At 30.3% G+C, this 288,224-nt stretch overlaps 2 protein-coding genes across 14 annotated transcripts; both read right to left on the reverse strand.

Moving 5' to 3' along the window:
* Positions 1-17,394: 17,394 nt before the first annotated feature.
* On the reverse strand, positions 17,395-19,518 carry LOC135961383 (uncharacterized). The gene has a single exon (XM_065512883.1). The coding sequence runs from the start codon at positions 19,516-19,518 to the stop codon at positions 17,395-17,397; it is 2,124 nt and encodes a 707-aa protein (XP_065368955.1).
* Positions 19,519-102,933: 83,415 nt separating this feature from the next.
* Positions 102,934-235,831, reverse strand: LOC135962028 (protein FAM13A). 13 transcript variants are annotated; one of them, XM_065513746.1, is made up of 6 exons: positions 235,584-235,831; positions 220,917-220,950; positions 202,403-202,578; positions 188,594-190,580; positions 115,536-117,470; positions 102,934-104,447 (listed from the first exon to the last, which is right to left on the reverse strand). In XM_065513746.1, the coding sequence occupies exons 5-6, from the start codon at positions 117,462-117,464 to the stop codon at positions 103,773-103,775; spliced, it is 2,604 nt and encodes an 867-aa protein (XP_065369818.1). In that variant the 5' UTR covers positions 117,465-117,470; positions 188,594-190,580; positions 202,403-202,578; positions 220,917-220,950; positions 235,584-235,831; the 3' UTR covers positions 102,934-103,772. The 13 variants fall into 13 exon arrangements, with proteins under 13 accessions (XP_065369818.1, XP_065369819.1, XP_065369817.1 ...); XM_065513747.1 differs by lacking the exon at positions 220,917-220,950 and having other exon boundaries at positions 188,594-190,577; XM_065513745.1 differs by lacking the exon at positions 220,917-220,950.
* Positions 235,832-288,224: the final 52,393 nt, after the last annotated feature.

Consider the following 288,224-nt stretch of genomic DNA (forward strand, 5'->3'; position numbering starts at 1 on the left):
ACAAATAAGGAAGAAGTAATATGATCCACAGCTCCTTGTGTCTTAATATACAACGATACGACATCTATTCGAAATTGTAACAAGATTCTAATTACAAGAAAATTATTAGCAATATTGCAGTCTTCTGTAAAAATATGAGAGAAAGTTTCTCATACACTCCCCTTCTGCTGTGTGATCGAGAGTTATGTTCTTTATCTTGGTTTTCTCTAAATTAAAAGTCGGGATCCTCATTGTCTAAATGACTGTTTTTTATCCAAGATTCATTAATATTCTAATATGGCTCTTCATTGCAAAATTTGTACTGCTTGAATATTCAAAGAATTAGAGCCATCACTATTAGCTCGTCTTATGATATACCTACTAACACATTTGTCTAGTATATTTTTTTTAATTTTACTTTTGCTGCATAGTGTTATTGAATGCATTTTTCCATTTATGCATATGTACATTCATATTCAATACTGGTCATGTCTGTAACATCAAATTTTATATATTCAAATATTTACACCGTCATATCCAGTTGTCATAGCATGGTATCATGATAAATATTGAATTAAGAATATTGAATGACATTTCCTTTAAACGGATGTGACAGCCAAATGTTAATATCCGATTATCATTTTTATCACTGCATTTATGAGCATGGACATTAGACATGCCCTTAGATTTACTTTCGGTGGGCCTTATTTAATTAAAGTCAGTCGGATATATGTATAAAGGTAATTTTTTAAGACTTCACAATTTCAATACATGGCATTAAAATTTGAAAATTATTTCGGGCATAAGGCCACTGCGGCTGTTCTTGACGAAACGTATTCTTGACGTTCAATTTCCGGTTACTTTTTCGAGCATTGCTGGTCGTATGTCACGAATAATATGAACAATGTTAGCCTCCAAGGCATCAATTGTTGCTGTTTTATAAGAATAAACCAATGACTTCACGTGGTCCCACAGAAAATAATAGAGAGGTGTCAAAACGCACGACCTTTAAACATTATCCGATTTTGCTTAAATTTTCAGCATATGGTATTTAGATGACGAAGAATTTTAGACCTTGTGAGCATCAAAAATCGCAAAAGTGCAAAATAAGTGCAACCCTAATGTATATGTAGTTAGTGTCAACCTTGTATCCTGATGCATGCTCACATACATATGTGTATAACCAGCAGATATTTGCATATTTGTATGTATGTAGTGTAAATGTTCTATATGAATATTAGGATGGCTCAAATAAATCTTATTTAAACTTCAATTCACATATTTTACAACTGTTAGATTACGAAAAGGCAAGGAATTCCGAAATGTTTGATAATACTGCATTAAATTTAGATATTGTATATTTGCAAAATGTAGTTACAATCTTATTTTTTATTTTATTACATATTTAGCATATACCCACAGATAAATACTACATGAATGCCTTTTTATGGGATTACCAACCATTACACATCATGCATAAAATATATGCAGTAAACGTTGATTTGACAATATTTTTTATAACTAAATACATAGATACTCTATATATGTATGTGTTGATGTAATACATTAAAACAACTTAAGTCGAAATTCATAGTTTAGAGATACATTTTAACTATAAAGGTTTTTTGAGTTTAATTACACTAGTTTACAAATCAAACATTTTTGTTTGCTCATGGAATGAAACTTATATTTTCGAGAAGAGCTAGGGACGCTAGTTAATTGACCATTTTTTGTTTCCCTTCTATACGTCCAAATTTTGAGATATATGGGTTTTTATTTTTCCCCTGACCTGAGTACTACTAATGCATACTGTAGTGTACCGAATTGTGGTAATTAGGTATTCACATCGTTTTTGGGTACATAACACGCTACTAGATACTTTCAGAGTTGTATTCTTTTGACAAATTCCAAAAAAAAATTAACGAAAAAAAAATAAATACTGTTTAAAAGTACATCTTTCCTGTAGATAAACGTTAATAAATCGCTATTAAATATAAAACTCTAAAGTAAAAACTTTTTTAAAATGTCTTCTAGAAAGTGTAAAATAAACCCAGACCATTTTTGTTTTATTTGCGGAAAAATTATTCAGTCAAATCAAGGTTTTCCTATAACACAAACACTGCCAAATGCTTATTTACATTAAAAAATTTCGTAAAAGCTTTAGATAAGACAAAACCAGCATTTCAATATTTATGCAGCGTGTTCCCGAGTCTTTCTGAGGCTAAACAAAAAGAAGGTATATTTGTGGGTCCTCAAATAAGAAACATTTTGGTTGATACCAAATTTGAGTGTCTATTAACCGACGTTGAAAATGCAGCATGGAATTCTTTTAAACTTGTTGTTCAAGAATTTTTGGGGAATAAGAAAAGTCAAAATTACAGAAATATTGTTGCGAATTTATTACATAATTTTGAACTGATGGGTGTAAATATATCCCTCAAAATTCACTTTTTACATTCTCATGTGGATTTTTTCCCGGAAAACCTCCGACACATGAGTGACGAACATGGAGAGCGTTTCCATCAAGATTTGAAGATTTTCGAGAGGAATTATCAAGGTTTTTGGGATCAGAATATGCTAGGAGACTACTGTGGGAGTGTCGTGAGGGAGACAAATGAAAATAATTATAAAAAGAGGACTAAAACACTTCACTTTTAATTTTTTTGTACTAATTTAATGTAAATTTTTATATGTTTCGTTTTTAAGAAATATCTCAAAAGTTTGACGTCCAGGATTTTTTTAATATTTTTTCCGAAGTTAGAAGACCTAGTCACACAAATCCCCATATGTTTCAATTCATGAGCAAAAACATTGTAAACTAGTGTTATTATTTTGTTTAAATTTATCTTTTCAAATATAATTATTTCAATTTAAAGAAATATAACTAACTTACGTTGCACAGTGAGGGAATAAAAAAGTGGAAATAAATCTGTAATATCTAAACGGATAGTCCACTAGTTAAAATATATTGGAGGCTTTCTAAACCACTACACAATTTTGATGTATTGTGGTTCCTGTAATACAAAAATGGTAAATTTTTTAATTTCAATGGCTAGATTTTTTTAAAAATTTTTTCTTCTAAAATTGTGAATTTTCTTTAAATTTTTTCTTTTAAAATTGTGAATTTTTTTTAAATGTTTTTCCACATAATTTGAGATAATTTAAAAAGGGTTATTCTGATATTATTGAAGTAAACTCAGAAAACTTTACATAACCTTTAGTACGGTTATATATTGCTTTTTAATCTGCTCAGTAGTTTCGGAGTTATAATAACAAATTGAAGCAAAAAATTAATTTTTTACGTGAAAATTGCAAATTTTTGTGTTTTAAAAAACTCATGAAAAATCGAAATCGGCAGAACTTGTTCAGGTTTATTACTTTGTCGCAAAGCCGCATATAATAGCAACAAAATGAGATATCGAAGATAAAAATCGATAGATTCTTTTCGAATTTATTCACAATTAAGTGAATTCGCTCATTTTCACAAAATTTAACTTTTTTGTTTGATATACATAAAATTGAGTAGTTAATGTTCTTCTTTCGATTAATTGGATTTTGAAAACATTTTCCCCATGCAATATACAAATTTTCACATATACATTGCATTTTAATCGGCTCCGTAGTTTCGGAGTTATAATAACAAATTGAAGCAAAAAATATATTTTTTATGTAAAAATATTAAATTTTTTTGTTTTAAAAAATCATGAAAAATGGAAAACGGCAGAAATTGTTTAGATTTATTACTTTATCGCAAAGCCGCATGTAATAGGAATAAAATGACATATCGATCATAAAAATCGATGGATTATTTTCAAATTTATTCACAATTAAGTGAATTCGCTTATTTTCAGAAAATTGTATATTTACGATTTTTCATGATGTTTTTAAAACAAAATAATGGATATTTTTACATTAAACATATATTTTTTGCTTCAATTTGTTATTATAACTCCGAAACTAGTGAGCCGCTTAAAACGCAATATATAAACAGATTAAAGGTTATGTAAATTTTACCTTTTCTGATTTTTTTTCTGACTTTAATAATATCGGACTAACCCTTTTTGAGTTATCATAAATTATGTGGAGAAAAATCTAAAAAAATTCACAATTTTAGAAAAAAATTTTTTTAAAAAATCTATCCATATAATTTAAAAATTTTACCATTTTTGTACTTAGGTAACCATGATGTATCAAATCTATATAGTGGTTAGTGAAGCCTTTTTTTTGCTGTTGAAGAGTGTAATCTTGCCGTTTTGTAATATATTTATGGGTCACTGCATTGCCAACCACTGCATTACCAAATATTGGAGAACACTACAAGATGAAGCTAATTACTGAGAGTTATGTAATTTGAAGCCATTATTGAGACTAGTGGAAAAGATCAGATATACAGGTTATACATCAAACTGTAGAACATTTGTTTAAAGCTTTTTTTAGTTCACCCACTGTGTGTTGGGAATTAAATTATTTTATGCATAAAATATGCAATTTAACTTAAGCTATTTTGCAATATTGCCACAGATTTAAATGTAAATATAATTTAACAAATTTACATAAATTTTCACACACACACACATAGTTTCATGACAGTATTATCACATTTATAGTTGCAATTTGCATTTCTTTAGCATATTTTTAAATTGAAAAGTTGTGTTATTAAGTTTAAGAGTACATATATAATAGGGTGGTGCTTAGATAGTAAAATGTTCTCGTCGGTGCTCCCAAGGTCTTAATTGTTTGCGAAATGAAAACAAAATTGAGATTGCACACTTTTTTTATGTTTTGAGTACTGGGTGACGTATACTTTATTTTTATTTATTTTTTTTGGCAAAATATCACTGATGCGACTAGTTGAACCCAAAATTTTGATTTTTTTTTAATTTAATTGGTCAATTCACAAGGTCTCTTATCATGTCATATTATCGTAATGTCCTAATATTTCACAATGAGCCGAATGCCTAAGAGTCGGTTAAGCCGAGCTGCTGAGTCGTGATATATTAGGACATTATGACAATATGACTGATAAGAGACCTTGTGAATTGACCAAATGTTTATATTTTTGTGTTTAGTGCAAAATATACTTACCTTTCATCCAATATTTTAGCAATAAACAGGTATTCAAAAAAGCGACAATAAATAGAACTCGTTTTAAAGTACATCTAGAAAAATTCAAAACTATTGTGAATAACTTTTGTATGTAATCGATAACATGGATATACTAAAAAGAATTACGATTTTCCGACCTTTTCATAAAATAGTGCGAGAAACTGTCATCAATAGTGAGATTTATCTGTCGACATTAGGGTGGCCCCTAATAAACGAAAGTTGGATTTTGGCCAGTCTCACCCCTCAGTTTGGTGAACATTAGTAAAAAAATCATCCTGAAAAAATTTTAGGTAAATCGGTTGGGGTTAAAACCTGCCGCAATCCCTCTAAAGTTTTGAGATGCATCGACAAGGGAATAAAATGCATTTTTTGCAGTTTTTGTAAAAATTTTGCCATTAAAAAATTACTTTTGCAATTTAATTTAAAAGAATAGAAGTGTGTACGTAATTGTCGTTCTAATGAGACATAAAAAACAAATATTGGTTGAAAAATTATAAAGTTATTACAAATTCCCCAGGCCATTAACGTGTCTTAGGCAACTAGAACAAGAAATGCAGGAACAAAATTAACATATTTTGATAAATATTAAAATAAAATCTCATTTTTACTTAAAATATATCCATATTTACTTGTATCTATATGAGTTTTTGTCTTCGTAGGATACTGTTAACCTATTCGCAGGTATGAACAAAAAAATTTTTTAACGGCAGTTTCAAAACTCCATTTTCAATTTTTGTTAAATAAATTTTCGTCATCTCATTGCGATTTATTGAGAATATAATGGAAAATAAAATTTTTTAAAAATTATGAAAATATCTCTTATAGTTTTCCGTACCTGCGATTTAAATTTTGAAATTTTCGAGAAAAACCAATTATTTGGCCATTTTTTGGCGAATGAGCTCTATCTCCTTACTGTTATAAATTTTAAGTAAAACTAATTCAGAATATTATACACCAGATAATTCTAAATATACTCTGAAAGTTTTACTAAAATTGGAAAACGCTAAACCTTAAATCGTGAAGATCAAATGTCAAATTTTTAAACTTTTGGAATTTCTAATTTAAAGATATAGAAATGTTATTTATTTTTGGGCCGATTTTGATGAAACTTAACAAAAATATAACATAAACTCTAGGGTTTATAATAACAGCACATGAATGGAAATTAAGCCTTAATTGCACTTGGGGTTAAAATGACCCCATACTTTTAAAATCATAATTTTTTTATGGTTTTAGAAGTTTGGGGTCATTTTAACCCCAAGTGCTATATAGGGTTAATTTTAATCTTTCTGCTGTTTTTGTAAATATTTGGCTTTGTGTTACATTTTTGTTAAGTTTCATCAAAATCGGCCCAAAAATATACAACATTTCGCTATATTTCCAGGAGAAATTCCAAATATTGAAAAATTTTAAATTTGTAAATAAATGTGATGATCAAAAAACTCTGAAATTTGTTTAACAAAATTTTTAAAAATTTTAAATTGGAGTTTTGAAACTGCCGTTAAAAAAATGTTTTTTTGTTATACCTGCGAATAGGTTAACTGTATCCTATGAAGATAAAAACTCATATACAAGTAAATATGTATATATTTGAAGTAAGAATAAACTTTTTTTTTAATATTTCTCAAAATATATTAATTTTGTTCCTACATTTCTTGTTCTAGTGGCCTGAGACACGTTAATGGCCTCGCAATTTTTTAATAACTTTAACATTTTTTAACCAATTTTTGTCTTTTATATCTTATTAGAACGAAAATTATGTACACATTTTAATAATTATGTAATGGCAACAATTTCTTCTGGACATGCGAGAAAACTTCTCGACATGCTTTCGAGAAGTTTTCTATTTAAAAACAGCAAAATCGGTCCACAAATGGCTGAGATATGTGGAAAAAACCAGGACAACCTCGATTTTTGACCTATTACTAAGTCAAAGACCTTTGCAATGACGTATATAAAACCATAGTAAGTTGGACCTACAATGGGTCAAAATCGAAAAAAATATTTTTGAACTCAATTTTTTTTTCACCAAAAATTTTTTTTTCGCCAAATATAAAAAAATTGATAAAAAAAAAAAAAAATATTTATAGATTTTTGGTAATTATTCGAACTTTTTTATATATATAATTTGAAAGTCAATTTTTAATTAGGCTTAAGTTCATTTTTATTATAATAATAAGAATACACATATATAATAAAAATATTTGAAATTTCGTCTAATTTACAAATAATATAAATATGAATTAGGCTTCCCATATTCTAATTCCTAATAATAGTAAGTGAAATAGATGATATTTACAAATAGACCTTGATAATGAAGATTGTTGATGACGCCCTTGGCAGGGTAGAAAATGCATTCCAATTTGCCAATTGTCTAAAATTTTAGCATTCAGTGATATTCTTTGAATTATTACAAATAAATTATAATAAAAATGAACTTAAGCCTAATTAAAAATTTACTTTCAAATTATAAAAAACATTTATATTAAAATAAAACAATTCGAAAAATTTTTTTTCCAAAAAATTAAAAAACTGCAAAAAAAAAATTAATTTTGTTTACCTTAAAATATTTAAAGTTTTTATTTTGAAGTATAATTTAGTGAAGGGTATATAAGATTCGGCACAGACGAATATAGCTCTCTTACTTGTTTAAATTAAGTTTTCAAGCTGAAAAAATTAAAAAAAAATGCTCTAAGGAAGAAATTAATTTTTCCTATATTTTCAGAAATATTGGAAGTTATTGCTCTTTCAAAATGCTTATTTTAGCAACAGGAGACTCTTCACAAAGTTGTATGATGCTGGTGGAGATTATAAAAACATTTGAATAAGAATAGTCACAACATAGTTAACATAAAGTTATACTTGTTCATTTTGTAAACATAATTGGAGTATTCATACGGTGTGCTATCAAGTCCTGTTGTCATAAAGTACTAAAGTTTTACAATAGTTTTAAAAAATTGTTGTTGTGCTTCAAAGGAAAAAGTTCTAAAATAATAAGACCTTTTTTGCTGTGTTTATTGTTTTGACATAACTAAAAAACTCTTAAGACGGACCTATATAAAAAAAAAATAAAAAAATGGATAAAATTTTTTTCACCATAAAATTAATAAAAACAAGTAAGGAAGTATGGTCGGTCAAGCCCGACCATTAATACCCTACACTAAGTAAAAGAGCAAAAACATTTTTCTTTTAAAATTTCAATAATTTATATTTTTGAGTGATTTTCGGAAGTGGGCCCTATATGGGGGCTATGACCAATTGTGGACCGATCACCATGAAATGGTCGTGTGATTTGTGTCTATATTAAAGTTAACTATTTTAAATTTTGTGTTTATACCAACATTTTTAAGCGATTTATGCACGTTAAAGTGATTTTCGGAAGCGGGTCTATATGGGCACTATGACTAATTATGGACCGATCGTAACACAAATTGGTGACATGAATTTTGTATATATAAAACTTATTTGGAGCGAAATTTGTGTAGATACATAGATAAATTAAACATTTATTACCGATAAAGTCCAATTTCGAGGGTACATTTGTATGGGGGCTAGGTGAAATAATGGACCGATTTCAGCCAGTTTCAATAGGCTTCGTCCTTGGGCCGAAAAAGTAATATGTACCAAATTTGATCGAAATATCTTCAAAATTGCGACCTGTACTCTGCGCACAAGGTTTACATGGACAGCCAGCCAGCCAACCAGACGGACCCTTCACCTTCGTGAGAAGGGTATATATAAGTTTGTAATTTCTACATTTTTCATTTCCGACCCTATAAAGTATATATATTCTGGATCCTTATAGATAGCGGAGTCGAATAAGCCATGTCCGTCTGGTTGTCTGTTGAAATCAATTTTCTGAAGACCCCAGATATCTTCAGACATGCTTTCGAGAATTTTTGCTATTTCAAATAAGCAAAATCGGTCCACAAATGGCTGAGATATGAGGAAAAAACCAATACAACCTCGATTTTTGACCTATTTTTGACCTATATCTGGATTACTAAGACATTAATATAGACAATATGGATATCTAATGATAGATATTTCAAAGACATTTGCAACGACGTATATAAGACCATAGTAAGTTGGACCTACAATGGGTCAAAATCGGAAAAAAAATTTTCAACCCGATTTTTTTTCCAAAAAAAAAATTTAAAAAACAAAAAAAAAAAAATTTTTTAATTTAAAAAAAAAAAAATTTAAATTTAAAAGAAAGATAATTGAAAAAATTTAAAATAATCGAAAAAACTTTTTTTCCAAAAAATTAAAAAATCAACTGGAAAAAAAATTAAATTTTGCTTACCTAAAAATATTTAAAATTTTGAAGTATAATTTGGTGAAGGGTATATAAGAGTCGGCACAGCCGAATATAGCACTCTTACTTGTTATATATATAGAAGATATTTACAATTGTGTTTGGAGTCAAATTTGAAATAGAATACTTACTAACTTATGAGGGTTGCTCACAGCAATCATATTTTTTCGTGTTATTATTTTATGACATACGACTTTATGACTACCGTGTGAATACCCTAAATATTTTAAAACAATTTCGTTTAAAATTATATTTTTAGATCTCAGGAAATATTAAGCTAAATTTAAATATTTAAAATGATAATTTTATTTGATTAATCATTTTTTAATAAAAAAAAAAATTTTTTTGACCATTCGTATTAAATAACGTATTGGTTTTTTTAATGATTATGAGGTTAATTAATTTGAGTTTCATGTTGGTATCACAATTAACTCAATAAGTTTGAGGCCGTGCAGATTTTAACATTTGTTCTTAATACCTTCTATTTTGTATGATTCCTTTTAATTGGTATGATTTCATTAATATTCATATGATTTTCATATCCGCAATAAAATAAAAATACAGGTATTTTGTATTTAAAACACTGCATATAATTTTTCATTCTATTTAATATTTCTTACTTAAAAAAGAAAACAAGGAAATTAACTTAAAACAATGCCAACTTTAAGATTTTGAAATCTTATTAAACACTGTCATACTTGGTTTTGGGTTAAACACAGTAAAGCCTCTATGGTTAGCTTTTTCATGTAACCAAAACCATGTAAAACTTTCTCCAACTTTTAAATGAAATTCCTGGAATTAACTTATTTAGTAACCAATTTATATACCTTAGAGAAACCATAAACATTTTCTTTAATTAAGTTAATTTTTCTCACATTATTTAACCCAAAAAGTTAACCCTTTTCCTGGGATTATTTATGAACCCAACAAAAATGTTTAAAGTCTTAATTGGCGAAGTTTAGTTTAGTTTAAAACATTATTTCTAACGAAAAAATGTTTAAATTTCTAGAACTTTATGTGGAAAATTTAAAAGTTTTCGTTGAAATTTATGTACTTAATGTGTGGGTTGTATGTAGTTTCTGTTTTCATTACGAAAAACAACCTTAAATTGTCATTAAGTGGTTTAACGAGTATGAAAGTTGAGCTGGAAAAATGAAAGAACACACTTCAACTACACTCTGTTTAACTCAGAAACTTATTGAAGCTTGCCTCCTAATCCTCATCCTCATATGGAGAAGTATATATATAAATATATATTTTTGTGGTTTGAATTTAAAGCAACATATTTATGATTAAACATTTTTTATATTTTATTCTTTAAATTCCCAGATTTTATTAAAGTGCTAGCAGAACAAAAAAATATTGTCTTAATGGCTTGAGGGTGCCGCAAAAAGTAAAATACAATTTTCATGTGGCGCTTACACAAATATATATTAAATACTCGTACATACAGCCATTTATAAACTCCAGTTCTAGGAAATTGTTTAACATTTGTATTGTATACAGCAACAGATTTAGCTATTATTGCAAGATATTTTTTATATTTTTTTTCTAAGAAAACATTTGGTGAATTTAAACTGATATAACACGTTTTTAATAACGGGTTGATATTGTAGATAATATACCGCACAGTGGTGGCATTTACTAACTTACATAAAGGAATTTCATGTAAACGCTTAAATGCCTCGTAAACTGAGCAATCTGTGCATTTTTACACTCTCGGAAATAAACTGTCAAAAGTTGTATTGAAATTCATTTGCATAATCTTATTAGGTGCGCGACAATTTAGACTCGTTAACTTGAACTGATTTGATGTGCATTCGAATCTGCTGTTTATACCCTACACCGCCACAGTGGGGAGGGTATAATGCGTTTGTGCAGATGTTTGTAACGCCCAAAAATATTAGTCTAACAGCCTTAAAGTACTCAGAAATTGATTCTAAGTCGATCGGTAGACTTAGAATCACTTTCTGAGTCAATTAAACGATGTCCGTCCGTCTGGCTGTCCATGTAAACCTTGTGCGCAGAGTACAGGTCGCAGTTTTGAAGATATTTCGATAAAATTTTATACATATTATTTTTTCGGCCCAAGGACCAACCCTATTGAAACTGGCTGAAATCGGTCCATCATTTCACCTAGCCCCCATACAAATGTCCTCCTGAAATTGGACTTTATCGGTCATAAATGTTTCATTTATATATGTATCTCAACAAATTCCGCTCCAAATACGTTTTATATATGGGGGATTTCACGTCAAGTGAACCAACTTTTAAAATCGATGTCTTCCGATCGGGATGAAATTTACACCGAGGTTAGACCTATTGGATAGTAATTCAGACACAATTTTTCAACAAGATCGGTCCAGAACTCTCTGAGTTAGAGGGGTTCAAAATTTGACATTTTGGCCAAACATGTGATTTTTCTCATCCATGTAACTTATTACCTATTGTTCTAAGCAAAATGTGTTCCAAATAGTTTATATAGCTATTTCTTCAATCTTTCGAAAAAAAATATTTAAAAAAAAAATATTTTTTTTCCGAAATCAAAAACTTTTTTAACTTTTTTTTCAAAATGTGCCCTTTTTTTTCTTAAAATAAAGCTTAGATATTTTCCTTGAAGACCTATTTGGTCGCTTAGTGGGATGCGAGTTTGATATCTATCAAAAAATGTTTTGTAACTCTGGCTGGCTGGTCGGCTGGGTGTCCATGTAAACCTTATGCGCAGAGTACAGGTCGCAATTTTGAAGATATTTATACTTTCTGAAAGCTAAGTTCTCACAAAATATTTTAAATGAAAAAAAATTAAAAATTGTTGTTACTGAGGGGACCAGGTCTATTCAAAGAACACCTATTTTTTATGTAAAATTAAAATTTAGAGCAAAAATTCTCAAATCGCATATTCGATATAAAAATATTGTATCCGATTTTAGGTGGCCCAATATGTTTCTAATTATTTTGTAAAGGGTTCCGATAACTCCGACCCTGATATGGATATTATAGCCAAAAAACCAAAAATTCCCATTTTTGAAATTTTTCAACACTTTTTGGGGAATTGCGGGATTGCTGATAATCAGGGCAACCAAAAATATGCAATATCATATTTTTTGCTGTGGGTCGTATAAACATATGAGTTAGTTTTATATCCGTTTCAGACAATTTTAAGAATTTTGGCATCGATTTGTTAGTGCATATTTTTGCATATTTTGCTCTTTGCTGCATATTTTAGCATATTTTGCGTTTTATAGCATATTTTTGCATATTTAGCTCATAACTGCATAGTTTTGTTGCATATTTTCTTTTATTTTTCATTATTTTATTTTCCTGATATAATTTTATTGTTTGTATTGTAATTTTTCATTTCTATATTTTACTATTTTGTTGAGGTCCAATGATAATTGGTCTAAGCTACTTAAATACAAAAATAGAGTACCCATAATCGACTTATCTTCATAGAATTTTCGTTGACTTAAGGGTGCTTAGTTTCTATATATTTCAATTAAATTAAAAATATACACACACGAATATTAAAATTTAACAAATAGTAAAAGTACGTAAAAAATTAAAAGAAAATTCCAAAATTGTATGTTATTATGGGCAACTTCATAACAAATTTTTGGATACATTTAAAAGAAGGAATTTAAGTCAGCTTGAGACAGTTATGGTTGGGCGTTAATAGTTTACCAATAATGTAAAATTTAATAAGTATTCAACAGATGTTCAGAATATTAAGATCCATCGAAAATTTCGCGTTCAAAACCCATTGATATATGTATTTACATAACTTGTAAAAAAAAGTTATTAAGAAATCATTGAAAAACAATATACGTGGATATCGATAGACGATACAATGGATAAGAAAGGAAGAAACATGGGAATTTTGAGTCCCAATGATAAAACTTGAATAAAAAGTTTTTTTATATTTTTTTAATAGAAGTCTATTGTAAGGCTTTTTTATAATTCTAGTTTTTTTATATTTTTTTAATAGCAGTCTATTGTAAGGCTTTTTTTATAATTCTATTTAAATTTTAGAAGCCGTATTCAGATATTAATCTAGATACATGATGAATACTCCAAAATCCATTGCAATTTTTACCATAAAATGACACAGGCTATTCATAGAGTTTTTGAAACATTATTTAAATGGTAAAAAAGTTTTTAAAGCTTCATATAGAATAGAAACATTTCGAGAAATTGATTGGGTACATCCTCAGTAGGGATCCTATAAACATTGGGACACATGGATTGAGAAAGTAAAATATTATGCCACTAATTACCAAAAAAAGTTTGAAGTATTAGGCAGTTTAAAAGATGAGACAAATCAATTGCTTAAGATTGTCTAAGAAACTCGGAAATCTAAAACAAAGATTTAGTTTAAAAATTTTAAAACTTAAGTAAACACATAGTAATTTATTGCTAAATATAATAAAATGAATTGAATCAAACTATTTTCATGTAGTGCCAAATTCACTAAAATTTAAATTTAATCCTATAATAACTGTTTTGCCTTAATATTTTTTAAGGTTTGAAAATATTTAATTTCAATAAATTTATGAAATTTTTGTTTCTTTAAAAAAATGGAGGACTTAAAAATCTTTTATTAACCGAAAAAAGTAAGTAAAACACGTCTTCCCAATTTAAGTATATATTATAAACTGTAACTATGTATTTATTTTCAATTTTCATTTCAAGTTCTTTTGTTTTTCTTTTCAGCAAACAGTTACATTTTACATTTGATGAAATTTATAAAAATAGAGTTGCCATTTCTTTTCTTATGTCTATGTTAAATTCATATTTAAGTTTTATTTTAGTTTTTCAGTTTAAATTCAATAAATTATTAATTAAAAAAAAACAATTAATAAATTATTATTATTATAAAAAAAAAAAGATTTAAATACAAAACGTAAGTAAAAAAAAAATTTAAAAAAGGGATAAAAAAAATAATTTTAATTATATAAAAAAAAACCATTTGTGGAGAAAACCATCAAAGGCCAAAAAACTCCACGCTCCAACATTCCGGCCCCATTGAAGGACCGTAGGTCTTCAAGCAAGTGGTAGTGGTGCTAATTTAGTGATTGGGCGTTTATATACGCCGTTTTTGGTTTTCACCTCCGCCACTCTGACCTTGCCGTCTTGGCCTTCGATTACGCGGACGACTTTCCCGGTCAGCCACTCTTGGGGCGGGAGATTGTCCTCGTGTACTACCACTAATTGTCCTATTTGCAGATTCGGTTCTTCTTTGATCCACTTGCCTTTGTCCTGCAACCCCAGAACGTAGTCTTTGGACCAGGCTCGCCAAAACCTCTGCTTGAGAGCGCATAGCATCCGCCATCGCTTCAAGCACCGCAGATTGTTGTCGTTGACGTCTCCGACGGATCCTGGCGGCAGCGAACGCAGACCCTCTCCTATTAGTAGATGCGCTGGTGTTAAGGCATCTCCGTCGTTCGGGTCTGGAGACAGCGGTGCTATTGGCCTGCTGTTGAGCACCGCCTCTACCTCTACGAGCATTGTTATCATCTCTTCCTGAGTGAGCAGTGCATTGCCCACGGCTCGTAGAAGTAGGTGCTTCGCCTGCTTCACGGCTGCTTCCCATAGTCCTCCGAAGTGAGGTGCCCTGGGTGGTACGAAGCTGAAGTCTACCCTGTACGACGCTGCGTACGACACGACGTCCCCTTTGCTCTTCTCGAACGCTTCTATTAACTCCTTGAGGATTTTGCTGGCTCCGACGAAGTTGGTGGCGTTGTCGCAGTACACTTTGCGGGGAAGACCTCTCCTGGCAATGAACCTTTTGAAAGAAAGAATAAAGCAATCAGAGGACAAGTCAGATACCAGTTCTAAGTGAACAGCCTTCGAAGTGAAACAAACATATACCGCTATGTACATTTTTATTGGTGGTCGACCGCGAATACGCAACGATATATTCACGGGACCACAAAAGTCTACGCCAACTATCAAAAATGGACGTAGACCTCTCACCCGATCGGTGGGCAAATTTCCCATTATTTGGGTCATAAGCTTTGGTTTATAGCGGTAACAGTGAATACATTTACGCACTATTCTGCTACACTCTTCTTTAGCATTTATCAGCCAAATATTTTCCCTCGAAAGAGATATCAATGCTCTTGTGCCAGCATGGCAATTTTCAAGGTGCAGATTACGTAAATATCGAGTCACAAAAAGAGTTTTCTTTGGCAATAAAAGTGGGAATTTAGTATTGTAAGGTAACGGTGCATTTAGCAACCTCCCACCTACCCTTAATAGTGAAAAGTTTCGCTTATTCTCTGTAAAATTATGTATAAATGGTGTAAGCCTTTGAATATTCGATGGCAACACCAGAGATTTCTGCAATTTTTGAATCTCCTCAGAAAAACTTTCTTTCTGGACAATTTCCACAAGTTTATAAAAGGCCCAACTCATTTCCTTAGCAGTAGGAGTTTTTGATTTGGAAATTTCACATTTCTTACAAAAATCTACGAATCTAAGCACATAGCACATGATTCTTAAAATCTTTTTATATGAAGAATGATCTTCGATTAACATCAAAAAGACATTTTCAAAATTCAACGAATTCTCTACTGCACTTAGAACATTAGTTTTTCTTTTTTCTAAAGACGATTGTTCCTCTGTCAAATCAAAATGATTATTAACAGGCCACATTGAATTGTCTTTTAAGAGAAATGAAGGACCAGCAAACCAAATCGAATTTTTAATATCATCTACATCACATCCTCTTGATACAATATCAGCTGGGTTTTGCTTAGTAGGCACATGGCGCCATGAAACATGGTCTGACCATTCTTGTATCTCTGCAACTCTATTCGAAACGAATGTTGCGAGACTGGATGGATGAGTTTTTAGCCAGTGTAACGTTATTTCTGAATCTGTCCAGAATGTTACACTCTCGATTTCAAAGCTTATCATTTTCTCAATTCTAGTCCACAACTTTGACAATAAGTGAGCTGCACATAACTCAAGTCTCGGAAGAGACTTTGTTTTGAGTGGGGCTACTTTTGATTTCGCTGTTAGCAAGCTACAAAAGACTTTATTTGAGTCACAACTTCTTATATATAGACAGCATCCATAAGCCCGAATTGAGGCATCTGCAAACCCATGAATTTGGATTGATGCTGAAGAAGTGGTGTGGACGAATCTTGGGATTTCAATAGAATCAATTTTCAACAAATTATCCTTAAAATTTTCCCATGCAGTATTAAGTCGCATAGGTATTGATTCATCCCAGTCGAGTTTCTGAATCCAAAGTTCTTGAAGAAGCATTTTGGATTTTGTTATTATTGGGCATAAAAGTCCGAGTGGATCAAACAACCTAGAAGAAACCGACAAAATGTTTCTTTTTGTTGCTTTTAGATTTTTAAAATTATCTTCCAAATGAAACTTGAATGAATCATTCTTCGGAACCCAATGTATGCCCAAAGCTTTAGCTGAATCGGAATCTGCATGTAATAATTTTTCTTTACAATCAGAAACATTAAATTCGGGGTGATTTGAAAACCATTTTGTTAAATGAAATCTAGCGGAACTCAATATTTGAGTCACTTGATCTCGAATAGTTAAAAGTTCATCAAAACTATCGGCACCAGTTAGCAAATCGTCAACATAAAAATCACGGCGAATAACATTTGCCCCGATGGGCAAAGTCTCTTTGTACAAATCGCTCAAATAAATTAAACATCTGATCGCTAAAAACGGTGCAGAAGAAGTACCATAAGTTACGGTGTTTAAACGGAACACCTGTAGCGGATCAGAAGAATTTTGTCTCCAAAGGATCATTTGAAAATTTCTATCATTATCGCCAACCAAAACTTGGCGGTACATTTTTTCAATATCAGCAGTGATCACAAATTTATGATAACGAAAACGGATAAGAGTCGCATATAAATCTTCCTGCACAGTAGGCCCAACCATTAATATATCATTGAGCGAAGTCCGTGAAGAAGTACGACACGAAGCATCAAAAACTACACGAACTTTGAGGTCTACTCTTTCATAAAATCGTGATACATTTCTCTCATATTTTCGTCATTAGAAAGTTTGCGCTCAAGCGCTAAATATCGCCGTTTGGCAGTATCAAAAGATGACCCTAAAAGATTAGTATCCGATTTGAAAGGAAGTGAGACTTCAAAACGTCCTGACGGTAAACGTCGAACCGAATTCTTAAAATTGTCCTCACATTTTTGCTGTTCCTCATTATAAATCCATGTTTGTTCATGAGAAACTTCTTCAAGTTCCCAAAATTTACGTACAATTGAATCAATAGCTTCCTCGTTTTCTATAATGTTGCTAACATGACATATTTTTGAACTAGAGCCCTTTGACTGATCACATTTTCCAGCAACAATCCAGCCAAGAGATGTTTTCTGAAGAACTGGTAGGCTCGGATTAGACTTAATTTGTCCAACACATAATAGTTCAAAGAACATTTCACCACCAATTAACAAATCTACTTTCTGAGGTTTATAAAATTCAGGATCTGCCAATTCAACATTTCTTGGAATATTCCAATTAGTAGTGCAAATCCTGCGATCAGGTTGGAAATTCGTAATTGAACTCAACACCCAAAACTTTGAAGAGAATTGAGTGGAATTAACCCTCGACATAACGGAGATCTCTATATTAGTTTTAGCTACAGAACTAACTTCACCAATGCCTGTTAAATTTAATCTGCCTCCTTTTCGTTTTATTCTAAGCCTTTGAGCAAGTTCCTCGGTAATCAAATTTGTCTGTGAACCGGAATCTAATAATGCTCTTGCAAGTATGTAATCACCAGAACTACATTTTACTTTTACCACAGCTGTGGCAAGAATAACATTCACATCAGATGCTGAATGATTTACTGCAGCATTAGAAGTTGATGGAAGATCTGGCGAAAAATTCGACGCAGTATTCGCACTTTGAGTTTCAGAACTATAGCGATGCAAAAGCTTGTTATGTGCTCCGCCGCAAACTCTGCACTTTTGAGAACTACATCTCGCTACGGTGTGACCTTTTTTAAGGCAATTTATACATGCAGGTGCAGCTTTTATAAAGTCAAACCTTTGAAGAACTGGCACTGTTGCGAAAAAGGAGCAATTGTATATATTATGCTCAGCAGATTTACAGAATAGACATTTTTCAACAGGTTGTTTCGATTTTGTTACAGATAGTGATGTCTTCGAATGTTTCTTAGGCACGAATTCATTTTTATTTTTAGAGTTTTTGGGCTTTGAACCCGAAGATTCATCAGCCGAAATGTGCTGGTACCTTTTGTTTAACATGGCCTCGCAGTCAGACCAAAGTGGGAGCTTTTCGAAATCAAGCTGTTCTTCCCATTTGGATTTAGTGACTGGATCAACTTTCGACATCACTAGATGAATTAAAATCGCATTAGAAATCTTTTTATCATCGCCAATTGACAATAAAGAATCATAAATGGCGGAAACCGTGTCAATCATGTTTCTCAAAGCTGGAGCTGAAGGGTTACTAATCTCAGGGAGATCGAATAATTTTGAAATATTTTTCAGAAAAATTAGACAGTCATTATCATAAACTTTTTTCAAGCTCGCTAATGCCTTGGGGTAATTTTCTTCAGTTACTTGAAAAGCTTTAACTGTTCCTAAAGCCTCATCAGTTAAACATGATATAAGATGGTTAAATTTCTCAATATCTGTCAATGTATGATCATTGTGTACCAAATTCTCAAACAAGCTCATAAAATTTTTATAATCGGAATATTTTCCGCTGAATTTAGGGAGCCGCATATTTGGAAGCCTAGAATGATGAGGTTGCATGAATGAAGTTTCCTGCAAGCTCGGTCTTCTATTCTTGGCCTGAAGACTTAACAATAGAGACTTCGTGGTAACACATAAATCTTCAAGCTCGGATCTGTCGTCATTTGTCGGATCTAAAATATCCAATTCCGACTGAAACTCCATAGCTTGAGCGATATGGTCTTTTAAAATTTCCAATCGACAATCGATCTCAAAGGTATTGAAAGAAATAGTCTTTTCAATAATTGACCTTTTTATTCTTTCAATATTTTCAACAACTTTGGCTTTTCGCTGAATCAGTTTTTCCAAATTTTCTGAGACAGGATTATTTTGATGTTTCTTTCCACCAGCCATATCGAAATCAAAATATTTAAATAAATTTAAAAACAGAAAAAATTTCTAAAATTTCACAGAAACAAATTTATTTTCTTCCAAATAAATAATGGGTAATATGATCAAAAAAAAGAAATCGATTAAAATTTAACTTGACAAAAAATAATTTTCTTTCTCGTTAAACTTTAAATAAATGAGAAAAATTCACGAAGTCGTTTTTTTAAAATTCTCTTTTTTTTTTTTTTTTTTTTAAATAAATTTGTTCTGGTACACACAATTCGATCAATAATGAAATAAAATATATGCACTGTTAAATAAAAATATTAATTCACAATAAATATTTTATCTCGCCAGCAAATTCGTAAAAATGATTATATTTATCAATTACTTATTTTGTTTATTTATATTTGTTATTAAAATTCCACAAATAAAATTACTTTAATGTTATTATTTTGTTTCAGTGCTATTATTATTATTCAAAAAAAAAAAAAAAAAAAAAAAATCTCGTTCTGAATTTTATCCGTGAGTTGCAACCAGCCTTTGGTAAAAAATAAACTATTTTACCAAGATTTATGAAAATATTTATTAATATTAATTTTAATTTCACTCACATATAAATGTTCACAAATTAAACAAAAAAATTTCTTTCAGTGTAACGTATGATTGAACAATATATACGTGGTTAATCTGGCAGCTCTAAATGGTTTGTTTAGTGGCCACTCTAATTGTAATGGCAACACGGAACGAGCGGAATGAAACAAACAGATGATCAATAACAATAAGAATTTTTGTGTAAAAAGAAAAAGAAAATAACAAAAGATAAACAATGAAATTGTTAATTAATTTACTTAAAAAATTAATAAAATTATCACCCGCGAAATAAGTACAATATAAATAAATCAAAACGAATTTTTCTTTTAATGAAATGCCGACGGTAAAGAATAGTAATGACCGATATTTGTTATTTTGTGCCAATTAATTAAATAAAACAGATTTGTGTGGTTTTATATTAATAACACTCGGGAAATTTGTTTCACTTTTTAAAGGCGTTATGTTCACTGTGATAAATAAAGAAATATATTTCATATGAAGCGTAAATAATATTGTGTTATACGCGCAATTATGCGGAAAAATTCTAAATAAATTATAGAATTCTCTTTTCTGATTAAATTACAGGATATAAAACACAATATATTTTACGCTTTTACCTCTGTTTCAGATAGACCAGAATCACTACTTCCCTGTCTGTGTTGTGGACGGCAATTACGGCAACGGCAACGACGAGGCATGAAGTAAGAGATGCAGAAAAGATGGTAAACTGATGGTTCCGATCAATTACGTGTTTTTGTTTAAGAATCGCGCACTAATAGCACTTAAATTGTTTGCAATAACTTAGCAAATTGTTCACAATTAATTATTATTTTGAAATAAATTATCAAAATAAATTTATTTAATAAAAAATTTTTTAATCAAGTCCCTGCTCGGGCGCCAAAATGTTTTGCCTTAATATTTTTTAAGGTTTGAAAATATTTAATTTCAATAAATTTATGAAATTTTTGTTTCTTTAAAAAAATGGAGGACTTAAAAATCTTTTATTAACCGAAAAAAGTAAGTAAAACACGTCTTCCCAATTCAAGTATATATTATAAACTGTAACTATGTATTTATTTTCAATTTTCATTTCAAGTTCTTTTGTTTTTCTTTTCAGCAAACAGTTACATTTTACATTTGATGAAATTTATAAAAATAGAGTTGCCATTTCTTTTCTTATGTCTATGTTAAATTCATATTTAAGTTTTATTTTAGTTTTTCAGTTTAAATTCAATAAATTATTAATTAAAAAAAAACAATTAATAAATTATTATTATTATAAAAAAAAAAAGATTTAAATACAAAACGTAAGTAAAAAAAAAATTTAAAAAAGGGATAAAAAAAATAATTTTAATTATATAAAAAAAAACCATTTGTGGAGAAAACCATCAAAGGCCAAAAAACTCCACGCTCCAACAATAACCAATTTTAATTTATGAGCACAATATTTTATTTACTTCATATATATTTTTTTAATGAAATTTTGAAATCAAACAATAACCAACTATTTTTAAGTGCATATTTTTATATTTTAATAGCATATTTTTCGTTTTTAAGTGCATATTTTGTGCGCATAAAACACTTTTTTTAGAGCATATTTTTGGTTGCCCTGCTGATAATAATAAATTTCAAATTTTTTTTTTTCCATTTTAAATAGAAAAATTTACTTAACTTGAAATTTCATTAAAAACTATTTATAAATAAAAATTTAATTTCAATTCGAAAAATTTGTATCTATGCAAAAATTCAATATAAAACATTTTTTGTCATATTTTTCAATAAAGTATTCCATGGATTTTCAATTGTCAAAAGTTATACGTAAATATTTTTGAAAAATAAACAATTAGCTTGAACGAAATTCTATTCAATTATATCGCATCATAACATTTTTAGTTCTACATACATATGTATGTATAAATTTCAAGATAATCAAAAAAACCTTCTCCTGTAAAATTTGTGTTTTGTCACTTACGATAATTTGGCGCTAAGGGCTCGATATTAATGACAAATTTCATACCCCTAGATCCCTTCGTTTATATACTATCGCACTCTATATCTTAAAGTAACCTATCCCTGAATTTATTATAAAGGGAGAAATGCTTGGGAGAAATGATATTATAGTTTCGCAGATATTGTACTTTTCTAGATTACATCATATGGTAGCTGGACTCTAGTTATTTTAGTTTCATAGATATTTGATTTTTAAAATTAACTTTGTAACTGCTCCCACTTGCATTATTATAACGCCTATTTAAATCATAATTTTTCTTTTTCAAACAAAACAACAGACATTCTTTGTACTTACATCTCTTAGATATCACGTTGTTATTTGTTGAATAAAATAATTTGTATTTATGACATTTTAATTGGTAAAGTTTTGTTATAATTAATGTCGTATGTAAGATGAAATGGGTTCCGAGAAGGAATTAAATGTGGTACAGATATACCGAATACAATTATAATTTTTATGTAGAAATATTTTTCATACATATGAATGTCTCTAGAAATGTTTTGTGTTTGTGCACATAAAATACTTACACACATGCTGACATATACATATTTGTAGATTTACACATCCACATATTTAAGCACTATATTGTTATAAATAAATGTATTTATGTACATAATTCAAATACTAATTATGATTATTAGGTACGAGTGAGTACAAACAACAAAGGGGTGTTATTTATATTCAGTTTAACAGAATAAAAGAAGCTGACACCCACAAACATATCCATTAGGGTGGCCCTTATATTGAACTTTTTCGATCGAAATACCAAATACTTTCTATGGGAGAAGACTCACACTCTATTCTGATGCCTCCAATTTTCGGTTAAACCTAATGCTGTGATATCGTATTGAATCGCAAATAACTATTTACTTTGTATGATAGGTAGCATGCCCACTAAACAATCCCGCCCATTTTCACCCAAACAATGTAGAATAATTAGGGTGATATTCTGGAAAAAAGACTCTGCAATCACGTGATTGCCTCATTTTACATAAACTTAATTATCATAAATTGGCGCAAAACGGTTTAGTGGCAATAATTGATACATTCCAGTCACACGATTGCACAGTGGGGCAGAATCAAAATTTTTTGGAAATAAATCTGGCATTTCTAAACGGCTGATCCGATCGGAATAAAATTTGACATGGGCGTAGCCAAGGAATATTCGAGTTTAAGCTATGAAAATAGGGTCGGCGCTATGGGGGCTCAAAATATGGTACCTTCGACATGTAAAATTTTTAAACACGTGCCATTTTTTTGTTTCCCATCCGATTTCAAAGATCATATTTTGAAAAGCGCTCTGTTAGGTCTTGAAAAAACATTCTTGCGTGTGCTATTTATTTATAAAATTTCCGAGTTATAGGCATTTCAAAATTTTAATTTTAAAATTTTGCCATACGTTTGTCCGCTTTTTTAAAACTATTGGGCGTTCTTTTAGACCGAATGGAATCGAATTTTTTTGGTTTGTTAGACAACTAAATTACCAATAATACACAAAAGATTTTAGAGCAATATCAATTATCAATCCAAAAATAAACGATTTTCAATTTTAAAATTAAAAATATAGTAGATTTTTGCTGTTTTTTGGGAGAAAAGGTTTCCAAACCCTTTTTTTATTAAAAAAAAACTTTCTTAAAGAAGATATAACAATTTTATATTTTTCTGTAAGGTATCTTTAGGGAGAATATTTTGGTATAAAAAATATGTTCTATTTTTCAAATATGTCGGCCTTACGCCCTTCGGAAATTGACCTATTTTTTTATCAAAAATTGGGCCACATGTTCTAAAATAACAAAGCTAGGATCAGAAAACCGAAAGCAGCTTTGGAATCCTTGATGTGTTCCCTAGTTATTCTCAAAGTATTTTCCCAGCCCCAAAGAAAATGTGGGCCGTATGGGAAAAATTGTAAAAAATAAGATTTATGGGATTTTCGCTCCAATTTTCAGGAATTGCGAGATTCCCTTTGACCTTTTGACAAGTTTTTTTACACTAAGTTATTTAGAATGAGTACGTTCGGCCGTGATTAAGAAAATAAGACGTACCTTACGATCGCTAATAAACAAACTCTTGTTAAACATAGAAAGAACAGTCCACACGCATTGATTATACCCTTGGTCGGTAGTGGTTCAATTCCGGTACTAGTGCCCATGATAGTTTATCGATGTGTTCACTTATTATTTAAAAAAATTGATTTATTATTTTGAAAAATTTATATAAAACAAACAAAATTAACAAAATTAGGCGATTTTGCGCTGACAGAGACAGCACTTAAAACAAAAAACTAAACGAAAAATAAACAAACACCAGCTGTTCCTTTTTAACAAATACTGGTTATTTTATACAAGAAGTGTTATATCAACACCCTGCTTTATCGACAAAAAAAAATATATATATAAAAGTAAAATAATACATTTTCTACCTTTTATATACATTGAAAATATACCCAATAAACAATTAATTACGTGAGAATGAATGCCGATGTTGACGTTGTTTCGGATACACCCAATATGGGCTTGAGCATGTTTCGAATGAACAGAGTAAAAGAGCTAGAAAGAGTTGTTAAACAGCTGAATGAAAAAGTTAAAACATTAGAGTTATACTGTGGCCAACTAAAACAAGAAAACGATATTTTACGACAATCTTATAATGCAGAAAACTTAAATTCTGAATTGTCCGATTTTACTGGTCCTAGAACTTCAAAATCAAATACAGAAACTGTTGAAAATATCCAATTTGAGACCGACGAGGACGAATTAGCCCGTGAAACCGATTGGATCTTACAAAGAAGTAAAAAAAATAAAAATAAGAAGGGTGCTGATAATACTGCAACAACCAGCAAAAATATTGGTGATTTAAATAATCCACAAAATAACTTTGAAGAGCAACCTAAACAAACTCTCAGACCCCCACCTATAATGGTATCTGATATAAACAATTTTCAAAATTTACATATGTTTTTGAAAGATTCTGTCAAAGACTCATTTCAAGTTAAGCTACTTAGTAGTGGTACGTACAAAATTAACGTTTTCGAAATAGACGATTACAGAAACCTAACAAAGTCCTTATCAGAATCCTCATATTCATGGTATAGTTATGAAAACAAAAACACAAGACCAGTTAAAGTTATGGCAAAAAATTTACATCACAGCTGTGATACTAATTCCATTATTAATGACTTAAAGTCACAGGGTTTCAATATAATTGAAGCAATGAACAAATATAAATTTAAAACAAAAGAGCCATTAAATATGTTTATATTATCGTTTGATTCGTCAGAGGATATCTCTAAAGTATATAAAATAAAACACATTCTCAATACCGTTGTTAATATTGAGCCAATAAAACAACATAAAATGATACCGCAATGTAAAAAATTTCAAGGTTTTGGGCATACTAAAAATTATTGCAATAAACCACCAAGATGTGTTAAATGTGCCGGGAAACATCTATCCATTGAATGCAATGTTGAAATTGAACATCCTAAATGCTGCAACTGGCATAACCAGGAAGAAAATCTTCAAACTGACGAATTTCAAGCAACAACTATAAAAATGTATAGCGGTAACGAAAGTATTTTAATTACATCTTTATACAGTCCACCACGTCATCAAATCAAATGTGATAAATACAAGCTTTTAATCGATAAGCACGATTCAAGATCCATAATTGGTGGGGATTTTAATGCAAAACATACTTACTGGGGATCACGCCTTACAACCACTAAAGGAAAGGAACTTCTTCAAGCTACTAGAGCTACTGGATGTGAAGTAATAACCCCACATACTGGCCCACAGACCAAAGAAAGCAACCTGATCTTATAGATTTTTTTATCATAAGAAAAATATCTAAAAATCGCATTAAAGTAGAAGATGGATTTGAGCTCAATTCTGATCACTCTCCCGTTTTCCTAACACTATATGAGGAATGTTTACCAAAAGATCCACCTCCATATTTAACAAATAGATGTACAGACTGGCAATACTTCCAATCAATTCTCTCTAATACTATTCAGTACAATTCAAATCCAAGCACTATCGAACAACTTGAGAATGAAGTTGAAACATTAACTAAACAAATTCAGTCATCTGCCTGGAAAAGTACCCCTCTTGTTTATAGTAGCACTGTAATTCATCGTTATCCCAAAGATATAAGAAATATGATTTCTCTTAAACGTAAAATTCGAAAAAGATGGCAGCAAAATAGATCACCAACAGAAAAAACACGTCTAAATCATATTACACACAACCTAAGTATAGCAATAAAGAAATTCAAAAATGTAACATTCAATAGACATTTAAAAGAGCTTACAAATGATAAACCCACAGAATATTCGCTATGGAAAACAGCAAAAAATATAGACCGACCAATAAATAGAAATTCTCCAATTAGAGTTAATTCTTCAAAATGGGCGAAAACGAATATCGAAAAAGCTGAACTATTCTCAAATTATCTTTCAAATATATTCTACGAAAATGATTTAGAAAATTATAACATTGTTACAAATAACCATGCTCATCAAAATGTTAGAATAGACAACGTCACAACAGATGAAATACGAGAGGCTATATTTAATATGAAATTAAAAAAATGTCCTGGCTTTGACCTATTAACATCGGAGCTGCTTAGGCATCTGCCACTTATTTGCCTAGATAAAATATCCCAAATTTTCAACGCCTGTCTCAGCCTTCAACATGTACCAAGCATGTGGAAAGTTGCTGAAGTTATTATGATACCAAAGCCTGGAAAACCTGAGACTGAAGTTACTTCATACAGGCCAATTTCGCTGTTACCTATCTTGTCGAAACTTTTTGAGACTATATTTCTTAAACGTCTAAAACCAATAATTGAACAAAGGCTTCTTATACCAACTCACCAATTTGGATTTCGAAATAGTCACTCAACAATCGACCAAGTTCATCGCATTGTAAATGTGATTGAAAAGGCTATGGAAGATAAAAATATATGTTCAGCTATTTTTCTAGACGTGTCAAAAGCATTTGATAAAGTGTGGCACTCTGGTCTATTATATAAACTCTACGAACTATTACCAATTGTTTACGTAGAAATTATAAAGTCTTACCTTGAGAGTAGATATTTTCGTGTTAAGCAGCTTTTTCTAATCTGAAAGAGATAAATACTGGTGTCCCACAAGGAAGCATACTAGGTCCAATGCTATATCTCTTATACACGAGAGATATACCAGTGCCAACAAATACAACCGTAGCAACATTCGCTGATGACACTTCTATCCTTTCTGTTGCCGAAACGGAGACTATTGCAAATATAAACCTACAAAATGCGATGAATGAAATAGCAGTTTGGACAAAGGAATGGCGTATCAAACTAAATAACACTAAATCAGTTCATATTAACTTCACTAATAAAACTACAACAAACTTACCTATCTACATGGAAAGTGTAGCTATCCCTTATTATAATAGTGCCAAATATCTTGGAATGACATTAGATGCAAAATTAAGATGGAATGAACATGTCAAGAAAAAATGTGTTGAATTAAATATTAAATGGCGTAAACTTAAATGGTTAATTGGTAGAAAAAGCGTTCTATCAATAGAAAATAAATTACTTATATATAACCAATCAATAAAACCAATCTGGCTATATGGTATACAACTGTGGGGTTGCACCAACAAGAAATATATCGACCAAATTCAAAAGTTCCAAAATAAGGTGTTCAGGAGTATAGTAAATGCTCCATGGTATATTCGTAATTCAGACCTTCATCGCGATCTAGGTCTAAAAACAGTTAAGGAAGAAATACACAACGTGGCTGCAAAACATAATTCCAGAATAAGAATACATGTAAATGCAGAAGCTTCTCAGCTCAATAATACAGTTGGTCTAAGGCGAAGATTGAAGCGAATTAAGCCTAGTGACCTAGTTTAGTTATTTTTATTCACGAGCCTATCTATGACTCGCATCCTAATAATTATACAAACTGAAGAAAATTGCTTGTTAGTTTTTAAGAAAATATAACTAGTTGCAGTAAATAAATAAAAATAATAAAAAAAAAAAAAAAAAAAAAAATTAGAATGGCCAGTTTAAAAAACTTTGAAAATTTCATTGAGTTTTGTTAATAAATAAAGATTTTATTACATATTACATATTTATTGAGTTTCTAAAACTAAAATTTGTATCAAAATTTTAATAGGATTATAAATATTAAGACCAAATTGATCCACATTTATACAGAACTAATTTCTTTTGTTTAGATAAGTCAATTTTTGGTCTTACAAAAAAATTTCAAGTCAATATCTCAATTAGATTCAAAAATATTGCACTTTTTCATACTAAAATTTTTTTATAAATTTTCTTAATATTTTATTCAGCAAGAAGTCATTAAGAAAATTTATCAAAACATTTTTGGTATGAAAAAGTGAAATATTTTTAAAGGACGGAGATTTAAAATGGCATATTTTTGAATCTAATTGAGATATTGACTTGAAATTTTTTTTGCAAGATCAAAAATTAACATATTTAAACAAAAAAAATTAGTTCGGAATAAATGTGGATCAATTTGTTTAAAAATACTCAAATACTCCTTGGCTACGCCCACGTCGAATTTTATTCCGATCGGATCAGCCGTTTAGAATTGCCAGATTTATTTCCAAAAAATTTCGATTCTGCCCCACTGTGGATTGTTCTGAGAAACAACTGTTGTGGCAAATATTGTTTTTTTCGATGTCGAAAGAAAAATGAGTCGAAAAATTTGTATGAAAAACACTTAGTTTTTAAAATTCTTTCGAATAGTTTTCATAGAAATTTGTTCGAATCATTTTTCTTTCGACATCGTGGGTCAGGCTGAAAATCTAAATTTTTAATTTCATATCCAAAAATTCACTTTATTTATCACATTAATTAATTTTTATTTTTTTTACAATAAATAAATCCATATTGTACTTCAATATCACATATATTGGGGCGAATTGCCTGATTCGACGTATGAGCCAATAAATTGTGAAATCACATGATTGTCATTTAAAATGGACCAATAATGTGTGCATTGTGGCAATCGTGTGATCCTATCTTAAGGGCCACCCTATTCTAAACTTACGAATACGAGGACGACCAGAGGCAATAATAAAAATTATAGCAACAACACAGACATCTAAAAATATAATGTAAATGTATATAATTATTTATGTATGTATTTATGTAGAGACAAATACATACATGCATGTAAATTAATTAATTAATTTTTATTAAGTTCCTAAATGTATAAAATGAATAAAATATTTTTAATTTGTATTATTTAATACACAAGTACATGTAAACTACATTTATTATATTGGATTTGTGTTTCATATTTGCATTAGAATGTTATTTTTTTTTGGAAATTTGGATATGTAGTTGAGGTTGAGTATTTCGTCACCCTATTTTGGTAATTGGAGTGTGCAGTAAAATATTTAGTTTATTTGACTTAGCACTCATAACTATTCCTAACGCAGTTATTTCTAAAACGATTTCAAATTTAAAAACAAAAATACGAAAAGGAAATCCATTAAGCTATTAAATAAAAAGGGAATGATTATTGAAACTGGTAAAAATCACTCTATTATTTCCCATACAAATATTAGACACACTTTCTGAATTACTTTAACCATTATTTAACTCTTAAAAATGTTGTTTCATATAGGAACCACTCGACATATTTAGATGGCGATCACTTTAACGAGAATAATTCTCATAAAAATTTTGATATCCAAATGAAAATTAACAAAAGGCAGTGTCATATAGATATAATTATATTTCGTTGCATAATTGTTTATAGCCCCCCTATAAGGTCCACTTCTGAAAATCATTCACGAACATTTTAAAAAGAAAAATTTTTTGCTAATTTACGCAGTGTTGGGTAGTATATGGTCGGGCTTGATCGACTATACTTTCTTACTTGTTTTATGTTGCAACATATTGTAGCATTGGATATGTATACATTTAAATATTTTGCGTTTTATTTAAATTGAAAATTTTATGTTTCTGAAAAGAGCAATCAATTTAACCTATAGAAATATAACATTCTAGATAATTATTACATGTATGGCTCTATACAAATTGAAAATAAAATTTAAGTAGGTTATTTTGCAAATCACTTCACCTTATTTTGAACAAATTTCCATATTTTGTTTTATAAAATCAGAGTATTATTATATTCTGATGTTTGCATAGAAGTTGCGTAATTAAAATTTGTTAAATAAAATATGATTTTTTTTTGCTTCAATCATGTCCTTGTCACTCGACATATTGTTCAATATTTTTCCACATACAAACCAAACATAAAAACCAAACGTAAATTAAAACAAGTAAGAGAGCTATATTCGGCTGTGCCGGCTGTACCCTTCAGTATAAATTCTTCAAATAAAATGTTTAAATATTTTTTTTGTAAACATGAATAATTTTTATACACACCATCATAGTGGGGAGGGTATTTTGCGTTAGTGCAGATGTGTGTAACGCCCAAAAATATTAGTCTAACACCCACCTTAAAGTATACCGATCGACTTAGAATCACTTTCTGAGTAGATTAAACGATGTCCGTCCGTCTGGCTGGTTGACTGGCTGTCCATGTAAACCTTGTGCGCAGAGTACAGGTCGCAATTTTGAAGATATTTCTAAAAAATTTGGTACATATAATTTTTTCGGCACAAGGACGAAGCCTATTGAATCTGGCTGAAATCGGTCCACTATTTCACCTAGCCCCCATACAAATGTCCTCCCGAAATTGGACTTTATCGGTCATAAATGTTTAATTTATACATGTATCTACACAAAATTCGCTCCACATAAGTTTTATATATACAAAATCCATGTCACAAAATTTTGTTACGATCGGTTCTTAATTAGTCATAGCTCCCATATAGACCCGCTTTCCGAAAATCACTTTAACGTGCATAAATCGCTTAAAAATGTTGGTATACTCACAAAATTCAACATAGTAAACTTTCATATAGACATAAATCACACGACCTAATTTCATGGTGATCGGTCCACAATTGGTCATAGCCCCCATATAAGGCCCACTTCCGAAAATCACTCAAAAATATAAATTATTGAAATTTTAAAAGAAAAATGTTTTTGCTCTTTTACTTAGTGTAGGGTATTATATGGTCGGGCTTGACCGACCATACTTTCTTACTTGTTTTTTTTAAAAAATGTTTTTTCCAATTTTTTTTTTTAATTTATAATTTTTTTTTTAGAAAAGGAATTAGTGACAAACATTTTTTGTTGATGAAAAAAAAAATCCAGTTTAAAAATATTCTTCCCGATTTTGACAATTGTAGGTCCAACTATCCAACTATAGCCTTACATACATCGCACAATGTGGCAGAATCAAACATTTTTGGAAATAAATCTGGCATTTCTAAACGGCTGGTCCGATCAGAATAAAATTTCACGTGGGCATAGTCAAGTAATATCTGAGTTTATGTTATTAAAATGGGCCCTACAAATGCTCCAAGGTACCTAAGACAAGTAAAATTTTTAAACACGTGCCATTTTTTTGCTTCCCATCCGATTTCAAAGATTTTTATATTTTTGGAAAGCGTTCGAAACATGCTTGCCTGTGCTGTTTACCTCTTGCAATTTTCGAGTTATAGACATTTCAAAATTTAAATTTAAAAATTTTGCCATACATTGGCTTTTTTAAAAATATAGGCGTAGTGTTAGACCGAATGGAGTCGATTTTTTTTAGTTAGGCAACTAAATTATCAATATTATACAAAAGATTTTAGAAAAAAATTCAAAAACTAGTAGATTTTTGCTGTTTTTAGTCGAAAAGGTGACTTAATTCTTTTTTTTATTAAAAAAAAACTTTCTTTAAGAACCTATAACAGTTTTATATTTTTCTGTAAGGTATCTTTATGTAGAGCATTTTGGTGTAAAAAATATGTTCCAATTTTCGAATATGTCCGCCTTACGCCCTTCGGAAATTGACCTACTTTTTTATCAAAATTTTAACATTGGGCCATATGTTCTAAAATCCCAAAGCTGGTATTAGAAAACGGAAAGCAGCTTTGTAAACCTTGATATGTTTCCTATTTATGCCCAAAGCATTTCCCAGTTCCGAAGGAAATGTGGGCCCTATGTGCAAAATTGTAAAAATTACCATTTTTGGGATTTTAGCTCAAATTTTTAGGAATTGCGGGATTCCCTTTGACCTTTTGAAAAGTTTTTTTAAACATTGTTATTTAGAATGACAATTTTAAAAAAGGTTGAAAATGTCATTTAGTTTTGTTAATAAATAACGATTTTATTACATACATATGTATTTATTGAGTTTCTAAAACTAAAATTTTTATTATAATTTTAATAGGATTGCAAATATTAGGACCAATTTGATCCACATTTATTCCGAACTAATTTGTTTTGTTGAATTAAGTTAATTTTTGGTTTTACAAAAAAAATTTCAAGTCAATATCTCAATTAGGTTCAAAAATATGCCAGTCTTAAAACTCAGTCTTTCAAAAATAATATTTAAAAAAAACTAACTAGTCGTATAAGTGATATTTTTGCTAAGAATAACAAAATAAAGTATACGCCATGACGAATATAGACAATTTTCTTAGACAGTTTAGTACGTGTTAAAAACTTACTTTTTTAGAGTAATAATATTGAGAAATTGTGAAGTAAACTTTAATTTTTGAATATATCCACAATTTTTTTCTCCATAAAATATGCGTTAACTTGTATTCCTTGCATAGACTGATTGTGAAATTGATACTTACATAGAAAAACAGATTCATTTTTAAGATTTTTATTGTCATGTCAGATTTCAAATATGTGGGTGTTTACTTTTACTTGGTTTTATAAATGTATGTAAGATTTCAGACTGATATTTTTATGCAGAAAGTAAGTGAAGGTCTAAAAAGACATTTATCTTAAAACTGGCATTTCTTCTACTCGTAAAAAAACACATTTTTTATGTTATTTTTTTTTTGCACATAAATATTAAAAGAAAAGACAGAAAAGAGATCTCTCATTGAGAGTACTTGTGTGTTTGAAATATTAGTCTATAAATGATTGTTAAAAAAGTATCTAAGTGAATATAAGGGTGGCCCTTACTTTGTACTAGTTGCTGCAAATTCTATTTCAAGTTTCGGACTATTTCAATTATTCGCTAATATTAAATTTAAATGCATCCCGAAAAGGTCACTTTTTTAGTATGGATTTTGGGCTGGTGTCGTCATCGGTCCACATGGCTTTTAGAATAACGTTGACCAGGTCATCACTATCAAAGATCTATGATTGATCTGAATTGTATATTTTTATTTGTTTTGAAAGAAATGGTGCAACCATTTTTCGTTATAATAGGAACAATAGCATTTTCAATCCTCGTTTAGCTTTTATTAAAATCGGAAACATTTTTCTTAATATTTTAAAATTTCGTTTAAAAATATATTGAAAATGTAAAATATAGGATTTGAGATATGCATGAAATTTTATGACTCTTTTTTATATTTTATTGTTGTGGTAAACATAATCAAAGAGTAATATATAATGATAAGAATTATGATTGTACTCCAAAAATATTATGATCATATTGGGTGTATGACTTAAAAATGTGGGATTTACAATAGATGGCGTATCTTTTGAATGCGGTTTTTGCTTTTAATAACTTGTATATAATTTTGAAGGGTACATATCTGACATTTATTCTCATTTAGTTATTGAACATTATAGTTAGAGATGCCAAACGGGGAATCCCATTCCCGAAAATCCCGGGGTTTTCGGGATTTCGTAAATCCTAAAGCTCGGGATTTTTTAATTTTAAATCCCCGGATTTTCCAAATCCCGTTTTTCATAAATAAATAGGGGAAATTGTCATTTTTGTGTGCCTTTTTTATGTATTTTGTCATTCTACATGCCCAAATATCGCAAAGTGATGTTCAGCAAAGTTGTTAAGCTCAACTCCTGCTACAACATAGTTAATAAAGGAAAGCGGTATTTTTGGTTTTCCTAGAGTGGGGCTCTGGAAAATCAATTCTTCACATTTTTTTGTAAGTTATCTAACAAAACTCAATTTAAATCCGCTTCAAACGAAATTGGTTTTATCTCAGATGAGGAGCTCGAACAAAATGAAAATATTTCGATTGCTCAAAGGCTAAAATATATTATTAATAAATGTAAAAAACCCAAATAACAATAACGAAATCAATTTATAATGTAGATTTGCAACTTACAAAAGGAATAGATCACTTTATTTCTGAAGGAACAAGAGAAAATTACTTGCAGATTTGTTATAAGTATTTGCAAACAGTTTTACCAATATGAAAGATGTTTTTCGGCAGCAGCATATGTCGGAAACAAAATTCGTTCCAGAATGGCAGACGAAACCATAGATGCAATAGTATGAATTTTAGTGTCTGATAAAAATTAATTGCTAAATAAAAAATTTACTTTCAATTGTAAAGACATAATTATGTACGTTTTTTCTTATAATTTTCGGTATTTTAGAATTCTCGATACCCCGGGTCGGGATTTCGGGATTCTTTACCAAATCCCGATCCTCGGGATTTTCAAAAATCAGTCCCGATTAGCATCTCTAATTATAGTGTAAACAACAACGTTTTTTTTTTTTAATTCGAAAATTTCGAATTTTATACCAACAATGCGTCATATGCAGGAAATTTTGATTGACGTCTTTAATTTAAAAAAGGGCCGCTGAAGCAAACCGATTACTCACCAAAGCTTGTGCGGTTCAGAAGTGATAATATTCACATGGAAGGAAAAGTGGAATGCCGGCCAAAAAAGATTGAAGTCCAAGAATTTGAGGCATTACTCCATGGAAATTGTTCACAAACTCAACATGAGCTTGCATAATCATAATCAAGCTGAGAGACCTTGATATACGGTTTTGTATGTATGAAATGCTGCTTGAACGCTGTAAAAGAAAAATCATTTTTACACCAAATCATTACTTGCGACGAAAAATGGATCAATTACAATTACCGAATCCATTGCGCTAAGATAATGCTCTGTATTTGGTTGGACCAAAATGAATGGGATCGGAATAATCACACTCTGCTACAAAATGACACTTTTTGTCAGAACTTGAAAAGCGACCTAATGGGAGTTATATGCCTAGGTGAGGACATACTAAAACCGTTTTCAAAGATTTTGAAACACCCACAAAATTTTGAGTTATTTTGAAAAAACAGTTTTATTGTAGGTCGTAGTACTTTAGTACCTCTATCTCACACATTTTTAGACCGATTTCACAATTTTAAACAACTATTGATAGGCAAAGAATTAAGCTTTTATAAAATGAAAGCACAAAACACATATTCTAAAAAAATGTGTAAGTTTTTATAAAAAGTTTCGCTTAATTTTTTATTTTTTTCGTAATTTTTCAAATTCAACAATAACACTCCGGAACAGAGATTTTGGTGTCCAAGATTTGAACTATGTTTTGTACAAGTTGATGAACCCTCATTACTATGTTATACTTGTTTTTTTTCCAGTCAGCTCGCGTTTTCGAAATATTGCGTTTTTTATGTTTTCATTGAATACCCTCTTTTTTTGTGTTTTTCTTCAAAATTTTGGGTAATGCAGTTAAGAATGTGACATTTTTTTAGCATGAGACTAGTCTACGTAACATATGCATCTTTTGAGTATAATGATTCTAATGGATGTTTTGGCATATTTGTCTGATCTTTCAAGAATGTTGAAATTTGACTCTTTTAGCTTTATCCTTAATAAAATTGTGCTATATGAAAATTTTAAATAAAAATTTAGCACTGCACATTCAAGGCATTATAGAGAACATAGTTTTTAATTAAAATGAAAAATTAGTTAAAAATTTAATGAAATATTTAGATAATATCCCGAAATTTTACATCATAAAAAACTATTTTTTTTATAAATAAATTTTTAGGTAGTCATTAGTCTTATTTCCTAATACACATTTAAATCTTACTACAGCAATATACATACTTCCTTTGACGTTTTTAAAATATTTCGAATTTTATATTTACGTGATTTATAGCGTTTTTGGTGAAAATATCTTAAAATTTTTATTAAAAACACTAGTATTTTATAGAAAAAAATAAATTTTTACATACATATAGATTTATTTCTACATTATATATCAAAGAAAAGCAAAATTCAATTGAAGAACAGTGTATGCAATTGATTTTCGCTGATCTTTTAACATATATCTATTCGTCACAAATGTAACAAAACATATTAGGATTTTTAACACAGCATCTCATCTTACTAGCCATAATGAAATAATATAGGAAGAGAAATTATATTTATCAAAAAAAAAAAAAAAAAAAAACAGGAGTAAAACATTCAAGTTACGAACATTTGTATAATTTTTTTAATACGAAATACATATGAAAAGTATTGTAAAACTTTGAGTTATTTGCCAAATAGTTTAGTATATTTTCAGCCAATTTTCAATATTTTTATATAAATTAGTTTATTGATATGTTTTTATTGTATATAGTGAAAAAATTTTGAACCCTTTTACCATAGGTCAAATTTATAAGGATGAAACTGGATGAAAAAACTAAATTTTCAACATCCTTGCGATATCACCAATATATTCTGAAACTTAGATAAACAAAATTGATGTCAAAGAAAGGATAATTTTGTGTAGAATACCAGTACAAAAATGAATTTTTAGTTTTAGTCTCCATTTATGAAATAATCAAACAAAAAGAGAAAAAAATACAGAATAACCAAAAAAATTAAAACCGCGATATCTTAAAAACAAGAGCTCCTCAAGAAGAACTAAAGATAGTTTTGACTATGAAATGTCCCATACATGTTTTATCAAAAACATTTTCCGCGGCACCAAACCAAAATGTCAATTTTGTTCCTCTGTGTAATTATTTTAAATTTTTTCTATGAAAACCTATCTTTCTTTGCAAAGTTTTTTAAAGACAACTATATATAGACAAAAATGAGACATTACCAGTTAAAAACGGTTTAAATTTGCAGAAGTTATTAAGGCCCTAATTTTGTAAATCACTTCACAAAGTGATATTTATATGGAAAGCAAAAACAAAATTTCAAAAATTTGTTTTTGTTTTATATACAAATTCTTAACAGAACAAACGCACCAAAATTCAAGCGTTGATTTGCCTTTCATAATTTTAAAATTTTGTATATAAAACAAAAACAAATTTTTGAAATTTTTGAAATTTTGTTTTTGCTTTCCATATAAAAATCACTTTGGTGACGTGATTTACAAAATTAGGGCCTAAACTTTTTCAAAAAAAGTTCAAAAAAATTATCTTGAAAATTCAAAATTTTACAAATATTTTTTTTGTATGGTTTTCTGTTTTTTTATTCATATGCGCTGGGAGAGAAAATACTAAAATAGGTGTTAATGAAAAGTTGAATAACTTTTACAATTTTCATCCGATTTGAATGATTAGAACCATGATTTTTTAAGAACTAAATTTCCTTTATATATTGATATACATTTTTATAAGCTCCCATATAAAAAACGCTATGATAAATTTTGTTTTGCTTTTAGATATTCTTAACAAAAACAATAATTATAACTTACAAATGTATCAAAACATGCACGTCATTTTAAAGCGTAATAATTTTCTTTCCAAATCCGTTAAATAATTTAAAGTCGGACAAAAAAATTCCAAAATAAGGGCCACCCTAGTGTTTACGCTTGTGTGTGCACTCTATTTATAACCTGTTTGTGTGTGTGGATGACTAATGTGATTGTATGTATGAGGTTTGTGAGTGTGTGTAGGTGTAGATTTTATAATCACCCCAGATATTTATAATACCTGTCATATTTTTGGCGCCATTCTGCAAAGATATCTTTCTTGCTGGCATTTTAATGAATCCTAAGTGCTAAAATCCATGCACATCTTCGTTTGCTTTTCATCCTTAAAATTTTTTAATTTTTGTTATTGCTTTTTTTTCATTTAAGTTTTTTTTTTTTTGTGAATCTTTAAAAATGTTTATTATGTTTTGTTTTCTTTAGACTGGTTTTTATTTCATTTTGATTGTGGCATTTTCGTACATGTGTAGCCAACGATGAAAAGTGGTCTCATTACTTTGTAAGAATGTGTGTGCTAGAATGTGGTGAAGTTGGTCTAAATATTTTATTTTCTTTAGTTTTGTTTTGTTTCAGCAACAAACTAGTTAAACCGTAAATTATTTTATGTTAAGTACTCGAAATCCCTCTTGTGCAGCAAAATAGTAACAAAAAAAAAAAACAAAGGAAACACAGTGAAACCTAATAAATAAGGATATTTAAGGACAACAGTTTTTGCTGCTGGACTGAATCTTTACCTTCTAAGTTTTTTATTCCCCTATGCTAAACACTGTGCCTGATTTTGAAATTGTCTTTAATAGCAAGTAATTTATTTTTCATACTAGAAATAATAGCGGTTGTTATCACAGCGGTTTTTTCTGATTAAAATTTTCTTCACACAAAAAAAGAGTAGAAAAACGCTTTAAGCTTATTATTGTTGCTATTTTCGTTGTTGTACTTCTGAAATGGCTAATTTTAATGCCGTCTTAATGGTCGGGCTAAATTAACTTGCTGTAGGAGTGAATGTGGGTTTTGCTTTCAATGAGATTTGTGTGACTGTTGTTGCTTTTATTTTACGGTTTAATTTTTCTCCCTCATGTTTAATGGCCCAAAAGTATGCAAGTAAAATTTTTGTTTGCAAGTAGTGCCACCATCATTTAATGTTTATTTTATATACACGTAATCGTGTCCTCATCCTTGGTGTACTCAATCTCAAATTACAGGTTACCATGACTGAGTTGCTGACTGGTACGTGCTGGAGTATAACGCCTTTTAGCAGTTCTCTTTAGAAACATTTAAAATACTTTAGATAAGATAAGTGAGAAGTTAAGAAACATGTCTGTAGGTTATTATATGTACGCCATATGTCTTTTATTTAGTCAAAAAGACCAACTAAATATGACAAGTTTGCATTATATGTTGTTAGTAGTTTTATGTACTAAATAGTACGTACTATGTGTGTATTTAATAAACTTTGTATTAAGTTAAAATTTAAGGTGGGAAAGAAATTAAAAAAATTTTATAAATTTCTAAAAATTATTTCAGCAATTCGTTTGTTTTCTTATAAAACGAATGATAAAAAAATGGTTATAAAACCGAATGTTCTTAACTGCCAATTGCATTAAAATGTATAAACGAATCATAGAGGAGGACAATTATGAGCCATTTTTGTCAAAATTTAGACATTTTTCAAACTCATTTCCAAACTTTGATTTGATTATTTTTCACGGCGAGGTGGATTGAGATGTTGCCACAAATGTAAATTAGGAATTTATAGGAAATAAGAGAATTTTCCTAGAAAAATTGTTGGACACCCAAAAATATATTCAAGGGAAAAAAACGAAAATTTAAAAATTTAAACATAAATATATTTTAAACAATAAGAGATAACTTATACTACGTTTATACGTAGCCTATTCGAAAATAAAAATTATTTGCAATTAACTAACTCTCCGTTTATATGTCACTTTGTTTACGGAAAATTCTTATTTTTTTAAATGCAAAAATGAAAGAATTAAAAATTCTTGTTTGTCTTACAATTCAATTAATGCAAAAACGCAATGAAATATTTAAAATACGAAAGAAAAACTAAAAACGTTAAAAATATGGCAATGTGTAAAATCTAATTTGCAAATAGTGTCGTTAATCAGGAATTGTTTTCGTGAGTTAGCTATTTGCAAATAAAAAAATAATTCACTGTTTATAGGCAAATTTGTCTAATTACAATATTTTTATTTGCGAATAAGCCTTGCGTATAAACGTAGTATTGGTGAAGTAAACTGGACTTACTTTATCCGTATTTCTTTATTATAAGGTTTCATCCATTGAAATCTTTCCATATTTGTATAAGGTACAAGCTGTATAAAGTTTTCCAAACCAGAGGTGGTCGGCTTTGACGGCCTGTAATTCACTTAATGTTATAGCATGGTGCTCACAGATTCAATTTTCTCAAAGCCTATGTCCTCCTCTAGAATTAGTTCATCCATCATTTTGCAATCGGACCAGTAATTTAGAAGATTTAGATTTATTACCGCTTTTATTGCGATTGAATCCACAGTGTGTCGTATACTTTATTTTTATTTATTTTCTTGGCAAAATATCACTGATACGACCAGTTGAACGCATAATTTCGATATTTATACCCACTACACATTGGTATAAAAAAAAATTGGGAAATAAATCTGTAACTTGTAAACAGTTATTCTGATTTGAATGAAATTTCTCATGCGTAAGGAATAAGTGTTGTTGAGTTTATATTTTGAACTTCGATTTCATGAACCTAACAGGGCCGCGGTCAGGGGTCCCTAAAGAAGGACACCTCGGGTATTTAGTATTTTTAAAACCATCCTATTTCTTCGTTTTTATTCCGTAAAGAATAAGTGCTGTCGAGTTTATATTTTGAACTTCGATCTCATGAATCTAACAGGACCGTGGCCAGGGGTCCCTAAAGAAGAACACCTCGGGTATTTAGTGTTTTTAAAACGATCCAATTTCTTAGTTTGTATTCCGATTTCAAATAAATTACATATATAGAATATCCTCGTCTAGCACTATAAAAAATGCAATTATCTCTTATAGCTTAGGAGATATTCGCATTTGAAAATTAATTTTTAAAAATTTTAAGTGGCAAGGGTATATGTATATAAGTTTGTCATTCCCTTTGTAATTTCTACATTTTTCATTTGCTACCCTACAAAGTATATATATTCTGGATCGTTATAGACAACGAAGTCGATGTAGCCATGTCCGTCTGTCCATCTGTATGTTGAAATCAACTTTCCGTAGACCCAAATAACTTACAAACATGATTGATACATCTTCGAGAAAATCAGCCTACAAATTTACAACATCGATTTTTGGTCTATTTCTGACCTATGGATATGTAATGATAGATATTTCAAAGTCCATTGCAACGATGTATATAAGGACCCACAATGGGCCAAAATATGGAAAGATTTTTCTTAACCCGAATTCTTTTTTACCAACAAATTTTTTTTGCCTCATTTTTTTTCACTAATAAATTTAAAATTTTTTTTTTAAAAAAATTAAAATTTTCAAAATAAATTTTGAAAAAAAGTTTATTTTGGTGAAGGGTATATAAGATTTGTCACAGCCGAATATAGTTCTCTTACTTGTTTGATAACACTTTGTTAGTCTCAGGATGCACTAAGTAAAGTGAAATCAACAACACAGCTGATTTTTGTTTATCTATTTTGAAAATGCTTGGGTTTTGTCAAAACTGAATTAATTTTGAAAAAATAATTAATTTTATTTTCATAGAAAAAAATTTTTAAATCAAAAAACATGAATGAAAATGTGAATGAAAAGATTTTATATAATGAAGTTTGGATGAAGCACTATTAAATCGTTGTTCTATTTCAAATATAATTTAAATTTAACGGCCGTTTTTTAGTTAATATGCAAACATAACAAAAGCTTTGAGTTTACATTGGTAACGGTTTTATCAAAGATTATCTACATTGTGTGTTGACATAAAAAATAATACATTTAAAAATTCTAACAAAAATTAAAATCTCTTTAAATCTGAAAAGCAACATTTTGAAGCAAAATTTTGCTAAAATCAACGTTAATAAAAATAATAAGTAAAAGATAAAAAATAATCAGGTGAGTATCAATAAAATTGAACTTAAAAAATAAACATCCCTTAAAAAAATCTAAAAGATGCCAAAATAAAATTTGTTTATTTTTTATTTGACAAATTCAATTTTGACAAAACCTATGTTAAAGGTCCCGATAACACCGACCCTTGAATAGATATTATAGCCAAAAAACTAAAAAATCTTTGCCAAATGTTAAGTTTTCCCTAATTAATTTGCCACATAAACACCATAAGGTAGACCCGTTAAATATCAATGGATAGTGGAAATTCATGGAATAATTTTTTGAAAATATGACAAAAAATGCCTTGTATTGAGTTTTTGTGAAGATACAAATTTCAATTTGAAGTTAAATTTTTATTTATGAATATTTTTTAATGAAATTTCATAAGTTATAAGAGATAATGAACGTACCCAGGGCCCATGCGGTCAAAATTCAAAACTTAAACTCAATAACACTTCTTCTTTGCGCATGTAAAATTTAATTCAAATAGTAATAAGGGTTCAGAAGTTAATGATTTTCCTCTTTTTTCTATATAAAAATTCACAACATTTAAACCAAATGAGAAAAATTTAAAAGGCATATGATAGATAGATCAACCTATAAAATGAGTGTTTGGAAAGGGTTCTACAACTTTTAGGTGCCGACTTATGGATTAGCAAAGTTGAAATTGTGGAAATACCAATTTTATGGGAAGTAAAATAAAATATTTTTAAATTTTTTTATTTTTTATTTTTTTTAAGGGCTGATTTAAAATTATGTCTGAAAAGGTTTAATTTTTTTTTTTAATTTATTTTTTTGTAAAATAATCCAGAAAAAAGTAAAAATTATTTTTTTTTAAATTTATTTTTGTCTTGGACAACCTTTATATCACCTGTAACGTGGTTGTCACAGAATAAATTTTTAATGATTTAGACATCATTTAACAATCGAATTAGTAGTTAAGAAGATTTAGATTTATTACAACTTTTTTCGATTGAACCCACTATGACGTATAGTTTATTTTTATTTAATTTCTTGGTAAATATTACTGATACGACTAGTTGAACACATAATTTAAATTTTTCGATTTTTATACCCTTCACCTTCGTGAGAATGGTATATATAATTTTGTCATTCCGTTTGTTATTTCCACAATATAATGGATCCTTATAGATAGCGGAGTCGATTAAGCCATGTCCGTCTATCTGTCTGTCTGTTGAAATCAACTTTCCAAAGCCCCCAAATAACTTAAGGTAGCGTCACACATGACAAATATTTGACGAAAAAGACGTAACCACTAAATAAAATACATTTGAATTCTTTTATTTATTTCAAAGACTTATTTTACTTATAATGATTCAACAAAAATGATGTTTTATTTTATTTGATGCTGTTTGATCTTACAAAACATTTGTAAGAGTAAACACGTCAAACAAATTTGTGCTAAAAAAAATGGTTACGCTGTTTTGAGCAAATATTTGCCATGTGTGACCTTACCTTTACATACACGATTCATACATCAATATCTCCGGAATTCTTCCGGCTCGGTTGCTGTTTAGAATCGAGAAAATCGGTCCACAAATGGCTGAGATATATGGAAAAGACCAGGACGACCTCGATTTTTGACCTACATCTGGATTTTTCCGCTAAATATTAAAAAACAATTGAAAAAAAAAATTAAAAAAAACAATTCGAAATTTTTTTTTTAGGTTTAGCACGGAATAACTTATATATATTTTATCGAGGTTTATTTTGATTGAACTTCATCACAATAAAGTTATTTTTAAGAGATGTTGTGAGTGTTAAAGAGATTTTCGGAAGTGGGCTTCATATGGAGAATATGGTCAAATATGGACACAAATCCAAACAAAATACAAGTTTTGTGATTTCATGAACCGATTCTTACCGTTTTCTATATAGTTTGTGAGGTTGTCTTACATTTTGGTTTATAACTTTGGATCTGTAAGACCGATATAAATGAATTTCAATACCAAACTCCTTAGGATAATGACAAATAGTTTCATGTCAAGTATGTTGATTTTGTATTTTGCACGTGAGAATGTATTACAGAGACAGACAGACGGACGGACGGACAGACACAGAAGTATATACTTTGTAAATATTAGTTATTTCTAATAACGTTAAAGTATACTAAAATATATTGAGTTTTCTTAGTTTATTTTATTTTAAAAGACCTTTTTGAAAAACGTACTTGAATTAAAACCATCAACTTATAAGCAATATTATTATACATGAATTTAAAAATTTTACAATATGTTATTTGGTTCAAGTTCATTTATTATAGTTACTCTGTAATAATTCAAAGAATACCACTGATAATTAATTTTAGACAATCGTCAAATGGGAATACATTTTCTACCCTGCCAAGGGTGTCGCTAATAATCTTTATTATCAAGGTCTATTGTAAATATCATCTATTTAACTTACTATTATTAGGAATAATGATATTAACAATAACTAGACCTTGGCAATAAAGAAAGCTGATGACGCCCTTGGCTGGGTAGAAAATTCATTCCAATTAGCCAATTGTCAAATATTAATTTTCCGTGGTATTCTTTGAATTATTACATATTTCAGAATACAACAGAATACATATTGGGTCAACTCACAAGGTCTCTTATCATGTCATATTGTCATAATGTCCTAATATTTCACAAATGGTTTTTATTGTTTTTCAAGCAAAAAATGTCCTAAAATAATACTACTTTGTATGCTATGTTTATTGTGATATCGTTACCAACAAGCAGATACCTGCGCCGAATGCCTAAGAGTCGGTTAAGCCGAGCCGTCGAGTCGTGTTATATTAGGACATTATGTCAATATGACTGATAAGAGACCTTGTGAATTGACCAATTATGATAAAGAACTATTATTCTTAATATTAAATGACATTTTTTGCAATAATTTAATAATTTAATTGTTGTACAAAAACTATGAGATTCAGATTTCAGGTTTTTACATTTATTGTTATCATTCTTTTATATTTTTCACTTATAGTGGTGTAAAGTCTCATTTTGAAATTTTGTTTTCACTTAAAGAGTTTTAATTTAACAAAAATACAAAAGTTCAAGGTTTATAACTAACTATACGGGTTGTAAAAATGTTTTAAATACATCTTAGTATCTATGTAAGACCAAACTAATAGACGTACATTCATGTAGAGAAATCTTCATGCCTGCTCGTGAATCTCTACCCATCTGCTTGATGTTAAAAAGACGATTTTATTCTTCTGTATAAATGTTCATTAAATTGGGGGTATGTGTGTGTGGTGTTGCTGTTTTTCCTATAAATACAAATTTCATTCCATTAGTCTTTAGCGTTCTTGATGTTTTCAGTGTGTTTTTCTGCACTTTAACAGTTTTTCCTTTTACGGTGGCGTGTGTTAAAATATGTGTAAGGCCACAGCAATTTACTTTAATAATTTTGTTGCAGAAAAACAAGCAAACAAACGAACGAATTTACACAAAGTTTAAACATGAAATTAATATTAAAAGCCATTTATGACAAGGTAAATATGTTTAAAATAAATGTGTCAGCATTTTCTTTTTAAGGTTTTTTAAAAAATGTCTTTAAGTAAATGCGTGTTAGTATAATTTTTGATTTTTTTCCTCCTTATTATACTGCTAAAAGTGTTTGTGTTTTTTTATGTCCTTCACCATAAGTGGGAAGGGTATGAAGAAGTTTGTCATTATAGATAGCGTAGTCGATATGTCTGTTGAAATCAACTTTATGAAGCCCCCAAATAACTTTTATACGTTTTAGACACACTACTATATCCGCTATAGTCTAAATTAGGTTTCTACTTATCGGTCCACAAATGGATGAGATGCAATTATGGCTGAAAGTTTAAACATATTTTTAGCTTTTAAATATTTTTAGCTAAACAAAATTTATTTTTTTTCCAAAGTTGCTTTTTTAATTTTTTGTAAAATTTTTTTTTTCGAATTGTTATTTTAAAATTTTTTGTTTTAATTTTTTTAAATTTTTTTTGTTTTTTAATTTTTTTTTTTTGGTGAAAAAAAATTCGGGTTACAAAATAATTTTAACCCATTGCAGGTCCAACTTACTATGGTCTTATAAATGTCGTTGCAAAGGTTTTTGAAATATCTATCATTAGATATCCATATTGTCTATATTGTTGACTTAATAATCCAGATATAGGCCAAAAATCGGTTTTTTCCTCATATCTCAGCCGTTTGTCGACCGATTTTAAACAGGAAATCTCGAAAGCATGTCTGACAGAATTATTGAAGATTTGGATCCCGAAGATATCTGGGGTCTTCAGAAAATTAATTTCAACAGACAGACAGACGGACATGGCTTAATCGACTCTGCTTTCTATAAGGATCCAAAATATATATACTTTATAGGGTACGGAAAATTATATTGTGGAAATTACAAACGGAATGACAAACTTATATATACCCTTCTCACGAAGGTGAAGGGTATAAAAAGATTCAGATTTATTACCACATTTTTTCGATTGATCCCACTGTGTAGTGTTTGATATTCACTGTAACTTGTCTTCATTAGTTTCACAACTTTTGATTATTGTACACACAGAGAAAAAATATAGTTGTGCATGTTTACTGTAACCATATCAATATTTTAGAAGTTTTTTTTAACAATATTATAGTCACAGTAACTATTTACATGATTGTGGTAACCATAATATGGTTAATTTACGATTCACATGATTGTGTCAACCATATATATGGTTAAAGTGAACAAGTATATGTTTGTGACAATCATTTAACAATATTGAAATGGTTTTAGTAAACATGCACAACTATATTTTTTCTCTGCGTGTAGTACTGCAACAATAGCAGTTTTGTGTTCTTATAATTCAATTTACTTTAAGGCTCAATGTATGAACATATTTTAAAGCGCATTTTATATGTATTGCTTTTCAAAGTCCATATAAAGTTATTTATTTTCTTAACACACTTTAAATCACTTTCCATTAGCATAACAATACAAACATTTTTGCCTCAAATTATGATTTTATTTTAAGGCGAAATGCTTAAAATAACAATAACAAAATATGAATGAAGCTCGCAGAAAGTCTAAAGAATTAATTCTTGGACAATTTTTGTTTTTATATAAGACTTTCAAGAATGTTGCTTTCAACATTCCAGTGCTCAAAACAACAATGTTGATCATACGCTGTTATTAACATTGTTTGTAAATATAACTTTATTAACTGTTAAATCTGCTAACATTAACATAGCTGCTAAAAGCTCTAGAAATAGAAAATTCTAGTTTTGTCCGTTAAATAGATAACACAGGTTAACAGCAAAAAAGGCTTAACCACTATATAGATTTGAGGCATCATGGTTACCTAAGTATAAAAATGGCAAAATTTTTTAATTCTATGAATAGATTTTTTTTAAATTTTGTTTCTAAAATTGCGAATTTCTCCACATAATTTATGTTAACTCAAAAAGGGTTAGTCTGATATTATTGAAGTTACCTTTAATCTGTTTATAAATTGCGTTTTAATCGGCTCTATAGTTTCGGAGTTATAATAACAAACTGAAGCAAAAAATATATTTTTTACGTGAAAATAGCAAATTTGTTTCAAAAACTTCTGAAAAATCGAAAACGGTAGAAATGGTTCAGATTTATTGCTTATTTTCAGAAAATTGTATGCGCGTACAAGCATGTACTTTGAGTGTACATTTACATGTGTTTGGTTTCAGTTAAAATGTTTGTTACAATAACAAAACACATGTAAAATTTACACTCAAAGAACACGCTTGTAAGCATATACAATTTTCTGAAAATAAGTGAATTCACTTAATTGTTAATAAATTCGAAAAGAATCAATCAATTTTTATGATCGATATCTCATTTTGTTGCTATTATATGTGGGTTTGTGATAAAGTAATAAATCTGAACAATTTCTGCCGTTTTGAATTTTTCATGATATTTTTAAAACATAAAAATTTGCTATTTCACGTATAAAATATAATTTTTGCTTCAATTTGTTATTATAACTCCGAAACTATAGAGCCGATTAAAACGCCATATATATGTGAAAATTTTGTACAAAGCATGGGAAAAATGTTTTCAAAATTCAATCAATCGAAAGAAGAACATTAACTACTCTATTTTATGTATAACAAACAAAAAAGTAACATTTTGTGAAAATGAGCGAATTCACATAATTGTGAATAAATTCGAAATTAATTAATTGATTTTTATGATCGATATCTCATTTAGTTGCTATTATATTTGCGATAAAGCAATAAACCTGAACCATTTCTGCCGTTTTCGATTTTTCATAAGTTTTTGAAAACAAAAAAATTTGCCATTTTAATGTAAAAAATATATTTTTTGCTTCAATTTGTTATTATAACTCCGAAACTACTGAGTCGATTAAAACGCAATATATAGACAGGTTAAAGGATATGTAAATTTGAACGTTTCCAAGTTTCAGTAATATCGGACAGAATTTAAAATTCGAACCATATTTGTACTACTGGAACTACAATACTTCAAAATTGTGTAGTGGTTTAAAAATCCTCTACAATTTTTCGATTTTGTTGCCCTGTGTAATTCGTTGAACTACTAGAAGGTATAAATGGTAACCGAAAATTGCAGTCTGTCAGTTTATCATATCATTCTGGACATTTAAAATTAAAATTGTTGAATAAATTTAAATAAAAATAAAAAAATAGTTGTTACAAATTTTCAAACTACTAATCTTTTTTCATTTGCAATCAAAAGAATACGGTTTATTTAAAGGAAATATACCATTTTTAAAAGGTAAAAACGTAACAATATGGTGATTTTCCATGAAGAAAAATATAAAATTTTAATTAATGTAAAATTCTAAAGGTTTCAGATATTATAACAAAATTTGGATATTATATAGATCCAAATGTCCTCAAATCAATGAATTTTTGCCATTTTTTATTATCAAATATCGACCCAGCAAAAACTTTACTTACCTAGTAAGCCAGCAAGTATAATTGGAGCAAAGCGATAACTACTTATTATTTGACTGAAACACTACTTACCGTTGTTCGAGATTTTTAAAAAATTCAGGGGTCAAGCTTACAAATGTACTTACAATCAGTTGAGAAATAAGTAGTAAATTCACAACAAGAATATGTAGCTAAAAAAAAACACAAAAAATATTGCCTTGTGTGGGAATCGAACAGTCATATTATTTGCTTGTGTTTGATAGTCAAGCTGCTAACTCACTGCTCCATGTACGAGTTATTTTATTGTAAGTTAACAATAGTTTTAACATCAACATATAAATGAATATGATATGAACAAAAAAATTAATGGCTTTGACAGGTGGCGAACCACTAACCTCCCGTTTTCCAGTCAAACACACTAGATAGCTGTGCTAAATGCAAAAGTTCATTACCAGCCTGCATAAAAATAACTACTTATTCTAGTAAATAAAATAATGTGCTGGGTAACCACCACTCCTTACAAAAGAATGCATGAAATAACTAGTTGTCATTACTAAAATTCACAAAATGTTTGCTGGGAATGTTCCTAAAACGAGAAAAATCTATTTAAAAAAACTTTTTTATAAAAGTGTGACGTTATTTAACATCTGATAGTAAAAAAAAACTCCTTATGTGAAATGTGAAACTCTTTCCAGGATCGGTGCATTGAAAGTTTAGAATTTTTTATTCAAACCTAAGTTTTTTCTTACGTCAAAAATACATTTCGTTTAGATTCTATGCGAAATAAAACTGATTTTGGTGTCTATTAACTTTATATTTATGTGAAAAAAATCAGTTTTCTATCGCTTACAATGCGAACGAAATCTTTCATTTGTTATTGTAAAACAGTCTATAATATTTTACAGACCGTGTTTCTACAATAAATAAAACAATTCACGGTCAAAATTCTCACTTTAATTTTTTGTAGCACTCTGGAGCACTATGTATATGTTTGCCTTAAACTCAATTCCAGGTATTACTTATATTCCTTTTTATACCCTTCACCTTCGTGAGAAGGGTATATATAAGTTTGTCATTCCGTTTGTAATTTCTACATTTTTCATTTCCGACCCTATAAAGTATATATATTCTGGATCCTTATAGATAACGGAGTCGATTAAGCCATGTCCGTCTGTCTGTCTGTCTGTCTGTCTGTCTGTCTGTCTGTCTGTCTGTCTGTCTGTCTGTCTGTCTGTCTGTCTGTCTGTCTGTCTGTCTGTCTGTCTGTCTGTCTGTCTGTCTGTCTGTCTGTCTGTCTGTCTGTCTGTCTGTCTGTCTGTCTGTCTGTCTGTCTGTCTGTCTGTCTGTCTGTCTGTCTGTCTGTCTGTCTGTCTGTCTGTCTGTCTGTCTGTCTGTCTGTCTGTCTGTCTGTCTGTCTGTCTGTCTGTCTGTCTGTCTGTCTGTCTGTCTGTCTGTCTGTCTGTCTGTCTGTCTGTCTGTCTGTCTGTCTGTCTGTCTGTCTGTCTGTCTGTCTGTCTGTCTGTCTGTCTGTCTGTCTGTCTGTCTGTCTGTCTGTCTGTCTGTCTGTCTGTCTGTCTGTCTGTCTGTCTGTCTGTCTGTCTGTCTGTCTGTCTGTCTGTCTGTCTGTCTGTCTGTCTGTCTGTCTGTCTGTTCGTCTGTCTGTCTGTCTGTCTGTCTGTTGAAATCAGTTTTCTGAAGACCCCAGATATCTTCGGGATCCAAATCTTCAATAATTCTGTCAGACATGCTTTCGAGAATTTTGCTATTTAAAATCAGCAAAATCGGTCCACAAATGGCTGAGATACGAGGAAAAAACCAAGACAACCTCGATTTTTGACCTATTTTTTACCTATATCTGGATTACTAAGACATTAATATAGACAATATGGATATCTAATGATAGATATTTCAAAGACATTTGCAACGACGTATATAAGACCATAGTAAGTTGGACCTACAATGGGTCAAAATCGGGAAAAAAATTTTGAATCCGATTTTTTTTTTTTTTTTAAAAAAATTGAAAAAACAAAAAAAAAATTTTAAAATTTAAAAAAAAAAAAATTTTTTAAATTTAAAAAAAAAAAAAATTTAAAAATTAAAAAAAAAAAATTTTAAATTTAAAAAAAAAAATTTTAAATAACAATCGAAAAATTTTTTTTTCCAAAAAATTCAAAAAACAACTGGAAAAAAAAAATAAATTTTGTTTACCTAAAAATATTTAAAATTTTGAAGTATAATTTGGTGAAAGGTATATAAGATTCGGCACAGCCGAATATAGCACTCTTACTTGTTTTATTTCAGCTGAGCAATACACCTGGCAGTTTGTTTGGTTATAAACTTAATGAATATTAATTTCATACATTCTTGCAAATAACTGATGTTTATACAATGATGGATTTCTTTTTTCAGTTTTTCTCTCTCTCCAGTTATTTTCTTTCTTTTTATATAAAAAGTAAAAATTACCCAGTATAAAATTAGAAGAAGGAAAAATAACAATATGTTTGTACCTTGAAAAATATGTGTGTTAAAAGTAATTTTACGACTTTACCTTTTAAACTTCACTGTCACACACCAAATACAATATGTTTTTTATGTACAATGTGATTACTTTGTATTCATATATGAAATAATCCTTGGGAAAATAACAAAAATTATTAACATCCTTTCGTTGTTACACACACACTATCAATTGTTGATTATATTTATGGCACTGGGTTTATGGCTGCCCTTAAATATTTTGAATATTCCAGTCAGTGATGCCATTAACGTAAAAGGGACAACTATTTTGGGTTGTATGTAAATATGAAATGAAATGATAATAAAAGACATTTTTAATCCCAAAGATACGCTTTTACATTGAGGATTACAAAATTGTGCAAAGAATTTGATTGGCCAACATGAATTTTAATGATTCTGAATGAGTAGAATAAAAAAGATTAAAAAGTTTAATTCGATTAAGTTGATATTGAAATGCAAAGTGTGTATCAATTTTACTACTTAAAATAGCCTAGAGCTAACAAAATGTAATTGATGAATACTTCCTATCCAAATTTGCTATCGAAGGTAAAATAATAGAGATATTAGTGATTTTTAGTTAAATTTGAACTATTTTTTTTTCATGTAATTCGAAAATTACAACAGTATTGAATTTAGCTTTATTCGCTTGTTGTAATCATAAAATTGTTTGTAATAAAAACTTAACTGCAGAAATAAGTATTCGAATAATTGAATACAATACAAATTAATTGCTTACAATACCAAAATTCGAAATAATATTTTTTGACATTTTTTGTTTTCAAATACCGAAATTCCTATAACGGGAAAAATGTGTTCCATAAACTGAGTTTTTTTAGAAAAGTACCTACCTACAGTGACGTTATTTACCGTGTAATAGTATAATTACTTTGTATGTATTTAAACAAGATACAGGGTTATACAAATGTGGAGCTTTTTCGAGGATCGGTGCTTTGCCTTTTTAGAATTTTTTACTCAAATCTAAATTTTTTTTAAATTGGCAAAGTTTGTATATGTCTTAGGGCGACTAGGTCCGCTTAAGTGAGCCCAAGTCATACTTTACACGCTTTTGCATTGAGTTATCATTTCGGATCATATATAAATTTTATATAGTCCCGAAGAAAATTGTTTTATACAAATGAAAAATATAGGTAATTTTTTGTGGAAAAAATTTAAAAATTCCAACTTTTAATACAAGTAACTTTTAATACACGCAGAGAAAAAATATAGTTGTCCATGGTTACTGTAACCATTTCAATATTGTTACAAGTTTTTTAACAATATTATAGTCACAGTAACTATTACTAGTAACTATTTATATGATTGTTTCAACCATATATATGGTTACAGTGAACAAGTATATGTTTGTGACAACCATTCATATGATGAAGGACTTACCATATTATGTTGCTCTCGGCTTATGGATATCATAATCTGAGAACAACATATTATGATAAAATTATTCATTATATAAATGATTGTCACAAACATATCGAGCCCTTAGGGCCAAATTATCGTAAGCGACACACAGTGGTATAGAAAAAAAAAGAGGGAAATAAATCTGTAACTTCTAAATGGTTAGATTGGTTTGAATGAAATTTCACATGAGCAAAGAAGAAGTGTTCTCAAGTTTAAGTTCTGTAGGTGGACCTGACGGGCCCACCAGGGCCGCGACCAAGGGTCCTCAAAATAGGACACCTCGGGTATATTACATTTTTAAAATGATCCTATTACTTCGTTTGAGTTCCGATTTCAAAAAAATTACACACATAAAATCTTTTCATCGAGGACTAGTCGTAGCTATCAATTGTCTCTTATAGCTTAGGAGATATTTTTACCCAACCTACTCCAGTTTTTTGATAACAGCGTTTCCAAATATTTTCCGATTTTCTCCAGTTTTCCTTCATTGGACTAACAACATACGTATGTGTCAAATAAGAAAATAACTGTTTAAAAATAATGACTAAGTCCAAAGTAATATGCATTTGAATTTAAAAAATTTTAAAAAGCCGATTTTTCGCTAATTTTTTGGGAAAATAGAACTTGTTTTCTTTTTAAGTTATCACAAAAAATTTCTAAGAGGATGTATAAGGAATTTATACTTTCTGAAAGCAAAGTTTTCATAAAATATTTTAAATGAAAAAACAATTCAAAATATTTGTTACCGAGGCGACCAGGTCCATTCAAAAAACACCTATTTTTTATGTAAAATTAAACTTTAGGGCAAAAATTCTCAAATCACATATTCGATATCAAAATATAGTAACTGATTTTGGATGGCCCAATATGCTTTTAATTATTTTGTAAAGGGTTCCGATAACTCCGACCCTAGCCAAAAAACTAAAAATTTCCCTTTTAGGGATTTTTCAACACTTTTTTGGGAATTGCGGGATTGCTGATAATAAATTTCAAAATTCGTTTTTATTTTGCCATTTTGAATAGAAAATTTTACATAACTGTTGAACTTCATTAAAAACTATTCATAAATAAATATTTTATTTCAATTCGAAAAATTTGTATCTATGCAAAAATTCAATAAAAAATATTTTTTGTCATATTTTTCAATAAAGTATTCCATGAATTTTTAATTGTCAAAAGTTATAAATATTTTTGAAAAATAGACAAATAGCTTGAACGGAATTTTATTATATCGCATCATAACATTTTAATTCTATGTATAAATTTCAAAATAATCGATAAAACCTTCTCCTGTAAAATTTGTGTTTTGTCGCTTACGATAATTTGGCGCTAAGGGCTCGATATACTTGTTCACTGTAACCATATACATATATAGTTGACATAATCATGTGAAACTTAAATCAACCATATTATGGTTACCACAATCATGTAAATAATTACTGTGACTATAATATTGATAAAAAACTTGTAACAATATTGAAATGGTTACAGTAACCATGGACAACTATATTTTTTCTCTGCTTGTAGGTACGACATAACTGTTAGCAAGTTGTTTTGATTTTTTTTTCTTGGACCAGCACTCAGGGGATGACCCCAACTCATGCAAAGCATTGTGTTGGAACTAGGAAAATAGGTTATGGGAGGGAGGATAGAGGGAGTAGTGTTTGTGAATTTTCCTATATTGAAAGTGACAGGAAAGACTTCAGGAGGAAGATTTTTCCACATACGGACAGTACGAATTTTCTCTGTAATGTGTTGTGCGATCCACTGTCCAGTCGACAACGAATTGGTGAGCCCTTGCCGAAGAACGTGTGTTGCGTAAAAAACTACGGGTTTCGGGAACAAGTTGCCTAATTTCAGCAGAGCACATACCATTGTAGTATCGGTAGAACAGTGAAACACAACCCACATTGCGACGATGTTCCAGTGAGTCAATAGAGCTGGATACCCTACTGTCACCGATAAGCACCTTCGCCCTCTCCTGTACGCGGTCGAGTAACTCCAAAATAGACTTCGAAGCACCGGCCCACACATGAGAGTTGTATTCCATTTTAGGTCGGATATAAGTAAATAGTAAGGAGATCAGATGGATCCGTTTAAGGAAACCAAGGCACTTGAATGCTTCTTTCGACACTCGAAAAATGTGTTTTGTCCAGCGGACATCGCACTGAATACTCATGCCTAGAACATCAAGAGCTTCTGATTCCTTAATATTTACACCACCCATGAAAACAGATGGAGCAATATGATCTGTTGTGCGTTTGTGTGTTAACATACAACATTGAGTCTTGCGTGCGTTGAAATCGACTCTATTCGCACAACCCCATTCAGAGATTGTCACAAGATCTTGGTTAAGCGTATCATTCATGTTTTGCCTCATTGCCCCAATCTCCGACAGGCTTGGTCTATAATTGAATGCATATGAATGGCAAATGTTGCTGTCATCTGCAAAATAGTAGATAGGATTGGAAGTTTGACGTAGAAGGTCGTTTATAAAGATAAGAAATAGAGTAGGAGAAAGAACGGAGCCTTGCGGTACCCCTGAATTGCTCTTGAACTCGTTTGATGAGATTCCATCTATAACAACTCGTATAGTGCGATCTCTGAGAAAACTCGATATAAATCGAGAGAAGCTATTACCGACACCAAAAGCAAATACGATTTTTTTTTAAATGTGAGTCCTAAGGTGGCGTGTAATTTTGCTAATTAAGCATAAAGCGCTCTTTTTACAACTTTTATATCTTTGATGATTCCCACTTAAATTTTCCGGCAAAAATTTTCGTAGAATATTTTGATCCTTAAATGTACTTTTTGAAAGGATTTTTTTTGAATTTTCCCCTAAAGAGAGGAGATAGAGGGTTAAGATCTTCTACAAAAATGATCCCCATAAAATTCCACAATATAATTCTGACAATAAGAAATCTCTCAGATATTAAATTACAACATTTTTTTCAGTTAGTATAATGCTACCTTCGATCAAAAAAGTAGAACTTTTACCCACTGAAAAAAAAAATTCAGACCAGCTGCGCTATAAGTTTATTCTCCAAAAAATATCTACTCAACTTGCCCTTTCAAAAGTATTCTGTTCCAAAGATGCTGTTGGACAGTGTCTAGGAGTTTTTATATTAATAGAAATCCTTTAATTTTCTGCACCGAGATCATCGATAATACTAAAAGTGCAAAATAAGTAACACCTTAATATACTTTTTTTATAAAGGTTTCCAGTTTTTCTTCAATATTCTGGTCATTATAATATATATATAAAAATTCTTGGGGGAGTTACGGTCAGTAGCTAGAACATTCCAAATTAATTGCATTAAAAAAGTATAAGTTTTGTACTTAAATCATGTAAATATAAAACTTACAAATTACTTTCTTGTATATACATATGAATTCATGAACATACATTAATGTATGTAGTACATATGTATGTTGTTATATTAGAGTCCTTACGAGTACAAATATTTAGGTTGTAAGCCAAAAAGTCATACTCGTAAAATAACATTAGTCTAGTAACTTAATTTGACACCTGATTACAATCATTTTACTCAGTTACTTACAGGTGAACAAACAGCATACACATAAATGGCATTAATTTTGTAGTTTCACTTTCAACACAGTTCACTTCTTGTACAATTAAGTTCAATTTGTTTTTAAAAGGTCACAGAGTTCAGTATAGACATTCTGGAACACTCTCTCTCTCTCACACACACTGAATTGTATGTTACAATTTGTTCAATTCCATTTTGTTAAATACACACAAATGTTAAACATTTATTTAATGTCAAAGGTCACATGAAAATTAAATTGTAAATGAATTATGAAAATTGTATTGACTGCTGGATAAAGGAGATTTGTATGGAGTTTGTTAAACTGGATTATAAAATAAGTATGTGAATAAATATTAATAACTAAATTAATAATAAGCTGCTTAAATTTAAATGTTCTGAGATTTATAATGATTTGTCTAATTCAATTTAAATTTTCCAACAAAACATATAAATCTTACATACCTATACTTATAATATTTCAATTAACAATTATGTTAAAAACCATATGTCAACTTTTAGTTTAAGAAATATTTGAAAAAGTTTTTCATAATTAACAAATAACGCTGTAACCAAAAATGTTACTTGTGATTAATTATAACTGAAATAACAGAATTATTATATTTAAAAACCGCAGTCTTTAGTGTTAATAAATAATTTAATTTCGCTGCACACACACAGTTGATAATTTGTCATTCATGTCAAATACCATAAATTTCAATTTAAAGCGATAAATTCTAAGAATGTCGAAAATTTCTTGCACACTTTGTTTTTCAACATACTATGCGTACTTTGCCTTCAAGAAAATTTAACTTGGCTTATTTACTTTGCTGCTTAAATGTTTTTTGCGCACATTTAGGGGAAATATTTTGTGATTGATATTGAAGAAAAGTTAAATATAATGTTAAAGTTAAAGAAAAGGAAGCCTGACGTATTTATAATGTGGAAAATTGCAGAAAAACATTTACATAAATAAAGGGTATTTCATTAGGCTCTGCCTATCTTTAAAATTAAATTTAAACATTGTGTGCGGTGAGATATTATCGACATATCGGGCCTCATTTTATAGCATGAAACGACAAACTTTAAAAAAATTTTGTATGGAAAATATTCAAGTTTCAAACCCATTTCCCAGTATTCCACTTACAAATTGCTTACGTTTCTGAACGCTTCGTTTTACAAAATGAGGTCCATCATTTTCCATGACTCTAGAGTATAAATCAGCCTGAATTTGACCGATGGCATGGGTTAGGATGGCTACGAGCACCGCTGTGGTTTGTGCCTTTTTCGCATAGCTATACGACTTAAGAAAACCCTACAATAAAAAGTCCAACGGAGTCAAATTGATTTCGGTAGCCAGTTCACATCACCTCCACGTGAGATAACCATGCCCTCAAATCTCACGTGCAAAATATCCAATGTGGCAAGAGCTGTGTGGCAGGACATGAAAACGCATGTCGTTGGTGTCCATAGCTCAAATGCATGCCAAAAAAATGTATAATCATCGATCTACAGCTTTTGAAAGGCCAGCGCACAGTGGTATAGAAAACAAGTAAGAAAGTATGGTCGGTCAAGCCCGACCATATAATACCCTACACCAAGTAAATGAGTAAAAATATTTTTCTTGTAAAATATCAATAATTTATATTTTTGAGTGATTTTCGGAAGTGGGCCTTATATGGGAGCTATGACCAATTATGGACCGATCACCATAAAATTAGGTCGTGTGATTTATGTCTACATTAAAGTTAACTATGTTGAATTTTTTGTGTATACCAACATTTTTAAGCGATTTATGCACGTTAAAGTGATTTTCGGAAGCGGGTCTATATGGGAGCTATGACTAATTATGGACCGATCGTAACAAAATTTGGTGACATGAATTTTGTATATATAAAACTTATTTGGAGCAAAATTTGTGTAGATACATAGATAAATAAACGTTTATGACCGATAAAGTCCAATTTCGAGGGGACATTTGTATGGGGGCTAGGTGAAATAATGGACCGATTTCAGCCAGTTTCAATAGGCTTGGTCCTTGGGCCGAAAAAGTAATATGTACCAAATTTTATCGAAATATCTTCAAAATTGCGACCTGTACTCTGCGCACAAGGTTTACATGGACAGCCAGCCAGCCAGCCAGCCAGCCAGCCAACCAGACGGACGGACGGACGGACGGACGGACGGACATCGTTTAATCGACTCAGAAAGTGATTCTAAGTCGATCGGTATACTTTAAGGTGGGTGTTAGACTAATATTTTTGGGCGTTACAAACATCTGCACAAACGCATAATACCCTCCCCACTATGGTGGTGTAGGGTATAAAAAGAGGGAAATAAATCTGTAACTTCTAAACCCTTAGCAATATTTCAATGAAATTTGACATGCGCGTTCAATTTTGTCTTCATGGGCCCATCAGTGGTGCATCTTGGGATCCCCAAAGAATGACACCTAGGGTATGTTTAATTTTTAAAACGATCCGATTTCTTAGTCTGTGTTCCAATTTCAAAAAATTATATATGATTCTATATATCATCAAACACTATAAAAAACCTAGTCGTATCTATCAATTATATTGTTACGAAATTGTACTTGAATTCAAATATAACGATTTTAAGGGCTGATTTAAAAGTAGCATAATGCTTTCAAATAACAGTGCTGTAATAGCAAACTGTAACATATCTGTGGGCATTATTAAATAAAAGCTTTCAGTTGATTTGATCGTAAGTTGGCAACGCTGTATTCGAATATTCAGTTAAAGAACATTGTAGAAAGTACACCATAGATGGCGTGTGTATTAGTAAGATCGAGAATATTCGAATTTTGACAGTTAAAGGACAATCTAGAGTGCAGATGGCAGTGTTATAAATAGTGGCAGAGGTTGCAGTCGTTAGTGAGTTTATCAGAGACGTTTTTCGAATAAACATCAACTGAGTGCCTTAAAGTGTGTTGTGTTTTTCAAGTAAATTCGTGTACATTATAAATTGTGTCTATATTTTTGCGAATTTACAAACGTGTATAAAAAAAACATTGAGTTTTAATTCTGTTGTCGTTGTACATTTGAATAAATAAAGAGTTGTTACCATTTTCAAACTACTAAACGGCTTTTATTTGCAATCAAAAGTATCCGGTTTATTTTAAGGAAGTAAATAAACGTTTTGAAAAGGTTAAAACGTAAATATATGTTATTTGCATTCGAAAATAAAATTTTCAACATTTTTACCCACCCTACTCCAGTTGTTTGGTAACAGGTATATTCTTTACGCGTTGTAAAGTTTTCCTTAATTAATTTGCCATGTAAAAAAAATATAAGGTAGGAATTTTGTCTATTATTCAAAAATATTCCTAACTTTTTTTTTTTTTTATCATCATTTATTTATTGTATCTTCATTATTTAATGAACTAACAATAAGTGGTTAAAATCTTATATCTAATAATTATTATTTAATTAGTCCAGCCAGTGCCGGACGAAAAAATGTTGTATTCATGGTTGTTTTGGTTAAATTGTCATTCTTCCTTCTAGATTAGGTCTGCTGTGTCCCTCCTTCTTAATTTCTAACTTTTGACAACTAAAAAATTCATGGAATACTTTTTTGAAAAATATAATAAAAAATGCTTTTTATTGAGTTTTTGCAAAGATACAAGATTTTTAAATTGTAATTAAATTTTTATTTATGAATATTTGTTAATGAAATTTTATAGTTATATAGACTTTTCTATTAAAAATGGAAAAATAAAAACCAATTTGGAAATTTGTAATCTGGAATCCCGCAATTCCCAAAAAGGTAATGCAACATCCCAAAAATTAAATTTTTAGTTTTTTGACTATAATATCTGTAACAGGATCGGGGTTATCGAAGCCCTTTACAAAATAATTAAAAAAAAATGTTGGGCCATCTAAAATCGGTTATTATATTTTGATATCGACTATGCGATTTCAGAATTTTTGCCCTAAAATTGAATTTTACATAAAAAAATAGGCAGTTTTTGGATGGACCTGGTCCCCTCGGTATCAACAATTTTAAAATTAGATTTCATTTAAAATATTTACTGTAAAGTTAGCTTTTCATAAAGTATAAATTCCTGATACATCTTCTTAAAATTTTTTTAGATAACTTAAAAAGAAAAAAAGTACTTTTTTCCCAAAAACTATCGAAACTAGCCTTTTTAAAATTTTTAAATTAAAATGCATATAACTTTGGAGTGCGTCACTAGTTTTAAACAATTCTTTTTTTGTTTGACATACATATATATTTGTTGTTAGTCCAATAGAAGAAAAATATGGAATAGCGGGAACTATTTGGACCCGCTGTTATAAAAAAACTGGAGAAGGTTGGGTAAATTTGTTGAAAATTTAATTTTCAAATGCGAATATCTATTAATCTATATAAGATATAGTTGATGGCTACGAGGAGATTTTTTGAGCTCGACGAGGAGATTCTATATGTGTAATTTTTTTAAAGTTTTATATACCCGAGGTGTCCTACTTTGGAGACCCCTGGTCACACCCTTGGTGGGCCAATGTGGACAAAATTCAAAACTTTAACTCGAAAATACTTCTTCTTCGGAATAATGGTGTATAAGTTATAGATTTATTTCATTATTTTTTTCAATACCACTGATTATACCGCGTTGACGTTGATTACCTTGCCAACATCGTTCCCAAAGAAATATAGACCATTGGTGCCACCAGCCCAAAATTCACACCAAACAGTGACTTTTTCTAAATGCATTGGTCGCTCTTGGATCTTACACAGAAAAAACTATTTCTTAAACCGTTTCAATTCAAATATTTGTCACATATTTAACTGGTTTCAATTATTTCATAATTGAATCAAGTATTCATTTGCTCAAAAACAAAATTTCTTGATATTTTCTATTGAATTTTGAGATTTGAATTTGATTATTTTGACAACTGAATATACAATTTTGGTTATTAGTGGAATTTCAAATACAAAAATTATTGAATAGATAATTTTCGTAATTGAAAACACATTTTTGTTATTTTTTGTGTTTCAATTACGAAAATAATCTATTCAATAATTTTTGTATTTGAAATTCCACCAATAACGAAAATTGTATATTCAATTGTTAAAATAATCAAATTCAAAACTCAAAATTCAATAGAAAATATCAAGAAATTTTGTTTTTGAACAAATGAATACTTGATTCAATTATGAAATAATTGAAACCAGTTCAATATGGGATAAATGTTTGAATTGAAATATAATTTTTTCTGTGTAAGTCAGTATTAAGTGGTATCGACACAAATTCTACAAATAGTGATTTGGCAAAACAAATTGAATAAATGACAGTCAATTCGGGAGATATAACTTCAACAGTTGGAAGACCCTTTACATTAATTTATACTAAAATATGTACAATAGGGTAGTTCCTTTGATATAAGGCAAATAAAGAAAAATTTAAGTTTACTGCTTATTAAGCTGAAGAAACAATATGTAAAGTCTTAAGGCCGTATTCATAAACGAATTTTAAATTTAAACAATATTTTAAAATCGAATTTTGTATGAAAATTTTGCGGGAGTTAAAGTCTAAAACAAGGACAAACATTTTGAAATTATTTTTATTAAAATGAAATAAGCTTTAATTGTAGTTGGCATTATTGACACATTTTTTTTGAAAAAGCCACCCTAATATATGACAAAGTCTACATGTATGTATATAATCAAATCTGATAACGTCTCTCTGTATGCCTGTGCAACGATTATATGATGTAAAACCCAATTAACACATTTATGAAACAGGTGCGTGTTGGTGTTATTCATTGAAAAGAATTTATGAAATAAAAACGTTGATTGCCTTGTATTGTTCTTCTGCACAATACAATCTCGTTTTAAATAACAAATAACAGAAAACGTAAAATTGTTTGGATTGGAGTTAAACGGATAACTGAAATATATACAATATTTGTAAAAGGTTTTTAAAATTAATTCCAATGAAAAATAAGTATGCAAGACATATGCTTAAATTTCAAAACAATATAAGCCGCAGTCATAGGTCTTTAAATAAACTAATTTTAGATTAAATCGTAAGTCTTTTAGCTTCATTCGTAGATCCCTAAGAATCAATTTTAGATCTAATCGTTGCACAGTGAGGACAATCGGAATAAGTGGTAGTAGATCTGAATCTTCTAAACTACTGGTATATTTGTACAATATAAATGTATTTAATGTATTGGCCTTTGTTAGCTATGATCTTTTCCCATCTTTCTTGCAGCATATGGATTCCCAGCCAAAATTATTGTTTATCTTTTGAGGCCAAGAACGAATCAAGCCAATATGGGATACTCTGTTCCAAAGTGAAGCGTATCCCAGAGAGAGGTTTCTGCATTGATCGAAAGAAATAGTAGTCGGACGGGACACTATAAAGCGTGTGAGGCAAAACTACCAACCACATCATTTTAAATACCTTTTAACAGGTATTACAACATATGGCCGAGTGTTGTCATGATGGAATATTACAGTTTCATGTCTGGCCGCATATTCTGGTCGTTTTTCGGCCAATGCTGGCTTCAAATGAATCAGCTGCAGGATCCCTGTGATGCTCTGGGCAGATTTCAGCAGCTCATAATAGATTGGACACTTTTGGTCACACCAAATTACCTTAGCGCTTTGGATATTTGGCTTTGGTGTCAATTCGGCTGGTTGGACGGGCCGATCACCTCAGGTAACTAGGCTTCAATTCTTATGGTACCCAATTTCCCTCCTTTTGGATGAATCATGAGCTCTGAAACGTAGCTACCAAGCAAGCTCTTGTTGAGTTTTAAAACAATCTTCATGGAGTAATGCCTCCAATTCTTGGTCTTCATACTTTTTTGGCTGGCCTGGGTGATCTTTATTTTCCGTATCACAATCACCACTTCTGAACCGAACAAACCATCTCTCGCAAGTTGAAACCGATGGAACACATTCACCACAAGCTTTGTTGAGTAATCGGTGAGTTTCATCGGCACTTTTTTTCAAATTAAAGAAGTAAAGCAAAACTTTCCGCATACGATGCTTTATTGGCACAAAATTCAACATTTTCGAAGCCAAAAAAAACAAGTAAGAAAGTATGGTCGGTCAAGCCCGACCATATAATACCCTACACTTAGTAAAAGAGCAAAAACATTTTTTTTTTCAAAATTTCAATAATTTATATTTTTGAGTGATTTTCGGAAGTGGGCCTTATATGGGAGCATGAAATTAGGTCGTGTGATTTATGTATATATGAAAGTTATTTATATTGAATTTTGTGTATATACCAACATTTTTACGTGATTTAAGCACGTTAAAGTGATTTTCGGAAGCGGGTCTATATGGGAGCTATGACTAATTATGGACCGATCGTAACAAAATTTGGTGACATGAATTTTGTATACATAAAACTTATTTGGAGCGAAATTTGTGTAGATACATTTATGACCGATAAAGTCCAATTTCGAGAGGACATTTGTATGGGGGCTAGGTGAAATAATGGACTGATTTCAGCCGTTTTCAATAGGCTTTGTCCTTGGGCCGAAAAAATTATATGTACCAAATTTTATCGAAATATCTTCAAAATTGCCACTTGTACTTTGCGCACAAGGTTTACATGGACAGCCAGCCAGACGGACGGACGGACATCGTTTAATCGACTCAGAAAGTGATTCTAAGTCGATCGGTATACTTTAAGGTGGGTGTTAGACCAATATTTACAATATTACAAACATCTGCACAAACGCATTATACCCTCCCCACTATGGTGGTGTAGGGTATAAAAACGTTGTTGTTTAGCTTCAATCGAAGGTATTTAAAGAGCTTAAATTACACTGTACACAACACACAAAAAAAATTACAAGGTCCGACCAATAAACTTTGATAGAGTAGACAAAAGAAAGATACGTGTATCGGCGTTTTGAAAGTTTACATCTGAATTTCATTTGAGGGGGGGTTAAAGTTTCCCAACTCTGGCACATTCTTATTGTTAATCGTCATAAGAAACCATGTGATCATTACATTTTAGGTATAAAATGTGTACAGCAAAGTTATTTAAAATGTTATGTAGAACATTTTTGTAGAATCCTCAAGGCATGGGTCTCTTTTGTCCTTCTTTCAAAAGAGAACAAAAAACACTATTAAAGCAGGGATTTAAAGGGTTAAAATGTTCCGCAAAAATATTATCAGTGAAATTTTATTTTAAGTCCCTGAATACATCAAAACGAAAAATTCAACCAGAAAGTCAGAAATAAGACATAACAACAGAGGGTTAATTTTGCATTTAATAAGAAATTTATTTTAAGGTACCCCAAAAATTTAGCATGAAAAAAAAATAGTTCAAATTTAACAAAAAATCACTAATATCTCTATTAGCAAATAAAAAAATTATAGCAAATTTGGATAGGAAGTATTCATTAATTACATTTTTTAGCTCTAGGAAATTCCACTTCATTTTCATACAATGTTCTGCATATTTAAATAAACGAAGGTTGAATCGAAATTTAAATAAAAATAAAAAACTCGCACGTTCGTAGAAGTATTCGATCGTGTTCGAATGCGTTAATTAGCCCCCTGGCCTTATTTAAAGGAATCAATTTTATCTCCCATTGAAGATCTTTATAAATTCCAATTTTAGCCTGAATCATTCGTCTTTAAAGGGCCAAATTTTAGTAGGTAATTGTATTATAAAATTTTAGCATGAATCGTAGGTCTTTATATTATCCAATTTTTAGCTTCAAGACAAGCGATGTCTTTTTAGAGCCCAATTTAAAATTCTGTCTTAGATCTTTATTTAAAGTCCAATTTTATATTTAATCGTAGGGTATAGAAAGTCAAATTTCAGCTGTAGTTATGGGTATTTATTAGGATATTCATTCGACTAATGATCGTTCTATTAATCGAATAATTTCTTACGAACAATTTAAAAATGGCCATTTTCGAATAACGAATAATTCGAACAATTTTATGTAGAATAATCAAATAAAACGAATAAATGTTCATAAATAGTTATTTAAATTTACAAAATTGCTTAAAATTTTTCATAATTCCAAATTTAAATAAGTAATAATGACTCACAAAAATTGTATTGTTCCTGAAATTTGACAAATAACTAAAGACAAAGGGACTTTCGATCACTGTAGATGAGTATTCAGATAGTTCCTTCTATAAATATATAAATATTACTGCAAGAAGTTACAATTCTAAAAACAAATCTTTCAAAATTTTTAACTTAGGACTTGAACGAATGAAAGCATAAGGTACGGTTTAAAATAGTTGTTATTGGAGAAATATTAGAAGAATCGCAATTATTAATCTAAATTTTAACTTAGATTAAAGTTGAGTTGAATGTGATGGATAATGTGATTTTGAAACGGTCGTCGAAAGTGATATTAAGGATGACATTTATAATGATTACATTGAAATAGATGAAGGCCATGATCTTAAAATATATGTATATATGTGTTAAAAATATTTAATAAATCGAATGATAAACACAAATATTGCAAACTAACGTTTTGTTGCAAGAAAAGCATGGAGTTCGTTTTAGGACTCTGATACACGGTTGTCAGATCTTACAACGTTGTCAGAAAAATGTTCAATAAATGGCTAACAGCCATATGTTTCAACATAAGTTCACATGGTTGTGTTAACCATTTTCTGAGCATTTTTCTGACAACATTGTATGATCTGACAATCTTGTAAACGTAGTTTTGTACATGATTTTGAACATCGTTGAACATCTTTGTCTAACATGGTAATAAACTTTTAACGTATTTGTAAATGCATCAATCATGCACTGCCTGACTTCAAATTAGCCACGTTCACTGACAATAATATCAAACTTTGGACAGATTCCCTTTATTGTGTAATTCCCCAAGCAAAGATTCGGCAACGTTGATAGAGCTTGATAATACAATTTGTTATAAATAACTTAGAAATGGTTAATTTACTAAAGAATTAGTTACTCAATTTAAAACCCGAATTAATGAACGACATAAAAAAAGTTCTTAATACGTTTATATTGTATTGAATTCAGGATCACGTCCAACTAGCTCAAATTTTTTAAAGCATAGCTACAAAACGGAAACTAATGAGTTTGCTGGTCAATTGTTTTGTAGATTGTTCGGAAGTTAAACTGATCAGAATATTTCTGTTGAAAATTTAATGATGGACTTTGTTTTCGAATGTTTTTTAACATTATCAATACTTGAATGTTAACCTTAACGTTATTTTTGTTTTTCTTTAACAATAAAATATTAAAAAACCGACATCAAAACTTTATACTTTACTTTTTTAAAAATTTAAATTATTCGAATAATTCGATTAATTTTAAACGTGTGATCGAATTATTCGAATAAGTTAAAATCTCTTATTCGAATTATTCGTTTTATTCGAACAAGAGAAAAATCGAATAATTCGAATACCCTAGTATTTATAAACTCCAATTTTACCTTCAATTGATAGAGTTAAAACAGTTTAAACTTTATAGAGTCCAATTTTGGCTTCAATCGTAGTTCTTTTTAATGTTCAATTTTAGTTTTAATCGTAGGTCTTTATAGAGTCTAATTGTATCTATTTTCGTAGGTCTTTATAGAGTCTAATTGTATCTATTTTCGTAGGTCTTTATAGAGTCTAATTGTATCTATTTTCGTAGGTCTTTATAGAGTCTAATTGTATCTATTTTCGTAAGTCTTTATAGAGTCTAATTGTATCTATCTATCTTTACAATTTTACATTCCATCGTAGGTTTTTAAACAGTTTATTTTTGTCATCAATCGTAGATCTATATTTGGTCGCATTTTAGATTCAATCGTAGTCTTTATGTAGCAAAGTTTTAACTTCAATTGTATGCTTTTATAGGACCCAGTTTTATCTTCAATCATTGTTCTGTGCAGTAGAATTTTACCTTCAATCATAGGACCTTTATTTATTCCAAATCAATCATAGTCTTGATCGAGTTTTGGATACAATGGTAGGTAGTCTTTATGCATAGGACTATATTTTTAATATAGTCCTATGCAATTATAGGACTTTTTTAATAATGAACATTTTGCTTCAATCGTAGTTCTTTATAGAATCTAATCCAATTCAGTCGTAGGACTTCATGTGGTCAACTTTTAGCTTATTTTAGCCGCAATTGCAGGTATTTATGTCATTCAAATGCAAACAAAAAATATTTAAAAAAAAAACCTATTGATTGTGGTTTAGACCGCAATTTCATAACATTTACATCAATGAGTAGGTTCTGCTACTCATGTACATAAATATGTTAGCAAATACACATGCTTAGTCGTAAACATTTTATATCTGTATAGAGTTATTCAACATCCTGATATTGGTATTAAATTGCACAGCAGCCTGCTACAGTTTATCAGAAAGTACTAAGGACCGACACACATATAGACATATAGTCAATACAAACATAAGTGTTGTGTGCTCCAGTCCACTGTCATAGTTGCAGAAGGAAGCACTCATACATATGTGTCATTCTTCGTGTTTGGCATAAACAAATAGTCTGGGAATGACTCGTCATGTTACATAATGTCATACATTGACAAAAACTGCCCCCATCCATTAAATTTTTGAAAATGTGAAAAAATACAAGAGCAATCATACAAATAAGTAGCACTTTTTGTGGTTTCGAATTGTTGATGGGGCAGAGTTACAAGGAAAGAATATTTAAAATTTTACAATTGTTCAGGTTTAATTTATTGCCATTGTTTGTTTTGGAGGACACACACACACGTGGAGCAACAGCACAACTTTGATGTGAAACCTGTGTAGGTGTGGGAATTTGCAATTCTGTGTATCTTTTGGGGTGCAGTTATAGTGGGGCAAATATTTCTAAGTACACGGTTGACTTTTTTGTGAAAAAATCGGAAAACTCACAGAAAAAGGGATTGCTTTGGTCATTATATAAATTTTCTCTAAAGACAATATATAGACGTATCAATCATTTTTACCCTTTATCATGGTATATTCCACAATTTATGCGATTTTTTAAAAATTTTCTGTGACTCCGTTTAATGTATTTATGTATAAGTTTGTAATTTTTGTTCACTTTTCAAATTATACTTTTAATTTCAGCCTTCACTATATGTGTGGTAAATAACACATGACAACCATGAACTGCAGGAGTCATGTGTTTTTGTTTTTCTTTCTAGTTACTGTTGCAAAAGACACACTGTCACTATCATCCGAATATTAACTTTTCTAGCATTCATACCAGTACCAGAACAACCAACGCACATATCCATAAGTACGCTTAAATACATTAACATCGCATGAGCGAGTGTATGCCAACCGCATTAGATAGAGTTGAGCCTTAAAATACGATTATCCTTGTCACGTTTAACTTTACACACCAAGTGTTTAAGGGTTTTGTTTTGCATTTTAATTATCCGGTTCCATGATGTATCACTCGCTCAATGGCAGCATGTGAACAGACGAGGTTGTAAGTTTATGTATGTAACTGTACCTAAATAACATACATATGAACATACATTAAGGTGGCCTTAATTTTGCAAATTTGCGGTTTTTAATTAAGAAAAATCGGGTAACTTTTAGAAGTTGCACATTTTATTTGTACATATTAATATTTAAAAAAAATAAATTTTTAAAATAAATCCTTCCAACATTCATCATGTTTATAAACATTTGCAATAGTAGAAACTTCTACTTATCAACAATGTTGGTAACACTCAGTTATTAAAATTACATAACATTGTATGTAATGCAACATTAAATGTTAAAGCTGCTAACATTAACATTGAAGCTGCTAAAAGCTCTAGAAATAGAATATTCTAGTTTTGTACGTTAATACAAAAAGGCTTCACTAACCACTATATATATTTGATGCATCATGGTTACCTAAGTACAAAAATGGTAAACATTTTAAATTCTATGAATAGATTTTTCTGTTTATCTGTTTATATATTGCCTTTTAATCGGCTCAGTAGTTTCGGAGTTATAATAACAAATTGAAGCAAAAACAAGTAAGAAAGTATGGTCGGTCAAGCCCGACTATATAATACCCTACACTAAGTAAAAGATCAAAACAATTTTTCTTTTAAAATTTCAATAATTTATATTTTTGAGTGATTTTCAGAAGTGGGCCGTATATGGGAGCTATGACCAATTATGGACAGATTACCATGAAATTAGGTCGTGTGATTTATGTCTATATGAAAGTTTACTATGTTGAATTTTATGAGTATACCGAAATTTTTAAGCGATTTATGCACGTTAAAGTGATTTTCGGAAGCGGGACTATATGGGAGCTATGACTAATTATGGACCGATCGTAACAAAATTTGGTGACATGAATTTTGTATATATAAAACTTATTTGGAGCGCAATTTGTGGAGACACATTTATAAATTAAACATTTATGACCGATAAAGTCCAATTTCGAGAGGACATTTGTATGGGGGCTAGGTGAAATAATGGACGGATTTGAGCCAGTTTCAATAGGCTTGGTCCTTGGCCCGAAAAAATAATATGCACCTAATTAGATCGAAATATCTTCAAAATTGTGACCTGTACTCTGCGCACAAGGACAGCCAGCTAGCCAACCAGACGGACGGACGGACATCGTTTAATCGACTCAGAAAGTGATTCTAAGTCGATGGGTATACTTTAAGGTGAGTGTTAGACTAATATTTTTGGGCATTATAAACATCTGCACAAACACATAATACCCTCCCCACTATGGTGGTGTAGGGTATAAATATATTTTTTACGTCAAAATAGAAAATTTTTGTGTTTTAAAAAACTCATGAAAAATCGAAAACGGCAGAACTTGTTCAGGTTTATTACTTTGTCACAAAGCCGTATAATAGGAATAAAATGAGATATCGAAGATTAAAATCGATTGATTCTTTTCAAAATTATTTACAATTAAGTGATTTCGCTCATTTTCACAAAATTGAACTTTTTTGTTTGATATACATAAAATTGAGTAGTTAATGTTCATCTTTCGATTTATTGAATATTAAAAACATTTTCCCCATGCTATTTACAAATTTGTACATATATATTGCGTTTTAATCGGCTCAGTAGTTTCGGAGTTATAATAACAAATTGAAGCAAAAAATATATTTTTTTAAGTAAAAATATCCAATTTTTTTGTTTTAAAAAATCATGAAAAATCGAAAACGGCAGAAATTGTTTAGATTTATTGCTTTATCGCAAAGCCACATGTAATAGGAACAAAATGAGATATCGATCATAAAAATCGATGGATTATTTTCGAATTTATTCACAATTAATTATGTGGATAAACATTAAAAAAAATTTCAATTTTAGAAAAAAAAATCTATCCATAGAATTTAAAAATTTTACCATTTTTGTCCTACTGGAACCACAATACTTCAAAATTGTGTAGTGGTTTAAAAAGCCTCCAAAATTCTTTCGATTTTGTTGCCCTGTGTAATTCATGAAACTGATAGAAGATGAGAGTGTATATAAATAGTGGCAGCGGTTGCAGTCCGGCAGTTTATCATAAGCGCTGTTAAAATTAACATCAACTGTATTACCAATGTCCCAACCAGCATATGGAAGATTATTGGGTAACTGATTAATAAGTTGCACGCAATTAATCGAAAATTATTCCCATTAATGATTAAAAAGTGATTCGACTCAAAAATTACTTCAAAATGATTCAAAAATTAGTGGAAACTGATCAGAAAAGTGGCAAATAAAATACTCATTTAGACGAGTCTCGAATAGGGTACCATTTTTACCCGACAAAAGTATATTTTATGATCAGAAAATGCGCGCATATTCTAGCTTTTTGATCGCACTGAAGTATCAAAAATTACTCGAATTTTTGGTACTTCTACCTGGGATATTCTTGGACATTATAAAGTGTGTGTATTAAAAGAGTGTGATTATTTAAGTTGCTGTATAAATTTAAATAAATAAAGAGTTGTTACAAATTTAAAACTAATAAACTGCTTTTTTTTTGCAATCAAAAGAATCCGATTTATTTGAAGGAAATAAACCACCGTTTTTAAAAGGTAAAAACTTAACATATATATAAATATATATTCGAAATAAATTCAATTTCATAACAAGTTTAATTATTCGATGTTGTAAAATACTGCTACTTTTACCCAAAACTCGAAACATCAAATAAAATGCGCAACCTCTAAACGTTATCTGAATTTACCAAAATGCTCAGCATTTGACTTTTAGAAGACGGAGCGAAATTTTAGATCTTGGGAGCATCGAAAATTTAAAAAGCCCCCAACAAGGGCCGGCCTAATGTAAATACATTACATAAATGTACCATCTAGATATGCATTGCTGCGTCTGCATGTATGTATTTATATGAAAACATGATTTATTTATTTTTTTAATTTTTCAAATGTTTTTGTGGCCTCAGTGCTGCTGTTTTAGCTACTGCTGCTGCTACTGCCATAAACACTGCGGTGTAGAATTATATTTTATGCGATCAAATATTGTACTCACATGTTGCTAGTTCAACTCAACAATTCGTTAAATTAATTTAATTTTTCAATCCAACTACTCTTGCTACTGGTAACTTTTGTGCAACAACTACAACTCCCGCTGCTTTTTAGTCATTTGCCTCGCTACTCTGTCTAAATATCAAATTGCATTACCAAACATTAATTAGGTTCTTGTTTCAAATTGTGTACACCGGCATGTCGCGAAATAAAGTAAAACAACTTTTTTAATTTCATTACCTGTGGTGTAATGTTTGTCAAAGTTTTAGAAAATTGTTAATAAATTTGCGAAGAATTTTTGAAATTTAAAAAATTTAATTTTAAACATCATTACTCTTCGATAACTTGACTTGACATGACTTCTATTTACTCTCCTTGTCTAAATATATGGATATTTTTACATCAGGGTCATTGCCTCAATATAACGTAAAAGCTTTATTCAGTGATTTTGCTCAGAATATTAACGCTTTTAAATTAAGAGTTAAAGTAGTTTATGGCATTTTCTTTTCTGACAAATAATTTTGCCAACATATTTACCATTTATTAAAGGTTACTCGTACCCTGATGTTATATTGACATAACATCTACCAGACACAACTCATTGTCACCGTGTTTAGCAGCATTACTTAATTTAAGATATATGTATCTTAGAAATGTACAAGTATTTATTTACAATGTTATCGAGAAATTCCTTTCAAATACAAATATAAAATAGATGTATGAATGTTTATATTCTGGTATTCCTTTATCTCAAATATACACACAACTTTTACGTATATTCAAATACAAAACCTAAAAGCAATGTATAAAACCTTAAATTTTTTAAAGAACTTAAACTTTTACAAACAAACAAATAATTCAATGGAATAAACTTAAAAATTTTAAAGAAATGACAAGAAATTGACTGTAAAATAATAGAGCACTGTAGTTTAAAGTTTGTTACTTTCGCTATAAATATATAAACAACAGATTAAACTTTAGTTTAACAAAAACGTAATATGGGTGAGTTTCAAAATTCTGAGAACAACTGTACGTCAACTGTCAACTAATTGTTTTAAAATCAAAAATATTGTAAAGCATTTAATTTGAATGAAGACAAACACTAACAAATATTAAGTTTTTTTATTATTCTTCTTAATACGATTATTAATTTATTTATCTTAAGTATAAATATGCGAAAAAAAATAAATTATTATCAAAACGAAGCTGTAAGAAAAAGGATAAATAGGAAAAACATAAATAGTATGGTGTCAAACAATTGTTTTAAAATTTTTACACTGACAATTTTAATTCGAATTTTTTTCTTATTTGGACAATACTGATAACGCCAGTTGACATACATTAACATTGAACTACAGCAATCATATAACGAAGTTTTGTAATAAAAAAAAGAAAATATAAAGATGCCAGGAAGCGAACCTTTTTGAAAATTATTCAATTAGTTTATTATCAATATTATAAGAAAAATCTCCTAAAAAACTTTAGAAAATGTTTTATTTGCAACTAAGAACTGTATATAACATTATATACCGTGCTGGGGAGGAAGAATAATTGGAATTAAATAAATCAATTTGCAGAAAAAAGGCTCTTACAAAACGAACTGAAAGAAAATAATAATAACTATTGAAACAAATCCACAAACAGGCATGCAAAGGATCTTAAAAATTAATGTGGACAATCAGTTTCGCATGAAACAGTTCAAAAATGTCTAAATAAAAACAAATGTTCATCGCGAGTAACTATAAAGCTGCCGTTACTATCGGGCAAAATGTAGATTAAAATTTCATTTTTAAAAACATTTTTCTGTCAATAGAGTATTAGGATGACGTTATATATTGTGATGAAACAAAAATAATGCTCTACAGCCTCGGTGGACCAAACATGGTTTAGAGAAAACCACTGACTGCCCTCGAAAACAAAAATATAATACCCACGATCAAATTTAGAAAATTGTCTGTAATGGTGTGGGGTTGTATTTCAAGTAAACAAGTGAGATAAATTAGAATTTTAGGAGACGTAATGACCATTAAAAGGTTTACTGACTATTAGTGCTCAAAAATTCGGTTTCTTTACCGTGAAAATGGCGAAAAATTTAAATACAAACTATACCATGACAACAAACCAAAACATATATCATATTATGACGACCGTGGTTTCTTTTTAACTGCAAAAAGGTTATTGATACACCTCCCCCAAGTACAGATTTGATTCCCAAACATGAAATTTTCTGAATAAAATGGTGGCAAAAAAGCCTTTGGAATAAAAATTAGTTAATTAGATTTATTAATGAAGAATGGTTAAAAATTTCCCTTGTATACGATATTCTAAAACTGATGCCGAGCAGATTGGCATCTGCTATTGATGGTAAAGGTGTACGCACAAAATATTAAAAGATTACGTTACCAAAATCGCTAAAAATAGATGTATAATTCCATAGTACTTTATTTTGAAAACAATTATTTGACACTCTTGAATACTGCCTTATTTTCTTTTTTCCTGCATTCTTCCTCACTATAATTAGAATTAAAGAAGATAAATTGTAAGAAAAAATCTGCAAAAAATAAAAAAAATATTCATTTTATTTATCAATTAAATTATAAATACAGTGAATCCAAAAAGTTTAGGCACACTATAATTTTCAAGAATGATCTGCCAATAACTTTTTTTCTTCTTCATTTTAAGAAATAATTTTGATGTCGAATAATATCTGGATTATTTTACTGACCATTCAGTACAACAACACTTTAAAATTTTATTATTTCTAAGATACAATGCATTAAAAACTAAAAGAACAACGTTAACCCACATACAAAAAGTTTAAGCACATACGTTTTATTTTACTAATTTAACGCTAATTTTTCCACCTTGTTTTGGATTTCTAAAAATGTGAATTGCATATTAGCCAAGTTTCAAATGTCAACATTTATTTATCGATATTAAATTCTGCCGAAAACAGCAAAATGAGCAACCGTTCTGAAATTTCCTTAGACGTGCGTAAAATTATTATTCATCTTCACGCGGAAGGAAAATCCTATCGCCAAATTGGTGCCATTGTACAGAGGCCTTATACCAGCGTAAGAAATATTATAAAGCACTATCAAAAAACTAAACATTTAGAGCGCGAAAGCAGATGTGGTCGCCCAACAAAATTTACATCACGTCAGGAACGGCTTATTGTGGCAGAAGTGGCTAAAAACCCAAAGATTTCGGCTGTGAAATTGTGCGAACAGATGAAACAAAGTTTTAAGGAAAACTTCAGTCCACAAACAGTTCGAAATACGTTGTACAAAGCTGGTTATCACGGTAGAGTTCCTCGTCGTAAGCCATTTCTTTCTGACAAAAACAAAAAAAAGAGGCTAGAATTCGCAAAACTCCATATCCAAAAGTCGGAAGAATTCTGGAATAGTGTGATATTTAGCGATGAATCAAAGTTTAATATATTTGGATCGGATGGCGCACAAAAAATTTGTCGAAAAGCAAATAAAGAGCTTCAGGAGAATAATGTTGTAAAAACAGTAAAACATGGGGGCGGAAATGTTATGGTGTGGGGGTGTATGGCGGCATCTGGGGTGGGGAGTCTCGTTTTTATAGACGAAAAAATGGACAAGCATTCATATTTAGATATTTTGAAACAAAACTTAGCTCCAAGTGTTGCAAAACTAGGGCTAGAAGGAAAGTTCTTGTTCCAACAAGATAATGACCCTAAACATTCTTCATATCTTGTGCAGGAGTGGCTTATCTACCATTGCAAACAACTAAAAACCCCACCCCAATCGCCAGACACTAATCCTATAGAGCACGTTTGGTACTTATTGGAGAAAAAAATACGCAAACATCATATCACATCCAAAGAATCTCTTAAAACTGCTCTTCGTATAGAATGGGAAAACATTACACCGGGTGAGACATCTAGCCTAGTAAGAAGTATGCCTCGCCGCTTAGAAGCAATAATCCAGGCCAATGGAGGCCCAACCAAATATTAAATGTTCAAAAATCCAAACTTATCTCCTTTGTGCCTAAACTTTTTTTACATGGATTTATGATATTTTTTAGTTTTTTTTTAGCGTATTTTGTTACAAATAATAAAATATAAAATATGTTTGTGTTGAATGATCAATAAAGCGACCAACTCATGAAACTTCATCATAATTATTTTATTAAATTGAAAAGAAACAGAGTTATTCACAGATTTATCTTGAACATCATGGTGTGCCAAAACTTTATGGATTCACTGTATGTATGTTGAATATTTTCAGTTTTGAAAACAATTTATTGACAAACTGTATATATACTAGGGTGGCCTTTAAAAAAGTTGGATTTTGGCCAGTCTCACCCCCAGTTTGGTGAACATTGGAAAAAAAATCATCCTGAATAAATGTTAAAAAAATCGGTGCCGCAAGCCCTCTGAAGTTTTGAGATGAATTTACAAAGGGAAAAAATTAAATTTTTTCAGTTTTTGTAAAAATTTTGCCATTAAAAATTACTTTTGCAATTTAATTTAAAAGAATAGAAATGTGTACGTAATTGTCGTTCCAATGAGACATACAAAACAGAAATTGGTTAAAAAATGTTAAAGTTGTTAAAAATTTCCCAGGCCATTAAAGGTCCCAAGCCACTAGAATAAGAAATGTAGGAACAAAATTAACATATTTTGAGAAATATTATAACAAAAGCTGATTTTTACTTAAAATATATCCATATTTACTTGTATATAAGTTTTTGGCTTCGTAGGCTACCGTTAACATATTCGCAGGTATGACCATTTTCAAATTTCGTTAAACAAATTTCAGAATTTTTTGATCATCTTATTTCGGATTTATTAAGAATATAATAGGGAATAAAAATATGAAAAAATTATGAAAATATCTCCTTCTCTACAGAAAAATGTGCTCAAAATGCAGGTTGAACCACCACAAGGAGTGAAAATATTCATTCCAATTGGTGGACAATTTTGAAATCCTTGAAAAAATAAACATTCCTCAGCTAGAAATTGCAAACAGTCACTTGGCGTATGTTTTCGTTACCAAATAATCTTTAAAATTCGCAATCTGTAATAAAATATTTCAATTATACAATAAATTTTATTTTTAAATATATTTTAATGTTTATATTTAAATGCATCCTACATAAATGTTTCAAACAATATAATTTACAAACTACATATAACACATCCTTAACCTAAATTATGTTGTTCAAACTAATAAAAAACTAATAGAAAAAAATATAAATTCTAACAAGACACAATAAATAGTTTCCTCAATTGCCCCACAATATCCGCATCCATAATAACCGCAAATAAACGAAATACAAACTGAAATAAAGTTATGTAAATATGTATGTATTAATCAACCATACTAGGCTGATGACAAGAAAACAACAATGAATCTAGATACAAAACAACAAGCAAGAGTGCTATATTCGGCTGTACCGAATCGTATATAACCTTCACCAAAATATGCTTTGAAATAAATATTAAAAACTTTTTTTGGAGAATTTTTGCTTATATCTCAGACACTTGTTAGCCGATTTTTCGCGGTTTTAATTAGCAGCCTAAGTTGAATTACAGCGGATATACTGATGTATGTAAGTTTTGTTGGCGCTTCGAAAAACAATATCGACTCCACTATCTATAACGATCCAGATTATATATACTTTATGGGGTTACAAATGAAAATGTGGAAATTTCAAATGGAATGACAAACTTATACATACCCTTGCCACTCACGGTGAAAAGGGTATAATAATGTTATAGACTATTGACAACAAGAAACACTGAGAAACCAACAAAGATGTATATGCAACAAATACATTTAAACAAGCCATTTAAACCCCAATACGGCCTAGTTGTCCTTTTCAAAAAGAGGAAATATTACACATATGGGCCACTTCACGAGAATCGCTACCACTTTTTTTCAATATGATTTGAAAATATTTAGATCATATTACAACATTTTAAAAACAAAAATAATAGTTAAAACTGATTATATTTAATTTTTTAATGTTTTTGTTATTTTTAAACTAAAATTGCGGCGAAAACTAGGCTCCCAATTAGCTTGTAGTATGAAATGAATTTGACTCTGATTATTTTTTTGCTATAGTCAAATTGTTTATTGAAACCGAATGTATATTTTCTATTCACTTTTCGTAAGCGACATTTTAATTTTTTTTTTTATTGCAGAAAATAAAATTTTATGGACCGGCTTATGTTTTAATTTTTGTTAATAACATCAAAAATATATGGGGTAAGATTTTATCGTATGTCAATGTTTATATTGTTACGAAATTGTTCTTGAATTCAATTTAACGATTTTAAGGGCTGATTTAAAAGTAGCATAATGCTTTCTAATAACAGTGCTGTAATAGCAAACTGTAACATATCTGTGGGCATTATTAAATAAAAGCTTTCAGTTGATTTGATCGTAAGTTGGCAACGCTGTATTCGAATTCGAATATTCAGTTAAAGAACATTCAGTTAAAGCATTGGCGTATGTATTAGTAAGATCTAGAATATTCGAATTTTGACAGTTAAAGAACAATATGGAGTGCAGATGGCAGTGTTATAAATAGTGGCAGAGGTTGCAGTTGTGAGAGAGTTTATCAGAGACGCTTTTCGAATAAACATCAACTGAGAGCCTTAAAGTGTGTTGTGTTTTTCAAGTTAATTCGTCCACATTATAAATTGTGTCTGTATTTCTGAGTATTTATAAACGTGTATAAAAAACATTGAGTGGCTGACTGATTCTGTGGCTGTTGTACATTTTGAATAAATAAAGACTTGTTACAATTTTTAAATTACTAAACGGCTGTTATTGGCAATCAAAAGTATCCGGTTTATTTAAAGGTAATAAACTAACGTTTTGAAAAGGTTAAAACGTAACAATATTTTACAGTAAACAAATTTTATCGTAAGCGACACACAGTGGTATAGAAAAAAAAAGAGGGAAATAAATCTGTAACTTGAAAATGGTTAGAAGTGTTGTCGAGTTTAAGTTTTGAACGTGGACCTCATGGGCCCACCGGGGGCGCGACCAAGGGCCCTCAAAGTAGGACACCTCGGGTATGTTAAATTTTTGAAACGATATTATTTCTTGGTTTGATTTCCGATTTCAAAAAAATTATACATATAGAATCTTCTCATCGAGCATTAGAAAAAACGTCGTCGTGCCTATCAATTATCTATTATAGCTTAGGAGATATTCGCAGTTGAATATTAAATTTTCAACATTTTTAACCACCCAACTCCAGTTTTTTGATAACAGCGTATCCAAATATATCCCGATTCTCCTACTAACAACACATGTGTCAAATGGAAAAATAATTGTTTAAAAATAATGTCTAAGTCCAAAGTTATATGCATTTGAATTTAAAAAAAATTTCGATTTTTCGTTAATTTTTTGGGAAAAAAGAACTTTTATCTTTTTAAGTTATCGCAAAAAATTTCTAAGAGGATGTATAAAAAAGATAAGTTTTCATAAAATATTTTAAAGTAAAACTAATTTCAAAATTGTTGTTACCGAGGGGACCAAGTCCTTTCAAAAAACACCTATTTTTTATGTAAAATAAAACTTTAGGGCAAAAATTCTCAAATCGCGTATCCGATATCAAAATATAGTAACCGATTATAGGTGGATCAATATGTTTCTAATTATTTTGTAAAGGGTTCCGATAACCCCGACCCTTGTATGGATATTATAGCCAAAAAACTAAAAATTACCATTTTTGGAATTTTTCAACACTTTTTTGAGAATTGGAGGTTTGCTGATAATACATTTCAAAATTCGTTTTTATTTTTCCATTTTAAATAGAAAATTTTCCATAACTGTTAAATTTCATTAAAAACTATTCATAAATAACAATTTTATTTCAAGTCGAAAAATTTTTATCTATGCGAAAATTCAATAAAAAAGATTTTTTGTCATATTTTTCTATAAAGTATTCCATGAATTTTTAATTGTCAAAAGTTATCAATATTTTTGAAAAATAGATAAATAGCTTAAACGAAATTTTATTATATCGCATCATAATATTTTTAATTCTATATATAAATTTCAAAATAATCAAAAAATTTGTGTTTTGTCGCTTACGATAATTTGGCGCTAAGGGCTCGATATATTTACAGAATATACATATGTATATTGTTTTATTATAAGAGACAAATCTGTCACGTAAGGTATTATATAATCATCCAATGATTGTTTTTATTTCAGATAGTCTTATTTTTGCAAAATCTATTCCACTCTATAGGCGTACAAATGTCACTTAAGATGATATGGAATTGCCCATATGTACTTGCAAAAACACAATACAAGTAGACTACAACTATTTATGACTGACTGTGGGTTTGCTAAAACAGTAAAGAAATCCAATAAATTATTTTTCGCTTTTTTCCATTTTCGATGCTCCCAAGATTTTGTAAAGTATTTTGCAATATATGAAAATACTTTACAATTTTTCAAAGGGGGCAATGTTTGTGGAGCTTCTGAAGATCAAATATAATGAGAAAAGGTATATTTTACGCGCTTTTGCGTTTTAGGAAAAAACTTAAAAAGTACGGCCATTTTTAAATGTTCCAACTTGTTCCAGCGGGTAATATTTTATAGGGATGAGATAAATGTTAGCAATGTTACCAAAATAGCGATAAAAACCAAAAAAAGATCGAGCAAAATTAAAAAAAATACATGAACAAACGTAAATATCTCTTCAACTAAAAGAGTTAACCTACATATTTTAGCTTATTCGGAACATTAATGGATTTTTGGCGATTTTTTTAAAAATTGGGTCACACAAGATGACCAATTATAGTTTTTATATTTTATAGTTGTTGAGTTATACGATCAAGAATTTAAAAAGCATGTTATTTTATGACTTGACTCTCCGATATTCGCTTGTGATGGCTTTTTTCCTTAGAAATTTCAAGAATAATTATTAGTTTCGGTCCCTGTTTAAAACTCAAAAAATAATCAATTTTGAATTTAAAAATTTCAAAATTATGAATTTTGGAATTTTTTTAAAAAGTTTCTTATTAAACTTATGAAGCTTTTATACTTTTTTTGAAAGGTACCTCAACAAGGAAAACTTTAAAGTAGAAAAAGCCTCAATTATGCTAACAGAGGTATCCCTCCGCTCTTTCGAATTTTAGGTTTCCTTTATCTTACTAATTTAAAATAAATAAAGAAGATAAATTTTAAGAAAAAATCTTCAAAAAATAAAAAAATATTCTTTTTATTTATCAATTAAATTATAAATATGTTGAATATTTTCAGTTTTGAAAACAATTTATTAACAAACTGTATGTATTTGGTTTTCATATGATTGTGAACAATTTTAACCTTGGCAGCAATAATAATCGAAGAATAAAGTTCACCCTAATGTATATTACATATATAAATAACACTTGCATTTATATGTATGTATATGAGTACAATATTGAAAACAAACAGCATCTGCTGCATCAGTACCGGGATATTCAAATTCTATTAGCCTCTTATAAAATACATAAATATATACATACTTATATTAGGGCGGGTCGATTTGTAGGGGAGGAAAAAAATCGCCCAAGTGACAAGGAAATTCATATGCTAGGGATCAAAATAAGAAACTTTTCCTAAGGAACCATACCTCTGAATTCTGATGTTCCATATTTTGACCCAAAGGTCAAATTTTGAAAAATTTGGAGAATTTGACTAAGCATATTTTTCCAAATTTGTTTATTACGACACGAACTTAAGCACGCTAAAACTATTCGTTTTAATCATTTCGCTTATTGCGAACAAAAGTTATGTTAGTTTAAAGTTTAAACTAAATCTTAAAAATAAAGCTATGCTGATTCTCATAGACGAATGATTAATATTATTTATTACCTATATCACATTTATATTTATCATACGCTCTATAAACAAAATTTATACACAAGACATACATCATGTAAAGTGCCAAAAATGGTGATTTTTGAAATTTTTGTATGGGGACTCCCCAGGAGTTTCCACTAGAATGGGTGGGTCGGTCATACATTTAGACTCGATCGGGGCACTTTAAATGGGTCAAAGTGGAATTTTTCAAAATTTGACCTTTGGGTCAAAATAAGGAACATCAGAATTCATTTTAGAGATATGGTTCCTTGATCCAAGTTTCTTATTTTGATCCCTAGAATACGATTTTCCTTGTTACTTGGGCGATTTTTAAATCTACCCGCCCTATTAAGTTTATATGTTTTTCTATCTTATATTGGTTTATGGTCTATTTTTTCAAATTACATTTTACATGGAAAATAGATGGATATTGAGATGAAAATGTTTAGATACAAAATGAATAATACTCATATTTGGTTGGTACTTGTAGCAAATAGAAACATATGTGTGTATGTTTAGTATGAATTTTATTTTATTTATGTGACTGTGAATCTATGTACTTTTTATTTCTGTCTGCCCCATACGAATACAAATTTATCTGAGTGTATGTATTTTACAACAAGCAAAAACGATCTCAATTCAAAGCCATGTATGAATGAAATAAAACAAAACACTTACATCCGTCTAAATATTTGTTCGGTTGTAAAATAAAGAGTATACAAACAATGTTTTCTGGTTTTCTTTTACATTTGGTATTTGCAATTACTTTAATTGAAATTAAATTGATTGGTTTTATACCAAATATCTCCGTAAATTGTAAACATTTCGTTGTATGGCTGTGGGCTTATTGGGATAGATCTTTGACTTTAATTTACCCAATATAAAGAAAAACATTCTGATCACTAAACGAGAGATTTCACGACCAGAAAATGTGTAATCTAGTGCGGTCATAAATTTAGTTTTCTGAAAGCGTATGTCTTTCTCTACGATTTGTTTCTACATAATTTTGCTATAGGACCAGTAGTTTAGAAGATACAGGATTTAACAAGACGACACCTCGATTCACACAGGCGGCCCATACCTTTCCGTTTAGAAACTTTTTTTGGAAATAATTCGGTATATTGGTAGGACATCTCAAGTATAATTTTTTAAACAATCCTATTTCTTCGTCTGTGTTGCGACATTTTTACCCACTCTACTCCAGTTTTTTGATAACCCGGGTCCATATATTTAATTATTCATTCTCAATTTTGCTATCATTGGACTAACAACAAATGTACACTCAGGTCTCGTTTTATGCGGACTTTTTTTATGCGGTTTCAAATTTATTCGATTTTTAAATAAATTTTTTTTTAGAATTTTAAAAGATTTTGAAATTTTAGATGTTTTTAAAGCTTTTTTTACCATTTTTAAATTAAACCAATTTTGCATCACTGATATAATGGTTATAGTTTGTTTTTTACAAAATCAAATTCTTAATATAGATTCAGATACGGAAAGAGAATTAAAGATTCATAGCGGACTGACTGATCTGTTTTCCGGATATCAAGAGTTGCATAAGAAACTTAAAAATTCAAAATCGGAAAGTTTAATGACAAATTATTTTGCAAGAAAAGAAGCAATTGAAGCTCCTAAAAATTCTTCGATTTCGTCCCCTATTCACTAGATTAATTCTAGTGATGAAAATGATATTTTACCATATGATGACAATATGATTATATCATCTAGTGATGAAAGTGCCGTTGAACCAATTCCAAAACGATGTAGACAATTATTCAGTGATTCAGATTAACAATACATATTTACAAAATTTCCTTAAAAAATGTGTTAGCTCATTTTTTTGGACCATTTTCACTTTTTCTGTGATTATAAATATTTTTGTTTATTTTTTTTAACGTATTTTGTTTTTATTGTTTAAGTAAATTAAATAAATATATTTTTTTTATGCGATTTTGTTCTGATTTTTTAATTAAAATCTGAATTTATGCGGTTTTTCAGAATTTTGGAACGAATCAATAGTTCTTATATGAAGCTAGAGTATCTTTTTATACGAATTAAATTTATGGATTTTTTTTTGGAACGCATCTATCGCATAAAACGAGATCTGATTGTATATGACAAATAAAAAAAGAATAGTTTAAAAGACGAGTCTGCCTTCAAAGTTTGAATATGAATTTGAATTTAAGAAAATTGTAAAACTGGTGATTTTTCGCTAGTTTTTGGGAAAAAAGTAAATTTTTTCTTTTAAAGTTATTTAAAAAAATTTCTAAGAAAAAGTATTAGGAAATTCTATTTTTTGAAAAGCTATCTTTACACTAAATATTTTAAATGAAAACATCCAAAAAACGCATATTTTTTATGTAAAATTCAACTTTAGGGCAAAAATTATCAAACTGCATATTCGATATCAAAGTATGGTAACCCATTTTGGATGACCCAATAAGTTCTTAATTATTTTGTAAAGGGTACTGATTGATAACCCCGCTCCTGGTATGGATATTATAGCCAAAAAAAACTAAAAATCTCAATTTTTTAACATTTTTTGGGAATTGCGGGATTCCTGATTAATTTTAAAATTTATTTCCATTTACAATAGAAACATCTATGTATATAACTGTAAAATTTCATTAAAATACATACAGTGACTCTCATTAATATTCGGTTTTTATATATTGGTTTCTGAAATCTGAAAATTCTCAATGAATATAATGACATCTGTTAATGTTTATTTTTTACTTAAATGTATATGTGACCCGGTCTATGAAAAGGTGGCTTATGACTCAAAAAAAATGTTTCCACTTTTTTTATGGTTTCGATTCACGTGGTGAAAACTAGAAAGTGCTTTTAAATCTGAGTACTCACACGATTTTTTTTTTCGGTCAGAAACTGGTTTGTGCTTTGCATTGAAGAAAACATCGCTCTTTATATACACACACGAACTTATCTCATTTATGCTCTTTTGCCTTTTTTGGTTGCCTTTTGGGCATGACTGTTCATTATGCAAAAGAAAAACTACTAAGAAACTGAAGAAATGCATTGTTTATCTTTAACAGCTGTTTCTCGCAATTTCTTTTTTGAGTCATAAGCCACATTTTCATAGGCCGGGTCACATATATTTAGAGCTCACTTTTCACTAATTGGTTTTAATTAATATTGAGTGAATCTATTTTAAAATAATAAGAAACTAAAATACTACAGAAATCCATGCTTCATTAATATTTGGTGTTTTAGTTTTACTATAAAATTCACCGCTGTAAATCTGCATATTCATAAATAAAAATTTAATTTCAATTTGAAAAATTTGTATCTTTGCAAAAACTCAATAAAAAGCATATTTTGTATTATTTTTCAAAAAAGTATTAAATGAGTTTTTTAATTGTCAAAAGTTATTTTGAACAAGTAAGAGAGCTATATTCCGCTGTGCCGAATCTTATATACCCTTCACCAAATTATACTTCAAAATACAAATTTTAAATATTTTTAGGTAAGCAAAATTTATTTTTTTCCAAAGTTGTTTTTTTTTAATTTTTTGGAAAAAAAATTTTTCGAATTGTTATTTTAAATTTTTAAAATTTTTTTTTTTAAATTTTAAATTTTAAAATAAAATTCGGGTTAAAAAATATTTTTTCCGATTTTGACCCATTGTAGGTCGAACTTACTATTGTCTTATATACGTCTTTGCAAAGGTCTTTGAAATATCTATCTTTAGATAACCATATTGTCTATATTAATGACTTAGTAATCCAGATATAGTTCAAAAATCGAGGTTGTCCTGGTTTTTTCAGCCATTGTGGAACGATTTTGTTGATTTCAAATAGGAAACTTTTCGAAAGCATGTCTGACTGAATTATTGAAGATTTGGATCCCGAAGATATCTGGGGTCTTCAGAAAATTAATTTCAACAGACAGACGGACAGACAGACATACGGACATGGCCTTATCGACTCCGCTATCTATACACAGAAAAAATTATATTTCAATTCAAACATTTATCCCATATTGAACTGGTTTCAATTATTTCATAATTAAATCAAGTATTCATTTGCTCAAAAACAAAATTTCTTAATATTTTCTATTGAATTTTGAGTTTTGAATTTGATTATTTTGACAATTGAATATACAATTTTCGTTATTGGTTGAACTTTAAATACAAAAATTATTGAATAGATAATTTTCGTAATTGAAACACAAAAAATAACAAAAATGTGTTTTCAATTACGAAAATTATCTATTCAATAATTTTTGTATTTGAAATTCAACCAATAACGAAAATTGTATATTCAATTGTCAAAATAATCAAATTCAAAACTCAAAATTCAATAGAAAATATCAAGAAATTTTGTTTTTGAGCAAATGAATACTTGATTTAATTATGAAATAATTGAAACCAGTTCAATATGTGACAAATATTTGAATTGAAACGGTTTAAGAAATAGTTTTTTCTGTGTAAGGATCCAGAATATATACACTTTATAGGGTCGGAAATTTATATTGTGGAAATTACAAACGAAATGACAAACTTATATGTACCCTTCTCACGTAAAGATACTCCAGCCACGGCTCAATCTTTAATTTGTTTCATTTTCTATTTAAAATTACTTTTCTTTTGTTGGCTTAAATTAAAAAGTTGCCTTAAAAGTTAAGCAAATATTTTTCTTATTGGTTGAACATTTGTAAATTTTATTCTTTGTATGCTGAATTTAAAAAGGGGAAAAATGGTAAAACCTTATTTCCTTGTATTCTTTCAGTTTGTTATGATTTTCGAACAAAAAAAGTTGACCTTTACAATTGGCTTGAAAGTTAAATAATAAAAGTCTTTAAGAAGACACAAAAAATACTTTGTAATAAGGTGGAAAAGTAAAAGTATAACGAAAAAAGAAATTGTTAACATTTGGAACAACACATTAGTAAGGAAATAATACTAAAAAGTTTGTTTAAGTACCGTCGCTGTTTTTTGCTATCAAAAAAGAGGTCTGATTAGTAGGGTGGCCCTAACTTAGCAATTTTGGATTTTTCGATTTTCGATTTCCCTATTGAGCATGATCCATTTGCTCTGCTGTAACTTGTTTGTTTGGGTGCCCCGATAACCTAGACGATAGTGAACTAGACTATCAATCCAAGGGTTGCGGGTTCGATTCCTGCCAAAGACTCTGGGTGTTTCTGCAGACAAGCAAAACGCTTCGCAGTTTGTGTTTGTTTAAAAAAAAAAAAAAAAAAAAACCTAAAAAAGTTATGAGCCAAATTTGAAATTATTAAAGAGAATCAAAATGTTACATTCTAAAAACACCCTAATGTAATTTATGGAAGTTTAAATATAATTTTCATTTTTTTATCATTTAAATTTCAAGGCAAGTGACCTTTATTTTTATGGTTTTTTATGTTTGATAAACAACATAAATGCGAAAAAATTTAAAAACCCCTGCGAAAAAAACCAATCTAAACCATAATTGTGAATATTCAAGAGTCCTGTGAAAACAACATAAACAAATTAAAAGAAAACAACGGAAAAAGGGATAATTGCTAATAAAATCTTGTTTTGTTTCGACCAAAAGAAGATGTTTATTCTTACCCTTTTTTATTTCAGCATAAAATACACAAGTCATTTTGTGTAAAATTTAATGAGCTACAAAAAGAATAAACATTAATACTAACATCCTTCGTTTTAATTTTTTCCAAAAAAAAATAAAAAGGAACGCTTTGAAATAGAAAACAAAATTAAATTTATATTTAACTTTATACATTTTCAAATAGATATAAATTTAAGAAGCCAATTTCATTTGTGTATCTTGGTATCTACAATTTGTTTGAGGGCAACATGCAAAAAAGAACCATTAAATATTTCAACTTAAGCTTCAAGGTGCTTAACTAAATTTAAACACTTTAAAAAGGCCATAATTTCATTATGCTTGCAAAAGGTTTTATAGCAACAGAACGAGCGCAAGAAGATAACCAAAATTTGTTTTATTTTATAGTTTAAAAATAATATTAAACAAAATTACTTGTTAAGTGCCATTTTTAAGGAACAAAATAATTTATTTCCAGCTATTCTTTGATAATTAAAATTTTACAAACTTTTTTACAGTTGAGTTAGGTTGGAGAGTCTTCGTTTCTAGTTGTTTTCTATGGTCACATAATAAAACTTTTGTAAATTGAAGTCTGATTTTACATATAATCATTGTTCATTACGGCGCAGTGAGGGAAGTGAAAAAAAAGTGGAAATAAACTTAAAATATAGTGGACTATAAACTTAATTTTCAAATTTAGTTTGGAGATTTCTTCTAGCAGATTCCAAAAATTTTTCAAACCGGATCCAGAACAAAAATTTGGCATAATTTTTAAATTTTCATATACATGAGAAAATGGTGTTAAGAACATCGTTTCCTTTTGAAGATAGAGATCCGTTGGTAGTTCGTGACGCTCCTGATCAGACTAGTAGATCACTGACCTTGTTCACAAGAAGCCTTCAAAGTTTCTTTGTCCATAATCGAATAGGCTGCTCAGGTTACGCGCATATCATGTAGTCGTCAACATAAGAAATCACATTTTCACCATGTGTAGGTTCAGTGACGAGGAACGAAGAGTACAATTCAAGATGTTCACGTCGTGTCGTTGACAGATACAGTGTATTCGAAGGGGTGAGTACTATCAGCCCAATTATGAATAAAAATTATTATTCAAATTTAATGGGGAAAAAACTACCGCGGAAAAAATTCCAGGGAAATTTGTTATTCATAATTGGGCTGTACATGAAATACACTTCCAAATGGAGACCCATAGGATCCATTTAGATACCATTTAGAAACAGAACTAGGTGTGAACTAGATATTTAAAATAAAAGAAAGTAGTAATGTGATATAAAAAGAAATAAAGTGAAAACCCAGCCTAAAAGGACAGGAAATAAGTATAGACTGCAATTCCTAGAGTCCTGTTACCTAAAATAAACAGGCTATTCCCCTTATACCTTGTTCATATCTAGTCATAACCCCAATTTCATCATGTAATCTTTTCGCTAGCTGAAACTCTCTAACCTAGGAGAGTTACACATATTATGTTCTATTGTTTCTAGTTCCTCAATATTCTCGCCCATCCTACAAAAGTCATGTATGCCCATATTCCATTTACCAATGAAGGCTGCAATTGAACAGCTACTTCATAAACTGCCAGATACCATCTTGGATCCATCATTGAAAACTGCATCTCCTTTAAATAGCTGTCCAGATCAAATCCACTTGTCCCTACTTGGAAATACAATTGCTGGTGAAATTTCGAAGTCTAAAGTGGTTACACTATGGACTGATATTCCAGTACACTAGACTGACTAATTGTACCTACATCGGTTAATACTGTGGCGATATTTTTCCGATTCAAAGAACTATCAAGAGTTCTTATCTAACAATAGGTGATGTTGCCGTAGCAGTTTCTGTGAAACACCTGGAAATTTCCTTAAGCACACTTAGCCGCTGGAGCAAAGATAGTGTAATTGTTTTGAATACTTGGAAGACTGAGCTTGTGCTCTTTTCAAGAAGTTACAAAATATCCACTTTGCACCTCAATGTGGATCTTAAGCTCTCGTATAGTACGAAGTACTTGGGTATCATTCTGAACTCGAAACTATCTTGGTACTTCATTATTCAAGCGAAGGACGTCTAAGGCAGATATTGCATATGTCTGTATAAACAGTAGGGTATTCGAGTTATTCGATTTTTCTCTTGTTCGAATAAAACGAATAAGAGATTTTAACTTGTTCGAATAATTCGATCACACTTTTAAAATTAATCGAATTATTCGAATAATTTCATTTTTTTTAAAAAAGTAAAGAATGAAGTTTTGATGTCGGTTTTTGAATATTTTATTGTTAAAGAAAAACAAAAAATAGCTTTAAAGTTAGCAATTCAAGTATTGATAATGTTAAAAAACATTCAAAAACAAAGTCCATCATTAAATTTTCAACAGAAATATTCTGATCAGATTAACTCCCGAACAATCTACAAAACAATTGACTAGTGTCTGTTTTGGAGCTATGCTTTAAAAAAATTGAGCTAGTTGGACATGATCCAGAATTCAAGTACAATATAAACGTATTAAGAACTTTTTTATGTCGTTCATTAATTTGGGTTTTAAATTGAGTAAGAAATTCTTTAGTAAATTAATTATTCACTATTTCTAAATTATTTATTACAAATTGTATTATACATCAGGCTCTATCAACGTTGCCGAATTTTTGCTGATTAAAGTGGTCTTGGGGAATTACACAATAAAGGGAATCTGTCCAAAGTTTGATATCATTGTTAGTGAACGTGGTTAATTTGAAGTCAGGCGGTGCATGATTGAAGCATTTACAAATACGCAAAAAGTTTATTACCATGTTAGACAAAGATGTTCAACGATGTTCAAAATCATGATTTTCTTGCAATAAATCGTTAGTTTGCAATATTTGTGTTTATTACTCGATTTATTAAATATTTTGCAACACTTACGTACTCAGTTAATAACATCACTTATATACATACATATATTTTAAGATCATGGCCTTCATCTATTTCAATGTAATCATTATAAATGTCATCCTCAATATCTCTTTCGACTACCGTTTCAAAATCACATTCAACTCCACTTTAATCTAAGTTAAAATTTTGATTATTAATTGCGATTCTTCTAATATTTCGCCAGCTAAATAACAAATATTTTATTCCGTACCTTTTATTTTCATTGGTTCAAGTCCTCAAGTCCTAAAAATGTTGAAAGATTTGTTTTTGGAATTGTAACGTCTTGCTGTAATATATATATATTTATAGAAGGAGCTACAAGGAAGGAGAAACAATACAATTTTTGTGAGTCATTATTATTACTTATTGAAATTTGAAATTATGAATAATTTTAAGCAATTTAATAAACTAGTATATCCCGGTGCACTTCGCTACCCCTATCCTAGTAAAATTAAACTATGTACAATGGTATGATAATAACACATGCAAAATATTGAGAATCTCTCAATTACTGTTTATTTGATATTCAAACATTAACTAATTTGGTATGGGAGACACTACTTCACTGTTCTGATCCCACCCATTTTTATGTATTTTATGTAAAAAAAATAACTCATATTCACTTTAACTTTACTTTCTATGGGAGGCATCATTCCAACTAAGCCGATCATGTTTAGATAAACTTTGTAAAATGATCAAGAATAAATTCGTTTTTAATATGGTAATAAATTGATTGATATACATTTTAAATACTTTTAGAATTATAGTTCTCCAAATATTCGAAATTAATTATTTACTTTGAATGAGAGGTGCCATCACTAATGCAATCCCGACCACTTTCAGCCAATCTCTGTAAAATGGTAATAGAGCTATGCGGACAAAGTTTGAAGAATTATGTAATTATAACTTTGTATGGGAGGTGACTCACATCCTTTTCCGACCCTCCCATTTTGGTTCCCCAGACATTCGAAATTAATATTTACTTTGTATGGGAGGTGCTACGTCCTTTAATCTAATTTCGCCTATTTTCAGCTGACTCCGCACAGTAATAACAAATTAATTCGTAAAAAGTTTAAACACTTTTATAATTGTAATAGTTCTCCAGATATTCGAAATTAAATATTTACTTTGTATAGGGTGTGCCACGCCCACTATTCCAATCCCGAAAATTGTCAGCGAAACTATGCAAAATGATAAAAGAGCCATATAGACAAAGTTTGAAAAATCTTGAAATTATAGTTCATAAAATATTTAAAAATAACTATTTACTTTGTATGGGAGGTGACTCGCCACCTGTTCCGATCCATCTCATTTTTGGTTAAACTTCATGCAGTGATAATAAATTGATTCGTATAAAGTTTAAAGCCCTTCTCAATTATATTTCTGCAGATATTATAAAATAACTATTTACTCACAATTACATATTGAGAAAATAAAAAAAACCTTCAAAATATTTCTTTCAAGCGACTTTAAATTACATAATAAAATCTTCTTCTTCATTGTTTTCTATAACTACTCTCACTTAAAACAGAGCGAAATCAATACTGTTTAATTGTTTCTCTTATTTATTTACAACAACAACACGCATTGCTTTGTTTACTTTTTAGCTTAAGGTTCACATGTACACGTTTTTGCATATGTGTTAGTAACATTTTAAAACGCTTATAACTCCTAAAAAACTGAACCGATTTCAATAAAATATATATTCTGCACTTCTGTGAATAAAGCCCTTTAAAATGGTATATTTCTTTCCTAAATTGAATGTATAATGTGAGCGTAAAAGGGGTCTAAAGAAATCGACTTGCCTATTAATATTAGGATTTAAATATATATGAACATTTATTCGTTTTATTCGATTATTCTACAAAAAATTGTTCGAATTATTCGTTATTCGAAAATGGCTATTTTTAAATTGTTCGAATAATTAATAATCTGTTAGACATGCTTTCGAGAAGTTTGCTATTTAAAATCAGCAAAATCGGTACACAAATGGCTGACATATGAGGAAAAAACCGGGACAACCTCGACTTTTTACCTATATCTGGATTACTAAGTCATTAATATAGACAATATGGATATCTAATGATAGATATTTCAAAGACCTTTGCAATGACGTATATAAAACCATAGTAAGTTGGACCTACAATGGGTCAAAATCGGATATTTTTTAACCCGTTTTTTCGCTAAATATTAAAAAAAAAAATTTTCCAAATAATCAAAAAACTGGAAAAAAATAAATTTTGTTTACCTAAAAATATTTAAAATTTTTATTTTGAAGTATAATTTGGTGAAAGGTATATAAGATTCGGCACAGCCGAATATAGCTCTCTTACTTGTTTTTGCATCGATTTGGTTCGGAATCCAATTTCACACAGGCATGTTAAGGAACTGTTTTATGGACCTGAATATAGTCCTTCAGGTAATCACAAAGTGACCAACTCAAGGTCCCAAGTGAGCAAATGTTACTGGCTGCTATTAGTTGTTACGCTCTACGTGATCAATCAAGAATAAACATAAAAATTGTAAAATAACAGAAAAAATGTTTAGATGTTTTTCCTACACTGCATTTTCCTAACTTTATTACTCATACGCAGGCATACAACATAATCGATAACGTTTATCTGGTAACACTGTGAAAACTATAATTTTTAGCACACGCCTTAAAATATGCTATCAAATATACTCAATAATACAAACAGTACCTTAAATGAATGTATTCATTGCTGTACATGTTAATTATTACGGAAAAATTCGTTTTGAAAATAAAAAACCACCATTTGCTCATTTTTAATTTCTTTTTTTTTAACATTGATATTCTTTATTGATGAAATTATTTCATACATACTTAATACATTCTTGGATCTAAAATTAAGATGCCATTTGTTTGGTTTTTGGATTCGTATTTTTTTGTTTTGTTTTGTGTGGGGATATTAGAAAAAAATATTTGTTTTTGTTTTTATTACTTTGTTTAATTATAATATAGATTTTATTTATCAATACTATTTATTTTTTGTTTGTTTTTATTGTATTTCATACTAAATATTTTGTTAATACAAATACATATTGTAATAAATTTTTGTTTTTTTCTATTTTATTAAATTTATTTTGGTTTTTGTTCTAATAATTTATTTTTGTTTTGGTTTTTTTTTTTTTGTTGTTCAAAAGTCTTTTATTGTATTCCTTAATATGGTTATTTATGATAATATTTCTTATATAATTTTTGTTTGTTTGTTATGTTTTATAAATTTTATTTCGTTTTGTTAACATTTTTGAAAAAAACATATGAAAAATATTATCAGTTAACTTGTTGGTTGATTTGCATTATTTTGTTTATTAGAATTTTTAGTTCATTTATTTAATGCCTAAATATGGTATGAGTTTGTGTTTGTTTAATTATTTAAATTTTAGTTTTTTATTTAATTTAAATCTACCATCAATATGAAAAAATATAACATGTATAAATTTGTTTTTATTTATAATGAGAAAGAAAAAACATACAATAATGACATAATTCATTTCATTTGTTTATTTAGAATAAAATTTAAACATTTATATATCAGTCAAATATGTAGTTGTTTTAACATTTATAATATTACAATATAATTAATGCATTTATTGAATTAGAGCTGTAGCAAAGCAACTAAACATTTTATGCCATAACTAATTTAGTAATACAAAATATTAGCTGATTTAAGGTTTATATAAATTATGATGGTCATTTAACATATAAATGTATTTATTGTACATATTTTAATAAGTAGTTAAGCTAACATGTAAATTAAGTTATAAAATTGCAAGTATGTAAATATTAAATTTAAAAAATAAAACATACAATTTAGCTAATTTTAAATTTGTTCTAAATTGCTTTTAGAATGAAGTGTGTCAAATAAATAATTTTAATTTTTTTTATTTTGAAACTGTATTCCTTTCCATTATATGGATACTTAGTTCTTATTTGTTTTAATCTAGCATAAATCAATTGATTGCTTTTTTAAACCTCTTTGTTTAAGATGTAAATTAGGACTATTTAACAAATAATCGGCACTTTGAAATAGCTTAACTTAGTTATTAGTTTGGGCAAAAAAAAAAAAACATTTTCAAACTGTTATTAATAAAAACTTAAGTTATGGGAAATGATTTTTAACAAAATATGTAATGCTCAGCTGAATTACTAAAAAGCTTTAGTTTAAATTATAAAAATGTAACTGATGTTTCTAGCTTTAAATGTTTATGTTTATTTTCATGATAAAATTTCAGAATTGTTCTGAAATAATTACAACATACAGGATAGAATCAAAATTTTTTGGAATTAAATCTGTATTTTTAAATGGCTTATCTGATTGATATGAAATTCCACACAAGCTTAACAGAGTAGTTTTCAAGTTTAAGACCCCTAAGTAGCAGCGCTGTGTGATCTCAAAGTAGGGCATCTCAAACATGCAACATTTTTAAAGAAATTTCGAAAAATTCAAATTGTGGGATTCTCAATTATACAATTCAAAAATTTATTTTTCATTTTTGTATTTTAATCAACAATTTCTATTTTTTATTCCCATATTTTTGCATAAAATTTTCTAAAAAATTTTGAATTATTAAAAATTGTATACATTTTTTAAAATATAACATAATTTCCTTTAATATGTACCCACCGTTACAAAAGTATACATACGATCGACTTATTGGGCTTTTTTTAAACATCTATAAATTTCATTCACTGACTCATCAGTGAGTGGGTGAATGAGTGAATGAGTGAATGAATGAGTCAGGCTTTGTATTTTTAAATATATAGATGTTTACAAAAAAGCCCAATAAGTCGATCGTATGTATACTTTTGTAACGCAACTGCAACTGACATACAGCCCACACCACAAACAGACCATCAAAGACCCACTGCCATATTTTACACTATGAAAAGGCAACTAGAGGTCGTAATTAAGCTAAATGGGCACCAAAAAATATAAACTTTTTATTTTCGGCTTTTGGTGATATAAAATAGAGCGCATCAACTGTATACTAAATTTTGACTGTTGTTTTTAGGTAATTTTCTCTTTTTCTCATAAATTTTCCACGAAATCGATTTTAATTTTCAAAGTTTTTTTAAATAATAAAAGATTAAACTGTAAATTTAATTTTAAGTAGAATCAAACTTATATATTTCTGTAATTAAAATATTTAGCTTCATAGATGAAAATGCTTCATATTTTTAATGAGACTAATAGAAGTTCTTAATATATTCTTAAAGCACTATTTATAGTTAATGAGTTGTATTTATTTAAAAATTAAAATTTCAAAATTTCGGCCGTTTTTTTCACTTTATCAGAAACAAATTATGACCGATTTGATTCAAATTCCTGTTCTTAGTTAAACCATAAATAAATAAATAACCCCCATTAACACGAAATCTGGTTAAGCGTTAACTAACAATTATACTGTCAGTTAAAATTAGTTAACACATAACCAGACTTCGTGTTACTGGGGGTAAAATATATAAATTTTCAAAGCAATATCTATACGAAATCCATTTTAAATTTGAAAATTGAGAATATTGAAATATTGAAATATTCACCGCTATCGGCAATAAAATGTGAAATTTTGTTCCCATGAAATATCCATTTCCCTCGAAGGGAAAATTGCTATCGTGATATTCCCATGAACTTTTCATTCACAATAGTTAATTTTGTTCGTAACAGCTGTTTATTGTTTACAAAATTCCATCTAAAAATTCCACAACAAGGGGAATTTTTTCACATGAACAAAGTTGATGAACGAAAAAAGGAAAAGGGAAAATATTTCATGTGGAATATTGATTCGCGATAGGGGTGATTGTATTTTTTTAGAATGGTAAGCCGCTATTAATCTTTGCTTCATAGCGAAAAGGTTTCTTAAGGAAGTTTTAAAACTTTGCTATATTTTTTAAAGACATTTTAACAATTTTAAAGTAGCAAATGTCTAATATATAACAATAAATGATCTATGCTTTTGCGAATTTAGCTTATTTAAAAAAAAAAAAAATTGAATTTTAGGCTAAGTGTTCTAAAATCCCAAAGGTAGGATTCCAAAACGGGCATATGTTTTATATACTATGATGTATTCCAAACCAGAAATTCCAAATAAATACAAAAATTGGGATTTTTATTGAAAATTATGAGATTTGATTTTCCTAAATCTTATATCGTTGTCCACCTTTACATTTGCTATACAAAAATGTGCCGGTTTAATAATTTTCATTGCGATATATTAACGAACAAACCTTTTATTGAGTATTATTTATTTAAGAATTATACAAATTAACAATTTTTGTGCAAATGTGCAAAAAATGGAGGATATTTAACTCCGAATTCTTCTAAAATTAATGAAAAAGCTGCTTCCGATCACACGAAATAAATTTAAAATCAATATTTTGTACCAGTCCAAATATAGGTGACTTTGAATGTTGAATATTACAGAGATGATTAATTTCAGCAAATCTAAGACCCTGCTTAAAATATGTTTACTAAGGTACAATAGAGATTATTACAGAGATTATTTAAGCATAAAAATTGTGTTCATTTTTAATAGGGGTTCTTCAAAGGTCCTTGCAAATTTAAACTACTTTCTATCTGTCCCTCTTTTATCGTATTCAGAACAAAAATATCTTTAAATGCCTGAATTTTTCACGAAAATCTTAATTCAGAATTAAACAGTTATTCCTTACTTAAATCCATTACCACCATATAATTGTTTAGCTTCGTTCAAAGGATTTTATTTAAATAGAATTCTTCTTAATGGAATTGATTCATAATGGAATTAATTCTTAACGGAATTCATTCAACCTTTGAATGCTTAAATTTTTGTTAATTCAAATCTAATACAAATTGAATAAGATTATATTTCCTGCATTCCATTTTGTTTTTGTTCTTCTGTTTACTTAAGCCTTTTAGTAGAAGGTTTGAATTGAAGAAAAATTTAATAATTCAATACATTTTTTGGATTCATTTTGTAATGGATTTGAATTCAAGAAAATGTAAATGATTCAATAAAGAATTAGTTCTCAAAGGAATGAATTCACTACATTTGAAATACAAATGAATTAAGTCTATGAATTAATTCATAATGAATTCATTTTAATACTACAAAATGTTAGTCACGCACTTCTTAGTTCCTGGAAGAACACGAAATACTTCACAAATTGGGTAAAAGTAGTTTTGCTTTTTGGAATGATATCAATCGGTAAGGGAAAAGTAAAGAAAAAATATCCTAAATGTTAAAATTCTCTTGTAACTCACTCGCATAATAATATTCTGCCAAACTTTTTTGCAAATTAAATTTAAAAGAAAAAAAATCATAAAATAAATAAAAACACAAATTGATTTTTTTTGGTTTTGTTTAGTATTTTTTTAAACAAGTTTTTTTCATAATATATTTTTGTTAAGGTTTTTGTTTTTCTCAAAAATCTATATATGGTTGTATGTATAGTAAGATAATATAATTAAGTAATAACAATATAAACGTGTTATGAATTAATAATAATCATAATCATAATAATAGTACATGCATATGCACTTACACATGCAGACATATGCATGCATTTAGAATAAATTTGAAATGTAGCACAGTTTTATTTAAAACACAATTTGTATATTGTTAATTGCATACTTTTAGGCATTTATCGTAAAAGGATAGCAGAAGTCCTGGGTAGTAAATAAAACTGTGAAACTATTTAGGGGGGTATTTTTTTTGTTTGTTTTGTTTTTCTTTTTGTGAATAATATTTTGTAATAATGTTAATAATATTTAATGGTAGAAAATATGTATTTTATGAATTTTTATTTTTATTTATTTATATTATTTTAATGTTAAACATTTTGTTTAACATTTATTTATTTATTTGTTTGTTTTTTGTATAAATATTTAATGACATTTTTCTGGTAATTTATTTTATTTTTAAAGATTATTGTTGTGGTGTCATGTTTGAATATAAATGAAGTTGATGTAATAATGATTTAAGTTTTTTGTTTTTTTTTTGTATTTAGCATAAAGTATATTTCCAGTAGTTAATCGTTATATAAATTATATAGGTATTTTGTTAATATATTTATATAATTTGAATAGAAGTAATATAAATATATTATATAAGTATATAGCTTAAGTTATATATATTATATATGTATAAAACTAATAAGGAATCAACAACAATTTATTATTTATAATAATAATGTTCTCTTAAGTTATGAAAAAATTAGAATAAAAAGAAATAAAAATACAAAATAAGATTTCAAAATTTGTTTTTAAAAACATTTCATGATTTAATGACAATAAAATGTTTATGCAAAAAATAAGTTTTAATAGAATTAAATTATAATTAGAATAATAATAAAACAGAACAAAAAAAACTATAAACTATCACAGTTCAATATATAATTAAATTACACATTGATAATAGAGACATTGTATAACAAATAAAAAAAGAAAAATTATTATTTTAAATATATTTGTTTAATAAATAAAATTTAAAGGTCTATACACTAGAGGAAAAGAGAAAGAGAACAATGGGAAATTTATTTTAAAAGCAATTATATAATTCAGCTCAATTCTGTTTTCATAATCAAATTCCATTAAAGCATTCGAATAAATTCGTTGTCTTAATTCCTTAGTATTCCAAATGTATGGAATTCATTGCTTTAAAAATTCATTCTTTATAGAATTAACTCATATTTTCAAAATCAAATTAAATATATACTCTGAACAATTCTATTAAACCATTCAAAGTGAATTAATTCGTTGTTTTAATTCCTTAGTATTCCCAACATATTGAATTCAATACTTTAAGAATTCATTATATTTCTTTAATTTAAATTCATTACAAAAAAGCCTTAAAAGTGTATTGAATGATTAAATGTTTCTTCAATTCAAATCTATTACAAATTTGCTTAACTCAAGTTGCATCAATTCATTTTGTAAATTATTACAAATAAAACAAAACTAAATGAAGAATAAATATTGGAATTAATAAAAATTTAATCATTGAAAAGTTGAATGAATTCTGTGATGAATTAATTTCATTATGAATTAGTTCAACGATCAATGAATTCTATTTAAAAATCCGTTGAATGAAGACAAAGAATTAGATTCTGGTAATGGATTTATGGATTTATGGTTGACATGCTTTAATTCTGTATTTAAACTTTAGTGAATTATGCTCAAATTGAGTTAATTAATTCAGAGCTCAGAGATAAGTTAAATAGATATTAATAACTCCAAATGTGATATACAAAGACGAATACCGTTCATTTCCAATATGTGTTTTATTATTAACACATCAATGCGAACGATGACTGGAACGAAAAGTTCGAAATTTAAAATTGTAAACTCAGTCGAACGAAAGCTTCCGATATAAAATAATCTAATTCTAATGTGTCGAATAATTTTCAAACACTTTAAATATCTTTCGAGTTTAAACTGCACAGGAGCTAAGTCCTTTTTTATGAAAATTAAGTTTTTAATATAAAGCGAAAATAAATTTACAGGTGTGTAATTGGATTCGAAAAGAATCCAATTACATAATGCAGTAACATTGCATCACTGCAGCACATTAAAAGTTTAGAGTCCGAACAAATATATTTGCCATTATTGCTTTACATCAAACCTTTTTCAACACAAATTTTCAGTCAGTGATGCCTAAAATTTATGCAAACTCCGCATCATTTAGTTTAATCTTGCAAAAGTATGAAGTTCATTGCATCAGTGATGCACAAATTTACATCATTCGAATTTGTATGCTTTATAAATGGAAATTCGATAATGTTTTGTTTCGAATTGAATTACACAATAACCTCCCTGATTATTGATCGTCTTCATGGTTTTATTTTCAATCTGCCTACATAAAGTCTGTTCATAAATATGAAATATGAGGGAAAACAAGTAAATTTTCATCATCCAATTTAACATTCTGCAACCACAACTCAAATGTTCAGTTGTTATGGCTGAATCCTGTTATTCCCAATAAAAATTCGGACAAAAGCTTCCAAAATAAAATAATGTGAGGCCTAATTCTCGCATACGTAATCCAAATAAATTTCGAATGCTTTTTAGCTTTCGAGTAAAAACATGATCATTATCGAATGCCAAATCAATATAAATTTCTATACATTTTATTCGATAACGAATAAGAGGATCCAAAAATAAAAAAAATCGCACATTCGAATAAGAGAATTAGCCTTCTGATCTTTTATATGGAATCACTTTGCTTTTCTTACGATATTGAGGAAAAGTCCTTTAGAAAAATATGAAATAGTTTAAAGTGCAAAGGCGCCAATTCTCTTTAAATGATAAATTCGTTTTTAATACAAAGCGAAACAAAATTTACAGATTATTTTTTTATATTTATGGATCTTATAACCAAAACTCTGTTTCCAAAGATGAAATAAGAATGAAACAAGTAAATGTTGGCACTTAAACTGAAATTTTTTAAGCATAACTGAATAGATCGGCCATTAAGGCAAAATCGTATTATTCCCAATAAATATTCGACTGATACAAACGAATCTGTTATCTCTTAACAAATTAAAATAAACCCTTTTGTATGTCATCGCCCTTCAGAAACTCGAACGGCAAATTTTAATTGATTTTCATACAAATTTATTATAGAAAATGTTGGAGCCTGTTCCTGAATTCGGCCTTTAAAAAGAATCCATAAAAATTGGAATTTTAAGCAACACACAAAACGAAATTAATGAATTCATTACTTTTTCGGTTTGAAATCGTTTCGTTCTCCTAACTGTCGAACGGCTAATAATCTGTGTTCGGCCTTAATTTTGCCGAAATCTGAAGATATCGGCCCCTATTATGAGTTGCATTCGACAAAAGTTATCCGTTGGCTATCGAATGTAAAATTCGTATTATAAGTTGGCATCGCTGTCGAAAATTTCGTTGTGCATCTAATATTTTAACGAACACAATTTTGCTTTCGACCCTGCTAATAAAATTAAAAAAAATTGTTTAAAATGTTAGAATTTGTAATTTTATTTGTTTTTGGTGGACCAAATACCACTAACTGAAATATTTTCGTTAATTTTATGCAGGTCTAAGGTTGTAAGCAACGGATGTGCGTCATAATACCAAATGACAATTCGTTCGATCAGCTATTTCGACTACAGTCGAAAATCGAATTTAGTTCATAATAGGCACCATAATGAAACTTTGCTTTGAATACAAAAGTAACCTTAATTGTATTAATGTGCGTACAGACCGATCGGCGTAAAAAAAAGGTGGCTCCGGTCGAAGATCCACAATCAACCGATATGAATTTTATTCAATTTGAAATTCGTTAAAATTTAAGTTTTCAACATCTAGCATTCAAAAATTAACAAAATTTAATGATTCAATTACTTTTATTATGCTAATTTGTAACGAATTAATTGAATTAATCGCTGTTCGACCTTAATATTGCCGAAATCCGAAGGTACTGAGAAAATAAACTCTGCTTTAAATACATAAGTAACCGGAATTAAATTCATACAACCGATTTTTGTAAATCTGGCCGAACATCGGCATCGGGCAAAAAAGTGTATCCGGTCGGAGATCAACCGATGTGATTTTTGTTCAATTTGAAATTCTATAAACTATAAACTTTCAATGTCAAACATTCAACATTGTAGAAAATTTAATGATTTTGTGACGAAATTAAATTAATCGATATTCGGCCTTAATATGGCCGAAATCCGAAGATACAGAGATAATAAAATTAACTTTAAATACAAAAGCAGCCTTAATTATATTAATGCAACCGATTTTTGTAAATCTGGCTGAAACTCGGCATAAAGTGTCTCCTGTTAAAGATTAACAATCAACCGATATGAATTTTGTTAATTTGAAATTTGTAAAGATTAATTTTTCAATGTTTGTTTTCAATGAATTGAACAAAATTTAAGGATTCAATTAATTTTATTACGCTAATTTGTAACGCATTTTTATTAAAGAATGTCGTTATACAGTTTTTTATCAAGACATTTGCTTTAAAATTCAGAATTCATGCTAATATCTCTGTTCGAATTAGCAGACCTGCTACATATTCCGTTCGCAATAGTTTCTAGTTCGAAGTTATTATTCTAATTCATTTGATTTTAGCTTCTTTAGATTAGTTTGATGTTTTAAGTTTCGAAAATTGTTTTCTGATTCGATTCGAAAAGAAAATTGCTCAAATTTGTATATTTTATACATAGAAATTCCAAAATATTTTCATTCGAATCTAATTACTCAATAAAAGGTTATTTTTACTTTACTTTTTCTGTAATTCGTATATTTTATGAAATAATTATGCGAAAATATTTTCTTTGAATCGAATTTCGAAATTAAATTTTTTTGAAAATCAGAATTTATTTCACCTTCGAAGTCTGTGACAGAGGATTAAGTCACTATTAGAATTTTTTAGAAGTGATTTTGTAAACAAATATATTAGTATAGAAAAACTTTAAGCTATTTTATATACAAATTCAAAAATTTCAAATAAATTGCCAAAGTTTTAATGAAACTCTAGCTGAATTAAAATAATTGCTTTAAATAAATTGAAATATAAGGAATTTATATGTCTGGTTATTTCTCAACATAAAGTTTTTATATGAAAACTGTAAGTTTAACTTTAGATTAACAAGTTACTAGACATTGTAAATATGGGAATATGGATCGTATCATATGTATAAACTTTTAATTATGTAATTATAAAAAGTACTATTATATTTTTATAAAATTCTATAAACATTTCATAGATTTTTTTTTTTATATTTATTTTAAAAAATATGCTGCTTTTATTACTGCCTTTTGACTTTTCGTAAAAAAAGTTTTATTTTACAAAAAAAAAAAAAAAACTGTTCCAGTACTACACAGATTTGCAGGTTTCAGTTAGAAATGGTTGGGATTTTCAGAAAAACAATTAAATATATTGAGATTTTGAATACAAAAACAATTTGCTGTAAAAACTGCAAATCTGTAAAGTACTGGGAACTAATTAAAATTATTAGTTTTAAAATTATTATAGGGTTTTTTTATTATTTTATTTTTTTCTGTTGTTTTTGTTTAATATTAAAACTATTTATGGCATGTCTAGACTATTTAACAACCGAAACAATAATAAAAATGAAATATAATGGAAAAAATATATAAATGAAACAAATAATACATAAAATTTAAAGCAAAATATATGCTTTTATGTATGTATGTATGTAATAAATAATAACAATATGTTTGTATAGCGTGTGTGTGTGTGTATATAAAATGATTATATTTCTTAAATAATAAAAAATAATAATTAAATTGTATGATGCTTCTTAACAAACATTTTAAAACCTATATATTTTCTTTTACAAGGAGTCTAGTGTAACAACCAACATCCTTGTTTTAAACCATTGGTTTGGAACCAATCTTTTTTTCATTTATTTTCTTTAGAGAAAAAGAGAAATAAATTATTATAAATAAATTATTATAAATAAATTGTTATAAATGAGATGCTTATGGGTGTGTGTGTGTAGGTAGGTATTTAAGGGAAGTTGTGTGGCTGTTCTTGTTCTTTCTCTAAATATAAAAAAAGTGTTATATATATTAGACAAAAGCTATTTCCAAAGCTTTTGTATAACAATTCATACATTTTTCTTGCTACCATAACATTTCTTAAGGTGTTTAACCCTACTAAAAAGCTTTCTTAGCTTTTTGCTCACAAATTTTTCTCGTCAAGCTGTTATATTAAGCTTTTTCAACATTCTTCTGTTTTCTTTAATGTAACTGTGCTACTGTCCTACTCTATGCTACATACATATTTATATTTATATATATGTACTTAATTTCCAAATTAACGCCTCAACGTGATATTTGCTTTTTAATCAAAGCCTGCAAGAGACGAGTTTTAGCCTTTTTCTCCTTGTATTGGGCATAGGTTTCCTCGATGGTTTTACGGTCACTCTTTAGCATTTTACGACCATTTTGTTCCTCAAACACAGTCTCATATTCGCGTATTATACGCTTTAATAGTTTCTTTTCTTCTCTGGTCTTATCCAGATTATCCCACAGCTGTTCAATGGTTAGGAAACTGATATTTTCCTGTTGCGAAGATTGTGTGTTAACTGTTGTGGTAGTGGTGGTGGTGGAATCATCCGAACTGGCTGTGGTGGGCGGTTGCTGCGAGTCCGTTGTGGGTGAGTTTGTTGTCTCAGTACTGTTGTTGGATGAATATTGCAATGGTGTTGCTTCGAAGTTCATGGCTTCGTGTTCTAAAATTGTGGGCAATTCGGGTGCTCCGCCTAGGCAAGAACCGGTCAGGGTGACACTGCGCGATACCATACGTTTGAGTTGACGATAACGATCGTACAGTGGTCGCGCCGCATCACGTTCATCTTTTGTTGATGGTCTACCGTACAGCGATTCGAAGTAGAGTAGACCATGTTGTACAGCAGTCTTTTCTTGCACCAATTGATCGGCGCTTAGTTCATCCAAAGTGTCGGATCGATTGGTGTCTTCACGTTTTTCGGTTAGACTCTGGAAGGAAGAAAAACAAAAATGAGTAAGTAAATTTTGTAAATATTTAAAAACTTAAATTACAGAAACATTTTATAAAATTAGAATTATTAAAAAAAAACTATTTTCAATGGAATCCAATCACAAATAAACAACTAAATTATTTTCTAATAAATTATTAATTTATAAACCGTTTTTAAAAAAATATTACAAGAACTATATGTCCGTCTGAAATATTGAAGTAATTTTTTTCCAAACAATATTTGATAATTTAATATTTTATTGCAGTTTTACGAGTTTCACATAATTTCTTTGTGAATTTTTCTATTCAAGCACTTAAATTTATATATAAATTTTCTACATGTTTTTTGTTCTGAATACAAAAACATTTAAATTTTCCAAATCGCTTGTAAATTACAGAAGTTATTAGACTTTATTAAAACAACCTACTTTAACTGATCCGACAAACTTTCATATTGACGCCTAAAACTATACTATGAAATAAAACAGAAAATCCATTGCATATTTTTCAAAGCTTGTCTGGCAATATGCCAGCGATCGGAGAACAGTAATAATTTTTACAGTTTTCAGCCGATTTTAATAAAATATGCTTTGTTTTATTAAGAATAAAATATTCTTTCAAAATATAATAAAAAAACATATTTGTCATTAAAGAAAAAAGTTAAAAAAATGGTCATCAAAGTCAATAAATGGGAAAAGAAATCAAAAACTATAAGAAAATCACTACTTATTTCAGTAGATTTTAATAAAGGAGATTTTCTATTATTTAAAAATATGTTATTATATATTTGATTAAAGGAAAAACGTTTAAAAAATTTTCATCATAGTAGAAAATCGGAAAATATTGGGAAAAATCAAAAATGTTAAAAAAAATCAAAACTAATTGAGGATTGATGTTCTCCTTATTCATAAAACACTTTAAAAATGATACGTACTGAATTTCACGATCTGAAGTGGGCGAACTAAACACATAATATGTTTCTTATCCAGATAAATGTGAAGCCTAAAAATTGATATCTAGCTTTCCTTAAAACAAAACTTACACTTTGACACGATCACAGTAAAATGTCAAAATCATATTTGACGTTGTTTGCTCATAAATAAAGTAAAGTAATAACAAACAAAACATTTGCTAAAAATGGTGACAGCATTTTTCCTACGTCAAATATTACTTTTTCCAAATTCTAAATGTTAAGTACCTGTCACTTAAAATCGATCATACTTTATATATAGTAGAATTATTAGGTCACCAGCAAGATTTCTTAATCTTTATCGTATTTTCCACAAATTCTTTGCCACAAATTGATCATACTTTATTTTTAATTTAATTTTTTCTTAACAAAATAAAATGTTTTTAAATAAACGACAGTGTACGAGTCACGTGCAAAAAAATTTATACATATAAAAGTTTATAGTGGCTATATGTATTAAACACAAAGAAATATTGTAAACAACATTTTTTATTAAACGAACATTTTATTAAGAGATATTAAAATGGAAAGCAAGATGTTAAAAGAAAAATGTTCGAGCAAAAACGAATAAAATATACCCTTTAAAAGCCTAAACAATGATCATCACCATAGTTTAGACAAAATGGTTTATGTCTAAACTAATGAAAGTCTAAGCTGAGATATCTTATGATATTGAATATCTAGAAATTTATTTATTTTGCATATTATTAAATATTCAGACTTAAGTGATTATCCACCAGAATTTTTCGTTATGAGTAAGTGCTCAGACATGACATGATTTTTCATCAATATATGTATGATATGCCTACGTCTCATCAAAATACATTTCGAAATATGTACTTATACAAATAACGTCAGAGACGTTATAATCATAAATTTTATTTTAAACAACAAAATACCCTCAAAAAAATGTATGACAATTTTTTTTATTTATATTTTAAAATTATTTTTTTTTGTTATAGTAGGTATATATTGAAATGCTGCCAAATTATTTTCAATTTACAAATGGGCAAAACAAAACATTTTATATACAAATATTTACCAATATTATGTGAATACACAATTTTATATAATATAAACTTAATGTTATTTATAGAAAACACACCTATATTCATATTTACAATAAAATATTTAAAAACAAAAAAAAAAATTAAATAAAATTGTAATGTAAATATTGTTTTTATTTCTACTTGTATTTGTGTAGACTGAATTTGAAATAAAAATGATGATGCGTTCTTTAATTTGGCTTAAATATATTTGTTTTTTTTATTTCAAACCATAAAACATTTTGATTAACATTTATTTTATTTGTTGAGATTTTAAAGTGAGCTATTTATAATATGTATTTATTTTAAAAAAAAAAACAGTGGAAAGACCTTCAGCTTTTATTTGTTTTTGTTTTATTTATTTGATAAAATTAAATCTTCTAAATGATTAATGATTTTGTTTATACTGTTTTTGTTTTGTAAATAACAGTGGTTAAAGGATTTTAAAGTTTTGTAATAGTTTCACAATTGTGTTACAAAAAAGGGGTTTTTCATCAGGACTACTTTGGTTTATAATATAAGTTATTTTTGAAGAGTTCAATTTCAAAAAGTAATGAAGTAAACATGAGCATTTTTTATTTGTTACAATAAATTATAATACTAAAATTAGTTTTACTTTCTAAAAATATCGGAACTGTGGCTTGGTTTAACATCAAGCTGTACTTAGTATTACTCTCTGTTTATAACATGATGTTAACTCGTCCCCAATCTAAGTACTATCTAAGCTTAATATTTCTCTCTATTTATAACATGAGTTGAACTGGTCCCCAATCTGAGTACTGTTCACCTCAAACTGTGTTTAATTGTTCTATCTGTTTGTAACATGTTTTCAATTGGTCACCAATCTATGTACTATACACGCCAAACTGTACTTAATTTGTCTTTCCATTCATAACATGTTTTAAACTGAACCCCAATCTAAGTACTATCGACGCTTAGCTGTGCTTAATTTGTCTTATTATTTCTCTCTGTTTATAACATAAATTTAACTGGTCACCAATCTATTTACTATCGACGCCAAACTGTGCTTAATTTGTCTCTCCATTCATAACATGTTTTAAACAGGACCCCAACCTAAGTACTATCCACGCTTAGCTGTGCTTAATTTGTCTCTCTGTTTATAACATGAATTTAACTGGTCACCAATCTAAGTACTATCGACGCTTAGCTGTGCTTAATTTGTCTCTCCATTCATAACATGTTTTAAACTGGACCCCAATCTATGTACTATCGACGTTTAGCTGTGCTTAATATAGCTCTCTGTTTATAACACGAATTTAACTGGTTACCAATCTAAGTACTATCGACGCTTAGCTGTGCTTAATATTGCTGTCTGTTTACAACATTAATTTAACTGGTCTCCAATCTATGTACTATCGACGCTTAGCTGTGCTTAATATTTCTCTCTGTTTATAACACGAATTAAACTGGTTACCAATCTAAATACTATCGATGCTTAGCTGTGCTTAATTTGTCTCTCCGTTCATAACATGTTTTAAACTGGACCCCAATCTAAGTACTATCGATGCTTAGCTGTGCTTAATTTGTCTCTCAATTCATAACATGTTTTAAACTGGACCCCAATCTATGTACTATCGACGCTTAGCTGTGCTTAATATTTCTCTCTGTTTATAACATGAATTTAACTGGTCACCAATCTAAGTACTATCGATGCTTAGCTGTGCTTAGTATTACTTTCTGTTTACAACATTAATTTAACTGGTCACCAATTTCCCGGACATTCCCGGGAAATATTAGAAAACTCTGTTCAATCCAGGGAATTTTTATACCCTTCAGCTTCGTGAGAAGGGTATATATAAGTTTGTCATTCCGTTTGTAATTTTTACATTTTTCATTTCCGACCCTATAAAGTATATATATTCTGGATCCTTATAGATAGCGGAGTCGATTAAGCCATGTCCGTCTGTCTGTCTGTCTGTCTGTCTGTCTGTCTGTCTGTCTGTCTGTCTGTCTGTCTGTCTGTCTGTCTGTCTGTCTGTCTGTCTGTCTGTCTGTCTGTCTGTCTGTCTGTATGTCTGTCTGTCTGTATGTCTGTATGTCTGTCTGTCTGTCTGTCTGTCTGTCTGTCTGTCTGTCTGTCTGTCTGTCTGTCTGTCTGTCTGTCTGTCTGTCTGTCTGTCTGTCTGTCTGTCTGTCTGTCTGTCTGTCTGTCTGTCTGTCTGTCTGTCCGTCTGTCTGTCTGTCTGTTGAAATCAATTTTCTGAAGGCCCCAGATATCTCCGGGATCCAAATCTTCAACAATTCTGTCAGACATACTTTCGAGAATTTTGCTATTTAAAATCAGCAAAATCCGTCCATAAATAACGGAGATATGAGCAAAAATCCGAGACAACCTCTGAAAATTTCATCAAAAACCACAATGTATTGCATGCTTTGATAAAAAAGCAACAAAACGTATGTTTTGTTATGGATGTGCATGCTTTGCGTATTTTGTTTTTTTTTGTGTTTTGTTTCTTTTGGCGTTGTTGTTGTTTTTTATACAACTAAACGGTTGTTTGGTTGTGTGTTGGTTTTTTTGACAAAAAAGCAACAAAACGTATGGTTTTGGATGTGCATGCTTTGCGTAATTTGTTTTTTTTTTGTGTTTTGTTTCTTTTGGCGTTGTTGTTGTTTTTTATACAACTAAACGTTTGTTTGGTTGTGTGTTGGTTTTTTTGACAAAACAGCAACAAATCGTATGTCTGGATGTGCATGCTTTGCGTATTTTGTTTTTCCTTTGTGTTTTGTTTCTTTTGGCGTTGTTGTTTTTTATACAATTAAACGTATGTTTGGGTGTGTGTGGGTTTCATTGGCTTGCGTATTTTGTTTTTGTTTTTTCTTTTGGTGTTTTGTTTGGCGTTGTTGTTTTTTTATGTTCTTGATAAATTTAGGATGCTGTACGCTGAAAGTGGGCAATGTACATAAATACATATATACTAATTATAAAAAATAATAATGCATCCACAACAAAGGTGAAGGGTATATAAGATTCGGCATAGCCGAATATAGCACTCTTACTTGTTTAGTCTAAATTAATCCAAAACCTAAGGAAATTTTAAAATTTGGAAAAAATTCGCAATTTGTTACGAAAGATAACAGTTTTAAATCAGAATGTAACAAAGTAACTAGTTTTAGTTTTGATAACCGAATATTTTAATTTGTATTTTTCCATTTAAAAGTTTTGATATTTTCTACATTCACAATTAAGGCGCCATTTAAGTAAAATGGCAATTTTCAATGACATTTGATATAAAATGAAAGATTTTGCTTGCTTTTGTTTTGTGTTTTTTTTTAAATTCCTGTTGGGATAACTTCCCATTGTCAAGAGTCATTGTATATGTAAATATATTTATAATTGTTTTTCTGTTTGTAATTTATTTATGCCAATAATTGTATTGTATTGTTTTTTTTTCGTGTTATGGGATGTTTTTAAATCCCAAAAATCTTGTTGTTTTTCAAAAGAATTCCGACAAATGATGTTATTTTTTTTTATTTTGCTCAAAAATGTGCAACAATGCCAGATTGCATTTTTAATATTAATTTGATTTTTTGCTCTGGTTACAACAATTAAATTATAGGAAAATTGTTTACATGTTAAGAGAAAGAGAAAGAAAAAACAAAAAAAAACGGCAACAAATTGCGGTTATTTATAATTTGATTTCCGGTTACACAAGTTTCAAAAATTAAATTGAATTATTTAAATGTATGTACATATACTTAATTAACACACAAAATTTCTTTATAATAAAAAACCGGTAAACAAAAATCTATTTTGGTTTTGTTGGATGGATGAATGAATGAATAATTAATTCTATGAAATAATTATTAACAGCTTGAAAACAATTATTTATTAGTGATGCAATATGTTGCAAAAATTTGTTAATAAATTATTTAGAAAATAAATTAAAGCAAAAACGTTTGAGAAACTAAGATAATGAAATGCATTCATTCATTCTTTGAGCCCTTAAACCAGCAATAGTTTTCAAGTAATTTTAATTATTTGTGTTTTTTTATAAGTTGTAAATAATTATTGTGCCAGATTCTTTACTTTATTCAAGGGCACTTTACAGTGTTGAAATTAATGACAATAAATCGTTTTTTTTTAATTACAAAAAATAAAATAAGTCAATAAATTTGTTGACATAATAAAAAATGTATAAAAAATTTACTTAAAAATGCATTAATACCCCCTTGTCTTATCTTAATTAGTATTGATAACAATAAAAATCAGTCTAAAAATCAATAAGTTTTAAATCAGAAAAAAATTATAAAAAAGAAGCAAACAAAATGAAATATTTTTTTAAAGATACTAATGGTATTAATCATTAGAAAACAATGTTTAAAGGCAGGATGAAAAGTCATTATTAGAAAATGAATTTCAATATTTAAATCAATTTAAATATGGTCTAAAATTAAGTGTGGAAAACATGACCCATCTTAGTTTATATTTCAGTATTATGGCGAACGGGACAATAGATTATTACTAAACAGAGAAAACAGATTCGTAGTAGCAACCGAATTTGCACACATAGAATTTTTCTGTCCTATCAACAGAAAGTCAGTTGATAAAGAAGAATTTCGGTTGAAGCAAATAAAAATTTGTTATCTCTTCTAATATTTTGAAGCCAGAACTGTTAAATTCGGCCACTAAGGTAGAATCATTCGATTGGCAACAAATTCGGTTGCTATCACGAATATGTTTTATCTGTGTAGGTATTTATAATAACAGCACTGCGAAAACACCAAAGAACTGGAATAGAATATGGACAGTTCCATGGTCAAGAATGCGACATTAGTACGCCTTTGAAGTGAAAAAATAAAGAAATCTTAAAATTTTTCAACAGCATTTTTAGTAGATTTATGTTTAGTGCAAAGTTTTTGTCGTTTTGTTGCTTTCAATATATTCAAACACGCGACAAAAACTAGAAAATTGGAAAAACCTGAGTATTGGAAAAATTAAAGCATTTTTTTTAAACTCATGTAGAATAATGTGGTATTCTGTTGTTAATTTTCATGTTGAAATATTTGCATTTGTATTTTACCATAATGATTTAGCACGCGACATATTTTTAAGTTACATTTGTAATAAGGATTAATTCGAGTAATTTTAAAAGAAATCTTATATTACAATTTATAGCTCGATTTAGAACGCACATTTTTTCCCGTCACGTTTGTAATAACCAAATCTTAGATTAAAATTTATGGTTGCTTTGCTGATTTTTTGTTCAATGCTTAGAAAAAATATACATTTTTTACTCGGATGCTTTAAAATTGTCACGTTTGAGGAGGAATCACAAGCCTGGTTTGTGAGCATTTTGCCTCTGTGTAATTTGTTCCCTTGTTGATAGTTATTAGCTTATACTACTGGATTTCTCTCAATTATTTATCAACAAATTTGTCACATATAAGCTGAGGATCGCTAATAATCGTTTGAAAATAAGTGGACCCCTTATTTTTGGAATTTGATGTAAATTATGCGAACATAAACATAACTAATAATCAGACATCATTACAATCTGTCGAAGGTGATATGTATGTACTTCTCATAATTTTGTCTCTTAGTTTTTATAAGTACTTCTCAGATTGTCTTCGCTTAACAAAAAAAATTTTTAATAAATAAAATTGTATTTATATAAATTGAAACAGCAAACACAACAACAAAAATGTTATAGAATACCATAAAACTGTCAATCATAATCAACAAAAATTTTCAAATAAACAAATACGTAGAATACCTACAGCTACTGTAAATGTTCATTAGGAAGATCCCCAAAAATCAGTTGTCAACAATAAAAATTAAAGTTAAATTTGTTCTAAGAGAAATAATTTAAACAAATTAATCGTAAATGCTTATAAATTCCTAATGTGGCAGTCCTTATAATGGATTCTTTCGATTATTTTTGCTGAAAATGACAAAGGTGCAAAATAAGAACCATCCTAAAAATAGCTATCTAGTTCATAGAGAGCGTTGTAAAATTATTACTGGTTACTTCATTAGCGACATGATCTCTCAATTTAAAATGTTACTGTCCTAGTAGCTGACAATTGCCAAACACTAAGACAGCATGGTGGTTAGTTTACTAACCACCGTGGCGGTTGGGATTAAAAATAATTATAATACAAATTTTCATAGCATATACAAATTTTGAAATCAAATCATGTTCACTAAATTTTCTAGTTTACCAAAATGCCAATAGATGCCAATAAACTATGGTTTAAAGACTATTGAAAAGGTGGTTAGTAAAGTGACCAATAAACCGCAAAGAGCTAAACCTGCTAGTAAAATAATGACACATAGAGTTCATATATCAAGTGAAATATTTAGTCTGCATACATACATATGTATCTCTGAATATGTAAATAAGTCTCAGACTATTATTTGAAGAATGTAAACAAAAACAAGCCTCTTACATAGCCAAATATACACATGCATTACATACATTTTTATGTACATTATAGAGAACATACTTATATTCAACTGCGTATAATAAACACATGCCAAAATAAATCAGAAAAATAACAACAAACTACTTCTCATACCTTAAAAAGTACTCGTAGTACACCGAGTATATCCAGCAGTTCTAGGAGTCAGTCCCAAACTAGTGATTTTACCCATCATGTAGGGTGACAACAAGTTACATGACTAGTTATTTTAAGACGTGCATGTTCTAAGCCATTGATCATAGTTGATTACAATGAAACTGTCTAATAGCTGGTCCAAAGTAGTCAACGCATTGGATTCACATACTGGTTAAATAGCGTCAGTTACCTTACTAGCTACCTAACTGGTACAACTACCAGATCTTTATGTACAACTTTTCCGGCAAACTTTTTCGTAGAATATTTTAATCCTTAAATGTCATTTTTTAAAGGTTTTTTTTTTATTTTCCCGAAAAAAGGGTCAAATCGACCCCTAAAGAGTGGAGATAGAGGGTTAAGATCTCCCACAAAAATTATCCCCATAAAATTCCACAATATAACTCTGATAATAAGAATTTTCTCAGACATTAACTTACAACAATTTTTTCAGTTGTATAATGCACCCTTCGATCAAAAAATTAAAACTTTGACCCACTGTAAAAAAAAATTCAGACCAGCTGGACTATAAGTTTATTCTTCAAAATTGATTTACTCAACGTGCCCTTTTAAAATTATTGGGTCGCTATTCTTTTCCAATCAAAAAGTCTCAATTTGTTGGACAGTGACATTTCTTAAACGTGTATTTTGAAATTTCTCAGCGGGAGTTATGTTTTCATTTTAGACCCATACTTTATTTTGGCAATTTTCTTAGAAGTTTGTGTAGATTCCGATTTTGCTATACGCCTGTCACGTTTTTTCACGACCGATCAAATTGACCCACCCTATTATACATACTTAAGCAAAAATAAAAATAAATTGTATGGGAATTATATCAACACAATTTATATTGTACGAATTACTCACAAAACGTTTAAAATTACTAAACTCCAGATTACTTAAAGTCACTTAAGTGGCAATTGTCTTCACGCTAGATTACTTGGGATGCATAAAGTAACCAATGGTCTTCTCTCTGCACTACAGAGAGCACATACGTGTCAAATGACCAAAATATATAAATTGGAGTCAGCCAAGTGATAAGACATTTGTGACAATTACTGTCTTTAAGGGATACATTCACTACTTGCTTAACTGCTGAGTATTTGTATAAAACCGGTTTGTACGAATTACTCACAAAATGTTTAAAGTGATTATCTAGATTATTTAGAGACACTTAAAGGACAATTGTCTTCACGCTAGATTACCTGGGATATATAAAGTAACCAACTGTCCTCTCTCTCTGCACTACAAAGAGCACATACGTGACAAATTACCCAAAATATATAAATTGGAGTGAGGACATTAGTGACAATTACTGTCTATAAGGGATACATTGACTACTTGTTTAACTGCTGGGTATATTTTGAACATTACTCACGTATTAGATACTACGTATGTATGTTTGAAAAACATCAGACATCGATGTATAAATAAGTACATACGAATGTATATAATTACAAACACGTAACTATGTACATATATATGAATGAATCAATCAATAAATCACACAAAATTTAAGTGAATTGTTGGCAAAAGTTCATAATGTATAGCAAATAAGAGAAACAAAGGAAATGTGCTAAAGAGAGTGTTTGTTTTTTGTTCGATAAAAGAGTACAATAATAACATTTGTATTTAAAATTTGTTATTTAATGTTTAAAAAACAATTTAAGAACAAGTAAGGGAGCTATAATCGGCTGTGCCGAATCTTATGTACCCTTCATCAAATTATATTTCAAAATACAAATTTTAAATATTTTTAAGTGAACAAAATTAATTTTTTTTAATCCAAAGTTGTTTTTTTAAATTTTTTAGAAAATTTTTTTTTTCGAATTTTTTATTTTTTGTTAAATTTAAAAAATTTTTTTTTTTTTTGGTCCAGTTTTTTTTTAATTTTTTGGAAATTTTTTTTCAAATTGTTTTAAATTTTTTTTTATTTTTTTAAAATTTAAAAATTTTTTTTTTTGTGGTGAAAAAAATTCGAGTTAAAAAATATTTTTTCCGATTTGTAGGTCCAACTTACTATGGTCTTATATACGTCGTTGCAAAGGCCTTTGAAATATCTTTCATTAGATAACCATATTGTCTATATTAATAACTAGTAATCCAGATATATGTAGGTCAAAAATTGGTCAAAAATCGAGGTTGTCCTGGTTTTTTCCTCATATCTCAGCCATTTGTGAACCGATTTTGCTGATTTTAAATAGGAAACTTCTCGAAAGTATGTCTGACAGAATTATTGAAGATTTGGATCCCCAAGATATCCGGGGTTTTCAGAAAAATGATTTCAACAGACAGATGGACATGGCTTAATCGATTCCGATATCTATAAGGATCCAGAATATATATATTTTATAGGGTCGGAAAATTATATTGTGGAAATTACAAACGGAATGACAAACACCTTCTCACGAAGTTGAAGGGTATAAAAATATAATCTGATAAGAAAGATCCTTTATAATCTATAATAGTAAAAAAAACTAAAAGCTCAAACTCACCTGTTCAATTTCTAACAGAGTTCCTTTCATTTTCAATAATTTCTGCTCACTATCCATGCCACCGCTGACTTTTAAGCCCAATGCGGCCATTGGATCTGCCTTTAATTCATGGCGCTCCTTGCGCAATTTACTCAGTTCTGATAAAATATGCTTCATGTATTTGTCATTCAAACGATCGGCTTGCGAGGGTTTATAACCACAACGCACCTCATACGAGTCCTCCAGCTGTGTAAGTTTCTTCTTTAAAGCAGTCACACGTTTATTAATCTGTTTCATGCGTTCCTCGGGCGTTTGGAAGGCCATAACATTCGGTATAACCTGTTGCATGAGTTCTCGAGTTTTCATATTCTCCAGAGAGGTGAAAGCACGGAATGTAGATTCCATGCAATCGTCATCATCCAAATCGCTGGCCAAGATTTGAGCAGCAGTCTGATGTTGCTTGTGGTAGGGCTGGGCAAATGGCTTGACTTTGGAGAGTTTTGCAGCCGTATCAATGGAATCGACTAAATGAGGACGTACGGTGGCGTAGCGTCTGCTTAAAACGGGAGTTTGATCTTCGGGCACCGAACGATCCCATGGCAGTGCGTCTTGAGCTGAGGTGGTTAGAGGAAGTTTATGTAAACTAGTTTGACTGCTGTTCTTGCTGCTGTTGGCTGATGATTTCTGTTGCTGTTGTTGTTGTTGTGGCTGCTGCTGTTGAGAGTTAATGATGTTGACATCATCTGTGGAGCCAGTCGAGGAGGCGGTTGGTGATATTGGTTTGGCCAAGGTATTATTGGTAGACGCATTATTAAAGTCAATCAAATTATTGTCATTCAAGTCGTTGGTATTATTTTTCTCACTGGCATTTGCTGATTTCTTGCTTATAAATCCTCGCCTTTCATGCTTTAAAGCTGACAAATCGTATTTGTAGACATTTTCATCATTTAACTTGGAGGGCAAGTATCTGATGGCATTCGAAGAATTGGTCGATTTCTTGGTGATACCGGAAGCTTTACGTCCGGGAGGAGCACGCGACTTGCAGAAACGTTCACTGCTGCGACGACGTTCATGCTCACACTCGCTATCGTCGCTATTATCACGATGCTTGCCATTATTGCCATTGCCACTGAAACACACTCTTATAGGCGAATGGCGCTGTGATCGGGCCGGACTTGTTTCATAGCGTGATCTTCTAGTCATATCCTTAATGGGCACACCCACTGTCCAGGCCTGACAGCGCTGGGCCTGGCGATTAGCCAAACTGCCATCATTTTCATCTGAGGCCTTCGTGGCGCTCACATTTTCACTTTCTTTAAATTCCTGTTCATAGACCTCATAGGGTGTACGCTTGAAATCCTCCGATGAAACCCGTCTTATATTATCGACATTCTTGAGGGACTTCAAAGTGTTCACACCCAAATCGGCTGGCGTGGAAGCCACATTGTTATTGTTTTGCAATTGACCATCGTTGTCTTGGGGCAAGAGTTCCTCGCTGTTCGAACGCTGCAGTTTACGATCCTGTGTGGTGGACGAACTGCTGTCGAGACGTTCTTTGCGTTTACGTGATTTTTGCCATTCCAAAGGATTTATGATTTCGGGCAGATATGTGGAGTTGAAACGTGTTTGTGTATTTTTATTATTTTCCAATTGTTCTGGTAATGATGATGCGTTGTGTTGATGATGATGATGATGTTTTGAAGGAGATTTTGTTTCATGCTTCTTTTTGATATGTTGTTGCTGTTTTTTGCAATCATCGGGAGTATTAGCACCGGACGACGAAGGTGATGACGAGGACGACGAGGAGGAGGAGGAAGATGACGAAGATGATGAGGAGGAAGAGGATAATGTATTACAATTATTATTATTACGACAAGATGCTGACGAAGATGAAGAACCGGTAAGACGACTTAGGTCGTCTTCGCTTAGTCCAGTATTAGGATGGCGCATGCCGCACTAAAAAGAGACAAAAAAAAAATAACGGATTAAATTAACATATAACTTATAATAATTTTAAGTTTAAGTGGTGTTTTTTTGAATTAAATGCTTATTGAATATCTGACGTTAAATGTGAGATTTCTACTAAAATGTTGCTGAACAAATTGTTTATTAAATAGAAGTGTGGATGTAAAATTTTAAAGAAAAGAGAAAACTTTTTGTAAAAAAATCTTGTTCTTTTAAAAAAATTTAGTAAAATAAATTGTTGTTTTAATAAATTTTAAAAAAAAAATTGCCAGTGCTTTCAAATAAAACATAATTTTTATATTGAAAAGTAATTTATATAAATCATACGCTTCATTAAACTTTTCAATTAATATTAATCATACGTTGTATGTATGTTAAAATAATTTAAACAAATATAAATCATACGATTTTCTATGTATATTTTTGTAATTAATTAACTTGTGTTGGAATTTTTCCCAATAATTTTATTATTTTTTTTTTTTTGAACAAACTAAATTAAGAAAACATTTTGAGTTTGATGGGAATTTGCAAGCCTTGAAACACTTAGCCAAATCTTGTCAGAACGACTAATATTATCCTGAAAAAAATTATTTGAGACTTTTTGGAATCTCAAAGATTTCTCAATAATTTACAAAATATTGTTACGTTTAAACCTTTTCAAAACGTTGGTTTATTTCCTTTAAATAAACCAGAAACTTTTGATTGAAAATAAAAGCCGTTTAGTAGTTTAAAAATTGTAACAACTCTTTATTTATTTAAAATGTACAACAACAGAATTAAATAGTCACTCAATGTTTTTATACACGTTTATAAATTCGCAGAAATACGGACACACACTTTATAGTGTACACGAATTCACTTGAAAAACACAGCACTCAGTTGATGTTTATTCGAAAGGCGTCTCTGATAAACTCCCTAACGACTGCAACCTCTGCCACTATTTATAACACTGGCATCTGCACTCTAGATTTCTTTTTAACTGTCTAGAGGTTTCTAATACATACGCCATCTGTGGTGTACTTTCTACAATGTTCTTTAACTGAATATTCGAATTCGAATATACGGTCGCAGCAAACAGCGTTGCCAACTTACGATCAATGATCAACTGATGTTATTCAATGTTAATAATGTCCACAGATATGTTACAGTTTGCTATTACAGCACTGTTATTTGAAAGCATTAGGCTACTTTTCAATCAGCCGTTAAAATCGTTATATTTGAAATCAAGTACAATTTCGTAACAATATTTTATGATTTTTTTGAGGAAAAGAAAATGAGTTAAGTTTTTTAAGCATTTAAACATAATTTGCCTGGTTTTTCATTATTCTAATCAAAGTTATTGCAAAATATTTTTTGGAAGATTTAAAACTATTGGCCCAAATTTACCAAATCGGTCAATAAGACTGCGACTTTTTGAATTTCCCGGCTATTAACTGAAAGAGCAACACTGCTACTGTCAACAGCCATCTGTCAATTGACTCCTGTCAAATTTTCTGTCAACAAGCTGCGTTATTTAATTTGTGTTTGACAGCCATTGATAGCAGACTACCTTGTGACTTAAGGAGAAATTGGAAAAAAGTGATTTTCGTGTGCTCATTAAGCATTATTTTTTGCTAAGTTATGCTAAGCTTGATAAATACTAGGGAAACTGCGCCAGATGCCAAACGTCCTGATCGCCCAGTTGAGATTTCTACACTCGAAACAATTTGAAAAAAAATCACGATATGCGGCTGGCCGAACGGAAATTGAAAGTGCGAGAGAATGTGCAGGCCTTAGACATCTCACAAGGATCAGTGATTTAAATTTTGAACGATCACTTGGGTATGAGCAAGCTTTCACCAAGATCGACCACAAACTTGTACAAATATGGACAGATTTCAAGGCATGAAACTTAGCTATAAAGCAAGTGGGAAAGTAATGAAATTTCTGTTTATTTCAAAATTTAATTTTTTTAAAGCCTATGAGAAAGCTTTCCGCTCACAATCGGGTCCTATTCTTCGGTTTTAGCCCCGAGTGAGTATTTCTTGTTTCCAACCCAGAAGAAATATTTCGGCGGAAAAAGATTTGACTCTAAACAAAAAATACTTATTTTGATGAACTTTTTAAACATAAAATGCCTGTTTTTTCTTTGTTCTAATCATGGTTATTGAAGAATATTTTTCGCAAGTTTTAGAACTGTTGGCCCAATTTGGTTTTCCAACATTAGGCAGTTTTCTGAGGTTAGTTTTAAGGCTATAAAGATACATTCCGAGTCTCTGGCGGGAATTGAACCCGCAACCCTCCGCTTAATAGTCTAGCACACTATCGACACTCTCGGGGCACTCAAATGATTACATGGATGTATATTTAAACCAATAATAAGACAGCCTGGGTCATTGTCATTAATAACATAAAATTCCCTTTCATTCTCTGTTGATTGTGAATTTTGTTGATTTAGCGTTGGTAATTTGTATGAACTTCGTTAACATTTGTATTGTTTAGAGGTAAATAACCGATCAAGTTCGTCGTCCCCTGGGCTATATGAGTGTCGACCACTGCTTTAAACCATAGCTAGGATAAACTTAGTCTCATTGCCTTTTGATTCTCTTGCCATCATTCTAATTAATGCTCATATATTGAACGAAACCAGTCAGTCCCACTTAAGCATTTGCAAATAGTTTTTTATACCCTACACCACCATAGTGGGGAGGGTCTAACACCCACCTTAAAGTATACCGATCGACTTAGAATCACTTTCTCGATTAAACGATATCCGTCCGTCCGTCTGGTCGGCTGGCTGACTGGCTGTCCATGTAAACTTTGTGCGCAGAGTACAGGTCGCAATTTTGAAGATATTTCGATGAAATTTGGTACATATTATTTTTGCGGCTCAAGGACCAAGCCTATTGAAACTGGCTGAAATCGGTCCATTATTTCACCTAACCCCCATACAAATGTCCTCCCGAAATTGGACTTTATCGGTCATAAATGTTTAACTTATCTATGTATCTACACAAATTTCGCTCCAAATAAGTTTTATATACACAAAATTTGTCACCAAATTTTGTTACGATCGGTCCATAATTAGTCATAGCTCCCATATAGACCCGCTTCCGAAAATCACTTTAACGTGCATAAATCGCTTAAAAATGTTGGTATGCACACAAAATTCAACATAGTTAACTTTAATATAGTCATAAATCACACGACGTAATTTCATGGTGATCGGTCCATAATTGGGCATAGCCCCCATATAAGGCCCACTTTCGAAAATCACTCAAAAATATAAATTATTGAAATTTTAAAAGAAAATTTTTTTTGTTTTTTTACTTAGTGTAGGGTATTATATGGTCGGTCTTGACCGATCATACTTTCTTACTTGTTTTAAATTTCTCAAAGTTTCTAGCAGACTCATACCAGCAGAAATTAGGATTGCATTTATGTGCCTAACACTGAATTAGATCATTATTGTTGCAGTATTTATCTGTCATTTATTCTCACTTCGTTATTATAGTGTAAACAGAAAAGTTTGGTTTTACCAACAAAGCGTCACATGCTGGAAGTTTCGCTTAACTTCTTTTATTTTAAATTTAAAGCTTATGGAGATGGTTTCATTACAGATTTAATACACCTTTGAGTTTTCAAAATAGTTGGCAAAGGAAAACGCAAATCTTAATTGATGCTCAAAGTGCTGAGTTTCTCTTAGACTCATACCAACCTAAATTTATATTGAATGTCTGAATTCCTTTTGAATTATAAAATTTCAAGTTCTTACAGAAATCTCTACTTAAAAATTCGTCATTATAATAAATAATAGAAATATTTGCAATTATTTAACCGTCATAACATACCTCATTAAATAACCATGTAATTATTTAATCTTCTGTTCAATCATTTAATTGTTCTGACACAAAGTTATTTAATTTTCTATTAACTTGCTAATTTCTAGACTTAATTAACAAGTTACTACACAATATATTAAATCTTAACAAATTTGCTTTTGCCTAATGTCACGTTTTAAACTTTGTTTAAAAACAGTAATAAGCTAAAGAAAATTTCCATAGACAATTTTAAATAATTAGTTACTTAAATATGATTACTACCGTTTTAATTTTATTTTTTAACGAACCAGGCAACAAAACTGTATTCAAAATTGAATTAATAAAACACATATAAAATAAATATTTGTTCATGTTTAGTATCAGTTGTGGATTTTAAAACAAATATATCTATTATTAGCTAAACAAATATACATATAAATTCAATGATTAGAAAAGCACTTGAAACTGGAAACGAACTTTATATTTTAAAAAGAAATAATAATAACATGACATGATACGACATGCATATGACTAGATTTCAAAAAAACTGCCAAGCTAGTTAATATTTAACTATTATTTGTTATGAAATAGGTTTAAAATGATTACAAAACTATATTCTGATCAATTAAAAGAAAAGAAATTATAAAGTAAGCCTATAAAACAACTAATAAGCAAATTATATAACGGTGCGTATGATTAATATTAATTGCTTAGTATTTCTTAATTTATGCCATTTATATAAATCTCAATATTAATATTTATAAAATTACGTTGAAAATTTTATGGTTTTTTTAAATTAAATTAACTTTTATTTTATTTATTTATAACAAACCATTAATCAGTTTATAAAAATATTTTTCTATTAGTCAACACAGCCCTGTTTATTTATTAGCTATCTATCTATCAGTAAAAAAAAAAAACTGATATGATTTGTTTGTTAAATAAACAATAAAATAAAACAATGTCCAAATAATTAAAACACATGAAGATTATATTGTTTTATTAATAAAGAAGTCTGCCAGGCAATATCAATAAAACTTATCACATCCTAAGAAATTATCAATGATATTTGTTAAAAACATAAGTAGTTTCTGAAGTACCTCTCTACTCTACCTGGTTTAATTTCGAGGAATCTGATATGATAAATGGACTTCCTAATGGGAATTTACCTAGATAGAAAGAAAATTATGTGGCTATAGTTGCCAATTAAAATTAACATCAGGAAATTGCAAGTCAAAAGTTTCTTTATTAAAGAAAATGATAAAATTTAATTCGTAGCTGATCATTTTCGTCCCCTGTTAGCTGTGAGTGCCAACAACTGGTCTACATTATTCCTAGACATTTAATATGAAACACCGATTTCTTTACCGGTTGTAATTTGGCCAGCTATTTATTTTGATTTCTGTTTTTAATTTTATTATTTTTAGAAACTTTATCGTATCAGTCGATCATATTAGTCCCCCGGTGGTTATAAATGCCTACCTCTGATGTAATTATTTCTATTATTACCCATAATTATCAATTGCTATTTTTTAAAGATATCTTCCGAGGTAATTTCCAATCATACAATTAAATCTAAAGGTCTAGACAACTTTTGTTTAAATTTTATTGACATTGAAATAATATTTTGAAATAATGTCATTGAAATTATTGATAAAACTTTAATAATTTTAAAAGAAAAATTGTAAACAAATGTCAAATAAACTAAAACAAAGATAATAGTTTCCTTGATCATCTAATTCATATTATTTTTATTTAGAAAAAATTCAAATTATAAGCAAATGGAAAATTTTAAACAAACCCTTTACAAAATAAAACACTCGCAACTAAATTCGAAAACTCCATTGCAAACAATTTCGACAAATAGAAAAAAATTTATGGCTGACACACCTCCGACCATAGATGACTTAGCTAAATGCCTCTGTTGCCAAAAACATAATCCATGAGAATGTATTGCCATATATTGGATGTATGACTTAAATATGCGAGAATTTTAATAACTTATATGTAATTTTCAAGGCTACATTTCTGTCATTTATTCTCACTTATATTGTAAACAACAAATGTTTTTTTTTTGCTTCAAAAATGTCGAATTTTGTAACAGCAAAGCGTCATATGCGGGAAGTTTTGCTTTACTTCTTCAATTTGAAAAAAAAGTGCCGCTAACTTCTAAACCCTTAGTCCGATTTAAATGAAATTTGACATGCGCAAAGAAGAAGTATTGTCGAGTTTATGTTTTGAATTTTTACAGCATGGACCAACCAAGAGTTCGGCCAGGGGTCCCTAAAGTAGGACAGCTCGGGTATGAAAAATTTTGAAAACCATCCTATTTATTCGTCTGTGTTCCGATTTAAAAAAAATACATATATATATAGAATATCCTCGAGCACTAAAAACTATCATGCTATCAATTATCTCTTATAACTTAGGAAATATTCGCATTTGAAAATTTTCAACATTTTTAACCACACTACTCCAGTTTTTTGATAACAACGGCTCCGAATATTTCCAGATTTTCCCCATTTCTCTTTTACAGGACTAACAACAAATGTATGTGTCAAACAAAAAAAAGAATTGCTTAAAAATCGTGAGTAACTCTAAAGTTATATGCACTTGAATTTAAAAATTTAAAAAAGACAATTCTTCACTAGTTTTTTTGGGGGAAAAAAAGTTATCTAAAAAATTTCTAAGAAGGTGTATTAGAAAATTATACTTTTTGAAAAGCTAACTTAACACTTATTTTTTTTAAATGAAAATAAATTTGAAAATTGTTGATACCGAGGGGACCAGGTCCATCCAAAAAACGCCTATTTTTTATGATAAATTCAACTTTAGGATAAAATTTCTCAAATCCCATAGCACTTTTTTTTGGAAATAATTCGGTATCTTGTGCATTATTGGATATATTGTTACGAAATTTCACATGGTTTGAGCTGAGGTGTTTTCGAGTTGATTTACGTTTGTTCATCTTCCTAGCGATAATGGGGGCCAGTGCGTAGCCCCCCAAAGTTGGTCACCTCGGGTCTCAAATTTTTAAAAAAAATCGCCAAAAATCCATTTATGATCCGAATAGTCCTTGAGAAGGTGTACAAAAATACCCTTACAAGTGTAGGATATCTCTATTAGTTGAAGAGATATTCAGGTTTATTGATTTATTTTTTTTTAATTTTGCTGGATCTTTCTATGGTTTTTTAGATATGGCGGGCTTACGGAGGGTCGAAATTTATTTTTAAAATATCAGCTATATTGCAGATAAAATTCTAAATAAAATAAAAACAACTTGCTAACAGTTATCTCTTCCCTATAAAAAGTTATACGCATCCAAAGTTGGAACTTGTAAAAAGGGCCGTATTTTTTACGTTTTTTCCCATAAGCCCATACATTTTTTTTTTTGTAGAAAAAAATTTTCTTCGGGACTATATAGAATTTTTATATGATCCGGAAAGACAACTTAATGCAAAAGCATGTAAAGAGAAATTTGACTCAATTAATCGGACATATCACCCCGAAGACCTATCCAAACTTGGCCAATTTTTAAAAAAAAAAAATTTCGATTTGAGTAGAAAATTCTAAAAAGGCAAAGCATGGATCCACGAAAAAGCTCCATATTTGTATAACCCCATATGTTTCTTAAATACTTGCTAAGTGTTTTTACTATCACACGGTAAACAACGTCACAGTATGCACTTTTCTGAAAAAACTCAGTTTTTGGAACACATTTTCCCCGTTTTAGGAATTTCGTTATTTGAAAATAAAAAATGTCAAAAATTCTAATTCTATTGATTTAAGGACATTTTAGTCTATATTGGATCCAAATTTTGTTATGATATCTTTAACGGTTAAAATTTTACATTAAGTCAAATTTTATATTTTTATTTGTGAAAAATCACCACATTCCCAAAATTCCCAAAATTTTATAAAATTATTTAATTTTACTAAAATATCAATCCTCAGGTCATAATCTTTTCAACAGTATCAAATACTTATATAAAAAGCCTTTATTTACTCCTCAGAATTTCCACAAACCTTGCCCCCTTTGACAAATTTGTTCGTTTTTTCATATAATGCATATAACCTAAATATTAAACATCAAATGTTTCTTCCTAAAAATAAAGAAACAAATTATTTGATATTACATGAAGTCTCAAAGCTAATTTTATTAACTCTTAGCCTTATTAAACATATGTAGATTACACTGTGTGTAATTTTATTAGTCATGGAAATATAACCATATACGGACACCACTAAAAAGACCTGTATCTCCCAGTTTTTCCCAAAGTCATGCACTTTTTTTATGGGCCCCCAAAGATTTGGGGCCTCGGTGTAATTTTTTGCAAAAAAGTGATAATTTTTTCAGGCTGATAACTTGCAAACAGTTCGAAATTTTGATTTTCTCTGATTGTAGGCCTTGTCATAGGGAACAAAAATTGTGAACATACAAAATCAAAAAAACTTCATCTTCAAGATTAAAATCGCCTTTTTACCTTTTTTGTGTTACACTGTGTTATCTAATAGCTATGTTAATTATTTGCTTGGTTTAATTTTAATTAAGTTTTTAGATTTCTTCCCCTCAATTTAACTTATGCCATCTCATCATTTAATTCAGTTTATAATGACTACTATTTTATATTTTCCATAAAGCAAATTAAATTGTCTTCTACAATATTTTATCTAAATTAGTCAGCATGACTATATAAATATTGACTTAAATATAAACTTTCAAGCAATTGTTTAAAATTTGAAACAATTTGTATAATTTTTTTTTTAATTTTTTTAATTGCCTTCTATTAAGCAGCCATATAAATGATAGATTGATAATAATTAATTGGTTTCTAATACAAATTGAGTTGAATCATACATAAATTATTAGTTTCTGATAAACTTTGTACTGTTGTGCTGACTGCTAATATTATTGTTTTAATTTGTACAAGACGTCATATTAAGAAATAGTAAATGAAAATTGTTATTATTTGCTAAAAAAAAAAATGTCACAATTTGAATTGTTTTTGCAGAAGTAAAATATCACGATTAAATAACCAAATATTTAATTAACCCCTTAATGCTTCAATTATTTTTTTCACTCTTTTTAAAATATTAAACAAATATGAAGTAGTTGGGAGGGTTTTTGTTCGTGTTTGGAAAATTTTTTGCTTAACAGGTGGAAAAATACTACAGTTTTATTATAAATTTATTGCTGCTTTTGTGGTTGAAAGTTAAGATTATGAGTTTTGTCAAGGAAATGTTAAATAATTATTTAAGTGAGAAATTTTAATTATTTTTAGGACAAAATCAGCTGGTTTTACATCAAGTTATTAAACTAAATACAGTCTTAGGCAATAACTCTAGATTTTTGAAATTCCCGGAATCGAGTTCGATTCTTAAGTGCCTGATTCAGAAACACAATTGCAAAACGATTTGTGTATGAAAAACACTCAAAAATTATTTGAAAACTGAGAGATTTTCATAAAAAAAAATTTAATATTTCTTTTGATCTTTTTTCTGAGTTAGGCCCTCCCTTAGTTTTGTTTATAGGACGAGCCGTTTTTGAAGTGGCAAATTAATGAAAATAACATCTCTGTTAAGTTTTCACTAATTAATTTGCTACATCAAAAACATAAGGTAGACATGTTATATATCAATGGATAGAGCATTTTGTCTAATTTTCAAACATATATATAGCTTTTGACAATTAAAAAATTCATGGAATACTTTTTTGTAAAATATGACAAAAAAAAATGCTTTTAATTGAGTTTTTGCGAAAATACAAATTTTTCAAATTGAAATAAAATTTATATTTATGAATATTTTTTTATGAAATTTTACAGTTACAAAGATTTTTCCATTAAAAATGGAAAACTGAAAACAAATTTTAAAATTTGTAATCACAAATCCCAAAAAAGTTTTGAAAAATCCCAAAAATGTGATTTTTTAGTTTTTTGCCTATAATATCCATACCAGGGGCGGGTTTGACAGAACCCTCTACAAAATAATTAAAAACATATAAAGCCATCTAAAATGGGTTACTATATTTTGATATCGACTATGCGATTTGAGAATTTTTGCCCTAAACTTGAATTTTTTATAAAAATTACGCGTTTTTGGGATGGTTGTGGTCCCCTTGGTATTAACAATTTTAAATTTTTGTTTTATTTATAGTATTTCATATAGAGTTAGCATTTAAAAAAGTATAAATTCCTTATACTATTTCATAGAAATTTTTTAGATAATTTAAAAAGAAAAAAAGTACTTTTTTTCAAAAAAAAACTAGCGAAAGATTGCCTTTTTTATATTTTTAAATTCAAATGCATATAACTTTGGAGTTACTCACGATTTTTAAAGAATTATTTGACATATACATTTGTTGTTAGTCCAATAAAAGAAAAATGAAGAAAATCGGGAGATAATTGAAGCCGCTGTTATCAAAAAACTAGAGTAGGGTGGGTAAAAATTTTAAAATTTTAAATTCAAATGCATATAACTTTGGAGTTAGTCTTGATTTTTTAAGAATTATTTCTGTATTTGACATGTACATTTGTTGTTAGTTTAATAAAAGAAAAATGGAGAAAATCGGGATATATTTGAAGCCACTGTTATCAAAAAACTAGAGTGGGTGGGTAAAAATGTTGAAAATTTTATTTTGAATTGAATTTTAAATTCAAATGCATATAACTTTGTAGTTCGTCTTTATTTTTAAACAATTCTTTTTTTATTTGACATATACATTTGTTATTTAGTCCAATAAAAATGGAGAAAATCGGGAAATATTTGAAACCGCTATTATCAAAAAAACAGGAGTAGGGTGGGTAAAAATGTTAAAATTTAAATTCAAATGCATATAACTTTGGAGTTAGTCTTGATTTTTAAAGAATTATATTTTTATTTGACATATACATTAGTTGTAAGTCCAATAAAAGAAAAATCGTGAAAATATTTGAAGCCACTGTTATCAAAAAACAGGAGTAGGGTGGGTAAAAATGTTGAACATTTTATTTTCAAATGCGAATATCTCCTAAGTTATAAGAGATAATTGATAGCTACGACAAGGTTTTTTGTAGTGCTCAATGAGAAGATTCTATTTATGTAATTGAAAATTGGAACACAATCGAAGAAATAGCATAATTTTAAAAATTTAAAATACACGAGGTGTTCTACTTTGCGGAGCCCTCGCCGCGCCCCTTTTGGGCCCATGAGGTCCAAATACAAAACTTTAACTCGACAACACTTCCTCTTTGCGCTTGTCAAATTTCATTCAAATCGGAGTAACTGTTTTGAAGTCAAAAATTTATTTCCCATCATTTGATTTTATATCACTGTGTACCGTACAACTCGATTCTGGGAATTTCAAAAATACTCTCAAAATCTAGATTTATTATTTTTAACTGTATTTAAGTTAAAAGAATTGATGCAAATCCAACTGATTTTGCCCTGCTGACATTTGAAATTCAGGGGGTTATTCCAAAAATAAAGAAATCGCACTTTTTATTTAAGCCCATTTAAATTGTTTAAATGTTTTAGCCTTTGTATTCCTATTTTAGCACATTATCAGCAATTTATTTTAAATAATAATTATCAAAAGCCATGTTATTTGTAGTACGTGCCAACCAACCACTATTTAAACGATATTAACTAAATTGAAATTTCAATTGCAATGACGTATGTAAAACAATATAAATATACATAAATATTAATTATAAAGACATATTTAAATTTAATTTGAAATTTTAGTTTAAGAGTTATAATAAAATAAATTAGTTTTTATAACAAATATTAGTGCATACCAAAAAATAAGTGATAATCCTGGGTGCCATGGTTAGTTAGTATTGTAGTAATTTGTAATTACTTTTGTTTGTAATGTTTATTGTTTTATTAGTTTGTATATGATTTTTGTTTAACTATTTCAAGTTCATGTTAATTTAGGGGTTAAAGTTCAGTTATTTCTTTCTTTTTTTTGTATTGCTTGTAAATGTTTGAAGTTGTTAATTGAATTTAATTTAAATCAATTGAAAATAATTGTTAGCTTGAAGTTTTTTTTTTAAAAAAAACAGTGCTACAAAATTTCAGTTTACATAAGAGGTGTTGTATTAAGTTAAGGGTATTAGTTAGCTTTTTTAAAGATTTTCAGTTTCTAATTACCAGAAGTAACATTGTTTTTAATTTTTTTGTTTTAAATATTTCTTTGAAATTTTTTAAAAATATTTTTATTTTATTCAATATTTGTTTTAATTTAATTAATAAGTTTGTTTTAATTTTTATTTATTTATTATTTTTCATAGATTCATATATTTTTGTTTTTGATAAATTATTTCATCATATATTGTATTTTTTTCTTATTTCAATAAATTCTTTTAGTTTTCATAATTTAATTTAAATAGTTTTATTTTCTTCTTCAACTTTTATCTACTTGCTCACTGTGCAAAATCTAAAACACAAATAAATTTATTTTCTCCGCATCAAGGCAAAATATATGCAAAAAAACTGTATTGAAAAGTAAAAGAAATACAAAAAAAAACACACAAAAACAAACAAATAAATATTAAAAACAACAAAAACAATTATTATATTCCTCGAGGTTCGAGCCTCTATGCGAAAAATAAAGAAACCTAAAGAAAGAAATGAGCGAAATTGTGTAAATGAGTGAACATTAGCTAAGTAGTAGTATTAGTTTGTAGAACAAGGTGTTTATTGTTTACGCTGAGGTTCTCTTTAAGGTAAATAATATTAAGTTCTCCCGAAATGTACTCGTAATTAAGATACAAAACCATTAAACTAACATTGTAGATACTAAAATAAAAACAGAAATCATAATAAGTACCTGGCTGCCTGCCTACGCACACACAAACCTGCTCACACATGTTTGTCTCGCTCTTTACAGTTTTGTAAACAATGATCTCGTTTTTTTTTATTATTTATTATTATTATTTGTATACATTGTGTTTTATTTTGTTTTTATCTCGATATTTGTCAATCTTCAAAATGTCGACTAGAATAATTTACTCGTCGAACAGTGGTACGAGAGAGAATAACATTTGTTAATTAAAAGAGAGCTGTTACTTTAAAATAAATATTGAAATAAAATTGTTGTGACAAAAAAAATTGTGTTTTTTTTATGGGAAAAAACTCGGATTAAAAAATATTTGTCCCGATTTTGACCCACTGTATGTCTAAATTACTATCGTTGGAAAGGGTTTTAAAATACCTATCGTTACATATTCATATTGTCTATATTAATAATTAATTAAACCAGATATAGATAAAAAATTGGTAAAAAATCGATGTATTATTGGTTTATTGCATATATCTCAGGCATTTGTGGGCCGAATTTCCAGAATTGAAATACCAACCGAACCAGATATCTACAGAGAGCCTAAAATCTAAGTAAACACCAGTGAATTTTTTGATTTTAGAAATCCTAGAAATCGTTATCGTTTTATTCAGAGCCAAATCTCCAACAAACCGAAACTTTTAAATTTTAACCGATGGATAGATTTTAGGATTTTCATTATCTTAAAAAAAATCAAATAATTTGTAGTGGTTACTCACTTTTGAGGCTCTCTGTAGATGTATGAATCATAAATGTACGTTATTTAGGGCTAAGGAAAGTTGATTTCAAAATCTTTATAAGGAGTGAGATCGAAAAATTCTTAACATACATATATGTTTATAAAAAAGAAACCACTAAACTTACAGCTTTAATTTTTTTTTTATTTGATTGAAATTATTATTACAATTTACAAAAAAAATTATTTTTATAGTTTTAATCACTAGTGATGAAATTTTGAACCTTTTTCGGAAACCCTTCCATTAACGTTTTTATAGTGCTTTCTGTCACTTTGCTCGAACATGTAGTCCATCTCCGTTTAAAATCTACCACACTTTTGGACACCTTTTTTGTACTCTTCAATTCTCTTTTAACAAGAGCCCAATATCTCTCCACTGGCCTTAGCTCCGGGCAGTTTGGAGGATTTGCCTCTCTTGGTACAAATACCACATTATTGTTCTTGTACCACTCAAGGGCTTGTTTGCCATAGTGACAGGATGCCAAGTCAGGCCAAAAATAAGTGGACACATTATGAAGTCTTATGAATGGAAGCAGCCTTTTTTGTAAACATTCCTTGATGTAAATTTCGGTATTTATAGAGCCCGTTGTAACAAATGAGTGGCTTCTTTTGCCGCAACTGCATATTGCTTGCCATACCAAGAACTTTCTGGGAAATTTTGTCTGCTTTTGGGTCCTAAACTTTTCTTCAACATTCCCTCGAGCATCAGCAACATAAAATTTTTGACCTGGAAGTTGCGAAAAATCTGCCAGAACATACGTTTCGTCATCCATTATGCAGCAAGAATATTTTTTTATAAAACTTGACTTCAATTTCCGTGCTCTGTTTTTGGCCTCTAAATTTTTAGTAGCGTTCTTGTCAGGAACTTTTTGAGCCTTGTATGTTTTTAAACCTGCATTAGCTTTAACTTTTCGTACCAAATAGTCCGAGCACTGAGCTAACCGGGCTGCTTTCCTACCGGATGTGTTGGGAGCTCTTTTGAAAATGCATTCTATTTTTTTGGCTTTAGAAACATCATGTGGACCATTCCTTCTACCTGAACCAGGTTTTCTATCAACTGACAAGTTCTCCCGGTACTGTTTAATAACATTGGAAACAGTTTGACGGCAGACCTTTGTATGCTTGGCCAACTTTTTGTAAGACCAAGTTGGGTTTTGTTGAAAATATTTAATAATTTCAGTACGCACTTTTTTCTGGTCACTCATTTTAATCAGATTAACAAAAAAATTAATATAATTGACATTACACATAATAACTGACATGTTTTTCAAAGGTAACTTGATCAAAAAAAAATTCAAATAATACTTGGGTTAAAAAATGTAATGAAAAACGTGTGTTAAGAATTTTTCGATCTCACTCCTTAGTCCTATTTAATTTTTTTTTCAGAACCGAATCTATTATTCAGCCCAAACTCCAAAAAAAACGTAACTTTTAAATTGTAATCGAGGGATAGATTTTAGGATTTGATTATCTTTTTTTTGAGGCTCTCTGTAGATGTATGAATCATAAACGTTATTTGGGGGGAAGTTGATTTCAAAATACAGACGGACAAACGGACATACATATATTGGTTGTACGACTTAAAAACTCGGCATTTTTCAATTTTTTAGCTTTTATTTTGAAACCTTGGTACAATATAAATTTATTCAAAGTATTGTCCAGTGTTGGCTATTACCTTATGCCATCTTTCTGGCAACATATGGATTCCGAGCCAAAAGAACAGTTCATCTTTTGAAACCAAGAACGAATATTGGCTTGATTCGTTCTTGGTTTCAAAAGATGAACTGATACTCTCGGATACTCGGATACTCTATTCCAAAGTGAAGCGTATCCCAGAGAGAGTGTTCTGCATCGATCGAAACAAGTAGTAGTCGTCGAACGAGGCAAGGTCTGTTGAGGTAAAACTTCCCAACCACTTCTTTCTAAATACTTTTTAACAGGTATTGTAACTTGTGAAAGTTCTCATGATGAAATAGTACGGTTTCATGTTTGGCCATATATTCTGGACGTTTTTCGGCAAATGTTAGTTTCAAACGAATCTGTTGTGTGTGCGGTACACCTTTCCTGTGATGGTCTGACAAGATTTCAGCAGCTCATAATAGATAGCTCCCTTTTGCTTCCACCAAATACTGAGAATTACATTAGCGTCATGGATATTTGGCTTTGGTGTCGATTAGGCTGGTTGGCCAGGATTCACTAACGATCTCTTACACTTCGGGTTATCGTAGTGGATCCATTTTTCTTCGCAAATAAAGATAATCATTATGATAATCATTTCGTACATGCAAAATCGTCGTTCAAGGTCTCTCGGTTTCAATTCGTATTGTACAATACTTGTGACAATACCGATCAAATTCCAGTATTAAATTAGAAACCCTTATAAATGCTGGACCAACAACCAATAGTTATTTTATACTTCTTTTAAAACCCTGGTAAAGTTATAAGTCAATTCATTCGAAAAAATTTTTCTGGTCTGGTTTTCTGGACTTTTTAATTTCTTCTCGGGAAAGAAAAAAGTCCGGGAAATTAGGAACCCTACTTCCGTGTCAAAATCACCACTTCTGAACCGAACAAACATTATCTCGCACGTTGCAATCGATGGAACACATTCACCATAAGCTTTGGTGTGCAATCGGTGTGTTTCAGCGTCACTTTTTTTCAAATTAAAGAAGTAAAGCAAAACTTCCTGCATATGAAGCTTTGGTGGTACAAAATTCGACATTTTCGAAGCAAAAAAACCTTCGTTGTTTACACTATAATGTTCAATAAATAAGTGAGAATAAATGACAGATATGTAGCCTGCAAAATGACATTATTAAAAAGTTATTAAAAATAAAAACCTCGTTAAAAAATTCGCAGTTTTAAATCATACACCCTTTTTATTTACATCAGAAAATAAGAACATTAATAATTAAATTCTGAAAATAGAAAAAATATTCATTCAATGGAAACTTATGTTTCATTTTTACAAAAATTGTCTCACACTTTTAGTGACTCAGTATTTTGTTGGATATCCCTTCTTGGTTTTATTATTGCTATACAGCGACGATGTATTGAACCAATTGAAGATTCAGTCATATACTTTGAAATACTTTTGACATTCCCTTATAAACGAATCTGATAAAGCTTCTTTCGTCGTATTATTTTGAGTCCGTATTTTGCGATCTACAATTTCTCATATGATATGGAAAATGATCACAAATTTCATTGTTGTCATGAAAATATCCTTATTTTATTATTGTAATTTCGGTCTATAAAAGTATTGTTTATCCAAAGATTTCACGAAGTGGTTTATTACTTGAATACTATCAATCATTCCGATTAATCTTTAGATGAATTAAAAATGTATGTGTGTCAGATGATGCAGGTTATAATTATTATGACGTTAAACGAGTATTAACCGCAAGATATTTAAATGAATATGTCTATTGTTTTATCGAAATAGAAGAGCTATTTTCCCTTAATACTAAAACTCATTGCTGTGGTTTGTTAGCATTGAGCAACCGTGATTTTCGCTGTTATGGATCGACTAATATCCGATAATTAGCAGGAGAAGACTTTTGATTCCTGTATAGCAAGTTGTTCAGAATTGCGACCAATCCAGGAATATAATTCAAGGTTAGCTACCGATTTGCTATGGTTAAAAGGTGATGGTAATGCTAATGTGAATTATTTCGTTTAAGGTAGTTTAACGGTAACGGTAATTGCAGTTATTTCGGTAACGATAGCGGTAACGATAACCAACCTTGATATAATAAAAGAAAAAGAACTCTATTTTTTGAAATTTTCCATTACTACTCATTCAAAATATCCCTTTGTATTTAGAATTTAAAAATAGAAAACTAAAACAACCACCTTGTGGTTTGAAATGATAACAAATTAAAATGTGCAGTTTTTAAAACATCTTTAAGTTCGTCATGGTTTTTTATTTGTATACAGTTCTAATAAAAGAGAAAACAATTGTGGTACTGTATTGGATTTCTTAGAACATGTGTTTGCAAGTTTTCTTTTAACTGTTGGTTGGTTATGGTAAAAATTTAATTATAAAAATTGGTTAAATAATAAGTTTGTCCAAGAATTTACTGAGGGTAGAATATAATGTTGTTATACATTTTATTTTGTTTATTTATGTTGGTTTAAAAAATACTCTTAAAAAATAAAAACTGTGCTCAATGGTATATACACTTTTTATTTTTTAAATAATTCGGCAACCCTTCATAGTTGCTCATCGTGGGCCTAAACAATTTTAAAAAAGCTCCATAAATTCTGTTCTTATACGAATTTTAACAAATTTAGGGTGAATGTGTTCCATCGGTTTCAACGTGCCACAGATGGTGTGATCGGTTCAGAAGTGGTGATTTTGAAGACAAAGCTGGGAGATCTTTGTCTCCAACCAATAATGTTTGAAGACCAATAATTGGAGGCATTACTACTTGAGCTACTCAAGCAACAATTTCATAAGGTTTGCGAGCAGCAGGATGCATACAAAAGAATGTAAATAGGGTACCATACGAATTGAAGCAGAGAGACCTTAAAAGACGATTATGCTTGTTCAAAATGATGCTTGAACGCTATAAAAGAAAATTATGATGAAAAATGGATCCATTACGGCAACCAGCCGAATCGACACCAAAGCCAAATATCCATGGAGATAAGGTAATTCTCTTTATTTGGTGTGAGCAAACTGCCAGACATGAAACAGTAATATTCCATCAGACGGCCACATGTTGTAATCCTGTTTTTTTTAGTCCAGACATTGCCCGGTTCGACTACTATTTACGCTCTCTCTGTGATCCGCTTCACTTTGGAACAGAGTATCCGATTATGGCTTGATACTTTCTTGGCTTCAAAAGATGAGCAGTTCTTCTCTCTCGAAATCCATTTTTGCCAGAAAATGGGTAAAGGTCATAGCTATAAATGGCCAATACTTTCAAGAAATTTATGTTGTACAAATGTTTCAAAAGAGAAGCTTAAAATTTGAAAAAATACCGCATTTTGAAGTCATTACTCAATAGATGTGACGGACCTACATTTTCATTTAGGAAAAAACTAAATTTTTGGAAATTATCGCATCCATTGATTAAAAAACCTTTCGATTTATATAAATTCCAATCTTTTTCCATTCGACTTTTACACTAAATCGAATTTTTAATTTGTCTTCACGAAAAATCACTAAATCATGAAATTTATGGTTTTTATGGTAAATTCTATTCTGTAAACTGAGAACATACAAAAAATGTTCTATTGAAATTGTTGGAATGGGATTAGTGAGCGATCCCACGAACCCATATACATAAATACGACTAAAAAACAAATCAACTCTGACTGTTTTAAAATTCATTATGATACATAAGGAGTGAGATCGAAATAACCTTAACACACGTTTTCCCTTAAAACTTTTAAACAAAGTATTATTTGATTTTTTTTTCGATCAAGTTACCCTTGATGTCAATTGTGTTCCTTTGTTGTTAATCTGATTAAAATGAGTGACTAGAAAAAAGTGCGTACTAAAATTATTAAATATTTCCAACAAAACCCAACTTGGTGCTACAAAAAGTTGGCCAAACAATCAAAGATCTGCCATCAAACTGATTTCAATGTTATTAAACAGCATCGGGAGAACTTATCCGTTGATAGAAAATCAGGTAGAAGGAATGGTCCACATGATGTTTCTGAAACCAATAAATAGAAAGCATTTTAAAAAGAACTCCCAACACATCCGGTTAGCTCAATACTTCGACTATTTGGTACGAAAAGTTAAAGCCAAAGCAGGTTTAAAAACATACTAGGAACTGACGGAAATCTGATAAAAATTTAAAGGCCAAAGATAGAGCTCGGAAATTGAAGTCAAATTTTATCCAAAAAATATTCCTGCTGCATAATGTATGACGAAACGTATGTTCTGGAAAATTTTTCGCAGCTTCCGGGTCAATATTTTTATGTTGCTGATGCTCGAAGACCCAAAAGCATTGGGTCGTATATGAGGTGGTGGTATATTTATGGTACTTAAACTATTGTTCTTAGTATTGTTACAGTTATTATTGTTATTACTATTATTATTGTTCGTATTCATATTGTTCAGATTGTTCAGATTACTCAAATTACTCAGATTATTCAGATTACTTATATTGTTACTATTGTTATTGTTACTAGAGTTACTACTGAGATTGGCCATGTTTACATTGACATTGACACTATTGTTGTCATTGAGATTTTGTGCATGATGTGCCTGATTGAGGGCCTGCAGGCTTTGTTGTTGACCAGAGGCGGCAGCAGCGGCTGACATGGCAGCCGCCGCTGCTGCATGATGCATTTTAAACCCATCGCTGCAGCAGCTGCCGCTGATGCAGTTGCGGCAAATGAAGCCAAAAATTGTTAACAAAGAGCTCTAAATGTATCGAAATTTATATCAAGGAATGTTTACAAAAGAGGAAGCTTCCATTCATAAGACTTTGAATGTGTCACTATGGTAAGCAAGGTCTTGAGTGATACAGGAACAATAATGTGGTATTTGTACCAAGAGAGGAAAATCCTCCAAACTGCCTGCAGGCTGCAGCTAAGGCCAGTAGAGAGATATTGGGCTCTTGTTAAAAGAGAATTGAAGAGCACAAAAAGGTGTCCAAAAGTGTGTTAGATTTTAAACGGAGATGGACTACCTGTTCGATCAAAGTTACATATGCATAAACAATTTTTAAATTTATCAAAGGTTTATAAAACAAAATTTCCATACAAAATTTGATTTATAAACCTTTGATAAATTTAAAAATTGTTTATGCATGTGGCTGTAGAACTATAAAAATAATATTTTTTGCAACAAAAATCTAAACTGTAGGTTTACTGGTTTTCTTTTTTATTAACATGTATGTTAAGATTTTTTCGATCTCACTCCTTATCTCCAATCGTTTACGAGCTACCGAATTATTTTAAAAATTAAAAAAATTCTAAACCACTGTGCTGTGTGTGTTTCATTTAATTTTATTTCAAATACACATACAAACAATGTAATAAAAAATGATAATAACAAAAGAATAGCAAAAAAAATAGGAGAATTGTTTTTCTTTGCATGATGATGTGATAAAAGAAATTGAGAAACAATAAAAATGAGAGAAAACACAAAAACAAATGTAAACAAAATTCTTCAACAAAAACAACAAGCACGCAAGCAGGGTTAAGAAAACATAAATAAGCCGGTTGTCGATTCACACAAACACATTTGTATGCCAGCAAGCAAACACAAATCAATATGATGAGAGAGAATGTGGGAAGTTGGGAGTGAAGCAACATGTTGGAGTGAGATAGAATAAAAACAAACCACCGGTAAAACACGAGTTTAACCAGTTTAACCCTTGTTTAAAATGGAAAATAAAAAAACAAACATTTGTTATTTTGTGGGTCAATATTAAGCAAAATAATACTGGAATAGCTAAAATAAATAAACACAAAACCGCACTAACAATTTGCTGTCATATTTTAGAATATTTTGGGAACTCCGCCAGTCAAAATGCTTCATTTTATCTTTCATCAGTTAGTTTTTAGTTGTTAATTATTTTATATTTAAACACGTGCAATACATATGACATTTTACAACCTTCTAAGCTTAATTGCAAAAAACTCTCTATATCTTCCTATATAAAAGTGAAAAAAATAAACAAACAAATTTAATTACTTAACCCTACTAGTATTATAAAAATGATAGACGTTAATTAGAACTAATATGTTAATAATAAAAAACACACGGTTGACGACTAGCATCCACCAAAGTGTCAAGTTAAGGCTTATGCTAATTATTTTGTTTTGATATTATGTAGGTAGCTATTTAGCTATTTATTTAACATTTAGTTACAATACTTGTCTGTCTAAATTTTCTTAAACTATTTATGGAATGGTGTTTTTTTTTTTTGTTAATAATAAATTTATAGCTGAGTAAAAAATCTATTTTTAATATTGTTTATTGTTTTGTATGAACTCGTTTTGACTGACGGTTTAATTTTAGATTCGATAATAAAAGATTTAAGTTATTTTTAAATTGAATCATTTATTTGCTGCTATTGCGCGGGAATGTATTATTTGCTATTTAAATTAAATCAGTAAATGTGATATGTATTTCAAAATGTTTATATAAAATTTTTACTGCATTTAAACTGTGGATGGTGGAAATAATTGTAAAATAAGAATGATATTGGACTACAGAACTGAAAAACTAAAGCTGTCATGTGTGTGAATATACAGTGAGTGGCAATATAATGGATACTTCTTTGAGAACTATTGCACAGTGGGGCTGGTTCGATTGGGATAAAATTTGACGTGGGCATAGCCAAGGAGTACTCAAGTTTAAGTTAACTATATGGTTCCTACAAATGCTCAAGTGGAGGAGCTTTTGTAATCAGAACCACTGACTTGTTGAATAAAATATTTTTCAAGGACGGAGTTTTAAAGTGGCATATTTTTGAATCTAATTGAGATATTGGCTTGTATTTTTTTTGTAAGACAAAAACTTAACTTATCTAAACAAAGAAAAATAGTTCTGAATAAATGTGGATGAAATAGTTCCTAATATTTGCAATCATATTAAAATTTTGATATAAATTTTAGTTTTAGAAACTCAATGAATATGTAAAATGTAATATAATCTTTATTTATTAACAAAACTCAATGAAATTTTCAACATTTTTTAAATTTGTCATTCTAAAAAACAAAGTGTAAAAAAACTTGTCAAAAGGTCAAAGGGAATCCCAAAATTCCTAAAAATTGGAGTGAAAAATCCCAAAAATGGTATTTTTTACAATTTTCCCCATAGGGTCCACATTTCCTTCAGGGGCTGGGAAAATACTTTGGGGATAAATAGGAAACATATTAAGGTTTCCAAAGCTGCTATTCGTTTTCTCATCCCAGCTTTGGGATTTTAGAACATGTGGCCCAAAGTTGAAGTTTTGAGAAAAAAAAATAGGTCAAATTCCGAAGGTCATAGGGGCGACATATTCGAAAGATAGGACATGTTTTTTTTATACCAAAATGTTCTTCGTAAAGATACCTTACAGAAAAACATAAAATTGTAATATGTTCTTGAAGAAAGTTTTTTTTTAATAAAAAAAGAGTTAAGCCACCTTTTCGCCCAAAAAAAAAACAGCAAAAATATTTTTTGAATTTTTAAATTGAAAATCGTTTATTTTTGGATCCATAATTGATACTAATATAAAATCTTATGTATATTATTGGCAATATAGTTGTCTAACTAACAAAAAAATTTGAGTCCATTCGGTCCAAAAAGTACAACCGACCTTTATTTTTAAAAAAGTGGATGACAAAATTTTAAAATATTAATTTTGAAATGCATATAACTCGGAAATTATAAGAGTTAGAATAGCACACGCAAGCCAAGTGCTTTCCAAAAGTATAAAAATCTTTGAAATGGGATGGAAAACAAAAAAATGGCACGTGTTTAAAATTTACATGTCGAAGGTACCCTACTTTTAACCCCCATTGCGCATTTGTAGGGCTCATTTAAATAACTTGAGCTCGAATACTCCTTGGCTACGCCCACGTTAAATTTTATCCCGATCGGATTAGCCGTTTAGAAATACCAGATTTATTTCCGAAAAATTTTGATTCTGCCCCACTGTGTATTGGGTGTATGACTTAAAAATGCGAAAATTTTTAAAATTTTTTAACATTTCAAAGTATTGGCCATTGTTAGCTATGAGCTTTTTCCATCTTTCTGACAACATATGGATTCCGAGCCAAAAGAACTGCTCATCTTTTGAGGCTAAGAACGAAGCAAGCCAATATCGGATACTCTACTCAAAGTAAAGCGTAGCCCAGAGAGAGCGTGCTGCTTCGATCAAAACAAATAGTAGCCGGACCGGGCAAGGTCTGTACTGTAAGGCAGATGAGGCAAAACTTCCCAATCACTTCATTCTAAATACTTTTTAACAGGTATTGCAACATGTGACCGAGCAATGTCATAATGGAATATGTACAAACGAATCAGTTGTATTTCTTGTGATGGTCTGGCTAGATTTCAGCGGCTTATAATAAATAGGATCCTTTTGGACCTACAAAATGAAGAGAATTACCGGGTTATCGTAATGTATACATTTTTCATTGGTTTTTAGATGACGTAAACAATTTTACAGCTTGGGAGCATCGAAATATACAGCTATCTTAGCAACAGCCATGTCAATGCTAACTGTAACATAATATGATTGCGGCAGTCATAAAAATGATAACAATGGTCATCATATCGTTGTAACTTCTGTCTCATAACACTTCAAAAGTAAACTTTGTAACTTTTTTATTTAAAAAACAAAATGTATTCGACTTTGTTCCCCAAAATGACATCACCAGGTTAAAATACTGAGTTTAAATATAAATAATCAAACGACATTCTATTATCATTTTAACCCATTACTTGCTGAATCCAGTTTATTGCCAAGTCAACATTAAGACATTAAAAAAAATCCAAATTTGTATTCTAATTTAACCTTTATACAACTAATTTCACCTAAGTTTCTAATTCAATAGACATATATACTTAATAAGGAAATAAATAAGCTGCAAGAAACAAATCTTCACCAAATTTAAAACAATTTATTTCATTTAATGAACCATTTTATTCCACAATAAATTTCAATCTATAGCACATGGCCGCTTCAAGCTCGTTGTAGATTTTTTCTTTTCAATCATTTTACTGATTGTTGTACAATGGTAAGGTTTTTTTCTCATTTTATTTAAAAAAAAAAACTCGTGGCTCATCATTTAAATATTTAGAAATTTACAACATCATTCAGAAAATAAAAGCAGCTATTTAATGAAATAAATAATAATAAAAAATCATATTAATACATTTTACGTCATACAATTAATAAATAAACAGGGCAGGGATTTTCAGGAACTAAAAAAAAAAAAACAAAATATGCACATAAAACATGCCCAATAAAACGAGAAATATGCAGAAATATGCACTAAAAACTGAAATATATGCATTCAATATAAAACACATCACAGGGAAAATTCGTTCTTTAGCCGTACTGTCCGTATGTGGAATAAGCTTCCTCCTGAAGTATTTCCTGTCACTTTCAATATAGGAAAATTCAAATAAAATGTCCACAAACACTACTCCCTCTATCCTCCCTCCCATAACCTATTTTCCTAGTTCCAACACAATGCTTTGCATGAGTAGGGGTCATCCCCTGAGTGCTGGTCCAAGAAAAAAAAAAAGAAAAAAAAAATGTCTCAAATACTTCTCGGAAGTAGTTCCAAGCGTGATTATTTCAAACAAAAATCACCTATGAAAATACAAATTCTAGGAGGGTTCCAGAGAAGGTATGTTTATACTCTAAAGCTTCTGTAGAACTATTTTCGAGGGTGACAAATTCGAACAAAAATCATTGATTACAAAACTGGTTCCGTTCTAAACCGTTCTAAATAAAGTGTGATTTACATAAAGCTTCTCTAGAACCAGATCTGAAGGTCAATGTCTATCTGTTGTAAGCATGATGAGGCCCAAACGATACCTTTCTGAAATTTTCACAAATACTCACTGTTGATAAGGTTTGTTTGGTATTGAAAATGGGTAATATCTTTCACCTAGCATGTCCCTCCAGAATAATGTTCGAGCAGTCATATGTTGATTATGGGGCAGTCCTGATAAAATTGTGCAAAAATGAGGGTTGCGGGTTCAATTCCCGCCAGATACTCTGGGTGTATCTGGGGACAAGCAAAAAGCATCGCAGCTTGAGTTTGTTTTATTTTAAAGACTCTGGATTTATACGATAAAGTATGGCGAAAATCGTGCAAGATTTTTCAAAATGGATTTTGGATTACAAACATGCATTTGCATGAAAATCGACACCCTGGTAATGACACATACAATACAGCTGCTACCTACAAAATTTAATGTTAACAAGTAAGAAAGTATGGTCGGTCAAGCCCGACCATATAATACCCTACACCAAGTAAATGAGTAAAAATATTTTTCTTTTAAAATATCAATAATTTATATTCGTGAGTGATTTTCGGAAGTGGGCCTTATATGGGAGCTATGACCAATTATGGACCGATCACCATAAAATTAGGTGGTGTGATTTATGTCTATATTAATGTTAAGTATGTTGAATTTTGTGTGTATACCGACACTTTTAAGCGATTTATGCACGTTAAAGTGATTTTCGGAAGCGGGTCTATATGGGAGCTATGACTAATTATGGACCGATCGTAACAAAATTTGGTGACATGAATTTTGTATATATAAAACTTATTTGAAGCGAAATTTGTGTAGTTACATAGATAGATTAAACATTTATGACCGATAAAGTCCAATTTCGAGGGGACATTTGTATGGGGGCTAGGTGAAATAATGGACCGATTTCAGCCAGTTTCAATAGGCTTGATCCTTGAGCCGAAAAAATAATATGTACCAAATTTCATCGAAATATCTTTAAAATTGCGACCTGTACTCTGCGCACAAGGTTTACATGGACAGCCAGCCAGCCAGCCAACCAGACGGACGGACGGACGGACGGACGGACATCGTTTAATCGACTCAGAAAGTGATTCTAAGTCGATCGGTATACTTTAAGGTGGGTGTTAGACTAATATTTTTGGGCGTTACAAACATCTGCACAAACGCATAATACCCTCCCCACTATGGTGGTGTAGGGTATAAATATGTGTTTGTTTATTTTTGTATCTCTTGTAATTGTTTAATATTTAATTTTGTTTTAAGTTGGTTTATGTGCAAAACTTGTGATCATTTTTATTTGTTTTTAAAGATCAAGCCTCAAAGAAAAACAAGTAAGAAAGTATGGTCGGTCAAGCCCGACCATATAATACCCTACACTAAGTAAAAGAGCAAAAACATTTTTCTTTTAAAATTTCAATAATTTATATTTTTGAGTGATTTTTGGAAGTGGGCCTTATATATACCATGAAATTAGGTCGTGTGATTTATGTCTCTATGAAAGTATACTATGTTGAATTTTGTGCGTATACCAACATTTTTAAGCGATTTATGCACGTTAAAGTGATTTTCGGAAGCGGGTCTATATGGGAGCTATGACTAATTATGGACCGATCATAACAAAATTTGGTGACATGAATTTTGTATATATAAAACTTATTTGGAGCGCAATTTGTGGAGATACATTTATAAATTAAACATTTATGACCGATAAAGTCCAATTTCGGAAGGACATTTGTATGGGGGCTAGGTGAAATAATAGACCGATTTCAGCCAGTTTCAATAGGCTTGGTCCTTGTGCCGAAAAAATAATATGTACCAAATTTTATCGAAATATCTTCAAAATTGCGAACTGTACTCTGCGCACTAGGTTTACATGGACAGCCAGCCAGCCAGCCGACCAGACGGACTGACGGACATCGTTTAATCGACTCAGAAAGTGATTCTAAGTCGATCGCTATACTTTACACCACTATGGTGGTGTAGAGTATAATAAATACCAAAATGTTCACTCAGTCTTTTACTCTTATATTAAGAAATTCATTCTGGCGTTAAACCATTTCATGTTTTATGAATCGTTCTTTTTTTTATAATTTTTTTTTTCTCTCCACATATTAATTTTGAAAAGTTCAATGCCATATTTTCTGTTATAACGTGCATCTTTGTCTAGACTCGTGTGGGCATTTTAGCTGAAACGACCGAACAACTGCCAAAATTATTTATACAAATAAAATTTAATTTCATGTATTTATATAAATAATTATCACTTTTTGTAAATAACAAAAAAAAAAAGTATTTGTTTGACCTTTTGCGGAAAAAAAGTCAGGAAGACAGGATTCTATTGTAATGCTTTTGTGGATGTTGCAGTCAGGAAATTCATCTGTAGAATTTAAACGATAAAGTCAGGAAGACAGGATTATTATGTATGGCAGGAAATTCATTTGGGGAATTTATACAAATGAATTGAACAGTGTGTAATTTTTTAATTCATGGAAATATAACCATATACAGACACCAGTACGTGATAAAAGACGAAAAAAAAAGAAAAAAATATCTTTAAGATGAAGTTTTTTTAATTTTATATGTTCACAATTTTTGTTCTTTATGACAAGGGCTACAACTTTGCCTCAGAGAATAAATCAAAATTCCGAACTGTTTGCAAGATACGAGCCTGAGAAAATGATCACTTTGTGCAAAAATTACACCGAGGCCCCTTGGGGGCCCACAAAAAAGTGCATGACTTTGGGCAAAACTTCTTTTTTTGGTCTTTTATCTCGTACTGGGCGTCGATTCTGGTTCTGTGAAACGGTGAAATGAAAAATTACTTTTCATTTTTGTTTTCATTGAAGAACGATTCCCGTTCTTCAATTTATTTTATTCCACTTGTTCTTTTCATATGAAAATATTTGAATTTATTTATCATTTTTTCAATAAACGAGAATCCGAAACTCTATGAAAATATGAAAAAACATTTCATTTTACCGTTTCACAGAACTAGAATCGACCCCCTTGTGTCCGTATTTTTTTGTCTTTTATCACGTAGTGGTGTCCGTATATGCTTATATTTTTTCGTTTTGCACTGTGTTATAATTTAGTGTAATTCTTGAGATACATATGGGCATTTCAACAGCAAGTTACACATAGACCTAAAACAAAAATGTTAATAAACAAATAATTTTATTTAACAGTATTTACATGTATGTATATAATGTATATAATATAATGTAATTGCTGCTAATCTTAGTTGTTATCTTGAGAGAAAATTTCACTGAAAACTGAAAACTAACGTTTTTATATCATGATTCGCACATCTTATGAAATCTTTTTATCAACAACAAAGTAATACCAAGAAAGTAGAGCTTACTTAACTCTAATGTTTTCCTTTTATTTTGTTCATGTTCGTATGTCGCGTTCTTGTACCTAAATCTTCGTTTTTCATCGATTTAATTAAGTTGCTGAAAATGTAGTTAAAATAAAATGTGTTTAACTAAAGAAAAATATGATCAAAATATGTCGCGTTCGCTATCGTAAGTGCAGCTTTTTTCAAAGAATTTTTTTTATTATTTTAAAGGGTAAATGCGGTACAATTAATATAGATCCACTAAAGTATAAAAAATAATGCACTATAGAAATTGACCAAAACAAACAGCAAGCTGCTGAAAGACAAATTTAGCGACAAAGAGAAAAATTATGCTAATAAAACGCGAAGTTTGTTCATTTGAGCCTACAGGCAAACATTGGGATTAACAGTAAAGAAGCATTACACTAAAAGTATGGCAAAACAATTAATAAATAAAAAAACTACACTTTTGGTAGTTAATGGAATTACAAACGTGACACGAAAATATGTAGCGTTATGAATCTAAAGGTTATAAAAAAACGAATGCAAATATTTCAACATGACAACTATTCTATTACATTATTCTCTTTTAATTTAAAAAAAATATCGTAGTTGAAGTCGAAAATGAGTTTTATTTTTTGACGTGTTCTTAATCTTATGTTTATTGCGTAACGGGAAAATATGTCCCGTGATAAATCATACTAAAGGCTGTAAAAAACTAATTCAAAAATGTCAACATGTCAACTGTTAACAGAAAGCAATATTAATATAAATATTTCAGTTTAGAAAATATGTCGCATGATAAATCATACTAAAGGTTGTAAAAAACTAATTCGTTTTATAAAATTATTATCCGCTTCGCTAATTTCAATTTTTTGCTAGATGAATTCGAAAACGATTTCTATTTTTTGTCACGTTCTTGATTTATTATGTGGAATTGGTAAAAAAATAGAAATTTCCTGTATGTATGTCGAAATAAATGAGCAATTGACAGTTGAAATTACTGGAAATAACCCTTATTACTAACGTGACGGAAAAATATGTCGCATGATAAATTTTAATTATTGTTGTAAAAAAAACTAATTCAAATATTTCAACATGAAAATTATCAATAACAAAAATCATTATTATATTTTAGTTAAAAAATAAAAATTCTCAATCGCAAAGATCCCTTTGTAGCATCTGAACCACTTCAGTCTCACACTAATGAGTTGGAAAAATTGCTCCACAATAGAAGTTATTAATGTAGCTGCAAATGTAGTTAAAATAAAATTTGTTTGTGGATTTAACTAAAGAAAAATATGTTCGAATGTCGCGTTCTTGTACATAAATTGTAATATTTTATCAGTAATTCTTGATTGATTTAATCAATTTAATTAAAATAAAATTTATTTGTGGATTTAACTAAAGAAAGATATGATCAAAGTATGTCGCGTTCGCTATTGTAAGTGTAGCTTTTTTCAAAGCAAAATGTTTTTATTATTTTAAAGGGTAAAGCTTGTGCCGAAAGAACAATGAGGTACAATTAATATAGATCGACTAAAGTATAAAAAATATTGCGGTAAAGCAGCTGAGAAAACGCCGCGAAGCACTTCACGTAACATTTACTTAAACAAGAGATTAAAAATTTCAGGATGGAGGAACAGAATCTAACAAGAATTCACCACCCACCACATTGAATCAAAGTGACACTTATAAAACTGAAGTCTATTATTCAATGCATTAGCCATCGGTCAGCCCTAGACTTGGACAACAAGGCTATCTTGTATAAAACCAATAAGGTCGTATGACATCCAGCTATGGGGTATATCATCTTCTAATATCGAAAGATACAAACTAGACTCTTAAGAATAATAACAGGTGCTTCTTGGTACAATAAGCCAGCAGATCTACGTTGAACTACAAGGAAAATTTACAAAATCGTCCAAATTCCCTTGAAAGGGAATTACTATCCATTGAGGGTCATGCCGTAGGATCTAGTTAGATAATTGTATTAATGATTGCTTTTTGTTGCATACTGCAGTGGCGATAACAACTTTATTATTTAGATTATGATGTTAATACTTATCAACCTTTTATTTGGATCCAATTTTCAACAGACAGACGGATGGACGGACGGACGGACATAGCTACATCGTCTTAGAATCTTATGAGGATCCATAATATACATATAAACATTTTGGTTCTACGGCCTATATTGCGATATGTTAGAAACGGAATGACAAAATCTTATTTGATGGTGGGTATAAAAGATAATAAAACAATTGTTCCAAATGTTAAAAAATTTGTTGCCGCGTTCTTTATTTTAGGTTAAAACCTTTTCAAATTGCAGATTTTTTCATTTCTATTTTTGTCGCGTTCTTGATATTGTGTTTGTTGGTAAAACATTGCAATATAATTAACCTTTTGCTCTTAACATAATGTTTTTATAATGCTATCGAGCTTTTCATTAGTATTTTCACTTCAATAGTGTACAAATGTCGCGTTCATAATCGTAAACTTATAAATGGAGGAGATTTAACGATAGTTAGTGAAATGTCTAAGTTCGCAGGCAATGATTTTACCTCTAATAAAGTCTACAAGGAACAAACAATAAACATTCTGAGTGGATTTAAATTTGGAAATACTTTGAAAAATAATAGAGTAAATGAAGGATTATATCGCATGATTTTCTATGAGCATTACTCAGACAACAGTGCATTGTTAAACATATTTACATTTTTGGTTATATGAACCCATTGTTTTAAATAATAAAAACAAATACGAAAAAAGCATACAAATTCTTATAAAAAAATAATAAAATTTTCAGTCACAAGTCTTATTTTGACAACTGTCTACGAAATGTCTATGTGAATGTTCAACTTTATTGGCTCTCTGTGAGTGGAGGCATACCATCATATGACAAACAACTCGTGCCACACTTTTCAATGTTGAACTTTTTTAAGAAGCCAGCGTGAATATCCGCACATAGTTCTTAAAAACAAAACAATTCATTAAGAAAATATATATAGTATAACTAAATATTAATTGCCCTGAAAAAAAAGTGATACAAAAAAGGGGACCGGGTGATAAATTTTTCTAGAGCTACTTAACGCTTTCTTATCAAACTTTTGTCTTGTGTTCAATTCAGTTCATCTGAACTTAATTTCATTTTATTGCATTTTATTTGCTTAACGAAACCAGATGTTACCACTCTAATCTGGTATAAAGTGATTAAAGTCTGTTTAACTGCTAAATTGTATTATGTTTGCTCTTAACTCTGAATTCATTGTTCATTTTGTGGCAGCCTGGTGGATACATGAAACTGTAGCGGTTTGTTGGGGTATGAAAAGGGTGTTATCTACTAGTATATCTGGATAAAAGAGGTATGATAATTGTTTTGCTTTGTTATTTTAAAAGCAGCAAAATTAACAGAAAAAAAACACTTGTATTTACAATACAAAAAAAAAGAACACAACAGGTACAATTCATTTTCATCTTTAAGAAAAAGGTAATTACAATAATTTATGCACACAAAATGTGTATTTAGATTGTTTTGAAATTTTAATTGTATCCGTAAATGTTGAAGAAAAACAACATGAATATTTATAACACGAGATTATGGGGATTTCCGTTTTCAAATCGGTCAATTCAAGGGTTTAATAATGGGTACAGGGTAGAGTAAAGTCTATACAAGACAAACCAGAGTAAACTTGACTATAGAAAGACTAGAGTTAATTCTAGCCAGAATAGTGTAAACTCACCTCAAGTCAGACTAGCGTCAATTTGGCTCTAGCCATATTAGAGTCAACACGACTCTAATCAGACGAAAGTTAACTCGACTCTGGACATACTAAGAAGAACTCGACCCTAGACAGACTAAACTGAACTCGACTCTAGACAGACTAAACTGAACTCGACTCTAGACAGACTAAACTGAACTCGACTCTAGACAGACTAAAGTAAACTCGACTACAGATAGACTAAACTGAACCCGACTCTAGACAGACTAAACTGAACTCGATTCTAAATAGACTAAACTCGACTCCAGATAGACTAACCTGAACCCGACTCTAGACAGACTAAACTGAACTCGACTCTAGACAGACTAAACTAAACTCGACTCTAGACAGACTAAACTGAACTAGACTCCAGACAGACTAAACTGAACTCGACTCTAGACAGACTATACTAAACTCGACTCTAGACTGACTAAACTGAACTCGACTCCAGACAGACTAAACTGAACTAGACTCTAGACAGACTAAACTGAACTCGACTCTAGACAGACTAAAGTTAACAGGACTCTAGACAGACTAATCTGAACTCGACTCTAGACAGACTAAAGTTAACTGGAGTCTAGACAGACTAAACTGAACTCGACTCTAGATAGACTAAACTAAACTCGACTCCAGATAGACTAAACTGAACCCGACTCTAGACAGACTAAACTGAACTCGACTCTAGACAGACTAAAGTTAAGTGGAGTCTAGACAGACTAAACTGAACTCGACTCCAGACAGACTAAACTGAACTCGACTCTAGTTAGACTAAAGTTAACTGGAGTCTAGACAGACTAAACTGCACTCGACTCTAAACAGACTAAACTAAACTCAACTCTAGACAGATTAAAGTTAACTCTACTTTAGACAGATTAGTGTAAAAAATAGTCTGACTAGAGTAGAGATTCGTTATTGATTTTCTTTCATTTACAAATATTTTCTTAAAGACCATAAAGAAAACTCCTCCTAAGAATTATTGGAATAAACCAGATACTATTTGAGTCAATTACAAAGTTCACCACAAATAAAAAACCAGCTTTAAATGGCGCTGAAAAATTTCCTATACAATTAAATGTCATTGTTTTAAAAGAACAAAAAAAAAAGAAAAAACGTCCACAAAATTATCTGTCACGTTATCAATTTATCTACAAAACAAACATACACATTTACATATCATACACGAATGTATCTATACATAAATTAAAATATCTTTGTATGTAAATTTTTCTTACATCAAAGAAAAAAATAATAAAAAAAACTGTGTCATCTGCTCCCCACATGCTTTCAGGCCATGGAAAATTTTTTCATTGGGGGGTAAATAAAAAATGCGTACGTGATTACACACCATACTTTCAGTTTCATTTCCATACATGTTTTTCATAGTGTTTTTTTTTTACTACAAAACTTTGTAACATGTTTTACCTTTCCAGAAAGATAACGAGAAGTCAGGTCATTGATATTTATGCATTTGTGGCAAGTCAAGTCCATGGCTGTCATTTATTACGCATCTTCTATTAGCTTCAATACAAAAACATTGATTTCCTAATTTATTGAAATGTTTTTCCCCCATTTGTAGTATTTCCATTCGTATGAAATATTTAAACTTCATTATTATTTCAATCACTTTTTAATTCCTTTATGGTGTGATTTCTTAAGTTCTTTTGTCAAATTGGCTTAAGTTTCATTCAGGGTTTTTTATATTTTTATACTCATTACTGTCAAACTGTTCGAAATGGGATTTTTTTTTAACTGGCGTATGAATTGAAAAATTAAATCCCCTGGTATTTTTATAGTTCTTTCTTAAACAAATAGTTAAATTAATTGTTATTTTATACATATACTTAGTTAGTTAATTTAAGGGATAACTAGAAAAACCATGAAATAAGGCAATGAGTCAATCAGTTGATTGTAAAATATCGTTAAATTAGAGCGCAAATGTACTAAGCCCATCCACTGAAGCTTAGACTGAATTCTGCTCTAGACAGACTAGAGTCAACTCAATATTAGACAGATTAGAGTCAACTCTAATCGAGACAGATTTAAGTCAACTCAACTCTAAACAGACTAGAGTGAATTCGACTCGAACTAGATAGACTAGAGTCAACTCTACTCTAGATAGACTAGAGTCAACTCTACTCTAGACAGATTATAGCCAACTCTAATCTGGACAGACTGGAGTGAACTCTAATCTAGATAGACTAGAGTGAACTCTACTCTAGATAGACTAGAGTGAAGTCTACTCTAGATAGACTAGATTGAACTCTACTCTAGATAGACTAGAATGAACTCTAGATAGACTAGAGTGAACTCTGCTCTAGATAGACTAGAGTGAACTTTACTCTAGATAGACTAGAGTGAACTCTAGGTAGACTAGAGTCAGCTTTACTCTAGATAGACTAGACTGAACTCTAGATAGACTAGAGTGAACTCTACTCTAGACAGTTTAGAGTCAATACTAACCTCGACAGACTAGAGTGAACTCTACTCTAGACAAACTAGAATAAACTCTAGTCTAGACAGACTAAAGTCAACTCTACTGAACAGACAGTTCACAACAGTTCACTCTAGTCTAGTCTGGTTAGAGTAGAGTCTGGCTAGAGTAGAGTCTGGCTAAAGTAGAGTCCACTCTAGTTTAGTCTGGCTAGAGTAAAGTTCACTCTAGTCTAGTCTGGCTAGAGTAGAGTTCACTCTAGTCTAGTCTGGCTAGAGTAGAGTTCACTCTAGTCTAGTCTGGCTAGAGTAGAGTTCACTCTAGTCTAGTCTGGCTAGAGTAGAGTTCACTCTAGTCTAGTCTGGCTAGAGTAGAGTTCACTCTAGTCTAGTCTGGCTAGAGTAGAGTTCACTCTAGTCTAGTCTGGCTAGAGTAGAGTTCACTCTAGTCTAGTCTGGCTAGAGTAGAGTTCACTCTAGTCTAGTCTGGCTAGAGTAGAGTTCACTCTAGTCTAGTCTGGCTAGAGTAGAGTTCACTCTAGTCTAGTCTGGCTAGAGTAGAGTTCACTCTAGTCTAGTCTGGCTAGAGTAGAGTTCACTCTAGTCTAGTCTGGCTAGAGTAGAGTTCACTCTAGTCTAGTCTGGCTAGAGTAGAGTTCACTCTAGTCTAGTCTGGCTAGAGTAGAGTTCACTCTAGTCTAGTCTGGCTAGAGTAGAGTTCACTCTAGTCTAGTCTGGCTAGAGTAGAGTTCACTCTAGTCTAGTCTGGCTAGAGTAGAGTTCAGTCTAGTCTAGTCTGGCTAGAGTAGAGTTCACTCTAGTCTAGTCTGGCTAGAGTAGAGTTCACTCTAGTCTAGTCTGGCTAGAGTAGAGTTCACTCTAGTCTAGTCTGGCTAGAGTAGAGTTCACTCTAGTCTAGTCTGGCTAGAGTAGAGTTCACTCTAGTCTGGTCTGGCTAGAGTAGAGTTCACTCTAGTCTGGTCTGGCTAGAGTAGAGTTCACTCTAGTCTGGTCTGGCTAGAGTAGAGTTCACTCTAGTCTGGTCTGGCTAGAGTAGAGTTCACTCTAGTCTGGTCTGGCTAGAGTAGAGTTCACTCTAGTCTGGTCTGGCTAGAGTAGAGTTCACTCTAGTCTGGTCTGGCTAGAGTATTGTTCACTCTAGTCTGGTCTGGCTAGAGTATTGTTCACTCTAGTCTATTCTGACTAGAGTAGAGTTCACTCTATTCTATTCTGACTAGAGTAGAGTTCACTCTATTCTATTCTGACTAGAGTAGAGTTCACTCTATTCTATTCTGACTAGAGTAGAGTTCACTCTATTATAGTCTGGCTAGAGTAGAGTTCACTCTAGACAGAATATAGTAAATTCTAATCTTTTTGGACAGAATAGAGTCATATCTACTTTTGACAGCGCAGAGTCAATGCTATTCGAGACAGACTAGTGTCAACACTTCTTTAGACTCTAATTGAGGCAGACTAGAGTTAACTTTACTCCATTCGAGACAAACTAGAGCTAGCTCTACTGGAATCAGACTTTTATTTTACCATCTATTTATCAAATTAAACAAATTTTCATTTATTGCTTAACATTGTTTGCTATTACAAATGTCTTGTGAAATCAACTAAACATTTGCAGAAAATAACAATATGTAGTCCTATATCATCAAATACTTCTACAATTTAAATTACCTTAAGTATTTATTTTTATTGAAGTGTTAAATTATTTAAAATATTTAAATGACGTCCATATAAACTAATTATTTGTTAAATAAAACGTTTAATATTTTGTTAATATTACAAAAACAAACACAGTAAGCGTAACTGCAAAAAAATCTCATTATTACTAAACTACAGAGTAAGTTCCATAATGCAACCTAACGTAACTGTCACAAGACTCAATGGGTGATGAGTATGATAAATGTTTCAATGGACTTTCAATGTTAAACAAAAAATAAAAAAAATATACAAAAACTTGCTGACGTCATAAATGATGTCGGTGTGTCGAGCATAAGGCATGACTGGTAAATAAACTCAACTAAACTGAAGCTAACTGAACTGAACCGATTTGTTAACTAGTCCGACTGTCTATTTTTCAGTCACTGTTTTGTATTGTTTTCTTATGGTTTAATTATTTAGCATTGTGTTTTTTTTATTATTATTACCTTTTTATTTACCTTTTTTTTGGTAAATATTTACTAAATGTATTAAATAAAAGCACAACAAAATATAAAAATGTTATAATATTAATAAATATTAAAGGAAAATAAAACTAAATTAATTAATTAGTTACCAGTCCTCACTGATGAGTGGTGATAAAAATTGAACGCGCCACAGACAATGAATTAAATACTTAAAATTATTTATACAAAAAAAAAATACCTGCAGTCAATTTAGGTGATCAATTACAGTGGTTGGTTGGTTATCTTAAATATTTTGTTAAAAATAACTTTTAATTATTGCAAAAATAAAAGAAAAAACAAGTTTAATGGATTATTTTGCTTTTGTTTAGTTCACTTGTTGCTTAATATTTACTACTCATTGATAGAGAGAATGTTGCAAAAGTGAAGAAAAAGTTCTTTTATAAATAAAATTAATCACGTACATGGACTTAATGTATTTTGTGCGGGGATTTTGAGCAAATGAAGGAAAAAAAGAAATACTGCATTAATGTAATTGACGTCATACTTTGAAGTTGATTTAAGAAATTATAAAATAAAAAACTAGTTTGTTAAATTATTAGACAAACACTACTCTAGTCTCGATAAAGTGAACTCCATAATACTCTAGTCAAGCTAGAGTGAACTCTACTTTACTAGAGCCAGAAGACTACTCTAGCCAGACTAGACTATAGTGAACTCTACTCTACTAGAATGAACACTACTCTAACCAGACTAGACTAGAATGAACACTACTCTAACCAGACTAGACTAGAATGAATACTACTCTAACCAGACTAGACTAGAATGAACACTACTCTAGCCAGACTAGACTAGAATGAACTATACTCTAGCCAGACTAGACTAGAGTGAACTCTACTCTAGCCAGACTAGACTAGAGTGAACTCTACTCTAGCCAGACTAGACTAGAGTGAACTCTACTCTAGCCAGACTAGACTAGAGTGAACTCTACTCTAGCCAGACTAGACAACAGTGAACTCTACTCTAGCCAGACTAGACAACAGTGAACTCTACTCTAGCCAGACTAGACAACAGTGAACTCTACTCTAGCCAGACTAGACAAGAGTGAACTCTACTCTAGCCAGACTAGACAACAGTGAACTCTACTCTAGCCAGACTAGACAAGAGTGAACTCTACTCTAGCCAGACTAGACAACAGTGAACTCTACTCTAGCCAGACTAGACAAGAGTGAACTCTACTCTAGCCAGACTAGACAAGAGTGAACTCTACTCTAGCCAGACTAGACAACAGTGAACTCTACTCTAGCCAGACTAGACAAGAGTGAACTCTACTCTAGCCAGACTAGACAAGAGTGAACTCTACTCTAGCCAGACTAGACTAGAGTGAACTCTACTCTAGCCAGACTAGACTAGAGTGAACTCTACTCTAGCCAGACTAGACTAGAGTGAACTCTACTCTAGCCAGACTATTAGACAGGATTTAGACTTCTAGACCAGAACAAGGGAACTCTACTCAAGTCAAATTAGAATGAACTTTGATCATTTGTTTTATTTGGAAATATAACAAAAAAATAATTAAACTCATTATATTGATAGAGACAACAAAATAATCAATAAATAAACTCATCGTCATATGTTGGCGTATGCCCGTCCTAAGGTCTTATAATATCATTTATGTGATAAAAAAAATATATGAGAACAAAAACTGGGGAAAGAAAAACAAATCAATATATTAATTACAATACGTTTTTTATTCAATACATTCGACTCGATAAGAAATAACATAAACAAATTATTTTACAAAACAGTACCAAAAATATGTAAACAAAATAATTATAGTTATTTAAATGGAAAACAAAACATTTTAATTATTATTATGATGTATTTACAAATATTACACGCAATGATTAAATTAATCATTTTCGCACAAAATCATTATTGAAAAAACATATGTGAAAAGAAGTCGTAGATATGAGATCATTTTAAGTAAAAAGATGCCAAAACACATAATAAATAAATTCATTAACTATAATTGTATACAAAAATACAACCAAAAAAACAAAGAAAGTTGAGAATAGAGATTTTGTTAATCACTATATTAAAACTTCAAAGTCTGCTATTTACAAATATGGGCAGAAATTCTTTAAAAGTAGCGTAAGTCAAATTAGATTCGCAGTTTTAACTATAGTGAGACTAGAGAAAACTGTAATCTAGTTAGACTACAGCAAACTCTACTCTAGTTAGACTACATAGAAAAAACAGATTCGTAGTAGCAACCGAAATTGTTCCCAATAGAATGATTCTGCTTTAGTGAGCGAATTTTAAAGTTGTGGCTACAAAATTATAGAAAGGGTAATAAAAGTGTGGTTGCTGTAACCAAAATTTTGATTTCAACTGATTTTCTGTCAATAGAACCGAAAAATTCTATGTGTACAACCTTATCATTCGATTGGCAACAAATTAGATTTCTACTACGAATCTATTTTCTCTGTTTAAAGCAAACTTTACTTGTTAGACTAGAGTTAACTTTACTCTATGTAGAAGAGAGCAAAGTTTATTATAATCTAGTTAGACTAGGCTAAACTTTACTCTATGTAGACTAGAGTAAACTCTAATCCTGTTAGACTAGAGTAATCTATACTAGAGTAATAGTTACTCTACTTCGATTAGAGAAAACTTTACTCTATTCAAATTAGACTAGAGTTAACTTAACTCCACTCTAGTGAAAGAATAGAATAAGTAGCGTAGAGTAAACTTAGTTAAACTTAGACTAATGTTAACTCTAGTCTTCTCTAGGAAGACTAGAGTAAACTCTACTCTAGTTAGACTAGAATAAACTTTGGTCTACTCTAGTTAAACTTAGAATAGAGTAAACTCTAATCTACTTAGGTAGACACTAGTTAGACTAGAGTAAAATTTGCTTTAGTTTAACTAGAGAAAACTTTACCCTACTATAGATAGATTAGAGTATACTCTACACTACGTAGACTAGAGACAACTCAAGTTAGACTAGATTATACTCTAATCTAGTTTGACTAGATAAAACTTTAGTCAACTCTAGTTAGACTAAAGAGTGAGTCAGAAAAAACTTATACATACTATTCCAGCCAAAAGTTATCCTTGGTTCAACAAATTATTACATTTATAATCCAGTTAGCTTTTAAAAATATGTCAGACATTATCTTTTCTAAATGATAAATTTTCAACTGTTATTTCTTGAGTGGTATTCGAACAATAATGTCAATTTTGTACCAGGGGAGGCAAATTCACCCAACTGTCCAGAACTTCGGGACAAGGTATTGTGATCTGAGAATTAAAGAACACAGGATGTCCGATTTTAAGCGAAAGTGGACCACCTCGTCCCAAAAGTTAACGGAAGCAACTATAAAATCTTTAATGGGAGGATTTCCAGAAAAAGTGGATAAATTTATAAATACCGAGTAATTTGACAATATTTTAATGTTTAATAAATTTGTACAATATTTGAATAAATCTAAGTATTTTTGAGAATTTTTATATTGAAGGGTTAGAGTTTTATTTAACTTCATATAAGTATTCGATTTTTTGGGAATCTCTCTTTACTCCAGTTTGACTAGAGAAAACATTACCCTACTCGAAGTTAGCATTACTTTCAAAGTATTTAACTTATCCCATCTTTCTGGCAACATATGGATTCCCAGCCAAAAGAACTGCTCATCTTTTGAGGCCAAGAACGAATCATGCCAATTACGGATACTTTGTTTTGAAGTGCAGCGTATCCAAGAGAAATAGTAGTTGGAAGGGACATGGTCTCGACTATAAAGCGGGTGAGGTAACCACTTCTTTCCAAATAGTTTTTAACAGGTGTTGCAAAATGTAACCTAGCGTCGTTTTGATGGAATATTACGGTTTCATATCTGGTCGCATATTCTGGGCGTTTTTCGGCCAATGCTCGCTTTAAACGAATTTGTTGCGTTCGGCACAGGTTCCCTGTGATGGTTTGGACAGATTTCAGCAGCTCTTAATAGATAGACACTTTTGCTCCCACCAAATACAGAAAATTACCGTCACGGATATTTGGCTTTGGTGTCGATTTGGCTGACTGCCCGGGATTCAATTGATCCATTTTTCATTGATTTTTGGATGACGAAAACCATTGATAAATAGCGGCATTTAATGGATAAAAAATAAAATATCCGGAATAATAACAAGCAATTGAATGAAATCTTTGTAGTTTTACGCTCATTTACGCTCTATTGTTTACATTCGGGTTGTGTACGTGGCGAAAATCTTCGTAACCTGAACAATATGAACGCCTACCAATGACGTAAACAATTTTAGACCTTGGGACCATCGAAATATATATTTTTCATCGCAAGTAATGATTTGGTGAAAAATTTCATGCAAAACCATCTTTTAATGTCACTCGGCTTCAATTCGTATGGTACCCAACATTTTGAAATCGCTGATTGAGTACCTCCCAATGAATTTGCAAGCTCTTGTTGAGTTTAACAACAATCCTCCAATTCTTGGTATTCAAAATTTTTTGGCTGACCTGGACGATCATTGTCTTCATGGTGTAAAAATCACCATTTCTGACCCGCACAAACCATCTCTAGCTCGATGAAAACATTCTACATTTTCGAAGCAAAAAGAACTTTGTTGTTTACACTATAATGTTCAATAACTAAGTGAGAATAAATGACAGATATGTACCCTTCAAAATTACATAATAGTTTGAACTGTATAGAATTATCGGTGATTTTATTAATTTAAAACCACGTATTATTGACACAATATTTACACTTCTTAATGTGATGTTTATTATTTTTACTTTTGCAACATCATTCCTTGTTTTAGTCCACATAGCTTAACTTGTGCAGGACTTTAACTGTTAACAATTTCTGTTTTTATTACAATTTTAATTAAATTATTTATTTGTGTAAATATACCATGTGTTTAGTAAAACATTCAACACTAAATTAGTCAGCTAAATTACCCCAATAATCGTTGTAAGTGGCACTATTAAACAAATAACTAAATAAACAATTACATATCTAAACTCAATACATATATGTATGTTAAAATTTTATTTTATTTGTTTTACTAGAAAATAGTTCAATTTAATTTCTTTTAAAAGCAGCCGGCCGACTTGAAGAAAAACGCGTAACAAAGTGGAAAATTACCTACAATTGTTAAAAGTATTAAGCAGTTAAGTGCACGCAAAAACAACAATACTCCTGCTGGTCCCAACACCCTGTTCTACAGGCAAAAGAAATTGGGATAACTAAATGCCACGCTTAACCAAATAACTCATTTAATATTAATGAAAAATTTTTCTACGTTTTACTACAATACTTTTTGTAATATTTATTTTGTTTGGAATGAAATTTGAGCTGAAGGTTATTTTAAGAAATAAATTGATATGATATTTCTAAATGTTAGCCCTGGTTGGAGTACCCCCCCATTCACTTGAGTTTGTTTTATTTTTGTTGTCATTAATTAACTGTTTATTGACCCAGAAACAAAGTTTTAAAAATAGTATTTGATCATTTGATCATAATCAAACCATAAAAAAACAGCTTGATATTGAAGCAGTGGGTGTTGTTTTATTGCGCACGCGCAGCTTAGCTTTTTAAACACCGTTATTTGCATAGCAACATGATTTTAAATTAAAAAAAAAAGAAACTAGTTTTAATAAATTATATTTATATGTTGGTAATGTTGCATTGAAAATTTGTACAGGTACTCTACATGATTTATTTAAATTTCTTTATGTTTTTAGGAAAGAGAAGAGGTTGGAATTTTAAATATTTTTGGCTTCTTAGGGTTTTCTCAACCTTGAAAAAATCGAATAAAGTTAACAATAAGGTGTGGTTGGAACAAAACTTATACTCTGCCTTTTAATAACTGATTTTTGAGCTAACAAAATTTAAGTTTTTTTTGTAGGGTACTTCCCCAAAATTAAATAATGTTTGTTTATTTTTGTTAAACTGATTTTATCTTCAAGGTTTATTTGATACTCCACCTGCAACACGTTTATGTATTACTAGCTAACCCGGTGCACTTCGCCAACCAATAGTAGTAAAATTAAAATAAACTGAAACATGAATTTGGCTAAAAGTCGCTAAATAGTAGTCCAAATGGAAAATGGATGGATAATCTGTGATCAGTTTATTCTATAAAATAGTTGACTTTTCATATGCAAATTAAACATAAACGTGGCTATAAGTCGGTAAATAGTGGAGCATAAACACTACTCTCTCTTTTCTCCCTCCCATAACCTATTTTCCTAGTTCCAACACAATGCTTTGCATGAGTATGAGTCATCCCCAGAGTGTTGGTACAAAAAAAAATTGTCGTCCAAATGGAAAAAGAACGAGCTTGTTAATATACATACACAATTAAAAAAATAGCAATAGAAGAAAGAAAAAGTAGGGTGGGTCAATAAGTCCATGACTTTTTGAATGAAACTCAGGTTTTTGAATAATAAATCATTCCATTTTGCAACATAGTCTTCTTTGAGATCTATGCACTTTGTTTCTTCAATTTTCTTATTCCTTCCAAAAAATATGATTTGTAGATATCATTAAAATATATATTTGATGACCGATTCACCCCGTGAAACCCATTGTTTTCAATGATATTTGATTTCTGGAGTGTTGTGGTGAATTCACCTTTCGTCCACGGTTACGAAACGGTGCAAAAACTCGTCCAAATTGCGGTTTAAAAAACGCCAAACACTGCTGCGAAGTTGTCACGCGATTACGATTGTTTTACATTTAAAATTGAAAATGCCTACGACTTCTACAATCTCTCGCACTTTTAATATCCGAATGTCTCCTTTTGTGAATTCTCACTTATTCACAATTGCATGTTTATTGCTTCATTGTAATAGGAAAAACGAATAGTAGTGGGAGTATGGCTTAAAAATGCGGTATTTTTTTTCCAAATTTTTAGCTTTAATTGTGAAAAATTTGTACAATATAAATTTATTCAAATTATTGACCATTTTTAGCTATGGTCTTTTACCATCATTCTGGCAACATATGAATTTCGAGCCAAAACAACTGTTCACTTTTTAAGGCCAAGAACAAATCCAGCCAATATCGGATACACTATTCCAATGCGATGCGTATCCCAGAGATAGCGTTCTTCATAGATCGATAGAAATATTAGTCGGTCGGGGCAAGGCCAGGACTATAAGGCAAAACATCCCCACCACTTCATTCTAAATAGTTTTTAACAAGTATTGCAACATGTTGCCTACCATTGTCATGATGGAATATTACGCATATTCGGGGCGTTTTTCGGCCAATGCTCGCTTCAATCGAATCAGTTGCGTTCGGTTCAGGTTGCCTGTGATGATGTGGCCAGATTGCAGCTCATAATAGGTAGGACCCTTTTTCTTCCATCAAATACAGACATGCAAAATCGTCTTTCAAGGGCTCTCAGCATCAACTCGTATGGTACAAAATTTCCGTGCAATTTGATGAATCTTGCAGCTTGAAAACGTTTTGAAATTGCTGCTTGAGTAGTTTCCATTGACTTGACAAGATTTTGTCGAGTTTTACAAGGATCTTCATGGATTAATACCTCCAATTCTAGGTCTTCAAATAATTTTGGCTGGCCTGGGAGATCTTAGTTTTCCGTGTCAAAATCACCGCTTGTGAATCGCAAAAACCAGTTCTTGCATATTGAAACCGATGAAACACATTCACCATAAGCTTTGGTGAGCAATCGGTGTGCTTCAACGGCACTTTTTTCAAATTAAAGAAGTAAAGCAAAACTTCTCGCATATGACGCTTTGTTGGCACAAAATTCGACATTTACGAAGCAAAAAAATTTCGTTGTTTATCCTATAATGTTCAATAACTAAGTGAGAATAAATGACAGATATGTATCCTTCAAAATGACATATAAGTTATTAAAAACAAAAACCACGTTCAAAAGATACGCCATATTTAAGACATACACCCATTTTTAAGTCATACACCCAGTACCATTAAATTCTAATTATATTTATCTAATTCCATGCTTCTAGGTTCATTATTATATAATATTAAGAATGTACAATTCGAATAAAGAAAATTGACAAATAATAACACAATTTGGATTAGTATTCTCTCAGACATGAGATTAATTTCATGTTTCTGGGACCATTGTAATATAATATTCAAAAAATAATTTTATTAGGAAAAAAAAAAACATTTTTGTGATTTTGTAATTTCATGATTCTAGGTCCATTATTATAAAATATTAAGAAACTACCATTTCAATTATTGGATTAGTATTCACTAAAATATAGGTTTAATTTCATGTTTCTGGGACCATTATTCTAAAATATTCAAAAAGTACTTTTATTTGGGTAAGTTCCATTTTTGTGGATCAGAATCATGTGTGTCTAATTTCATGATTCCAGTTTGATTATTATAAATTATTCAAAAAGTACTACTCGAATAAAGAAAATGTACAAATAATTATCCCCTTTGGATTAGTACTCACTCAGATATATGCTTCATATACTGTTTCTGGGACCATTATTATAAAATATTTAAAAAGTACTTTTATTAGGAAAAAAAAAAGTACCCATAAGACCCATTTTTGTGGATTCTAACTCATTCAGGATCATAGAATCCCCCACGTTTTCTTAGAGGAACTAAAAAGTACTATTTTTTCTTTCTTTATGGTGCCTATCGATATGTTAAATAATTAAACATTTTAAAAAAAGTACCTTTAGGAGGAAAGGTACCAATTTGTCCTTTCCCACTTAAGGAACCTACTCCATTTAGGTAAATATTTTTGTGACCCAAATATGTCTTAAACGATTCAAATCTGTATTCATTTTCTTCAAAAAAAAAAAAATATTTTAAAAAAAGTACCAAACTGTACAACCTAATACATCGTACTCGAGTTGCAAATAAAACCATGTTAATAACTTTTGTGTAAAAATGTATATAACTTTTGACAATTAAAAAATTCATGGAATACTTTATTGAAAAATATGACAAAAAATGCTTTTTATTGAATTTTTGCATAGATACAAATTTTTCAAATTGAAATAAAATTGTTATTTATAAATATTTGTTAATGACATTTTACACTTACATACATATATAGATAATTTTATTGAAAATGGAAAAATAAAAACTAATTTTGAAATTTGTAATCAGGAATCCCACAATTCCCAAAAAAAAAGTATTGAAAAATTCCAAAAATGGTATATTTTCGTTTTTTGTCTATAATATCCATACCAGGGGCGGGGTTATCGGAACCCTTTACAAAATAATTAAGAAAATATTGGGCCATCTAAAATGGTTTACCATATTTTGATATCGACTATGCGATTTGAGAATTTTTGCCCTAAAGTTGAATTTTATATAAAAAATAAGCGTTTTTTGAATGGACCTGGTCCCCTCGGTATCAAAAATTATAAATTTTTTTTCATTTAAAATATTTGATGTAAAGTTAGCTTTTCAAAAAGTACAAATTCATTATGCATCCTTTTAGAAATTTTTTTAAAAAGAATAAAAGTACTTTTTCCCCAAAAAAATAGCGAAAAATCGCATTTTTTAATTTTTTTTAAATTCAAATGCATGTCACTTTGGAGTCATGATTTTTTCTTAATCCTATAAAAGAAAAATGGCGCAAATCGGAAAATATTTGGACCCCGGTCATCAAAAAACTGGAAAAACAGGGTGGTTAAAAATTTTGAACATTTAATTTTAAAATGCGGATATCTCCTAAGCTATAAGAGATAATTGATAGCTACGACGAGGTTTTATGTGGTGCTCGATGAGAAGATTCTATATATGTAATTTTTTTAAATCGGAACACAAACGAAGAAATAGGATAATTTTTAAAATTGACCATACCCGAGGTGTCCTACTTTGGGGACCCCTGGCCCAGCTCCTGTTGGGCTCATGAGGTCCAGAAAATTTAAACTCTACAATACTTCCCCTTTGCGCATGTGAAATTTCATTAAGGGTTTAGAAGTTACAGATTTATTTCCCTTTTTTTTTCTCATACCACTGTGCGCCGTTTTCTACCCTATAGGGTTCGAATTATTTAACTTTATAAAGATGCATTTTAAATGTTTTTGATATCTGTATTAGTTTAGAAGATATAAGGTTGCCAAATTTACCCCTTTTTTACCCGTTAAATCTTTAAAAAAAAATCTTCTTAGTGGATCTACATAAGGAGAAGGGAACCTATAGTATAAATTTCTTTGACCTTTGGACGATGTTGAATCAGTCTGTCACTCAGTAACGTTAATCTTTAATTTATATAGAAGATAAATATATTTATATAACACTACCTTTTACTATCATGGACCATCCTTTTTTTAGCTACTTCATGAAAAGACCTTACACGTGCTGAACTTTTTTTTGAGCTGTTTGCAGTAATAAATCAATAGCCCTCCAACCAATTTATAACATTTTTAATTAATTATTCAATGACAATTAGATTATATCTATCATTATGTTAATTAAATTTTATAAATAAAAAACAAAAACAACATTAAACAAAATATAAAAGTTTGTTTTTGCAGCTTTGGTTAAACAAAATTATTTGTTTAAAAACAAATGTAATTAAATCGAGATAATTTGATTATTCAATTAATTTTTTTGTTTGCTATTTTTACGATTTTATATTCCCACAACGTTTTAGTTTCAATATGCAAAAACAAGTTTAACATTATATTAAACTGTAGACCAGCTGTCTGCATAATAAAAGTTTAAAAAAGATTTGTTTATTTAATAAACAATAGGAAGACATTTTGTTTTAGGCAGACAATATTCCAAAGTTCTAATTTCAAGCTTTATGATGAGACATAAAATATACACTAAAGGCTAAAAGTGTTCGTAAAAAATGGAAAAAACAAATCAAAACAAAATGCATTAAAATATGTCAAAGTAATGACATATTTTAATATGTTGTTTCATGTATCGAAAAGATTTACAGAGCTCGTTATTAGTTGAAAGAGAAATTAAGAGAGCCCAACAGAAATCGGGTTTTTTTTCAGGCCGAAACTGAAATATATCCGTAAACCATTCACCTGATACAAATTTGTTGAGTAATTTAGTCTTTAATAAACTACAAAACGTGTCGTCGCATTCGTTACTGCATCGTACCTCAAGTTATAAGTTCGTGAAAGACAGTAGAAGAAATAATCAATCTCTATTTTTCTTCCCACTGTACTACCGGAAATACTGTGGGTAATAAAACTTCAAATAAACAAAAGACTCTATTTAAATGTTTCGAATAATTTAGCATTTCTTAAGAGTTTTTATAGATACAAACACATGTAGATCCTCCTACAAAATTTATCTACTTCAGATTTTAAGGTTTACAAATTTATTATTAATTTTACATTTCTATAGCAAATTTTCCTACAATATTAACATTTTCAAATGTTAAATAGACATGCAATATTTGTGTATTTCTTTTTTGTTTAAAAAAAAAAAACAAATCACCACTTTGCTTCAACCAAATTGACGTGATTTGAGGCAACTTTAAATCAAAATTTGTAAAAAGTGTTTCCGCAATGTCATTGTAATAATTGGAGGGTGACATAACATACAGTGGGGCAAAAATACTAGTAATATTTAAAGCTTTAATTTTAAGGAACTGAAAATCATCTGTTCTTATTTGTGTAAGCCCCATTATCTCAATCTCTGTTAATTTTTTATCGTGACTGACAGTTCTCATACAAAGATTACATTAATTGAAGAAATATCGTTACGAAAAACCATAACTAGACATTGAGAAATTAGAGCTAAGTATATTTGATTTATTTCCCCAAATAGTGTGCCACCTGCTGCCCACTGTATAACAGTGTATTGCATAATAAATTAATCCGTGATATCACTAGATTATTTAGATATTTAACTGATTTTCTAACCTTCATATTTATTTCCATTATTAGTTAATATAATTCTTCCCGCATTTGCATTCATTTAAATCACAAACACAACAAATCAATAAATAAAATTAATAAAACAAAAATGAAAACAGAAATGTTTTGTCAATAATTTTGTAAAGAACACAGAAATATGGGTAATAAAAAATTATTACAAACAAAATTTGTTGTAAATTTACAGGCAGTAGTACTAAAAAAAGAGGCTTGCATTCATTAGCTGGTTGAAGGAAAAAAGTGATTATTTACAATTTATGAATTTTTACAATAAACTGTTACAAACATGAATTGTTCAAATTTTATGGAAAACTTTTGATTTTTAGAACTTAAATATATAGTTTTCTTGTTTTACGTATTTATGTTTTCCCTAAATAACCAGCTAAAAATATGTATTACCAGGTAATGGGTTAAAATGCTAATATAATAAAATCTTCACCACTTATATATTGACAATTTCAATCGCTTTTTCCACCAACATATTTGCTACAACAATAATTAACTGTTAAAAAATACAAAAATAAGTAAATTATGATAAGTAAACGTTAAATTTTTAATTTGCTTTCATTGATATTATAATGTCACGTTCGTGACGACATTATTTATTCTCATAACTTCTGCATTTCTGGAAGAAAATGTTTAAAACGTTTGATTTAAATCATGATTTAATGTGACAAATTTAATGTAAATAAACTAGATTTAAATTTTATTAAATTGCAAACTTTGTCACGTAATGTCACTTGACAAATATCATCCTAAGGGAAACCTATTACATAACGAAATTATAGTTATTGTTAAACAGACCCACTTAAATCAATATTTTTATGTGCACGATATAACAATTATACGATCTACTTAATTTATATTTATTCTGAACTAATAGAAAACATTTTCATATCTCTAATCGTAACATGGAAGGACACAAAAATTTGTAAACAATATCCTTTGAAAATGTAATCCTTCAAAGTACTGTGTGACAATGCATATACATATGCATGTATATACTGGGTGTATGACTTAAAAATGTGGGATTTGCAATACATAGCGTATCTTATGATCGCGGTTTTTTGTTTTTAATAACTTATATGTCATTTTGAAATGTGTGTGAAGATAAATTCCTATTTAACTAGCACAGACAAAAACCAAATTTTTTAACATTGCTCATTTTACAGTCAATAGAGCACTGTTAATCACTTAACAGTCTTGATACTTGAATTTTAATACAAAAAATATGTATCAGAAATAATTTCAGAAATATAAAATATAAAAAAATATTTCAGAATTCTTTTTTATAATAATATTGAAAAAAAAATCAATTTTGAAAAAGTCACTTTTATGATGAACTTCATTCAACGTATTTCGAAAAATATGGAATTGCACACGTAACCCACTATACAGGAAGGGTAGTCCAAAGGGTCCTAAATGCGACTGTCGAAGTCGAATTTCCGAAATAATTTTGGAATTTGAGAAAAACAGTTTTTTGAAAAAAGTCAAATTTGTATAGTGTGCAATTCCATATTTTTCCAAATACGTTGCCTGAAGTTCATCATAAAAGTGACTTTTTAAAAATTGACTTTTTTTAAAAACTGGTTTTCTCAAATTCCAAAATTATTTCAGAACTGCGACTTAGATAGTCGCATTTAGGACCCTTTGGACTACCCTTGAAAATTTAATTCTATATATGTAATGTCATTGAAATCGGAACACAGACGAAAAAATAGAATCGTCTTAAAAATTCAACATACCCGAGGGGTCCTAGTTTGGGCACGTCTGACCGCACCCGTTGTTGACCAATGCAGTAAAAATTCAAAACTTAAACTCAAAAACACTTCTTCTTTGCGCATGTCATATTTCAATAGAGTGGTCTTTGAAATGTGTATCATAAGATATCCTTATGTTAATGTTATGGACTTAGCAATCCAGATATAAATAAAAAATCGAGGTAGTCATGGTTTTTTGCTTATATCTCAGGCATTTGGCGGCCGATTATCCCAAATTAAAATAGCAAATGAACAGGGGATATTGAGGATATATTGAAGTATCAAATTTATATGGGGCTTCGGAAAGTTGATTTCAACAGACTGACGAACGGATTGGTATATCTATAACGCTCTAGAATATATAATCTTTTGAGATCACAAATGACATATGTAGTAATTATAAATGTAATTACAAAGGTATTACCTCCGCGGATTCTGGTCAACCATTTGGGGGGTAAAAATTAAAATTTGTTTTACATTTTGCCTGGATCCGTGTCTACCCTTACCTCTCATGGTAAAGGACATAACGATAGTTTTTAACCATTAAGTTTTTTTTAAAAACTTTGCAGTTGAGACTTTTAAGCACTTATCCATATCAGCCCATACATTAGATTTTGTAATTTATTTTTATTCATACATTTGTTACTTATTATTTATAATTTTTTTTTGTTTCTCGCTGATAAATAAAGTTTCCCATAATAAGAAATGTCTCAAATACTGTCACGTTTTTCAATTTAATCATAATAATTTTTCATCATACAAACAAAAAAAAAAAAGTTCAAACAATATTCTACGGAAAAACACTGTTTAAATTCTGTACAAAATGTCACGCAATAATAATGAATTACCTAAAGTACTTGAAAAAAAAAACAAATGAATGAATTGGAATTTTTATGTGAAATTTGGAGCAGCAACAGAAGAGGAGGAGTCTTAAACACAATACAAAATTAAAATACAAACAATATTTATTTAGACATCATTCACGAGAAATAAAAATGAGATTGACAAATTGATTATTTGCTGCTGGTATAACTTATTAATGATTATGAAGCAAAAAAAAAGATCGAGCTAAAAATAAATTTTGTTTTTTTAAGAGGAAAAATCTAGTGATAATTAGTAGTTAAGTGTTGAACAGCGAAATAAAAGATGAAATTTATAAAAGTTGTAGCAAGGGTTGGTGGAATTTTTTTGAAAGCCTTTTAAAACGACAACATCTCTAATCTCTATCTGCTGTTATTCTTGAAAGTCTAATTAAATTGATTTCGATCTATCTTAAAATACGGATACAATAATGAATCAAGAATTATTAAATTCTTTATAAATATTAAGAGGAATTTTCTAAAACAATATTTAATTCAAATTATGCTCGAAATCATCTTAAGTACGTTAATCTAGACTCATGTGTACCCTCAAATACATCAAAGTCAAAGCGTTAATTCACGATTGATACAATTTCAAACTGATGCCAAATTTTAAATTAAGTTGTTCAAATCTTGTTTTGTAAATATCTGTACTGAGTTTGTGTGTATGAATATTTTCACAGTTTATTTTAAACATTTTCACTTAAAAGTGTTAATTTATAATTATCATATATTTAGTAAAACATACGCTAAAATTAAGTTGTCGTTGAAGCTACTTATGGAAAGAAATACAAATTTGAAGGTTTTTTTTATCAGCCATTTGAAAAAGAGTTAAAAATAAAATTATTAAGAGAGAAATCATTATTATTTGAAGCTCATTACTATTTATTTACATTTTCAATTACTCTTATGGGAATATTTTCCAACTATGTACGTATTTATAACTTTTTTTCTTTAAAGAAACTAAAATTTTTTAACACCTTCTTATAAAAAAGTTAATTAAGGGTAAAATTCAAGGAAATTTTTACAAAATATATATATTAGCAATATTATTAGGTGGCTATGAAATCAATTCCGATGTCTATTTACCAAGAATGTTAAGTTAAATGCTACCTCCAAATAAACAGATAAATATTTAATAAAATCTTTATTTATTAACAAAACTAAATGAAATTTTCAACGTTTCTTTAAATTTCTCATTCTCAATATTAAAGTGTGGACAAACTTGCCAAAAGGTCAAAGAGAATCCCGCTATTCCTAAAAACTGGAGCGAAAATCCCAAAAATGGTATTTTTAGAATTTTGTCCATAGGATTCACATTTCCTTCGGGGATGGGAAAATCATTTGGGGATAAACAGGGAACACATCAAGGTTTCCAAAGCTGCTTTCCATTTTCTGATCTGTGTTGGGATTTTAGAACATGTGGCCCAAAGTTGAAATTTTATAAAAAAAAAACTAGGCTTCGCCCGGTAGCATTTACTAATGTTAGTTCTTCAAGTTTTTCCAACCCACGCACACCAGCCTGTTCTTATTTATTTGCAAATAAAATATCTAAACTTGTACTGCATACTTTAGGGAGCTTTTTTATTACAGTTGACTGGACTCACAAAAAAAGAATTTCCGAGTTTTACCCGGAATTTTTTAATTTTTTTCTTTACAAACCATTTCCTGAAAATTTCGAATCGAATAAAAAAATCAGCCAAATCGCTCCAGCCGTTCTCAAGTGATGACATTACATACATGGACCATTTCATTTTTATATATATACTATTTGATCGCCCCGGCTTCGCCCGGTAGCATTTACTAATCTTAGTTCTTCATGTTTATCCAACCCACGCACACCATCCTGTTCTTATTTATTTGCAAATAAAATATCTAAATTTGTACTGCATACTTTAGGGAGCTTTTTTATTACAGTTGACTGGACTCACAAAAAAAAAACAATTTCCGAGTTTTACCCGGAATTTTTGAATTTTTTTTCAAATTCCAAAGAGCGTAGGGGCGACATATTCGAAAAATAGGAAATGTTTTGTATACCAAAATGTACTCCGAAAAGATACCTTACAGAAAAACATAAAATTGTTATATGTTCTTAAAGAAAGTTTATTTTTAATAGAAAAAGAGTTAAGTCACCTTTTCGCCCAAAAACAGCAAAAATCTACTAATTTTTTAATTTTTAAATTGAAAAAGCGGACCAAGGTAAATTTTGAAATGCCTATAACTCGGAAATTATAAGAGACCTATCCAAGCGCCTTCCAAAAATATAAAAATCTTTGAAATCGAATGAAAAAAAAAATGGCATGTGTTTAAAAATTTTCCAAGTCGATGATACCTTATTTTGAGACAACATAGCGTCGGCCCTGGAGCATTTGTAGGATCCATTTTAATAACTTAAACTCGAATACTCCTTGTCTATGCTGACGTTATTTATTTTTATCCCGATCGGACCAGTCATTTAGAAATACCAGAATTATTTCCAAAAAAATTTGATGCTGCCCCACTGTAGGGCGGTATAATCTGCTGTGTAGTCTTATTTAGATTTTTCAAATTTGTTGGTTTTTTTTAGAAACATTTGTACAATATACAATTATTGGCCATTCTTGGCTATGACCTTTTCCCATCTTTCTGACAGCATATGGATTCCGAGCAAAAAGAACTGCTGAAGAACGAATCAAGCCAGTTTGGGATACTCTGTTCCAAAGTGCAGTGTATCCAAGAGAGAGTGTTCTGCATCGATCGAAACAAATAGTAATCGGACGGGGCAGGGCTTGGTCTATAAAGGGGGTGAGGCAAAACTTCCCAACCACTTCATTCTAAATACTTTTGCACAGGTATTGCAACATGTGGCCTAGCATTGTCATGATGGAATATTATAAGGTTTCATGTCTGGTCGCATATTCTGGGCGTAGTTCGGCCAATGCTCTCTTCAAACGAATCAGTTACATTCCGTACAAGTTCCCTGTGATGGTCTAGTCAGATTTCAGCTGCTGATAATAGATATGACCCTTTTGCTCCCACTAAATACAGAGAATTTCCTTAGCTCCATGGATATTTGGCTTTGGTATGGAGTCGGCTGGTTGGCCGAGCTTCACATACGATCGTAATGGATCCATTTTTATCGCAAGTAATGATTCGGTGCAAAACAGGTGTTCTTTTATAGCAGTGTTACGCAAAAAGAGGCATTTAATTTGTGTGCTCTTTTGGGTAAAAAATAAAATATCCAAAACAACATCAAGAAACTGAATGAATTGTGTGTATTTTTACGCTCTATTACGCTCTTTTGTTCACATTAGGGTTGTTTGACGAAAATCATCGTAACCTCAACAATATGAACGCCTACCATGGTTTTATAGCATTCAAGCATCATTTCAGACCTGCAAAATCGTCTTTTAATGTCTCTCGGTTTCAATTCGTATGGTACCCAATTTCCTTGCTTTTGGGTGAATCCTGCTGCTCGCAAACGTTTTGAAATTGCAGATTGAGTAGCTCCCAATGAGTTTGCAAGATCTTGTTAAGTTTTGCCACAATATTCATTCTGGGTCTTCAAACTTTTTTGTCTGTCCTGGGCGATTTTTGTCTTCCGTGTCAAAATCACCACTTCTGAACCGCATAAACCATCTCTCGCACGTTGAAACCGATGGAACACATTCACCATAATCTTCGGTGAGCAATGGGAGTGCTTCAGTGGCACTTTTTTTCAAATTAAAGAAGTAAAGCAAAACTTCCCGCATATGACGCTTTGTTGTAACAAAATTTGACATTTTTGAAGCAAAAAAAAAAATACGTTGTTGTTTACACTGTAATATTTAATAACGAAGTGAGAATAAATGAAACATATGTTGTTTCCTTCCAAATGACATATAAGTTATTAAAAACAAAAACCGCGTTTAAAAGATACGTCATCTATTGTAAATCCCGCATTTTATTTTTTAACTAAAAATAAAAACTTGAATTAAATCGGTCACAAATTGTAACCAAAACTGATATTGTAACAACCTACTTATCTATCTATATATATAAAAATGAAATGGTCCATGTATGTAATGTCATCACGTGAGAACGGCTGGAGCAATATGGCCGATTTTTTTTTATTCGATTCGAAATTTTCAGGAGATTGTTTGTAGAGAAAATATTTTTTTTTTTTTGAGTCCAATCAACTATAATAAAAAAGCTCCCTAAAGTATGCAGTACAAATTTAGATATTTTATTTGCAAATAAATAAGAACAGGCAGGTTTATGTGGGTTGGAGAAACTTGAAGAACTAACATTAGTAAATTCTACCGGGCGAAGCCGGGCGGTCAACTAGTACTAGATAAATAGGCCCAAAATATTTGATTTTGGGCGAATCTCAAAGAATTAGAAAACATTTAAGTATTTTGCATGTCTGAGGTGCTTTACTTTGGGACCCCACAACGCCACTTCTGAGGGGTCTGTGGGGTCCGTCGTCAAAACTTTAACTCGACTACTGCTCTGCTACAACTATGTAAAATTTCATATTAATTAGATCGGTTTGTTAGAAATGGCAGATTAATTTCCAAAATATTTTCTTTCGCTCCCGTAATTTGCAGTCATAAATTTTATAAACCTATTTGATTGACTACAAATTGAATTTTGTTAATCCAGCAATATAATTTTTGTTTCCATATTAATTGCGAGCAATTAAAAGTGCTTAATTATATAGCCGGCAATGATTAAATATCTGTTATAATTTATGGTTTTATAATGTGTATTTGTTTTAATACTACTACTGTTAAAATTATTTAAGATTTTCGGTGTTTTTTAATTGCAGCTACCAATTAAAGTGTTCGTTGCTCACTGACAATCAATCTAATCAATCTTAGCACAAGAATGAGCAATTATTATTAATTGCTACTGTTGCCAAGTGATTGCCAACAACACTGGTGATGTTGAGCTATTAAAAAGTTCACTTAAGATAAAATTAAATGACAACAAGCTTTAGCAATACATTTCCAACTTTAATAATTTACACTTCATAATCTCTGACTGTGTAAAGTCTGTTTAATATGTTTCCCCACATATATATTTGTTTAACTAACATTAATTTGCAAAAGTAAATTTAGAATTGCTGTAGTAATATTATCACCTCATATTTAAAAAAAAAAATAAAAAAACAAAAAACAAGAACTGAAATAAATACATTTCTTAAATGTTTAAAATTCCAGGCCATGAAATTGAAATTAAAGCTCATCTGGGTGTACAGAAAAAAACCTTAAAAAACTACAAAACAAAATCATGAATGGAAATTTTCCAAACTCTGGTAAGAGAGAAAAAAAACACAAAATTGTATCTAAAAGTTTGTATAATATGGTCATGTACACATTCGTTTCCATATAAGTACAATCTACTATGAAATACTCTATGTTTAGATGTGTAGTATTTATCAACAGCCATAAAATATCTAAATTTTATAGATACAACTTTATGTTGTTGCGCCAATAAAAGACCTAAACAGAAGACAAACTAGCTGAATTGAATTGAATGAAAAACATGTTCATCAAGTTTGAGAAACTCTTCTTTTTATCTGTAAGATAGGAGAGGAAAAATTTATTGTATGTAAACAAATGGGACAAAACGAATTTAAGACACCCTAAATTAATTCTCTATGGCACCCTAAATTAATTTAGAAATTTTGGTTTGAAATTACTGTATTTTGAAAGTTTGATTGATTGTTCGAAAGTCTGATTTATTCTGAATAAAATAAGCTAAATTTAATAAGCCAACATTCAAGTGAAGAAGCTATCTGATGTTAAAATAGAGACATTTAACATTCGGCTTTTAATTAATTAAAAAATGCCAGATTTACAATATATGACGTATCTTTTGAACACGGTTTTAGTTTTTAATAACTTATATGTCATTTTGAAGGGTACAAATCTGTCAAATCTTCCAAAATGTCGAATTTTGTGACAACAAAGCGTCATATGCGGGAAGTTTTGCTTTACTTCTTTAATTTGAAAAAAGTGCCGCTGACGCAAAATCATTGGGAGCTACTCAAACACCAATTTCAAATGTGTGCGAGCAGCAGGATTCAACAAAACTCAGGCAAATTGGGTACTATACGAATTGAAACCGAGAGACCTTGAAAGACGATTTTGCAAATGATACTTAGACGCTACAAAATAAACTAATTTTGAAGCCCGGCCAACCAGCAGAATCCACACCAAAGGCAAATATCCATGGCGCTGAGGTAATTTTCTGTATTTGGTGGGAACGAAAGGGTCCTGTCTAGTATGGGCTGCTGAAATCTGGCCAGACCTTCACATGGAAACTGTACCGAACGCAATTGATTAGTTTGAATCGAGCATGTTCCGAAAAACACCCAGAATATGCAGCCAGACATGAAACTGTAATAAACCATCATGACAACGTTGTAATATTCCATCATGACATGTTGTAATAACGGTTGAAAACTATATAGAAATAAGTCATCCGCTTTATAGTACAGATCTTGCCCGGTCGGACTACTATTTGTTTCGATCGATGCAGAACGCTCAGTCTGGGGTAGGCTTCACATTGGAACAGACTATCCGAAATTGACTTCATTCGTTATTGGCCTCTAAAGGTCTTTTGACTCGGAATCCATATGTTGACTGAAAGATTGGAAAAGGTTATAGCTAATAATGCCCAATACTTTAAATAAATTTTTGAGAATTACTCAATTTGATGCATATCAAACAAAACACTAAAATTTTGTGAAAATGAGCGAATTCACTTAATTGTGAATAAATTCGAAAAGAATCCATACATTTTTATGATCAGTATCACATTTTGTTCCTATTACATGTGGCTTTGTAAAAGTTTGAAGTTTACTTTTCAGGAGTATTGTTAACTTTATTTATTCGAAGGTTTCCAAATATGGATTAGAAGGTTTCTTGCCACACATACAAACGCAGCATTCATCAAGCAATTATTTCAATATTTCGTCTTGTTTACCTTTAAATCACTGATCTGTGTCTCAGTTACTATTACTTGATTCAAAACATGAAAATCTATCTTCAGAAGATTGTAGTTTCACAGTTAATTAAATGCTAGAGTACAATTAGAAGAATATTGTGGTTGAATTTCCGGGTCTAAATTCATGATATTCACTTCTATATCTGCCTTTTCAATACAATTAGATGGAAATGATCTAATAACATAATAACTACACCATTTCCTATTGTATTTCAGAAATTTATATTTATTTTTCAGAAATTTTTAATCTTATTTCAGAAATCGCCATTTGTATTGATATTAGAATTTTCTGAAATACAAATGGAAATCTCTGAAATACATTTGCAAAATTCTAAATTATAATGGGAAATTTCTGAAATACAATTGGAAATGGTGTAGTTTGTTTTCGAGTTGAAAACTTTAAATTGTTCTGCCAAAAATAGTTGTCGGTTTATGTTTCACAATCAGTGTTGCCGTTTTGGTTATTTATAACCAAAATTGGTTATTTTTTTTCCTGATGTGTAGATGTGTATTTATTTTTCATTTTGGTTACTTTTTCAAAACATTTTGTTATAAACAGATTTTTCAATATTTAAATATACAATCCAAACGAAATCGGAAGTTGAAAAATTTATAAGTTTTTCATATATTGCATGCAAAATGTGTTACATTTAACTTTCTGTTAAGTCAGTATGTTTTTGAATTCAAAATTTACATTTCGTATGTTCACTAGTAACATTTTGTTACTATTTGTTACCATATTATAATATGGTGATTTTCCATAAAAAAAAAATATAAAATTTGAATTAATGTAAAACTGTAACGGTTAAAGATATCATAACGAAATTTGGAACTATTATAGACTCAAATGTCCTTAAATCAACGACATTACAAATTTAGACATTTTTTTATTTTCAAATGCCGAAATTCCTAAACCGGGGAAAAAGTGTTCCAAAAACTGAGTCTTTTTTAGAAAAGTGCCTACTGTGACATTATTTACCGTGTGATGGTAAACAAATTTTGTAAATATTTAAGAAGCATATAGAGTTATACAAATATGAAGCATTTTGAGGATCGGTGCTATGCCTTTTTAGAATATTTTACTTAAATCTAAATTTTTTTTAAAAATTGGTCAAGTTTGGATAGGTATGGGGTGTGTTGTGTCCGCTTAAGTGAGCCAAAATTTACTTTACACGCTTTTGCATTAAATTCTCTTTATGGATCATATAAAAATTGTATATAGTCCCGAAGAAAATTTTTTTACAAAAGAAAAAATATATAGGCCTTTTTGGGAAAAAAACTAAAAAAATACGGCACTTTTTACATGTTCCAACTTTCCAAGTTTTTTTTTATTTTATTTACAATTATATCGCCAATATAGGTGATATTTTAAAAAAAAAATTTCGAACCTCCGTAGGCCCGCCACATCTAAAAAACCATAAAAAGATCGAGCAACTTTGAGGGGCAATGCATTGGCCCCCATTAGCATTTTTCAGCTATTAAGAATTTATTTTCATAATACATATTCTAAATGTTGAAATCTTGACATAAAATTTATCTTGAAGTATAAAAACCTGTGTAAAATTTATTGAAAAAAATTAAATTTCAGACCTCTGTTCAAATTTTTTTAAAAAAATTTTAAAAACATGACGTCTGCAATAAACTTTTTTTTGGTTACTTTTTTTGCATTTTGGTTATTTTTTTAATCAAACTTGGTTACAAATATTTTGAGATTGTGGCAACACTGTTCACAATCCTCATTTTGTAGATCAATTTCCAAATTTCTGACACTTTTATACTCTTATCGTATTTTCTATTCTGGCATAATGAAGATGCCTTTATCCCGCCTTTTACCTTTCTTTGTGTTCTTTTTTGAAAAACTGTAGATTGGTAGGGGTATAACGAGTTCTTTACAAATAATGTTGCCCTAAAACCCCGAAAATATGCTATATGTTTCACCCTTAATTTTATTAATTTTTTTTTAGCAGCTTTTCTTGTTATTGTTTTTGAAGTTCGTACCAGTTATTGATATTAAAATATCACAATATCTATCTACAAACCAATCTATACTGCAAATAAACCATACTGAATATTGGCGTTTTAAAATTAACTAATATTGTAATAAAAAATTACAAATAGAATGACAAACTCATTACTATAGCCCATTCTAATTTATGGAGTAGGGTATCACAACAAAATTATGTATTCCACATAAATAATAAACAAAAAAAAAGTGTAAACAAATGACGCATTACATTCCATGTATAACAACGAAATTATTTTATTTGTGTTTTTTTTATAAGAAAATGTGTAAAAAAATTCTTTTCAATAAAAGAACAAAAAATGCACAGTGAATCAGGATCACTCAAATAAAATACATAGAAATTTAAGATGAATTTAAGGAAATATTGCTTCTGATTAATATAAAAAGTTCTTAAAAATTAAAAAAGATTCAAGATTTACCTATTCATATTCCCAACATTGTATGTATTTACATTAACACTGTCACTGTTTTGTTCTTTTGCATAAAGCCATTGAAACCACTGTGTTTGGATTTAGTTTGGATTTTATGTCTTTATCTGTCTTTTCGGAAACCTATCTGGTTTCAGTCTCAATTTAATAATTTTATTTTATTTCTTTTCATTTTATTATGTCGGCATAAAATCTTTCTTTCAAAAAAAAATAAAAACTTGTTATGATTAATTTGGTTGTTTCTGTTGAAATTCACTGCAATTATAATTTAATTAATTTATTATTGTTATTTACGCTTAGTTTGTAAAATTGTTGTGTTCACTTTTTGTTTCGCTTTTTGCCTTATTTGCTTTAAAGAAGTCATAAAAATTTCAAATTCTGTATGATTTGCACAATTTTTGTAACCACCACCAAAAACATAGGGGGTCTATTGAGTTTGTCATGCCGTTTGTAACACAATGAAATATTCATCGCAAAAGCACAAAAGTATATATAAAAGGGTATATTTTGAAGCCCAATAAAAGTTATGAAAGATTTAACTGTCAAGCGAACTGTCATAATGCTCTGATTTTTTGACATTTATGATCAGTATACTCTGGCAAATCAGCATGAATTATCCAAATTTACTTTAAAAATCAGTCATCGATTTGCGCAACTTAAATACGACTGTTTTATAGAAAAATTTTGTTCAGCGATGAGGCTTATTTTTGGCTTAACGGGTTTGTTAATAAACAAAATTGCCGCGTTTGGAGTGAGACAATCCACAGACTCCATTACATCCCGAAAAAATCAACGTTTGATAGCATCGTCGGACCTATTTCTTCATAAATGAAGCCGGCGATCGCGTTACAGTCAATGGAGATTGTTACCGAACCATGATCACTGATGTTTTGTTTGAAAATATGGATGATATTGATCCGGGCGAGATGTGATTTCAACAGGATGGAACAACCATCGATTTATGATTTCGAAAAATGAACCAGTTTCCTAGGTAGTGCTATTTGACACCTCTAGATTATTTCCTGTAGGACCATGTGAAGTCACTGGTTTATGCTGATAAATCAGCAACAATTGATGCCTTGGAAGCCAACATTATGCGAGACATACGGCCAGCAATGCTCGAAAAAGTGGTACATAAAATTCGGCACAGCTGCATACAAAACTATTTACTTTTTTTGTTTCAGCTTAAAATGGTTTTAAATGGTCTGTTTTATGTTTATTTGTCGTTCACTTTTTGTTTATTATTTTTATTTGGAGATTATTGAAAAATGTGCAAAAATAAAAGCTGATCATTAATTGATTTATAGTTATTGTTGCTGTATTATTTAGCAAAACGGAAATAATTAATCATATGGCAAAACAAAAAAAAAATGGTATCAAACATGTGTCGGTATAATGAAATTTCGTCATTTTTATATTGTTAACCAGGGCTGGATATATAAAGGGTATTTCATTAAGCGGTTGCTATCATTAAACTGAAATAAAACAAAGTGTGTGTGAGATATCATCAAAATTTTTTATTCGTTTGAATAAACAAATCAAATACTTGTACATCAGAAGTCTTTAAGTTTTCTAAAGTTTGTATGAAAATATAAATATTGGCTGAATTGGCACTTATCAATTCGGGATTAACAATAGATGACGTATCTTTGGAAAGCGGTTTTAAAGCCATGTCTGTCTGTCCGTCTGTCTGTTGAAATCAATTTTCTGAAGACCCCAGATATCTTCGGGATCCAAATCTTCAATAATTCTGTCAGACATGCTTTCGAGAAGTTTCCTATTTAAAATCAGCTAAATCGGTCCACAAATGGCTGAGATATGAGAAAAAAACCAGGGCAACCTCGATTTTTGACCTATATCTGGATTACTAAGACATTAATATAGACAATATGGATATCTAATAATAGACCATAGTAAGTTGGACCTACAATGGGTCAAAATCGGAAAAAATATTTTTAACCCAATTTTTTTTTCGCCAAAAAAATTTAAAAAACAAAAAACTTTTTTTTTAAATTTAAAAACAAAAATTAAACTAAATGAAGATTGCTGTCAAACTCAACAACAGATTGCAAAATCATTGGGAGCTATACAAGCAGCAATTTCAAAATGTTTGCAAGCAATAGGATTAATAAAAAAAGCAGGGAAATTTGTTATTGAAGCCGAGAGACCTTGAAAGACGATTTTGCATGTGCGAAATGATGCTTGAACGCTATAAAAGAAAATCTTTTTTGCGCCGATTAATTACTTGCGATGAAAAATGGAAACATTACGATAACCATCACAAGGAAACCTATACCGAACACAACTGATTCGTTTAAGGCGAGCATTGGCCGAAAAACGTCCAGACATGAAACCATAATATTCCATGAGAAAGTAATCATGACAACGCTCTGCCAGATGTTGCAATACCTGTTAAAAACTATTTAGAAAGAAGTGTTCAGGAAGTTTTGCCTCAACGCTTTCTCTGGAATACAATTCACTTTGGAACAGAGTATCCGAAATTGGCTTGATTCTTTGTTGGCCTCAAAATATGAGCACTACTTTTGGCTCGAAATCCATATGTTGCCAGAAAGTTGGCAAAAGGTCTAAGCTAACAATGGTCAATACTTTGCATAAATTTATGTTGTTACTAAATTGCACTATCAATTTGAATTTATCGGTCTATAACGACTGCATGCAACATTCATCATGTTTAGGAACATTTCAAGTGCTCGCAACTTCTACTTATCAACAATGTTGAGAACACACTGTTAAAGAGTGAGCTAAAAAAAACATATACTTACAATAAATTAAATAAACCATAAACAGTTCAATGTAAAAGTTCTCAAGAAAACGTAAATTGTTTCAAATATTTGGTCAATTCACAAGGTCTCTTATCAGTCATATTGTCTTAATGTCCTAATATATCACGACTCGGCAGCTCGGCTTAACCGACTCTTACGCGTTCGGCACAGGTCTCTGCTGGTTGGTTACGATAACACAAATATATTAGGACATTATGACTTGATAAGAGACCTTGTGAATTCTCCAATTGTATATATTACTCAGTATTTAGAAATTTATGCACTTTTTTCGGAAGCCCTCCAATGATTTTGTCCACCACCTTAATGTAACATGTCCTGGGATAACTTTCTTGTGTTCTTTAATTGTTTTTTTACAAGAGCCCAATAGCTTTCCACAAGCCGAAGTTTTGGACAGTTGGGTGGATTTGCCTGGTATAAAATTTACATTATTGTTGGAATACCACTCAAGGGCCTTTTTTCCATAGTGACATGATGCTAAATCGGGCAAGGACTATAAAGGCACTCTGTGCTATTTTAAGAAAGGTAAAATACGTTTTTGTAGACAATCCGTAATATATATTTTTGTGTTTATCGTGCCTGGCACAACTGCAAGAAACTTCTTGGGGAAACTTCTGGCCACACAAGAAACTTCTTGGGGAATTTTGTTTGTCTTTTTGTCCGGTATTAATCTTAAACATTATCTCTTCCATCAGTCACATAAAAATATTTACCTGGATGTTGTGAAAAGTCTGCCAGTAATAAGTTTCATCACAAATGGTGTATTTTTATACCCTTCACCTTCGTGAGAAGGGTACACAGAGAAAACAGATTCGTAGTAGCAACCGAATTTATTGTCAATCGAATGATTCTGTTGCACGCATATATTTTTCGGTTCTATTAACAGAAAATCAGTTGATAAAGAAACATTCGCAGCAACCAAACTTTTGTTACCCTTCTAAAATTTTGTAGCCACAAATGTAAAATTCGACCACTATTGGCAACAAATTCGGTTGCTATCATGAATCTGTTTTCTCTGTTTATATATAAGTTCGTCATTCCGTTTGTAATTTCTACATTTTTCATTTACGACCCTATAAAGTATATATATTCTGGATCCTTATAGATAGCGGAGTCGATTAAGCCATGTCCTTCTGTTTGTCTGTTGAAATCAATTTTCTGTCAGATATGCTTTCGAGAAGTTTCCTATTTAAAATCAGCAAAATCGGTCCACAAATGTCTGAGATATGAAGAAAAAACCAGGACAACCACGATTTTTGACCTATATCTGTAGCTCGTTTCTGTATTTCTCGCATCGGAAAACTTCTCACATGAAGTATGAAACAAAAAATTGCATCGTTTCTCGATGTGCGAGAAAAAAGTGTTTCTATATTTGAATGCGAAAACAGACAACACAGATTCTGTTCTTACTGGAATATTTCCAGTAATTAAGTATCAAATGCAAGATAAACGTCAACGAAAGAAAGAAATTATAATAAAACCAAAACAGTGAAAGGCTAAAAAAATGTAGGCCCTAATTTTGTAAATCAAGTCACCAAAGTGATATTTATATGGAAAGCAAAAACAAAATTTCAAAAATTTTAAAAATTTATCAAAATCGGAAAAAATATTTTTTAACTAGAATTTTTTTCACCAAAAAAAAATTTTTAAAATTTAAATAACAATTGGAAAAAAAAATTTCCAAAACAAGAAAAAAACAACTTTGGAAAAAAAAATTTTGTTTACCAAAAATATTTAAAATTTTTATTTTCAAGTATAATTTCGTGAATTAAATTAAATTTTTTCGTTCGTTCTTTTGCTTCGAAGTTCATTACCGTATTGCGATCTGGAACTTTCTAAACTTTATCCGACTTCATCCCAGCATTAACTTTGGCTCTGCACACAGAGCATTTAAAGCTGCTAAAAGCTCTAGAAACAGAATATTCTAGTTTTTCCGTTAGATAATTCATGAAACTTCTAGAAGATGATATTATGTATATAAATAGTAACAGCAAGTTGCAGTTAGCCAGTTTATTAAGTGTGGTAATACGTGTATTCTTGTAAATTATAAAATGTGTTTTTAAAGCGTATGTATTTCAAGAGAGTGACTAGAAAGAAATGTTCTACAAAATAAGTTTATAAGTAAAGTAAATTTAATATCTTTCTTATTAATTGCGTCAATTTGATACTTAACCCCAAAATTAAATTTCCCTTGGGCTGGTATTAAATAAATTTTTATATTGGAAATTATATTTCCTTAAATCCTATAAAATCGTTTAACAATTTTTCTTGGCTCCATATTTTACCACCGCTTAATTAAATTATTTTTAAATTTAGCTTGTTTTAATACCCAACTATAAAAAGTATTTATTTTAAAACTGTTTTGTTATATCCACAAACCGGAAATGTACTTTCTTTCATCAACCAAAAAAAAAGTAAAAAAAAAACCGATTTTAAATGCATTTTAATGGTTTTTAGTATCACTGTAGTATTACAACATTTATTTATAAACCTTTTGTGCATAATAATGATATTACGAGTGCTGGCTCGTATGTAAATTAAATGTTCGCGTTATTTTTAAACCTTAAATAAAATATTGTTTTCTGTTTTCGTGTGAATTTCTGCTGATATGTCAGTGACAAAACCGAAAAAGCCAGTTCAAGACTTTTAATTAACAAAACGGCCTTATGTGTTCTGTTTAGAAAGGCCTTGGGGTGGTTGATTTTTATTAACTTCGAAAGAATGTATAAGAATTTGTTTAAATAAATTAAACAATACTAAGTAGTTTAGGGTAAATTAATTAGTTTAATTAAATTAAATTGAGGAAGACATTTTGTAGATTTCATACACTGAAACAAAAATTTAAAAGAAAATATAAAGGAAGTGTTTAAAAATAAATAAAACAATTAGAATTTTTAGGAGCTGACTCCAAGAAATAAAACTATTTTATATGTGCGAGTATGTAGTTGTTTCCCAGGTTTTATTTTTTTAAGGAAAGAAAATATTGCCTACTTTTTGGCTTTATTATGTTTTAAAATTACCAACACACTTTTAGGCTGCCTCGCTTATTTTCCATTTAATATTTTTGTTTTTAGGTCATTCATGATTGTAATTTAATTATAAGAAACTGTCATAAAATCAATATCACAAAAACTAATATATAATTAGCTTGCTTCATTCGTTAGTTGAATTCAATTATAAATCAATAGGAAACAATTAGTAGAGACTTAATAAATATATAAATTCCCAACAAAATGATGATTAAAATCAAACACATGTAGGGAAGACTCACACTTTCTTTTTCATATTAAATGAAATCATGGAAAACTTCTTTGTCTCTATATTATATTTTAGTGTGTAATTTTACTAATTTTGTCAAACGTCTAATGAATTATAACTTGTATAAGTTATTTTTGACTTAATGTAGGACGAAAAAAAATACCGGACATCCTTAAAATAACCTTTCAAAAATAACAAAAGGACTCAAGTTCACACTGCTCAGATGGCAAAGATAACTCTTAATAGAATCAAATAAATGGGATCTTAGAAATTAATAATAGTTAAGGAAGGAAATTGCGTAATTGGCGTAACGCCTTAAATCTTTCACCAAGGCTTTTCTGTGTATAAGTTTAAAATCAAATGCTTTGCATTTTTCCTTTAATCAAGGTTAGTTTATTATAAAAAGTAAGAAAAAATAAATCAAAACATAAAAAAAACACCGCATTCCAAGGGTTTTTGTGGAGTGAAGTGGTTAGTTTCTAACCACCGTGTGCAGATGTCGTATAATTTTTTTGGAAATTAATATTGTTACGAAATTGTACTTGAATTCAAATATAACGATTTTAACGACTGATTTAAAGTTGCATAATGCTTTCAAACAGCAGTGCCTCTCAAACTGTAACATATCTGTGGGCATTATTAACATTAAATAAAAGCTGTGAGTTGATCATTGGTCGTAGGTATGGCAACGCTGAATGTTTGCTGCGACTCGTATATTCGAATTCGAATATACGAGCTTTGACAGTTAAAGAACATTGTAGAAAGTTCACCAGAGATGGCGTGTGTATTCGAAAGCCCTAGAAAATAAGAGTCTTGACAAATAAAGAACATTGTAGAAAGATCACGAGAGATGGCGTGTGTATAAATAGTGGCCATGGTTGCAGTCGTGAGTGAGTTTATCAGAGACGCTATTCGAATAAACATCAACTGAGTGCCTTAAAGTGTGCTGTATTTGCCAGCGAACTCTTGTACATTATAAAGTGTGTCTGTATTTCCACGAATTTATAAACGTGTATAAAAAACACTAAGCGACTATTTAATTCTGTTGTAAATTTTAACTAAAGAGTTCATACAATTTTTAAACTACTAAACGGCTATTATTTGCAATTATTTAAAGGAAATAAACCAACGTTTTGAAAAGGTTAAAACGTAACATTATATTTATCTAACCAAATCATTTTGACGGTAAAGTTTTGCAAAAAAACATAAACGACGACTTCAAAAAACATAATTGCCAATAGATCTAAATAAACTATGTTTTAAAGACTATAGAAAACTAAAGTGACCACTAAGCCGCAAAGAGTTAAAATATGACGGATAAGAAATTTAATGCTAGGTTTCCTGAGCAGTTTGTTTGGCTATAGGGAAAAGTAAATTGTTGAAGGCTCAAGAGAGAATATTGGTTGTACCGATTACTACCAGGAGCTGGAATTGGAAATATTTGCGGTATTTTTCAAGCGGAAGACATGACAGTTTTTTCATCGAATGTCAAGCTGCTATTATGGCCTTGAATTCAGGTAATATATGGTCAAACGAACTTAGCAGCTGTCACAAAGAGCTTCTGGCTTTTAGTGAGCAGCATGATATTAATCTTTGGTGTGAGACAGGCCTCAAAAATAATATAGGTAGTGAGATAGCAGACGAAAATGTGAGGAAATAAGCAAACTTCCTATTGCAAACACTGAAATTTTCCCACCCAAAAGGTAATCTAGTTTGGAGTACATAAATCTGGAAAATATTCTGAGAGCTGATTGCTAAAATACTAATGGGAACACTTGTCGTGTGTTACATGAAAAACTGCTGAGCAACAAGATCGATCATAGCAAAAACTGAAATTAGACAAGGCTGTGTTTTATCATCTCTAATTTTTAACTGTGTCCTCGATGCTGAGATGCAGAAGGCAACAAGAGAGCTATTATGTGGGGCTTAAGGACGATTTGTAGACTTAGATTATGCCGATGATATATGTCTACTTTACCACCCATTCTGGCAAAACTGGTTACCTGGGAATCACAATTGATACAACAGTCGCATAAATCAAACACAGAGTACATTTGCCCAAGTAAATCCAGTTTGGAAATCGTCTAATATTTCGAAACAAACCAAAATTAAATTATTATATTCCAACATAAAATCTACTCTGTTGTATGGATGAGAGACCTGGAACTTGGCACCAGGTGACACGCAATGTCTTCAAATGTTTCTCAACAATGCCTCTGCAAAATCTTAAGGATTTTCTGGCCTGTAACCATATCCAACAAACAACTTTGGATGGAGGCAAACAGAGTGGAAATGGAGTTGGATAATTCACACCCTCTGAAAACAAGACGATGACATTACCAAGAAATGCATAGACTGCAACCCGCAGCGAAGCGGACGAGTTGGGAGACCCGCTCATACCTGGAAGCGGCAACTAACAACAGAACTTTCGGAATTGCATATGAAGTCAAGCAAGGAGCTCCCTGCTTCCTCGAGGAGTGAAAGGAACATGCCAATCGAACGATTCGATAATGTCTCAGTTATTAAAGATTAATTATGATTGAAACAACCACATGTATGTCACATCATTAGAAAATTCAATTATTTGGTTGTAAATCCTTTTGATTGTTAACAAATTTGGTTGTAAAATCACAGGTAAATTTTTGAGTTTACACTTTCCAAGATATTAAGGGTCCTTCAACAACATGACAACTATTGACATTAAACTGGCTCTAGAGGATATATTCAGGAGATGCATGAATTCAAGCAAGCTTGTAATATATCATATTTGAGAACAGAGTAAAGTTGTGGTGACTCCACCTCTACTCTGACTGATTATTGATAACTCGATTCTTGTTGAGTAGGACAATATTGGAATTTGAAGTTGTTGCAATACATATCATTAAGATGGTTTAATGGAGTTAGATCGAAATAATTCGTCCAATATTTCCATACGGGTCTCTAGTATGGTGGAACTTAAGCTCCGATCCTCCAGACTATGCCTCCTTGTACTTTTATAGAATGTTCAAACTTATAATTCCTTCCAATAACTCTAAGGTATGTACTGATGGTTCTTAGATGAACTTGCGAATAGGATATGCGGTCTTTTGTGGAGAAACGTTCTATAGGAAAATACATTCGTGGGAGTACTGGCATTTTCGTCGGCAGTCTGGCGTCATTTAAATCTTATTTATACCACTGACTAATGTAGATGTGGTATCTACATTAGTCAGATATTGTGTAGGGAAGAGCTTTCCAGGTTTTAAAAATCTCAGATGGAGTATATATTGCAATATCGCTTCGAGCTATTCATAGTGAAATCTTTTGACACTATCTCAGATGGGCCGATTGAAAATGTTCAAGATTACCAAGAAAATGGCACCCGAATACAATGGGAAACTCAATTTTGAATAGAAGCCCGAAGGACATTTCAAGACTTCTAGCAGTTACTGTTACTGCCGGGAGCTGCAAATGTCTAATGTTAAGACATGTCTGAATGAAAATGTACTGAAAGATCTATCTAAAGATTTAGAAACCAGACTATCTGTGTGACCTTATTAGCATCAGATTTTGATATAGTTTCTCAATCTCACAACAAAATCATATCGATTCTACAGAGCTTGTGAGTAGCGAGCTAACACCGGTATCAACCAACCAAAACTGATTAGGATAATATACATATATAGCTGTCATAACGAATAAGAGGAGGATACTGTGACCCACCTATTATGCCAATGCCCGGCTCTTACAAAATTGAGGGAACGTATCCTTGGAATCGCATTCCTATCGTGTTTAGATGAGCCATCAAGGATGAATCTGGTTGTTTCGCCTCGAAGACAACGGACATATTATAAATAACCTGCTGTTTACTTCTTGGATATTACTTGGATATTGAATGAACCCAAGTGAGCTGCTTGGCGAATAGCTGCCCATGGAACCTAACCTTGTAGTATCTATTGCATTACCGCTTGGGTCTATTAAAACAGATATCTTTAGACACTGTCTCCGAATGATGACAACAAATAGCGCAAAATGGAAATGTGTAAGCTTGACTGGAAAATTCGACCCGAATACAATGAATAAAAATCGGAAGGAAAATTCGACGCTAATGGCAGAGTTCGATAAGCAGTCAAGTAGTTTTGGTCTTCCTTTCCGCAATTACAGTAGTTGCTGCCGGGACCTCAGAAAGTAGGAAATATTTGTTAATTTTCTTTGCAAATGACCAGCTCTTTATATGTTAAGACATAGAGGACCGTCTTGAATATGAACCTGAATGTGACAGAAAATATATCGAAAAATCTATCCGACGTTTTGGGAATCAGATACAAGACCTTACTAGATACCAGACTTCAACAGGCTGGTTATAGTCATTTTGATCTAGTTTCTCAATCACAAAATGAAATCACATCGATTATACTTGAGTGCTTGCTTGATTAAGATAATCTAAATAATATTTAACCCTTATCCTGTACTCATGGGTCAAAATTGCCCAAACCGTTTTTTGTTTTAAAAGAGGACGTTGCTTCTTCTGTCAAAATTTCTTGCAGATATTGTTTATATTGTTTAAGTAACTCTTATTTTGACCTTAAATTACTAAGTTAGTAGAACTTATAATTTCTAGATTTATTAATTAGAAATATGTTTAATACTTACAACGCAAGCCTTAACAGACTTCCAAAGGTTTTTTACAAAGTCTTCAATTTTGCTGGTTTTTTAGTGAGACAAAAAACTTTTGTTACGTTAAAGCGCTTTTCTTCTCTCTATCTCTCTCTCTCTCTTGGACACACTTTTGCTCAATTAAGACGAAGAAAAACACGCGTTAAATCAAAAGATAATAGCGAAATAAATCCGTTGCTTTTCCAGTCACTTGTTTAGCTTAACACTCCTTTAATCCTGCTTAGCAAATATTCTGCACTCCTTTTAACACAAAAATCGCACAAATCTGTCTTTTAGTCACAGGCGTTCTTTTCAATCCTTTCAAATGTTTACACACGTTAACCCACAAATGGGATTTGGTTTTGTAGTTGTAGATTTATTTTTTCAAATAAATTTGTAGAGTCACATTTTTCGTTTGTTTTCCCAGGCCAGAAAGTACAACTTTAAATTTCAAGATTTATTTTGTTTAAATTTTAAAATTCCTTTTTGTAGGTTTAAGTTTTGAATTTTTTTTTTTAAGATGTAGTTAGGTTGGTTTTGTTTTTGAGTTTTGTAATTTATTTATTTTTTAACTTTAATTTTTTTCTTAACTTTATACTGGCGATTACGCTGATCTATGGCAAAATCATATCGCGATCTCTGCACATTTTCGCTAATTAAATTATAATTATAGTTGATGAATAGGCCAAAAACGTTTAACGAATACGTTGTGGCGATATTAATAAAACGCTTGCTATGAGAAATTATGCTCAAAGTAGACGTTTAAGCGTTTTATGTTTGACGTTTATTTAGATGTGAATATTATATAGAAGCTGTAAATGTTGGGAGTGGTTTAGAATTGCGTTGTTGAATTTAATGGAACAAAAGTTAACGTATGGATTAGCTTAAGCTGTAGTTAAATAAGTGATGTGGTTGTGGTTAACTTTTTAGCGTAGGTGGTGTTCTAGTTAAGGTTAGTTTTGATTTGATTCGGTAATTGTTCTATGCAGGATAACTGGCTGTTGATGAGTGTAATGATGTGGTGATAGATAATATTTGATGGCTGAGTAAGTGTAACGCACGTATGAGATGACAAGCAGTTAAAAACTATAATACTCGTATACAACTATTTAGCTTACACTCTTTTATTTGTTTGCTTTTGTTTTTTTAGAAGGGTATTTCGTATTTCGCTCTCTAGCCAATAACGCCCGCTGTTGCTCTCTTTAACAGCTTTAAAACTATTCGTGGTCTCTCTCACTTGCTTCGGCTTTTATTATAGCCCGCTTACCGTTACGTTTGCTCTGTTTACCGTTAGTTACTCACATGCACTTAATTTTCTTTTATTTTTTTTTTATATTTTTTTCTTAGATATTGTAGTTGTTTACATGTGAAGCATACTTTTAGGCTTATACTTTGTTGATGGTTTTTCTTTTTTGTTTTATTTTTTTGCAAATATTTTTTCAATTTTCTTTCACTTCGTTCCTTCCTTTTGTTTAGCGAGCCTTAAGGTCTTTATTTTCTTAAAATTTTGTACCCGTTTATGAAAAATTAATTTATTTAAACAATTTACGGCTGTTTTAAAAAGTGTGTCGACACCAGTCTGTATCTCAACATGGATTTGTTTGAGTAGAGGGGTTTGGCTTAAGGGGTTTTAGTTTAAAACAACTTGTTATCAACAACAAATTTTTATAGTTTTTGTTTTTATTATAACAGCCATTTAACTATTTTATTTTTAAATTAGTTTATTTTTTTATTTGTTTTGTTGCAAAAACAACAGCTGGTTTAAAAAAAATTTTGTTATATTTTTAAAACATTTTTTTTTTGTATTTTGTTTTTTATCAAATTTCTTTAGTTCGTTTTTCTTTTTTTTTATTTTGTATCGGACTTTTTTATCTTTTAGTTTTTTCTTATTTTCTTTTGTGGTTTAAAATTGTCATTTGTTGTATTTTAGCTTTTTTTGCTCCACCAGAAATGCTCTTGGTTGTATAGAAATAAAATGTTGCTGCTATAAAAAGAAGAGAGTGTGTAAGGTCGGTTTACAAAAACAACAAACACAAGCACACCGTTAAAGCAAAAACAACATATTTAACATATAAAAATAATGAAGAAGAGAAAAACACACAGGGATGGAAATATGAGTAGTATTGTTATGATTTTAATTTATTTCGTTTGGGATTCTATGGTTCCTTGTTCCATGTAGATAGAGAAGTCGATTTAAGTCGAAAACACCAGATAAACACATGGGGCATCAATATTACAGATATATAACTTTTGAACCAAACGAGATAATCCAAAAATTTAAAAGGCATATGATAGACAATTGATCAACCTATGAAATGAGTGTTTGAAATGGGTTATACGCCTTTTACGTGACTACTTATGGCATAGCAAAATTGTAATTTGTGGAAAAATCTATTTTATGGGAAGTAAAATAAAATATTTTTTTAAAAGTTTTGATTTAAAATTTTTTCAGAAAAGATTTAAAATATTTTTTTAAAAAAAAATTATTTTTAAATTTTTTGTAAAATATTCCAGTAAATATTAATTTTTTTAATTTATTTTGTAAAAATTTATTTTAAAATTTTAAGATTTTTTTTTTTAAAAAATTTATTTTACAAAAAATTTAAAAATAAATTTTTTTTAAAAAAAAAAATATTTTAAAATTTAAAAATAAATTTTTACAAAATAATATTTTTTTTTAAAAAATATTTTAAATCTTTTCTGAAATAATTTTAAATCAAAACTTTTAAAAAAATATTTTATTTTTAGATTAATTTTTTTTAAATTTATTTTTAATTTTTTTTTAAAATATTCCAGATAAGATTTAATTTTTTTTGTAAAATCTTGCTCACAATCCCTAAAAGAAATATCTAATGAGTTTTCACGATTACATGTCGTTTTTCAAAATTTTACCTCTAGCAAAAAATGGGGCAAGGACGGGCAGCTAGAAATTTTTGCAATAGCTAAAGGAATAATCAAAGAACTTATTTTGGAAATATGGCAAATATAGAAATCTTTAGTTTTTTTATTTTCCATCAAAGTTGAGAAATATTGAAAAAATAGTTTTGTATTGTTCTCTTAAGTAATATAACTATCAACATAATCAAAAAATAATGACGATCAGTTACCTAGTTTTCGAGATACTTTATCTGAAACCGGGCCAGATTACCAGTTTTTTGAACACTGAAAATACGGGTGCCCCGATAGACTAGACGATAGTGTGCTGGACTATCAATAAGGGAGTTGCGGGTTCGATTCCCGCCAGAACTCAGAGTTTCTGGCGGGAATCGAACCCGCATTTGCAGACCCGTATCTGCAACTAAGCAAAACGCTTCACAGTTTGTGTTTGTTTTTAAAAAAATAAATATGTACCATAAGGGGATCAGATGCGGTTATTAGAGGTTTTATGAGGTCATCCCCTTCAACGGCGAGAGCTACAGCGCCTCAATGAACATTTTGCATGAATGCGTTGAGGGTATGGGTTTCTTTGCAGATGTGACATGAATTTTGCGCCAAGATCGTGTGGTATGACACCGCTAGAAAATTTCTTGTGGGGTTTTCTGATGTCGCAGATGACCTCAAGGTCAACATAAGCCAGGCCATTGCTCAAATTCAGACGAATATTTGCGGCATTGAAAAATTAACCTCTGGGAACGGGACCACACAGTAAGGAGACTTTCAAATAAAAAAAATATTTAATTTTTGCCAAACACACAGCTTTTATTATATTTGAAAATTGATCGCTTCTTGTTGGAAAACTATTAAGAAGTAAATATCTAGCTTTCACATTCCAAAATATATTTTTATTATTCTAAAAGTATTTAAAATAGATTAAATTTAAATTTTTGTACATAATTTTCATAAATCATTTCTTATTTTTCATCCGAAAAATAATTTTCATGGAAATAAAAACGCATTTTCTTTCAATAGATACTCAAAATCGATGGCAATTGATCATACCAATTCAAATTGATTGATTTTCATCACCAAAAACTTCTTGCTATCGATGGAAATTCATCACACCAAGTTTTTTTTTATGAAGAACACCAATTCAATTGATTGATTGATTTTTATAACAAAAAAAGTTCTTGAAAGTAAAAATATGAGAACACAAAAGTTTTGAGCAAATTGTTAAACATCGTAATTGGGGGAGATATTTCTGATCATGACAAGAAATAAATTCAAATTTAAATGTTCCTAAAAGTGCTTGGATGAGCAGGAAATATCTACTTTTGCATCATACATACATAGGGAAATTTACAGAAAGTATAAATTTTAAAAGAACATAAGATGATAGGATGAGATGATAGGAAAATTTTTTTTGAAAATCTACTTTGATTCATTGTTTATTTCATTAATAAAGTTTCTTAATTTAAATTATTCCAATGCAAATGTATTGATTTTCATTAAATTTGCTTAAAATACATAAGAAAATCTCAGATCTATCACAATTAATAAAATGTTCCATCCCTGCACTAGCAAAATGTTTTATCATACAACAAACACGTTGTCAAAAACCAGCAGAAGCAACAACAACAACAACATGAAAAAAACCTACTTATTCACATACAACTCTTTTTACACCCCACACTATGTTTTTGTTGTTGTTAATTACAATGACGATGATGATGATGAAAAGTCGGTAAATTCACTCGTTTTCTTGCCTTAGTCGTTTAACAAAAACAACAATAAAAAAAAAAACAAATATGAAACAAACACTCACACAAACAAACACAAATTTAGCAACGACCAAGTCGTGGTTTTTCGTAAGGTTAAATCGTAAATCAATAAATAAATATTTTTTCTACAAGCTTTTTTTTGTTTTTGGTAACACAATTTCCCAATAAAATTTTTTTTGGGAATTTAATTGAAATGAAACTTGTTTTTGTTAATAAATTTAACAAATTTCTAGTTTCTCTAGTCACTGTAGTTTAAACGAGAAACCATAAATAAAAATTTTTCTCTCAATTTTTTTCTAATTAAATTTGTATCTTAATTTTTCTTTTAGCTTTTCTTTTTGTTGTATTTAATTTATATATATTTTTTTTTGTTTGCTTTTTAGTTCGCTAAAACAAATTTAACCGTTAACACTCGTTTAGTTGCTTGTTACGTTATAGAATCACGATTTGTATCTGAATTGTAATGTTTAAGTTCGAAACAATTTTTGTGCCTCATGCTCTTTGTTATACTGTTTGTTGTAGTTGTCGTTGACGATGACAACAACTTGTTCTCTTTTTTCAATTTGTAATTACTCACGTTTCTCTCACGTTTCTTTGTTTTATTTTTTTTTCTTCATGCCCAACGAAGTATCGCATTCCATAAACGTATACATCATTTATATTGCAGGAGATTTAAATAGGGGCAATATTTTGACTACCATAGAATTTGGAATTTATAGCGAACATTGGACTTTAGATTGGACTAGATTATAGTGGGCTGGACTATTTGTCTAAAGATGTGAATTCGATTCCCGCCGAATACTTTGGGTGTTTGTATGAGGGTTAGGTTTAATCATGCACCGATATTGCCCATTTCCAATACCAAACAAACCTTAACAGAGAATATTTGTAGAAAATTTCAGTCATCTAGCTCCTTTCGCTTGCGCCCCATTGTGTTTTCAACAGACGGAAAGACGGATGGACATAGCTAGATCGTATTAGAATTTAATAAAGACCAATAAATCAATATACTCCCCATATTTTTTGATAATTTTCCCTTATATTTTTTAGATCAATAAAAGAGCTTTTGTGTTATTTTTTGTTTTTATTTTTGTAAAAAATTCACATCTGAGAAATCTAGTAGATTTATGATTGATTCATTTAAATAGCGTTTTGAAACATGTGACATTTTTAAGCTTCTTATCATATCAGTAAGATGTCAACACGTTGTTGACGTAATTTTAGGCATAATAATTCTGAATGAATATTTAGATTTATAATAAAATTTTATTTATAGAAATAAAAACAATTCAAAACAAAGACCCCAGCGAAACAATCAATTGATAATGAAGCAGATCATCGAATTAATTAATTCAATTAGAGATTAAACAATTTCAGCTATTCATTCCATAAATCTATTCTCAAAATTTATTTAATCATTCATGAATTATTCTACGATGAATGATTGAATTTTTGTTAATTCAAATCTAATGCAAGTTTAATTAAATTATTTGTAAGTTTCCCATTCCGTTTGTAATTTCTACATTTTTCATTTGCGACCCAACAAATTATATATATATATATATATCCGCTATAGATAGCGGAGTCGATATATACATACATGTACGTCTGTCAGTCTGTTTGTTGAAATATTCTTTCCGTAGCCCCAAAATAATTTACATACATGATTCATACATCAATATATCCTCTATAGTCCCGGTTCGGTTGCTATTTAAAATCGGCCCACAAAATGCGATTTTAAAAATATTTATGATCTATATCTGAATTCGTAAGTCATTAATACAGACACTATGCAAATGTAATGAAAGATATTTCAAAGACCTTTCCAACGGCGTATATTACGCCATAAAAATCTGTAAAATATTGGGTTTATGACTTAAAAATGCGGGATTTCTAAAAATGTTTAGATTTTATTTTGAAACATTTGTGCAATACGAAGTTATTCAAAGTTTTCCCCATTGCTAGTTATGACCTTTTCCCCATCTTTCTGGCAACATATGGATTCCGAGCCAAAGGAACTGCTCATATTTAGAGGCCAAGAACTAATCAAGTCAATTTTGGATGCTCTGTTCTGAAGTAAAGCGTATTCCAGAGAGAGCGTTCTGCATTGATTGAAACAAATAGTATTCGAACATAGTCTAAGGCGGATGAGACAAAACTTCCCAACCACTTCATTCTAAATACTTTTTAATAGGTATTGCAACATGTGGCCAAGCGTTGTCATGATGGAATATTAGGATTTCATGTCTGGCCGCATATTCTGGGCGTTTTTCGGCAAATGCTCGCTTCAAACAAATCAAGCTACGTTTCCGCATACACCGTAATCGGTACCGAAAACGACATTCCATACATTTGCACCGAAAAAAAATTGGGAACGAAACGGCACCGATCAGTAACGAAAAACTTGTCATTTGGGACCGGAACGAAAACAACTTCTAGTAGGTTGTTTTCGGTGCTGTAGGAACGAAAATTATTTTAATTATTTTTTTATTTCAAATTTAATGAAAATCAAAATGAATAAAGAAAATTAATTTTCTTTATTGGAAGAGGAAAAAATAATAGATTTTGTCAAAAATAATGAAATTCTATTTAATGTGCGACATCCAAAATTAAAAAATAATTTCGTACCCAACTGAAACGAAAACAATTCAGAAACGAGACGGTGACGAACACCAACGTTTTTCAGTTTCAGTTATCGGCGCCGATTACGGTGTATACGGAAACCCAGCTTCAGTTGCGTACGGCACAGGTTCCATGTGATGGTGTGGCCAGATTTCAGCAGCTCATAATAGATAAGAGTCTTTTGGTCCCACCAAATACAGAGCATTACCTTAGCGCCATGGATATTTGGCTTTGGTGTCGATTCGGCTGGTTGGCCGGGCTTCACGTACGATCTCTTACGCTTCGAGTTTTCGTAATGGATCCATTTTCCATCGCAAATAATGATTCGGTGCAGAAATGAGTTTCTTTTATAGCGTTCGGACATGCAAAATCGTGTTTCAAGGTCACTCGGCTTCAATTCGTATGGTACCCAATTTCCCAGTTTTTGGATGAATCCTGCTGCTTGCAACCGTTTGGAATTGCTGCTTGAGTAGCTGCCAATGATTTTACAAGCTCTTGTTGAGTTTGACAACAATCTTCATGGAGTAATGCCTCCAATTCTTGGTCCTGAAACTTTTTTGCTGGCCTGGGAGAACTTTGTCTTCCTTGTAAAAATCACAACTTCTGAACCGAACAAACCATCTCTCGCAAGTTGAAACCGATGGAACACATTCACCATATGACGTAAATCCCGCATTTTGTAAACTGATTTTTTTTTACCTAAAAAATTTGTTTAATCCAAAAATATTTTCAATCTTAATTTTAAAGTAAAATTTGGTGAAGGCACTGCCGAATATATCACTTTTACTTGTTGTGCATTCAATTTATTTTTGTTTTGCTTTTAATCATGTACAAATTGAATTGAAAAAACTTGGCATAAGCTTATCTATATATATAAAAATGAAATGGTCCATGTATGTAATGTCATCACGTGAGAACGGCTGGAGCGATTTGGCTGATTTTTTTATTCGATTCGAAATTTTCAGGAGATGGTTTGTAAAGAAAAATAAAATAAAAAATTACGGCTAAAACCGACTTTTTGAGTCCAGTCAACTGTAATAAAAAAAGCCCTAAAGTATGCAGTACAAATTTAGATATTTTGTTTGCAAATAAATAAGAACAGGCAGGGTTGGAGAAACTTGACGAACTAACATTTACCTACCGAAGAAAAATTGAATCATAAGTAAAGGATTTGTATTAAAGAAAACTTGAATAATTTAATAAGGAATTAGTCCTATAAAGAATGAATTCTTAAAATAATAAAGTAAATAGATTAATTTCTACCTATGTCCGCTATAGACTTTGCAACCATCCAACCGATGAACCGGTTTCACTATAAAGGCAATTTTTTTTTCAAATTGTCCCATACAAACATTTTTCCCAATTGAAGTTTTGACATATCTCACGATATGTAGATCTACTAAGAAGGGTTTTTTGGAAATTGGAATTGTGTAAAATCAGTATCTCTATATCTCCGGAACTAACTAGCACCAAAAATCCAACTTAATCTAAATTTATACAAAAAATAAGTGGGCAGATGTATGGTACTTTTTGATATTTGTACCTTTAAGGGTATTAAACGAGCTAAAACTGAGTTTAAGGACTTTTTTGTATCTCATATCCCAGAAATTAAATTTAAATTAAAAAAAGTCAGATGTATTTTATGCCCCTTTTTAAAAAAAAATATGGTAAAAAAAGATTTATTATAAAACCCTACCATCAATAAAGAATTTTAATCATAGTAGCACACGCTGGGTATCCGCTACTTGTTAAGTATGTTTAATTGTGATTCGATTTGCTACAAATAGAATTATGTAGTTTGGATTGCAATTCCTAGAAACAAAAAAGTGTGTATTTTATAATGTAGGCACAAATAAACATTAATTTAAGTTCATAATTAACTTCATTCACCCCTAATTAAATGCACCAGACTGTTCAGATATTCAATTGAACTAAATTCACACACACAGATACTCATGTATTTCGATATAAACAACAACAAAAATCTGTCATTTTACAAAGAGTAAATAAACAGCAACTCTCTTTCATTTTTGTACTCATGCGTAAAATAAAATGAGTCACATATAAATTGGTTGCCAGATTTTTTGGAATCATACAAATTCAATATTTAATTGAAATTTGAAAATAATAGGAAAAACATTTCGATTGTAAAAGTTGTTTAAAAACTGTCCATATTGCAAATCCCTCTAAAGTTATTTTATTTACAAAATTTTTTTTTACAAAAGAACAGATTACGTTTTTAATATCAAAACTTGTGGTATTTGAATTATGTATATTGATATATAGATAATTTAGGCAAATTATTCAGATTAATAAGATTGATTTAAGATTTAATTATAAATAAAATATAAGATTCAATGATAATAGCAGACATATTTTGAATTAATTTATGGCGTAATATTATCAAGACAATTTTAACTTAAAATCTGGCAACTGTGGTCGTTCCTACTGACTAAGAGCTTAAATATAATTCATATTCATGCTCCCTCCATTTACTTCATACCAGGCATGGACAATTAAGATTTTGAAATAAATTTTCCAGTTCATATCATGAAATATAATATCCATTTTAAAATATTTTATATCCATACGCTGAGGATATAACATGGAGATACCAGCACGACAATGATCCCAAACACACCACTAGGCTTGTAACCGTGTTGTTACAATCCAATGATGTTATCGGGAACAAATGATGTATAGTGGTAGGTCCGAACAAAAATGTTCATATATTTTGAATCAAAATTTATACCGGTTCAACCTATTTTGATCATTTATGGACATATAAGTAAACTATTATCAATTGCTATTCCTCGTTTAGGGCATATTAATTGTTTTGAAACATTTTGCTATAATTTTTTATTTCTGATCAGCAGAAAATATTTGAGGAAAGGAACTTATCTAGATCGTCTCAAACAATATAATGAAAACTTTTTTGAAAATTATATTCCCGTATGTTCAGTTTCCAATAAGATAAATTCAAATTTACTAGGATAAATTCACATTTACTAGGTTTTCTTTTAAAATATAGTAAATTTCGGCGTTAAACAAAATACATTTAGAGAATGGAAATAATGAAAACTTTTAATCCTTTGCAAAAAAGAAGACTAAAACAAAAAAAAACAAGTAAGAGAGATATATTCGGCTGTGCCGAATCTTATATACCTTTCACCAAATTATAATTCAAAATAAAAATTTTAAATATTTTTTAGTTAAACAAAATTAATTTTTTTTCCAAAGTTGTTTTTTGTAAGTTTTTCCGATTTTGACCAATTGTAGGTCCAACTTACTATGGTCTTATATACGTCGCTGCAAAGGTCTTTGAAATATCTATCATTAGATATCCATATTGTCTATATTAATGACTTAATATAGGTGAACAATAGGTCAAAAATCGAGATTGTCCGAGTTTTTTCCTTATATCTCAGCCATTTTCTCGATTTTAAATAGCAACCGAGCCGGAAGAATTCCGGATATATTGATGTATGAATAGTGTATGTAAGTTATTTGGGGGCTTCGGATTTAAACAGACAGACGGGCATGGCTTAATCGTCTCCGCTATCTATAATGATCCAGAATATATATACTTTATAGGGTCGGAAAATTATATTGTGGAAATAACAAACGGAATGACAAACTTACATATATATACCCTTCTCACGAAGGTGATGGGTATAAAAACACAGAGTTAGTACAAAGATTAAGGTTCATAAAAATATTGTTTATGTTCAATTTCATCACGATATTATTTATTATAAGACAATTATGAATGTTCAAGTCATTTTCTAATGGAGACCATGTATAGGGATTAGCGACAAATGTTTCCCGATTTTCACATTCCTTTACAGTATAATTTCAGAGTACTTAGAACTAATTACTGCAAAATGTTATCAGGATTGCCGCATAATCAACATATTTATGACTGCTCAAACAGTATTCCGGGTGGACATTTGTTTGGGGGATAGATGGAATCATGCATCGATATTGCTCATTTTAAGTACCAAACAAACCTTATTTGTGGAAATGTTCAACCTTTGTTCCTTTGGTATTATCGCTATCGTGTTTTCAACAGACAGACGGACATGGCTAGATCGTATTAGAATCTTACAAGGACCCAGAATATGCATACTAATATGGGTCTGAGCTTACTTCTTTAATTTGAAAAAAAGTGCGGCTGAAGCACAACGATTGTTAACCAAAGCTTATGGTGAATGTGTTCCATCAGTTTCAATGTGCGACAGATGGTTTGTTCGGTTCAGAAGTGGTGATTTTTACTGGAAAGTCAAAGATCGCCCAGGCCAGCCAAAAAGTTTGAATACCAAGAATTCCTCTATGAAGATTGTTATAAAACTCAATAAGAACTTTCAAAATCAATTTTAGCGACCCAAGCAGCAATTTCAAAACGTTTGCGAGCAGCAGGTTTCACCCAAAATCGTATGTGAAGACCGGCTAACCAGCCGAATCCACCAAAGGGAAATATCCATGGCGCTAAGGTAATGCTATGTATTTGGTGCGAGAAAAAGGGTGGTATCTATTATCACAAAGCAAAAACTTGGTAATGACTTGCAATTACTGGACAGCTTACTTTTCAATGACTACTACATACCACCTGCATTACATACAAGTAGTTAAGTAATGGCTGGCATATAATCTGATACATAAGTACTTGTTTATGTGCTAAAGTCTAAAAAAAAACAAAATAAACAAACAAAACAAATAATCAGTTACTATTTCTCAATTTGCCCATTTATTTTATTGCATGTTTATTTTTAGAAAAACAGAAAATAATATAGTACTACTGAGTGAAAACCATTATTTGATACACAATAAAATTACTAAGCAGTGGTTTAGTGAGTAGAACAGCAGACTAGCAAACGGATAGTTCTTGGTTCGACTCTTGGATGCGACTTATTTTTTTATTTTATTTTTTGTTTGCAAATACAAAATTCTATAAATAGCTCTACAACAAAACAACTTATTTAACTGCATATTTGTAAGCGACGGTGGTAAGTACTTGCCTCCAATGACATCACCGTGTTAATATAATGACTTAAAAAGCTATTGTGTAAGTAGTGAATAGTAGGTATATTAGCTTTTTAACTCATTACTTTTCAATGTAAGTTTTTGCTGGGCAGCAACTTAAATCTGGGCAGACCATCACAAGAAACCTGTACTGAACGCAACTGATTAGTTTGAAGCTAGCATTGGCCGAAAAATGTCCAGAATATGCGGCCAGACATGAAACCGTAGTATTCCATCATGACAACGCTCGGCCACGTGTTGAAATACCTGTTAAAAAGTATTTAGAAGGAAGTGGTGGGAAGTTTTGTCTCACCCGTTTTATAGTCCAGACTCAGACAAAACTCCAGACCATGCCCCGTCCGATTACTATTTGTTTCGGTCAATGTAGAACGGTCTCTCTGGGATACACTTCACTTTGGAACAGAGTATTCGAAATTGATTTGATTAGTTCTTGGCTTCAAAAAATGAGCAGTTCTTCTGGCTTGGAATCCATATGTTGCCAGAAAGATGGGAAATATTCATACTAGCAATGGTCAATACCTTGAGTAAATTAATATTGTACAAATGTTTCAAAATAAAAGATAAAAATTTTAAAAAATCCCTCATTATTAAGTCATCCCAATATAAATTTTACGTATAACTAAAATTAAATTTTGAACATAAAATATAACTCAGTTCCGATTTTTAAAAAAGTCCTTAAAAACACTTATAAATTTGTAGTTAATTCACGAACAAAAATATAAAAAGTCTGAAAAAGTTCGCTATTAGTGGAAAACCAAAAAAAAAATATTTTTAATTTAATAAAAGGCGAATATTTCGTAAAATTTTAATTAAAAATGAATTCTTTGGAATCTTTTTATTTCGAATTGATGAAAGAACTTTCCATCCCCGGTGAATATGCACTTTTGCCGGTTTTGAGCATAAAATTCTTTACGAAAATTTTTATGCATAAAATTCTAGAACATTCGGCAAAATTTCCACTAAAATACACATGTTTAACGGGTGTGTGGCTGAGAGAATCATCGACTCTTTTAATCCAGCATATGAATTTTATGCTATCAAACTTTCTCTTCTATGCTCTCAAACATTCGTTAATGTTCTCTCTTTTTATGTATATTCGGTTTTTTATATTTGTTGTTGTGTAAATAATGTTTGAAAACTAATTATGTTGGGATTTTATGCGTTTTAATTCAGTTTGCTAGTTGTTTTTGCTTTTATGAATGGGTGTGTTTGTTAACAAACACCTTTTGTTTATAATTTTTTTTTTAAAAATGACTTGCTCACTGGTGTTTTTATGTCTCTCTTTTTTAGTTTTTTTTTTATTAATTTTGCATAGTTTTTGCTCTTAAATAATCATAATTATTTTATTAATATTTTTTTGGTTTTTAGTTTTGTTTTACTTCGTTACGTTTTAATTGCATTAAATATTTATGCATGTATTACAATTTTATTGTAACATTTTAATATGGCTGTATTTTGTTTTAAATTCTTTATTATTTGTTACCTTTCGCATGAATTGTTTGTTATTTTTTCGTTATTTAGTTCGTTTTAATTTGCACTTTATATTTTTATTTTTTTTGTGTTTTTCCAATTTCGTTTATGAGTTTTGCTGTTTATGGTCGGCTTGTTTCGCTACACTTTTCGTTGATTGTGGTAATTACTCAAAAAATGGCTGTAAATCTGCAAAGATAAAAAAATTATATTAAAAAAAAATTAATTATGTATCAACAACAACATTTTAAGTAAAAAGTTTTCAAGTTTTCGTTATAAAATTTTATAATCAGCAATTTCAAAGCCTAATAAAAATTGCTTTTAAACATTTTTGTTTATCCGGGAAATATCATAAAATATTATTTATATAAGCAGTCAAAGGGCAGACTTTATATCAGTGGTCGGCATAAAAAGAACATGAACAAGTAAGAGAGCTATATTCGTCTGTGCCGAATCTTATATACCATTCACCAAATTATACTTCAAAATAAAAATTTTAAATATTTTTAGGTAAACAAAATTTATTTATTCTTCCATAGTTGTTTTATTAATTTTTGGAAAAAACTTTTTGGAAAAATTTTTTTTTTATTTTTTTTTAAATTTACAAAAAAAATTAGTTTTTTGAATTTTTCCAAATGACAAATTTAAAAAACGTTGAAAATTTGCTTGAGTTTTGTTAATAAATAAAGATTTTGTTACATGTTACATATTTATTGAGTTTCTAAAACTAAAATTTGTATCAAAATTTCAATAGGATTGCAAATATTAGGGCCAGTTTGATATTTATTCCAAACTAATTTTTTTTTTGTTTAGACAAGTTAATTTTTGGTCTTACAAACAAATATTCATGTCAATATCTTAATTAGATTCAAAAATATGCCACTTTTAAAACTCAGTATTTCAAAAATATTGAACATTTTCAGATTTTTTTTTTTTTTTTGATAAATTTTCTTAATATTTTATTCAACAACAAGTCAATGGTTCTGACTTTGTCACATTTTATAATAAAATATGAAAAAGTGAAATTTGTTTTGAAGGACTGAGTTTTAAAGGTGACATATTTTTGAATGTAATTAAGATATTGACAAGAAAATTTTTTTTGTAAGACCAAAACTTTAATAAATGTGGATCAAAATGGGCCTAATATTTGCAATCCTATTAAAATTTTGATAAAAATTTTAGTTTTAGAAACTCAATAAATATGTATCATGTAATATAATCTTTATTTATTAACAAAATTCAATGAAATATTCAACGTTTTTTAAATTTGTCATTCTAAGGAGTGAGATCGAAAAATTCTTAACACACGTTTTTCATTACATTTTTTAACCCAAGTATTATTTGAATTTTTTTTTGATCAAGTTACCTTTGAAAAACATGTCAGTTATTATGTGTAATGTCAATTATATTAATTTTTTTGTTAATCTGATTAAAATGAGTGACCAGAAAAAAGTGCGTACTGAAATTATTAAATATTTTCAACAAAACCCAACTTGGTCTTACAAAAAGTTGGCCAAGCATACAAAGGTCTGCCGTCAAACTGTTTCCAATGTTATTAAACAGTACCGGGAGAACTTGTCAGTTGATAGAAAACCTGGTTCAGGTAGAAGGAATGGTCCACATGATGTTTCTAAAGCCAAAAAAATAGAACGCATTTTCAAAAGAGCTCCCAACACATCCGGTAGGAAAGCAGCCCGGTTAGCTCAGTGCTCGGACTATTTGGTACGAAAAGTTAAAGCTAATGCAGGTTTAAAAACATACAAGGCTCAAAAAGTTCCTGACAGGAACGCTACTAAAAATTTAGAGGCCAAAAACAGAGCACGGAAATTGAAGTCAAGTTTTATAAAAAAATATTCTTGCTGCATAATGGATGACGAAACGTATGTTCTGGCAGATTTTTCGCAACTTCCAGGTCAAAAATTTTATGTTGCTGATGCTCGAGGGAATGTTGAAGAAAAGTTTAGGACCCAAAAGCAGACAAAATTTCCCAGAAAGTTCTTAGTATGGCAAGCAATATGCAGTTGCGGCAAAAGAAGCCACTCATTTGTTACAACGGGCTCTATAAATACCGAAATTTACATCAAGGAATGTTTACAAAAAAGGCTGCTTCCATTCATAAGACTTCATAATGTGTCCACTTATTTTTGGCCTGACTTGGCATCCTGTCACTATGGCAAACAAGCCCTTGAGTGGTACAAGAACAATAATGTGGTATTTGTACCAAGAGAGGCAAATCCTCCAAACTGCCCGGAGCTAAGGCCAGTGGAGAGATATTGGGCTCTTGTTAAAAGAGAATTGAAGAGTACAAAAAAGGTGTCCAAAAGTGTGGTAGATTTTAAACGGAGATGGACTACATGTTCGAGCAAAGTGACAGAAAGCACTATAAAAACGTTAATGGAAGGGTTTCCGAAAAAGGTTCAAAATTTCATCACTAGTGATTAAAACTATAAAAATAATTTTTTTTGTAAATTGTAATAATAATTTCAATCAAATAAAAAAAAAATTAAAGCTGTAAGTTTAGTGGTTTCTTTTTTATAAACATATATGTATGTTAAGAATTTTTCGATCTCACTCCTTAAACAACAAAGTGTAAAAAAACTTGTGAAAAGGTCAAAGGGAATCCTGCAATTCCTAAAAATTGGAACGAAAATCCCAAAAATGGTATTTTTTACAATTTTGCTTATAGGATCCACATTTCCTTCTGGGCTGGGAAAATGCTTTGAGGATAAGTAGGGAACATATCAAGGTTTCCAAAGCTGCTTTCCGTTTTCTGAACCCAGCTTTTGGATTTTAGAACATGTGGACCAAAGTTGAAATTTTGATAAAAAAAATAGGTCAAATTCCGAAGGGCGAAAGGACGACATGTTCGAAAAATAGAACATGTTTTTTAATCCAAAATGTTCTCCGTAAAGATACCTTACAGAGAAATTTAAAATTGTTATATGTTCTTAAGGAAAATTTTTTTTTTAATAAAAAAAAAGTTAAGTCACCTTTTCGCCCAAAAATTTTTTGAATTTTTAAATTGAAAATCGTTCTTTTTGGATTCATAATTGATATTGAATCTTTGCTCTGAAATCTTTTGTATATTATTTGTAATTTAGCTGCCTAACTAACAAAAAGAATTCGATTCCATTCGGTCCAAAAGTACGCCCTATATTTTTAAAAAAGTGGACCAAGATATGGCAAAATTTTAAATTTTGAAAGTTGGAAATTATAAAAGATAAATAGCATACACAGGCATGTTTTTTCAAGGCCTAGCCGAACGCTTATAAAATATAACAAGTAAGAAAGTATGGTCGATCAAGCCCGATCATATAATACCCTACACTAAGTAAAAGAGCAAAAACAATTTTCTTTTAAAATTTCAATAATTTATATTTTTGAGTGATTTTCGGAAGTGGGCCTTATATGGGGGCTATGACCAATTATGGACCGATCACCATGAAATTAGGTCGTGTGATTTATGTCTATATGAAAGTTTACTATGTTGAATTTTGTGAGTATACCAACATTTTTAAGAGATTTATGCACGTTGAAGTGATTTTCAGAAGCGGGTCTTATATGGGAGCTATGACTAATTATGGAGCGATCGTAACAAAATTTAGTGACATGAATTTTGTATATATAGAACTTATTTGGAGCGCAATTTGTGGAGATACATTTATAAATTAAACATTTATGACCGATAAAGTCCAATTTCGGAAGGACATTTGTATGGGGGCTAGGTGAAATAATTGACCGATTTCAGCCAGTTTCAATAGGCTTGGTCCTTGGACCGAAAAAATAATATGTACCAAATTTTATCGAAATGTCTTCAAAATTGCGACCTGTACTCTGCGCACAAGGTTTACATGGACAGCCAGCCAGCCAACCAGACGGACGGACATCGGTTAATCGAATCAGAAAGTGATTCTAAGTCGATCGGTATACTTTAAGGTGGGTGTTAGACTAATATTTTTGGGCGTTACAAACATCTGCACAAACACATAATACCCTCCCCACTATGGTAGTGTAGGGTATAAAAATCTTTGAAATCGGATATCAAACAAAAAAATGGCACGTGTTTAAAAATTTTATATGTCGAAGGTACCCTACTTTGAGCCCCTGGAGCATTTGTTGGTCCCATTTTAATAACTTAAACTCGAATTCTCCTTGGCTACGCCCACGTCAAATTTTATTCCGATCGGACTAGCCGTTTAGAAATGTCAGATTTATTTCCAAAAAAATTTCGATTCTGTCCCACTGTGCAGAATGGTAAATTTAAAACAATTTAGTACCTATGCCTTTCATATATTAAGATATGTTGTGTTATTAAAATAAAACAATTTTGACGCACTTCACAATTCATATTTTTGATATTTTGGTTTATAAATAGAACTAACACTTATCAAATGGAAATAATGGATTCTTATCTGTACAACGTTTGAGAAACAAGTATTTTAGCCGATATTACCAATCAATACTTTTTGTATTTTTGGATAAACAGAACGACACGCACCTTATGTTTTTAACCCTCTAAACCACAAACTTTAAAAAGCTAAAAAAAAATTGTCGAATAATTTTTTTTGAGTAATTATGACCCAGTAAACTCAGAACAGCCATCAGAAACTAATTTGCAAATTAAGTTTAGGAACCAGGTGTAAAAAGGTGAAGAGTGCCTCAGGGCATTGTTGCCGGGTTAGGTGTAAAAAACAATAATTATGATACGATTTTATTAAAAAACTAATGAAAAAATAATAAAAAACATTTCAAATAGATCGGAGGACTAAAAGTTACCAAAACTTTGATTAAAAAAAAAATTACATATAATTTCACGAGCAAAATTATGACTTCACTCACATAATAGCTGACAGAACAAAAACTAAAAGTCAGAATGCATTTCGATCTTCGAGGGAAATGTTAACAAATCTGTAATTAAAGTCACAGTTAAATTTAAAAAAAAAAACACACAAGTAAGAGAGCTATATTCGGCTATGCCGAATCTTATATACCCTTCACCAAATTGTACTTCAAAATACAAATTTTAAATAATTTTAGATAAACAAAATTTATTTTTTATTTCCAAAGTTGTTTTTTTATCATTGTTATTTTAATTTTTTTTTTAAATTTTAAAATTTTAAAAATTTTTTTTTGGTTTTCTTAATTTTTTTTTGGGTGAAAAAAAAATCGAGGTTGTACTGGTTTTTTCTTCATATCTTAGCCATTTGTGAACCGATTTGGCTGATTTTAAATAGGAAACTTCTCGAAAGCATGTCTGACAAAAATATTGAAGATTTGGACCGCGAAGATATCTGGGGTCTTCCAGAATATACATACCTTATAGGGTTGGAAAATTATATTGTGGAAATTACAAACGGAATGACAAACTTATATACAGTGGTTGACAAAACAATGGAAACTTTTCCAAATATTTCATTAGTGGCCTAAAATCTGAAATAATTTTTTAAAAAATTTTAACATTTTTGTAGTATTTTATTTGTATACTTTTATTAATTTAATTTAACAAAAAACAAAGAACATAATTAATTAAATTCTAAAAATGAGAAAACAAAATTAAAAGATTTCTTTATTACGGCATTGACAAAACAATGAAAACTTAGGTATTATTTTAACTTTGCAATAACTCAATATTTTGTTGGATATCCCTTATTTTTTATAACTGCTACACATCGACGATGCATTGAACCAATTAAAGAGTCAATGGTCTCCTTTGAAATATTTTGCCATTCTCTTATAACCGCCTACGATAAATCTTCCTTCCTGGTGTAATTTTGGGTCCTTATTTTACGATCTACAATTTCCCATAGATTTTCTATGGGATTGAGATCTGGCGATTGGGCAGGCCACTTCAAAACGTTGGATTGTAACCACTCGGTTACAACCCTGGAGGTGTGTTTCGGGTCGTTGTCGTGTTGGAATCTCCAAACTAGGGGCATATTTTCCTCAGCGTATGGATACATAACATCGTTTAATATGGTGCTATATCCTATACCTGTCATGGTATCTTTTATAATATGAATTGGGCCCATACCTTGCCCTGAAAAACATCCCCATACCATAATATTGCCACCGCCAAACTTTACAGTCTTATTTTTGTACTTTGGATCTAATCTTTTTTCCTTTGGTCGTCTTACAAATGTTCTCCCATCACTGCCTCTTAAATTGTATTTGGATTCGTTGGGAAAGAGGACAGTATTCCATTTCTGTATCGACCAGTTTAAATGATCCCTGGCTATATATATATATAATTGTAGACGAGCAGAACGGTTCCTTTTAGAAATGAGTGGTTTTTTCACAGGACGATAACAACCAAGACCAGCCTCATTTGCCCTGCGACTAACTGTTCGGGTACTTATTTCTAATTTTAGGCTATTAACAACCTCTCGAGGAGTTATTTTTGGGAATTTCTTAAACTCTCTCGCTATTAAATTATCTTGTCTAGGAGTAGTCTTACGAGGTCTTCCACCTAAATGTAGAGGTTTTACAGAACCGGTCTCACGAAATTTCTTTATAATTTTTGAAACTGCTGATTTATTTATTGAATATTTGTCACAGATACTTTTTTGTTTTAAACCAGCATTAAAATCATGAATTATTTTATTTTTTAAGTCTTCACAAATCTTAACTTTAGCCATTTTCGTTAACTTTGAAAAAAAGCAATTATGCGAAAAACTTAGAAAAAGAAATTGTGAAAAATTACCAGAATTTAAAAATAAAATAAAATAACTGTAAACAGGATGCTTTTTACATCGTTCTTTTAAATATTATTTTCGTTTTACACTTCTTTCCTGCAGAAGTTTAAAAGTTTCCATTGTTTTGTCAGTAGCGAAATAGTGAATATTTTTAATTTTGTTCCCTTTCTTCAGAATATAATTAATTATGTTGTTTGTTTTTCAGTTAATTTATATAAATAAAACTATACATGTAAAATACTAAAATAAAAAAAAAATTTATTTTAAAAAAATATTTTGAATTTTGAGCTACATATGGAATAGTTGGAAAAGTTTCCATTGTTTTGTCAACCACTGTATACCCTTCTCACGAAGGTGAAGGGTATAAAAATTATAATTACTTTTTGAGATAATTGGTATTTTGTAATGCATGCCTTGAGGCGCTCTTGCGGGTTAGTCTTATTGTATGAAGCAGGGCTGTGCAATTAATGTATAACTCTAAAGTAATGTATGTACATCCAACTTCTTTTCAGAGTTTTATATATAAAATAGATTAAATTCGTAATTTTACTGGTGTCAGTATAAAAATCATTCTAAATTATTTTTGATTTAACAATTACCTATCAAACAATTGTAAATCAATCATGTAAAAGCAAATAGGAAGCTAAAGTCAGTAAAAATAACTTAATTAAAATCTCCATATGTATAAATAAATATTTTTAATTTAAAAAAACGTATCAATTACTTTCATTCATTGCTGTGTCAGTATTTTAATCAACATTCTTTAACAATGTTTATCGACATCATTAATTTAAATGCAAATCATCACCATCGTTTTTTTTTATTATTTTCATATCGTTCTAAAAAGTGGGGGGAATTACCATTTACATATTGTATGTGGGTGTGTTGAAATGGAATTTTTTTTTTATCGAGCAATTGTAAGATGACCTCGCATATTGTGTTCATAAGGGGAATATTAAATAAAGTGTTAATAAAGTGAGATAAGGTGTTGTTGTGTAGTTTACATCTTTTGATGACAATTTGAGTTGGGGAAATTTAGTACTTGCTGACATTAGATTTATCAGAAATTTCAAAACAGTGTTTGATAACATTCTCAGCAGATTGATTAAAACAAGATACAGGTAAGCCTCCATTTGCGCGGTACTTTATTTACGCGAATTCGATATAACGCGAACTCAAATTAGCAACGACAATATAACTATTAGTTAAGGCATAACCAGACTTCGTGTTAATGGGGGTTAAAGTATATATTGTTACGTTTTAACCTTTTCAAAACGCTGGTTTATTTCCTTTAAATAAACCGGATACTTTTGATTGCAAATAAAAGCCGTTTAGTAGTCTGAAAATGGTAACAACTCTTTATTTATTCAAATGTACAACAACAACAGAATTAAATAGTCACTCAATGTTTTTATACACGTTTGTAAATTCGCAGAAATACAGACACAATTTATAATGTACACGAATTTACTTGAAAAATACAACACACTTTAAGGCACTTAGTTGATGTTTATTCGAAAAGCGTCTCTGATAAACTCACTCACGACTGCAACCTCTACCACTATTTATAACACTGCCATCTGCACTCTAGATTGTTCTTTAACTGTCAAAATTCGAATATACTAGATCTTACTAATACATACGCCATCTGTGGTGTACTTTCTACAATGTTCTTTAACTGAATATTCAAATTCGAATACAGCGTTGCCAACTTACGATCAAATCAACTGAAAGCTTTTATTTAATAATGCCCACAGATATGTTACAGTTTGCTATTACAGCACTATTATTTGAAAGCATTATGCTACTTTTAAATCAGCCCTTAAAATCGTTATATTTGAATTCAAGTACAATTTCGTAACAATATGTATCGTCGCCTTAAATGCAAACGAACGTAACTACATTTTTATTGTTTTTACAGGATACGTTATAAAATCAATAATAATAGAGTATTCTTGGCAATTGTTGTTCAATCAATCAAAAACTCGATTTTAAATTTTTGTGTAGTTACGTCCGCTTTCATTTAAGGTGACGATATGTATGTATGTATGTACATTTGTGTTTTCTATTTAACGCGATTTTTAGGTCCCAATTTTTTTTTTTTATTATGTGACTGATGTATTGTTTTACCCGAAATAAAAAATGATTATCCCCACAAAAGCATTTCGTTCTAAATTAGAACTTCGTTTTACGCGAATTTGATTTACACGCTATTTTTTGGGCCCAACAAACCGCGTAAATTGAGGCCTACGTGTAATTTGTATGTTATTTAAATTTCACATTAAATTCCCTATTTTAATTAACATTTTAGGAAATTAATAATCAGAAGGATTTTTAAACGACCAAAAAAAATACCCGTATCTCCCAGTTTTGGCCAAAGTCATGCACTTTTTTATGGGTCCCCAAAGATTTGGGGCCTCGGTGTCATTTTTACAAAAAAGTGATCATTTTCTCAGGCTCATATCTTGCAAACAGTTTGGAATTTTGATTTACTCTCTGAGGCAAAGTTGTAGCCCTTGTCATAGGGATCAAATATTGTGAACATATAAAATCAAAAAAACTTCATCTTCAAGATCGAAATCGCAAAAAACTTTTAAAAATTCCATTTGTTTCCCCTTTTTTCCCCTGTTCGGGTCCATAGGTAGCAAACCATTCTAAATTCAAGGAAACAATGATTTACAAAAATGTTCCTAAGACCTCAATAAACAACTTTCTAGAACATATGAACTTCCTAGGAATGATTCTTAACATCGTTTAGTAAGAAAAAACTAAAGGAATTAAGTGTTTTGGGCCATAAACCATTAAATTATTATAAACTAAAGCATACTTTTAGGCAGCTTTAAAAAAAATTAATTACTTCGAATTTTTAAAGTTTTTTTGCGATTTTGATCTTGAAGATGAAGTTTTTTTGATTTAATATGTTAAAAATTTTTGTTCTTTATGACAAGGGCTACAACTTTGCCTCAGAGAGTAAATCAAAATTCCGTACTGTTTGCAAGATATGAGCCTGAGAAAATGTGAAATTTTTGTTCAATGTCCAAATTCTATTAGAATTTCAAATGGTAATTTAACAGAGTTAAGCTTTAGTTTTTATGTTGTCGTCATCTATATATATGTAGCTTTTTAATGTGTAAAAAATTAGCTGCCACTTTTTGCCTCAACGATTTTTATTTCATTTGGAGTTTAACATGTCCATTACAAGGAAGGAGCTGTATTTTTATATTTAAGGTTGGCGTGGCATTTCGCCCACTTCAAATTTTTGGTATCCTTTAATTCCTTCCACACATACAGGAAGAGGGTGTGAAAATTTCAGCAAAATCGGTCCAGCCATTTCGCCGTTTATAGGCTTCAAACAAACCCACGAAGAAAAAATGTACATACAAAAACAAACATTCATGCCCAAAAAATTTTTTTTAAATTTTTTTTTCAGATTGTTTATACTGATGAAATATATAAACGTACAATGTTTTATGTCGATACGGCTTTTCAAAAGACTTTTTTCCGGCTAGATTGAGCATTTGGACCACTGTGCGAGCCCCCAAATCTTAGGGGGCCTATAAAGAAAAAAGTGCATGACTTTGGGCAAAACTGGGAGACACGGGTATTTTTTTTTTTTTTGGTCTTTTATCACGTATTGGAGTCCGTATATGGTTATATTTCCATGACTTAAAAAATTACAAATTCTGCTCAATCATGTTTGAACCTGCCATTATTAAACCTTTGTTTTTTTCTTGAAACTAATTTAATGATAATATTTAGCAAGTCTCCAACTTACATTGCACGTTTTCCTGACTAACGCTGAATATTTTCATTCATCACTTATTTAATTATAAATATGTACAATAATTTCCATTCTTATCGAAATGAGTTGGTGTTTTTTTTTTTATTCTTCTCGCTATTTTCTAGAAAAACGACATTTATGCAATTAAATATTATTAATATTTGTTTCTGTGTGTTTATTTTTCATTTCACTCGTACACTTTAATGAACTTTGAACAGTTGAGCTTGATTGAACAAACAAGGGAGACGTGGTGTTCCTTGTTCTTCCTCTGTGCAATCATATCAGATGACAATTTGTGGAAATCTATTAATTGTGATATTTATTTGTATAAACGGTCTTATACAATTGTTTACGTTTATGTATAAAGTACATGAAATACATAGTTGCACTGTACTCTATGGAGAAGAGGTAGTGTTGGTTTTATTAGGACTTGCCAGCAGTTCAATAAGTTGTCAATGTATCCCATATACCGTAATTATCACTAATGTCTGATCATTTGGCTGATTTCAATTTATATATTTTGGGTCATTGGATACGAGTTCTTTGTAGTACAGAGAGAAGTCAATTGGTTACATTATACATCCCAGGTAATCGAGCATGAAGGCAATTTTCACTTAAGTGTATTGACATGAACGTGTTAAAACAACTAGTCACTATTTGCCATCCTAAATGATAGATAGGTACAGTAACTAGTTCGGGACAGTCGCTTAAAACTGCTTCCAATTGTTTAGAATCAATATTGAAAGTATATTTTGGACATTTCAAATCCGGAAAATTTTACTCCAGCGTTAGTATGAAATGGTTGAATGAGAAGAACTGAGATTTCTGTTTTGAAATTGCTGCTTGAGTAGCTTCCAATGATTTTGCAAGCTCTTGTTGGGTTTTACAACAATCTTCATGGAGTAATGCCATCAATTCTTGGTCTTCAAACATTTTTGGCTGGCCCGGGCGATTTTTGCCTTGCGTGTTAAAATCACCACTTCTGAACAGAACCGTAAGGTGTGTAGGGCACTAAAATATCCCTGTTGGCCAACTCATATGAATATCCGGCAAGTTTTATTTAATTTCGTTTTTTTTTATTTTAATAAATTGCTATCAATTGACATTAATTAACAAGAATTTATTTCTCTTTATTTGTGTAAGTCTGTATGACAATGCAATTGTAAGTCTCTCTATCGCTGACCATGCGTCCGCCTGTCAGGCGTTGAGTTTCTCAATTCCACCAACCAGCGCAGCAGTCTGCTTTTTTTTTTGTTGTAATTGCAATTTGATCCTTTATTTATTTCTTGATTTTTTTTTATATTTACAAAACTGTTTATTTGTTCGTCATTATTGCACTTGCAATTGCCGGTATTATTGCAGTTACATTTATTGATTTTTCTTCCATGACTTTGATTGTATTTTAGATCGATTTACACAACATTTTTCAACACATTTGTCGTTGACTTGTAGGGGAATTCTTTGGTATTTATATTATTTATTTGTTAAGAATGTCGTCTAGTCATTGGCCAATGAATAAGTGTCGTAAGAAGGAAGGACGTTGGTATGTTTGTTTTACTTGGAACATTCTGGAATCACGCAATTTATTGTACAATTGCCAATGAAAAGAATGCAGAATTATGCAATCTTTCAATTGTAATGGAAACATTTAAAACAGATTAAACCAATGTAAAGTGATTTAAAAGGGTAAATAAGGGACGTCTGAGAAGTTGCATATAGCTATTCCTGTCTATTGTAAAGTTATCAATATAACTGAAAAATTATTCAAAGAGTGGGCTACAATACAATGGAAACTTTTTATGAGGGCGTGTCAAAAAGTCCGTGACGTTTTGAAATTCTAGCCTCTTAACTGAATGCTCATGCATCTGTCAGTTGACTACTGTCAAAATTTTAACAAGCTGCGTCATTTAGTTTGAGTTTGACAGCCACTGATTGCAGACTACCTCGTGACTTGAGGAGATATTGGAAAAAAGTGAATTTCGTATGCCCATTAAGCATTATTTTTTACAAAAAAAACTATCACACAAACCAAGGCTATGGTTGATAAACAATATGGGAACTCTGCACCATAAATTTCAATGGTAAAAATGTGGTTTACTGAATTTCGTTGTGACCGTACCAACGGAAGATTCCGAACATTCTGGAGGCTCAGTAGAGGTCTCAACACACGAAACAATTGAAAAAAATCACAATATGGTGTTGGCCGATCGGAAATAGAAAGAGAAATTATGTAAGCCATAGGCATCTCACATGGATCAGTGGTTTTAATTTTGAATGATAACTTGGGTATGAGAAAACTTTACGCATAAAGGGAGCCGCATTTGCTCACAATCGATTCCTTTCGAGCAATTGTGTGATAACTTCCCAGGAGTGTTTGGCGTTGTTCAACCACAATATGGACGAGTTTTTGCGCCGTTTCGTAACCGTGGACGAAACTTGGATCCACCACAATTAGAGATGCTAAACGGGGAATCCCGTTCCCGAAAATCCCGGGGTTTTACCAAATCCCTGGTTTTCAAAAACCAGTCCCGATTAGCATTTCTAACCACAATACACCAAAGACCAAACTGCAGTCAAAACAGTAGATTTCTCGGGTTGCATCAGCCAATAAAATCATGGCGAAGATATTTAGGGATGCACGCGGTACAATTCACATTGACTACCTTCGAAAGGGTAAAACAATCAATGGCGAATATTAGAGAGATCGTTCCGATTCGATCGAAACAAGTACAAGTACGGTCTAAGTACTTAGTACTAAGAAAAAACTTTAACACACGTTTCTCATTAAAACTTTTTACCCAAGTATTATTTAATTTTTATACTCATCCCTTCGTGAGAAGGGTATATATAAGTTTGTCATTCCATTTGTAATTTCCACAATATAATTTTCCGACCCTATAAAGTATTTATATTCTGGATCCTTATAGATAGCGGAGTCGATTAAGCCATGTCCGTCGGTCTGTCCGTCTGTCTGTTGAAATCAATTTTCCGAAGCCTCCAAATAACTTACATACACGATTCATACATACATCAATATCTCCGGAATTCTTCCGGCTCGGTTGCTATTTAAAATCGAGAAAATCGGTCCACAAATGGCTGAGATATAAGGAAAAAAGCAGAACAATCTCGATTTTTGACCTATTTTTGACCTATGTATATCTGGATTACTAAGTCATTAATATAGACAGTATGGATATCAAATGATATATATTTTAAAGACCCTTGCAACGACGTATGTAAGACCATAGTAAGTTGGACCTACAATGGGTCAAAATCGGAAAAAATATTTTATAACCAGAAGTTTTTTTCGCTAAATATTAAAAAAAAAAATTTAAAAAACAAAAAAAATAAAAGAAACAATTTAAAATTTTTTTTTTACAAAAATTTAAAAAAACAACTTTGGAAAAAAAATAAATTTTATTTACCTAAAAAATTTAAAATTTTTATTTTGAAGTATAATTTGGTGAAGGGTATATTAGATTCGTCACAGCCGAATATAGCACTCTTACTTGTTTTTGATCAAGTAACCTTTGTAAACCATGTCAGTTATTATGTTTAATGTCAATTATGTTCATTTGTTGTTAATCTGATTAAAATGAGTGACGAGAAACAAGTGTGTACTAAAATTATTAAATATTTTCAATAAAACCCAACTTGGTCCTATAAAAAGTTGGTCAAACTATCAAAGGCCTGCCGTCAAACTGATTCCAAATGTCATTAAACAGTATCGGAAGATCTTGTCCGTTGATAGAAAACCTGGTTCAGGTAGAAGGAATGGTCCACATGATGTTACTAGAGCCAATAAATAGAAAGCATTTTCAAAAGAGCTCCCAACACATCCGATAGGAAAGAAGTCCGGTTAGCTCAGTACTCGAACTATTCGGTACGAAAACTTAAAGCCAATGCAGGTTTAAAAACATACAAGGCTCATTAAGTTCCTGGCAGGAACTCTGCTAAAAATTTAGAGGCCAAAGACAGAGCACGGAAATTGAAGTTAAATTTTATACAAAAAATATACCTGCTGCATAATGGATGACGAATCGTATGTTCTGAGAATTTTTTCGCAGCTTCCGGTTCAATATATTGTTACGTTTTAACCTTTTCAAAACGCTGGTTTATTTCCTTTAAATAAACCGTTTACTTTTGATTGCAAATAAAAGCCGTTTAGTAGTTTGAAAATTGTAACAACTCTTTATTTCTTTAAAATGTACAACAACAGAATTAAATAGCCACTAAATGTTTTTTATACACGTTTATAAATTCTCAGAAATACAGACACAATTTATAATGTACACGAATTTACTTGAAAAACAGAACACACTTTAAGGCACTTAGTTGATGTTTATTCGAAAAGCGTCTCTGATAAAACTCACTCACGACTGCAACCTCTGCCACTATTTATAACACTGCATTACCATCTAGAAAGCTCTTTAAAGGTCAAAGTTCGAATATTCTAGATCATACGCCATCTGTAGTGTACTTTCTACAATGTTCTTTAACTGAATATTCGAATTCAAACAGCGTTGCCAACTTACGATCAATGGTCAACTGAAAGCTTTTATTTAATAATGCCCATAGATATGTTACGGTTTGCTATTACAGCAATGTTATTTGAAAGCATTATGCTACTTTTAAATCAGCCCTTAAAATCGTTATATTTGAATTCAAGTACAATTTCGTAACAATATTTATGTGGCTGATGCTCGAGGGATATTGTAGAAAAGTTTAGGACCCAAAAGCAGAAAACTTTCCCAAAAAGTTCTTGGTATGGCAAGCAACATTTGTTACAAAGGGCTCTATAAATACCGAAATTTACATCAAGGAATGTTTACAAAAGAGGATGCTTCCATTCATAAGACTTATTAATGTGTCCACTTCTTAGTGTCCACTTATTTTTGGCCTGATGTGGCATCCTGTCACTATGGTAAGCAAGGTCTTGAGTGGTACAAGAACAATAATGTGTGATTTATACCAAGAGAGGCAAGATAGAGAGGAGAGATATTGGTATCTTGTTAAAATAGAATTGAAGAGCACAAAAAAGGTGTCCAAAAGCGGAGTATGAAAACAAACAAAACATTTCGCAAACGTTTGCAAAATGTACAAAACAAATCAAAATTTTTATATTGTATTGCACATGAGCAAAAACAAAACAAAAACTTTTCAAGTAACAAAGAGAGAAAACGAAACGATTAGCTTTTCACTCATCTACATTATTTAATTTACCGTTACAATCGTACATTTGAGTACAAAACAGATAGAGAAATGTATTTTTTATTCGTTTTGTTTTTTTTTTTTGTACTGTGTTCTCTATTATAATGAGTAAATCAATTACCAAACGTTTGTTAAACGTTTTTTTTATCAAAATGTTTCAATATTGTTCTTACTCTTTTGTTTTCTAGCTGAGTACGTTTATATTAATGTACAGTTTGCGCTCATGAGCAAAAACAATACAAAACAAAATGGGACAATCATTCTCATTGTTTATGTTTGGTTTTTGTTTTACTCACTGCAAAGAACAAAACAAAACGATAGCAAACGTTTCGATTTGTTTATTTCCGTACTCTGTCCAAAAGTGTGGTAGATTTTAAACGGAGATGGACTACCTGTTCGAAAAAAGTGACAGAAAGGGCAATAAAAACCTCAATGGAAGGGTTTCCGGAATAGTTGAGGCAAAACTTCCCAACCACTTCATTCTAAATAGTTATTTTACAGGTATATTTCAATGGCCTAGCGTTGTCATGATGTAATATTACGGTTTCATGTCAGGCCGCATATACTGAGAGTTTTTCGGCCAATGCTGGCTTCAAATGAATCAGTTGTGTTCGGTACAGTACATCACGGGGAACGATGGTCTGCTCAGATTTCAGCAGCTCACAATAGATAGGACCCTTTTGCTCCCACCAAATACAGAGCATTATCTTAGCGCCATGGATATTTGGCGTTAATGTCGATTCTGCAGGTTGACCGAACTTCACATAACGCTTCGTGTTATCGTAATGCATCCATTTTTCATCGCAAGTAATAATTCAGTGCGAAAATGATTGTCCTTTATAGCGTTCAAGCATTATTTCGGTCATGCAAAATCGTCTTTCAAGGTATTTGGTCTTCAATTCGTATGGTACCAAATTTCCCTGATTCTGGATGAATCAGGCTGCTCGCAAACGTCTTGAAATTGCTGCTTGCGTAGCTCCCAATGATTTTTCAAGCTCTTGTGGAGTTTTACAACAATCTTCATGGAGTAATGCCTCCAATTTTTGTTCTTCAAACATTTTTGGCTGTCTTGGGAGATTTTTGTCTTCCTTATCAAAATCACCACTTCGGAACCACAAAAACCATCTCTCGTACTTTGAAACCGATGGAACACATTCTCCATAAGCTTTGCGTCACTTTTTTTTTTTCAAATTAAATAAGTACAGCAAAACTTCCCGCATATGATGCTTTGTTGGTACAATATTTACGGTTTTAGTACCTTTGAAATGTGTAAAATAAATGCCATCCTAATGTCTTATCTAGCAATGCACTTCATGCATTATCTGTCAATTATATTTTGTTAATTGTTTTTGTTAAACATGTCGACAGTGTTAATTTTTGCTGATAAATACAATATTATTTATTCTCCATTCCTGACTAGATATATCTGAGTTTTATAACCTTAAACTCAGAAATGTTTAAAAAAATTCGCCTAATTTTTCCTTTCAATATCTGCCATTATTACTTATCTGTAATTAATTTCCCTAGAAAAACATGATTACATTTTATCAGTTGAATTTATGAGCAATATTGTTTGTTTTCCTAGGAAACATTGTAAGTTCCCTTGAACATTTTATGTACACAACACAATATGTAATACGTGTGTAGTTAAGTAAACCTTGAATGAAATTTCTAAGTGAACTGATGTAACTAAAGTTCAAGAATTCAGCAGCCACCACCTACACTATCGTGTTACCCTTTAACCTCAACAGGTTAGTTAGAACAGCAGTTACAATTTCGTCGCATTTGTCCACATAGAAATTTAATTAGAAAAGTTTATTTGTTTTCTGTTTTTCTTTTTTTTAATACATTTAACAACTCTTTGTGAATTTATTAAGAAACTAAACACAATCTTACAAGGACACACAATTTCTTTGATAATTTTCAAGGGTCTAATTAGGAAATTAATTAACAATTATATTTAACAGAAACTATGTTTATTATATCGTTTAAGGGTTGCAATAAGAGGGCACAATTCCAAAAATTAGTTTTTCATTTAACTATTATTCGAATAATTTAATAAAATATAATTAATATCAAAACAATCTATATATATAAAAATTAAATGGTCCATGTATGTAATGGCATCACGTGAGAACGGCTGGACCGATTTGGCTGATTTTTTTTAATTCGATTCGAAATTTTCAGGAGATTATTAAGAAGAAATGATAAAGAAGAAAAATTCAAAAATTCCGGGTAAAACTTGGAAAAAATTGAGTCCAGTCCACTGTAATAAAAAAGCTCCCTAAAGTATGCAGTACAAATTTAGATATTTTATTTGCTAATAAATAAGAACGTGCAGTTGTATGTGGGAGAAACTTGAAGAACTAACATTAGTAAATGCTACCGGGCGAAGCCGGGGCGGTCAACTAGTTTTCAATAACACTGTAAACAAAATTAAGACTTTCTGATTGGAACAGAATAGCGTACCTATAATTCTGAATGGTCATGTTGAGTAGATCATTTTTGTAGAATAAGCTGATAGTCCAGCTGGTCTTTAAAAAAAACTCAGACCAGCTGGACTATAAGTTTATTCTACAAAAATGATTTACTCAAAATGTGGCTTTATTGGGCAGTGTAATTTGTTTGTTAACAATTTTTACATTTTTCTAAAATTATCTGCTATTTCGAAAGAAAAGAAACAGACATTGCTTCATAAAATATTCCTGAAATCTATCGATATTCTTCACACCTTTCCAAATTGGTCGATTTTAATCACATACTGATTGACTTAATTGATTATTTATTACAATAAGATTTATATTATATCGAATTGTGATTCTTTTCATAAAATGTTTGTTTACCTGTTTTCAATTTAGGTGATATTATTAGGAGAAACTGCAAAGATAAAAAAAAAATATTGAAAGTCTCCATTTATGATCATAAAATTGTGTAACAAATATATATTTTTAAAATTGTTTAAGTGCTAAAGAATGAGAATAGTAGTAGTGTGAGTCAATTAGTCCATGACTTTTTGAATTTCTCTCATCTAACCTGTCAACAGGCATCTGTCAGTTGACTCCTGTCAAAATTTGAACAAGCTGCATCATTTAGTTTGTGTTTCACAGCCTATAATGGTGTAGAATCAAAATGTTTTTGGAAACAAATCTGGCATTTCTAAACGGCTAGGAGTATTCGAGTCTAAGTTATAAAAATGTACCCTACAAATGTCCCAGGGGTGGCGATATGGGGGCTCAAAGTAGGGTACCTTCGACATGTAAAATGTTTAAAAAAATGTTTGTTTCTCGTCCGATTTCAAAGATTTTTATATTTTTAGAAATAAATAAAATCTTTATTTATTAACAAAACTATGGAATTTCCAACGTTTTTTAAATTTACCATTCTAAATAACAAAGTGTAAAAAAACCAATCCAAAGGTCAAAGGAAATCCCACAATTCCTAAAAATTGGATCGAAAATGCCAAAAATGGTATTTTTTACAATTTTGCTTAGGGCTGGGAAAATACTTTTATGATAAATAGGAAATACATCAAGGTTTCGAAAGCAGCTTTCCGTTTTCTGATCCTAGCTTTGGGATTTTATAACAGTTGAAATTTTTATAAAAAAATAGGTCAAATTCCAAAGGGAGTAGGAGCGACATATTCCAAAAAATAGGACAAGTCTTTTATACCAGAATGTTCTCCGTAAAGATACCTTACAGAAAAACATATAATTGATATATGTTTTCGCCCAAAAAAACACCAAAAATTTACTATTTTTTTGAATTATTAAATTGCAAATCCTTTATTTTTGGATCCATAATTTATATTGCTCTGAAATCAAATTATTAGTAATTTAGTTGTCCAACTAACAAAACAAATTTGAGTCCATTCGGTTCAAAGTACGCCCTAAATTTTAAAAAAAGCGGACCATGGTATGACAAAATTTTAGAATTTCAATTTTCAAATACCTATAACTCGGAAATTATAAGAGATGAATAGCAAAGGAAAGCATGTTTTTTTTTCAAAACTAGCAGAGCGCTTTCCAAAAATGGCAGGTGTATAAAAAATGGCATTTGTATGGTCCATTTTAATAAATAATATTCTTGTCTACGACCACGTCAAATTTTATCCCGATCGGACTAGACGTTTAGAAATGCCAGATTTAATTCCAAAAAATTTTGATTCTGCCCCACTGTGCATCTTTCTGCCCCATCTTTCTGGCAACATATAGATTCTGAGACAAAAGAACTGCTCATCTTTTAAAGGCCAAGAACGAATCAAGCCAATATCGGATACTCCGTTCTGAAGTGAAACGTATCCCAGAGACAGCGTTCTGCATCGTTTGAAACAAATAGTAGTCGGACGTGTCAATGTCTGGACTATAAGCCGGGTAAGGAAAAACTTTCCAACCACTTCATTCTAAATAGTAACAGCTATTGCAACCTTAGTTTTCAGTGTCAAAATCACCACTTCTGAACCGCACGAAATACATTCACCATAAGCTTCGGTGAGCAATCGATGTGCTGCAGCGGTACTTTTTTCAAATTAAAGAAGTAAAGCAAAACTTGCTGCATATGACACTTTGTTGGCACAAAATTCGATATTTTCGCAGCAAAAAAAAAACTTTGTTGTTTACACTACAATGTTCAATAAGTAAATGAGAATAAATGACAGATATGTACCCTTCAAAATGACATATTAACAGCTCCCATACATACTCCTATCGCTGAAGACTAAATAATACTAAACATATAAGGAGTGAGATCGAAAAATATTAATAAAAAAGGAACTGCTAAACCTACAGTTTTAATTTTTTTTGATTTGACTGAAAATATTATTGCAATTTAAAATATTATTTTTATAGTTGTAATCAATAGTGATGAATTTATGAACATTTTCCGCAAACCCTTCGATTAAGGTCTTTATTGAGCTTTCTGTCACTTTGTTCGAACAGGTAGTCCTTCTCCGTTTAAAATCTACCACTCTTTTGGCCAAATTTTTTGTGCTCTTCAATTCTCTTTTAACAAAAGCCCAATATCTCTCCACTGGCCTTAGCTCCAGGCAGTTTGGAGGATTTGCCTCTTTTGGTACAAATACCACATTATTGTTCTTGAACCGCTCAAGACCTTGCTTACCATAGTGACAGGATGCCAAATCAGGCCAAAAATAAGTGGACATATTACGAAGTCTTATGAATGGAAGCATGCTTTTCTGTAAATATTTCTTGATGTAAATTTATAGAGCCCTTTTGTAAAAAAAAAGTTTGCTTGCCATCTACGAACTTTTTGGAAACATTTTCTGCTTTCTACAACATTCCCTCCAGCATCAGCAACATAAAAACATTGACCAGGAAACTGCGATAATTTTTCCAAAACATACGTTTCGTCATCCATTATAAAATTTTACTTCAATTTCCGTGCTCTGTCTTTGACCTCTAAATTTTTAGCAGAGTGCCTGTCAGGAACTTTTTGAACCTTGTATGTTTTTAAACCTGCATTGGCTTTAACTTTTCGTGCCAAATAGTCTGAGTACTCGCTAACCGGACTGCTTTCATACCGGTTGTGTTGGAAGCTCTTTTGAAAATGCTTTCTATTTAATGACTATAGAAACATCATGTGGACCATTCCTTCTACCAGAACCAGGTTTTCTATCAAAGGACAAGATCTTCCGATACTGTTTAATAACATTGGAATCAGTTTGACGGCAGACCTTTGATTGTTTGGCCAAAATTTTGTAGGTCCAAGTTGGGTTTTGTTGAAAATCTTTAAAAATTTTAGTACTTTTTTCTCGTCACTCATTTTAATCAGATTAACAACAAATGAACATAATTGACATTAAACATAATAAATGACATGCTTTACAAAGGTAACTTGATAAAAAAATCAAGGTTTTTTCGATTTCACTTCTTATAATGCGTTATCGATGTCTGAAAATGTTTATATTTTATATTTAAACATCTAGCTACTTCATGCAACACCACCCTTTATTCAGCTTAAAACTTTCTTTTTTTCCACCAAATTGTTATGAACTTTTTTCAAAGTTCAATCGATTATAATAAATATAAATAAGAAACGAAACATACTCGTATAAAATGGGCGGCCACATGTAGAATTTTTTACAAGTAAAACTTTTGCAAACAAATTCACAATAAATTCGAGAACAGCTAGCTGTTGGTTGTTGCTTTTCCTAAAATAAAGTTATTGCAAACTTGAAGTAATATTTTGTTTAAACTTTATTTATGTTTTATTTTTAAATATTCTAATACTTTGTTTGTGTCGTGCAAATAAAATGGAAAACTTTTTGTTATCAGAAAAAGACACAATAATAAGTTTTGGAAAATTGTTCTCAAGGATAATTATAATAAATTTGATGAAATCATTATTATAATTTAGTTTGCTATGGTTTGTTGAAAGGTCAGATAAGGCTGAATTTTAGCGTTTATTTGTGATCAGAAGTAAAGAACAATGTTTTTTATGCTTCAAATGTGTCGACTTTTGTACCAACAAAGCATCATATGCGGGAAGTTTTGCTTTACTTCTTTAATTTGAAAAAACAGTTCAGCTGAAGCACACCGATTGCACATCAAAGCTTATGGCGAATGTGTTCGATCGATGTCGCCGTGCGTAAGATAGTTCGTGCGGTTCAGAAGTGTTGATTTTGATAAGGAAAACAAAGTTTTCAATACCTGTTACTTTTTAGAATGAAGAGGTTGGGAAGTTTTGCCTCACCCGCATTGTAGTCCAAACCTTGCCCCGTCCTACTACTATTTGTTTCGATCGATGCAGAACGCTCTCTCTGGGATACTCATCACTTTGGAACAGAATATCCGATATTGGCTTGAGTTGAGACTGTGTGTATATAAAGTATTGACTAGAGTATACACTTACATCGATCTCTAGTTATTCTTAAAAAGATCTTTAGATCTTCTTAAATACAAATATTTACAAATATCATAAACTATTTTAAGATTTCATTATGAATTTTAATGATGATTGCTATAAATTGAGAATTTTAAAATAAATAAGTTAACAATTCTGTTTATTTTTCTCATTAATATATAACTATTATTATACAATATATACGAGTATTTATTCTATTTGTAAACAAATATTTATTAGGTTTCCTTAAGTGCAGCAAATAAAACTCTTGAATAACAATTTCCTATTATTCAATGCAGGGTAGGAAAATATGTATGAAAAAAAACGGCAAAAATAAATAAAAAAAAAACTACCAACTGTGTAGTTTTTTATACCTTCCATCAACAGAGAACTCAACTTTTATATTTATATTTATATACATTTATTGTTACGTTTTTAATATAGAGAAATTATTATTTTATTAATATTGTTTCATTTTTATTTATTTATATAAATAGTTAATAAATTTACATATCAATTATATAGAAATATAAGAATGAAAACAAAAAATATTCTTGCATTTAAGACTAAAAAAAAAATCTGTATATTTCATCATGTAAAACCTACTAGTGCCTCGGGCCACCGTTATGACGCGTCATACAATGCACAGTGGGGCAGAATCAAATTTTTTGGAAATAAATCTGGCATTTCTAAACGGCTCATCCGATGGGGATAACATTTGACATGGGCGTAGCCAAGGAGTATTCCAGTTTAAGTTATTAAAATGGGTACCTACCTTCGACATGTACAATTTTTAAACACTTACAATTTTTTTGTTTCCCATCCGATTTAAATTTTTTTTATATTTTATGAAGGCGTTCGACTAGGTCTTGAAAAAACATGATTGCGTGTGCTATTTATCACTTATAATTTTCGATTTATAGGCATTTCAAAAATGAAATTTTAAAATTTTGCCATACCTTGGTGGCCTTTTTAAAAAAAATAGTTTTTTTTTTGTTCTTTAGAGAAGTGAATTACGAATAATAAAAATAAACGGTTTTCAATTTTAAATATTCAAAAAATAATTGATTTTTGCTGTTTTTTGGGCGAAAAGGTGACTTAACTCTTGTTTTTATTAAAAACTAGTTGACCGCCCCGTCTTCGCCCGGTAGCATTTACTAATGTTAGTTCTTCAAGTTTCTCCAACCCACATACACCTGTCTGTTCTTATTTATTTTCAAATAAAATATCTAAATTTGTACTGCATACTTTAGGAGCTTTTTTATTACAGTTGACTGGACTCAAAAATAAAATTGAATTTTGAATTTTTTTCTTTACAACCCATCTCCTGAAAATTTCAAATCGAATAAAAAAAATCAGCCAAATAGATCCAGCCGTTCTCACGTGATACCATTACATACATGGACCATTTCATTTGTATATATATATATATAGATAAACTTTCTTTAAGATCATATAACAATTTTATATTTTTCTATAAGGTATCTTTACGAAGAACATTTTGGTATAAAAACAAGTAAAAAAAAGTATGGTCGGTCAAGCCCGACCATATAATACCCTACACTAAGTAAAAGAGCAAAAACATTTTTCTTTTAAAATTTCAATAATTTATATTTTTGAGTGATTTTTGGAAGTGGGCCTTATATAGGGTCTATGACCAATTATGGACCGATCACCACGAAATTAGGTCGTTTGATTTATGTCTATATTAAAGTTAACTATGTTGAATTTTGTGTGTATGCCAACATTTTTAAGAGATTTATGCACGTTAAAGTGATTTTCGGAAATGATCCTTATATGGGAGCTATGACTAATTATGGACCGATCGCCATGAAATTTTGTTGTGTTATTTATGTCTATATGAAAGTTATTTGTGTTGAATTTTATGTATATACCAACATTTTTAAGAGATTTATACTCGTTAAAGATATTTTCGGAAATATATGGGAGCTATGACCAATTATGGACCGATCACCATGAAATTAGGTCGCGTGATTCGTGTCTATATTAAAGTTATTTATGTTGAATTTTATGTGCATACCAAAATTTTTAGGAGATTTATGTACATTAAAGTGATGTATTTATGGGATGATATTATGGGAGCTATGACTAATTATGGACCGATCGTAACAAAATTTGGTGACATGAATTTTGTATATATAAAACTTATTTGGAGCGGAATTTGTGGAGATACATATATAAATTAAACATTTATGACCGATAAAGTCCAATTTCGGAAGGACATTTGTATGGGGGCTAGGTGAAATAATGCACCGATTTCTGCCAGTTTCAATAGGCTTCGTCCTTGGGCCGAAAAAATAATATGTCCAAAATTTTATCGAAATATCTTCAAAATTGCGACCTGTAGTCTGCGCACAAGGTTTACATGGACAGCCAGCCGACCAGCAAGCAAGCCAGACGGACATCGTTTAATCGACTCATAAAGTGATTCTAAGTCGATCGGTATACTTTAAGGTGGGTGTTAGACTAATATTTTTGGGCGTTACAAACATCTGCACAAACGTATTATACCCTACTATTTTTCGAGTATGTCGCCCCTACGCCCTTCGGAATGTGACCTAGTTTTTATCAAAATTTTAACTTTGGGTCACATGTTCTAATATCCCAAAGCTGGGATCAAAAAACTGAAAACACCTTTAGAAACCTTGTTGTGTTCCCTATTAATCACCAAAGTATTTTCCCAGCCCAGAAGGAAATGTGGGCCCTATAGGCAAAATTGTAAAAAATACCATTTTTGGGATATTCGCTCCAATTTTTAGGAATTGCGGGATTCCCTTTGACCTTTTGACAAATTTTTTCTCACTTTGTTATTTAAAATGACAAATTTAAAAAACGTTGAAAATTTCATTGAGTTTGTTAATAAATAAAGATTTTATAACATATTTCATATTTATTGAGATTCTTAAAATAAAATATGTATCAAAATTTGAATAGGAATGCACATATTAGGAACAGTTTGATCCACATTTATTACAAGCTATTTTTTTTTTGTTTAGATAAGTTAATTTTTGGTCTTACAAAATAAATTTCAATTCAATCTTAATTAGATTCAAAAATATGCCACTTTAAAACTCCGTCCTTCAAAAATATTGCACTTTTTCATATCAAAAAATTTGTATAAATTTTCTTAATGTGACTAATTCAGAAGCAATGACTTGTTGTTGAATAAAATGTTAAGAAAATTGTGGAACGGAAATAAATCTGTAAAATATCCCAGCAAAAACTTGGTAATGACTTGCAATTACTGAATGGCTTACTTTTCAGTGACTACCACCTCCATTACATAGAAGTAACTTAGTAATGGCTAGCATATAATCTGATACATAATTACTTGTACGAAATTCAGAATTATTTCATGGTAATGACTTACACAGTGCAACACGAAAAAACCACTACTTGTGGAAAGTGATCACTTTCTCAGGCTCATATCTTGCAAACAGTTTGGAATTTTTATTTACTCTCTGAGGCAAAGTTGTAGCCCTTGTCATAAAGAACAAAAATTTTGAACATATAAAATCAAAAAAACTTCATCTTCAAGATCAAAATCGCAAAAAAACTTTAAAAAATTCGATTTTGTTTACCTTTTTTCCCCTGTTCAGGTCCATAGGTAGCAAACCGTTAAAAATTCAAGGAAACAATGCAACTACAAAAATATACCTAAGATCTCAATAAACAACTTTCTAGAATATATGAACTTCCTAGGAATGATTCTTAACACCGTTTAGGTAGGTCAATATAAGTTAGTAAGACAAAAACAAAAGGAATTAAGTGTTTTGGGCCATAAACTATTAAATTATTATAAACTAAAGCATACTTTTAGGCAGCTTTAAAAAAAATTGGCCCATAATCATAGTCAAACACTAAAGTAGGTTCTTTTTAGAAACAACTTTAAAATAAAAACCTGCTTTTAATTATTTTGCAACTATAGTCAAAATTAAAGTATGTTTTAAATTGAACCGACTTTAACTGGGTGCCACCGCAATTGTAGAAAATGTTTTCATACAATATACATACAACAAAATACAGACAAGTGGCAACGCTGAACAGCTGACATACAAAATTAAAAAAAAACTTTTTTACTTGGTGAAGAACGGCTGATGTTAAACGATTTAATAACAGCTTCAACTAGTTTTATATTTAAAGTCGAATTCAACGTCAGAAGTATACTTTAACTTGTCTATGATAGACCTAAAGTCCACTCTTGAGTAAAGTCGAGTTTAATTCTCTTAAAGTATTCTTTATTTCTGACTATGATTATGGGCCATTATTTTTAAATTTATTTCGTGTTTTTTGCGATTTTGATCTCGAAGATGAGGTTTTTTTGATTTTATATGTTCACAATTTTTTGTTCTTTAAGACAAGGGCTACAACTTTGCCTCAGAGAGAAAATCAAAATTCCGAACTGTTTGCAAGATATGAGCCTCAGAAATTTATCACTTTTTTGCAAAAATGACAACGAGACCCCAAATCTTTGGGGGCCCATAAAAAGAAAGTGCATGACTTTGGGCAAAACTAGAAGACACGGGTATTTTTTTGGTCTCTTTTGGTCTTTAATTTCCATGAATTAAAAAATTACACACAGTGTTATTTAACTCCATATTTCTAAGAGAAGGTGGTAAGTACTTGCCTCCAATGATATCACCATGTTATTTTACAAAATTAGCAATTTTTGTCAATTTTATTTCATTTCTTATATAGATCGGTTGGACACTTTTAAAATCTTCTAATGTAAATTTAACCATTCATGCATATCTGTGGCGCCTTTCCCAGCAAAAAAGTTCAATGCCAAGTAATAAGTTAATGCTAAATTCTGGCACTTTACTACTTCTACTATAACATTTCAACTCATTATTTTAACACGGTGATGTGATTGGAGGCAAGTAATTTCCACAATCGATTATAAATAAGTGATTACATTAATATCACTAAAACTAGTTACAAGTAATTACTTAAATAACTCATACCAAACAAACCTCAAACCAACAGAGAATATTTGCGGAATTTTAGCCAACTAGCTCCTTTCGTTTGCGCCCTATCGAATTTTCAACAGACAGACAGACGGACATATCTAGATCGTGTTAGAATTTCATAAGGACCCAGAATATATATATATGCTTTTGTTAGTCTGCGATGAATATTTTGATGTGTTACAAACGGAATGTCAAAATCATTATACCCCTCCATCTTTTTGATGCTGGATATAAAAAGCAAAATAAACGGCACAATAATACCCATTTAAATTGTTAAATGTGTATTTCTCTTGAAATGATTTTAAATATAGTGTAAATTTTTAACAAATAAAGTATACAAAATATTAAAACAAATGTATACATATTGTGAAAAATTCATTTTCAATTAAAATGCATTGAATAAAATATGACGCAATAAAATTAAAAAAAAAACTTAAATGAAAGTAAAATTATTACAGATCACATTTTATTTAAACAGCAATAAAAGCCCACGAATAAATGAACTAATAAAAAAAATACAGAGTAATAAAATGCAAAAGCATTACAGACAATTGGTGGGATCATTCATTCAGATTTATTCTTTCTATGACGCATTGCTGGACTATTTTAAAATATTTTTCATTTGTTTATGTAATAGCCTGAATTTACAGCTAAAATATATGAGGGATTTCATGTTAAGTGAACCAACTTTTGAAATCGATATCTTCCGATCGCAATGAAATTTTCACCTATATTTTTCAACAAGATCGATCAAGAACTCTTTGAGTTAGCGGGGGGGTTCAAAATTTTACATTTTTGCCAAACAGGTGGGCCCTTTTTTATTATTTGCTCAAAAGAAAATTTAGATATTTTATTTGCAAATAAGTAAGAACAGGCCGGTGTATGTGGGTTGGAGAAACTTGAAGAACTAACATTAGTAAATGCTACCGGGCGAAGCCGGGGCGGTCAACTAGTTACAAATAAATTTAGCTAGGATTTCTATACGGGAAGTTCTTTTCGAGAAATTCCAGGAAATTTCGTATTTTTTTAATCCCAAAATCATTGTTTACCCTTTGCTGTCTAGAAAAATTTATAATCAAAGGTTCAAACGAATTAATTCTTAATGCTATTTTCAAAATCAGAATAAATTTTCTCTTAAAACCATTCCATTATTGAATTCATTATAAATTAATTGATTGGCCTAATTCCTTTGTACTTCAAGTATATTGAATTCATTCCTTTGAAAATTTATTCTTTATGGAATTAGTTCCTTACTGAATAATTAAAATTTTGTTGAATTCAATATCCATTACAAAATAGCTTTAAAAATGTGATGAATGTTTAAATATTTCTTCAATACAAAGTTATTACAAAAAGGCAAATGATTAAAAACAAAACAAAAACAAAACAGAATGATTTTCATATACAGCCCAATTATGAATAAAAATTCCCCGGAAGTTTTTCACTTTTCTCATTTTTCCCGGGTAACAAACTCCCGCGGTATTTTTTATTCATAATTGGGCTGAATGTTTCAACTTAAACAATGTAAAAAATAGGGGATTATAAATGCATCGTTATAAATTACATGCAAATCTGGCAGTGAGTGGGTTGTAGGTTCAATTCCTGCCTTAAACTCTGTTTTGTTTCACTACCGCATGCATAAAACCTTATTTTTATTTATATACTTAAAATTGTGTTACAATACAACCTGCATTATTAAACCTTTAAATATACAAATATATACCCGAACATACTATTTATAAAAAATACGCAAAACTGTTCTTAATAACTTTACCCCTTCAAATTGCATTCATTTTAAATGATGCCTTTCCAATATTACATCAATCATTTTAAATGATTTGACCTTAATTTCAGTAGCTCTCATATACCGCTAATGTTGTCCTGTAAACTTTAATTTCATGGCAACAATTTCAATGTTTTCGTTTGTTTTGGTTTCGGTGACATTATTTCCATATTAAGCTGGCTTCAGCATCACAAAACGAATCACTGCTAATCATCAATTTGCATCAATTCAAATCAAACCACACATTTTTAAATAACAAAAAAATCCCATGATCAAAGTGATTGCGGGAATTTATAAAAGGGGAGGCTAAATAATGTAAGGTTGTGAAGCAAAGTTATGCATGAATTTTATGGAAATTTAAAAAAAAAAACTTCAAATTAAAAAAAACGGTTTACCGTTGTAAGAGCGCAAGTTGTTAGGGACTTCCAAACAATTGATAGCTGTCATATGTTTGAATCTACATCTGTCGAATTGGCTGTCATTTATTGGGTTTGTTTTGCCAAATCACCATGTACGGATATATGATAAAATTGATAGGACTCACCATATAATGGTGAGTCCTATTTATGCATAAATGTGACACGATACCTATCCACATGAGATCCAAGAGCGTCCGATGTATATCGAAAAAGTCACTGTTATGTGTGGATTTTATTGCTTTGAGAACGATGTTGCACAGTGCTATAGAAAAACAAGTAAGAGAGCTATATTCGTCTGTGCCGAATCTTATATACTCTTCACCAAATTATACTTCAAAATACAAATTTTAAATATTTTTAGATAAACAAAAATTATTTTTTTTCCAGTTTTTTTATAATTTTTTGGAAAAAAAAAATTTGTTCGAATTGTTATTTTAAAATTTTAAATTTTAAAAAAATTATTTTTTTATTTTTGTGAAAAAAAAAATTCGGGTTAAAAAATATTTTTTCCGATTGTGACCCATTGTAGGTCCAACTTACTATGGTCTTATATACGTCGTTGCAAAGGTCTTTGAAATATCTATCATTAGATATCCATATTGTCTATGTTAATGACTTAGTAATCCAGGTTGTCCTGGTTTTTTCCTCATATCTCAGCCATTTGTGGACCGATTTTGCTGATTTTAAATAGCAAATATCTCGAGAGCATGTCTGACATAATTATGGAAGATTTGAATCCCGAAGATATCTGGGGTCTTCAGAAAATTGATTTCAACAGACAGACAGACGGAAATGTCTTAATCGACTCCGCCATCTATAAGGATCCAGAATATATATACTTTATAGGGTCGCCAAATTATATTGTGGACATTACAAACGGAATGTGATCTGTAACTTCTAAACAGTTATTCCGGTTTGAATGAAATATCAATGCGGAAAGAGGAAGTGTTGCCGAGTTTAAGCTTTGAACACGGTTATTTTCATTCATAAAAATTTTGTCAAGTTAGCAAACATACTTTGTTATGAATTTCTATTTTAGGTAAATTCTATGAGAGATGTTAAGTTTTCCCTAATTAATTTGCCACGTAAAAAACTTAAGGTCGCCATATTATATATCAATGAATAGGGGATTTTGTCTATTTTTCAAAAATATTTATAACTTTAGTCAATTAAAAAATTCATCGAATACTTTTTTGAAAAATATGACAAAAAATGCTTTTTATTGAGTTTTTGCAAAGATATACAGACCAATTATGAATAAAAAATTCCCCGGGAGTTTTTTCCAATTGAATTTTTTCTTCATAATTGGGCTGATAAATTTTTCAAATTGAAATTAAATTTTTATTTATAAATATTTTTTAATGAATTTTAAAGTAATATAGATTCTTAATTGTATTAAAAATAAATAGAAAAATAAAAGAATTTTGGAAATTTGTTATCAGGAATCCCGCAATTCTCAAAACAGTTTTGAAAATCCCAAAAAATGGGATTTTTTTTGTTTTTTAGCAATAATATCCATACCAAGGCCGGCGTTCTCTGAACACTTTACAAAATAATTAAGAACATATTGGGCCATCCAAACTGAGTTACTATATTCTGATATCGACTATACGATTTGATCATTTTTGCCCTTAAGTTGAATTTTACATAAAAAATAGGAATTTTTTTAATGATTTTTAATCAACAAGTTTCCATTTTTTTAATTTTAAATATAAGATGTAAATTTGGCTTTTTAAAAAGTATAAATTCAATATAAGTCTTCTTAGAAATTGTTTAGATAACTTAAAAAGAAAAAAAGTAATTTTTTACAAAAAAATTAGCGAAAAATAGCCTGAAATTTCATTCTAATCAGATTAACCATTTAGTTAAGTTACTGATCTATTTCCCTTTTTTTTCTATACGTCCGAAAAATTTATAAAATGATTTAGTTTCACTAAGATGTTAATCTTTAAGTCCTACGGTTTTTTACTAATATCAAATACGTATATAAAAAGCTTATCTTTACTCTTCAGAAGCTTCACAAACCTTGTCCCCTTTCCAGAATTTTAACGTTTTTTCATATTGTTACGAAATTGCTCTATCAATTTTAATTTAATGGTCTGCAACGACTGCTTGCAACATTCATCATGTTTATAAACATTTTCTGTTCTCGAACCATCTATTTATCAACAATGTTGATAACACGCTGTTATTAACATTGTTTATGAGTATAACAGCATTAAATGTTAAAGCTGCTAACATTAAAGCTCTAGACATAGAACATTCTAGTTTTGTTCGTTAGATAATTCAAGAAACAACTATATAAATAGTAAATGTGTGCATTAAAAGAGTGTGACTATTTAAATTGTGTAAAATTAAATAAATAAAGAGTTGTTGCAAATATTTAAACTACTGATCGCTTTTATTTGCAATTAAAAGTATACGGTTTATTTAAAGGATATAAACCATCGTTTTTAAAAGGTAAAAACGTAACAATATATTGCATGCATATATATTTTTTTTAATTTACTCCCGGGAATGAAAAAAGTTCAGGAAATTATATAATGGCATTGATAGGCCTTCCAAACGAATAATAAATTTCGATGATACTTCACATGCACTTTATTTTTATGAAATTTAATGATAGGAAATGGTTAATTAAAGACCCTTTATTGGAAAATGGGCAACCAAGAAATAATTTTAATAAATTTGTAACCAAAAACTAAATTTTCACGAAATTCTTTAATTTCAAATCGGTCCCATACAATTGTAATCTTCATTTAGCATTTATTAGAATCAAAAATAAATTTTTCGGAATTTTCAAATTGTAGAATATGGGATACAATTTTATGACGTTATACCCAAAACCGCAAATTTCAAATAAATTGTGTAAACTCTAAACGTTGTCTGATTTTGCTTAAATTTTCAGCATTTGGTGTTTAGATGACGGAAAACAATTTTATACATTTGGAGCATAATCTAAAATAAGAGTCACCCTAATGTATACCAAAAAAAGTAACAGTTTTATTGCAGCTATTTTTTTGTAATTTGTAATAAGGTTAAATTAAAATAACACTAAAGTTTCAACAACAAAGTTTTTGGTGTGGCAAGCAATTTGTGATTGTGAGAGGAAATCAACATCTTTCTTTACAATTGCCAAAATAAATTGTAAAATTTATAAAAAGAACACCTGTAACATTAGCAAGCAGCACAAAACAAGGGGCAAGAATGAATGGTACAGAAAAAATTAATTCGATTTTGTAAACAAGAAAGTCAAAAAAAAATATCAACATTCTATTGACTTAATCACTTTTCATTTAGCCCTCGCACCTATAATTAGAATTAATTGGATTCAAAATGGACTAGTGCAATAAAAACAAAACAAAAACTAATTTGGCAACAAAGTTGTTGTTGTATTTATTTTGGTTTCGTTTCGCTTTTTAATGACAACAAGCTAATTGTTTAAAATAAAATACTCACATGATTAGACACACATTTTTCTACACTAGACTAAACACTGTAATTAAAGCTACCATTTTTTTCGAAACAAAACAAAAATAAAAACAATTGTTTAAAAAAAACACATTTTTTTACAATTTAATTTAATTGCATTTATTTTGTTTTTACTATTTAAAACCACATTTTGTGTGTTTCTTAAGAAAACACAAAAAAATAATACAAATAAATGTTTATGTTGCTATTTTTAATTCCGTTTTTGTGTTTTTTATTTTGTTTTGAATGTTCAGCCATCAAGAGACCACAATAAACTGATGTCAGTCAGAATGTAGAGTAAAATAAAATACACGAAACAGTACTCTCTCATACATACACAAAATAACTAATAAAAACAACAAATACAGCCGAAAATATTAAAAAACAAAACAGAAACAAACTGTTATAGACTTTGTAAAGAAAACCATATTGAAAAAACAAAAACAACAACAACAACAGCAACACCAATAATAATATCAACACAATTGAGAATAGAGATTAAGAATTTGTACTCAATGTTAAACACACGAATACCCAAAAACAAAACTATGTAAATACTCACTAACAAAAACAAGCATGTTTTAAAAACAAACAACAAAAACATCATCCTTTTGAAAATAACAAAAGCTTAAAAAGAAGAAAAACAAACAAACTAACGGGGAAAACAACAACAAAGATGAGTCAGTTGAAAACCTTGCATCACTTTTTGTTTCTTTTTTTGTTTTTTGTTTTTGTTTTTAGCTGTAAAAAGGATACACACATTAATGCCAAAGAACAATAACAACGACAACATTGTATAGACAAGGACAAAGTTTACATAGAGTTTAACTAACAAAACAACGGCAACAACAAAAACTAGTTGCATTTTTTCATTACGTCTGCATAAATTCATCAGACATGAGAGAATTTATAAACAGCAACAACATCAATGATTAAAATTTTGTTTTTATTTTTAAAAAAACAACATGGGCGTATGAGTAATAAATTCCTTGCTGTTTTTAATGCGCATCAAAAATCAATCATACGTACCAACTTCCAGCAGCACCCACACGTCAGCAAATACAAAAAAACTAGAAATTGTACAGGAATTAAGTTAATTTTGTTGTTTACATGACTGTATTTAATTAGAATTTACATTTTATAACACGATTTTTAACAGTTTATTTAATAATTGTTAAATATGTTAAACATTTTTGAAATATTTTCGAGAATTTAATTATTATTATATTACAATTTAGAGATTATTGGTAATTATTCGAGCAAAATTAAAATCTAATTTAATTTTTTTTTTAAATATTTGTAGAAATTATGTTGAAAATATTTTCCATACTTTTGCTATTCTGAAAACTACAAATATTTGTTTGATATATTAAATTTCTCTTTAAACAGTTTTGTTTTTTTTTACTAAAAACTACTTTAATTTATTTAATATTTTGTTAATGGTTTAAAATTTAATTTTAAAAACATTTAGTTTAATGTAGGCGTATGATCAATATTGAATGTATGTTAGTGGACAAAAAATATCAATCATACGTCGTTTTTACAAAATATATGTGGAGCCGCAGAACAAAAGGTACCTTTTCGCATCTTTTCAAAAATTGGTTTTTTGGTATTTTTATAACCTTCTTGACAGGGATATATGTAAGTTTTTCATTCCGTTTGTAATTTCCTTAATATAATTTTCCGACCATATAAATACATATATATATTCTGGCCATGTCCGTCTGTCTGTTGAAATCAATTTTCTATTTAAAATCAGCAAAATCGGTCCATAAATAGCTGGGATATGAGGAAAAAACCAGGACAACCTCGAGTCATTAATATAGACAATATGGATATTGTTGACAAAACAATGGAAACTTTTCCAAATATTCCATATGTAGCCCAAAATTTAAAATATTTTTTTTAAAATAAATTTTTTTTTTTTAGTATTTTACTTGTATAGTTTTATTTATATAAATTAACTGAAAAACAAACAACATAATTAATTATATTCTGAAAAAAGGGAACAAAATTAAAAATATTCACTATGTCGCTACTGACAAAACAATGGAAACTTTTAAACTTCTGCAAGAAAGAAACGAAAATAATATTTAAAAGAACGATGTAAAAAGCATTTTTTTATTTTATTTTATTTTTAAATTCTGGTAATTTTTCACAATTTCTTTTTCTAAGTTTTTCGCATAACTGCTTTTTTTCAAAGTGAACGAAAATGGCTAAAGTTAAGATTTGTGAAGACTTAAAAAATAAAATAATTAACGATTTTAAAGTTGGTTTAAAACAAAAAAGTATCTGTGACAAATATTCAATAAATAAATCAGCAGGTTCTGTAAAAACTCAACATTTAGGTGAAAGGCCTCGTAAGACTTCTCCTAGACAAGATAATTTAATAGCGAGAGAGTTCAAGAAATTCCCAATAATAACTCCTCGAGAGGTTGTTAATAGCCTAAAATTAGAAATAAGTACCCGAACAGTTAGTCGCAGGGCAAATGAGGCTGGTCTTGGTTGCTATCCTGTAAAAAAACCACTCATTTCTAAAAAGAACTATTCTGCTGGTCTACAATTTGCTAGGCATCATTTAGGCCCTAATTTTGTAAATCACTTCACAATGTGATATTTATATGGAAAGCAAAAACAAAATTTCAAAAATTTTAAAAATTTGTTTTTGTTTTATATACAAATTCTTAACAGAACAAACGCTCCAAAATTCAAACGTTGATTTGCCTTTCATAATTTGGAAATTTTGTATATAAAACAAAAACAATTTTTTAAAATTTTTGAAATTTTGTTTTTGCTTTCCATATAAATATCACTTTGGTGACGTGATTTACAAAATTAGGGCCTTAAACTGGTCGATACAGAAATGGAATACTGTCCTCTTTTCCGACGAATTCAAATACAATTTAAGAGGCAGTGATGGGAGAACATTTGTAAGACGACCAAAGGGAAAAAGATTAGATCCAAAGTACACAAATAAGACTGTAAAGTTTGGCGGTGGCAATATTATAGTATGGGGATGTTTTTTCAGGGCAAGGTATGGGCCCAATTCATATTATAAAAGATACCATCACAGGATATAGCACCATATTAAACGATGTTATGTATCCATACGCTGAGGAAAATATGCCTCTAGTTTGGAGATTCCAACACGACAACGACCCGAAACACACCTCTAGGGTTGTATCCGTGTGGTTACAATCCAACGAGGTACGTGTTTTGAAGTGGCCTGCCCAATCACCAGATCTCAATCCCATAGAAAATCTATGGGAAATTGTAGATCGTCAAATAAGGACCCAAAATTACACCAGGAAGGAAGATTTATCGTAGGCGGTTATAAGATAATGGCAAAATATTTCAAAGGAGACCATTGACTCTTTAATTGGTTCAATGCATCGTCGATGTATCACATATAAAAAAAATTATGGATACCCAACAAAATATTGAGTTATTGCAAAGTTTAGACCATATTTGTTAAAATAATTGTCAATGCCGTAATAAAGAAATCTTTTAATTTTGTTTTCTCATTTTTAGAATTTAATTAATTATGTCCTTTGTTTTTTGTTAAATTAAGTTGATAAAAGTATACAAATAAAATACTACAAAAATGTTAAAATTTTTAAGATTTTAGGCCACTAATGAAATATTTGGAAAAGTTTCCATTGTTTTGTCAACCACTGTATATTCTGGGTTCTCATAAAATTCAATGACCGCCCGTCCACCTGTTTGTCTGTCGATAGGGTCCAGAAGAAGGAACTAGCTGGCTGATTTTATTAGCTGGCACAAATACTCTCTGTTGATAAAGTTTGCTTGGTATTGAAATTTAGCAATATCGGTCCATGATTTCACCTAGCCCCCCTAAAAATTTCCCCCCAGAATACTGGTTGAACAGTAATAAATATTTTGATTATGTGGCAATCCTGAGAAAATTTTGCACAAATTAGTTCTATGTACTCTGAAATTATACTATAAAGTATGGAGAGCATCGAAAATAAGGCCACCCTATTGTTTGTTCAGTAATTTAGTAAACAATTTTTAATCGAGTTTTTGTATATGCCCCATTATTAACGGGCTTAATTGTCACAAATGTTTCATACATATGTATTTATCCAGCTGTTATCTTCTAGCTTTTATTTCATCCGGAATTTTCTGCTTATAATCGAATTTAAAGTAATAAAATTTAATAAAATTCAATATAGAGAAATGGTTCAATTGTTTGAAATGAAATTATCCGGTTACTACAAGAATTTCTTCAAATAAAATCGATATTCACTGGTTTCTTCTGATTTGCTCTTGTCGCAACTGAGTTTTTTAAGTAATTATTATTACAACTGATAACGTTTTCACACTTGAATTACATACAAATATAATTCTACTTATTTAGGTGTCAATACGCCCGAGTTTTTTATAATTAAAGTATTATTATTTATTTAATTTTCTTCCGGCTAATGGCAACAATTATTTCTATTCATTATAGCACAATACAATTGTAGAACAAATATAATAATTGTTATAAAAAAAAGTGCATTAAATAAAGTATTCCTGATCAAAAACATGCCACTCTGCAAATATATTGATTGTTTTTAGTTTTAATTAAGTAATTTTAATTTCATTGACATATTCTTTTTAATTTTAAAAGATTACCTGTTATCAAGTTAACTACCAGGAATACAGGAGAATAAATGGAAATGTGGAGAATATTGTGAAATTTCAAAACGTTGAAATATCATGATCTAATAGTAAAATAGATGTTATCAGATCTAAGACTGCTAACAGAATTATGACACACAGCAGAACAATGAAGAATCGTAATAAGGAAAAATTCGACATTTTTGACGATACAAGCAGATGTTTGAGACTTTGTAAGGATGAGATAATCATAACCAAGGGAGAGAAAGGAAACAAGACTGTTTTAATGTACAGGAAAGACAATTACGAGGGAATGGATAAATTACTGAAGGATAGGAACACATATAAACGTATTTTGATGAATCCAACACAAATATTGCAGAGGGCAAACAACAATATTATTATGGACTTATATAAAAAAGAATATATAAGTAGGTACGATATGAAAATATTAACATCAAATGCACCAACGGCCTCCAGACTTTATGGACTTTCTAAAATTCATAAACACTTCGTCCAATATCAGTTATGAAATATCGACATATTTAAAATATTATACAAGAAGAATATAATATAAGGAACTCCATAGAATTAAAAATAAAACTGGACACGCTTGCATTGGAAAAAGATGAAATTCTTATATCTTAGGACGTAGTATCGTTATTGACCTATTCAAACTGTTGGCATCACTAATAAATTTAGTTATATCGATTTTAGAAAAAATATCTTGAATATTACTGCCAAACAACAACATGGAACATATTCAAACATTGATTGTTTCTAGAGGATTTCAACCCAAATATTATAAAAACAAGTAAGAGAGTTATATTCGTCTGTGCCGAATCTTATATACCCTTCACCAAATTATACTTCAAAATACAAATTTTAAATATTTTTAGGTAAACAAAATAAATTTTTTTTTCTAAAGTTGATTTTTTGAAATTTTTTTTTTTTCGAATTCTTATTTTAAATTTTTCAAATTTTTCCAATTTTTTTTTTTGTTAAAAAAAATTCTGGTCAAAAAATAATTTTTCCGATTTTGAGCAATTGTAGGTCCAACTTACTATGGTCTTATATACGTCGTTGCAAAGGTCTGATATAAATATCTATCATACAGTGATTGACAAAACAATGGAAACTTTTCCAAATATTTCATTAGTGGCCTAAAATCTGAAATAATTTTTTAAAAGATTTTAAAATTTTTGTATATTTTTATTAACTTAATTTAACAAAAAACTAAGAACATAATTAATTAAATTCTAAAAATTAGAAAACAAAATTAAAAGATTTCTTTATTACGGCATTAACAAAACAATGGAAACTTAGGTATTGTTTTAACAAATATGGTCTAAACTTTGCAATAACTCAATATTTTGTTGGGTATCCCTTATTTTTTATAACTGCTACACATCGACGATGCATTGAACCAATTAAAGAGTCAATGGTCTCCTTTGAAATATTTTTCCATTCTCTTATAACCGCCTACGATAAATCTTCCTTCCTGGTGTAATTTTGGGTCCTTATTTGACGATCTACAATTTCCCATAGATTTTCTATGGGATTGAGATCTGGTGATTGGGCAGGCCACTTCAAAACACGTACCTCGTTGGATTGTAACCACACGGTTACAACCCTAGAGGTGTGTTTCGGGTCGTTGTCGTGTTGGAATCTCCAAACTAGGGGCATATTTTCCTCAGCGTATGGATACATAACATCGTTTAATATGGTGCTATATCCTGTCATGGTATCTTTTATAATATGAATTGGGCCCATACCTTGCCCTGAAAAACATCCCCATACTATAATATTGCCACCGCCAAACTTTACAGTGTTATTTGTGTACTTTGGATCTAATATTTTCCCTTTGGTCGTCTTACAAATGTTCTCCCATCACTGCCTCTTAAATTGTATTTGAATTCGTCGGAAAAGAGGACAGTATTCCATTTCTGTATCGACCAGTTTAAATGATCCAAATTGTAGACGAGCAGAACGGTTCTTTTTAGAAATTAGTGGTTTTTTCACAGGACGATAGCAACCAAGACCAGCCTCATTTGCCCTGCGACTAACTGTTCGGGTACTAATTTATAATTTTAGGCTATTAACAACCTCTCGAGGAGTTATTTTTGGGAATTCCTTGAACTCTCTCGCTATTAAATTATCTTGTCTAGGAGTAGTCTTACAAGGTCTTCCACCTAAATGTTGAGTTTTTACAGAACCGGTCTCACGAAATTACTTTATAATTTTTGAAACTGCTGATTTATTTATTGAATATTTGTGACAGATACTTTTTTGTTTTAAACCAGCTTTAAAATCGTTAATTATTTTATTCACAAATCTTAACTATAGCCATTTTCGTTAACTTTGAAAAAGCAATTATGCGAAAAACTTTGAAAAAGAAATTGTGAAAAATTACCAGAATTTAAATAAAATAAAATAACTGTAAACAGGATGCTTTTAAATATTATTTTCGTTTTACACTTCTTTCTTGCATAAGTTTAAAAGTTTCCATTGTTTTGTCAGTAGCGAAATAGTGAATATTTTTAATTTTGTTCCCTTTTTCAGAATTTAATTAATTATGTTGTTTGTTTTTCAGTTAATTTATATAAATAAAACTATACAAGTAAAAGACTAAAATAAAAAAAAAATTATTTTAAAAAAATATTTTAAATTTTGGGCTACATATGGAATATTTGGAAATGTTTCCATTGTTTTGTCAACCATTGTATATACTAACGCACAGTGGGGCAGAATCAAGATTTTTTGGAAATAAATCTGGCATTTCTAATCGGCTGGTCCGATCGGTATAAAATTTGACGTGGCCGTAGCCAAAGAGTATTCGAATTTACGTTATTAAAATGGTCCCGGCCAAAGTAGGGTACCTTCGACATGTAACATTTTTACAAACATGCAATTTTTATGTTTCCCATCCGATTTCCCAGATTTTTATATTTTTGGAAAGCGCTCGACTAGGTCTTTGAAAATGTATCTCTTATAATTTCCGAGTTATAGGCATTTCGAAATTGAAATTTTAAAATTTTGCCATACCTTGGTTTGCTTTTTTAAAAATATAGGGCGCACTTTTTGACCGGATGGACTAGAATTTTGTTTTTTATTTAGACAACTAAATTATCAATAATATACAAAAGATTTCAGAGCAATATCAATAACGGATTCAAAACAAAAACGATTTTCAATTTTAAAATTAAAAAAATAGTAAATTTTTGCTGTTTTTTGTCGAAAAAGTGACTTAACTCTTTTTTTATTAAAAAAAAACTTTCTTTAAGAACATATAACAATTTTATGTTTTTCTGTAAGCTATCTTTATGGAGAAAATTTTGGTATAAAAAACATGTCCTATTTTTCGAATATGTCGCTCCTATACTCTTAGGAAATTGACCTATTTTTTATCAAAATTTCAACTTTGGTCTACATGTTGTAAAATCCTAAAGCTGGGATCAGTAAACACAAAGCAGCTTTAGAAACCCTGATGTGTTCCCTATTTATCCCCAAAATAGTTTCCTAGTGCTGAAGAAAATGTAGACCCTATAGGCAAAATTGTAAAAAAATACCATTTTTGGGATTTTCGATCTATTTTTTAGGAATTTCGGGATTCGCTTTGACCTTTTGACATTTTTTTTTACTCCCTGTTATTTAGAATGACAATTTCAAAAAAACATTAAAAATTTCATTGAGTTTTGTTAATAAATAAAGATTTTATTACATATTACATATTTATTGAGTTTCCAAAAACTAAAATTTGTATCAAAATTTTAATAGGATTGCAGATATTAGGAACAATTTGATCCACATTTATTCCGAACTAATTTTTGTTTTGTTTAGATAAGTTAATTGTTTGTAAATATCTCAATTAGATTCATAAATATGTTACTTTAAAACTAGCCGAGCGCTTTCCAAAAATGTTGAAATATTTTACATGTCGAAGGTAGCCTACTTGTGACCCCATAGCGCCGCACCTTGATCATTTGTAGAGCCCATTATAATAACTAAAACTCGAATACTCCTTGGCTACGCCAACGTCAAATTTTATCGCGATCGGACCAGATACAGACAAATATTTTGTTGTATTACAAACGGAATGACAAAATCAAAATACCCCTTTTATGATGATGGGTATAAAGTTTGACAGTTGATAGCGACCATATTGTTGAAGCTACATCTGTCGAATTGGCTGCCATTTATTCAGTTTGTTTTGCCAAATCACCATGGACGGATATAGCGATCAACAACACATGCAAATGATAAAATTTGTTTATCAGTTCTTTTCGGGAAAAAATTCTCAAGCGCAGCCATTTTACGGTCGCCATAATCGTCCTACTGATAGAACTAGTCCACTAGTTCAGTAAACAATGATGAACGACTAAACGCAAGATCTGCCGAAAACATCTACGATGTTCGTGAGAGTGTGCACGAGAATCCGAAGCAGTCTATTTCGCTTCGCTCACAAGAACTCGGCCTATTACAGACCACAACATGGTGAAATTTGAGTCGTTACTTGGGTCTGCACGATGGCGTTTTTTTAAAGTATTTTTACTTTCACCCAAAACTCGTAACATCAAATAAAATGTGCAACCTCTTAACGTTATACGATTTTACTAAAATTTTCAGCATTTGGTTTTCCGACCTTGAGATTATCGAAAAATCAAAAAAATTTCTAACACTAGGACACCCTAATAAACAAGAATCATTAAGTTTTTATTACCAGCATTATTCATGCAGTTTTATACTAAATATAACAATTTGTTCTCATCATACAATTAATAGTTGATGGCAAATATTATTAATTATTTTTAATTTCCAAATTAAATCAAGTGTAAAATTTTATATTTATTTTTTTTTCGTTTGTAATGAAAATCATTTTGCGCATTTGGCAAAATATCATAAAATATTAATGTTTTTTAGGCAAGAAATTTTTATATAAAAATTATTTTGAAACTATTTAGCAGCCAGTCACAGCTAGTATATCATGTTTTAGTCATTGGACAACTAAATATTGTTTAGGTTTTTGTTTTATAAATAATTTTTGTTTTCTTTTTTTTTCGTGTTGTGGGAAACACAAACTTAATAACCAAAACTTATTTTAGCAAAAAAAGAAAATAGAAACAAAATTAAACAAACCATACAAATCACAGATTGCTGAAAATTAGAAAAAAACTAAATATACTAAATATTGTTGTACAAATATCTATTAAAATAATCCATATTTTTTGTATGTGTAAACAAGAATAGAAAATAAATACAATAAAAATCAAGAAATGCCAACCTAAAAGGCGAAATAAAGTTTAATTTCTCTTTAAAGAAGATCCCACCCTGGCTAGTGGAACATTCGAATAAAAATATCAAAACTTAATAAAAGGGGGTCAGACGGCATGTATTGCTTGTGTTTTGTGCCATGTATTGGGACATTTTTCCATATGTAAACATATACATACCGTGTGATCCACATGAAACTTTGTGTATGTAAAATACATGTGTATTACTCGTGACATTTTTGGCAATTAGAGCATGTTCTATTTTCGTGTGTATAACAGTGTTGTATTTTCAAATACAACACTGTGTGAGTGCAAAATAAAAAAACAAAACAAAAGCGAGTAAAGAAAAATCATAATAAAATAAGTTTCATTGCATTAAATATATTTATTGTGATTTAAAAATGTTTTAAATAAATATATTGTTAAAAACAATAAACATATAAACTTATAGAGGTTATGTCACATGCAATTACATATGTACGTTTGAACGTGGAAATTATGAATCGTATGTATAATGTGAATTATGACATACACATGGAATTCCATATGTATCGAATACATGTCCCAATACACAAGCAATACATGCCGTCTGACCCCCCTATAAGGACCTAATAGTTGGGAGGAAACCTAAATGCAAAACAAACGATGAAGAAGCTACCTATATAATTCAATTTAAAGCTTATAACATTTAAATATTAAATAATCCCCAAATAAATGTCTGGAAAAGCTACCAAACTCTATAAGTTAAGCGTGCCTAAGATTGCACAGCCCACCTTTAACCTTTACAATACCAGAAAATGTAAATAAAACCCAACAAAATCTAAGCAAATTAAATAAAATACACAAAAATATAAAAAAGGTAAAAATAAAGCTCACATTTTAAAACACACCTTTTGGTCAATATTTGTATTCATATGGAAATAAAACAAGTCAGAAAAGCCCCAACATTTTGTACCCTACACTCAGTATATGAACAAAATAAGTTTTCTTTTAAAATTTCAATAATTTAGTTTTCGTGAGTTATATTGGGAATTATATGAGAGATATGACTAATCATCGACCGATTGTTATCTTATTAAGACGCCTGGTTTCTGTAAATACAAAATTTATTTGTGTCGAATTTTATTTAGATGCCAACTTTTTTAAGAGATTTGTGATCGTTAAAAAGATTTTCGGAAATTAGCTTTATATGAAGGCACTGTCCAACAAATTAAGAAGTTTTGATTGGCACAGAATAGCATTTCTATAATTCTGAAAGGGCCTGTTGAGTAGATCATTTCTGTAAAATAAACTTATAGTCCAGCTGGTCTGAGTTTTTTTTTACAGTGGATCAAAGTTTTAATTTTTTGATCGAAGGGAGCAATATACTAAATGAAAAATAAGTTGTAAGGTAATGTCTGAGAGAATTCTTATGGTCACAGTTATATTGTGGAATTTTATGGGGATAATTTTTGTGGAAGATCTTAACCCTCCAGCTTCTCTCTTTAGAGGTCAATTTGACCCCTATTTCGAGAAAATCAAAAAAAAATTCCTATCAAAACTGACATTTAAGGATTAAAATATTCTACGAAAAATTTTGCCGGAAAATTTCAGTGGGGGTCACCAAAGATATCAAAGTTGTAAATAAAGCGCTTTACTCTTCATTAGCAAACTTTGGATCTCACATTTTTTTTGAAAAAAATCGCCAAAAATCCATTTATGTTCCGAATGAGCTGAAATTTAAAATCTAAATAGTCCTTGTGAAGATCTAGCTAATTCAATAAAACCAACAAAAATATAAAAAAGTTTAAAAAATTTTTGATCCAAGGGTGCATTGTACTAAATGAAGAAAACCTTGTAAGTTAATGTTTGAAAGAATTCTTATTGTCAGAGTTATATTGTGGAAATTTATGGGGATAATATTTGTGGAAGATCTTAACCCTCTAGCTACTCACTTTAGGTGACAATTTGACCCCTTTTTCGAGAAAATCGAAAAAGAAGTCCTTTCAATAAGGACATTTAAGGATTAAAATATTCTACGAAATTTTTTGCCGGAAAATTTCAATGGAGGTCACCAATGATACCAAAGTTGTAAATAAAGCCCTTTATGCAAAATTACACGCCATATCGGGTCTCACATTTTTTAAAAATATCTCCAAAAATCCAAGTATGATCCGAATGAGCTGAAATTTAAAATATAAATAGTCCTTAAGGAGATCTACAAAATAAATGTATACATATGTTAGTTATCTCTTTTAGTTCAAGATATATTTAGGTTTATTTAATTATTTTTTTTTAATTCTGCTCCATCTTTTTTTGGTTTTTTAGATATGGCGGCCCTATGGAGGTTGTGGCACGTGCAGTGTGTGCCGTTGCACCGTCCTGTTGGAACCACATGTTTTCCAATCCCAATTCATCAAGTTGCGGCAAAAAGAACTCGTTGATCATTGCTCTGTAGCGCTCACCATTCACAGTAACTGTTTGGCCCGCGACGTCTTCGAAGAAAAAAGGTCCGATGACTCCTCCAGAGAAAACAGTGACTTTGAGCGGGTGTAATGGCTCTTCGTGGGTTACACGCGGATTTTCAGTGCCCCAGAAGCGTAAATTTTGGCTTATTTATGTACCCGCTAAGATGGAAATGGGCCTCATCACTCATGATTATTTTTGATGAAAAAACCAACCGATTATTGGTCAAATAAATAGTCAGTAATAATCCGCGTTCTGGAGCAGTGTAGCGTAACATTGTTTATTAACATGTATTTCGCATGTGTTTACTACACAAATGTCAAAACAGAACTGACATTAGGGGCCAATCGCAAAATTTATAGCATTTTCTGATAGGAGGATTACTTTTGCGCCACCTTGTATATAAAAATGAAATGGTCCATGTATAGGGTTTTTATCCTGGGAATTCCCGGTACAAATTTCTTGGGAATTTTGCCAATTTTTCACTACCCGATTCTCGGGATTTTAAGTCGGGAATCCCGGGAATTAAAAACTGACGAAAATACATAGAAAACAAGTTAGAACTCACCAAAAAACAGTGAAAAGTTTTTTACAGTTTTTTGATTATATCTTGCCAATAAATAATAATAATAAGAGGTCTATTATTATTATTATTTATTTGGGGTTAAATTTTCATTAAGAAAATTTAAAAAGAGAATTCATTATTTATAGAATTTATTTTTTATTGAATCAATCTAATTTCTTTAAATTTCTTCTTCAAATACATAACAAAATAGCTTCAAAAATGTATTAAATGATTAAATTTGTCTTCAATTAACATCTAGTACAAAAAGGTTTAAGACAATTTTTTCAATTAATTTTGTAAGTGATTTGATTTAACAAAAATTTAATCATTCAAAGTTTGAATAAATTCTGTTATTAATTAACTTTAAAATTAATTCAGTTTAAACAAAGGCTTTGGAATGAATCTAAAAAATTAAATATTAGGAATGGATTTATGGAATGAAAGGCTGACATTTTTTAATTATAGATTAAGATTTTAGTGAATTAAGCTCAAATTTAATTAATTAATTCGAAGCTCTGATATTTAATAATTACTAGTTGACCGCCGGGAAATTGAAAACCCTATCCATGTATGTAATGTCATCACGTGAGAACGGCTGGAGCGATTTTTTTTATTAGTAAAGAGAAAAAATCAAAAATTCCGGGTAAAACTCAAAAATTCTTTTTTGAGTCCAGTCAACTGTAATAAAAAAGCTCCCTAAAGTATGCAGTACAAATTTAGATATTTTATTTACAAATAAATAAGAACAGGCTGGTGTGCGTGGGTTGGAGAAACTTGAAGAGCTAATATTAGTAAATGCTACCGGGCGAAGCCGGGGCGATCAACTAGTTTTATATAAATCTTATTTGTTGAGACTTTTTTGGAAAATTAGGTCAACTTTGCGCAAAAGGTTTAGTAGACAATCAGCCAGACGGACCTATGGAGATCGTTAAACTGACTCAGAAAGTGAGTTTGGATCGATCGGACCAGATTTATATTTTTGATCATTACAAACATCAGCACAAATGCAATATAACCTCCACTCTCTAATGATGTAGGGTATACAAATTGAAAAAGAAAAGAAAATTAATCAAAATTGATTTTATTTTATTTATTGTATTATTATTGCTGTGGGAACTACAAAAATAAACAAAACCAAAATTGTAGTCGTATTGAATTGTTTTTTCGTCTTCCCAATATAAATGCAATTGAGGAATTCTGAAAATTTATGGTCAACAATAAAATTTACAAAAATAAACCTTAAAAAAAAACTAAAATTTGTTGCCTAAATTGGCTTAAATCCAAAATAAATGTGTATGTAAACCAAAAAAAGAAAAACATTTAAATAATTTGTAGCCGGTATTTGATAATTATTTATTTTTAATTGTGTAACCAACCATATTTATTTCATATTCATTTGTATTTTTATAAATTCTGCATTGAGTTTAGCAGGAATTATTCTTGTTATTGTTATTTATTTTATTATTTTCCAAGAATATAAATTTTATTTTTACAGCATAACGGAAATATTTAAAGCATAGAAGAGAGTATTAGTAGTTATTTTACAATAATTCACCTGAATTGCATAAAATAAACATGTCAATATCAATTTACATCACACACTGATGACAATAATGATGATGATTGCGAAATATTTGTAACGACTATTATTTAAGTTTATTTGAGTTTTGCCAAGTTTGCACAAAAATACATACTCATATCTACATATTTGGGTTTTCTAAATTAAATTATGACAAAAGACAAAGTACTTTATTAAAAAAAACTAATAGGAGAGGCTACATTTTCACAAAAATTGTCTGACCCTTTTAGTGACTCAGTATTTTGTTCTATAGCGCTTGTTTTTTAATACTATGTCACGAATAATTCGAACAATGTTGGTCTCCAAGGCAACAATTGTAGCTGGTTTATCAATAGAAATTAAACGAGAGTTCTCAAATCGCATGACCTTGGAGGCCAATTAATAGGTTCATATCTCGAAATCAAGTTATCGCCAAATTTTAATTTCAATAAATCGATGGTCGCCTTATCCTGCCTTATCTGGCCCAGATCAATGTCATCCATATTTTCAAACAAAAAAATCATTGATCATGGTGCGGTAGGGGGTTGAAGTCTTTCAAAGAAGTGCTCTTGTGTGTAAAGCTCTCTGTCTGCTACCCACTTAGGGGGTGGCAAGATGCGATTCCTCTTTTTTTGAATTTCCCAAGCAGCTCACTACTTCCGGTTTAATACCAAATATACCCCGGAAGTGTCGCTCAGGCTCCCGTTTGGGGCAGCTAAAGTGAGAAGGCATTCAATTGAGATATCTGAATGGCGTTTTTTATTCTGAAACTCAATTGTTTCTATCCTGCCTAGAGGTTAAACACTAGGATCAGAGAAGGTTGCCCAATCACTATTAACGAAACCATAACTAATATTGATTATAACCAACGGATTCCCACGATGACAACCTTCAGCCTGAAAAAATATCTCGAATTGAAACATGGAACGTGCGCTCACTCCTAGATCAATCTAAACTGGCGCAAGTATGCAGATCTACTGCTTTTAGAACTGTGAACTCAATACTTCCGATAATCTCAAACTCATATATTCCGGCAAGCCAGGTGACCAGCCAAGATCAATCGGTGTCGGTTTTCTGCTATCGAAAGAATCTTTCAATGCAATGATCGGCTGGAAGCCGTATGCAGACAGAATTATATCAGCAAGATTTCGTACAAGAAATCGCCCGAAATCTGAACTGTGGGCTGTGTTATGCAACGACTTAAACATCAGAATCACCACAAAATGAAATGTTTTATAGTCACCTAAATAGAGTCCTATCCGCAATTACTCGCGGTGACATCGTTGTGCATGATGGGCGACTTTAATGCACAGATAGGCCCCGATAACGTGGGACGTATTTAACTGACGTATTTAACTTCACATCCTTAACAAATTATGGGTAGACACGCAATTGGAAGGATGACTGAAAATGTTAGGCTCTGCCAATCTTGTGATAGGGAAAACCTTATTCCCAAACACATGAGACAGAAAACCAAATTGACCACATAGCTATCAGCAGAACCTGGCGCAGTAACATTCTGGATGTGCGATCTAAAAAGGGGCTGATTGCAACTCGAATCATCATGTAGTTGTTGGAAGCTTATGGATTAGCGCGAATGTACGATGTAGCTAAGTTAAAAAATCCACAAACTTTTAACAATTACAGGGAAGAATTAAGAGCTGAACTAGCTGTACAACAATCTCATCCTTCCTCTGGTTGGCTAATAGTTAAAAGTAATTTTCTTGATGGTGCGTGTAATCACATCGGTCTAAAAGTACCTAAGAAAACCCATTGGATGTCTGATGCCACCTTGAATTAAACGAAAAATTCGGTGAGAAATGATAAGAGAATGTGCTGTAATAGACATGCAGCAGATGCACAAAAAGCCTCAGCATAGGATAGATCCAAAGAACTTTATAGCATCACAAAAAAACTAACTGGAAAAACTTTTCGAACACCAGACCGCTGAGAAACGCCGACGGCGAACTCACAACATCTGCGAAAGACCAGCTGAAAATATGGAAACAGCTTTATTTCAATATGCTTTCCTTAACAATTTCTAACTACCAAAATAAATGCACCTGCGTTTCCCACTAAATAAGGCAAGATATCTCCATTGAATGCCCAGATATCACAGAAGTTATGAATGCTGTAAATCACCTAAAAACGAATAAGGTCCGAGATGCTTAAAGCCGACCCCAAATATCCCCAAAAATGAAGAACTGTAAGAACTGGCGGGGCATTACCACCCTTAGTACAGTGAATAAGATCATATCGCAAATCATTAACTGGAGAATATCCGACACTTTACTAAGAGATCTAAGACCCGACAAAGCTGGCTTCCGGCCCCAAAAATCCTGTGTAGACCATCGAATAATTATAGAGCAATCTGCACAACTAAATATAAGGGACAGAAATGGCAACATCCTCACAAACATCAAAGATCAGCTAGGACGATGGAAAGAATTCTTCGAGACTCCACCTATGGCAACAGACTCACACAGCCCACCCTCTCAGCAACAAATCAAAGGATATCCAAGAAGAGACTTCCCCACAGCACCACCGACTATCGAAGAAGTATAAAGGGCTGCTGCCAAGCTCAAGAACAACAAAGCTGCTGGTCCCGACAATATTCCAGCCGAGTTCCGGAAGACATGCCCTGACCTCATAACATATATATATATGGCCACATGTCAAAGAAGCATGGTTATCATGCAAATTCCCTACCGAATGGAAAGAAGGCGTAGTAATAACACTACACAAAAAGGTAGACTTAACCGAATGTAGGAAATGGAGAGGCATAACTCTGTTGAACACCATCCAGAAGGTTATCACAATGATCATCTTAGACCGAACTTCGTCAACCATTGAAAAATCTCTTCGAAATGAACAGAGTGGATTTAGACCGAATCGATCATGTGTAGACCAAATCAATACATTGCGCATAATAATCGAACAGTCCGCAGAGTACAACTCCCCGCTATTCTTAGTATTTGTGAACTTCGAAAGAGCATTAGATACCATCAACAGACAGGCAATATGGTTTACACTCGTAAACATTGGAATTCCTGACCATCTCATATCCCTTATAAAGGAGCTATACCGAAACGCTCCATGTAAAGCGCGTTTCAAAGGCCAAGAAAGCAAGGCTTTTGATATGAACAACGGCGTGAGACAAGGATGTACGCTGTCATCAGTGCTTTTCCTCTTAGTTCGGGACACAGTTCTACATCAGACAAACATCGAGGCACCAAATGGAATCCAATGACACCTGAACCAACGGCTACATGACCTTGACTACGCGGGCGACATATGCCTTATGGACGGCATTCAACAAAAACTCGATAGGCTGCAAGAGTGTGGCATGCGGGTCGGGCTTAAGATCAACATCGCCAAAACCAAGTCGCTCAGAATCGCCACTGCAAACTTTTAAACGGTACCGAGATAGAAAACGTAAATAAATTTACCTACCTTGGTAGCATCATAAGTAAAGATGGATGCGCAGATGAAGATGCAGCAAACAGAATAAATCGAGCTCGTAGTGCATATGCCTCTCTGAGTAAAGTTTGGAGTTTTTCACAAATCTCTAAGCGGCACAAAATCAAAATCTTTAATTCTAGCGTAAAGCCGGTCCTTCTCTACGGATGTGAAACGCGGAAAGTCACAGAGTCCTTAACAACAAAAATACAAGTGTTTGTAAATAAATGTCTGCGCAAAATAAACAAAATATTTTGGCCAAACCGCATCGCAAACGCCGACCAACTGTCAATTAGCAACCAAAATCCCGTCGCCCACGAAATCCGCCATCGTAAATGGTCGTGGATTGGCCACACGCTGCGTAAAGACATCTCCAACATAGCAAAGGCCAGTTTGCAATGGAATCCGCAAGGGAGACGTAATGTTGGACGTCAACGAACAACATGGAGAAGATCTGTAGAAGCGGAACATCGACAACGAGGACTCACGTGGCCTCAAATCCTGCATATGACACAAGATAGAAATCGCTGGAGAGCCTTCGTGAACACATTCCCCTAACATATGAATATTAATTCCCTATTCGTTATTGTGTGGTAAAACTTAAATCTGTTTTTCTGTTCATTCAATATAAATATTTTGCTTTTACGATTGTATCGCTAGAAACTCCTTCTTTGGAGTAGCACACCTCATCTGCACAACTTCGATCTCCGCTTTACTTGTTGTTTATCGTCTTTGAAAAAGCATTTAATACGCTGAATCAAAACTCAATATGGAGCGCTCTGGCTTGCTAATAGAGGCATCAACTGGAGTCATAACCAACAATTCTAGAGCCTCGAGTATGCGATGATGTCTGCCTCCTTTCACACAGCTATAAAGATATGGCATCTAAAATGCATCTTAAATGCATCAAACGAGAGGCCATAAAAGCTGCTCTAAAAATAAAGAAAACATTGAACTAGAAGAAGTCTCGTAATTTTGCTAACAAACACAGGTGGCTCCATCAAAGATGTAGCGTACCGAATCTCAAAAGCCAATCAAGCATTTGCTACATTTCGGTCAGTATGGAAATCTCCTGTCATATCCAAGAACACCAACATCGGTATCTTTAACTTTTGTGTTAAGTCTATGCTGTTCTATGGATGCGAGACGTGGAATACGACAGAACATCACGTAAGCTGGTCTAAGACCATATCTAATACGGAACTCTGGAGACAAATAAATCAGCGGCCAATCCATATTGATATCTTGAACCGCAAATGGCGCACACGTTAAGCATGCCTTCAGATGACATAGCCAAAATTGTCATCTACTGGAACCCACAGGGTAGGGCACGAAGAGTAGACAGACAGTTACACACCTGGAGTCGGCAACTGAACATGGAAGTCAGCAGCAGTGATCTAAGCTGGAGAGAAGTAAAACAAATATCATCAAACCGAATCGAATGGAATAGATTCCCAATAGGAACCACAGGAGATCGACAACGATTTCCATTGACCGTAACGCTCCGGCTTAATATTTTAAGATATAAGCTCCGATGATGTAACCAGCATGTAAACCGCACCAAATGGTGAATTTTTCTAGATGTAATGGAGTCTATACGGTCTGTAGTCTATAGGTCTCACTCCAAGAAATAAATTTCTAACATTTTGAAATAAATTCTTATATTTTTAACAATTTTTAAATTGAATGATTAAAGTTGAATAAATCTTTCAACTAACTGATCAAATTCTATATGACTCGCTCTAGGAAAACCAACAATATGTTTCCCAGCCACTTTTACTTAAAGTTAGTTTTAAATTCAAGCTAAACAAATAGGATTTAACTATGCACAATTGTGAAAACTTTAAGCTAATTTATTATTCTACACAAAAAATGCAAAAAATTAATGAAAACTCAAATTTCATGCACAAAAAACCTCAACTTTAAATTTCTCTTTCACTAGTTTTTCTACTTTTTTTTCTGCAGAAAAATAGGAGGAAAACACAAATTCTATATGTACATTCTCTTCTTTCGAATTTTTCTGCACTTTTTGAACTTTGAAATTTAAAGCAAACAAAAACAAAATGTCCTTACATGGCAAAATTGCTGCTATAACACCAACAACAGTTGTTACAGGCAATGCACTCAAATTATGCCAAGGATATTGTAGACGTATGCAAAAAAATATATAAAAAAAAGTAAAACAACAAATAAAATGTACTTTCGTACTGGCAACTACTGGTGGTACTTTCTTCCACTTGCATTTTACACAAAAACTTAAACATTTGCTCAATTCAAAGTCTTGCATTCATTCATACATTCATTCATTCGTTTGTATAGGGATTTAGTTTACTTGTTATCGAGTCATGTTGTAATTTAAATAAATAAATAAATTGCAGTAAATATAATTATAATATGAATACTTAACTAACTAAGTAGACTATGTGTGTGTTATAAGTTAATATTAAATAAGATTAAAATAACCAATGAATAAATAAATGAAGAGAAGCAATTATACAATATATAAATGGTAATGTGCTTTCCAAAGTATACTTTCTAATATAATTTTAAGCACAGCCCCAAGTTATGCTACATATTTTAATTATCTGCTACATCTCCAATAAACAAATATATTGAAGAACTTTATAACTCTGTGATTATCAAGTTATTGTCTAGGAATTAGGGTATTCGAATTATTCGATTTTTCTCTTGTTCGAATAAAACGAATAATTCGAATAAGAGATTTTAACTTGTTCGAATAATTCGATCACACGTTTAAAATTAATCGAATAATTAAATTTTTTTTAAAAAAGTAAAGAATGAAGTTTTGATGTCGGTTTTTTAATATTTTATTGTTAAAGAAAAACAAAAAATAACGTTAAAATTAACAATTCAAGTATTGATAATGTTAAAAAACTTTCAAAAACAAAATCCATCATTAAATTTTCAACAAAAATATTCTGATCAGATTAACTCCCGAACAATCTGCAAAACAAATGACTAGCAAACCCATTGGTTTCTGTTTTGGAGCTATGCTTTAAAAAATTTGAGCTAGTTGGACATGATCCTGAATTCAAGAACTTTTTTATGTCGTTCATTAATTTGGGTTTTAAATTGAGTAACTAATTCTGTAGTAAAATAATTATTCACTATTTATAAATTATTTATAACAAATTGTATTAAACATCAAGCTCTATCAACGTTGCCGAATCTTTGCTTAATAAAGTGGTCTTGGGGAAATACGCAATAATGGGAATCTGTTCAAAGTTTGATATCATTGTCAGTGAACGTGGCTAATTTGAAGTCAGGCAGTGCATTATTGACGCATTTACAAATTCGCAAAAAGTTTATTACCATGTTAGACAAAGATGTTCAACGATGCAGAGTGGTATGAGAAAATAAAAAGAGGGAAATAAATCTGTAACTTCTAAACCCTTAGTCCGAATGAAATTTGACACGCGCAAAGAAGAAGTGTTGTCGAGTTTAAGTTTTTAATTTTTGCCGCATGGAGCCACAAAGGGTGCGGCCAGGGTTCCCCAAAGTAGGACACCTCGGGTATGTTGAATTTTTAAAACGATCCTATTTCTTTAGCTGTGTTCCGATTTTAAAACCATTACACATGTAGAATCTCCTTCTGTCATATAAACTGTATTAATGTCACCTAATTGTATGATGATCGGTCCATAATTAGTCATAGCTCCCATATAAGGCCCGCCTCCAAAAATCACATTAACGAGCATAAATCTCTTAAAATTGTTGGTATAAACACAAAATTCAACAGAAATAGCTTCCATATATACATAAATCACACGACCTAATTTCATGGCGATAGGTCCATAATTAGTCATAGATCCCATATAATGCCCTCTTCCGAAAATCATTCACGAAAATAAATTAAAGTGTAGGGTATTATATAGTCGAGCTTGACCGAACATACTTCCTTACTTGTTTTTATCTGCTTACAACTTTTTTTATAAGTAAAGCTGATGCAAAAAATAAAAAAATCCGCATTTTCATACTAAAAAATTAAAAGTTATACTTTAACCTTAAATTGCTCAACAACTGCTGAACCGATTTTAATTAAATTAAAACTGGAGAAAAATTTAAAAAGTTATCAGAGTTTTGGCCAATGAAAATCGATAATGAACCACTGTGCGATGACCGTTTCAAAATCACATTCAACTCCACTTTAATCTAAGTTAATATTTTGATTATTAATTGCGATTCTTTTAATGTTTTTCCAGCTAAATAACAAATATTTTATTCTGTACCTTTTATTTTCATTGGTTCAAATCCTAAGTTAAAAATTTTGAAAGATTTGTTTTTAGAATTGTAACTTCTTGCAGTAATATTTATATATTTATAGAAGGAGCTATCGGAACACTCATCTACAGTGATCAAAAGTCCCTTTGTCTTTAGTTATTTGTCGAATTTCAGAAACAATACAATTTTTGTGAGTCATTATTACTTATTTAAATTTGAAATTATGAAAAATTTTAAGCAATTTAATAAATTTAAATATTATTCGTTTTATTCGACTATTCTACATAAAATTGTTCGAATTATTCGTTATTCGAAAATGGCCATTTTTAAATTGTTCAAATAATTATTCGTAAGAAATTATTCGATTAATCGAACGATCATTAGTCGAATGAATACCCTACTAGGAATACTTGCGTTTGGTATCTTGGGAAAGGTGATGAAATGTATAAACCTGTTAGGGTTTTATATATTTTTCAATTTAGAGTACAAAAGTATTCCAGCAATAAAAATACCGTACACGGCGTATAAAGACAGCAGTATACTGGGATGAGTATCGTAATAAACTTGGTGAATATATGAAATAAAGTCCAGAATTTAAAATAACAGCACAAAAATGGAAATTAACCCTTAGCAGCACTTGGGGTCCAAATGACCCTGAACTTCTAAAATCACGAAAAACTCAGCCATTTTGACCCTAAGTGCTCCTAAAGGTTAAAATCCATTTTTGCACTGTTATTGGAAATGCTAGACCCTCAAGTTTCATTAAAATCGGCCTAAAAATGTATAACATTTCGCTATCTTTTCATTAGAAATTTCAAATATTGAAAAATTTGACCTTTGACCTTCACGATTTAAAGGTTAACGTTATCCGATTTTAGTAAAACTTTCAGACCATATTTAAAATTACCAGCACTATAATATTATGAATAGATTTTACTTCAAGTTTATAAAAGTATTGAAATTGGGCTCATTCGCCAAAATATGGACAAAAAAAATAGTTTTTCTTGAAAATCGCAAAATTTAAATCGGTACGGAAAAACTGTAAGCGGTATTGACATAATTTTTGTATATTATTATTCCCTATTATAATCTTAATTAATCCCAATGTGAAATTTGTTTAACAAAATTTTTAAAAATTTTAAAATGGAGAAACAGCCGTTAAAAAAATATTTTTTTTTGGTTATACCTGCGAATAGGTTAACGGTATCCAAAAACTTATACAAAAGTATATACGGATATATTTTAAATAAAAATTAGCTTCTATTTTAATTTTTCTCGAAATATGTTAATTTGTTTTTCTAAATTTCTTGTTCCAGTGGCCTGAGACCCCTTAATGGTCTGCCGAATTTGTAATAACTTTAACATTTTTTAACCAAATTTTGTCATTTATATCTCATTACAACGATAATTACGTATACATTTATATTCTTTTGCATTTAATTGCAAAAGTATTTATTTAGTAGAAAATTTTTACAAAAACTGAAAAATTTGTATTTTTTCCGAATTTTGTCGATACATACAGTTTATGGGTCATTTTGACCCAAAGGAGATAAAGGGTTAATTTTTTTTTTAATGTAACATTATTAATTTAAATAAATCTACATATTTCTAGAAAACAATGCAGAAAGTTAACGAGTTTCACCTATTTATTCCATATAAATAGTAAACTTTAGCATATATCTGAACTTTGACCTCGATGCGCGTCCAGAAATCGTTGTCCGATTTGGCACAAATTTTCAGCATTTAACTTTTAGGCCTAGTGTCACAATATTCCACCCGGCACTCTTCAAAATTTTAACAAACACTTTTTTCCTTACAGCTGATTGTCAGTCTAATGAGGAGAAGGGGAGGCTAACATAGAGATAGCTATCACAACTTACAAAGTAAAGAAGGCAATCAAAAGTTTTGCACCTTATAACGCTGCAGGACCGCACAATAACAGACAAAAACCTCAAATATAAGCTGAATGCTTATGTAAAGGGAAGATCGGTGGAAACCGCATTGAATGAAGTTCTCCACTATATAGGTGAATCCTTCGACAGCGAACTGTAAACACTGGCGGTATGCATTGACATCGAAGGCGCCTCCATAATCGTGCGCACTGTTGACCGGGCTCTCCGTAACTGGAATAACTGCATGCTAAGCAACAGATGGATATGCTGCGAAATGTACGATATAACTATCAGGAAAAGTGTATTTCGCGGTACACTATAGGGTGGGATTTTGTCCCCTTTACTCTGGGTAACCACCATTAATAGCCTACTAAGGACCCTAACCGAGAATGGAACTTAGACCAGTCCGCTATGCAGACGATGTCGTAATACTTTTAAGGGGATAGGATTCAAATCCCTTGTGTAGAAGCACTAAAGAGGCCCTGAATACGGCCTTAAGCTAGGCTCAACCGAGAGGGCTAAATGTAACCCGTCGAAGACTAAAATCTGTAATTTCACAAGAAAGACGAACATTTCTAAGTATGTATATTGAACCATGTTTCCTGGGCAAGAAGATACCGGTGACCGACAGAGTTAAGTACATAGTTACTTATGTGTAATGCTTGACTGGAAATTAAATTGGAGACACCACATAGAGGATAGGATCAATAAGGCACATCAGTGCTTGGCGTTATGAAGGAGAATCATAGGCACAAAATGGGGCTTTGGTCCTACTATGACACACTGGCTTTATAAAAGCGTGATAAGACCAATTCTAACATAAGCTTCAATTAGCTGGTGGACTTCTTTGAACAAAAAGTGTAATATAAAACCACTACATGGAGTTCTGCGTACATGCTGCTGGGGTATAAGTGGGGCCATGAGCACTACGTCAACCAAGACTCTAGAAACGTTGCTAGATATTTCTCCTATTGAAACATATATAACATATGAGGCGGCACTTACAGACGAACTTTAGGCGGACTGATCAAAGGACACGACATCAATGTATACTGAACACATTGGATGGCTATACACAAACATCGGAAGAGCCCGATCGCTTACGAGACACAGAATATAACTGGAACTTTGAAACACTGATCCCAGATAGAATATCATGGTCAAACGGAACGTTAAAGAAAATATCCGTAGGAATCCGTTGCTACACGGATGGCTCTAAACTGGGCCTTGGGTTCTGCATTGCATCATGGTTTTCGAGTTTTTAAAAATTAGCCTCCCTCTAAACATTCCATCCAAGAAGACCCCTGACCACCCCTCCACCTGGAAAAGAGGATAATATCATGGCAAAAGTCAAGCAGCCCGCCACCCCCTGGGAAAAATGGTAATAATCAAAGATTAGCAAGGTTCCACACCACTTCACCAAATACACAGAGGGCGTTGCTTCTAGGCAACGACAGATGCAAATGACCCCAAGAGGGTTTAAGGAGAAAAAAAACAAGTAAGAGAGCTATATTCGGCTGTGCCGAATCTTATATACACTTCACCAAATTATAGTTTAAAATAAAAATTTTAATTATTTTAAGGTAAACTAAATTTATTCCATTTTTTGGAGAACATTTTTTTTTCGAATTGTTTTTTTTTAAATTTTTTTTTTTATTTTTTCAAGTTTGTTTTAATATTTAGTGAAAAAAAACTTTTGATGAAAAAAAAAATTTGGGTTAAAATTTTTTTTTCCGATTTTGACTATGGTTGCAGAAGTCTTTGAAATATCTATCATTAGATATCCACATTGTCTATATTAATGACTTAGTAATGCAGATATAGGTCAAAAATCGAGGTTGTCCTGGTATTTTTATTATATCTCAGCCATTTGTGGATCGATTTTCTCGATAGCAACCGAGGCAGAAGAATTCCGGAGATATTGATGTATGAATCGTGTATGTAAGTTATTTGGGGGCTTCGGAAAGTTGATTTCAACAGACAGACAGACGGACATGGCATAATCGACTCCGTTATCTATAAGGATCCAGAATATATATACTTTATAGGGTCGGAAAATTATATTGTGGATATTACAAACGGAATGACAAACTTATACATATATACCTTTCTCACGAAGGTGAAGGGTATAAAAAGATGATAAGGATTAATCTAAGACCGATCGAATGAACTTTCTTTTAAGGGAAGGGAACTCGAACTTTAAAATATTCAAAGGAAAATTCGATTTTTGTTACTTAAGAAAATCACTAGAATATTGACTTTAAAGAAACAAGACAAATATCTTTAATATCAATTTCAATAATTTTATGTAAAGGAATTTAATAAAATAATATGCATATCTATTATAGGCATTATTATAGGCACTAAGTATTTATGTGATAAAATTAGGATATAAATATGTATGTCGTATAAATGTAAGCCAACTTTTATACACAAAAATATTTCGTATTAAACAACATGTTTAACACCTCTACGCCCACTCTTAAGGACATTCATATCCGTAAAAGCCTGTATATTTATAGTACATGATTTTGTCCACGTACATGTTCAAACATCAATTTCATTCAACAAATAATAGAAAAGTGAAACATGATGATGATGATGATGTTAAATTGTTCATAGAATCTCAATATTTTTCTTCTTTTTTTTCTGCTAAACAAATCTCATTGCGAAATTCTATATTAAACAAACGAAAGAAGAGGCAGAATGAAAATTCTACGCAATAACTTGTTTTCTATATTATAGTTTGATCAGATCCTACCCCAACTTCTGAGAAATAATACTTATAGTACATACTACGAGTATATACAGACTCATATATATAATATTAATGAATATTTATGTATGTATACAAACAATATTAAACAGACACACGAACAAATTTATATTTGAACACTTCCAAAACACACCTACACTTTCGTTAACTCTTTAAGTTGTATTCGTATTCAGGCTTGCCAGACTTGGGGATTTGTCCTAAAATATGGGGTTTTTTGGTTCAATACTTCCGTTAAGCCTTCTCGTTACTTCTTCCGATGATTTTGACACCCTTTAATAATCTGCTGCTATCGAACGCTGTGAACAAATCATCCTATTTGCGAGCGAGTTCATGAATTAAGAGGTCACAAGATTTTCTCCTCCAAAAACAGACAGCTACAAGTAATCATTTTACTCTGACGATGACTACGATCTATGATATCCACTTGTAACTCGGAAGCTGATCTCAAGCTGGTTTCTGGTTGCCCAAGGACCACTCCAATAAATTTCAGGCTTCATCCTGCAACTTACATTAACCATTATCCAACTTATTTGTTTAGCCCATTTCAAATATAAACTTTTGGCAACTCTTATACATGACGATATGCTCTCCAAACTTTAATCGTACTTTGTACTCGCAAAAACAAAAGAAAAACAAAATAAAACACAAAATCAATATTTGAACGCATGCTCTCGTGGGCTGTACTGGTTGTTGAATTTCACAAAATATGAAAATTTGGCGCCATTCACTAAAATAGAAATTATTATTCGGCATTTATATTTGTCCCTACTTTTGTAAATTTAAGAGACATAATTGCTCAATTTGCCTTTCTGAGAACATGGACAAGAAGTGGCAACAGCTCTCTTAAATTACAACTAACTACACATATTCATGTATCTTTACATCATTCGTCTATTGCAAACTTCTGAAGGCCATATATTTTATTTCCTTTTTTTTGGGCTTGTTTTCTTTTTTTAAAAAAAATAATCATCATCAAAGGCAAATGCATCTTGTGAAATTCTTTTATGGCTTATTCTTGTTCTAAAGTTGTGTAAAATATAGTCTTTAAAAGAATTTATTCGTATATCGGTGGTTTGGAATAATGAACAAAGATACATTTTTGTTTGGAACAGGAAAAAAATGTTCTAATTAAAACAAACTTTGTTTCTGAATAAAACAAATCCGTCACAATCTGTCTACATTTTTTTTATATTAGAAATCTGATAGAAGCTGGAGATTTTCTCACAATCTTTCAGAACTTTTTCGGAATTAAAAAATATGCTTTTTTTCGAAATAAGAAAAATATTTCTCAACTTCTCATTATGAAATTTTAGGAAATATAAGAAATTGTGTCACAATTTGGCAAAAGTTTTTCGGTATAGAAAAATTTGTGTATAGAGTAAAGAATTTTTCGGAATATAAAAAAATTGTTTTATAATATGTCGGAGTAAAATAAATTATGTCACAATCTTAAAAATATATTTTGGAATAGAAAGAATCTGACTAAATATTACAATGCAGAAATATTATAATAATTTTTATACCCTTCACCTTCGTGGGAATGGTACATATAAGTTTGTCATTCCGTTTGTAATTTCCACAATATAATTTTCCGACCCTATAAAGTATATATATTCTGGATCCTTATAGATAGCGGAGTCTATTAAGCCATGTCCGTCTGTCTGTTGAAATCAACATTCCGAAGCCCCCAAATAACTTACATAGACAATTCATACATCAATATCTCCGGAATTCTTCCGGCTCGGTTGCTACTTAAAATCGGTACACAAATAGCTGAGATACATATAAGGAAAAAACCAGGACAAACTCCATTTTTGACCTATATCTGGATTACTAAGTCATTAATATAGCTAATATGGATATCTAATGATAGATATTTCAAAGACCTTTGCAACGACGTTGGACCTACAATGGGTCAAAATCGGAAAAAATATTTTTTAACCCGAATTTTTTTTTCACCAAATGTATTTTTTTTTGCTAAATATTAAAAAAAAATTTAAATTTGAAGATATTTATGGGAAAACGCATGGTGGAAATAATAAAAGACATATGGAATAATCGTACGTTCGCGACCCGTACGTGCGCGTCCATCTAATTAAGCCAATTAAACAAAAACCAATAGAGATATTCGAATTATTCGATTTTTCTCTTGTTCGAATAAAACGAATAATTCGAATAAGATATTTTAACTTGTTCGAATAATTCGATCACACGTTTAAAATTAATCGAATTATTCGAATAATTTAAATTTTTTAAAAAAGTAAAGAATGAAGTTGATGTCGGTTTTTTAATATTTTATTGTTAAAGAAAAACAAAAAATAACGTTAAAATTAACAATTCAAGTACTGATAATGTTAAAAAACAATCGAAAATAAAGTTAATCATTAAATTTTCAACAGAAATATTCTGATCAGATTAATTCCCGAACAATCTACAAATCAATTCACTAGCAAACCCTTTAGTTTCCGTTTTGGAGCTATGCTTTAATAAATTTGAGCTAGTTGGACATGATCCTGAATTCAAATACAATATAAACGTATTAAGAACTTTTTTAAGTCGTTCATTAGTTCAGGTTTTAAATTGAGTAACTAATTCTTTGGTAAATTAATTACTCACTAAATTATTTAAATTATTATAATATATTATAACTAATTCTTTAGTAAATTAATTATTCACTATTTCTAATTTATTTATAACAAATTGTATTATACATCAAGCTCTATCAACGTTGCCGAATCTTTGCTTAATAAAGTGGTGTTGGGGAATTACACAATAAAGGGAATCAGTCCAAAGTTTGATATCATTGTCAGTGAACGTGGCTAATTTGAATTCATTCAAAGATGTTCAAAATCATGTATATGACGAACTCTTGCAACAAAACGTTAGTTGGCAATATTTGTGTTTATCATTCGATTTATTAAATATTTTGCAACACTTACGTACGCGGTTAATAACATCACTTATATAAATATATTTTAAGATCATGGCCTTCATCTATTTCAATATCACATTCTACATCACATTCAACTCCACTTTAATCTAAGTTAAATTTTTGATTATTTAGAGCGATTCTTCTAATATTTCACCAGCTAAATAACAAATATTTTATTCCGTACCTTTTATTTTTATTGGTTCAAGTCCTAAGTTAAAAACTTTGAAATATTTGTTTTTAGAATTGTAACTTCTTGCAGTAATATTTATATATTTATAGAAGGAACACTATCGGAACACTCATCTGCAGTGATCGAAAGTCCCTTTGTCTTTAGTTATTTGTCGAATTTCAGAAACAATACAATTTTTGTGAGTCATTATTAGTTATTTAAATTTTAAATTATGAACAATTTTAAGCAATTTAATAAATTTAAATATATATGAGCATTTATTTATTCTTTTATTCTATTATTCTACATAAAATTGTTCGAATTATTCGTTATTCGAAAATGGCCATTAAAAATAAATTTAAATTGTTCGAATAACTATTTGTAAGAAATTATTCGATTAATCGAACGATCATTAGTAGAATGAATACCCTAGTAAATACCGAATAAAGACCTAGAGTAATACACTTTTAAAATAGATTAATCGCTTTTCAATATTCCGTTCCATTTCGCAGATTTTTACATTTCACTACTGTCAGCTAAAGTTGACTTTTATTTTGCGTACGTTCGTTACCACATGTTTATAACTATCATTATGAAAACTTAAAGTCCATGGAATCTAACTTTTGCACTAAACATATAGCTACCAAAATGTTATCGAATCGCAAAAAAAATTTATAGGAAATGTTTTGTTTTCTATATTTTTTGGACATCAAAAACGAACGTACGTCGTGACTCAGGGAAATGCCCATATTTAAAATATTTATTTTGAAGTATAATTTGGTGAACGGTATATAAGATTCGGCACAGAATTCGGCCATAGAATTGTGGATTAACATCTTAAGCTAGGTACTCTGTTCACATACATACATATAAAATATTTGGAATGAAATATATGCGAAATAATTTCGCAAAAGCAGTACTCTGTTTTTATTGTGGAAAACATGTGAAATAAATCTGGCAACCTTATTTTTCCACACGAAATAACTTACGCAGCACTTCTTTCGCACGAAATTAAAACCAACAGCTAGCTGTCAAACAGCATGTAAAATTTTTCGCATGAAAAAACCATAATTTTTCGCAAATATGAAAAGAGTACTAGGCTTTAATGAAAAAAAATTTTTGGATAAATTTTCAAAATAAAATTTACCTCAAAAACTTGAAATTTCATGATATAGTATAGTGATTTTTCGTGAAGAAAATGTAAAATTCGAATTAGTGTAAAATTCTAACCGATTAATATATCGTAATAAAAGTTGGAACTTACATAGATCGAAAGATCTTTTAATCAGTAGGTTGAAAACTTTTGCCATTGCCTTGATTTAAATACCGAAATTCCTAAAACGTGGAAAATATGTCCCAAAAGCAGTGTTTTCGTAAAAGAGGCCGCTTTACTGATATTTTAAAAATATTCAAAAATTATATATTATTTATAATCAGGACTTTAGCTTTTCAGAAATTTTTAAATAAATCTGAAATTATTATTCAAAGTTTGAATAGGACTGGTGCCCTGTTCTCTTAAATCGAAATCTTTTATTTTTACGACAAATTTTCTATCAGAATGATATTGAACATAAATATAATCCCGGAAAAAAATTATCTTCTATAAGAGAAATAATATGAAGATTTTTTTGGGAAAAAACGTAAAATAAAGTGTCTATCATTAAGAGCTTCATATCTTTAAATTTAAGTAAAACAAAGTTTTTTATTCGTTTGAAAGACCTATTGACGCAATTATGTATGGAATATAACATCGTGTCAATGTATCGCGCGTCCGAAATGTCGAATTTTCCATGACTCTAGCGCTGAATTTGAACGACGACATAAGTTATGTTGGTTTTGAGCCCCACTGTGTTTTGTTGCTTATTCGCATTGACCTGCGCCTTAGGAAAACACCACAAAAATCATGGGTATCGTCCCAAATTCGGTAATTTTGTTTGCTGACGTACCCATTCATCCAGAAATGGGCGACAGAACACCCATTTTGATAAAACAATTTTATCACTTGCACGTGTTGTTAAACGCTATTTCCACCATTGTGTTTTGGCAACACAAACTGAATAAATGATAGCTAATTAGAAATATGTAGCTTCAACAACATGGCCGCTATCAACTGTCAAATTTCGGAAGTCCCTATTGGAAGACCCTTTATACACTTTGCTTTACATGTTCCGAATTTGGATGACACTTTTCTCTGTTATATTTAATAAGAAATATTACTGATATTTTAAAATAACAGTAATATTTGTCTCAATATTTCATCCACTATACAGTTTCCCTTGCAGGAAATAGATCAATTATATTATTCTCCATCTTCGTCCTCTGTCTGACCAATTCTTCCTCTATACAGTTTTCCCAATAGTTACCATGTCTAGGAACGCAACTCATCGTTGTCCTAGATGTCTATAGATGGGATACCAATCTATAGATTCCCATAATTCGTCGATTAATCTAGGTGTCGAGAGGATACCAGATAATGATCTTACCGCAGCCTTTCGATTAGAAGGGGTATACATGGAGACTCATTGGATCCATTGTGATGCCGCAGTCTACCTATCCTTTCATTTATCACTAGGCATTGCTTAATACTTAAGACAATTAGCAGTACGTTTGATAGCAAAGATTTCTGCCTTGTACTACAGTAAAACCTTCTTATACACTTCCATACTCCTTGCAGGAGAGTAGAGTCCACTCAGCCTCATATCCATATCCGAAATAAATGTGAAAAATTGCTTATCAATGAAATGTTTAGGATTATAATAGTCGCAATTATTTGAATTCAAAATCATCCACATTGTTCTCCTCATTTGAGCCTTTCATATAAACATCCATGATCCTAGCAGGAGAGTAAAGTCGGATCAGCCACATATCCCTATCAGGAAAGAATGTATGGAATATCATAACACCGAGGGGTTTAGGTTAGCAATAGTCGCAATTATGAGAATTCCAAATATTCCTTACTTATCCAAATTCTGCCAGCATTTAACCAAAGTTGAAAGTCATTGGTATCACAATCAATTTAACATGGTGCTCCTGTTGGAGTGGACTATATAGACACATTGGCCATATCTATTTTGAATATAAAGATGCTATAATAGTATACTGTCCAAGCAATATCCATTATCTTCTGTCTGATGCAATTCAAAGATAGAAATTTATGTTTCCAGATAACTCGAGATCGTCGGGGTAAATAAACGTTTTAATCTAATCAATTCAAAGTGTTAGTAGCCATATTCCCCAGAAGAGAAAAATAATAATTCATATTGTGGTGTGCAGCGTTTTATCAGTTAAATACTGACCTTACCCAATGTACCACATATAATGATTACCAATTCACGATGAATACTCTACTCAACATAAAGACCCTCCACCCAGCATACAGCAAGACATTAGGTTGGAATATTGTTGCTCAGCTATATCCAAAAAAATACTCTTTATGTATAAGGAACTCTTCCATAACTCTTCAGTCTCAATAGAACTAAGTATCCTTTGTATATGCATGTAGTGCGTTAAGCCCTGTATCCACTAGCAAGTCACTTGCGGAAAAACTTCTGCAAGTATTTGCTTAAGTTTTCAAATATATTATTTGAATAACTGCGGACCGAAGATTTGTTTTCCTTTCTTTGTTTACTTCTTGACCAAATAGCATTCGGAGGTTGTGCAATTTCCGTTTGACCTCTTCTTCGGGCTCGTCTATATCATTGGCTATTGCCTTTGACGACTTCTTCTGCAAGTCTTCAAAACACTTGCAGTTTACAGAAAATCGAAGTTACTTCCAGGAAGCAACAAACACGTGTTTCCACATAAATGCTGCAAGCCGTGATTTTTGGAAGTCGACTTCTAATTTTATTTTTTTAAACAAACACAATCTGCGAAGCGTTTTGCTTGTCTGCAGATACACCCAGAGTCTCTGGCAGGAATCGAACCCGCAACCCCCATATTGATAGTCCAGCACACTATAGTGTAGTCTATCGGGGCACCCCAATACGTCTAAATACGTGTTTACACGACAAAAAACTTCTGGAAGTCAGTTCTGGAAGCAACTTCCGCAAGAAAACTTGGTAGTAAATATTGGACCAGCTTCATAAATGCTCGAGAGATTTGACAAGATCCTCATATCTTTGAAGATCTGCAGGAACAGTATTCTCTAAAAGCACAAAAATATCGTAAACTATTTTAAATTATAATTTTGTATTTGACTTTTTGACTTTACTTGTTTTGCTTGCTAATAACTTTTTCATTATTATTTTGTATGTATTCAACTAACATTTTTTTTAATCCCCAGCACATATTTCGGAATAAAAGTCATCAAGAACAACAAGACGTAGCAAAAGAAGAATAATACTCGTAGTTGTTGTTACATCTGTTGTATATATTTAAATATATATTTATTTTGTTTGTACTCAACACATTATTTTTCTAAAACGCAATTTCTGCATTTGTTTTAAATTAGTGTGACGGTAGGTTTTTCTTTGGTATGACACTTTGTCACTTTGTATGCCACCACATTTGTATTAAATGGTGCAAATATTACAGTTGATTTGGCTGAGAGTTTTTCTACTTTTATGGTAGTAGAAGAAGAATGTGACCAAACCTCAACTAAAATGTTGCCAAGTTATAACAAATTCATCTACATATATATGAAAACATTAGAGTGGCCCGAAAAAAAATTGCAGATGTTCCAAGTAAAATAAAATAATTCAATTTAAAATACCGTTTTTTTAAATGCTTGCACAGGCTATAAGTAGGTAAACAGTGCTCCAAAAAGAAAATGGAAGATCATCAAAGGACGATCACCTGTGATCACTTTAATTTTAACCAAAAATCGATTCCCAGAAAAAGTAAAATGAAACATAAAGTTGGCATATATAGTGGTACCAATGGAAAAAGGACATTCACAAAGGAGATCACCTGTGATCACTTTAATTTTAACCAAAAATCGATTTCGAACAAAAAATAAATGGAGGTGATAATCAGTAATCAATTTATTGTTATCCAAAAATCGATTTTTCAAATGAAAATTAACTGCAAATAAGTCTGAAAAAAGTGCTCCAAATGAAAAAATGATGATAATTTCTGGTCACTTATATTTGCAGGCAAAAATCGATTTTTCAAATGAAAATTAACTGAAAGATAAAAGTGTCTCTAAGTCGCTAAATAGCGATCGAATATGGAAAAAAGACGATGTTGTTAATATACAGAACAAAAAAAGTACTATTACAATAAAGTAAAAGTGACACTAATACCCTATTGTAAGTTCCTATTCTTCCCACTTAGAATCATATGCATACAATTTCATTCAAAAGATACAAATAGGAAAAAGGAAAAGTATTATTTCAGTATAACATGTCCCCAATTTCATGTTTATTGGTTCATTGTAATAGAAACATCGAAAAGTACCATTAAGCTCCCCTTTGTGGATTCTATTAACATAAGATTATATGTCTAATAATAAACTCCTTTGGACTCTGAGTCACTCAGAACAATATATTCGTAATTTCATGTTTCTAGGACCATTATTATAAAACATTCAAAAAGTACTTTTATTACGAAAAAAGTACCTACTTACTCAGGATCATGTGTGTCTAATTTCATGATTATATTTTAATTATTATAAATTATTCAAAAAGTACCATAATTCTAACTCACTCAGTACCACATATGCTTAATTTCATGAGTCTAGTTCAATTAATATATTGGGTATATGACTTAAAAATTAAGTATCTTTTGAACGAGGTTTTTCTTTTTAATAACTTATATTTCATTTTGGGTACATATCATTCATTTATTCTCACTTAGTAATAAATGTCGAATTTTGTGCCAACAAAGCGTCATATGCGGGAAGTTTTGCTTTGCTTCCTTAATTAGATAAAAAGTGCCACTTATGGAGAATACGTTCCATCGGTTTCAACGTAGGAGAGGTGAGTTGTACGGTTCAGAAGTGGTGATTACCCAGCCCAGGCAAAAAGGTTTGAAGACCTAGAATTGGAGGCATTACACCATGAAGATTGTTGCAAAACTCAACAAGAGCTTGCAAAATCATCGGGAGCTACTCGAGCAGCAATTTTAAAACGTTTACGAGTAGCAGGATTCATCCAAAAGCAGGGAAATTAGGTACCATACCAATTGAACACGAGAGTTCTTGAAAGATGATTTTGCATGTCTGAAACACAGCTTAAATGCTATAAAATAAATTTATTTTTGCACCGAATCATTACTTGCGATGAGAAATGGAATCATTACGATAACCCGAAGCGTAAGAGATCGTACGTGAAGCCCGGCAAACAAACCGAATCGACAGCAAAGCCAAATATCCATGACGCTAACGTAATTATCTGTATTTGATGGGAGCAAAAGGGTCCTATCTATTATGAGCTCCTGAAATCTGAGCATACCATCACATGGATCTTGTACCGAACATAACTGATTCGTTTGAAGCGAGCATTGGCCGAAAAACGAACAGAATATGCGGCCAGACATTAAACCTTAATAATCCATCATGACAACGCTAGGCGCCACATGTTGCAATACCTGTTAAAAATCATTTAGAAAGAAGTGGTTGGGAAGTTTTGCCTCACCCGCTTTATAGTCCAGACTTTGTCCCATCTGAATAATATTTGTGTAGATCAATGCAGAACGCTCTCTCTGGGATACGATTCACTTCAGATAGCAACATATGGCTCGGAATCCATATGTTGCCAGAACGATGGAAAATGGTCATAGCTAAAATGGCCAATACGTTGAATAAATTTATATTATACAAATGTTTCAAAATAAATGATAAACATTTTAAAAAAATACCCCATTTTTAAGTTATACACCCAATAGAAAATTCAAAAAGTACTATTAGAGAAACGATAAAGTGCCACTTAATCTGTTTTAAGCATATTTTATGTCGATAAGTTTAAAATATCAAATATTAAAAAAGTACCAATTTCTCATTGGTATTCTTGAAATATAAGAATACCTACTCCATTTTGGCGATTATTTTTGTGATACAGATATGTCTCAAACGTTTCAAGTCTGTATTCATGTGTTCAAAAAAAACATATGTTTTATAAAGTACCAATCTGTTTACCCGGATTTGTCCCAATCTAAATGTTCGCACTCGAGTTCCAAATACCATCCTGTTATTTAATTTTTGTATGACTGCAGAGACCAATGTTTAAATTTTTATCAAAATTGGCTTCAGAATTTCAAATACTTTTTAAAATTCGAACCCTTTAAGGGAGATAACGGGAAAAACTGTATTTTGGTACTTTTTTTCTACCCCATGTATATTTTAAACATAGAAATAAATTTTAAATCGTATTCTTTACTTATTAAAAATTAACAAACATATGTTTGGTACTTTTTGGAAATTCGAATAATTAAGGGGTAAAAATTTTATTCCTTTTTGGTACTTTTTTGTTCTCACTGAAATTGTACAAATTTTAAAATAATTATCTATGTCAATATATGGAAAAACATATTTTATGAAAAAAAAGTACCAAAAAGGAATACAATTTTTACCCCTTAATTATTCGAATTTCCAAAAAGTACCAAACATATGTTTGTTAATTTTTAATAAGTAAAGAATACGATTTAAAATTTATTTCTATGTTTAAAATATAAATGGGGTAGAAAAAAAGTATCAAAATACAGTTTTTCCCGTTATCTACCCTAAAGGGTTCGAATTTCAAAAAAGTACCAAACCCCTGTCTGCTAATTTTTTATGTAGATAAATATGCTTTTTTAATGTTTTCGGTATCTGTATTAGTTTAGAAGATAAAAGGTTATCGATTTTACCCCCTAAACCTTAGAATTTTCAAAAATCCCTTCTTAGTGAATCTACATAGGGAGAGGGGAACCAATAGTCGAAATTTTATGTATCTACCTTGTTACGTTTGGACTGCTACACGAAGCTGAAGCAGTCAGTTACTCAGTAACGTTACTCTTTTATAGATATAGATTTGTATCATGTAAAAGATCTTTGCAAACAAAATAAACTTTAATTTTATTTAAAAACATCTTCAACTTATTTTTCCTTCCTACAAACGGGGCCAACCTACTGTTCGTATATAGAAAATAAATGACAAAATATGTATTTACAGAGAAAAGCTAAAATTGACTTGCAAAAGACACTCAAATAGTTTATTGTGTAATGACATGACATTGTCCTTGACAAGGATATAAATTTCTTGGTATTATTTGCATATGAATATCTAGATGCAAAAATAATAATAGAAAAAAAACTTATTAGATAATTGTAGACATTTAAATATGCAGTAAAATAAGCAATAGCATGTGAATACGTACATATATCTTATAAGTATTTACGTGTCTATATTTTCATCTCAAGATTCATCTCTTCTTTATTGTTTCAAGAATAAATTGCGTTCTTTTTTTTTCAAAGGAAAATGTGTAAAGTGTTTCTTTGATATCATTGAGAAACTGTATTGTATAAATATAGTATCGTTGTTACCCACTCAGAAGTGGGTAGTAATTCTTTTGATTTTATAATATTAATCGCTATAAATTCTTTTTAAAGCCAATAAACCGCATTTGAATTTTATTTTAGACAACAGTAAATTAAGAGGAACATAATACACATTTTCAATTTGTAACAGAACAATAATATCGACTAAATATTGCATTTCAAAACATTTAAAAGGAAGAATTACCCTAACGGAGCCTTTCATGTAAACTTCCATGTTTCCAGCATGCTCAGCCATATACAGTGGAAACTTTTCCAAATATTCCATATGTAGCCCAAAATTTAAAATATTTTTTTAAAATAAATTTTTTTTTTTTTAATATTTTACTTGTATAGTTTTATTTATATAAATTAACTGAAAAACAAACAACATAATTAATTATATTCTGAAAAAAGGGAACAAAATGAAAAATATTCACTATTTCGCTACTGACAAAACAATGGAAACTTTTAAACTTCTACAAGAAAGAAGTGTAAAACGAAAATAATATTTAAAAGAACGATTTAAAAAGCATCCTGTTTATAGTTATTTTATTTTTAAATTCTGGTAATTTTTCACAATTGCTTTTTTTCAAAGTTAACGAAAATGGCTAAAGTTAAGATTTGTGAAGACTTAAAAAATAAAATAATTAACGATTTTAAAGCTGGTTTAAAACAAAAAAGTATCTGTGACAAATATTCAATAAATAAATCTGCAGTTTCAAAAATTGTATAGAAATTTCATGAGACCGGTTCTGTAAAAACTCAACATTTAGGTGGAAGATCTCGTAAGACTACTCCTAGACAAGATAATTTAATAGCGAGAGAGCTCAAGAAATTCCCAAAAATAACTCCTCGAGAGGTTGTTAATAGCCTAAAATTATAAATAAGTACCCGAACAGTTAGTCGCAGGGCAAATGAGGCTGGTCTTGGTTGCTATCGTCCTGTGAAAAAACCACTCATTTCTAAAAAGAACCGTTCTGCTCGTCTACAATTTGCCAGGGATCATTTAAACTGGTCGATACAGAAATGGAATACTGTCCTATTTTCCGACAAATCCAAATACAATTTAAGAGGCAGTGATGGGAGAACATTTGTAAGACGACCAAAATGAAAATGATTAGATCCAAAGTACACAAATAAGACTGTAAAGTTTGGCGGTGGCAATATTATGTTATGGGGATGTTTTTAGGGCAAGGTATGGGCCCAATTCATATTATAAAAGATACCATGACAGGTATAGGATATAGCACCATATTAAACGATGTTATGTATCCATACGCTGAGGAAAATATACCCCTAGTTTGGAGATTCCAACACGACAACGATTCGAAACACACCTCTAGGGTTGTAACCGAGTGGTTACAATCCAACGAGGTACGTGTTTTGAACTGGCCTGCCCAATCGCCAAATCTCAATCCCATAGAAAATCTATGGGAAAGTGTAGATCGTAAAATAAGGACCCAAAATTACACCAGGAATGAAGATTTATCGGAGGCGGTTATAAGGGAATGCCAATATATTTCAAAGGAGACCATTGACTCTTTAATTGGCTCAATGCATCGTCGATGTGTAGCAGTTATAAAAAATAAGGGATACCCAACAAAATATTGAGTTATTGCAAAGTTTAAACTATATTTGTTACAATAATACCTAAGTTTCCATTGTTTTGTCAATGCCGTAATAAAGAAATCTTTTAATTTTGTTTTCTCATTTTTAGAATTTAATTGATTATGTCCTTTGTTTTTTGTTAAATTAAGTTAATAAAAGTATACAAATAAAATACTACAAAAATGTTAACATTTTTTAAAAAATTATTTCAGATTTTAGGCCACTAATGAAATATTTGGAAAGGTTCAATTGTTTTGTCAACCACTGTACGTTTGGGAATTTTGATGTTGAGAATCAGCAAAATCAATTCAACGTCTACCACGATTTTTTTTTGCAATTGGATCCTGATATAACATCAAAATTATTTAGTTGTTCTTAAATTTTCTGCGAGTACCGCGTTCTTTAAAAATTTACAATGGAACAATTTCCAATAAACCCTCATATTTGCAAATAAACTACTACTCTATTGTTTTAGTTAATTGTCTTCATGTCCATTTAATTTTATAGATTCATTTTAAACATTTTAATTGATAAAATATAAACAGTTAATTAAAACGAGAATGAAGAAGAGAACTAAGTTAATTAAATGCAAATTGCTGTATACTTCAAACTAGTTTTTTTATTAAATACAACAAAAGACAATTATAATGCCAATTAGACAATTATGGCAACAATTTAAAAAATATTGTGTCAGTATAAATGAGATACCCGCAGGGAAATATATTAAATAAATCTATTAAATTGCCAATTTTGTAATAATCCTCTTTCTTTTTTTAAAAAAATAAAGAAAATTTTTTATTAATTTATTTCATTAATGTTTTATTGAATTGTATTTTTCAACACTTGCTAAATCTCAATAGAAAAACAGCTAAACTACATTGATTTAAGGTGCATTGAACGTCCTTGTAGCCAAGTGCAAAACAAATAAAATATTGTTGAAGTATTTACAATTTGAAAAAAAACTTAACGTACTCATAGATACAAACAGTCAAACAAACGATTAGATTTATTATATTGCCACAATATTTTTTTTTATTTTTTTGTTTAACACTTACAGTTGTGTGTAAGTCTAATGCTGTACAATGCACTCAATGTTTTACCTTGAATGCACTTGCACTCTGTCAATGATGATACAAACAAAAAAACAGCTAACAAATTATAAAATAAATAAAATATTTGAAAAATATTGTGATGGCTTAGAACGACCTTAAAATGACCTACACAGTTTACGCTAACAGTGTTAAAATATGGAATAAGTAATTTATAGGAACAAGTTGATTAAAAAATAACACAGACACAAGCCCTACTTTCGATCGTTGTCTACATGGGTCGGTAGCTCTGTAGACTCTCTCTTGAAAGCAACTTTCCGATACCAAATAACTTATGGACATGTATGCTACATCAACTTATTGGGTAAGGTCCAGAGGATTTTGGTCGTAGAACCAAAAAGTATAAATATCCGGGGTCCTCATAATATTCAAAGACGATCTAGCTATGTTCGTAGTTCTGTTCAAAACACGATAGGGCCCGAACGAAAGGAACTAGCTGGCAAAAATTTACCACAAATACTTTCTGTTGATAAGATTTGTTTGGTAAATATCGGTGTATGATTTCACTTAGCCCCCATACAAATGTCCCTCCGGAATACTGTTTAAGCAGTCATAAATATGTTAATTATGCTGCAATCCTGATAAAATATTGCGCAAATTAGTTCTAAGTATTCTAAAATTATACTGCACAGTTGGACAGAATCAAATTTTTTTGGAAATAAATCTAGCATTTCTAAACGTTTAGTCCGATAGGGATAAAATTTGGGCGTAGACAAGGAGTATTCGAGGAAAATTCATGTTTAAGTTATTAAAATGGACTCTACAAATGATACAGAGGAGGCGCTATAGGGACTCAAAATAGGGTACCTTCAATATGTAAAAATTGTAAACACATGAAATGTTTTATCTCTTATAATTTCCGATTGAAATTAAAATTTTGCCATACCTTAGTCCGCTTTTTAAAAAATTTAGGTCGTACTTTTAGACCGAATGGACGCGAATTTTTTTTTTAGTTAGACAACTAAATTACACTAGTTTACAAGGTTTTTGCTCATTTGTGTATTTAGGCCTTCTAACTTCGGAAAAAATATTTAAAAAAATCCTGGACGCCAAACTTTTGAGATATTTATTAAAAACGAAACATATAAAAATGTACATTAGGACAAAAAAAATTAAAAGTAAAGTGTTTAGTCCTCTTTTTATATTTATTTTCATTTGTCTCCCTCACGACACTTCAACAGTAGTCTCATAGCAAATTCTGATAATTCCTCTCGAAAAACTTCAAATCTAGATGGAAACGCTCTCCATGTTCGTCACTCATGTGTCCGAGGTTTTCCGGGAAAAAATCCACATGAGAATGTAAAAGTGAATTTTGAGGGATATATTTACACCCATCAGTTCAAAATTATGTAATAAATTCGCAACAATATCTCTGTAATTTTGACTTTTCTTATTCCCCAAAAATTCTTGAACAATAAGTTTAAAAGAATTCCATGCTGCATTTTCAACATCGGTTAATAGACACTCAAATTTGGTATCAACCAAAATTTTTCTTATTTGAGGACCCACAAATATCCCTTCTTTTAGTTTAGCCTTAGAAAGACTCGGGAACACGCTGCAAAAATATTGAAATGCTAGTTTTGTCTTATCTAAAGCATTTTGCAGTGTTTGTGTTATAGGAAAACCTCGATTTGACTGAATAATTTCTCCGCAAATAATACAAAAATGGTCTGGGTTTATTTTACACTTTCTAGAACACAGTGTTGGTCAATTCACAATGGGTATTATCAGTCATATTGTCATAATGTCCTAATATAACATATTATATAAACCCATATATCTCTAAATTTTGACGTATAGGTGGGAAACAAAAAATGGTCAATTGACTAGCGTCCCTAGGTCTTTTCAAAAATATAAGTTTTATTCCATGAGCAAACAAAAATCTTTGATTTGTAAACTAGTGTTATCAATAATATACAAAAGATTTCCGGGCAATATGAATTATGGATCCAAAAATAAACGATTTTCAATTTAAAAATTAAAAAAATATTAGATTTTTGCTGTTTTTTAAGCGAAAAGGTGACTTAACTCTTTTTTTTATTAAAAAAAAAACTTTTTTTAAGAACATATAACAATTTTATTTGTTTCTGAAAGGAATCTTTACGGAGAACATTTTGGTATAAAAACATGTCCCTACACTCTTCGGAATATGACCTGTTTTTAATAAAAATTTTAACATTGGGCCACATGTTCAAAAATCCCAAAGCTGGGATCAAACGGAAATAAGCTTTGGAAACCTCGATGAGTTCCCTATTTATCCCTAAAGTATTTTCCCAGCCCCGAAGGAAATGTGGACCCTATGGGCAAAATTGTAAAAAAATAAAATTTTTGGGATTTTCGCTCCATGTTTTAGGAATTCCGGGATTCCCTTTGACCTTTTGACAAGTTTTTTTTACACTTTATTATTTAGAATGAAAAAGTTAAATAAAGTTGAAAATTTCATTGAGTTTTGTTAATAAATAAAGATTTTATTACATATTTATTGAGTTTCTAAAACTAAAATTTGTACCAACATTTTAATAGGATTGCTAATATTAAGTATAATCAAAAATATGCCACTTTAAATCTCCGTCCTTTAAAAATATTGCACTTTTTCATACTAAACAAGTCAGAGAGCTATATTCGGCTGTGCCTAATCTTATATATCCTTCACCAAATTATACTTAAAAATATTTTTTTTTAAATATTTTTATTTAAACAAAATCAAAATTTTTTTTTAATGTTTTAAAATTTTTTTAAATTTTTTTTTTTCCAAATTGTTTTTTAAAAAAGTTTTTTCAATTTTTTTTTTAAATTTCTTTAATTAATTTTTTTGGAAAAAGAATTTACGACAAAAAAAAAATTTTGATGAAAAAAAAATTCGGGTTAAAAAATATTTTTTTCCGATTTTGACCCATTGTATGTCCAACTTACTATGGTCTTATATACGTCGTTGCAAAGGTCTTTGAAATATCTATCATTAGATATCCATATTGTCTATATTAATGACTTAGTAATCCAGATATAGGTCAAAAATAGGTAAAAAATCGAGGTTGTCCTAGTTTTTTCCTTATATCTCAGCCATTTGTGAACCGATTTTCTCGATTTTAAATAGCGACGGAGCCGGAAGAATTTCGGAGATATTGATGTATGAATCGTGTATGTAAGTTATTTGGGGGCTTCGGAAAGTTGATTTTAACACACAGACGGACAGACGGACAGACGGACATGGCTATATCGATTCCGCTATCTATAACGATCCAGAATATATATACTTTATGGGGTCGCAAATGAAAAATGTGGAAATTACAAACGGAATGACAAACTTATATACACCCTTGCCACTCATGGTGAAGGGTATAAAAATTTGCATACATTTTCTTAATTGACTTAGTGACATTAAAATATGAAGAAGAGCTTTCCAAAAATAAATAATCTTTGAAATCGGATGGGAAACAAAACAGTGGCACGGTTTGAAAATTTTACATGTCGAAGGTACCCTACTTTAGGCCCCCCACATTTATTTCCACAAAATTTGGATTCTGCCTGTTAATTGCTATACGTATTTAAGTAGCGTACAATTTTAAGAAACCTTTGGGCACTTATGATGCGGAATTTTACTGTCTGCATCTAATAATCTGATCCCTTTGCACTTCGGTTTTCCTTATAGAAATCAAAATGCGCGAAGGAATATATTAACTAAATCTGGCTTCGATATCGAAAATCTATGAGAAGTGGATTACCGGTGAAGTCGTTATTGCTGGTAATTTCTATGTCCATATTATTATAGCATTTCGGTCTCCTTTTTGTTCTCTTAACTTGATAACGTTTCATGGACGTTTTAATTTTTAATTCTGATTTCTAGACAACAATTTCAATGACATGGGGATAGTGATCATGATTGGAATGACAGCCTTCGTTTCAACAAAGATTATCGCTCAAAGTAAACCATATTTTTTATTTATTGTCTTGTCATTCGTTATAAAAGATAATGCCAATTTTTTACTACCGAATCTCTTAGGAAATGTCTAAATATTCACTAACCCAGATGATAAAGCTAACTTTTTAGCTCAAACATTTTCAAGTAATTCCCACTTGTTCAAAAGCAATCGATCACTGTTCAAATTGGAAAGGGTATCAGAAATTATGCTAAATATATTTCGTGATCGTTAAAAAGTTTTTAGCGAATCTTAACAGTGGAAGTATTCTTGGTCCGGTTGATATACCAGTAGTGCCATTAGATGCTAAATCGTCCATTAGCCAACCTTATCAGCATCTTATATGTGAATGTGAATTTCCAGTACGGTTTCCGTATAGAGGACTTACTGGCCTTTCTATCAGAAAAATGTTGTCGTTCCATTCTACGTTTTGGCGAAAATAAAGTTGTAGCTCCGCATAATTCAGAGACTTTCAATAGAGACCGCCATGGTGCTTTGTTTTTGGTGTCCATAATAACGTCTATAACTTCTATTCTTCAAACTTAATAATTCTAGGGTAGCGCTTAATGACGTCCAACATTAAGAAATCAGCAGCTCTTGATGCTCTATGAATATCTCCATTTAATTATACTCTTCAGCTTCGTGAGAAGGGTATATATAAGTTTGTCATTCCGTTTGTAATTTCCACACTATAATTTTCCGACCCTATAAAGTATATATATTCAGGATCCTTATAAATAGCGGTGACGATTAAGCAATGTCCGTCTGTCTATTGAAATCAATTTTCTGAAGACCTCAGATATTTTCGGGATCCAAATCTTCAATAATTCTGTCAGACATGCTTTCGAGAAGTTTCCTATTTAAAATCAGCAAAATCGGTCCACAAATGGCTGAGTTATGAGAAAAAAAAGCAGGACAACATCGATTTTTGACCTATATCTGGATTACTAAGTCATTGATTTAGACAATATGGATATCTAATGATAGATATTTCAAAGACCATTGCAACAAAATCGGAAAAAAAATTGTTTAACCCGAATTTTTTTTTTCACCAAAAAAAATTTAAAAAACTAAAGAATTTAAAAAAAAAAATTTTAAATAACAATTCGAAAAAAAAAATTCGAAAAAATTAATAAAACAACTTTGGAAAAAAAAAATGTTTGTTTACCTAAAAATATTTAAAATTTGTATTTTGAAGTATAATTTGGTGAAGGGTGTATAAGATTCGGTACAGCCGAATATAGCTCTCTTACTTGTTTTTCACTAAAACTGTGGCAGATTTCAGCTGCAAGTTATCTCCAACGGTCCTAAACTATTGATTTTAGAAAACGGCCACAAATTTAACAATTATTAAATTCGATATAGATCTAAAAAATATCTTGCATATATTTTTATTACACATTTAGTTAATAATTTATGGCATTTAAAGCGTTCATACTTATTACTTATTTAGATTGTTTAAACAAAAAAAAATGAATTACAAAATTTGAAAAGTAAATTTTTGCACATAAATTGTTTCAATTTGGTAGCATTCACAAATTGTTATGCGACGAAACAGTAAAACAAGTGTTAAACTTAATACTCTTTACATTACTAGATGATGTTAAAGTATGTCAATAAAGTATGCGGACAAATTTAAGGTTTTATTAAAGAAATACTCTTGAACGTTATTAACGATATAATATTATTAACAATATAAAGGGTTTTCCAATAGGGATTGGCGAACTTTGACAGTTGATGGCGGCTGAAGCTTCCGTCAATTGGCTGTTATTTATTCAGTTTGTTTTGCCATATCATCTGGAATGGAAATTAAATGGAAACTGACCACAATTTTCATCCAAAAATCATCTTCAGAGATTAGGCCCATTTCTGGATGAATTTAGGACGATACCAATCCACATGAGATCCATGAGAGTCCAATTTTATTGCTCTTAAAAATGTTAAATAAGATAAGCTTGACGTCAAGCATATGTATTTAATCGCCTAATAGTGGTTTTACTATTAAGCAATATTTGCCCATTGACTTTATCAACCCACTTTAAACAGTTTAAAAACAAAATTATTGTTTAACAGTAACTTGATTTTGAGAGTCAAGCTTGAAAACAGCAGCGTAGATTCATTAAAGGCATTAAAGGGGTCTTAATCACTCAATTAAATTGTTAAAATATTTAAATAATATTAAACAAATTTACAATTTTTTTTAATATTCCTACCATATGTCAACGAAAAGAAATATAAAACGCAAAGATACACATTCAATATAAACTTCTTTCCCAAAGGAAAAAAATAGAAATATGTAACGTAAAATACGAGTACTTGAAAGCTCTTGAGAGATCCTTTAACTGTTTTCTTATTCATATAAATTCAAAGTGCATATGCAGTTTTTATAATGAAGAAAAAAAAACATACATTTCTTCTTATTTTACAAAAAGCTTTACTATATATTTATATAACTGCTAAAATCTTTATGATTGTGGAAAAGTACAAGAAAAAAACTATTTGCCTACGCACTTATAGACGACACATATGACGCGTCAGTTTCAAATGCATTTTGTTTGATTTTTTTGTTCGCTTTTTGAGGTGAATGCACTCAAATTGCCTCAAAAAATGCCAAGGCAAGCGAATATGTAGAAAATTGTATGCTTAGAAATATTAGAGAGACAAAAAAAAAACGGCTACATAAAAAAACGATTGCAAATAATTGTGAACAAAACAAGTCACATGATGAAATTGTTAGACTGAAAAGTCAGCAACTAAGAAAAATACTTATATTTAGTTGATTTTGTTTGATCACTGCTAAAAAGGCATTGAATATTGTAGACATACTTGCATATTGACATAAAGTACACACAATAAATCGAATGATTTAGTTGTAGTTAATTTATTATACCCTACACCACCATAGTGGGGAGGGTATTATGCGTTTGTGCAGATGTTTGTAACGCCCAAAAATATTAGTCTAACACCCACCTTAAAGTATACCGATCGACTTAGAATCACTTTCTGAGTCGATTAAACGATGTCCGTCCGTCCGTCCGTCCGTCTGGTTGGCTGGCTGGCTGGCTGGCTGGCTGGCTGTCCATGTAAACCTTGTGCGCAGAGTACAGGTCGCAATTTTGAAGATATTTCGATAAAATTTGGTACATATTACTTTTTCGGCCCAAGGACCAAGCCTATTGAAACTGGCTGAAATCGGTCCATTATTTCACCTAGCCCCCATACAAATGTCCCCTCGAAATTGGACTTTATCGGTCATAAACGTTTATTTATCTATGTATCTACACAAATTTCGCTCCAAATAAGTCTTATATATACAAAATTCATGTCACCAAATTTTGTTACGATCGGTCCATAATTAGTCATAGCTCCCATATAGACCCGCTTCCGAAAATCACTTTAACGTGCATAAATCGCTTAAAAATGTTGGTATACACACAAAATTCAACATAGTTAACTTTAATATAGACATAAATCACACGACCTAATTTTATGGTGATCGGTCCATAATTGGTCATAGCTCCCATATAAGGCCCACTTCCGAAAATCACTCAAAAATATAAATTATTGATATTTTACAAGAAAAATATTTTTACTCATTTACTTGGTGTAGGGTATTATATGGTCGGGCTTGACCGACCATACTTTCTTACTTGTTTTTTGCTTGTAGTCGAAAATATAGCCGTGAAACCTATTGTGATTAGCTGAAATATTTATTTTTTTCTACATTTAAAATTTATAATCACAAACGTATAAATAATACTATAAAAGAATCAGACATTCTCGATTTTAGCCAAAAGTTTTGCACTTTTGCGATTTTCGATACTTCCAATGTCTAAAATTATTCTTCGTCATCTAAAAATCAAATACTGAAATTTTTAGCAAAATCGGATATAGTAGTTTAGAGATTGCAAATTTTATTGGAAGTTTTGTATTTTGAATCAAAGACTCGTAGCTATATTTTCAAAAAAAAAATTAAAAATTAAATTTTGAAAAAAATCTAATTAAAAATAGTTTTTGCTTTTGTATTTCATTTATCGATAAATATTTGAATATTACATATGCAAATTTTATAACATCAATAACCCATTGAACTTGATATCAATAAAAAATCATAAAATGTGATGCTAATCTCAAATCCAAAAAATCACATTTTCCAAAAAAAATTTTAAAGGAATTTTTAAAAATTTTTCGCTACTAATAAAAGTTAAATACAGATTAAAAACGCATATTTTAACAGTTAATTATTAAATTGTCGGACTTCGAGGAAAACTTGTTGTTGGTCAAAAATCTATATATATATATATACAGTGGTGGCCAGGTAATTAAGACAAAAATTGTTTGCTAAATTCCATGTAATTGTCAATTATTTTTTCAAATATTTCCACAAATATGTATGCATGAGTACTGTTTTAACACACAAGTGTGTTTTATTCGACTGTATCAATTCATACATATTCACCACGAACTCATAAGATTTTTCTAGAACTAGACCAACAATTTTTTTTTTAAATAAACATATTTTCTCATATTTATATCATTATATTTTTATTATTCTAAAATATTCGGACCAAATTTGGTATTTTTAGTTCCATTAGTTTCGGTCATATCATGTTATTAACAGCGGATGGTCGCTGAGGTGGGTCAACGTATTTCCACATATCTTTGTCCATATATGTTTTACCGATTTTTCCAAACTAGAAACATTAATAATAAATTTCATATCCTTAGAGGTCCTTTTATTTTGGCTCTAACGCACTTAAAATTCAGTTGATGAAAAAAATTCAAGTATTTGTCTTAAATTGGTGGCCACCACTGTATATAAATGAAATGGTTCATGTATGTAATGCATCACTTGAGAAAGGCTGGAGCGATTTGTTTGATTTTTTTTTATTCGATTCGAAATTTTCAGGAGATGGTTTGTAAAAAAATTATAAAATTACGGCTAAAACCGGCTTTTTTGAGTCAACTCTAATAAAATAGCCCCTAAAGTATGCAATACAAATTTAGATATTTTATTTGCAAATAAATAAGAACAGGCAGGGTTGGAGAAACTTGACGAACTAACATTAGTAAATGCTACCGCAGCTATATTCGGATCTTCACCAAATTATTCTTCAAAATAAAAATTTTAAACATTTTTAGGTAAATTAAATTAATTTTTTTTTCTTTTTTAGAAGAAAACATTTTTTCGAATTGTTTTTAAAACATTTTATTAAAATTTTTAAATTTAAAAAAAAAAAAAATTAAATATAATTTTTTTTTTTAATATTTAGAGAAAAAAATTTTTGGAGAACAAAAAATTCGGGTTAAAAAATATGTTTTCCGATTTTGACCCATTGTAGGTCCAACTTACTATTGTCTTATATACGTTGTTGCAAAGGTCTTTGAAATATCTATCATTAGATATTCATTAGGGTGGGTAAATTTTTTTGACTACTAAGCGTATAGCAAATTCGTAATCTACGGAAAATTCTAAGAACTTTTCCCGAAAAAACCATGGTTCTAAAATCAAAATCGAGCTTCCGGTTTTTTACGAGAAGATTTGTAGCTCAAGACCTCTTTTTCTAGGAGACCTCGGGTATGTTCAATTTTAAAAACAATAATATTTCTTCGTTTGTGTTCCGATATCAAAAAAAAATACATATATATAGAATCTTCTCGCCGAGTACTACATAAAACATCTCGTAGCTATCAATTATCTCTTATAGCTTAAAATATATTGGCATTTGAATAATACATTTTTAAAATTTTTACGCACCCTACTCCAGTTTTTTGATGACCGCGGTTCCAAATATTTACCGATTTTCTCCATTTTTACTTTATAGGACTAACAAGAAATGTATATATAAAATAAAGAAAAAATAGATTAAAAATCATGACTGAGTCCAAAGTTATGCATAAATTTAACAATTTTTCGTTATTTTTTTGAAGATTTGGATACCGAAGATATCTGGGGTCTTCAGAAAATTGGTTTCAACAGACAGACAGACAGACAGACAGACGGACATGGCTTAATCGACTCCGCTAACTATAAGGATCCATAATATATATATACTTTATAGGAAAATAATATTTTGGAAATTACAAACGGAATGACAAACTTATATAAGGAGTGAGATCGAAAAATTCTTAACACACGTTTTTCATTACATTTTTTAACCCAAGTATTATTTGAATTTTTTTTTGATCAAGTTACCTTTGAAAAACATGTCAGTTATTATGTGTAATGTCAATTATATTAATTTTTTTGTTAATCTGATTAAAATGAGTGACCAGAAAAAAGTGCGTACTGAAATTATTAAATATTTTCAACAAAACCCAACTTGGTCTTACAAAAAGTTGGCCAAGCATACAAAGGTCTGCCGTCAAACTGTTTCCAATGTTATTAAACAGTACCGGGAGAACTTGTCAGTTGATAGAAAACCTGGTTCAGGTAGAAGGAATGGTCCACATGATGTTTCTAAAGCCAAAAAAATAGAACGCATTTTCAAAAGAGCTCCCAACACATCCGGTAGGAAAGCAGCCCGGTTAGCTCAGTGCTCGGACTATTTGGTACGAAAAGTTAAAGCTAATGCAGGTTTAAAAACATACAAGGCTCAAAAAGTTCCTGACAGGAACGCTACTAAAAATTTAGAGGCCAAAAACAGAGCACGGAAATTGAAGTCAAGTTTTATAAAAAAATATTCTTGCTGCATAATGGATGACGAAACGTATGTTCTGGCAGATTTTTCGCAACTTCCAGGTCAAAAATTTTATGTTGCTGATGCTCGAGGGAATGTTGAAGAAAAGTTTAGGACCCAAAAGCAGACAAAATTTCCCAGAAAGTTCTTGGTATGGCAAGCAATATGCAGTTGCGGCAAAAGAAGCCACTCATTTGTTACAACGGGCTCTATAAATACCGAAATTTACATCAAGGAATGTTTACAAAAAAGGCTGCTTCCATTCATAAGACTTCATAATGTGTCCACTTATTTTTGGCCTGACTTGGCATCCTGTCACTATGGCAAACAAGCCCTTGAGTGGTACAAGAACAATAATGTGGTATTTGTACCAAGAGAGGCAAATCCTCCAAACTGCCCGGAGCTAAGGCCAGTGGAGAGATATTGGGCTCTTGTTAAAAGAGAATTGAAGAGTACAAAAAAGGTGTCCAAAAGTGTGGTAGATTTTAAACGGAGATGGACTACATGTTCGAGCAAAGTGACAGAAAGCACTATAAAAACGTTAATGGAAGGGTTTCCGAAAAAGGTTCAAAATTTCATCACTAGTGATTAAAACTATAAAAATAATTTTTTTTGTAAATTGTAATAATAATTTCAATCAAATAAAAAAAAATTAAAGCTGTAAGTTTAGTGGTTTCTTTTTTATAAACATATACAGTGGTGGCCACCAATTTAAGACAAATAAATGAATTTTTTTCATCAACTGAATTTAAAGTGCGATAGAGCCAAAATAAAAGGACCTCTAAGGGTATGAAATTTATTATTAATGTTTCTAGTTTCTAAAAAATGTTTGGAAAACTCGGTAAAACATATATGGACAAAGATATGTGGAAATACGTTGACCCACCTCAGCGAACATCCGCTGTTAATAACATGATATGACCGAA

This window comes from Calliphora vicina, chromosome 5 (genome assembly GCF_958450345.1).
Source record: "Calliphora vicina chromosome 5, idCalVici1.1, whole genome shotgun sequence".
Lineage (NCBI taxonomy): Eukaryota > Metazoa > Arthropoda > Insecta > Diptera > Calliphoridae > Calliphora > Calliphora vicina.

Coding starts and splice junctions, on each gene's coding strand:
- LOC135961383 (XM_065512883.1), bottom strand. CDS start 19,518: ATGGCTGGTGGAAAGAAACATCAAAATAATCCTGTCTCAGAAAATTTG.
- LOC135962028 (XM_065513739.1), bottom strand. CDS start 129,087: ATGGCACCCAGGATTATCACTTATTTTTTG. Junction 117,471..129,057: donor GGATTATCACTTATTTTTTG/GTATGCACTAAT, acceptor GTCTCTTTTTAG/TGCGGCATGCGCCATCCTAA. Junction 104,448..115,535: donor CTCTGTTAGAAATTGAACAG/GTGAGTTTGAGC, acceptor TCTTCCTTCCAG/AGTCTAACCGAAAAACGTGA.